General features: G+C 37.0%; 2 protein-coding genes, 1 long non-coding RNA gene and 2 other non-coding genes across 12 annotated transcripts; 2 read left to right on the forward strand and 3 right to left on the reverse strand.

The window, feature by feature from the left end:
* Positions 1-22747: 22747 nt before the first annotated feature.
* LOC134473871 (U1 spliceosomal RNA) lies at positions 22748-22908 on the reverse strand. Its single transcript, XR_010044333.1, has one exon. It is a non-coding gene; the product is annotated as a U1 spliceosomal RNA (small nuclear RNA).
* Positions 22909-33249: 10341 nt separating this feature from the next.
* LOC111757962 (uncharacterized) lies at positions 33250-38691 on the forward strand. Its single transcript, XR_002792214.2, has 3 exons — positions 33250-33397; positions 34050-34269; positions 38177-38691. It is a non-coding gene; the product is annotated as an uncharacterized LOC111757962 (long non-coding RNA).
* A 72182-nt stretch (positions 38692-110873) lies between these two features.
* Kif20b (kinesin family member 20B) lies at positions 110874-162516 on the reverse strand. 3 transcript variants are annotated; one of them, XM_013157047.3, is made up of 33 exons: positions 162349-162497; positions 161943-161978; positions 160728-160875; positions 158778-158858; positions 158569-158685; positions 157894-158032; positions 157252-157436; positions 154094-154130; positions 153351-153578; positions 152257-152368; positions 151338-151409; positions 151102-151248; positions 150310-150472; positions 149500-149793; positions 145368-145507; positions 144995-145133; positions 143915-144143; positions 143100-143140; positions 139068-139215; positions 136050-137301; positions 135590-135728; positions 134389-134508; positions 132648-132708; positions 128858-128983; positions 127375-127502; positions 126141-126296; positions 122212-122388; positions 120144-120254; positions 117955-118152; positions 115843-115944; positions 115349-115499; positions 112243-112385; positions 110874-111111 (listed from the first exon to the last, which is right to left on the reverse strand). In XM_013157047.3, the coding sequence occupies exons 3-33, from the start codon at positions 160872-160874 to the stop codon at positions 111034-111036; spliced, it is 5361 nt and encodes a 1786-aa protein (XP_013012501.1). In that variant the 5' UTR covers position 160875; positions 161943-161978; positions 162349-162497; the 3' UTR covers positions 110874-111033. The 3 variants fall into 3 exon arrangements, with proteins under 3 accessions (XP_013012501.1, XP_013012502.1, XP_013012500.1); XM_013157048.3 differs by lacking the exon at positions 161943-161978 and having other exon boundaries at positions 143915-144023; positions 162349-162516; XM_013157046.3 differs by lacking the exon at positions 161943-161978 and having other exon boundaries at positions 162349-162516.
* LOC111758003 (U2 spliceosomal RNA) lies at positions 152724-152916 on the reverse strand. The gene has a single exon (XR_002792252.1). It is a non-coding gene; the product is annotated as a U2 spliceosomal RNA (small nuclear RNA).
* A 77-nt stretch (positions 162517-162593) lies between the features above and the next one.
* On the forward strand, positions 162594-222087 carry LOC106028536 (jerky protein homolog-like). Of its 6 annotated transcripts, none has more exons than XR_010044287.1 (4): positions 162595-163269; positions 183047-183145; positions 185011-185164; positions 208112-222087. XR_010044287.1 is itself a non-coding variant. In XM_063239478.1 (2 exons), exon 2 carries the CDS (start codon positions 179652-179654, stop codon positions 181368-181370), a length of 1719 nt encoding a protein of 572 aa, XP_063095548.1. In that variant the 5' UTR covers positions 162594-163058; positions 179433-179651; the 3' UTR covers positions 181371-181668. The 6 variants fall into 6 exon arrangements, 3 of the variants coding, with proteins under 3 accessions (XP_063095548.1, XP_063095547.1, XP_063095549.1); XR_010044286.1 differs by lacking the exon at positions 208112-222087 and adding an exon at positions 192198-195451; XR_001202155.3 differs by lacking the exon at positions 208112-222087 and adding an exon at positions 195458-196164 and having other exon boundaries at positions 162596-163269.
* Positions 222088-230943: the final 8856 nt, after the last annotated feature.

The following is a 230943-nucleotide window of genomic DNA, read 5'->3' on the forward strand; positions in this document are numbered from 1 at the left end:
TAAAACATGTGGATAATCTAACACATTTTCACCTAGAATGTAGCAACTTTAAATGACCTTTTTGTAAAGAGAAGCTTAGGATGTTTTGGATTTTTTGAGAGTTATTTCCATCAGTTAGGTGTAAGCAAAATTTGGTCACTGAAAATTAAATGTGTTTAAAGGAGGAGAATACAATGGGCTACACAGCCCTGGTTTCCTGTCATGCCTACTGGCTCTTGCTGGAGCTCTATTCTTGTACAGCCTCAAAGTATACTTTGTCAGATGTGGAAAGTAAAAGTGAAAGCTCAGCCATTGTTCTCTGCAGTTGATGTTAGACTGCTCAAGAGACCCAAGAGATGCTCAAGAGACATGCTAGTGTGCCCTTGCTTGTTCTTGATTACTCCTGTTTCGCTTCCATCTCTGCTTGCCCTGCTGACTAATAGTTATCTCAATATTCTCATCTATGGGGAAGCAGTAGTCTTATTTTATTAGCTCCCTAACATGGTCTCTCTCTTTTTTTTCCAGTTGGGTGTACTAATCTCCCTGAAACTTTTGCCTTCTTCCTCATATCACATATGACTTTCTTTAGATTTTCATTCTCTGCAGTCTGGACCTTATTATCTCCTCTCATCACAGTGTAAGGTTTATTTTTAAAGTAGTAGACAATAAACATTAATGTTTATGTGTTCCTTAGTAAATACCATCTATAGTTTCTGCACCAATTCAAAGAACAATCCACTGATTACAACCACATTGATTTAAGGCTTCATTAAGTAACATAGGATGCTAAGCCAAATGATTAGATATATGTACTACATGTACTGACATGTATTATTTGATTAGTGATTATTAAGATGTGTTTCCTGGCAAATAAATGCTGTAAAAAGAGCAAATCTGAATTCATTCAAGTTTTGACCAAGAAGTTCAACAACATTCACGAAGTTCAGTCTTGTTGGCAGAACTGATGTACAGCGTCTCTAAGATACAATGCTCAAGCTTATCCTCAATTTCAATATTTTACTGGAATTTTGCATGTTTAATTCATGATTGAAAATCTCTAATTTCCAATTCTTGAAACTGTCTGATCACACAGCATGTCACAGAATACAAAGACTGTCATTTGTCCCTCTATTTTCTTCAAAAAAAAAAAACACCCTACTTTTCAAGTATGTGCATGTTCTACAAGAGGAAATTTTTGGCGACAATCTTTTCTGATGGCAACATAGTCAGATGGCATCAGACCTATGAAGCAAGGGGAAGTGGAAGAGTAAAAAGTTAAAACACAAGGTTCATGTGATTAAGTTTTACATGAACTTACAGACTGGACAGTGCAGGAATGTGCCCTTTTATTTTTCCTGGCTCAAAAAGTCTGAGTTTTGTTGTGGAAATGTGTACTTGAATGTTTCACCACATCTTTCTCTTAGTGAGTGAAGAGTCAGCCAAACGTGACTAAGGAATATGATTTCTTCAGCTATCAGACATGGACTTCTAGGTCCTCAACTACTTCTGGGCTCGTTCTAGCTTTTTTAGAATTTGGTTCTAGTTCATCTTTCATGTTTAGGAAAAGCAAGTTGAACATTGGCCTTACCATTGTCCATCTCATCTGGGCAACACAGCTGTTGGACTTGCTTGGCATGCTTGGCTTTGGGTAGTGCATTCTTGGATCCTTAGTTCCTTAGTTGCTACTCGCATCTCAGGGAGACTTTCCCTGTTTGCTAACTCTTGTTCTTTAATTTTTCTTCAGACTCCTCTAAGTCAGTTACATCATTTAAGTTAAAATCTGGATGCTCACCCTCCAAAGATTGAACATGTGCTTCATATTATTGCCACATGAGAATTAACTTATCTCATGCTACAACTTTAGAGTCACTCAGTTCATCCTTTTTGGGGAGAGGTTCTTCGTTGGTTCATTTGAATCTCCTCCAGGCCAAAGCTTAGCCAGCTGTTAGTTACTGGTGGAGATAGCAACACTCACTGGTGCCTCTTCCCTGGGAGGCCTGGTGGTGCTTGTCTTTCTATTATCTATCTATCTATCTATCTATCTATCTATCTATCTTACATCTATCAATTATATATCTGTCTGTGTTGGTTACATTCTCTTATTGCTGAGACATAATATATGGCATCCAAAATTCAGGAAAGAAACACTTATGAACTAAAGTTCATGGTTTGTGAAGGTGTCAGTCCATACTCAGCTGGCTCCAAACAGGGTGTGATGGCAGAGGAGCAACAGTTCATGGTGGTGGAAGATAGCAAAAGTAGCAACAACAGAAACACAGGAAGAGCACAGGGAAAAAGTCTTTCCGTCCTTTATATTTTATGTAGGCCACACACACTGTAGAGTGGGTGTAGCATTTACACTCACAATCCCAGCAATGAACCGTGAATCAATCACAGATTCTAGAAGCCTGCCCCAATGAATGTATGAGACTTTAGGGAGACATCCAGATACAACCATTACTCTATCTATCTATCTATCTATCTATCTATCCATCTATCTTCCAGGTTCTTATTTTTGTAGTACTGGGGATTGATCTCCAAATTCTTCACACAGCTGTATCTCTAAATTTTAAAAATTTTATGTTACTTATTTTGCACTCATAGCTTGGTAAATCATCAAGTTCTCTATGTTGGGCTGGACTGCAATCCTCCTGAGTCAGTTTCCCATAGTTCTCTGGTTACAGCTGTGTGATACCATGCCAGGCTGAGCTTTACTTGTGATTTTTCCGGCCACCCTGTACCTGCTTCTTTTTGTATGCAGTTCACAATGCTTCATATTTTGGGGTAGAATTTTCTGGTCCCCCACCAGAATGGTGGTAATGGTTTGCATAGATCCATTATTATACAATGGAAATTATGTACCTCTTGAGTTATTTTTAAATTTATACATGCTGGTTGTAAATAATTCAAAACAGAAGGTAAAAGTAAAGTTAGCCTGAAAGCTGCACCCTAAATTAATCACCAATGTCATAGGAGTCTAAAGGACAAGGGGGCTATGTAGCACATTTGTTCTCTATTTTTAGCACAGTCCTATGGCCTGCAGGTGTGACTGGGGCTTAGCTGAATCTCCAGAACCTTGTAGTCCTGTCAGTGTGGAGAGGGTATTGGGCTCCTTAATCATTTAGAATTCAGACTTCCAGACCATATCTGACTTTTCCCTATTTTAGATTCCCAAAGCCACCTGTTCAGAGACTTTGGGGAATCTTTAGTAGGAGTGAGCTGCCCATACTTCTGCCCCTGATGGCTTAGGTTTAGACCTCCTCTTGCTTGCTAAAAAGCTAGTAGTCATACATCTCCACTGTTGCTTCAAAATTGTTTTGCAGTTGTCTCCTTGCCACTTCTATTTATTCTGCACTTTGACTTTTAAAACTATTCCCTTCTTGTTTTAGAGGAATTATGAATGTAAGTGGAGGCAAATATCCATATTCAAACTTGGATGATTAGTAGAGGTATAGCATACAATTTTTGTACAGTATTTAAAGTTTAACCAAGTGTCTCAGAATCCATAGGGAAAAGTAGCTAGATATTTTATACATGTGCATTAGGGATAAAAAAGTGTGAGTGCTAAACTCAAATGCTTAGTTGAGTTTTACTTTTATTCAATCATAAAATTAATCTTTCTTGTTCTTTTCCTCATATACTTTATAAATAGGATAAGATTTCTTCAACATTGACATTGAATCCATTTCAAAACTATTACTTTTTCAGGAACAAATAGAACTTGCATTGCTTGTGCAGAGGATTGCACTGGCAGGTGGCAAGTGCAGAAGACTCAGTGCTCCCATGGGAGAGAGCGACTGGTCAGGAGCCCTTTTGTAGTCAGCCCAGGTAAGCCTGCAACCATGTGTCACAACACTATTCACTGCAATTTGCGCAGTCACGCAAAATGATATTTAAAAAAATGTAGCATTTTCTACCTCTAGTCAACTAGGTCTAATAATAGTTACAATTGGAATTAACCAACCATACCTAGCCTTCCTTTACATCTGCACACACGCCTTTCTCAAAGCCATACTTTTTATATGCTTGGGCTCAATCATTCACAGTCCAAATGATGAGCAAGATATCCAAAAAATCGGAAGAGTATTCAAAATTATACCTATAACTACATCTTGTTTAATTATTGGAAGCCTCGCCTTAACAGACATACCCTTTCTTACAGGATTTTATTCCAAAGACCTAATCGTTGAAGTCGCCACTACATGTTACACCAACATCTGAGTTGCCACATCCCTCACAGCAGCCTATAGCGCTCCAATCTTATTCTTCCCCCTGCTCAGAGTCCCAGGATTCTACACATCTGCCCCGATCAATTAAAACAACCCAGTACTAACTAACTCAATTAACCGCTTAGCAATAGGAAGCATTTTTGCAGGGTTTTTCATTTCAAATACTATTCCACCCACAACTGTTCACCAAATAACTATGCCAAGATATTTAAAAACCTCAGCCTCTTATTGACAATCATTGGCTTCACAGTCATGACAGAACTAGTTTCCATAGCCTATAGTTTAAAAATAAATTATTCAACAAATACCTTCAACTTTTCTAATATATTAGGCTACCATTCAGTTGTTATATATCGATTGCTTCCTTACAAAAACCTGCTGATAAGCCAAAACCTATCATTGGTCTTAATGGATTTAATCTGACTCGAAAAAGTAGCTCCACAGGGCATTTCAAGCATACAAATTTCTGCAGCCATTACCTCATCAACTCAAATGGGATTAGTGAAGCTTTAGTTCCTATCTTTTCTAAACTCTATTACTCTGGCAATCTTTATGGTAGTCTAATTACCCCGAGTAATTTCAATAGCAATAAAAATACCTACAAACATGGATCAACCAGCTACAAATATTAATCAACAATTATAACTATATATAGCTGCTACTCCTGCAGGGTCTTCACTAAGAAAACCAACTGCATTTTCATTATCATAAATAATTCATTCTCCTAGGTTATAGCAATCAATCAGGATTTCAATTTGATCATTACTTGCTCATCAATATAATAGAAATTCTACAATTAGTCCTAATGATAATGTTCCTCAAATAACTATGCTAGAGGCTCATGTCTCTGGGTATCATCCAGTAGCTAACGCTGTTGTATAACCAAACACTACCATTATACCACCTAGATAAATTAAAAATACTGTAAGTCCTAAAAATGATCCACCTTGACTCAAAATAAGTGTACAACCAATGCCGTCACTGACAACTAATGTTAAACCACCATAGATGGGGAAAGGTTTTGCTGATGAGCACATAAAGCCCACAACAAATAAGATGCTGAGAATTTACATAATGTTTAGGGTCACAATTCCTACATGGAATTGAGCCATGACTAGTGATGTGAAAAATCACTATTGTAATTCAACTACAGAAACTAATACTAATGTCCCACCTATGAAAATCACACCCACTTATCAAAATCATTAACCACTCACTAATTGACCTCCCAGCCCCATCCAACATCTCAGCATGATAAAACTTCGGTTCTCTATTAGGAGTCTGCCTTGGCCTATAGATTGTTACAGGTCTCTTCCTAGCAATACACTATACTGCAGATACCGCTACAGCATTTTCACCCGTTACCCACATCTGCCGAGATGTTAACTATGGCTCACTTATCCAATACTTACTTGCTAATGGGGCATCAATATTCTTCATCTTCCTCTACCTTCACATCGGCCGAGGTATTTATTATGGATCATATACATTTCTAGAAACATGGAACATTGGAATCCTTCTTCTATTCACAGTTATAGCTACCGCATTCATAGGGTACGTATTGCCATGAGGACAAATATCATTCTGAGGAGCCACTGTAATCACAAAGCTTTTATCAGCAATTCCATATGTTGGAACAACCTTTGTCGAATGGATCTGAGGTGGGTTTTCAGTAGACAAAGCCAGCCTAAAATGATTTTTTGCTTTCCACTTCATCCTCCCTTTCATTATTGCTACCCTAGTTATAGTCCACCTCCTATTTCTACATGAAACAGGATCAAACAACCCATCAGGGTTAAACTCAGACTCTAACAAAATCCCATGTCACCCTTATTACACAATCAAAGACATCTTAGGACTCTTATTCATAATACTAACCCTCCTCTCTCTAGTTTTATTCTCACCAGACTTATTAGGGGACCCAGACATTACACACCCGCTAACCCCCTCAACACCCCACCACACATTAAACCAGAGTGATATTTTCTATTTGCATACGCAATCCTTCCCTCCATCCCTAACAATTTAGGAGTATTAGCGTTAGTATTCTCTATCCTCATTCTAGCCCTATTTCCCATACTCCACCTCTCAAAACAACGCAGCATAACATTCCGCCCTTTCAGCCATTGCTTTTTATGACTACTAGTGGCTAACCTCTTCATCCTCACATGAATCGGAGGACAACCAGTTGAATACCCCTACATCATAATTGGACAATTAGCATCCATCACCTATTTCTTCATCATCCTAATCCTTTTCCCACTAACAAGCTTAATAGAAAATAAAAGCCTAAAATGAAGAGCCCTGGTAGTAAACAATTATACTGGTCTTGTAAACCAGAGATGGGAAATAAACTTACCCCGGACACAAACTCAAGGAAGAGACAGATAGTCACACCATCAGTACCCAAAACTGAAATTCTTATTAAACTATTCCCTGAACTGACTCTCACCACATATTCATATAATGTACCACATCAACATCTCTATGTAACTCGTGCATTAATGCTCGCCCCCATACATTAATGTATCACCACATATCATGTACAACAGAACATAAACCATCATATGTATAATCAATACTAAATTATTGCCCCCATGGATATCAGGCAAGTACATACAATCTATACACGTACATAAACCATTAATAGTTAACACCACACAAAAGCACTACAACACGACTATCCATCACCAAAAATAACAGTTCCATTTGACATAAGACATTAAGTCCATCGTTAGACATAGACCACTCAGTCAAATCCATTCTCTTCAACATGACTATCCCCTTTCCCTAATCAACCTCATAATTCATCACCCTCCGTGAAACCAGCAACCCGCTAGACAGGGAGCCCTCTGCTCGCCGCGGGCCCATAACTTGTGGGGGTTTCTAACTATGATCTTTAAGAGACGTCTGGTTCTTACTTCAGGGCCATAACCCTAAAATCGATCATTCGTTCCCCTTAAATAAGACATCTCGATGGACTAATGACTAGACTGGCCCATGATTAACATAACTGCGATTTCATGCATTTGGTGTCTTTTAATTTTGGGGGATGCCAGGACTCACCATCGCTGTCGAAGGCGTGGATCCCAGTCAATTCAATTGAAGCTGGACTGATGAATGAAGTATCCTTGTTCCACCTAAGGAAGAGGTCAGGCGAATTCTTTAATGCTTGCAGGACATAATCTTTTAGATGAATACATACACGGACGTATGTACGCACACATACACTGACGCATGGACGCACGCATACACGGACTACGTACGCACGCATACACGGACTACGTACGCACGCATACACGGACTACGTACGCACGCATACACGGACATACGTATGTACGCACGCATACGCACGTAATTCGTGACGAGTATCTATTAACAACCCCCCTTACCCCCCCCCCGTTAAAATACCATCCGTGCAAGCTTCACGCCTGCCAAATGCATGCCAGCCCTTGCCAAACCCCCAAAACAAGTTAACCTGCATCCAAATAGTATAATAACCTTATTATGCTGTCACAACACAAACCCTCTCCTATTCATAGGATGTAAGCTAAGCAATCCCCATTCTACGAACTATATTACATAATAATATACTCACACCCAAGTTAACGTAGCTTATACGTAAAGCAAGGCACTGAAAATGCCTAGATGAGTAGACTCCATAAACAATAGGTTTGGTCCTGGCCTTTTTATTAGTTGTCTGCAGAATTACACATGCAAAAATCCTTATACCGGTGAGAATGCCCTCTGTACCTCATTACAGGTTGAAAGGGGCGGGCGTCAAGCACACTACAAAGTAGCTCATCACAATGCCTTGCTTTGCCACACCCCTACGGGAAACAGCAGTAATAAAAATTAACCAATAACGAAAGTTTGAGTAAGTCATGCAGCTATCAGCGTTGGTAAATTTCGTGCCAGCCACCGCGGTCATATGATTAACCCAAATTAATAAAACCCAGAGTAAAAAGTGTTTTAGAGACATAAAAAATAAGACTAAGCTCTATCCAGTCATAAAAGACTACAAATAAAGTATAAACCAAAAACGAAAGCAATCTTAAAAAGTCTGAACACAGGAAAGCTAAAGTCCAAACTGGGATTAGATACCCCACTATGCTTAGCCGTAAACATAAAACCTTACATAACAAAAGTTTTCGCCTGAGAAACACTAGCAATAGCTTAAAACTCAAAGGACTTGGCGGTGCTTTATACCCACTTAGAGGAGCCTGTTCTATAATCGATAAACCCCGATATGCCTCCCCACTCCTTGCTAATTCGGCCTATATACCGCCATCTTCAGCAAACTCAATTATGGAAACAAAGTAAGCATAAATATATCACATAGAAACGTTAGGTCAAGGTGTAGCCAATGGAGTGGGAAGAAATGGGCTACATTTCCTTACTGAAGAACAACAGATGCAAGTCTTTATGAAATTTAAAGACCTAAGGAAGATTTAGTAGTAAATCAAGAATAGAGAGCTTGGTTGAACTAGGCCACGAAGCCCGTACACACCGCCCGTCACCCCCTCAAGTACCCAAGAGTTTTATACAAACTAACAAATACAAGAGGAGACAAGTCATAACAAAGTAAGCATACTGGAAAGGGCGGGAGAAGCCCGGGCAGGATTGAAGCTGCTCCTTTGAATTTGCAATTCAATATGAATAATCACCTCCAGGCTTGCTGATAAAAAGAGGGCTGAACCTCTGTGCTTAGATTTATAATCTAGCACCTACTCAGCCATCTTATCTACTTACACTTAAGTTAATTAACCGTTGACTATTCTCTACAAACCACAAGGACCTCGGCACACTGCACCTTCTATTTGGTGCTTGAGCTGGGATAGTAGGAACCGCCCTCAGTGTGCTAATTGGAGCAGAACTAGGCCAGCCGGGAACACTGCCGGGGGATGATCAGATCTATAAAGTAATCGTCACTGCCCACGCTTTTGAAATCATTTTCTTTATGGTTATACCAATTACAATTGGAGGTTTCGGAAACTGATTGGTTCCGCTAATAATCGGTGCCCCTGACACAGCCTGCCCTCGAATAAACAATACAAGCTTTTACTTCTTCCACCATCGTTTTTACTTTTGCTCTCATCCTCAATAGTTGAGGCCGGGGCTGGAATAGGGTGAATCTTCTGTCCCCTCTAGCAGGAAATTTAGCACACGCTGGGGCTTCCGTAGACTTAACCATTTTTTCACTTCACTTAGCAGGTGTATCTTCAATTCTAGGAGCAATGAATTTTGTCACAACCATGATCAACATTCAAGCCCCTGCAGTGACACAACATCAAACTCGTTGTTCCTCTGATCTGTTTTACTTCCCGCCGTTCTCCTTCTGCTCTCCCTCCTGTGCTGCTGCAGGCGTTACAGTGTTACTTACCGATCGAAATGCAAACACAACCTTCTTCGATCCAGCTGGAGGGGGAGACCCTATCCTCTATCAACACTTATTCTGGTTCTTTGGACACCCTGAAGTGTACATTCTTATCTTACCGGGTTTCGGAATGATTTCACATACTGTTACATACTATTCAAGTAAAAAAGAACTGTTAGAGTATATGGGAATAGTGTGAGCTATAATATCTACTGGATTCTTAGGTTTTAGTGTATGAGCTCATCACATGTTTACTGTCGGAATAGATGTAGATACACGAGCATATTTTACATCAACTACAATAATTATTGCGATCCCTACAGGAGTAAAAATATTTAACTAATTAGCAACACTGCACGGGGGTAATATTAAATGATCTACAATGCTGTGGGCTCTAGGATTTATTTTCCTATTTACTGTCGGGGGACTAACAGGTATTGTATTAGCCAACTCCTACTAGATATTGTCTTAGACGACACCTGCTACGCACTTGCACACTTTCACTACGTATTATCCATCGGAGCTGAATTCGCAATTATGGGTGGCTTTGCTCACTGATTTCCACTATTCTCTGGTCACACGTTAAACAATACATGAGCAAAAATCCACTTCTTCGTAATATTTGTAGGAATTGACCTGACCTTTTTCCCTCAACATTTCCTAGGACTCTCTGGTATGCCTTGCCGATATTCTGATTATCCAGACGCATATACATTATGAAACACTGTATAATCAATAGGCTATTTTATTTCCCTAACAGCCATAATAGTGATAGTCTTCATAATTTGAGAAGCCTTTGCCTCATAACAAGAGGTCATAGGCATTGAGTTAACACCGGTAAACCTTGAATGACTTCATGGCTGCCCTCCTCCATACCATACATTTGAAGAACCAACGTATATTAAGTCTTAGGGACAAGAAAGGAAGGAATTGAATCTTCTAACGTTGGTTTCAAGCCAACCCCATAACCGCTATGACTCTCTTGACCAAAGAAAGATATTAGTAAAAACATTACATAACTTTGTCAAAGTTAAATTATTGGTTAAACCCCTATATATCTTTATGGCCTACCCTTATGAATTAGGTTTCCAAGATGCTTCTTCCCCTGTTATAGAAGAACTATTACAATTTCACGACCATACATTAATAACTGTTTTCCTAGTACATTAGTCTTGTATCTTATCACAATTATATTAACCACCAAACTCACCCACACAATCACTATAGATGCTCAAGAAATTGAAACAATCTGAACCATCTTACCAGCCATTATCCTCATTCTCGTCGCTCTCCCCTCTCTTCGAATCTTATATATGATAGACAAAATCATCAGTGGTATTGAAGTTATGAATATACGGATTATGCAGAACTTACTTTTGATTCTTACAGAGTTCCCACAACAAATCTTAAGCCGGGAGAACTTCAACCAGTTGAAGTAGACAGCCGAGTTGTTATACCCATAGAGACACCAGTCCATATATTAATTTCATCAGAAGATGTCCTTCAGTCATGGGCAGTCCCATCTCTAGGTCTAAAAACACACGCAATTCCAGAGTGCCTAAATCAGGCTACCCTAATATCATCACATCCGGGACTATATTATGGTCAATGTTCAGAGATCTTTGGTTCAAACCATAGTTTCATACCCATTGTCCTCGAAATAGTGCCATTAAAAGAATTCGAAACTGATCGTCTTCAATACTATTACATTATGAAGCCATTTGCAGCATTAACCTTTTAAGTTAAAGACCAGAGGAGTGTTTCCTCCATAATGAAATGCCACAGCTAGATACATCCACATGATTCACAGTCATTATATCAATGATCGTTTCCCTATTCCTGCTATTCCAATTAAAAATTTCATCTCACTTGTTCTACTTAGAACCTAAGACGACCACCTTAAAAACTACAAAACATAACACCTTGAGAAAACAAATGAACGAAAATCTATTTTTCTCTTTCATCATACCTATCTTAATAGGATTACCATTGTAATTCTCATGATTATATTTCCAGTTATTTTATTTCCCTCACCCACTCATTGAGTAGTTAAACTAATCCTAAAACAAATGATAACAATATATAATATCAAGGGTGTACCTGATCACTAATACTAATTTCCCTTATTTTATTTATTGGGTCTACTAACCTTTTAGGCTCCTACCACACTCGTTTACCCCCACCACTCAGCTATCAATAAATTTAGATAAATAAGTAGCTATTCCATTCTGAGCAGCAACAGTAATCTTAGGATTCTGACATAAAACAAAATCATCCCTTGCATATTTCCTTCCACAAGGAACTCCTGGGCCACTGATCCCAATACTAGTACTGATCAAAACAATTAGCTTATTTGTTCAATCAATCACCCTGGCAGTCCATGTAACCGCAAACATCACTTTAGCTAACGCCCTCACTATATACCAATGATGACGAGACATGGTACGAGAAGAGACATATCAAGGATACTACAAAACCATTGTGCAAAAAGGGCTATACTATGGAATGGTTTTATTCATTATTTCTGAAGTATTTTTCTTCTCAGGCTTTCTCTGAGCATTTTACCACTCTAGCCTCGCCCTGACTCCAGAACTAGGAGGATTCTGACCACCCACAGGCATTAATCCATTAAACCCAATAGAGGTACTTCTTCTAAACACATCAGTTCTCCTAGCATCAGGTGTATCAATCACTTGATCTCACCACAGCTTGATAGAAGGAAATCAACAACAAATAATTCAAGCTTTAGCTATCACAATTGCCCGAGGCATTTATTTCACCTTACTCCAAGCCTCAGAATACTATGAAGCCTCACTTTTCTATTTCCGATGGAATTTATGGTTCAACCTTTTTCATTGCAACAGGATTTCACAGCCTACATGTAATAATTGGGTCAACATTCCTACTAGTATGTCTTTTCTGTCAACTACACTACCACTTTATATGTAAACACCACTTTGGCTTTGAAGCAGCTGCTTGGCATTGACACTTCGTAGACACAGTATGACTACTCCTTTATGTCTCCATTTACTGATGAGGCTCATGCTTTCTTAGTATAACCAGTATTGCCGACTTCCAATCAACAGGCCCCAGAGATACCTGGGAGAAAGCAATTAACATTATAATCTCGCTACTAACTAACTGTTTCTTAACCCTTATATTAATCACAATTGCATTCTGAATGCCTCAAATAAATACTTGTACAGAAAAAGCTAGTCCATATGAATGTGAGTTTGACCCCACAGAATCTGCATGCCTACCATTTTCATGAAATTTTTCCTTATTGCTATTACTTTTCTACTGTTTGATCTAGAAATTGCTTTATTATTTCCACGTCCATGTGTTTCTCAAGCAGCTCCTGCTTCCTCTAGCAGCTCCTACCTGGGTGAAGTCCAGCGGAAAATGCTTGGATGGAGCCCCACCCCTCCACACACTCCAGAGGCTGTCATGGAGGATCCCACCTGTGACCAGCCCAGATACACAGGTGGTGGACAATCTTTTCTCTGCACAAAAATCCACTAGTCTTCAGGGAGGCAGCACAGGCTGAGAAAAGCAGCAGCCAGCCCTGCACCAGCACACTCAAGGCCACCATCAGATACCCTAGCAAGCACTGGCTAGAAGAACCACACAGTCTTGCACCAGAGAAATCATAGCCAATGCAGGAAATGCCCGGGACCCCACCACACAATTGTCCAGAAGAATTCAGGAACACGTCAAGATGAAGAAGCCAAAGTCAGGCTCTGGCCTCCTACCCAAGCAGAGCAAGTTCAGCAGACGTGAATAGACTGGAAGCCACACACCTGAAATTTCTGAAGTGATGGCAGTTGAAGTAAATAAACAATTTCATGTGGCTGTAATAGAAATTAGAACAGAAATACTATCCAGGTAAAAGAAAAAGTGAAAAACATAATAAACAAAGCACTTCTAAAGACGATATAGACAAAAAATAAAGGAACATAGAAAAATTGGAGAAACTTGGAATGAAAAATATAAAACAGATGTGGAATACGTGAAACAAATTCAAAGAGACATCCAGAAACTTAAAAACTCCATAGAAAGCTGGCAAACCACTTGAAAGAAACTGAAGACAGATTTTCAAACCTTGAAGACAGATTTGCAACTTGCAATTGCAAAAGGAATGTTCTCTTAAAAATAACAAGAAACCAGGAAGCAACAATTAAATGGCTGCAAGACAAACTAAAGAAGCATTACAAGAATAAGAGGGATGAATCATATTAAAAAAGCAGGGGTCACCAAAAATGACATTAAAAATCTATTTACAGAAATAATATCAGAAAACTTCCTAAGCATACGAAAAGCAAATGACATTCAGATAAGCAAAGCATATAGGATTACAGCTAGCCATAACCAAAATAATCTACACCCATATAATAAAGATCCCTAGAATTCAACAGAAAAACAAAATATTATAGCTGTTAGAGAAAATAAACAGACCACCTATAAAGGAAAACCCATCAGAGCCACAACAGACTTCTCAACACAAAATATCAAGTCAAGAAGAGCTTGAAATGAAATATTTCAAATCCTGAGAGAAAATAACTCCAGCCCAGACTGAAGTACCCTTCAAAACTGCATTTCAAAATTAACGGAAAAACAAAATACTTCCATGACAAAGAACAACTGAAGGAATTCACAGTCACCAAACCAACCCTACAAAGAGAACCCAAACACATCCCTAGAAATAACATGGTTCCAGTGGCCGAGGGGCACCACAGAGAGGGGAGGACAGTTACATGCAGGGAAAAAAACAGGCAACGAACAGCAGGAAAATAGCATGGCAGAAATAAGCCAGTGTATGTTGGCCATAACCATTAAGGTATATAGCCTCAATTCACCAATGAAATGACCACCACAGACTCACTGCTCGGCCTCTGCTTTGGTCAGGGTTCAGGACATTGTACAAGGTGGGAGCGTCAGGATAGGGACGTGGACAGTAAGTGACTTTCCTGATGGTCATGCTTCACTTACTTACCTGCTTGTCATGCAGAATTCAGTTTTGTCTGCTCATTTAACACCTCGGCCCAGGGTCTGTGGGGCACTTGGCAGAATGTCTCCAGCTCTACATATCAGCACAGGTGTACTTTCCTAAAACGTGAGATCCTTTCTACTCTGCCCTTTTCTCCAATGCTTGCTGGAACTTATGCAGGCTCTGCAAGGTCCCAGGATGGGCCTCCTTTTGGGTAAGTGATATTATATCTGGGCGGCATGAACTCAGCCACAATGCCTTACAAGGCTAAGGAAGCCAGATGTCATTCTTTCCTGGGGACTTTTCATCAGAAACCTGGGGGAGAATTCTGTGTGATCTTATCAATGGCCTAACCCGACCAAGATGAGCCTCTTTTTTCTCATTTTTACAAAAGGAGGCTGTCTCTAGACTCCTGGGTTGTTCTTAATGCATGGAGGGTACATACAATCTCTCCACAGCTAATGAAATTTAACTTCTAATATGAGAATCCCTTTACTGCTGGGGTCCTCCTGTACCTCCTGTGCCAAACAAGCCTCTGTGGAACATTGGGCTTTGCTTCAGCCTCAAACCCTCCTGAGAAGCTATGGGTGGGACACCAATTCCATGTCACCCCACTGTCTCTTTACAGAGTTTTGGCCCAGAGAGGACTCTGTAGCCAGAAAAGCCTCAGCTGGAACCTAGAAGCTCCTATCTCCCCCACCCCTAGGAATTTACCTGTGACTCTATCCTCCCCCACTTAGGAATTTGCCCCAGTCTCCAGAGGAGTGCCAATGAGATACATGTGTATCTATAATGTCTCTAGGGCACCACCTTAAGCTTAGGCTACTTATATACCCCCATGCCACATGTCCAACAGAGAGAAAGCCAGACACCAGGGGTCAGGGATGTTTTTGTTTTCTCTCTCCAAGTTCTCAGAATAAAGGCCTTTTTTGTTTTATACTTCTCATCTCTTGGATGCACTATATAACCTTATCAACATTCACCTTGCCCATAGACTTAATCACAAGTTTAGACTCCTGTCACAGAAGGGTTTTTGAGATGTTTATCAGTCAGACACAAAATGGAATTGTTAGGTTGAAATTTAAGAGTACTTGCTCTGAAATATAGTTCCAACCCTCAGAAGGGAACTAGCAAATGACCCGGAGCTGAGTATTTTTATGGGATCTTGGTAGTCTTTAAGATGGGTGACCGAGGATGTGTGTTACTACTGTCTGTCTGGTTACACATCTGGTAGATTAGAATGCAAACAACTTTCATGTGTTTGACGTTGAGCTCTGCTACCTATTAATATTGCTGCTTCCGTAAAGATAGAAGTCTGTGGGAGGAAGCACATATGAAAAGCATTGTTGCTGGTATTTGAGTGGTTCTCAGGTTTGAGTGTTAGGATTAATCCTACTGGAAACCATGTCCATCCTCTGGTGGGTATATATGCAATCTTTTATTGGACATACAATTCTAGAAATGGAATTATTGACCTAAAGTGTTCGTATTTTTAGTTTTAATAGGTATTATACTTTGTATCAGTTTACACACTCATCAACATGAATGCCTAAAATTACTTGCCATATAATACTAACTTTTCTGTGGGTGTGTGATTATAATTCCACTTCTGATGCCATTGGTCCAAATGTGAGATGCTATAATCTGAATATGCTCCTGTCAAACTCATACTTTGAAACCTAGTTCCTAATGTGACTGCATTATGAGGAAAGACCTTTGGGAATGAGAGTAGTGTTCATAAAAAAAGATAGCTGCTTTGCTCTTTCTATAATGAGAAAGCAGATTTAAAAGATGGCATATAAGGAACAGAGCAGGCTTTCATACTGACTGTGTCAGTACTTTGATCTTGAAATCTCCAGTTTACAGAACCATGAAAAATAATTTTGTCTATAAACATCCCACTTCCTGGTAATCTTTTGCCTGGTAATCTTGTGCTGGCTTTTTCTTTTTGTTGCATTCCAAACTGAAACTGAAATTGAAGTTAACAGTCAGAATTAATAGTAAGTGCTCCATTCAAGCAATTTCCCAGATATAATTTATGTAGATCATCTATTGTTTATCCCTCATCTGGTTCCTTTTTTGTGGACATGACTTTACTTCCAATCCCCCACCCACTCTTCAAAATTCCTAGGGATTGTTATTGACAGGTCAGGGGAATATTCAACTCAAGTTAGATCAGGGAAGAGTCTTATATGTGTAAATTTAGACTTGGGAACTTAGGGTAGCCATGTTTTTTGGGGGGGTTTTTTTGGGTTTTTTTTTTTTTTTTGCCAAATGGAATGAAAAATCAGAAATTAGTCAATACTATAGAACTCTGTAAGAGGCAACTCAGTAAAGAAGGAGGTACAGTATACGCTCTTATCTTAAAGCCACATCATATAGACCAAGCAATTGACAAATGAAGGGACATAGAAAGTCAAAGAGGGGAAAGAGAGATGTAAAGTGAGACCAAAAGGTTAAATATGAGTGTGTTCAAGCCCCAGTAGAAGTCTAGCCCTGGATTCATTGCCTTCTTAAAATGGTTTGTTTGCATCCTTATCTCTGATTTTGTGAAGTTTCCTTTCACTTTAAGATGAATTAGGATTACTGTAGTGGATTCTGTTGCTTGAAATAAGAGTACTAATCAATAATTCAGAACCCTAAGGATTTATTGAAAATCACTGTGATACCATGGTTTAGTGGCAATTAGAGTAGTATTTACTCAGTAGACAAAGGTTGACCGTGGGACTTCTTGGAAAATAAGTTGTGTTAGCTTTTCTGTCACTTAACTATAATACCTGATACCCACAAATTGAGGGAGAAGAGGTTGAAATCTCAATGCTGTTTTAACTTGCATTTCTCGAATGAGCAGTGATGGTGTACATTTCTTAATGTATCTATTTGCCATTTGTATATCTTCATCTCAGAACTACGTGTTCATCTCTGATGCCCATTTGTGGAGAGAGTCTTTGAATTTGGGGAGCTTGATGTTTTTCAATTCTTTATATGTTCTGGATATAAGTCCTTTGTCTGAAGGATTATTCTCTAAAATTCTTTCCCATTCTGTGGGTTTACTTTTCATTTGCTGGTGATTTCTTTTGAAGTTGCAAAAACTTTTCAGTACTACGAGATCCAAGTTGTTGACTCCTTGAAGTATTTGTGTGCAGTTTGCATTTTATTCATGAATTCTCTCCCTAGCCCTGTGTCTCCAAGGTTTTTACCTGCCTTGTCCTCCAGGAGATTTAGTGTTTCTGTTTTGATATTTAGACCCTTGATCCATTTTGACTTTAGTTTAGTGGATGGTGATATTTTAGTTTAGTGCATGGGTCTATTTTCAGTCTTCCGCATGTAGAAAGCCAATTTTTTCAAAACCATTTATTAAAGAGGCTATCCTTCTTCCAGTGAACATGTTTAGCCCCTTTGTCAAATATAAGGTGGATGAGTGTCTCTGTAGTTGTGCTTGCATCTTCTAATCTGATCCATTGATCCTCAGGTCTATTTCTTTGCCAGTAACATGCTGATTTTATTACTGTGGTTTTGTAGTGTAGTTTCAAGTCAGGAATTGAGATGCCTTTGTCTTGCCTTTGTTGCCCAGAATCATCTTTGCTATTCTAGGGTTTTTTTGTTGTTGTTGTTTCCAGATGAATTTTAGGAATATTTTCTCTAGATCTGTGTGGTATGTTAATGATATTTTGATTCACGTTGAAGTTTGTGTAACAGTTTTGGGAGTATGGCCATTTTCACAATGTTAGTTCTTTCTAACCAAGAGCAAGGAATATCCTTCCAATTTCTAATATCCTCTTCAACCTCCTTTTTTAGAGTAGTATAATTTTCAGCATATAGGTCTTTTGCATTCTTGGTTAGGATGATTCCAAAGTATTGCATTTTTTTAGATGCTATTGTGGAAGGCAATATTTCTATAATTGTTTTTGTACAGGAATGCTATTGATTTTTGAGTGCTGACTTTGTATCCAGCTACACTGCTGAATTTGTTTATTACCTCTAGTAGTCTTTTAAAGGAGTTTTTAGAGCCTTCTGTGTAGAGTATCATCTCATCTGCGAAAAATTGCAATTTAACTTCTTCTTTTCCTATTTTTTCCTTTTATTTTTCTCTCTTGTCTAATTTCTCTGGCTAATATTTCCAGAACTATATTGAGTAGGAGTGGTGATAGGATGACCTTGTCTTGCTCCTGACTTTAGAGTGAAGGCTTTCAGTTTTTGTCCATCTAGTATAATGTTGGCTCCTGGTTTGTCATAGATGACCTTTATGAGACTGAGGTACATACTGTTTACTCTGAGTTTCTGTAGGGTTTTTATCATGAAAAGATGTTGGACTTTATCAAAAGCTATTTCTGTATCTATTGAGATGATCATGTGATTTTTTATTTTTGGCTCTGTTGATGTGAGCATGTTGAACTATGCCTGCATTCTTGGAAAAAAATCTCACTTGGTCGTGGTGTGTAATCTTCTTGATGATTTGCTGCATTCGATTTGCCAATATTTTATTGAAAGTCTTTGCATCAATGTTCATTATTGAGATTGGTATATAGTTCACCTTTTTGTTTGGGTCTTTCTCTGGTTTTGGTATCAGAGTGATACTTGCCTCCAAAAATGAGTTAGGGAAGACTACTTCTCTTTCAATTTCATTGAAGAGTTTAAGGAGTATTGCTGCTAAATCTTCACTAAATTTCTTATAGAATTCAGCCATGAATCCATCAGGACCTGGGCTTTTCTTTATTGGTAAGTTTTAATCACATATTTTATTTCAGTAGCTGCTGTTGGAATATTCAAAATTGTTATAGCCTTTGACTGAGCTTTGGTAGTTCATATGTTCCTATAAATCTGCCCATTTCCTCTGTGTTTTCCACCCTATGTGAGTAGAGATTTTCAAAGTAGGTATTCATGATCTTTTGACTTTCCATGGGATCTGTAGTAATTTCCTTCTTTTCAGTCCTTATTGTGTGGATTTGAGTTTTTTCTTTCTTTTTCTTGAGAAGATTGGCCAGGGTTTATCAATTTTGTTTATTCTCTGTAAAAACCAGCTCTTTGCTTCATTAATTCTTTGTATTTTTTTTAGTTTCAATTGCATTAATTTCTGCTCTAAGCTTTGCAATTTCTTCTCTTCTATGAGGTTTGGGTTTCACTTGTTCTTCCTTTCTAGAAGATTGAGATGTAGCATTAGGTTCTGTATTAGTGTTTATTCAATTTTCTTGATGTGACTATTTATTGATGTGTATTTCTCTCAGGACTGCTTTCATTACATCCCATATGTTACAGTATTTTGTATCTGCATTTTCACTGTATTGTAGGTATTGTTTTAGTTCTTCTTTAATTTATCTGTAACCCACTAGTTATTCAGAAGGTTGTTATTTAATTTCCATGTTGTTATGCAGGTTTTGCAGGGTTTTTGCCATTGATTTCCAATTTTAGTGTGCTATGATCAGATATTATACATGGGATAATTTTGCTTTTTCATGTAGTTAATACTTTATGGGTTAATATGGTCTATTTTGGAGAATGTCCCATGTGCAGCTGAGAAAAATATATATTCTGACGTGGTTGGGTGAAGCACTCTGTAAACATCCACTAAGTCCATTCACTCACAGGTATGATTCAGTTCTGTTATTTCATTGCTGACTCTTTATCTAGTTGATCTATCTCTTTGTGACAGTGGGGTGTTAAGGTCTCCTATTACAATTGTGTTCTTGTGTATTTGGTTTTTCATGTCCATTCATGTTTGTTTATATAGTTGGGTGCTCCTGCATTTGGTGCATATATATTTATAATTGTCAGTTCTTCCCTCTTGCAGTTTTCTACTTACAAGTATGTAGTGGTCGTCTTTATCTCTTTTAATCCTTTTAGGTTTGAAGTTCATTTTATTTGCAAACAGAATAGCTACCTCTGCTTTTTTCTGGGTTCCTGTTTCATGGAATACTGTTTTCCATCCTTTGACTTTTACTCTATGAGTTTCTTTTTAAGTGAGATATGTTTCTTGTATATAGCATATTGTGGGATCCTATTTCTTGATCCATTCTGTCATCCTGTTTCTTTCGATATGTGAGTTGAGCCCATTTTCATTTTGGAAATCACTGATATGTACAGTTTTGATTTTGCCATGTTGTGTTCCTATTGTTGGTTTCCTGCTTTTCTCCCTTGTTTAATTTCTTGTCCAAGCTGGTAGTTTCTTTCTGTGGTTGTTCTGGAGATTGTGGTCATTTTTATCTCTATCTAGTACATTTGTCTGTACTCTTTGTAGGGTTGATTTGGTGGACATGAATTTCTTCCATTGTTCTTTGTTATGGAATTATCTTGTTTCTCCATTAAATTTGAAAACCAATTTTTCTGGCTGCATCAGTCTGGGTTTAAAGTTGTTATCTTTTAGAGCCTGAATACTTCACTCCAAGCTCATCTTAACCTGAATGTTTATGCTGAAAAGTCTGCCATGATTCTAATAGACTTTTCTTGATAGGTGTGTTGTGTCTTTTCTCTCACAGCTTTTAGTATTTTGTTTTTTTTAATCAGTACCGGGGATCGAACTTATGAATGCCTGCTTGCAAGGCAGGTGCTTATGCTGCTGAGCTAAATCCCCAGCACCTAGTATTCTGTTTTTATGCTGTATGTCTGGGATCTTAATTATTATATGACTGGGTGTGGATTCATGTTGGTTGTGACTGTTTGGCATTCTGCATGCCTCACTTATTTGTATACCAGATTTCCCCCCATGTTTGGGAAATTTTCTGCTATTACTTTTGTGGATATGTCTATTAGTCTTATTTTGTTTCTCCTGGCATCATCTTGAAGCTGCTGGACTGTCATTTCATGCTGCCTGGCAAGTGCAAGGCCTTCAGTTCAACCCCTGATATCTCCCTCTAAAAGTAAATTACTGATGAAATAATATAGTTCCATGAAATAGAAGTATCATGACCATCAAAGAAGAAATTCACGGCCACCCAACAAAGAGTACTGAAATATATTGTAGACTGACATGAGAATGACCACAGTTCCAAAAACAGCAATAGGAAGAAATCAACAAGCATGGCAAGCAATTCAGCAGGGGGGAAAAAGTAGGGAACCAACAGCAGGAAGATAACATGACAAAGGTAAGCCAATATAGCAGTAATAGCCATTAATGTAAATGACCTCAATTCACCAATCAAAAGAAACAGACTGGCAGAGTGGATCAAGAAACAAATCTAACAATATACTGTCTAGAAGAAAAACACTTAACTCAAAAGGAAATTCATAGACTTTATGTCAAAAAGTGAAAAACAATACTCCATGCAGTGGGAACTCAGGAAAAGACAGGGTAGGGATTCTATTTGCAGACAATGTAAACTTCAAATGAAGATGATCATAAGAGATAAAGAACATCACTACATATATGTTAGGGGAAAACATCAAGAGGAAGAGATAACACTCATAAATATATACATATATATATATATAGTCATCAATATAGAAACACACACATATAAAATAAATATTAATAGAGATGAAAAATCAAACAAGCAATGGCAAAATTGTAATGGGGAACATTGACCCCCTATTGTCACAAAGAGATAGATCAACTACACAGAAAATCAGCAAATAACAGAACTGAACAAAACTTGTGAACACATGAACCTAGCTGATGTTTGCAGAATGTTGCACCCAACAACATTGGAATACACATTCTTCTCAACAGCACAAAGGACTTTCTCTAAAGTCATTTTTCTCCAAAAAAAATTTAAAAAAAAAATAGCACCCTCCTGAACAATCAATGGTCATACATGAAATTAAAGAAGAAATTTAAAAACGCAAATATAACTTATAGGAACCTTTGGGATGCAATGAAAGCAGTTCCAAGAGGAAAATTTACAGCAATGAATTCTTGTATTAGGAAAATCTAATTAGCATAAATAAACAACCTAATGCTGCACCTTAAGCTACTAGAATAAAAAAGAGCAAGTCAAGCCCCAAGCCCACAGAAAAGAGGAAATTATAAAGATTAGGGCAAAAATTAATGCAGTTGAGAGTAAGAAAAACATACAAAGAATTAATTAATTGAACAGTTGTTTCTTTGAAAGAAATAAAATTGATAACTAATCTTACAAAAAACCTTATAAAAAGAAAAAAACTCGGCTTCAAGTAATAAACATTGAAAAGAGTAAATCACTACAGATCTTGTAGATCATCAACATCCATTTTTTTTTAAGCCAGGGGAAAGAGCGAACACAGTCCCCCACTACCACAAATTATGCAGTCGAGTTTCGGGCATTTAGAGAAATTGCAGGAGTCAGCACATCCAGAGTGCAATGGATGAGCCTCACCCTGGGAAAACCACCTTCATGATCAATCAACATCTATTTTGAAAATCTTTACTTGCATAGCATAGAAAATACAAAAAAAGGGCAGATTCTAGAAACATGAATTACCTACCAGAAGTGGATCAAGAAGATATAAGGATTCTGAATAAACCAATATCGGTTAATGAAACTGAAAACGTAATTTGAAACATACCAATAAAGAAAAACTCAGGTCCTGATGGATTCACTGCTGACTTCTGCAAGCAATTTAAGGAAGACTTAATGCCAACACTCCTCAAACCCTTCAGTGAAATTGAAAGAGAAACAAATCTCCCTATCTCATTCCTGGAAGCAAGTGTTACCCTAATAACAAAACCAGAGAAAGACCCAACCAAAAAAGATAATCATAGGCCAATCACCCTATTTAACATGCATGCCAAAGTCCTCAACACAATACTGGCAAATAGAATGCATGAAAATATACCATGAGGAAGTGGAATTCACTCTAGGAATGCAGGAATGGTTCAATGAATGCAAATCAATAAACAGTACACCATACCAATAAAGCAAAAGATAAGAATCATATGATCATCTCAATAGATGCAGAAAATTTTTTTGATATAGTTGGACATTTATTCACGATAAAAAAACCTATATAAAATCAGGATAAATGGTCTATATTGTAATCTGATAAACCTTCTATGAGCTAACGTTACGCTAAATGGGCAAATCTCAAAGCTTTCAATCTATCACCACTTCTGTACAATATAGTTCTGAAAACATTAGCCTGAGCAATTAGACAAGAGGGAGAAATAATAGAAACAAGTATAGGAAAAGATGAAGTAAAATTACAATTATTGGGAAACTACGTTAATACCCTACATAGAAGACCCCCAAAACTCTACCAAAAAACTTCTACTTTCAGTAACCAAATTTAATTGTGTAAGTAGATACAAAGTCAACCCTCAAAAATAAATAGCATATATGTCCACAAATGACAAACTCACTGAGAGGAATTAGTGATACCATACCCTCCATGGTAATATTCAAAGAATGAAACACTTAGAAATCAGTGTAATAAAGGAAATAAAAATCTGTACAATGAAAATTATAGAAGTCTGAAAAAACAAATTGAAGAGATCTCAGGAAATGGAAAGTTATTCCTTGCTCATGGATAGAAAAAAACAATATCATGAAAATGGCCATACTCCTAAAACTCTTATACAGATCTCATGCAATCCTGATCAAAATAATACTAGCATATCTCACAGATCTAGAGAAAATATTCCTAAAATTAATCTGGAACCAGAAGAGACTTATAGGCAAGCCAATTCTGGGAACAAAGGCAAGGTAGGAGGCCTTACCATCCCTGTCTTGAAATTATTCTACAAGCTTCTGTGGTAAAATCAGCATGGTACTGGAATAAAAACAGACTTGTGGATCAGTGGAACAGAATGAAGATGTGGACTCAGCTGCAAACACACTCAGCCACTTCATTTTGACCAAGTGTCCAAATGTTCACTGGAATATAGATAGCCTCTTTAATAAATGGTGTTGGAAACACTGGCTTTCCATATGCTAAGGACTAAAGCTAGACCCATACCTATCACCACGTCCTAAGTTAAAGTCAGTGGATCAAGGATGTACATATTAAAAGAGAAACAGGGAACCTACTGGAAGAAAAAGTAGGTAGAAATCTTGAAGACTTCTTGAATAAAAACTAAGCATTGTAAATACTTCAAAGAATCAACAACTTGGGTTTCATCTTATTAAAAAAAGCTTTTGCACATCAAAAGAAATCACCATAAATTGGGAAAAAAGTTTTACCAACTGTCCCTCAGACAAAGGACTTCTATGTAGAACATGTAAAGAATTTTAAAAAGTCATGTGCCCCAAATTAAAAGACCCAGTTTAACATGGGCATATGAGATGAATACCTACTTTTCAAAAGAAGAAATACAAACAGAAAATAAATACATGAAAAAATGTTCACATCACTGGTCATTCAACAGATGTAAATAGACCACACTGAGATTCCATCTCAGCCAGAGAGAATGACTACCATCAACCAATAACAAATGCTGGCCGGACTGTGGGGAAAAGGAAGCCTTCTCCACTACTGGTGGGAGAGTATACCGGTGCAACCACCGTGGAAATCAGTGGCGATTTCTCAAAAGCTAAAATTACAGGTTCTATTTGACCCAGCTGTTCCTCTTCTGGGTATATTTCCAGAAGCATTGAAAACATCATACCATAGTGAAATATGTGCACCCATATTCATAGCAGCACAATCTGTAATAGCTAAATCTTAGAAAAAGCCCAAAAGGCTTTCAACTAAGGAATGGGTATAAAAGATGTGGTATTTTTATGCAATGGAATACTATTCAGTTATAAAGAAAGATAAAATCTCAGCTTATAAGTAAATGGATGCAACTTGAGACCTCTCTCTTAAGTGAAATAAATCAGACTTGCGTGTGTACACATCATATTGTCTCCCTAGTATTAGTAACTGAATGAGTAAAAAACATCCAAAAGGCACAATAGATATTGTTAAAGGGAAAGAAACTATTTAAAAGGAAAGAACAACTGGGAAAGGGGAAAAGAGAAAAGAAGGAAAGGAACCAATATATATATTATATGCACAAACACAAGATAGCTGAGATAACTGCATTACTAATTTGATGAGTTCATTGAACGGAACAGTTAGTACTTGTATTGTTTCATCAATTTTGCATGCTTATATTTGTTAATCTTATCAAATATTTTGAGGACAGCAATATGCAATATAACAACCATGGTTAATTTCCTATCATGTTCTGAAATTCTGTATCATTTTAATTTTTTAAAATTCTCTTTAAAATAAGAAAAAAATGAGCAGTGTGGAAAGAGAGGGAAGGCTTTGTAAGTATTTTGTATTTCTTCCCTAGTGTTCTTAGGAATTTGCTTTAGAATTTTGAGTGGTGGAGACAAAAGGTCTTCTGCCCCTGCAGGTTATGTAGTAGCTCAGCTGCCTGTGAGGTTAATGCAAACCCTCCACGCCGGTCCACTGGGAGCAAAGCTGCCTTGCCAAGGATCAGAGCAGTAGACAGCACAGAGCAGCTGCAGGAGGATGGTTCTCGGCTGGAGTTAGACCGTGACGAATTTGGAGGAGACGTCCTGCAGGAACTTCCTGGACCTCTCAGAAGCATTTGGGAGGAAGGTGGCAAGATGGGGTAAGATCTGCTACTGTGTGTAGAAAGTGGAGCCAGTGAAAGAGTTTTGTTTCTGTTATCTGCTCTTTTATGGTGAGCTTGACTTTGTTTCTAGACTAGATTGACTTAAGGAACTTAGTTTAAACTTGGTTACAAACTTGTCACCTTATGGCGTGCCTGTCTTTACTGGAGCTCACTGAAAAACTATTTGCTCACTTTGAGAAATCAGTGAGAAGAACCTGACACTTGTTGCATTATCAATGAACATAAATTACTTTGCCTAGACATGAGCAATAAACTCAAATTAAAGATAAATCTTAAGTGTCAGAACCCCTTTAGGGCGTCATCTTCTTCTATTCTTATCAGACTTGCAATCATAGGGCCAAAGCTTCATCTGCAGTGCCACGGTGGCTTTGGTCCTGCTCCCTCTTCTCTGAAGCTTAGAAGAGCACAGTGATGAAGACAGAGTTAGATTAAACTCCGACTCCTTCTTAGTTCTTAAACGAAGATAATGGGCCAAAATAATGAGTCTCCTGGAAACCTGAGTCTTTGTGCTTCTGCTCTCCCCACTTGGATCTATCATCCATTTCAGACCTATGAATTAGTTGATTTCCAGTATCTGGGAGTTTTCAGCGTCTCTCAAGTGGAGTAGCTGCGAGTTCTGGAGATCAGGGACTGTTTCAGGTTGATTTTAACTGTGCATGATTCCTTTCACCCTTTCGCTCCAGTCCTGTAGATGCTGAGCTTCCCTGTGGACTGCACTGGGCTACACAGAGTGGGAGAATTTCTAGGTTTCAACATATCAGCTCAGACCACACGAATATCGATGAAAAATATACATTGAAATTAAGCAAGAAAAGACACCATGGAAGGCAATGTAATGTGATAGCCAACAGTTTGGGATCTCAGCTCAAAGATGACTTTAAAATATCAGCTCCCAGAAGGACTTTGTTGGAGGTTTTAAATTTTCCATTAAACCTCGGTTTTCTCATGTATAATATGGCATTCATAACAGCACTTGTCCATCAAGCAGGGTCACTCTTAGGATATGCAAATCCCATTTTATGGGTCCTCGACCACAGAAACATGGATTTTTCTCAGTGAGTATTCTAGCAGTAAATTGTCATGATATCTTACAAATAAATCCAGATCTGGCCAGAGGGAAGGATTTATTCACTAGGCTGCCCTTCTGGAACCAGGGCTCAGCAGAGGGTCCTGGATGGGCCCACAGATCATTTGGCGTTCCTTGACTTGGTCTGCCACGCCCTGTGTGAAGGCACTGCCCAGCCAGAAGATGCCAGATACTGTCTGGGGACCTTGGAAAACTTCAACAAAGAGTGTAAGTGTGCTGAGATGTGACACTTTGGCATTTGGGTCATTCACTTCCTGTATCTCCTGTATCCTATGTTGCAGTTTTCAGAACGAAGCTTATATCATAGTTACTAGCTCATGATCAGCTGGTAAAAATGGGCACAGGAAGTAGGCTCTTAGTTTTGAGGATGTACAGCAGTTCCTGTAGAGACTTACTAAAGGGAGGTTATTTAAGGACTCAAAGGCCATTGGGTGAGTGTCATGGTTTATGTCTGTGGCCTCATGAGTTTGCATTGTGCCTTTGTGATGGTTCATTGCCTAGTGCTTGGCTTGATGGTGTCAGTGCTACAGCCACAAAGGGGTGGAGCCAGGATGTAATGTAATGGCAGGAAGAAGGTGTGTCTTTCTCTCTTTTCTGGTTCCTGCTTGCTGTTTGCAGCCGCCATGAACTGTGGCCCAGCCATTCCTGCCTGCCTTGGAGCCAACTGAGTGTGGACTGAAACCTCCAAAAACTGTAAAAATAAATCTTTTCTTTCCCAACTTGGGCTTCAAGTATTTTGTCTCAGCAACCAGTAAAAAGTAACTAAGTGAGGAACCTCAGAGAAGGCATCATTGGGCAGAATATGTCTGGGGTGTCTTTGAAAGCACCTATAGGCCACCATCCAGGCACCAGATGTGGATGGATGGGAGGCAGCCTTTACTTAAGAAGCGTGGTAGGCACCCGTGGTGTACACCTGTAATCCTAGTGAAGCAGGACTTAAAAAGAAAAAGTCATTTCCCAAAATGTACCCTCCCTGTAGTTGTAGTTTTATCCCTGTAAGGAAAATTTTATAACCTCCTATTCCCACAGCATCCTATTATACCGGGGCAAGACTGCCAGGATACAGAACTGTTACAGCTTGACAGACCACCTTTGTTCTTCTCCTGCCCCCACACAAGTTCTTTGCAAACACCAACCTCCTTTGCAAAGTGTGTATACACAGGGAAGTTTTCCTTGGTTTGGTGCTCAGCCATTTTGGATACAAGTCTGCTGGGCTGATGTTCACCTCAAAGCAAATACATTCTCCTGTTTCATCCGTGGTCTCTTCAGTCTCTTGAATTCTACAACACCAGCACTCCAGAAGGCTAAGGCAGGAGGATAAAGAGTTGCTTAGCCTGAGCAATTTATTTGCTTATTATTGTTTATGTTTCTTGAGATGGAGTCTCGCTTGGTGTTCCAGGCTGGCCTTGAACTCACTGTGTAGACCAGCCTGGCCTAGAACTTGCAGTGATTCTTCTCTCAGCCTCCTGAGTGTTGGAGATCACAGGCATGTGCCACCACAAAGGGCTCCATCCTGGGCAATTTAGCAACCAGAAAGACCTTGTCTCAAAATTTTAAAACGAAGAGGGCTGAGAGTGTAGCTCAGGATGAAGACCCTGTGTTCAATTTCCAGTACGAGAAAAAAAAGTATTTGAATGCTGTTGCCCAAGGACAGCCTAGGGCAGCCTCAGTGTGCTAGTTGCAAGGGAAGGGTGGGCCTGGGGATAGCCAGGGACTCAGAGGCCAGAAGGTTTAGGACTTGTCCTGGCAATAGTAGGTACACTCCTTCCAGCAGGGAGTAGGTACAGGACAAGAAATTGAATTTGAGGCCTGTCTTCTTATTTTTTCATTGAAATGTTTTGTTAGTGTGTGTCTGTGGTAATTAAGTAGGCATTCATCACAAGTTGGCACATGTACTTAAGATATTTAAATTCTTTATACTTCCATTTCCCTCTCCCGCCCTGCACCTCTTGGTCTCTGTCCCACTTGGAAAAGATTTTAGACTTTAGGGAAGCGAAGCAGGAGCAGAACAGAGTACTCCCTGGCTTCCAGCAGCAGCGCCAGGAGGGAAGCACTTGGGTGGTGGCCTGGGGCTGCCTGCAGCTCCCCAGAGCCTGATTTCCTGGCCCTGAGGCCCCAGGGAGGGTCGCTCTCCTCCCTGCCAGCGCAGCTGCCAAGGAGGCGCTAGGGGCGCCCTGCACTTTGGGGGACAGCGGAGACTCCGATCTCGAAGAGTTAGGAAGCAAACTGAAAGGTGATGCTAAAAACCTGTATCCCCAAGTAGGCAAGCTGCCTTGTCGCAAGAATGAAACAGCCCTGCCGATGGCAGGGGACACTGTCACACCTGAGGCCACAGCGAGGGTCAGAAGCTGCATCCTCGGCTTCTTGGGCTTCTTCGCGCTCTGGGCCCAGCGTCTTTCCCTGCAGCCTTCAGGCCGCAGCCCCAGGAGACAAGTCCTGCCACAGCGGGCGCGGCCTCTTCAGGACTGCAGGGCTGCAGCGATGGATGGGGCTCAGGAGCCGCCACTGCCTGCATTCAGCTGGGGCCCTGCGGGGACCTCTGCCAGGGAAGGGGCGACCTCTGCCAGGGAAGGGGGGACCTCTGCCAGGGAAGGGGCGACCTCTGCCAGGGAAGGGGGGACCTCTGCCAGGGAAGGGGGGACCTCTGCCAGGGAAGGGGGGCCTCTGCCAGGGAAGGGGGGACCTCTGCCAGGGAAGGGGGGACCTCTGCCAGGGAAGGGGGACCTCTGCCAGGGAAGGGGGACCTCTGCCAGGGAAGGGGGGACCTCTGTCAGGGAAGGGGGGCCTCTGCCAGGGAAGGGGGGACCTCTGCCAGGGAAGGGGGGACCTCTGCCAGGGAGGGGGGACCTCTGCCAGGGAGGGGGGACCTCTGCCAGGGAAGGGGGACCTCTGCCGGGGAAGGGGGACCTCTGCCGGGGAAGGGGGACCTCTGCCGGGGAAGGGGGACCTCTGCCGGGGAAGGGGGGACCTCTGCCGGGGAAGGGGGGACCTCTGCCGGGGAAGGGGGGACCTCTGCCAGGGAAGGGGCGACCTCTGCCAGGGAAGGGGGGACCTCTGCCAGGGAAGGGGGGACCTCTGCCAGGGAGGGGAGACCCCTGCCAGGGAAGGGGGACCTCTGCCAGGGAAGGGGGACCTCTGCCAGGGAAGGGGGACCTCTGCCAGGGAAGGGGGGACCTCTGCCAGGGAAGGGGGACCTCTGCCAGGGAGGGGGGACCTCTGCCAGGGAAGGGGGACCTCTGCCAGGGAAGGGGGGACCTCTACCAGGGAGGGGGGACCTCTGCCAGGGAAGGGGGGACCTCTGCCAGGGAAGGGGGGACCTCTGCCAGGGAAGGGGGGACCTCTGCCAGGGAAGGGGGGACCTCTGCCAGGGAAGGGGGGACCTCTGCCAGGGAGGGGGGACCTCTGCCGGGGAGGGGGGACCTCTGCCGGGGAAGGGGGACCTCTGCCGGGGAAGGGGGACCTCTGCCGGGGAAGGGGGACCTCTGCCGGGGAAGGGGGGACCTCTGCCGGGGAAGGGGGGACCTCTGCCGGGGAAGGGGGGACCTCTGCCAGGGAAGGGGCGACCTCTGCCAGGGAAGGGGGGACCTCTGCCAGGGAAGGGGGGACCTCTGCCAGGGAGGGGGGACCCCTGCCAGGGAAGGGGGACCTCTGCCAGGGAAGGGGGACCTCTGCCAGGGAAGGGGGACCTCTGCCAGGGAAGGGGGGACCTCTGCCAGGGAAGGGGGACCTCTGCCAGGGAGGGGGGACCTCTGCCAGGGAAGGGGGACCTCTGCCAGGGAAGGGGGGACCTCTACCAGGGAGGGGGGACCTCTGCCAGGGAAGGGGGGACCTCTGCCAGGGAAGGGGGGACCTCTGCCAGGGAAGGGGGGACCTCTGCCAGGGAAGGGGCGACCTCTGCCAGGGAAGGGGCGACCTCTGCCAGGGAAGGGGGGACCTCTGCCAGGGAAGGGGCGACCTCTGCCAGGGAAGGGGGGACCTCTGCCAGGGAAGGGGGAACCTCTGCCAGGGAAGGGGGGACCTCTGCCAGGGAAGGGGCGACCTCTGCCAGGGAAGGGGCGACCTCTGCCAGGGAAGGGGGGACCTCTGCCAGGGAAGGGGCGACCTCTGCCAGGGAAGGGGGGACCTCTGCCAGGGAAGGGGGGACCTCTGCCAGGGAAGGGGCGACCTCTGCCAGGGAAGGGGGGACCTCTGCCAGGGAAGGGGGGACCTCTGCCAGGGAAGGGGGACCTCTGCCAGGGAGGGGGGACCTCTGCCAGGGAAGGGGGGACCTCTGCCAGGGAAGGGGGGACCTCTGCCAGGGAAGGGGGGACCACTGCCGGGGAAGGGGCGACCTCTGCCGGGGAAGGGGGGACCTCTGCCAGGGAGGGGGGACCTCTGCCAGGGAAGGGGGGACATCTGCCAGGGAAGGGGGGACATCTGCCAGGGAAGGGGGACCTCTGCCAGGGAAGGGGGGACCTCTGCCAGGGAGGGGGGACCTCTGCCAGGGAAGGGGGGACCTCTGCCGGGGAAGGGGGGACCTCTGCCGGGGAAGGGGGGACCTCTGCCGGGGAAGGGGGACCTCTGCCAGGGAAGGGGGGACCTCTGCCAGGGAAGGGGGGACCTCTGCCAGGGAAGGGGGGACCTCTGCCAGGGAGGGGGGACCTCTGCCAGGGAAGGGGGGACCTCTGCCAGGGGAGGGGGGACCTCTGCCAGGGAAGGGGGACCTCTGCCAGGGAAGGGGCGACCTCTGCCAGGGAAGGGGGGACCTCTGCCGGGGAAGGGGGGACCTCTGCCGGGGAAGGGGGGACCTCTGCCGGGGAAGGGGCGACCTCTGCCGGGGAAGGGGGGACCTCTGCCAGGGAAGGGGGGACCTCTGCCAGGGAAGGGGGACCTCTGCCAGGGAAGGGGGGACCTCTGCCAGGGAAGGGACGACCTCTGCCAGGGAAGGGGGGACCTCTGCCAGGGAAGGGACGACCTCTGCCAGGGAAGGGGGGACCTCTGCCAGGGAAGGGGCGACCTCTGCCAGGGAAGGGGCGACCTCTGCCAGGGAAGGGGGGACTTCTGCCAGGGAGGCTTCCGCTGGCCGTGCAGGGCCGGAGGCTCCCAGGAACGCCCACCAGGGGGCGCACCGGTCAGACTCTTCGCGACCTTCTGGGCGAGTTGTGGGGCGCCCCTGCCTCCCTAGAGGGCGCCCCGTGATCACAGTGAAGTTTTAAGAGAATGAAAATGTTTTCTGCTGAGTTTCTTACTTGAGAAATGTTTTCTGCTGAGTTTCTTACTTGAGAAGAAACACACAGTAGTGGGGAAAATATGAAAAAAAAAAAAAAAAAAACCAAAACCCCAAAAAACAAACCTATCAAAATTCTAAAAATCTGGAATTCCTCTGTTAGGATATATATATGGAATTGTACTGTTTTAAGCGATACCTAGAATCAGCATTCTGTTTGCGGTGAAATTCTTTTGTCTCTTTTCTTTTTGATAAAAATAGACTGATACATTTTCTGGATTCAGAGTGGGGCAGTATTTTATAATGGTATAAAGAGGAGTTGAGGAGGGGAGGCTCGGTGTCTTCTGAAAAAGAAATTCCGACACGGGAGAGCAGGGTGACACAGACAGTGAGGCAGCTGAGGCGTGCGTGTGTGTGTGTGTGTGTGTGTGTGTGTGTGTGTATGTGCTGTGGATTCACTAGGATGCTGCAGAGAGGTTTTACTTTGTTTCTATGTCAAGGCAAGTACCTTAAGCATAGTGTTAGGGAAGCAGCAGCCTGGAGGCCACAGTCTCGAATGAAACACGTGGTAGGCTGCAAAATACAGGGGCAGAGATTTAGAAGTGTAGTGGAGAATCCGCTGTACCTAGAAATTGGAGAAAGGAAAAACATCTCCCTGGGTTGTAAATGTTAATGGCTGAAGTTTGTCTTTGGAATCGTATTGGGTATATATACATGTACTGGGATATATATATATATATATATATACAATTCACTATATATATATCTGCTATTATTTTTTAAAAACTCATCAATACACATACAATGTGTATACATATACATACATAATTAAAATATTTAAATCTTGTGTACTTTTTCATCATTTAAATGAAATGCTAATCTCTAAATTTGGAGTCAAGGATGTTTCTGTGGCAGTGACTATTAAAACTCTGCTTGTCTGATTCTGATTTCAGAGGCTGGAACTATTCTCTTCCAAAACATCTCCCACAGCTTTGGCCTTTCTGCTCCAAAAGACTCTCCAAAGGTACTCAGGTACAGTGGTCACTTTGTATGCTACACTAAACATTTTTAGTTTCCTGTTTCTACTTCCTCCAGAATGGGAGCTACTTGAACTCATATTTCATTTTTAAACCACAATGTCAAATGTGTTTGTTATGGTTTAAACCTACAATGTCCCCCCAAAGTCACGTATATTTTGAAGTGGGTCTTTTAGAAGGTGATAGGGTCATGGGGACAATCTATTCATTAGTGGTGTCATTCCTGACAAGTTCATAGCTGAATATCCTGTTGGGAGGTGGGCCTGCCAGAAGAGAAGGTCACTGGGGCATGACCTCGAGGGGTGTATTCTTGTGGCTGGCTCCTGGCTTCATTCTCTGCTTTCCTCCAGCAAGCCCTTCTACCATAATGTTTCTGCCTTGGAGCCCCTGACTGTACTGAGCCCTCCAAAATCATGAACCAAACTAATCCTTTCTTCTTTTAAGTTGTGGGTGTCAGATGTTCTGTCCCAGTGACAAGAAATTAGCTAACACAGAGGCCAAGTAGCCAAATGCCTGGAGAATCTCACTGAGAACTCCTTTTAGTGACCATGGCAGATATTATTTGATGAAAGCATTTTTCTTGATGTGTGAGAACATGGCCCCAGTTTCTTCTCAGGAAAAAATTCTAGTCTTTCTCTGTCAATTAGTGAGTGCTGACACTCATGGACTTCAGGGAACAGAGCAAGATGTCACCAAGAAACAAGCCTTCCTTGTGAATGAGCACCATGCACAGGCCACTGTGGATACAGCCAGATGCCAACCTCTTCTGGTGTGTGGGCTGGGAAACAAGAAGAGCCAGCTTCCACAGCCCCTCCACGGGCACCAGGCTGATCGAGAGAAACACAGGCTGTGATGACAGCTATTGAGGTAAAATACAATTTGAGGCTTGCGGTGTTTAGTGTTTCACTGACTTTGCAGGTCTAAAGCCAGTAGTCTGATCATCTATTCAGGATAACAGTATGCAGGGTAACATCTATGGGGCATTGCCTTCTAAAGGTGGTAGCCATTGTTAATTCCCAACCATCTTGTTTTGAAGTCCTGTATCATTTTCATCGTTTTGTTGGTTTGGGTTTTATTCTGTTATGTTTTGTTTCACTTTATTATATCCAATGCATGGGCAAGTGTTTTGAAGATTAACAAGATATATTGTGTAGCCATTTTGGATTTATTATTGTCTTGTTTTGAAGTCCTGTATTGCATTCATTGCTTTGTTTTTATTGGTTCTATTCTGTTCTGTTTTGATTTTTACTATGTCTGAAGGTATCTGTAGCTATTTTGAAGACATCAAAAGGCATGCTGGCAACATTGTTGATTTCATAATGTTTTCAAGTGCTGTGTCACGCACACAGGTTTGTTTTAATTGGCTTTGTTCTGTTTTATTTTGCTTGGTTTTATTTTCTTTAAATAAAAATAAAAAATAAAATTAGTGAGTGCCAGTAATGAAAATGAAATCTCTTTACTGAGAAGTTTCCCTTATAATGCTTCTAATTGGTAATTTCAGGGACTTAATATCTACTTCCAACTTATCTTGATAGCTCTCTGTAATTATATATATTATGGAGTTCAGCCAAATGGAGTACTATCCGGTTCCTAAATACGGTTGGGATTATTCTTGTATTACTCTAGAAGTCTTTGGAAGTCTGCAGCACAGCTATCACCCCTTATAATATTCAAGGCATTCTTTGGTGAGTATTCAAGATCTGCCTCCGAGGCGAAGGCTTCTTGGCCAATCACACCTCTTAGAAATTGATGCTGTTCCTCTTCATCTAAATTTTCACAGCTCCACACCTTATAACCAACCCTAGGAAGTGTTTTGTCACCGAAACTTTATTTAAAATTTTAAACTACTTTAAAATTGTATCATGGCTAACATTTTTGGATTTCAGAACACCTGAATAAAAGATGAAAGAGTGGTCTCATCTTTCCGGTGTTGACCTACTTGATGCCATAATGGTCTCATTTCTTTTCCTTTTCCTGATTTTAATTAGAATTTGATGTTTTTCTCTACTGTGTGAACTCCTTAATCATGTTTTCATTGCCTCAGTCAAATTATATCTTAGCAACTATTTTTCAGTAAGAATATGTTTTTGTGTGAAAACAGAGATAACTGTATCTCTCTCAATGAATAAAAATATACAGATAATACAGGTTTAGTGGCCTGGAAATCATAAATTGTGTGGTAAAACTCACTGACATCTTTGTAATATTGTTAATTTTGATAAAGCAGAAGTAAGAATAAGTCTCTTCTGCCTTATCCTGCCCGATGCTTATGGTGTGGTGTTCTAAAAACTTCCAGATGCACTATATGGCAGCTCAGACTCGGAAGTTGCAGGTCCAGGTACTACCTGGCCTTATAAGGAGGTTTCTACTTATGGATAAGCAAGGCAAAAGGAACATGCTGACAATGAAAACCTTTCTGATTTATGAAAGAACTCAATCTACATTATTACATCATAACATATACTTTTAAAAATAGATCCGTATCTGATTATTCGCTTTTAGTGGCGTATGTTTGTGATACATAATAATTACATTCATCTTGGTGAGACAATAAGATTCATAAAGGGTCTTAATCATGTTTTCTTCCGGTTTCCCTCTGAGCCTTTTGGTTGCTCCCACCCCCACACCCTCTTCCCATTATATTTCCACACCAAAGTTCTTCCAGGTTCCTGCTTAGATTTAACACAAATTTGTTTCTCTTCTAGCTGTCAGTTTTCTCTTTTTCTGTTCTCATGGCTCATAGTTCATGACCCTTGTATGCTAATTTTTTAGTGCTTCAATATTTATAGTAACCTTCTGCTCTTCAAATTGAAACAATCCTTATTCTTTTATTTTAAAGAAGCTAAAACCAAAGAAAATAAAACAGAATAAAACCAATCAAAATAAACCAGTATAAGTGGTACAGGACTTCAAAACCTACTGAAACCAGTAATAGTTACCATGAAGCCTTTTGTTGTCTTCAGAGTAGCTGCAGATACCTTCGGACATAGTAAAGATCGAACAGAGCAGAATAGAATAGAAATAATAAAGCAAAACCATGTATGCAATAAAGGACTTCAAAATAAGACAATACTAAATCCCAAATGGCTTGCTATTTTTCAAGTAGCTGCTAATGCCATCAGATTTAACGTCATCAAACAAAACAAAAGAGAATAAAACCCAACCCAACAAAACAATGACGGTGGTATGGTTTCCAGGCGGGCATCATCTCCCAGTGAGGCCTGTTCTCTCCCCCTCCAGCTCCTGAATGGCGCTGACTTGGGAGAGAGGCTTGGGTGAGCTGTCCTCACTCTGGCAGCAGCACACGCTTGGTGCTGGGTTCCAGGTGGAGGTCACCTCCGGGTGAGGCCTGGTTCTCTCTGAAACAACCCTTATTCCTTTAACCTCTCTTCTGAGGTTGGTTTAATTCTTTTCTTTTATTGCTCTCCAGTGGACCTGTCTAGCTTCCCTAGATTTTGTTTAAGTTTGAGTTGGGCAGAGTAGTTTACCAAAGTTTGTCTCCTGTCTTTCCAAGGGAGATTATCTGGTGAAAGCCCAATAGAGAACTAGTAGATGATACTGCACATGAAAGTACTTTGCAAATGCTTATGTATTGTCAAAATAAAAAAGATAATAACTTGGTTGCATATCTCATGCAGAGGTCTTAATTTCAAAAGTAAGGTCTAATTTACTTCTTTTATCAAGTCCTTTTATTTATTCAGTAATAAACTCATTAGCAAATTCGGAGAGGTGAATATGGTATTAGAAGTTGGGCAGTGTCTGTCTTTAGCTCTGAACTGCTATTGGCAGATTCACTGGATGTTTCCATTTTTAATCTCCTAGTAAGTGTTGTGAAGAGGTTCTCAAGAGTTAGGAAGGAGTGGTTTCAGGGGCAGTGCCATCTCTCCCGATCAAAGGCACATATGCTCTCCCTTCAGTCACTGATACCAGAATACCAGAGCAGAACCTAAGCTCCCCCAACTCATTTAACCATACTGGTAAATTTGCTGTAATCTGGGGGCATTATTCTCTTACAATGAAAGCAAAATCTATGTTCTCTGGAAATTTAGATAGTCCAACATTGATGTTGCCCTCTTAAATTTTGTCAAGTAGTTAATGGATTTTCATAAAAGTGGGACACTTAGATTACTTTTGTAAATAAGCATGTCACACTGTAAGTAGAAAGAATTTAATCGTTTACTTTAAAAAATACAGTAAATTTATTGATGTCTTCTATGTTCCCAACCTTGCTTATTAGTGCTTACACTTGCAGAGCTTGAGATCTAGAAGGGAAAATCAGAGGTGTATACAAATGAGATTATGGACACTGTAGAATGTGGGGATTAGTTTTACCAGGGAAATAACGGGGAAAAAATTCTAACTGCATCCGTAATGGTACAAAGACAGCAACTTCTTGCTGTAAAAAATAAAAAAAGAGACAAAAATAATGTGAATAGACTGTTTTCAGCTGTGGTAAAGATAGGATGTGGAATGTACTCCAAATCCAACTTATGTGTCAAAGCCTTGGTTTGCAGGGGATTTCCACTGGAAGGTTTAAGACATAGAACTTAGTGGGCAGTCCTCGGATCATCTGGAGCATGTCTACAAAGGGAATTGTGGGACCTTAGCTACTTTTCCCTTCTCTTTGCTTGCTAACTGTGAGGAAGGTAGCTTCTTCCACCATGTACCTCTGCCCTGATATTTGGTCTTGCCACACACCCCAACACAGAGACTGATTTATTAGGATCTTCAATTTCCAAAGCTGTGAGTCAAAATAGTCTTTCTTCTTTTAAAGTTAGTTGTCATAATGGAAGCTGAGCCCTGCCTGTGAGCCATCTGGAGCATGATTGGGGAGAAGGAGCAAGGAAGCTGAGCCCCCCTGTGAGCCACTCAGAATGTGGATCAGGGAGAACAGTGAAGGAAGCGGAACCCCTGCCTTGCTGCAGGGGTGCACAGGCTGTGGAGAGGACAACAGCCCCACCACCCGCCAGGGGCAACCAACCAGTTCATTCAGAGGAACTGTGTTGTTTGATTGACTTTGCAACTATTTAGAGGACAAGAATATGCAATATAGTAGTAACTACTGCAGATTTTCTAATGATTTATCACTGTTCCAGTTTTCTTTATTGCTGTTTTATTCCCTTTAAAATTACAGAGAAAAAAACCCCAAAGAAGTGAAACCCAAAATGTACAGTATACACTGTGAAGGTAGAAGGGGAGGAAATGTGTAAAAAGGAAGGGAAGGAGGTGACCACTGGGAACTTCCTACTACCTTGTTTTGAAGTCATGTATCATTTTCATTGTTTTGCTTTGATTGGTTTAATTCTGTTTCATTTTGTTTGGCTTTATTCTCTTTAAAATAAAATTAGAAAAAATAAAGTTAATTATCTTGGAGATTTTGCCATAGTGACAGAAAACTAACTCATACAATTGGATTCTTGGAAATAGTGAAATGTATGACATAAGCTTTATATTCACTTTATGTTTTCATCTGGGGTCACTTTCTAACCTATGGTTTGAAGAAGTGGAATCCACACTGAGACCCCTAGTGTCACTGAGTGTCCCACACTGAGATCAGAATCTGGTAGCCCTGAATGGGTGGAATGTGCTGGCCAGGGTAATGCAGAGGAAGAAACTGCTTAGAAAATAACTGCCAGAAATGTGCATGGTGGTTCCTGTGATTCTCTGGGAAATGCTGGCTAGATGTGTATAACACAAGGTTTTATGAGATCTGGAAAGTTCTCATGGAAGAGACCATGAACTTCCTGAAACCCCAGAGGTTTCATGGTGTTATTGGTAGCTCTTTCTAAAAATGGCTCACAAAATGTTATGGGTTTTGTGTTGCTCATCTCTGCTTCTGGAGTTGGATTCCTGGTTCTTCTTACTGGAACAAAGAATTGAGTTAGATGAGCAAAAAGCAGTGGCACCATGTATTTGAACACTAGAAGTGAAGAGTGAGGGATAAACTGGATCTGCAGAGCAAGCTTGGGCTGAGTAAAGAGGAAGACGAAGGATGACTCTGGAGGACTCAAGGTGGGATGTGAAGACAGCGGCATGCTGCTTGTGTCCTTCTATGCTATCCAAATTTTGAGAAAATCTGCAAGAACTTCTACATCTGGCTCCTGAGAGCAGGGCGGGGACCTCACACCTCAAGCTGATGTCAGGTCCAGGCCATCCTATTGAAAATCTGCTTCAATTCTCCCGAGAATACCACACGCAGGGCTTTGTGATCTGTTTTGTGGTGTGTCCAGGATCGTGTATTTAACAAGTCATGTCTATTTTCCCAGTCAGCTTTGTGATGCCCTAACTTTCAGTCTAAATGGTACCAGAAGACACTGGGATTATGAAAATGTAGCAGAGGTCTCCTAAGACATTCCACTCATTTAGCAGAGAACCCAGAAAGACCACACCTGGAGAGTAGGGCTACCCTCTGCCAGAGTACAAAAGATTGCTTTAAGCATATTTTAATAAAAGGCACAACAATTCAACATGGTAAGGCTGAGCAGCCCCACATTAGCTGCTGATAAATTAAAGTGCATGATCCTTGTCTTAGTGACTTTTCTCATTGCTGAGAAAAAATACCTGGCACATAAATTTAATGGAGGAAAGATTTATTTCAGCTCACAGTTTGTAGAGTTTTCAGTACATAGTTGGTGGTTTTACAGTAAGGTGACAAAGCAGAGGAGCATCATAGAGGAGAAATGTTCCAAGGTGTGACAGGCAGGAAGACAGCAAGCAGGCAAAGAGTGAGCAACAAAAACAGGGCCGCCTTTTTCCTTCCTTTTATATCTCCCCAGGCTGTAAATTGTTGATTGGTGCCGCCCATACCCAGGGCGGGGCTTCCATTATCCACATCCTTAATTCACATTCACGGGCCCTAATCTACCCACCTTCAAACCCCCACCTATAATCACAGGAGGATTTGGGAAAACATCCAGGTACAAACTATAACAATCACTGAAAGGGACACAGTAAAATTCAGATGTCCAGTTACGGAGCACTCGCAACATACACTTGATAAAAAATAATACAGAAACCAAAAACAGTAAGTAATGGACAAGAAAACTGGCTAATGTCAACAGACCCCGAGATGTAGATATTTTGGCAGTAGTAGGGAAGGATTTCAATGGCCATTATAAATAGGTGTAAAAAGTTTTTTTAACTTTTTTATTTGCTATAAAGATTAAAGTGTTTTATTCTGGCAAATTTGTACATACACATGTCATTCCTGGATCACTTTCACTGTCCATCACCTCTTTCCCCCACTCTCCCCAAAAATGTCACTCTTTTTCACGCCATTGTGTAAAATGCATTTTGCTCATATCTACTCCTTGTATTATCCACCTTTGTCTCTCTTATTTTTCCCTCTTCTTCCTTTCTTCTCGTCTAGCAAAAGGAGAACATAGTATATTTATCTTTCTGAGTGTGGCTTATTTCACTCAATACGTTGGTCTCCAGATTCATCCATATTCCTGCAAAAAACAGTTTTGTTTTTCCTTATGGACAAATTACATTCCATTGTGTGTGTGTGTTATATGAATATATATATAATTTTCTTTTTTATCCATGCGTTAGTTGGTTATTCATTTGGTCTGGTTGCGCTGTCAATTGTGCTGCAATAAGCAGGGGTATGTGGATATTTCTATAGTTCGCTGACTTTAAGTCTTTCAGATGTATACCAAGGAGTGATATAGCTGGATCAAATGTTGGCTGCTTTTTTAGATATTTGAAGACCTGCCCTACTGATTTCTACATTGACTACATTAATCTACATTACAATCAGGATATAGAAGTTTTCTTTTTCCCCTACATCTTCACGAGCATTTATTTATTTATGTATATATTTGGGGGGTTTTGTCTGTGTGTTCCTAAATATAGCTATTGTAAGTAGGGTGATATGGAATATCAATGTAGTTTTGATTTGCCTTTTGTAAATGGCTAAAGATATTGAATGCCTTTTCTTGTACCTGCTGGATTTTTTTTTGTACCAGGAATTGAACTCACAACCTTGGGCTTGCCAGGCAGGCGCTTATGCCACTGATCTAAATTCCAGGCCCATCTGCCAGATATTTGAACTTCTCTTAAAATGCATCTGTTCAGTTTCCTTACCCCTTGGTGATTAGTGATCTGATTCTTTGTTGTTAAAGTTCTTTATACATTCAAGATAGTTATCCTCTGTCAGAATAGTAGTTGGCAAAGATTTCCTCCCCTGTCTCTTCACTGTTAGTTGTTTTCCTGGTTGTGTGAAAAACTTTTTAATTTTATGCAGATATCTTTGTTGCTTCTTGTTATTATTTCTTGCACTATTGGAGTTTTGTTCAGAAAGTGTTTGACTATATCTGTGCGTTCAAATGTCTCCCTGTGTTTTCCTTCAGAAGTTTCAAATATTAAAGGCATACGCCTAAGCTTTTGATCAGTTTTAGTTGGCTTTAGTAGAGGGTGAGATATAGCTTATCAATGGCTTGTATAAGACTCAGTACAGTTCTTCTATACCTCTTTTCTTCGGGTATTTCTTTTTAATCATGAATGAGTGTTGAATTTTGTCAAAAGTTTTTCTGAATCTATTGAGGTGATCTTGTGATTTTTATTCTTGCTTCTGGTTATGTGATGGATTACATTTATTGATTATGTGTACATTAAACCATTCTCGTACCCCTTGGATATAGCCTACCTCATTATATATATCATCTTTTTGATGATTTAATACATTCTGTTTGCTGATAGCTTGGTGATGATTTTTGCATCTGTATTCATTAGAGAGATTGGCTTATAGTTTCCTTTTTTGATTAGATTCCTGTGGGATCAGGGTAATGCTAGCTTCCAAGAATGATTTTAGGAGTATTTGAGTACTCCTCTGTTGATTTCATTAAGGAGTGTGAGCAGCACTAGTGTTAGATCTTTCTTGAAGTTCTGTAGAATTTGGGAGTCCATCCGTAAGGTCCTGAGCTTTTCTTACTTGGTAGGTTTTTTATTACTGCTTAAGTTTCATTGCCTGTTATTGGATTATTTAAGATTTTCATACCTTCTTGGTTCCGTTTTAGTAATTTATATGTATCTAGGAATCTCCCTATTTCTTTTGAGTTCTCTGGCTTTTTGGTATATAGGTTTGTGAATTTGTTGCCAATAGTTTTTTAGATTTTGGCAGTTTCTTAATGAGATTTCAACTTTTTAATTTCTAATTGTGCTGATATGGGTCTTTCCTTTTTTCTTTTTTGGCAAGATTGCCTAAGTATCTGTCTGGGTTTTTTAACCTTTCAAAGAACCAAGTCTTCGTTGTTCTTTGCATAATTCTTTATTTTCTATTTTATTCATTTCTGCTATAGTTTTATAATTGAGCTTTTGTACAACCACTAGATTTTCATCTTTCTTGGTTTCCTAGGACCGTGAAATATATTACTAGATTATTTATTTGTGTTGCTTCTGTTTCTCTGTTGTGGGCATTTATAGCTGTAAGCTTCCTGTGTAGAACTCGTTTCACTGTGTCTCATACATTTTGGTATGTGGTACTGGATTTTCATTTAGTTCTAAGAAATGTCTTAATTCTTCCTTAATTATTTTCTGAGACATTTATTACTCATAAGTTTCCATACATTTGCACAGTTTCTGTGGTTTGTTTTGCTTTTGATTTCTAGTTTCATTGCACTACGATCTGATGAAATGCACGGTAAGATTTTAGTTCTTTTGTATATACTTAAGAATGCTTTATTAGTTAGTATGTGGTCTGTTTTGGAGGAAGAACTGTGTGATGCTGAAAAGAATGTGTATTCTGTTGGGTGAACACTGTAAATATCCATTAAGACCATTTGTTCAAATGTTCTGTTCAACTCTAGTATTTCTATGTTGATATTTTGGTTGATCTATTTGTGAGGGTGAGGTAGCAATTGTACTGATTATTATCTGATCTTTCATATGTATTAGAGTTTGTTTTATGATGTTGAGTGCACTGTGGTTTGTTGCATATATGTTATAATTGTTATCTCTCCCTGTTGGATAGTTCCATTAACTAATATGTAACATCTTTCTTCATCTATTTTGATAAGTTTTGGCTGGACCCACACTTTGACTGAAAATAGGACTGCTACTTGTTTTTGGGTTTCTGCTACATAGAATATTGTTTTCCATTTGTTGACTTTTAGTGTATGAATTTATTTTTAAGTTGCATATGTTTCTGTATACAGCATACTGTTGGATTTTGTTTCTTGATCCATTCTGCTAGATTGGATTGAATCCATTCATATTGATCATTATAGTTTATAGGCATTAACTTATTTCTGTCATTACATTATTTGCTTATTGCTGTTTGTGTCTATTTATGATTCTAAATGGCCCCTTTACCTTTGTAACTCTTATATTACATAGGATTGGAACTTTTTTCTGCAGTCATTTCAGTGAGCACATTTCTTTATATCTTAGTTTCCATGTGTAAACATTTGCTAATACCTTGTTCTTTTACAATCAAGTAGGAGCACTTGGGCCATCCTTTTATTCCCTCATTTTTTTGAATATCCCTGAATAAATCATCTATTTTTACAACAATCTTGTCCTCGTCTTGATATTTCATCTTGTCTGATCATGTCTATTGCTGAAACTTTCAACTGAGTTGATCATTTGCATGATTTCTACTTAATTTCTTTTCATAATCTCTAATGTTTAACTAAAAGTTAACTTATAACCTTCACTGTCTTTCTTAAATTATTCACCTTGTATTTATAACTTATTTAAACTCATTGGTCACCTTATTACTTGAATCATTTATTTATTTACACCTTCTTTGAACTTGTTGCACATTTTAGAAATTGGTTCCCTCTTTGGTTTTGACTTTTATGTCACATATTTTAGACATTTATTCTTTTGGGTTCTTTGTCCTGAAATTCACCCACTTCAATATCTTTAAGATCTTTAAAGGTGCTCCGAACATTTAGGACATTTCATGTTGCCTTGTTTTCTCATGGTTTTGTGTTTCTGTGTTGAACATTGTATCTCAGGGAGACAGAAAGTTCAGCCACTATAGCAGAAAGCTCTTTGTAAGTGGATTGTATTCTATGATGTGCTCTTGGCTTTGGGTACATGTCAGTGTACAGGCACCTACTCCACTTATTAAAGTATTGTACTCAATCTCTGCCTGTGTTGGTTAATTTTCATTCATTCCTGAGACAAAAATACCTGATGCCCAGAATTAAGGAAAGGAAGGTTCATTTAGCTCGCAGGTTGTGGACATTTCAGTCCATACTCAGCTCATTCTAAGTCAAGGTGGTGAGACTAAGGGGCAGCCATTCATGGCAACCACAAGTGACAAGAGCAAAAAGAGGAAAAAGGGAAGGCATGCTTCCTTCTCTCCCTTATACTGTATGCTGGCCACCCACCCCTGGGTGGTGCAGTACTCACACCACTAATCCCAAAGCTAGACAATGAACCAACAAAAACGAGATCCACCCACCTCTATGAATTCATGAGGCCTTGAGGGTCAGCTAGACACAAACCAAAGCACTTAAGTGGGAGAACAACTACCAGTAATAACAATATCCAAAGAGCTAATCATATATCAATACTTAATTTAAAACTTTAAAGCTATTTCAAGTCTTTCAATCATGCAAGAAATTGAAGGAGTCACAGTGGTAAATACCAAGTTGAAGAATAGGACACGAAAACTGAAAAAAGGGAAAACTTTTGAAAATTTAAATAACACACCAAAAAATCAATTTTGATGGTACTATTTTTATGTCTGGACAGAAGGTGGTGGTGACGGAGACAGGATGCTAGTGTGGTGATATGAGAGTGCAATAGAAAGAAGAGAGGAGAGGAGAGAAGAGGAGGGGAGGGGAGGGGAGGGGAGAGGAGAAGAGAAGAGAAGAGAAGAGAAGAGAAGAGAAGAGAAGAGAAGAGAAGAGAAGAGAAGAGAAGAGAAGAGGAAAGTGTGATTGGCTTTACAGGTGCTGGAATCAATTAACTGCATATTTCCACATATAGAAACGTAATATTGAAAGTTTGAAGAACCAATGCATGGTGAGGGTAACCTAACAAATCTATGTAAATCGATGCAGAAATTAAAACATTAATCCAAACCCGTGCACAACTGAATGCACACTAAAGTCCGCATATACTTTAGAATGACGGAATCAGAGAATACATACAGATCATTGCATTTGTCATATTGATTGCAAGGCAGCATGTGGCAAAAACCAAACTTTTTCCCAACCTCAGGTACAATATCATTAGCACGCCAGATTTCAAAGTCTGTTTTCCTCAGTATACTTGGTGAGGCATTTACTTTGCTCCCATCAGTGAGTTTCAGTCCAGGGTTCTTTGCCAGTCACGAACTTTCAGATTATTCCTGCTGTCCTCACACCATTTTTGGAACTCTTGATTCTCTTTTCTCAGCTTGCTCAGGCTTTTATGGTTTTAGTACCCACTGGGTGTTAGGGAGATTAACTCAATTAATGCAAGCTTGTTTTCTACCCTTTCGCCTTACTGTATACTACATTGTCCTCAGATCCTAATTGCCCCAGGACTCTGAATTTAAATTTGGTTTGCAATCTTTTCTGGCCCAGAGCTAGAGAGTCAAGGAATTGTATAGCTCTGGTGTGGGCCATAGCACCTGGGGCAAGAGCCCCCTTATGGCCATTCTTGTGCCTTCTTCCCTTGAAACATTTTAGCATTTCATAAGGTAGCCAGGGCTCTTGTCCTGGACTAACCTATGTTATGGGCAGAATTTTGTTTCTGGTTATCATCGCAGATTCTAGTCTTTGTCTTGTAGGAAAACAGTGGAGTTCATTGGATGGGCAAGCCATGGCTTCTGGAGTGAATGTCCATGCTTCTCCATCTTCTTTGGCACTGGGAGAAAATACTCAACATCCACAGTTTAAGGGAGGAAGGGGTTATTTTGGTTCACAGTTTTTAGAGGTTTCCGTCCACAGTTGACTGGCTCCAAGGCCAAAGGGAACACAGCACAGGTGCATGGCACAGGAGAAGGTGTTCATGGCATGGTGGCAGGGAAGCAGAGTGGTAAAGCTGGCACTGGGAGGGACAGAAGCTTTCCCACTAGGGCCTTACCCTAATGACCTGTCCCTTCCAGCCAGGACCCACCTAACAGCAAGTTAGCTATCAATCTCCATCATCAAATCACCTTCCAAAACTCCCACACTTGATTGCATAAGGGTTTAAGAGAACATCTAGGTATAAACCATCACAGCCTCCGAGGTCTTCTTTCCCTAATTTTTTGTTGGTTTTTAGTAACTAGCTTTCAAAATTTTGGGGAATTTAGCACTTGACCCTTGTGAATTGGTATGATAAATGTATAATACTTCCAAAACATATTGGATAGTCCTAAAAACAGTGCCCGAGTGAAAAAAAATCAGATAGTAAACAGTGAATAATAGGTAATTCAATTTACATGAATCTTTATAGTAGGCACAAACATATAGAAATAAAAATGCAAAATCCCAGTGTCTCTCAGTTTGGGTTAGGTAATGAGATTGCATGGGAAAGGACAAGAGGGAACTTTTGGAGATGATAAAAGACTGCTTTATCTTAAAATATGTGCTTTTAATCAGACTTTCTTGAGTTCAAAGTTTAAGACCATTGCATTCTTTACATGTAAAGTGTATCTACATAACCAGAGCAAAATGAAGGCAGTTCCATTAACAGCAAGGTAGTAAAGCGAGGCCAAAATACATCCACAGATGACCAAAGGGAACATGAAGGTGTGAAAAAGTCTGATATGTTATTGATCTGATGTGTCGAGTTTAATAAGCTTTAACGAATGGATGGTCCCAGTAGGGTCTGGCGAGAGAGACTACAGCATGATCTATGGTCTTGTTTCTGCTACTCAAACTTCCGTAAGCATTTTCTGGAAAGGGACAGATAGGAAAGATTTTAGATTTTGCAGTCTACACAAAGATTCTGTCACATATTCATTGTTTTCTACATTTTTTTCTTGCATCTCTTTAAAAGTATAAAAATCATTTTTAACTCACAGGCTGTACATAAACAGTGGGACAGATGCCCTGTATGCTATGGTTCGCTGACCCTATGCTACATGAAACACTTAGAATATATAAAAGATGTTCTTCTAACCACAACCACTGCAGAAAGGCTACAAGAAAGATTTGGTAGGTTACAAAATGCTATAAGCACACTGAAAAGTAAGTAAGTGATTTGTCCTGGAGGAAATTTCCTCAGGGGGTAGATACAAATTGGCTTTTGGAGAATCAGAAATAGTTCAGAATGGGAAGAACAATTTATAGATAAGTTCCTACTGAGAGTCAGACGCTATTCTTTGATAGTTATATGATATGGGACAATACTTTGCTAGTTCTGAATTCTTTATCATTAGGATGGGTCTTACGATAGCTTACCTTCTGACTGGGGAAGAAATTCAGTGAAGATTAAACGGAACTCTTACTTGAAAGAACATGAAGACTATTAAAAATGTGATTGTTACCTAAGGCCCTTTATCTTGTCAAGTTAGAATGATTCATACCACTCAGATGCAACAATAATTACTGAGATTACTGAGTTTGTTCCAAAGTGTTTGGAGCCTTCTATTCAGCTCTCAGGAGAGTGCAGGGTGAGTCAGGAACCGCAATTGATATCTTCTTCTTGGTTGCTCTGTGAGCCTTTTGCATATTAATTTAAAACTAAATTTGTTCAGTTCCTTGTTTTTGAAAGCACAAATCAGATGACTATTTGGTGTTTTTAAGGGTCTGTTCCCCTCTTTCTGTCTCTTTTCATTTCAAAATGCCTGGCATACCAATACAATGCTTTCAAATTTTTCTTTATAATGAAAAGAGTTAGTTGGGAGAGCTAGCCCAAGCAGGAAGATGCAGCCAGATCCACGTCTGCTTACCAGCTACCACCATTAGAAGGTTTGCTTTCTGTGGGCAACCAGCACATGTAGGGGGAGGCAGCCAGCTCCATGTACCCACAGGCTACCACTGGAAATCTTTGCCTCCTTCAGGCAGCCAGTGCCCATCAGGAGAATGAGACAAACACAGCCTTGTGCACCTGCTGCCATTGGGGAGTGCTGGTATAGACACACAGGCAGAGAAAAGAAGCAACCCAACCACCATGAACCCCTGGCCATTGGGGAAGCCCCAGGATAGCTGCACAGATGTGGAAAAGCCTGCCCCACACCCTGCTATCTCTCTAGGCACCTGGGGTCAGAGAAACTCAGGTGCCAGTCCCATTCCCTTACATTGCAGAGGGGCAGCCAATGTGGGAAGTATCCGGGAACCCACAAATGGATTGTTGGGAGGAACCCAGGAAAATGTCAAGACAAAAGGGCAAAAGGTAATCTCAGACCTCCAGCCCACACAGAACAAGTCTGGGTGACACCCTGATAGAAGAAACTACAATTCACACACCTGAAATCTCTGAGAGGATAGCAACTGAAGTAAAGAAACAACATCATGAGACTGTAAAAGTAATCAGATCAGAAATAAGTCTCACATAAAAAATCATAAACATGATGGAAAACTTGCTGAGCCTATCTAAAGAAGATCTAGATAAAAAAGAAGAGCATCACAAAATGATGGAAACATTCACAATGCATGAAACAGATTCAAAGAGCTATCTAGGAAATTAAAAAGTCTATCAAAAGCTGGCAGAACCACTTGAAAAAGACTGAAGATAGACTCTCAGATCTTGAAGACAGGATCACAGCTAGTGATTGCAAAAGGAAAGAGCTTTCAAAAATAACAAGGAATCAGGAAATAACAGTGTGACAACTGCAAGAAAATGTAAGGAAAAATAATTTAAGAGTGATACGTTTCAAAGAAGAGGCAAGAGTGAGCACAAATGAAATAAAAGGCTATTTACAGAAGTAATAGCAGAAAACCTCCCAAACATGGGAAAAGGATCGGGCGTACAGATAAGTGAGGCATGTAGAACTCCAGCTAGCCATAGCCAAAATAAATCTACACCCAGACATATAATAATCAGGATCTCAGAAATTCAGCAGAAGAACCAAATATTAAAAGCTGTTAGAGAAAAGAAACAGATCACTATAAAGGAAAACCATTCAGAATCATGGCAGACTTGTCAACAAAATCAAATAAGTCAAGAAAAGTTTGGAGTGAAGTGAATCAAATCCTGAAAGAAAATAGCTTCCAATCCAGACTGATTTATCCTACAAAACTGTCTTTCAAAATTGGTAGAAAAATATAATAAAGAATAACTGAAGGAATTCGTGACCACAAAATCAAACCTATAGAGAGTGCTGAAGAATATCCTAGAGAGAGATAAAGATGACTATGGTTCCAGGAACAGTAGCAGGAGAGAATCAACAAACAGGACAGGCAGTTGAATGAAGAGAATAAGTGGAGGGCCACTTATAAACCAATGTATTCTGGTTGTAACCATCAATGTAGATGGCCTCAATTCACCAATGAAAAGAAACAGAGTGGATCAGGAAACAAGATCTATCAATATACTGTATACAAGAAACATTTAGCTTGAAAGGAAACTCAGAGACTGAAAATCAAAGGAGAGGAAACAATTACTCTGTGCAACAGGAGAAAAAAGCAAGGGTAACTTATCCATCAACCACAAAATGAATAAGAAAGATAATGGTATTTTCATACAATGGAAAGCTACCCAGCTATAAAGTAGGATAATCTTGAGGCTCTTGTAGGTAAGTGGATGCAACTGGAGATCATGTTCATGGGTGAAACACTTTGAACTCATACAGGTGAACATCAAGGTATCTCCCTATAAAAAAAAATTGGGATCCAAAAAGCACACAGATATTATGAAGGTGATAGCGAGGCAACCACTATTAATTTTTTATGTCTTGTCTTGGACTCTTGTATTGTTCTCATAATTTTGCTAAGTTTGGTTTTGTTGTTTTGTATTGTTAGATTTTACTGTGTCCCATGATATGGGAAGCTATTTTGAAAATGATGGAATGTATTATGGTGTTGGTTTTGTATTACCTTGTTTTGAAGTCCTATAATGCTTTCATTTTCTTGTTTAGATTTGTTTTATTCTGTTTTGGTTTAATTTTAATATGTGTGAGGATATGGACAACTATTTTGAAGAATGATATATTATGATAACTGTTGTTGATTTTTTTAATTTGTATTTTGAAGGTAGTAAAAATACAACAGAACAAGACAGAATAAAGCCAACTGAAACAGTGTAGTGAAATTGGTACAGAACTTCACAGCAGGTTACCGGGGATAACAGTAACAGGTATCACAGTATATCTTATTACCTTCACAATAGTTATTCTTTCAATCACATATATCAAAATAAAATGAAATACAGAACATTGGCTTCCGTCCCGGACCGTGCCAAGCCGCGCAGATTCAAGGCATAGGTGCAGAGGAGGAGCTGGGCGGATCTGGAGTGCCTGCAGAAGCCCCTTCCTTTGTCTGGAGGACTGAATATCTCTGCAAGCAGGGAGGGATCGCAGGTTCCTGAGGCACCTCGGCCTGTGGTGAGTGCTCAGCACACTCTGCTCAAATCTCAGACTGTTCCGGACCCCCCAGGCTTCCGGGTGCAGTGAAGTGGATCAACGGGTTAGAGACCACTACATCCGCCTCCCCATCCTGGCTGCGCTTGGAGGTCTGCTGAGCTTCCGACGGGTGGGCGGGCCCACACTATCCCCCGAACCCAGCCTGTTTTGCTGCTGTGCCTTCCTTTGTCTGGAGGACTGTGGATATCTCTGCAAGCAGGGAGGGATCACAAGCTCCTGAGGCACCGCGGCCTGTGGTGAATACCCTAACCCGGCTGCGATTGAAGAGCTGTGGAGCTTCCAAGGGGCAGGTGGGCGCACAGTGTCCCTGAGGCCCAGCTTGTCTGGAACTGCGGAGTTCTGAACAAGCAGAGGAGGGCCAATGGTTCTGCAGGCCAAATGGCTTGGGGTAGCGTGGTGCCAGAGTCTCAGTAGCTCCAAACATAGAAGGGGATTTTCAACAGATCCTGAGGAAGCTTTCAAATAACACTTGAAACACAGAAATATAGGAAAATGACAAAATGAAAGACCAAATTACAACCTCAAACCTCCAGCCTATCACAGGAAATCCTAGGATGAATGTATTTAGAAGAAAATATATCCCATCCACCTCATATATCAGACACAATAGCTACTGAAATTGACAAGCAACTCCAGGAAGCTTTAAAGAAATTCAAACTCGAAATAATCTCCCAGATAAAAGAAGAAATGATAAAAGAAATGAAAGAGATTCTGAATATATCTAAAGAAAACACAGATAAAAAATTGGAGGAACTAAACAAAAAGATAGAATCCCTAGATGAGCAATATAAGAAACAAACAGAATACATAATACAGATGCACAGAGATATACAGGAAATAAAAAACTCCACTGAAAGTTGTAAAAACCGCCTTAATGAAAGTGAAGATAGAATTTCAGACCTTGAAGACAGGATTGCAGCTAGTGAACAGGAAAGGAAAGATCTTTTAAAAATAACAAGGAATCAGGAAACAACAATTCAACAACTGCAAGACGATGCAAAGAAGAATAACATAAGAATGATAGGGATTAATGAAAAGGAAGGAGACAACATAAAGGATATCAAGAGGATATTTAGAGAAGTAATAGCTGAAAATATCCCAAGCATGAGATCAGAAACTGACATCAGGATCAGTGAAGCATGTAGAACTCCAAACAGTCATAAGCAAAATAAAACTACACCCAGACATATAATAATCACCATCCCAGAAATCCAACACAAGAATAGATTATTAAAAGCTGTCAGAGAGAAAAGACAGATCACTTATAAAGGAAAACCTATCAGAATCACAGCAGACTGCTCAGCACAAACGATAAAGTCAAGAAGAGCATGGAGTGAAGTATTCCAGATCCTAAAGCAAAATGATTTCCAACCAAGACTGATATATCCTGCAAAACTATCATTCAAAATAGATGGTGCAATATGGTACTTCCATGACAAAGAACAGCTGAAGAACTTGATGAACACCAAACCAACCCTGCAAAAAATATTGAAAGACAGTTTAGATACACAAAGGAAAAAACCACTAAGCAAAGCAAATAATTAAACAGAACAGAAAGATAAAGATGCAACAGCAGAGAGATAAGATTCCTACAATTAACCAGCATTTAACAGTAATAACCATTAATGTAAATGGTCTCAATGCACCAATCAAAAGAAACAGACTAGCAGAATGATCAAGAAACAAAATCCAACCATATGCTGTTTACAGGAAACCCATCTAACCCAGAAGGATACTCACAGACTGAAAGTCAAAGGATGGAAAACAATTCTTCATGCAGCAGGAATCCAAAAAAAGGCAGGAGTAGCCATTCTGTTTGCAGACAACGTGAACTTTAAACCAACAACGACCATAAAGGACAAAGAAGGTCACTACATACTCGTAAGGGGAAAACTCCAAGAGGAAGAGATAACTATCTTAAATATATACGCACCAAACTCCAGAGCACCCAGTTATATAAAACAATTATTAACAGAAATAAAAACTCAAATTATCAGTAACACAATTGTAACAGGAGACCTTAATACACCATTGACACCAAGGGACAGATCAACCAGACAGAAAATGAGCAAAGAAATAACAGAACTGAATCATATCTGTGAACAAATGGGTTTGATAGACATATACAGAATGTTCCACCCAACAACATCAGAATACACATTCTTCTCAGCAGTACATGGATCATTTTCTAAAATAGACCATATATTAGCACACAGAACATACTTAAACAAGTGCAAAAGAGCTGAAATCATCCCTTGCATGTTATCAGATCATAGCGCTCTGAAATTAGAAATTAATGATAAAAGATACTGCAAAAATCCCACAAACACATGGAAACTGAATAACACACTCTTGAGTAATCAGTGGCTCACAGAAGAAATTAAAGAAGAAATTAAACAATACCTAGAAGAAAATGAAAATGCGGATACAACTTACCGGAATCTGTGGGATGCAATGAAAGCCGTCCTGAGAGGAAAATTTATTGCACTGAGTTCCCACATCAGGAAAACAGAACGAATACAAATAAATAACTTGATGCTACACCTCAAACAGCTAGAAAAAGAAGAACAAGTCAAGCCCAAAGCCAAAAGAAGAGAGGAAATTATAAAAATCAGAGCAGAAATCAATGCAATAGAGACTAAGAAAACAATCCAAAGAATCAACGAATCAAAGAGTTGGTTCTTTGAAAGAATAAATAAAATCGATAAGCCCCTAGCCAACCTTATTTTAAAAAGGGAAGAAAAAGCTCAAATTCATGCAATAAGAAATGAAAAAGGAGAAATCACTACAGACCCAATAGAAATACAGAGGATCATCAACACCTATTTCGATAACCTCTACTCTCAAAAGTTTGATAACACAGAAGAAATAGACAGATTCTTAGAAACATATGAAGTACCAAAGCTAGATCAAGAGGATGTAAAACTGTTGAATAACCCAATCTCTGCTAATGAAATTGAAAATGTAATTAAGTCCTTACCCACCAAGAAGAGCCCAGGCCCAGATGGATTCACTGCAGAATTCTACAAGAAATATAAAGAAGACCTAATGCCGAACACTCCTCAAATTATTCAATGAAATTGAAAGGGAAGCAATCCTTCCTAAGTCATTCCTGGAAGCAAATATTACTCTAGTACCAAAACCTGAAAAAGACCCAACTATAAAAGAGAACTATAGACCGATCTCCCTAATGAACACAGATGCAAAAATCCTCAATAAAATATTGGCAAATAGGATCCAGCAAATCATCAAGAAGATTATACACCATGACCAAGTGGGATTCATCCCAGGAATGCAAGGATGGTTCAACATACACAAATCAATAAATGTAATCCACCATATCAATAAAGCCAAAAATAAGAATCACATGATCATTTCTATAGATGCAGAAAAAGCCTTCGATAAGGTCCAACATTTATTCATGATAAAAACTTTACAGAAAATTGGAATAGATGGTCTTTACCTCAATATAATAAAGGCCATTTATGACAAACCAACAGCCAGCATCATATTAAATGGCCAAAAATTGAAAGCCTTTACTTTAAAATCAGGCACAAGTCAAGGATGTCCTTTATCACCACTCCTATTTAATATAGTACTGGAAGTACTAGCCAGAGCAATTAGGCAAGAAAGAGAAATAAAAGGGGTAAAGATAGGAAAAGAAGAAGTTAAGTTATCATTGTTTGCAGATGACATGATACTCTACATAGAAGACCCCCTAAACTCCATTGAAAGACTCTTAGATACAATAAATAAATTCAGTAATGTGGCTGGATACAAAATCAATACTCAGAAATCAATAGCATTCCTATACACAAACAACAAAATTACAGAGAGGGAAATAAGAGAAACTGGACTATTCACATTAGCAAGCAAAAAAATGAAATATTTAGGAATTACTCTTACGAAAGAAGTGAAAGACTTATACAGTGAAAACTATAATACACTGAAAAAGGAAATTGAAGATGATCTCAGAAAATGGAAAGACATCCCTTGCTCATGGATAGGAAGAAAAAACATTGTGAAGATGGCCATTCTCCCAAAACTGTTATACAGATTGAATGCAATCCCAATAGAAATACCATCAACATACCTTATAGATCTAGAGAAATCACTCCTAAATTTCATCTGGAACCAGAAGAGACCTAGAATCGCAAAGGCAATTCTAAGCAGCAAAGACAAAGCAGGAGGCATCACAATCCCTGACTTGAAATTATACTACAAAGCAACAGTAGTAAAATCAACATGGTATTGGAATCAAAACAGAGCCGAAGATCAGTGGAATAGATTAGAAGATACAACCACAACTACAAACACACTCAACCACCTTATCTTTCATAAAGGAGCCAAGCAGGTTCACTGGAAGAACGACAGTCTCTTTAATAAATGGTGCTGGAAAAACTGGCTCTCCATTTGCCGAAAACTAAAGCTAGACCCATGTCTATCACCATGTACTAAATTAAAATCTAAATGGGTCAAAGATCTGAATATTAAAACAGAAACACTAAATCTATTGGAAGACAAATTGGGTAGAAACCTTGGAGACATAGGAGTAGGTAGAGAATTCATGAACAGGACTCAAACCGCACGGGAAATACTTCCCAGAATCAATAACTGGGACCACTCCTTATTAAAAAGTTTCTGCATGTCAAAAGAAATCGCCAGCATAGTGAAAAGAAAACCCACAAACTGGGAAAAGATTTTAGTGAACTCTCTCTCAGACAAGGGACTCTTGTCTAAAACATATAAAGAATTAAAAAAACTCAGACCTCCAAAATTCAAAGATCCAATCCAAAAATGGGCATCTGAGATGAATACGCAATTCTCAGATGAAGAAATGCAAATGGCAAATAAATACATGAAAAAATGCTCATCATCATTGGTCATTAGAGAAATGCAAATTAAAACCACACTGAGATACCGTCTCACTCCTGAAAGAATGGCCAGGATCAAGAAAACCAACAACAACAAATGCTGGAGAGGCTGTGGGGAAAAAGGAACTCTCCTGCACTGTTGGTGGGAGTGTAGACTGGTACAGCCTTTGTGGAGGTCTGTCTGGATATTTCTCAAAAAGTTGGGATTGGAAATCCCATTTATTCCAGCTATTCCACTTCTAGGCATATTCCCAGAAGAACTGAAAGCATCATACCACAGTGATATATGTGCACCTATGTTTATAGCAGCACAATTTGTAATCGCCAGATCTTGGAAACAACCCAAGTGTCCATCAACTGAGGAATGGATGAAAAAGTTGTGGTATTTCTATACAATGGAATATTATTCAGCTATAAAGAAGGATCACATTGAGATATTTATCAATAAATGGGCGCAGCTTGAGACCATACTCATAAGTGAAATAAATCAATCTCGCATGTATGAATACCGAATAGTTTCCCTAATGTAAGTAATGATTCAAATATATAAAAATATGTGGTAATCATGATTCCCCATTATGTGGCCTTGAAGCCTTATAAAATTTTCACTTATTAATTAGAAAGGCTTTATTCTGGGCTTCTTGATATGGAAATATTTGAAGCTATAGTATATGAAGTTTTATCCAAATATTTCAAGGAAAAAGACAGACACTATGGTAACTACTATTAAGTCGGGTTATTTGGTGGTGAAGCACGAGGTTGCTGAAATAGTCATGCTTTGACCTCTATTGTTATATTGTTATGTCCTGTTTTAACTCAATCTCTCCCTTATTCTTTAAAAAAATTATTTAGTCATTTCTTATGTTTATTTTAATTAAGGGAAAAATTTTAAAAATTAGGATATATAATAGTAACTCTTTTTGATTTCCTATTAACTTGTTTTGAAGTCCTGTAATACTCCCACAATCTTGTTTTGACTGATTAGACTCTGTTCCATTTTGTGCGATAGTATCAAGTTTGAGGGTATAGGCAACTACTTTGAAGGCAATAAGATTCACTAAGATGCCCATTCTGGTTTGACTATTGTCTCCTTTGGAAGTCCTGTAATGTTTACAATGCCTCAGTTTTATTGGTCTTGTTCTGTACTGTTTTGTCCAACTTTATAATATCTAATGAGATAGACAATTCTTTTTAAGGAAACAAGAGACAACGTTGATAACCATTGTTGATAACCTTGTACTCTGTTCTACATCATGTGCTATGTCTATCCTTGGTTTTGACTGACAGCTTTGTTTTGCCATATTTGACTTTATTCTCTCCCCCCCAAAAAAAGTAATAAGAACTAAGGAGTAATAAAATCCAAAATGTGTAAATTTTGTTGTAAAAAAGAGAGGGAGGAAAAAAAAAGAGCTCTAACGGATATAACAGCAAGTGTGTTTAGGGATGTTAAATAGCTGACTATATTAATGTTTTTGGATCATTGAACACAGCTGTTTGCAGTCTCTCTGTTTGAATGTCCACTTTGTATTCTTTGAAACTGTGATTTGAGCAACTATTTCCAAGATGATAATATGTAATCTATTAACAGGTGATTTCTTACTGTTATTTTTTTTTTGTAGTTCTGTATTATGTGTAACCTTACACCGCTTTGTTTTGTTTTGTGTTTTTCTCTTTTTCCTCTTAAATAAAATAAAAAGAAAAAGAAATACAGAACATTATAGAACTTATCAAAACAGAATATTGAAAAGAGCAGTACCATTAATCAGAATAAAGCAAAACATGAACAAAAATATTTGCCTTCAAAGAGATGGTAGAAGGAAATCCTCCTTATTTGCTATGGTCAACCTCCCAAGAGATGCTCAGATCTCTGGTTCCCATTTGGTAATGGGGGGCAGGGGAAGTGGGATGTTTGACTCTCAGCCCCTGCACCAGTAGGCTCACTATTGCTTAGCAGGGAGGAAGACATATGGAAGACATAAGAGACATGTGGCAGCCATTGTTAATTTCCTGCTATCTTATTGTGAAGTCCTGTAATGCTTTCATTCTCTTGCCTGATTTTAGTCTGTTTTCTCTTGTTTGATTTTATTATGTGTGATGGTATGGTCAGCTATCTTGGAGAAAACAAGAGACATTATGTTACACATTGTTGATTCCCTATTGTCTTGTTTTGAAGTCCTGTGCTGTTTTCATTTTTTTTGTTTTTACTGGTTTTATTCTATTTTGTTTTGTTTGACTTTATTGTATGTGAAGGTATGGACAACTATTTTGTAGAAAACAAGAGACATTATGATTTCCTGTTGTCTTGTTTTGAAGTTATATAAGACTTTCATTTTTTTCAGTTGGTTTTGCTCTTTTTTGTTGTTTGATTTTATTGTGTGTGATGATATCAACAGCTATTCTGAGGAAAATGAGACATTATGGCAGCCATTTTTGATTTCCTGTTGTCGTTTTGAAGTCCTGTATTCCTTGCATTGTTCTGTTCTGGTTTGCTTTGTTCTGTTTTGCTTTGTTTTATTCTCTTTAAAATAAAAAAAAAATAGTTGGGGGAAGGGCTAGGAATGCTGTGAATGTATCTGCCAGAGAAATGATTTAGTATATCAGTCAATTCCTAAAAATGATGACAGTGGAAATACTGGGCCTTCAGTAGACTATGTGAGCCCAGATTCTTTGTGAAAATTGTTTAGCCTTTCTGTTTCTCTGTTTCTATTCTACACATGACATGAGAAGAATGATACCATTCAGTAGTTGTTAGTAGCCTGTAATGTACAACATGTCAGGAGCACTGTGGAATGCTTGCCAGAAAGGAATGTATGACAGCAATTGTTAGTTCTACTCAAGGTCAAGTCAGAATGGAGGGATAGTTTTATAGCTAGAGTGAGAAGTATAATGGGAAGAATTGAGATAGGACTAAGTTTTAGGGTTTTTTTCCCCGAGGCTGAACCTAGAAATAGCATCTCTGGGTTTTCACAAACTGTGAGCCAATATTTTCGTGTACAGTGATAGATGCCCCCTGCACTCCATTCCAGACCTAGTAGAAAAAAAGGACTCCATGACTGAAACACATAGAGTGATTGTTCTTCCGTTTCCTACCTACTTCATCTAGTATTTGTTTAGGTGATTGTCTTTTTTGCTGTATATAGTGAGCTTTTGAGGACAGAGTCCTGTTACATTTGTCTTTCACTTTTTTATCACTATCAGAGTCACTGGGTACATAATTGATATCAAAATGTACTTTGAATGAACAAATAAATGAGTATCTACATCCCTCTATTAATTCTTGGGGAAAATTTGTTCCTTGTATTTTTTAGGTCAATGTATTTACATCATATGTGCACAGCTAAATTATTTGGGGTCATCAAATAACTACTATTGGTAAACCTGAGCACATTCCAGCAGTACTTAATATGTTACTGGTAAATCAAATTTACTTCTTCAATTCTAGAGGAAGCAAATATTCCAAGCCAAATGGTACAGGCAAGTTAAACCTTTTCAAAATCTCAGGAATTAGAAGTGTTACCCATTAGAATATAAGATAAGCCATTGAAAATGGGATTTGGGAAATACAGTGTTTCCTTTTTATAGATAAAGAACCAATATGATATTAAAACAGAAGAAGACAGATGGTGAAGAAGGCAGTCAATTAAAATATTCAATTTTTTAAAAATTTGATTAGCTGGTGATTTTCTTGAAGTGACCTGTCTGGTTGTTCAGAAAAGTCAGTTTGGTAAAATCAGCTTGAAATTGGTTTCCAGGGTGTACCTTAATTGTGTTGCTATTTAGCAAAATGTTTCTAGCTATCAGAAAATGCCTTTAGAACTAATCTGCTTACAATGCTAATGTTGAGAAAAGTCAATTTCTCAAGCCAGAGGGCTGCCTGGAGCTGAACTGTGTGCCAGGCGAGGGAACCGTACATGGAAATGTGAGGGTCAGATGTTAAAAGGTAAGAAGTTCACACTGATATATTTTATTTTAGAAGTCCTAGTACATTTGATTGAGTAAGAAGTTGTGAACTGATTTTGAAGTTTCTGACCTGGGCCATGATACAGTTTTTTCAGCATCTTGATTTACTTAACTAGAAAATGTAAAATCTAGTCTGAGTGCCATCAAAGTCCTTATTTGCTTTGAATATATAAGAGTATACAAAGTGAAGCATGAAGCCCATTTCTGAGACTTCTGTGGTCATTATGATTTGGGAGGTGTTTACACAGTCATAGAGACTTGTGTTTTCCAGAACAGCACTATCTGCAGTCCAGGAAATATCAAAGTTTCTGTATAATACATTTAGCTTGGACATGTGAGACAGTCAGAGAACTTCAGGAAAGGAGCATAAAGGTAGGTTAAAAATGCTTCTCCCCCGCTCTGTCCTAGCTATGGTCAGACCACTTTGAAGTGACTAAGTTGATATTATGTAAAGCAAGATTGACACTCAAAGACAGGAAGAAGCAGGGAAATTTCAGGAGAGTGAAAATAGAGGTAGCAGCAAACTGAAAAGATTTCTGCTTGAGTGAAAGAGAGATACAGCACTGAATTCAGTCTGTGCATTAGACAGCTATTCAAGACCTTGTTTGTAATCGTCAGTTGGTAAGTCTGCACTTGAAGCTGGTAGCCTGGCACAGGAGATCAGGGCAACTTTAGGTGCAAACTAAGAGCACATGGAAAGGGAATATGTCTCAGGTTTGGAAGTTTGTAAAGTTTTCTAGAGAAAGAGATGTTTAAGCAGAAAATTAAAAAAAAAAATATATATATATATATATATGGATGGGAAAATAATGGCAAGTAATATAACTTATATAAAAGAGCCAGGAAGGAAAAACCTGATGCTCACAAGAAATACTTGTAGTATTTATTTATTCTTTCTTTACTGGTTTCCCCAGTTGCCTTGAAAACAGCCATGTCTGTATCAGGGGCTGCACGGTTGCTCTGGGATACACTTTCTTTGGCTACCATAAGCTTCGGCAGGTCTGTCCCAGGTGATTCTGAGCCCAAGTTGGTCAGAATGGTTCCAGGATTCCTTAGTTACTGTCAGTCAGGCCTAAGAACGGCCGCTTCCCTGACGATGGCAATGAAAAGTCTGACACTGCATATGCTTAAGCCTTAACTTTTGTTCTATATAACCAACTTCCCTACCATTAGCAGGTCAGTCAGTATACAATTCCCCCGTATGCTGCAACACAAGTCCCAATGAAGCCACTTTTCAATGGTATGTTATTAGCTATTTACAATTTTATCTTGAATAAAGTAGATGAATTTCCACATTGGTTTTGCCTCATTGTCTTATTGGTTTTTTTCCCTCCCATGTGTCAGAATTTTGTTTCCTTTTCTGATATTTTCATACTATTACTTTCATTAGTAATTATAAGGAGTGTGCAATTACTATATTCATGGTAAGGAGCTGCCACATGTAATGTGTAGAGTGCAAGTTAGGTCATACCTGCGGCATTATGTTGCAATCTCTTCACCAAAGACTGTTCTCAGGTTGTTTGTATTGAGCACTCAGTCCCTGGCCCCAGGCACTGCCAGAACAAGGCCTAACTCCATCTGGGTGGCATAGATCAATCCCTATCACCATGTACTAAACTAAAGTCTAAGTGGATTAAAGATGTAAATATTTAAAAAGAAACACTAAATCTGTTGGAAGACAAAGTATATAGAAATCTTGAAGACATAGGGGTTGGTATAGAATTCATGAACAAGAATCACACTGCATGCAAAATACTTCACAGAATCAATAACCAGGATCACCTCGTCTTAAAAGAGTTTTTGCATGTCGAAAGAAATCTGCATAGTGAAAAGAAAACCCATAAAGTGGGAAAGACTCTTAGTGAACTGAACTCAGACAATGGACTTCTGTCTAGAATATACAAATAATTTTTTTAAAAAATCAGATCCCCGAAATTCAAAGACCCAATAAAAATGGGCATCTGAGATGAACACACACTTCTCAGATGAAGAAATGCAAATGGAAAATAAATACAAGGAAAAATGTTCATCATCATTACTCATTAGAGAAATGCAAATTAAAACCACACTGAGATTCCATCTCACTCCAGAAAGAATGGTCAGGATAAAGAAAACTATCAATAACAAATGCTGGAGAGGCTGTGGGGAAAAACGAACTCTTCTGCACTGTGGCTGGGAATGCAGACTGGAGCAACCACTGTGGAGGTCAGTCTGGAGGTTCCTGAAAATCTGGGATTGCACTTCCCATTTGACCCAGCCACTTCTGAGCATGTCCCAGAAGAACTGAAAACATCATACCACAGTGATATATGTGCACCCATTTTTTTAGCAGCACAATTTGTAATAGCCAGATCTTGGAAACAACCCAAATGCCCATCAACTGAGGAATGATAAAAAAAAAAATGTGGTATTTTTATACACTGGAGTACTACTCAGCTACAAAGAATGATCACATTGAGATATTTATAAGTAAATGGTGCAACTTGAGACCATACTCATAAGAGAAATAAATCAAACTTACATGTGTAAATACTCTGTAATCTCCTTAGTAATGTTACCTTAGCAATGGTAAGAGTACATAAAATGCAAAATATTCAATAAATACTGTGGAAGGATAGGATCTGCTTAATGGGGAAAAATAATGTGTCAGGGAAAATGGGGAAAAAGAAAAAGAAAAAAATATCTAAAATTGTATAAACACACTTAAGATAGCTCAGATGATTGTGCTACAAATTCTATAAGTTCTTGGAAGAAAAAGTTAACATTCCTAGGGTTGGAACAACTGTGCCTTATTATTGTGTGGTGATCTGAAGAACTCTTGGAGATCATTATGTAAAATAACAACCCCAGCTATGCTCCTACCACCTTGCTTGGAAGGCCTGTAGTGTCACTGCTTTGGGCTCTTTGCTATTGTTATTTATTTGTCATTTTTGTTTCATGTTTTTCTAGGATTTTGCTTTCTTTTGTTTTGCTTTTTCCCTCTATTACAAAACCAGAAGAAAAAGACACACTATGGCATCCAGTTCTGATTCCATAGTGTCGTGACGAGAAATCCAGCAATACTATTATTGTTTGCTCAGAGTGATTTTAGTTTCTTTTGTATTGTTTAATTTCAATGTACATGAAGGTATGGACAGCTGTTTTGAAGAGATTGAGAGACATTATGGCAGCCATTGTTGATTTTGGGGGCCTATAATGCCTTCATCATTCCGGTATGATCAGTTTAATACTATTTTGTTTTATATGAGTTCGTGTGTGTGAAGATATGGACAACTATTTAGAACAAAACCAGAGACAATATGATAGCCAGTGATGATCTGTTGTCTTGCTGTGAAATCTGAGTTACTTACATTGTTTTCTTCTGATCTTCTTTGTTCTGTTTAGTTTTACTCCCTTTAAAATAAAATTTAAAAAAAGGAATCTTAACATTTGATAACATAAAGGTTGTATGATTTAAGTTACTACATATTCCTTCAACTTTGATGTATATTTTACACTACAGAAAATCTATTTAATTTGCTTGATAAGTAAATGGACACTCATAATATTATTCCAAATGCTTTTTATTCTCAGGGTTTAACAGTGAGCTAATTTCGAACAGTTTGTAAGAAAATAGTAAAAAGCCTTTAGAACTGGAGACAAGTTTTTATCCAGGCTGTTACTCCATAAAAATACTTATCTAAAGTTTGGCTTTGCAAACTGGGCCTGGTGATGCACATATGGGAGGGAGGCAGGAGGATCACTGCATGCTTGAAGCCTGCCTCATCTATAATGAGTTCAGGGATATCCTCAAGTAGGAACCAAGACCATGTCTCAAAACCAATTGAAGTTACAAATGCAATATCCTTTTTTTCTGTCAGCAATGTTTTTCATTATTACAGAGAACATAATATATAGCTTGAAATTTTAACTAGGCTGTGCTTTGGTTCTCATGAGTAATTTTTAACATGAATACATGAAGAAACATAAATAAAAGTAAACTTTACAAATGTTCATAACAACATCTCTTATTATATATGAGCTCAAATATCCTTGACTTATTAAAGATTAGAAAAAGATAACATGTTTGGATTTGTTTAATGACTTTATAATTTATTAATATACATAAAGTATGAAGGTTGCTTTTATAAGTTTAGAAAAACTTCTAATACATCATTTTATTTTAAAATAATATTTTTAAAGAATGGAGTCTAACTGGAGATCTATTGGGTATGGAAAACTGTCAGATAAAACATATCTGTGGCTGAAAAAGTAGCTGGCAGAACCAAATTATTTATGTTTGCTCCACTGAGGGATGACAACATCATAATTTTATCATGTGCCACCGCTATAAAGGTTATTTAAAAATGGTATAATATCAACTTGACCAAAAAGATGGAGTAGCCATCAGTAACAAAATAAAGTCTCTGCACAAACTATAATATAGTCACACAGAGAATGACAACTGGACAATGAGAAAAAAATAGATTTTTAACGGGAAGGAAAAAGTCAGAAAGAATATAACCAAAGAAGTGAAAGACCTCCACGATGAAAACTACAATATTCTGAAAAAGTCGCTCAAACAGGACAACAGAAAAGTAAACGATAACTATCTCCTCTTCTGGATACGTTGAATCAGTGTAGTCAAAGTGGTGAGACAGTAACAGCTAATACACAGATTTAATGCAATCCAAGTCAAAATACCAAGTAGCATCCCTCACATACTGAGAGAAAATCATTCTAAATTTAAATGGAACCCTAAAAGTTCTGGACTAGCAAAAAATCCTGTGCAACACGAAAAATCCTGGAGGAAGCCAGACTTCAAGTAACACTACAAAGTTATAGTAATAAAACAGGATGTTATTGGCTAAAAAAACACAAGTAGATCAAGGGGGAAGAATACAGAATGCAGAAAACTTCAAGCATAGTCCACTGTCTGATCTTCTAACTTACGTGAGCACAAAGCCGTTTAAACAAATGGTCCTGGAAAACTGGCTGTCCACCAACAGAAGACTGAACCTAAATCTGTATTTCTCACCACGGATAAGCTAAAGGTAAAATGGGTCAAACACCTAAATATCAGGGAGCACCAAGAGGGCAAATGTTAAGCAGCAGTGAAAGAGCCGCTCTGAGAGTCACACTGCAGACGCTGGAATACAGCAGCTCAGGAGAGAAAAGAAGATGGAAATTGCATCCCCTGGATCTGACGCCAGAGCTGAAGCCCACAGAGTGAATGCAGACAGATTTAAACAGAGAAGGAGGAGGCCTACCTGAGACTGAACTCGCTGTGTGAGAGTAGTTTAAAGCTGTAGACACACAGTGATGGCTGCTGATCACAGAGGCCTCCACTGAGAGACGGAGCAGTGGAAGAGAGCAGCAGATACGAAATCTTCACTAGATGGAAGTGAGTGCTGAGTGCTCAGTCCTCCCACTTGAAAGAGTAATTGGCTGGGATCCACCTAGGAGAGGGGTAACTGAGGCCAGAACTCAGAGTTCCTGCAGCTCCACCTCGTGGCTCCCATTGGGAAATGCAGCACGTGCATAGATGGCTACAGACCAAATGAGTCTAACGTTGGCCATAAAGTGAAGGTGAGCTGAGATTTCCCACTGTTCCGGCCAAAAAGTTACTGTTTGCTGGCTGGGACACAGTGGTAGAGATCGGGACTCTGTCTCCATAGGCTCTCTACCAGGGACTGCGGAGACTAACCCTGAAGTGGACTTTTTTTCTTTTCTTTTTTTCTCTCTCCCTCTCTTGTTTTTTATTGTGGTGGTGATGGTTTTGTTTTTGTTTGTTGCTTTTTCTTATTGTTTGATCTTGTTTTTATGTGAGTGTGAATGTGGTTTCTGGTCTCTTGGTATTAGGATTCTGTTATATTCCTCTTTTTAACTCTTCCTTCTCTCTTTCTCTCTGTTCTCCTGCATCAGTTTCCCAAAGTAAATGCAAGCCCCCTTTCTCATCCAGCCTCACTTCTGATCTCCACTAGTCCTCCCCACTGTGACAGTCACCAGCTTTGCAGCCACTACTTCCCTACAGGCTCCCAGTCTTTCCCTCGCAGAGCCACTGATTCAAGTCACTGTAAGTCACACATGACCGTGACCTAGTACAAAGGAAGCTGGGAATGAAAGGCTTTGGCATTTTTATTTCCTATTGAGTGAGACAACCACTGCACTTTACCGCGGTTAATAAAGTTGGGGAGATCCAAAACATAGAAAGGAATGTAGATGCTAAACAAACCAAAATGTCCATAGGAAAAAGTAAATCACAACAAGATCAGTGAATGTCTTATGGCCAAAATGTTACCAGATAGGTTTCTTTCTGTAGCTATTCTAGAGTACCAGAAAGAAATGGTAAAATTATCAATGCAATCTGTATTTTTACTGATTCATTTTGGCATTAGAAATTGAACAGGTATTTTAATTTTTTTTATTTTGGGATAGGTCTCATTAAGTCACGAAATTGCCCAAGCTGACATCAAAGTTTTGATCTTCTTTTCTCAACCTGCAGGGTATTGGAATTATAAGGGTACTCCCCTGCACCTGTTCTTTTAGCAAGTGGTTCACCCTCCTGAGAAAAATATCCTAAATAATTAAAAGCTGTTAGACACTTTTTATTATCATCAATATGAGAAAATTTTTATTTAAAAAGCATCTGTGTACTTCACATCTATCCAGAGAAATGTATATGTGCAGATAAATGAATATAACACTTAAATTGTGAATATATAATTATATTATGTGGTATCTGCCTAGATCCAGTTACTTTGGTTTCCAACTATTCAAACAAATAAATTGTCTTCTAGGTGTTAGTTAAATTGATAGAGGTTTCTGTCGCTTGCATTTAGGAAAGACTAAAACAAAAATATATATTTAAAAATTATTAGTATCTAGGATTTATTGATTTTGTTTGGTCTAATTAAATGTGGTTTAAATGAGACATTTAGGTAATATCAAGTATTGTGAATGAAACAAAATATGAAATGATCACCTATTTTTATCTCTATAGCTACTGTAAATTTCGTATTTTAAATTTTCCGTTACGAGGTTTAGTATTTCCTGATATGTGCAGGTGGGATGCATACATGTTTATCAAAAAGAAAAAGGTTGCTGTATTGTGAAAATTTATTTTTAAGGTCTAAGCAAGACAAGTTCTTCTTTTTTAATGTTTATTTTGAAGAGAATAAAACCAAGTGAAATAAAACAGAATACAGTCAATCAAAACAAAACAATGAACGTGGTACATGACTTCAAAACAAGAAAAAAGGAAATCAGTAATGGCTACCACAATGCCTCTTGTTAAATTCAAAATAAATGCCATATCATCAGGGATGATAAAATCAAACAAAATAGTACAGTATCCAACCAGTAAAAATGAAACAATGGAAGCAAGACAGGACTTCAAAACAGGATAATAGTAAGACAGTCACGGCTACCACAACGCCTCGTGCTGTCTTCAAAGTAGTTGCCTGTACCATCAGATATAGTGCAGTCAAACAAAACTAAATAGAATAAAATCAATCAACACAAACAGTGAAAAAATATAGGGCCTCAAAACAAGATAATAGGAGATGAATAATGGTTACCATAATATATTTGGTTATCTTTGAAATAGCTGTTCATGCCATCAAATACGATAAAGTTGTAGAAACCAAAACAGAATAAAACAAATATGAGCACAACAGGAAAACAATACGGGTTTCAAATCCTGATAATAGATTAACAATGGCCACTGCCATTTTAGACAATTCCTCCCCTTTCACTTTCACAAGATGTATTACAGATTTCGGATACCACTAACCCAATTAGTTTTTATATTAGGGAGGCAACCCGCTACTCACCTAACTGGTTCTGAAACTTTTTTACCTCTGAGCATGATCTCAAGTTGTATCCATTTACCTACCAGAGTCTCCAGCTCCTTTAGCTGAGTAGTTCTCCATTGTATAAAGTGTTATGTCTTTCTCACCAGTCTGCAGCTGATGGGCAAGCTAACCCCACTTTGTTCTGGTTCCCTGTCACATAGAGCATTGTTTTCTCATCTTTGACTTTCAGTCTATAAAACCTTTTATGGATTGAACATAATTGGAAAAACAGACCCAGAACTACCCAGCAGGAGTGTCCTGGGCTCTCCAAAAGTGCCCAGCTTTAATCTCCCTGCTTTCATTTCCTACCACCGTCTTCCTCTCGCTCTAATCCAGCCCCTTCCCTGTTTTTCTGAGGAAAAATGAAGACATCCTCCCTCCCATGGCCTTCAGGCTGTAGGGCCTCTGCCTAGAGTACTCTCACCGTGCGTCTGTGGAGCTTACTCTCTTACCTTTCACAAGTCTCCACTCTATTGTCCCTTTGGCAAAAAGCCTTAGCCTTGTCACACTCACTTATTCTTGCACGCTTCCCCCTCTTATAAAATCTCTTTCCACATTTTCCTTCTTGATGATATTATCAATTTTATCTCATGTTTATACAGTGTTTACATTCATTGAGGTTATCAGGGTCTTCTACATGGCATATCCTTGTTCTAGTTATTTCTTTTCTTCTTTCTCACCTTCTCTTGGACTCCTTCCCACTTTGGGGCCATCCTTTGTTATGATTTTTGTTTATACCTTGCCTCACTCAAATGAAACAAACTATGTAGTACTTATGCTGTGTCTGATTGCACTCGACATTATATTTTCCAGGTGCCACCACTTTCCTGCAAATGTCCCAAATTTGTCCTCCTTTATAGGCAGGTCCTGCATTAGATACAGATACCGCATTATTTTTACCTAGTTGTGTTTGAAGGGTATTCAGACTCCTTCCAGAATTCAGCTGTTACAAACTGTGCTGCTAAGAGCACTGGTGTGTGTTTTACTATACTATGATATCCTCAGCTCTTTGGTAAAGAAACCTAGAAGGGACTTCTGTGAGAACATGGCGGACAAATAACAGCAGCCACAGACATCATAATAGGTAGTGCTGATTTAATATTCTCTTGTTTTGAAGTCCCATCAAGCTTTTGTTCTTCTGTCTCCATCAGGTTTAACGTGTTGTATCTTATTGGATTTTATTATATGTGATGATACAAACAAAAACTTTTATAGACAAGGAGATTATACAGAAACCATTGTTAATTTTCTGTTAGTTGATTCTAAATACCCTGTAATACTGTCATTCTCTTGAACAGTTTTACATTGTCTTGATATGTTTGACGCTACAGTATACAAAGTTATACCCAAAGATTTTAAGGGAAGAGACACTATGGTAACTATTATTATGTCGAGATTATCTTGTGGTGAAACACTATTTTGCTTAAATGGCTATGTTTTGACCTGTGCTGTTTTGTTGTTATGCCCTCTTTTTTATCTCAATCTCCTTTTTATTATCTACTTTATCATTTTTATCCTTTTAATTAAGAGAAAAATAAAACATAGCAGGATATATTATAGTAACCCACTTTGATTTCCTATTAACTTGATTTGAAACTCTGTATTGCTCTCACCATCTTGTTTTGAATGATTTTCCTCTATTCTGTTATGCTTGATAGTACCAAGTTTGAAAGTATAGGCAACAACTATGAAGACAATAAGATGCATTGTGATGCCCATTCTGGTTGACTATTATCTTCTTTTGAAGTCCTCTAATGTCTCCAATGTTTTGGTTTTGTTGGTCTTATTCTTTACTGTTATGTTCAATTTTATTATAACTGATGATTTAGGCAATTCTTCTTAAGATAGCAAGAGGTAGTATGGTAACCATTGTTGATCACCTTGTATTTTGTTTTTACATTATGTATTATGTCCATCCTTTTGATTTGACTGACTCTATCCTGGTATGTCACGTTTGGTTTTACTTTCTTCAAAAAAAAAAAGTAATAAGAACTGTGGGAGTAATAAAACCCAAAATAAACCCAAAATGTATAATTGTCATTGTACAGAAGAAAGGAAAAGAAAGTTCTCTAAAAGATATAACTGCATATATATTTAAGTGTATAAGATAGATAACCATATTACTGAGTTTTGTTGGATCATTGAACAAAACTGTTTGTAGTCTCACTGTTTGAAAGTCCCTCTATATGCTTTAATTTTGTAACTTCAACAACTATTTCTAAGATGACAATATGTAATTAACTAGTGATTTCCTACTGTTTATTTTCTCTGAAAGTCTATATAACTTGTACCCTTTTTCTTTTTTTTTTCTTTTTCTTTTTTCTCCTTAAATAAAATTAAAAAAAAAAAAAGAAACCTAGAAGGGGGAGAGCTGGGTCCCATGGAAATTTTAATTTAGGTTCTTGGTTGCATTTCCACATGGGTTTGATTCACATCCTATGGGGGTTTTTTCCCTCTCATGTCACAGAATTTCTTTTCCTTTTCTGATTTGTGCATACCATTACTTTTATTAGTAATTATAAGGGGTGCACAATTAATATATTCGTGGTAAGGAGCTGACACATGTAATGTGTAGAGTGGAAGTTAGATCATACCTGGGGCATTATGGTGCGATCTCTCCACCATAGATTGTTCTCAGAGTACCTTGTATTGAGCACCCAGTCCCTGTCCCCAGACACTACCAGAACAAGGCCTTGCTCCATCTGGATGGCGAATGCAGTCGGTAGAAATACGTAGTTTGAGAACCTGGCAGCATTTGGCAAGTACACAGTGTTTCTGTGTGGTCACGGAAGGAGCCCTGGACAACTGGGGGAGGTGATGAGCTCGGGCTGTGCATGGAGACCATAAGATGGTTCCTGGCAGTGTTTGTGGGCACAGCCTCAGGATATGGAGAAGTCTGCAGGTTCTACCCAGCCTGTGGGATTTTGGGGCCGCAGGGGAGCAGGTCGCACTAGCACAGCCTTTTCCTACCTCACCTGCCCAGATCCCCTTGCTGAAAAGTAGGAAAGCCTGTGTGACCTCTGCACATCAGGAGCCACTGTAAGAGGGAGCGCAGCACAGAGCCAGTGGAAACTCGCCCCAACTGGGTGGCCTTGGAGTGATAATCACTCAGTGAGCACCAGTGCAGACAGTGGCTGGCCTCTAGGATAATGACCCCTCTGCTGGACTCCACAAACCTTGACTAAGACACCAAATTGATTACAGGCCTGAAAGTGCTCAGCCAGAGTACCAGGATTAATTCTGGAGTCTTTCAAAAATGCTTAATAGAGCTGTGTGTGCTGATGCACCTCGATAATCCATACTCTGGAAAACTGAGGCCTTTCTCTAGATTCAATCCTTAGTACCACAGAGAATTTAATGACTTATTCTCTGCAGGACCCACAGGGAAAGAGAGGACCATGGGGAACTTCTATACGTGGTATCCATAAAACTCTGAAATTTCCTGTTTTAAAAACAAAATTGAACCAAAATCTAGAGAAAATTTGTCCCTCTTCAAGTGGGAGATGCTGGGCTGTGCTGATCTGTTCCTCTGTCTGTGTCATGACAAAGGTGTTGCCTGTCAGCAGGTTACCCCCTGAGAACCCGTGCATATGCTGAATCTCCTGGAGGCCTCCAGAAATCCCTGTTCCTAGGAACTATGTGTTCTACTCTTGGGCCTCAGGGACACCCCAGTTAAGAGCATGTACCTGCCCCTACTTCTGTAACTCTAAATCAGGAATTCCACTTCCTGGAATCATTCATAAAAAACAAGATTCACAGAGGCAGATGTTTCCCTCAGCTCTACTATGAGATGAAAGATTAGAAAAAGTCCAGAGCAGAGATTGCTGAAAACACGGTGACATAGTGCCCACTGAAAATGCCAATGGGGAGTCCTCCTGGACTGGGTCATGTCCCTAGTGCATGCATACATGACAAGAGAACTGAACCTGAGGTACAGCCCACCCAACAACAAAAACATAGACTTGAACCCTTACAGGGTAGACAGGAAGGAGAAACAGCTCCAAGTGAGACCAGTGTCCCCCAGGGGTATGTCTGTGACTGTCATTATGCCCTGTATTTTATCACTCACTTTTACTACATTCTATATTTTACAATAATAAATATTTCTTGTCTGACAACCAACAACTGAATAATTCACTGCATATGTGAAGAGAAATTCTTGGGATCCACTTAAGATTTTCCCTTCCTAGACAAAGCAAGATTAAAGAGTCTCTACCAAGATTCTGTGGTCAAATACAAATCTGATTGCAGTATTGAAAAAAATCATAGACTGGGAGATCAGGGATAGAAGATGAATGGTGGCCAGGGTCTAGAAGCAGCAGAAAGGGGAGGAAATACGTTTGGGTGTAGAACTCAGGAAAATGTTCTGGAACAGGACAGTGGTGAATGCTGTACACTATTGAGAATGCACCTAATGTCACGGCAATCACTTTAACAATATTAAAACTTAACTTTATTTAATTCTGTCATTGTCACAACTCAGGGCAAAAAGAAAAACCGAAAATACAAAAAAAAAATCTTAAGAGAAGGATACAGACGATAAAGATAGAGACGTGCTGGTAGAAGTCCAGAGATGGGTTCAGCTCATCATCCCCCAGCAGTTCCAGCAGTTCCAGCTCTGCATCTGGTGGGGGAATAATTCCAGATGCTGGATCTTGCTGTGATACCAGAGCCGTGGCGTGAGCTTCAGTTGGAGAAGGCACAAGCTCTGCAGAAATGGCTTCAGCATGGCCTGGAGCTGGGCCTGCAGCTGCAAGGAGAGAAAAGATCACCAACCATGCATGTTCCTTCCCAGGGCCAAACCTTCCCACTGACCGCCAGAGACAGCCATGTGTACCAACAGAGCCCAGGAAGTCCTCTCACACTGCATCTCACATGACCGCTGAGTGTCTTGATTTTGTTGGATCACCAAGCACCTGGAAGCTTTGTTAGTTCCAAGGCACACTCCTCCCTATAGGCCCACAGGCCCATGTATCTGTCCTCCTTACCTAGTGGCTCCACTTTAGGGAGCTCAGGAGGCTCCAGCTGGCCAAGGGACCTGGAAAAGACAGAGCAGAGTGAAAGTCCTGGCCTTTCCTCCCACATTCCCTGGCCAGGTCACCTGCAGGAAGGGAAACATCAGCCTGTTGTCCCCTCTGTGCAGTGTGCAGCCTGACCCTGCCACCCGCAGTGGTGTGGCACAGTCCCAGGAAGATATGAGAGGTTGACACAAGCCTTGCTTAGTGGTGTGACACCTCTGCCTACTTCAGTGAAGCCTGACACTGTCTCTCCAGCCTCCCCACTGGCAGGTCAGCTTGGTGAAGACAGAGATTGGTATGTGCTATGTCTTTGCACTCAGGGGCACAGGGCTGCTCCTCCACAAAATATCTGAGAAGGGAGAGGTCAGTCAGAGTCTGGGAGCAGGAGTGAGAGCTCAGTCTCTAACTCACAGGGCAGATGTGCTGCCCAGTTCTCTGTGCCTCTGTGGAGCTCCTCTTGCACTGCTGTACATCCATATCTAGACAGTCAGGAGGCCATTCCATCCACTGCAATGGGAGCAATATCTACTGGGTTATCCAGGGTGAACTGATTGCTTTCAGATTCTATTGAATCCCAAAAGGCCAAAAGTTTCTTCTGTTCTGCTTAGGAGAGCAGGAGCCATGCCTGGAAAAGTGTATTTCTATATCGTGCCTTCATGTCTATTGATGGATTGATTGTACCCTCAAGCTCCTGCATGCTGTGTGTGTGGGCGTAGGCCCTGGCTATCCCCAGAGGATCCCTGCTCTGGGAACACCCTGACACCCATAGAGTGACTTTCCAACCTCCTTTCAAATGATCAGAACTGCTTCCCCCAAGTGCAGGTCACAGTCAGGGGAGGCAAAGCTTCCCAGTGCAGAGGGAAGCTCATCCAGAGAAGAAGCACACAGGACGTCTTCTGCAGGTCCAAGGTCAGGGTAGGCATTTCCCATAAAGATGCGGTTTCATCCTCAGTGACCCAGCGATCTTGATCCACTTCACACTCCACTGTTTACAGCTGAGGCTGGGAGAGGTGCTTGCCCATGGCCAAGCCCCATGGACTGCTAGAGAGAAACTCACCCTTCCGATATCAAGGCCTCTGAGGTGGAGATGTTGGAGCTTGAGGAGTCCAGGAAGGAGAAGCCAAGGCTCGGGGAGCTGTCCAGGAAGGCTAGCTCCCCGCGCTCTATCCCAGTGTGAGGCCCACCTGGCTGCATTGGGCTGATGGTGCCGACTTCTGCCAGGAGCTCTGCAGGCTGATTTTCAATCTATAAAGAGACAGTGGGGCGACACAGAATTGGTGTTCCACCCATCGCTTCTCAGGAGGGTTTGAGGCTGAATCAAAGCCCACACTTCCAATGTTCCTCAGAGGCTTGTGTGGCACAGGAGGTACAGGAGAACCCCAACAGTAAAGGGATTCTCATATTAGAAGTTAAATTTCATTAGCTATGGAGAGGTTGTATGTATCTCCATGCATGAAGGACAACCCATGAGTTTAGAGATAGCCTCCCATTGTAGAGATGAGAAAACAGAGGCGCATCTTGGTTGAGTTAGGCCGTTGACAAGATCACACAGAATTCTCCCCCAGGTTTCTGATGAAAAGTCCCCAGGAACGAATGACATCTGGCTTCCTTAGCCTTGTAAGGCAGAGTGGCTGAGTTCACGCCGCCTTGATACAATATCATTTACCCAAAGGGAGGCCCCATCCTGTGACCTGCAGAACCTGCATAAGTTCTAGATAGCGCTCGAGAAAAGGGCAGAGTAGCAAGGGTCTGACATTTTGTGTAAGCCCACCTGTGCTGATATGTAGAGCTAGAGACATTCTGCCAAGTGCCCCACAGACCCTGGGCCCAGGGGTCAAATGAGCAGGCAGAATTCAAGCATGACAAGCAGTAAAATAATTCAAACATGACAAGCAGTAAAGTCACTTACTGTCCACCTCCCTATGCCTATGCTCCCACCTTGCACAGTGACCTTGAACCTGGCCAAAGCAGAGGCAGAGCAGGGAGTGTGAGGTGGTTGAAGACAGGGACCCCAGATTGCTTTGGGAACAAGACCATAGACCTGCTGTTTCCCAAACCCTGGAGGGAGATGCTGAAGGTGATATCTGGCCCTCCTGTCTCTGTGTCCTCCATGGTCATTCTGCTCACACACACGCCCTGAACTTAAGCTGGCACTAGTTGTTATTGTGGGTCCTAGTGGCTGGTGCAGGGCCATGGCATTCAGCCCCCAGTGACCAGCTCCACACTGACCTCCTGTGAGCAGCTCACTGCAGCAGTCTCCTGTCGCTGGCAGAAAATACAGCCTCGGTCCGAGCACCATTTTCACCCCCTCCCCCGAGATATGTTTGTGCTCCCCAAGTCACAATCAGCCCTGTCACAGCCTTCTACTTCAGGAGAACAAGAGATGACTCTCCAGCCTGCCCTTCTCCTGTGAGCTCTGTCCTGGATGGGACTGTGACAGGACCCCAGACCCACAGCCTGGCCACTCCTGCTCCTGTCGAGGTTCACTTTGATTAGTGACTTGTCCCCCATCCCCAGCCCTGAACACACTGACGCTGAAGTGTTTGAATGTTTCAGGGGACTCACAGTGTCGATCTGGTGTAAGCAGACCTGCTCTGGACTTTGCGGCTCCGAATCGATGATGGGCAGACAGAGGGACCCCTGTCCTGGGCTCGCTCTTGTCTCTGGACACCTAGAGGCTGTATCTGCTGAGCCCAGCCTTGAGCGGCCCATGACCCTTGCGCAGTTCCTGGTGCGTTTCTTAAAGCATCTGGGCCAGGTGAACCACCCTCTTGTTGCTTTCATCTTTGTTTGTCTGCAAGGGTTCTTGAGGCTGAGGCCTCCACACCAGGGAAAACAGCAAAACGAGCTCATATCTCACTGCTTCCAGCTAAGACTCTGGAAAGGCAGTTGGCGCTAGACCAAAGTGCCTTGTGACCACAAGTTCTAAGTTCTGTTTGACCCTGTTGCCAAGGAAGTGATGTCATAGGTTGGGTCCATATCAGAGATTCCCCTCTGATAAGACTATGAACCCCTTTATCCAATATTCTGCTTTGATTGTTTTTCTTTTACCACCATGCCTCCTGTTATCTTCAGAAGAATTGCCCATGTCGTCAGCCATAATAAAATTGAACAAAACATTACAGAACGAAATCAATAAAAACAAAACATTGGAAACAGTATAGGACTACACAAGAAGATAATAGTCAAACCGGATTGGGTTTCATAGGGCATCTTCCAGTCTTCAAAGTAGTTGCCTATATCATCATAATTGGTAATATCAACAAAACAGAATAAAATAAAAACAGTCCAAACAAAACAGAGAAAGCAATACAGGACTTCAAATCAAGATATTAGGAAATAAAAAATGATTACCAAGTATATCCTGCTCTCTGTGGAATAGCTGTCCGTGCCATCCGAGCTAGTATAAGTAGACAAACAAACAGAATAAAACAAACTAAACAGGACAATGAAAACAAAATGGGTTTCAACTTGATAATAGGTTGACATGGCCGCTGCCTTCCCTTTTTATACAGTTCCTCCCCTTTCACTTTCACAGGATGTTTTGTGCATTTTTTATTATACTAACTCCTTTATATTTTTATAGCAGGGAGACAACTCAATATTCCCCCCTGTGACTCTGAACCATTTCACCATGAGCATGATCCGATATTGTTTCCATTTACCTACAAGAACCTGTAGATTACCTTTTTTATAGCTGAGTATGTTTCCATTTTATAAAATTGGCATGTTTTTTATCCACTCTGTAGCTGATGGGCAAGCTGCCTCAGTTCTTTTTGGTTCCCTGTCACATTGAGCAATGTTATCTCTCCTTTGACTTTCTGTCTATGGACCCCCTTTTGAGTTAAATATGTTTCTTTATAAAGCATATTGATGGATCCTGTGTCCAGATCACTCTGCCTGTGTTTCTTTTCATTGGTGAATTGAGGCTATATACCTTAATGGTTATGGCCAACATACACTGGCTCATTTCTGCCATGCTATTTTCCTGCTGTTCCTTGCCTGTTTTTTCCCTGCATGTAACTGTCCTCCCCTCTCTGTGGTGCACCTCGACCACTGGAACCATGTTATTTCTAGAGATGTGTTTGGGTTCTCTTTGTAGGGTTGGTTTGGTGACTGTGAATTCCTCCAGTTGTTCTTTATCATGGAAGTATTTTGTTTTTCCACTAATTTTGAAATGCAGTTTTGAAGGGTACTTCAGTCTGGGCTGGAGTTATTTTCTCTCAGGATTTGAACTATTTCATTTCAAGCTCTTCTTCACTAGATGTTTTGCATTGAGAAGTCTGTTGTGGCTCTGATGGGTTTTCCTTTATAGGTGATCTGTTTCTGTTCGCTAACAGCTTTAATATTTTGTTCTTCTGTTGAATTCTTGGGATCTTTATTATATGGGTGTAGATTATTTTGGTTATGGCTAGCTGTAATCCTATATGCTTTGCTTATCTGAATGTCATTTGCTTTTCCTGTGCTTAGGAAGTTTTCTGATATTATTTCTGTAAATAGATATTTAATGTCATTTTTGTTGACCCCTGCTTTTTTATTTGATTCATCCCTCTTATTCTTGTAATGCTTCTTTAGTTTGTCTTGCAGCCATTTAATTGTTGCTTCCTAGTTTCTAGTTATTTTTAAGAGACCTTTCCTTTTGCAATTGCAAGTTGCAAATCTGTCTTCAAGGTTTGAAAATCTGTCTTCAGTTTCTTTCAAGTGGTTTGCTAGCTTTCTATAGGGTTTTTAAGTTTCTGGATGTCTCTTTCAATTTGTTTCATGTATTCTAAATCTTTTTTAAATTTTTCATTCCAAGTGTGTCCAATTTTTCTATGCTCCTTTATTTTTTGTCTATATCGTCTTTAGAAGTGCTTTGTTTATTATGTTTTTCACTTTTTATTTTACCTGGATAGTATTTCTGTTCTAATTTCTATTACAGCCTCATGAAATTGTTTATTTGCTTCAACTGCCATCACTTCAGAAATTTCAGGTGTGTGGCTTCCAGTCTATTCACGTCTGCTGAACTTGCTCTGCTTGGGTCGGAGGCCAGAGCCTGACTTTGGCTTCTTCATCTTGACGTGTTCCTGAATTCTTCTGGACAACTGTGTAGTGGGGTCACAGGCATTTCCTGCATTGGCTACGATTTCTCTGGAGCAAGACTGTGTGGTTCTTCTAGCTAGTGCTTGCTAGAGTATCTGACGGTGGCCTTGAGTGTGCTGGTGCAGGGCTGGCTGCTGCTTTTCTCAGCCTGTGCTGCCTCCCTGAAGACTAGCGGAGTTTGTGCAGGGAAAAGGTTGGCCACCACCTGTGAAATTGGCCTGGTCACTGGTAGGATCCTCCATGACAGCCTCTGGAGTGTGTGGAGGGGTGGGGCTCCGTCCAAGCATTTTCCGCTGAACTTCACCCAGGTAGGAGCTGCTAGAGGAAGCAGGCTGCAGTTCTGGTTCCAGGCTTACCTGGGCTGACCCCAAAAGGGCTCCTGGCCAGTCGCTCTCCCCCATGGGAGTACTGAGTGTTCTGCACTTGCCATCAGCCAGTCCAATCCTCTGCACAAGCAATGCAAGTTCTATTTGTTCCTGAAAAGATAATACTTTTGAAATGAATTTAATGTCAATGTTGATGAAAATTTATTCTATTTATAAAGTATATGAGGAAAATAACAAAAGATTAGTTTTATGACTGAATAAAAAGTAAAGCTCAAGTAAGCATTTGAGTTTAGCACTCACACTTTCTTATCCCTAATGCACATGTGTAAAACATCCAGCTACTTTTCCCTACGGACTCTGAGACATCTGGCTCAACTTCAAATACTGTGCAAAAATTGTATGCTATACGTATACTAATCATCCAAGATTGAATATGGATATTTGCCTCCACTTACGTTCATAATTGCTCTAAAACAAGAAGGGGATAATTTTAAAACTCAAACTGCAGAGTAAGTTGCAATGGCAAGGAGACAAGCGCAAAACAGTTTTGGAAGCAACAGTGCAGATGTATGAATACTAGCTTTTTAGCAAGCAAGAGGAGGTCTAAACCTAAGCCATCAGGGGCAGAAGTATGGGCGGCTCACTCCTACTAAAGATCCCCCGAAGTCTCTGAACAGGTGGCTTTGGGAATCTAAAATAGGGAAAAGGCAGATAAGGTCTGGAAGTCTGGCTTCTAAATGGTTAAGGAGCCCAATAACCTCTCCACACTGACAGGACTAGAAGGTTGCAAGTTACACCTGCAGGCCATAGGACTGTGCTAAAAATAGAGAACAAATGTGCTACATAGTCCCCCTGACCGCTGACATTGGTGATTAATTTAGGGTGCAGCTTTCAGGCTAACTTTACTTTTACCTTCTGTTTTGAATTATTTACAACCAGCATGTATAAATTTAAAAATAACTCAAGAGGTGCATAATTTCCATTGTAAAATTATGGATCTATCCAAACCATGAATTGTGGGGGACCAGAAAATTCCACCCCAAATATGAAGCCTTGTGAACTGCATACAAAAAGAAGCAGGTACAAGGTGGCCAGAAAAATCACAAGTAAAGCTCAGCCTGGCATGGTACTATACAGCTGTAACCGAAGGACTATGGGAAACTGACTCAGGAGGATCACAGTCCAGCCCAGCATAGACAACTTAATGATTTATCAAGCTTTGAGTGCAAAATAAAGTAACATAAAATCTTTAAAATTTAGGGACACAGCTGTATGAAGAATTTAGGAATCAATCCCCAGTACTACAAAAATAAGAACATGGAAGATAGATAGATAGATAGGTAGATAGATAGATAGATAGATAGATAGATAGATAGATAGATAGAGTTATGGTTTGTGTCTGGATGTCTCCCTAAAGTCTCAAACATTCATGGGGGCAGGCTTCTAGAATCTGTGATTGATTCATGGTGCATTGCTGGGATTATGAGTGTAAATGCTACACCCACCCTACAGTGTATGTGGCCTACATACAATATAAATGACAGAAAGACTTTTTCCCTGTGCTCCTCCTGTGCATCTGCTGTTGCTACTTTTGCTGTCTTCTATCACCATGAACTGTTGCTCCTCTGCCATCGCACCCTGTCTTAGAGCCAGCCGAGTACGGACTGACACCTCCACAAACTATGAACTAAATAAGCTTTTCCTTCCTGAATTTTGGATGCCAGGTATTTTGTCTCAGCAATAAGAGAAAGTAACCAACACAGATAGATATACAATTGATAGATGTAAGATAGATAGTTAGATAGATAGATAGATAGATAGATAGATAGATAGATAGATAATAAAAAGACAAGCACCACCAGGCCTCCCAGGGAAGAGGTACCAGTGAGTGGTGCTATCTCCACCAGTAACTGACAGCTGGCTAAGCTTTGGCCTGGAGGGGATCCAAATGAACCAACGAAGAACCTCTCCCCAAAAAGGATGAACTGAGTGACTCTAAAGTTGTAGCATGAGATAAGTTAATTCTCATGTGGCAATAATATGAAGCACATGTTCAGTCTTTACAGGGTGAGCATCCAGATTTTAACTTAAATGATGTAACTGACTTAGAGGAGTCTGAAGAAAAACTAAAGCAACAAGAGTTAGCACACAGGGAAAGCATCCCTGAGATGCAAGTAGCTACTAAGGAACTAAGGATCCAAGAATGCACTACCCAAAGCCAGCACATCAAGCAAGCCCAACAGCTGTGTTACCCAAATGAGATGGACGATGGTATGGCCAATGATCAACTTGATTTTTTTTATTTAAAGAGAAACAAATAAAAACAGAAAAAAAGAGTAGAAATAATACAGAATTTCAAAAAAAAATAGTAAGAAATCACTAGTTAATAGATTACATATTGTCATCTTAGAAATAGATGCTCAAGTTACAAAATTAAAGCATACAAAATGGACATTCAAATGGTGAAACTGTAAACAGTTCTGTTCAATAATCCAACAAAAATTTGTAATATGGTTATCTATCTTACATACTTAAACGTACATGCAGTTGTATCCTTTAGAGCACTTTCTTTTCCTTTCATTTTTATAATAACAATTACACATTTTGGGTTTTATTACTCCCACAGTTCTTATTACTTTTTTTGAAGAGAATAAAATCAAATGTGACACAACAAAATACAGTCAGTCAAAACAAAAGGATGGACATAGGACATGATGTAAAAAAATACAGTGTGATCAACAATGGTTACCATAATGCCTCTTGCTATCTTCAAAGGAATTGCCCATATTATCAGGTATCATGAAATTGAACAAAACAGTACAGAACAAAAGCAATAAAGATGAAACATTGGTGACATTATAGGACTTCAAAAGAAGATAATAGTTAAAGCCGAATGGGTATCATAGTGAACCTTATTGTTGTCAAAGTAGTTGCCTATATCCTCAGACTTGATACTAGCAAACAACACAGAATATAGTAAAATCAGGCAAAATAATACAGTGAAAGCAATACAGGGCTTCAAAATCAAGTTGATAGGAAATAAAAAAAATGGTTACCATAATAAATCTTGCTGTCTTTGGAATAGCTGTCCATACCATCAAATCTAATACAAGAAGACAAACGGGGACACAATAAAACCAACTAAACAGAATGATGAAAACAATATGGGTTTCAAATCATGATAAAAGATGAACAATGGCCACTGCCTTCCCTTTTTAGACAGTTGCTCCCCTTTCACCTTCTTTGTTTTAAATTTTAGTTTTTAAAAACAGTTTTATTTAAAGAAAGATTAAACAAAACAGCAAATGGGTAGAAATAATACATTCTTTCAAAGAAAAAATAAACAGTAATAAATCACTAGTTGATGTTTGCATATTGTCCTCTTACAAATAATTGTTCAAGATACCAAAGTGGAACATATAAATGGGAATTCAAACAATGAGACTGCAAATAGTTCTGTTCAACTATCCAACAAGAACTTAGCAACACGTGGTTATCAATCCTATACATTTAAACATACATGCAGTTATTTATATCTTCATTTAAGTCGAGACTAAACAAACCAAAGCCAGCTAAAATCACTCTGAATGATGAATACTAGTATTGCTGGATTTCACATCATGACACTCTGGGGTCAGCACGTGGTACTCTAGTGGCTCTTTTTCTTCAAAGTGTTTGTTCTTTTCATCATGTGTCATAAGATCAGTTCATGTAAACTGTTTACAGGTTCTATGCATGCATGAGTCTTAACATGTATTTCTACCTTTTCTGTATTAGAGAGAAAGAAAACAAAGTAGGACAGAACAGAATAAAACATATTCTTATAGACACATAAAACGAAAGACATATAAACCTCTGTACGGCAGTTCTACCATGATTACTATGATGTCTCTTGTTATTTTTGATAGAATTGGCTATATCATCAGATATAATTGAATATATCCATGTATAACAGTATTAATAGAAACATAACTTTGTAGATAGTGTAAAACTACAAAATCAGGTAGTAATCAAACCAGGATGGTATCAGAGTGAATCTTGTCATTTTCAGTGTAGCTGTCTACACTCTCTGACTTGATACTATCAGTCATAGCAGTTTTAAACAAAATCTGTTGATAACAAATAGCAATCACACAAACCAGATTTAACTAAGATCAGTCATGATCTCAAATTGAAGGACCTAGTCTAAAAATGTTGACCTTGAATCAATGAGATGACCTTGAGATGAATATACACTTCTCAGATGAAGAAATCGAAACAGTAAAGAAATATATGAAAAATGTTCAACATAACTGATCATTTGAGAGATGCAAATTAAAAGAATGCTGAGATCCCAACTCACCCCATAAAAATGGCTGTTATCCAGAAATTAACCGATGACAAATGCTACTGGGACTCGGGGTAAAATGAACACTTCTCCATTGTTGGTGGAGGTGTAGCCTGGTACAGCCACTGTGAAAATCTGTGCAGAGATTCTGCAAACAACCAAAACTACAGGTTCCATTTGATCCAGCTATTCCTATTCTTGACACCTTCCTGAAAGAGTTAAAAGCATCATACCACACTAAAATATCCACATCCATGTTTATAGTGACACAGTTTATACAGCTAAGTGTTGGAAACACTCCCTACATCTATCAACAGATGAACAAATAAAGAAGATGTAGGGGTTTTTTATACAATGGAGTATTACTCTGCCATACAAAGGATAAACTTTAGACATTTCTAGGTAAATGGCTGCACCTTGAGATCATCCTCCTGAAGTGAAATAAATTGAACACACTGTGTAAATTGTTTGTCTGGTGTGAGAAACCAAAAATGTAAATAAGGACCAAAATATATAGTAGATATTGTGAAATAGGAAGAAAATAGTCAAATAGAAAGCGGTACTAAGGTGGACGAAGAGGGGAAAGGAAGAAAGGAAAAGCAAAAAACCAGAAAAGAAAGGAAAATTGAAATAAAACTTTTTTAAGTAAGAAGGATAAAGAGGGTTGAAGGAAAAGTAGGAGAATGAGGATTAAAAAAGAATCAAGTTATATCAGGTACAAGTTCAGATTCCCTGTGCTGAATGTGACTGTTATGTATACCTAAAACATACCAACACACTTTATAAATTAAAATAAAAAAGAAGAAATGCAAGTGGTCAATAAATACATGAAAAAATGTTCAGCATCCCTGGAGATTAGAAAAACACAAATGAAAGTTATACTGTGATTTCATATTAATCCAGAAAGAATGACTACCATCAAGAAATCAAATAATAACAATTGGTGACAAGAGCATTGGGAAAAAAGCACCCCTCTGCCTTGTTGGTAGGAATGCAAACCGGTTCAGCCACTATGTCAATCAGCATGGAGATTCCTCAGTAACTACAAACAGGAAATCCATTCAGTTCAAGGATTCCCTTTCTAGATATGTTCCCAAAAGAGTTAACACATCATGTTACAGTGATAGCAGCGCAATTCATAACAGCTAACTGTCAGAAGCAGCCTATATGTCCATCAACAAATAAATAAATGAAGAAAATGTATTTATACACAATGAGAACTACTATGCCATAAAGAATGTTGACCTCCAATCATTTGTAGCAAAATGGAGGCTCCTTGAGACCATACTGTTGAGTGAAATAAATCAGGCTCACAAGCTTAAGTGTTACATGATGTCTCTTATGTAACAGACCCAAAATATAAATAAACAATGAAATAAAAGACACATTATAGGCAGTAGGGAGAAAGATCTTCTTCAAAGGGGAAGGGAACCCAGAGACACAGAGGGAATGAAAGAGTAGATGAGGAGTGGAGAAAGAACTGACATGTGTTATATACGCGTACCAATCCCCACAAGGAGAGCAATCATTATGTAATGGAAACATGTACTAATAAAAAATAGAAACTGAAAAAATTTAATATAGTTCAATCTCATAAAAGTTTTCAATGGTGGCATTCATTCAAAAGGGTGCCAGAGAATTGTCAGCAACAGAAATACAAGGACATTTCAGTAATTTCAAGTGGCTTTGCTGTGAGTAGGAGTGTCTAAAAACTGATGTTGTATCTTGTAAAATAGTAACGGAAGTGGGACAGAGAATAGATGAAGGAGTAACAATAAGGTACTGTAGTTTTAAATCGGCGATGCTTTAAAGAAAAACTATGCAAAAAAATAAAAGGAAAAATCAAAAACTACGAAGGGCAGAAAACAAAAATCAGGGAACCTGCAGAGCAAGAAATGCAGATTTGGTAGCAATCTTAGCATGTGGATGAGTGAAAGTGACAATGATCCAAAATGATGTCTTGGACTTTGCAGCTACAAACACATCACATTACTCAAATCTTGGTCTCAGGAAAAAAATTTTGAGGAAAAACAGTTTATCAGTTACACTAAAAATTGAACAAAGGTAGAGATTCTAACAAAGATAGAATCTCTCATCAAATAAACCAGTTAGATATATTTAAAGACAAAAATACGAGGTACAGAAATCATCTGCTTACCAGTTTTAGGACACAATTTTGTTTCCATTTTTGTCTTGGATTTGGTACCTGCAATCAAACTTGCAGGGACTTATGTTGCTGAGCTAAGTCCCTGGCCTGGAACACAATTTTGAAAGAAAACAAAGGTACAGTAAGAGCAAGGAACAAGAACTGTTAAATCAGTATTGTTGGAATTATTTTTATAGTTGTAAGAAAATAAAATACCCATTACATAGTAAATCTAATAAACAGTAGCTATAACAGAATGTATACAAATTTAGCTCACCTGCTAAATTTACAATTCTACAGTTTTTTACAACAATTTCATAGTCTATTATTCTGTCTATAAGTGTTCAACAGATTTATGTTGAAGGACTAAATGAAGGTCATTAACAATATTTTCTCCAAATGTCCAACTTTATTGGTAATAACAACTTTCTTTATCTCGCAAGTGTTTTCTACTGTAAAAGGGAAAAGGTAAGCTATGATGAACCTCAGATTTGGTGATTACTCCCTATAAAGTGAATTCACTTGAATTCAGACTGTTATGTGCAGAGGTTTTTAAATTGTGTTCCATTCTTTTGCTATGTGATAGGGATTAACTCCTACTCCCTCTCAACTGTAGTGTCTCATCCCCCATCTGTTTTACATACTGGATTTTCTAGTAATATGCTATTTGCACAAAATTTTGAAGTTAAAAAGAAATTTTAGGGCCAGGGATTTAGCTCAGCGGCATAAGCACCTGCCTGGCAAGTGCGAGGTGATGAGTTCGATTCCCAGTACCAAAAAAAAAAAAAAAAAAAAAAAAAGAAAGAAAGAAAATTTGAAAACCACTGGATCTGAAATCCTTTCATTTCAGAGATACAGAGACAGCAGCTAAGAAACCCAGAGTTGTGACTAAAACATAGTTTTTCTGATTTTTTTTTTTCAAGGATTTTCTTAATACTTCAATCATCTTTGAATTTGCAATGTTTTTTCATTATTTTCAAGCAGTATTGCCAGATTAAAAAAAAAAACTGGTGTGCAACTAAATGTAATTCCAGATAAACTATGAAAAAGTATTTAGTATAGGTGTATCTCACCTGCAGTTACACTGGCCCAGCTGCCCAAACGTCAGAGTCCAGTAATGTTCCACCTTAGAATTTGCAGCAGTGTCTGTTTTCAATGCATTGCCGTTGACAGACCATTCTTCACCTCTCAGGTTCAGCTAGGAAAACCCAACTCACAACCTGTATTCTCAGGTGTGCTATTGTAGACTGAGTCAAGATCTAGTCGCCAGTACTACAACAATCCTGACCATCCATTAAAGTAAAATGAAGAATTTCTTTTTGGAAGTAGAAAGCATAACGGCTCAGGGTTGGTTAAGTATAATTCCCTGCACAAGTTCATGACTTAGGGGATCATGTGGAGGTACCCAGTTGGAACTGAGGAGAATACTTTTCTGTTCAAAGCATTGCTAATGTCTGTGCTATTGATCTTTGGGGCCAGTTGGACAACCAAAACATAAATCATCAATTACTTTCTTGTGACAGTCAACAAATTATTTTTCTTTCTGGGTAACTAGTATCTCTTTACTTCCATTCAACAATGATCTCCATTAAAAATTCCACTCATCAAGGATAGTGCTAGACATATAGATCTGTAAATTAAGATTCCTTTCTTTAAATGTTCATATTCAGAAAAGGAGGCAAATGTAAAATACGTAAATATAACAGTCTGCTAAGTGCAGTAATGGGGTACATACAAATCACTATGAATTTAGGAAAGACGCGAGACAGAGATAAAGTGGGAGTTAAGAGAAAATGAGGTGTGTTCACAGGAGTAAGACAGCATGGGCAAATGCTCAGTTATAAATGTCATAGTGTGCTCAGGGAAATTTAAATGATAATGTTCAAGAGGAAGAAGAAAAACTAAATTAGAAACAAGTTGGTTTGATAGCATAAAACAGGAAACCACAGAAAAATGTTAAGTGGGAAAGCAATAGGTCCAGATCTATGCTTTGGGAGGAAAACTATCTGCAGCCAGCTTAGAGCGGGATGGGGATCGAGTACATTTCAGAAAGGCAAGAATTTACAGCGCCTGGCATCAAAGAATAATGTATGGTCCATATGAGAAAAGATGATGGTGGCCTCAGCTGAGACAATGAGGAAGGGAGAGAAGAGGTGGGAAATATTGAGGAGGTCAAATAGCAAGATGTGATGGCTGCTGTTATATAAATGGCAAGAAAGAGGGAAGAGTGACGCCCAGCTTTTAGCACGCGTGGCTGGGAGGGTGAAAAGACTGCCACGTTAGACAAAATTTCCTGTTACAGCCAGATGACATCCTGCGCTCATTCTTAAACCTCCCAGCTGCAGTACAAGAATGTTGGTGGGTTTTCTTAAGCCATCCACCCAAGAGAGAAAACAGCAGGAAACAGCCAGGATTTGCTCATTCGTCTCTCTCTTCACTAGCAGACTGAACAAACAGTAGCCACTCACTAAGTATTGTCCAAAGCACAGAAGGAAAAAAGAATCACCACAAGAAATGCCATTTTAATGAGCTCATTTTTTGAGGTAATGGGTTGAAAATAAGCACGGAATCCAAGTGGAGATAATCAGTAGACAGCAGAAGTGAATTTGAAACTCGGGAGAGTTCAGCTTTGGGAATAAATATTTGAGAACCGACCAACGTGAATCAAAAGCACGAAAGTAACAAGAGTATTATAAGTTGAGTGTGATTAAGATCAACATTTCATGAGATTTTATTTCTCCTTTTACTTAGTCAGTTAGTTTCTGTCTTCCTCAGATGCCCTATCACTTTCTCCTGGGCTGCTCTCTGGCTGGCATTTGATACAACCTCAGCGAACATTAATGTCTGTACTGTTCTCCAGGCTTCCCTTTATGAAATTTCCAAAGTGACATTCCATACCAATAATATCTTTCCCATTTTTCGGCTCAGTTCTCTCCACTTCTTTAAATATCCCGTGGACTCTTACCTCTTAATGAAATCCTCCTAATCCCTCAAAACCTTGCAAATCCATCCAATCCTAGAACAGCAGTTACCCTGAATATCACAACATTTGACTGCAAACAACAGGAAGACTGATCCACAGCGACTTTCTTGATCATAACAAGTTCAAAGATAGGCAGGCCTGGACTAGCACAGGAGTTGCTCAGTCACTGTTAAAGAGGGACCTGGACTTCTGCCTGTCTTCTGTCACTGTCACATTCGTTGTGCTCCCACACTTTTCATCTCATGGACAACTATGGCTACTTTACCTCTACACTTCATGCCCCAAGGAAGATGGGGTAATGGGAAGAAAAGGGGACGAGAAAATAAATTTCTAGAGAAGCCTCCCTGGTGATTTCTACCTACAAGTCGTTGGCCATCTCCCCTTAAAAGAATGTGGGGATATTTCATAACTTCTGTCATACAGCTAAGCAAAAGAGATGACAGAAGTGAAACTGTCAACCAAATGCTGTGAACTTAAAAAATCTTGCAAGCCACATTGTTACAACTGCACATGTCCTGTAATTCTATAAATGTCTTAAGCTAATTCATTTTTGCTGATGTTGATTTCTTTTTGCATGTGTGTTTTGTAATGTATTAGATATGAACAGCATCACTTTTTATTTTTAGACCGTCTATCTTATCAAAATGATCTAGAATGTATTTCTAGACACTTGTTGACATAATTAGGGAAATAAAACAATTTTAGCCATATCTTAGTTTTTAAATTAGTTCCTGTAATTCTCTTTAGTGCTGGCAGTAATTTTTTCAGTTGCAAGTAACAAAATCAAAGATCGTTTTATTTTTGTTCGGCTTGATCGATTACATAAATAAGCATTGGTACAGATGTAAAGAAAAGCCTTTCTGTGGAATTTTTTTACACCAACAAGTGCTTTGTCTCCATCTGGTGGACAATCTTAACTTTGCAATTCGGGCGGATTCAATCAGAAGCGTTGAAATAGCACCCATTGTCACTTTTCATTGTTCTTTGAGTTTTTAAAAAGATATCTTAAATCATTGAAAAGAAAGTTTTGTGTTGTTATGTTTCTTTTTGTAAGAACCTTTTTGTTTATGCCTTGAATATAATTATCTTGAAGATAATGATAGTGTATTAGCTATTATTTTATTTTGCTATGAAAATGTTTTACTTGCTTATAAAATTTTGAAAAGATTTCCAGCAATTTTATTATGCAGTTAGAGCTATAAATTACGGAGTTAGAAAGAACTCTACATCATTCATATGAATACTAAGGAATTAGTCCTTATAAGAACATTACAACATTTAAAACTTCCACTGTAAGTTCCACCTTTGCTATTCTTTACTATTCTGCCAGAAAGAAAGATAAAAGTGTAGAAAACGGATGCACTTTGAGATCATAATGTTAAGTGAAATAAATCTGACACACAGTTTAAATATTACATAGTTTCTCTTGCATGGGAAACCCAGTGTAGAAACACACTGAAAAATAAAAGCTAGAAAATAAAAAGGGGGAAGACAGAGCTTTCTCAAAAGGAAGAGGATCAAGAGATGGGTGAAGGGGGAGAGAAGGAAGGGAAAGAGGATGAAATAAGGCATTAAAATGTGCTATGTACGTGTACCACCTTTGCCCAAAGGATGTAATTATATGCTACATATACATGCTAATAAGCTAAATTAAAATCATTTTTTAAAAAATGACCTATATGAGCAAGTTACATAACCTCCCCAAAGCCATTTTACATCTTCTGGAGTAAAACTCATCAAGAAGTTGCTAGCAATTTATTAGAAATGTAGTTAATATTCACTTGTAAAACACACATAGGATGATATTTACAGGGAAATATATCTAAGGTATCTGAACTATTATAGAAGTTATTATACACATAGCATGAATGATTTATTACTTTTTAATATAATCTCAAAAACATTTAAAATGAAAATAGATTCAAAATTAGAGAGATTAAAATTGGTACTGAGCTTCATTTTTTAAAATTATTTTTATTTTAAAGATAATAAAATGTAGTGACATAAAATAGAATAAAGCCAATCAAAACAAAACAGTGAAAGTGGTATAGAACTTTGAAGCAGGGTAACAGGAAATTAACAAAGGCTACCGTGGTATATCTTGTTATCTTCACAATAGTTGTCCATTCCATCAGACATAGTAAAATCAAATAAAACAAAACAGAATAAAACTAATCAAAACAACATTGAATAAAGCAAAACAATGAAGTGGAACAAAACAAAACATTGAAAACAATATTGAATTTCAAAAGCAAGAAGGAAAGCCCCCATATTTGCTATATTTCATACTCTTATCCTCCTAATCCTTGCTCAGACCACTGGCCCAGACCTACAAGGTCCATCAAACAATACAAGCATTCAGCTGTTTTTTTAACCTCAGTTGCTATCAGCTCAGTCTGTGCTCTGAACCAGCTAGTTGCTTGAGGGGAGAGTGGCTCTCGATTCTCACTCCACGTGCTGATCAGCTCACAAGATGGGCAACCTGGCTTCTCTCCTCCTGGGCCCTGCATGGCTTGTACACCTTCCCAGGAAGGCGATTTAGCTGCTTCTTTATTTTGGTGTGCTCCTGCCAGATCCATAATGGCTTCTAGCGTCTTAAAAATGTTTCTGAAATGAATTTTCAATTTCCATTGATAAGTGCTCAGTCTTCATCATGTTACACCATATATACATGACAGGGAGAAGTTCTACTTCTGGCATTAAAGTGGAAGGCTCCCCTTTTGACATTACTAGACTGGACAGCTTTGAACCGCTCAATGAGAATAACCTGAAAAGTTGTATAAAATATATATCATCAAAATAATGAGAATGCAAGTCAGAGTGATACATATTTATGGCACACATAAGTGACAAAGGGCTAGTGTCCAAAACATACAGAATTCATTTTTAATCAATAAGAAAAAGATTGGCAATTCAACTTGAAAATATACAAGGAAATTAAAAAATAGACTCAACCAGTTAATATGAAAAAGGCTCTCACTTTCATTAGTAATCAAAGAAATACAAATTTTAACCATAACACATATACCTACAGCACATTGCAGAACAGCTAAGATTAAAAAGACATAAACCAGGGGTGTTGGCATGTGCCAGTAATTCCAGCACGTTGGGAGGCTGAGGCAAAAAAATCACGAGCTACACCTCAACCTAAGCAAGTTAGTGAGATGCTCTTTCAGCATATAAAAATAAAAAAGGAATCAAGATGTAGCTCTGTGCAAAAGCCCTGTATTGATTCCCCAACATCACAGAAAGGAGGAGACGGATGGATGGACAGGCGGGAGGAATGGGACAAGGGGCAGGTGGAGTTGACTGAGGAGAGGAGAGGAAGGAGAGACTAGCAACACCAAGCAAGAGTGAACGCCAACAAGTCTCAGACGCTGCTGGTGAAATGTAATTTGGTACAGTTTCTCAGAAACTGTTGGTGATATTTTCTTAATTCAATATGCGCACATTTATACGCTTAGACCTAGCAATTTTCAATCCTAGGTATATCCATAAATGCGCCAGAAATGTTTACATAGTAGCATTATTTCTGAGTACTCAAAACTTAGAAATCAAAATGTTCATTAACAGAGTTAGTAAATTATGTGATATATTCACACAGTGGAATACTACATAGTAACAATATTGAAAAACTACACCTACATGCAACATGGATAAATCTCACAAACATAATTTTGCACAAATGAAGTCAGACAATAAATGGATACTTGTTATTCTATGCTGTTTTCAGTCAAGATCATGGTTATCTTTACATAAATAGACAGGTAGTGATTGGGGAGGAGCAAGAGACTGACGATTTTTGTGTTGAATTATCATTGCATGTATTCTCTTTATAATTCATTGAAATCTACAACTATTTGTGTTTCAATTCTTTAAAACATTAAAACACAAAATACTAGGATATAATTTTATAAAAACAAAGTCTGCCCTCATGGTTTTCCCCTTAAGTAGGAGACTTCTTTTTAATGGATAATACATGCTTGTAGTACACAATGATCCCCTCCATTGTGTGGAGCTGGTACATACACACAGCACATCTTGATTCTCCTTTTATGGCCTTCCTACTTTCCTCCATCTCTTGGCCCCCTGTATATATATATAGCTTGTCTGTCATACATGAGCATGTTCCTCATTGGAACTGAGTACACACACGTATACAACACATCACAATTCTCCCTTTTTAAAAATCTCATTTTCCTCCTCTCCATGCCCCCTTCCTTTGTCTTTTGGCTCCTTTTCCATTTACTACTAGGAGAGTTTTAACTGATGAGCTGTAACCAGCAGTGCTCTCCAAACTTTACTGCACCTATTACTCACCACAGGGTCTAGTTAAAAGGCAGACATTTATTTATCCACTAGTCCAAGGTGAGGCCCATGATGCTCCGCATCACTCAAGTGATGCTAATCAATATTAGTATATTCACGACCACAACTCTAAGTAGCAAGACCCTACGGCAGAGCTGCCTAAGCTATGTAACACAAATAGTAACGTTTAACAAATTACTAATAAATATTAGTGGCTATCAAAATTGACTTTCAAAAATAACTCTATAAGACCTCTTTTGTGAGAATATTTTTAAATGAGAGCACTATACTTATTTTTAATAAAATAGTTTTTAAATGTTCAACAAATATAGAAATATATCAATCACTGTTAACTCTGCCATTTTTATTATAAAAAATATGCTAGAAAGAGGCAGGAAGGATTGCCCGATGATGAACACAAGCTCTTTGGCATTGTCTTAAATAAGCAGCCCTTACTGGGTTATCTACTTCAGGGCATAGAAAACTTTATATAGGGCCAGATGGTAAATATTTTTGGCTTTGCAGACCATAGATACCATTTTTACCATAGCTATTCAACTCTACCAGAGTATCATGAAAGCAACTATAAATAACATGAAAAGAAATGTACACGACTGAAGCCTAAAAGACCCACATTCTGCTGGATCATCTGCCAACAATATGTAGTCATTCTTAAAATTCCACATAGTGTCTTAAGAAAACATTGTACATCTCTCATTTGTTTTTCAAATTTTTAAAATTTCAAAAATTAATTTTAAATTTGGACTATAAACCCTATGCATATCATGTCTCAAGAATCTCTTTTTTGTGTTTTAAATAGCAATTGATTTTTATTATCAAATAATTTTTAAACAATCATCTTAGGGTAGAATTTCAAAATAAATGATATGTGGTTTGCTAGTTAATTATCAGTCAGACTGGATGAAAAGATTCCTGGATTTCTGGATTAGCTCATGGTAGCACTGTTCTCATCAAGGGATTGGCTCACTGATGTTCCTAGCTGGATGTGCTTTAGCAGGTGGGTTCAGTTAGAGGAGGTGGGCCACCGGGATGTGCCTATGAAGATTACGTCTGTCACCGGCACCCTTCCCTTGGATTCTGTTTCCCAGTCACTATGAAAAGAGTACTCTGCTTCACCATCCCCTTCTGCCACAGCACTTCTGCCCTGGGGCTAGATGATTATAGGCTGAAACTTCTGGAACCTGAATCCAAAAATTAACCTCACCTTTTTAAAGCTGCATGTGTCAGGTATTTTATCCCAGGGAGGAGAAACCTGGGTAACACAGATGAGAAATGTTTCATTCTCAATAATAATAATTCTCTTGTTTCTGTTACTGGTAGTTCTGAATATTACATATTTTTTCTCATTGAGTCAAAACTATATATGCCTTTAAGTGGAAAAACAAAGGATATATATTAGGTACTAATATAATGTGAACTTTTAATATAAATGCAAGGATATAAAGCATTAATGCAAGTCAAAATTGTTCAGTCAATTTGCTATAATTATAAATAAATCTATTAAGTTATTTTAAACCATGTCAACATTTGGTTTCTTTAAAAAACTATAAATTTTTTACTGGTTGCAACTCAGTGGTAGTAGTAGCACAATACAGATTTCATCCTTTTACTATACTTTTCTGAGTTGTCCTACATGTAAGAACATGTTTTTAATGTCTGTTTTCTGTGCAGTTCCTCTATGTTCACTGTTAAAATACATTTTTAAACATACACTAAAAGTAAATGTATTTAGTTTATCATCGTGTCACATCATGCACAGATAGCATCAGCTAGCAGGAAGATAAAAACACCTGAAATATGAAAATCTTCACGGAATTACTATTTCCTCTCAAACTATGATATTGCTTGACCCATTTATTTAGTGCCCAGTAGTGGAATCAAGACTCAAATTTTTTACTGAGGAAAATTAGGCACTTTAAAATGTTTTTTAACTACCTCCCTCACTCTTGAGTATTGGCTGCACTTAAAGTGACTCATTTCCAAAAAGGAGAAAAACAAAGCTTTAATTTACAGTGAAAAAATACTGCAAACAACACCTTGGCCAGGTGATCGGTTCAACATTATCAGTGAAAAGTTGCTAACGCGTACTTTTGTAAAGTTATGAAAAGAGCACTTTACTACTATTATATTCTTCCTAAAAACCTACAATCCTAGCCAAACCCTGAGAAAAACATTGGATAAAATCAAACTGGGAGATATTGTACTAAACAACTCACTGGCACCCCCGAAGAATTATCAAGGTCATGAAAATTAATAAATCTGAGAAACTGTCATAAGCCAGAGAAGACTAAAGAAAAAAGATGACTAGTTCTAGTGAGTTACTGTTATGGTTTGTGTCTAGGTAGACCTCCAGGCCTCATGCAGTCATGGAGGCAGGTGAATCTAGCATTTGTGGCTGATTCACTGTCCAGTGCTGGGATTGGTGGTGCTAGTGCCGCACCTGCCCAGGGGTGGAGCCAGGAAGCAGGCTGCTTTCCCGTCTTTCACCCTGTTTGCTCTTTCCATTTTTGGCTGCCATGAATGGCTGCACCTCAGCCAGGCACCCTGCCTTGGACTGAAACCTCTAAAAACTGTAAAAAGTAAACCTTTCCTACCTTCTTCATGCATCAGATATTATGTCTCAAAAACAAAAGAAAAGTTACTGAGTTATGCTGAATGGTATCCTGGTACATAAAGAAGAATATTAATATAAATCTATTGAAATCTATGTTACCAATGTTTGTTTTTTAGGTATTTTTCAAATGCAGCTTCATAATAAGAGATGTCACAATCTGGGGAAACTGGGCCAGGGTTACAGGAGAACAATTTTCCAACTTTCCTGAAAAGATAAAACTAACCTAAATTTTTTGAAGGTTATTTAAAAAGTAAGTTCCAACAAAAAAGGGATCTCTAAAATTTTTTGTAAATATGATCTCTTGTTATAGAATAAGTATGTTTAAATCTATAGCAAGAAAAATTTAAATATGCTCTAGAATCCAGAAGTTTTCACTTGATATTGTCAGTTTGTGCATTTTGTTATTCTCACCTCCGTGGTCAGGTAACTGTGTGTGTGTGTGTGTGTGTGTGTGTGTGTGTGCGTGTGTCTATGTCTTATTCCAACCTTGTATCAAAATAAAATTTCATGCAATAAAATTCATACACTCCACATAAATAAAATCCATTCATTTCAAATAGACAATGTATTTTATAATAATTATATACAAAATATACAACTAAGACACAAAGTATCTTGTATGTTTTTCCCTAGTTTTCTTACACTCTTTAATCCAAGTACCCAGTCCTAGATGCCAATCACTGATCTTACCTTTCATGTAGTTTAGCCCATTGTGAATGAGAATCTCAATTTTCTTTCATACATATTTTGATTATTGCCTATATCTTCATTAGTTCAAGTTCTTTAACCAGATGTTTATTGGGTTGTGTGGCTTTGCAATTTTAAGAATTTTTTAATATATATTCTGATATAGTTGTGAGCCACATAATGATGTTTCAGTAGGCAGACCACAAACACAATGGTAGTCCCATAATATTATAACAAAGTTAAAAATTCTGATTGCCTTCTGGTGTGTTAGCTGTTTATATAGTACAATGTATTACTGAATACTTTTGGATGAAGTTAGTATAAACAAAACTACTGTGCTGCTACCAGTCCTTTAAAAGCATAGAGACTTCCAAAAGGACAGAGTGCTGAACAACAGCAAATCAACTTCTCCAGATTTAGAGTCAGACACTGGAATAGGCAGCGTGGAGAAAAGAAGAAAGGAAGTGGCTCCTAAGACACAGCAAGGATCTGAAGTGAGAACTGGCGCCCACAGGGAGACTGATAAGAGAGATTGAGTGTAGACAAGGAAGGCAGCAAACGGCACTTTCTCCCCGAATTCCAGCTTGCAGCGTGAGAGAGGTGACTCAGAGGTACCTGCAAAGGCACAATGTCAGAGGCCTCCAGGGAAAAAGGCACCAGCTGAACAAAGCAATTGATACTGCAGGCTGCAGCGGCTGGTGAGTGATTCTGGGTCGGACCTCTCCAGGTAAGAGCAATGGGCTGGTTACCATTTTGGCAAGGGGCCAACTGAACACAGGATTCAGAGCAGCTGTAGGTTGGTTCTATGTACCTTTGTCCTTCAGCCTTGATTCTAATCTCTTTTCTATTTGCTTCTAACTGTTCTTCTATTTCTCTATTTTTTCTTCTTACTCATTTTTAATTTTCTCCTTTGAGAGTAAAATCACTCTGTTGAGGGAATATTTACTTCATGCAACTTTCTAATGTGTTTTAAATTTTGCTATATAGTTACAATTTTTGTTTATACACTTAAAGGTGACAAATTAACAGCACCAGTTTGTTATTTTGTAGTCTATGCTTGATGCTATCTTTATTACTGATGTTACTACTTTAACCAAGGTGCCATAGTTGTTCTTATCAGCTGTTCTTCCTTATACGCTGACTGAGAATGCCTCAGGGACATAAACAATACGATAGACCATGATTAAAGAACCAGGGGTTTGGTCAAATAGACAACACTTTCCTATTCCCAGTAAATTGAAGAGAGAATCTTGCAACGGACTCAAAAACCAAAAGTCTGCTACAACTACAAGACATCTAAAGAGTAGCCATTCCTGGGAGTTCTCAATATTAGCAATAAAGCTACCTACCATGAGCAATTTATAAGCACCAATGCAGAAACTAAAATAAAAAAGGAACAATGAGAAGACATGGAACACCAGACCTTCAGCAAACCCAGGGAGGAGTGAGTGAGGAGGGACAATTAGAGGGCAACCCACCTGAATGCCATGAAATGGAAACATTGATATAACAAAGCAGATGAGTGAGGCTCGAGGAAACATCAAGTTAGAAATATTTTTAGATGACTAAAGAGCTGATGATCATAACAAAGGATATACTTAGTGAATCTAGAGTACATTTGGATTTTAAGAAATAGAAGAGCTTAGAAAAACGATGGAAACGATGAACACCCAACATAAGAAATGGAATCCACAAAATTAATTCAAACAGATATTCAGAAGATCAAAAATTCTATTACAATTATATACAGCAGAGGCAAGCAATGTGAGGACAGAATTTCAGCCCTAGAAAATAGGATTGCAATTAGCAACTTTTAGGAAAGATTTCTTAAAAATAACAAGGGTATATGAAAAATCAATCCAAAAATTTTTAGATAATGTAAAGAAGAATAACGTAAGATTCTATCAGTTATAACCATCAATGTGAATAATTTCAATTCACTGATCAAAATAAACAAGATCCAACAATATGCTGCATACAAGAAATACAAGTAACTAAAAAGTTGCATAGACTGACTGTCAAAGGATGGAAAACATGCAACAGAACCTTGGAAAAGATAGGACAAGCTCTTTGGTTTGTAGGCAAATTGGATTTCAAGCAAAGACCAATCAAGAGGAATAGTGAAAGTCACAACACACTTGTTAGAAGAACAATCTAAGAGGAAGAGATAACAATCATAAGTATATATGTACTGAATAGCAGCACACACAACTATAAAAAAAGAAAATATTAACAGACATGAAAAATAATAAGTAATACAATTGTAATGAGGGACCTCCATACACCACTGTTAAGATAGACAGATCAACTAAACAAAAAATAAAAAAATAAATATCAGAATGTAACCAAGCTGTTGAACAAATGGACTTAACATATATCTACAGAGTGTTCCACTCCCACAACATCAGAACACACATTCTTCTCTGCTGCATACAGTATGTTCTTCAAAATATTCCATGTTACCTCAGAGAACATGCTTAGGAAATGCAAAAGAATTGAAATTATATGCAATGAAATGGAAAATAAATGGCAAAAAACCCACAAAAACTACATAAACACATGGAAATTAAATAATAGCCTCTTGAACAACTAATGAGTCACAGATTTTAAAAAAAATGAAATTAGTTTTTACAGTTAAACAAAAATCCCAAAACAACATACCAGAACTTATGGGATGAAATGAAAGCAGTCCTATGAGGGAAATTTGTAGCTGTGAATTCCCACATGAGCAAAACAGAATAAGCTCAAAGAGACAACCTAATTTTGAACCTAAAACTTCTAGAAGAAGAGCAAGGCAAGCCCTAAAGTCATATGAGGGTGGAAATTATAAATATTGGATCAAAAATTAATGCAATTGAGGGGCTGGGCGAATCTGGGGCACCTGCATTAGCCTCCCCGTGTGTCTGGAGGACTGTGGATGTCTCAGCGGGCAGTGGAGCATCGCAGGTTCCAGAGGCCCTGCATCCTGTGGTGAGTGCTCAGCGCACTCTGCCCAAAGCCCAAACTGTTCGGGTCCCTCCAGGCTACCGGGTGCAGTGAAGTGGAGAGGTGGGTTTGAGGCATCTAAATCAGCCTCCACATCCCGGCTGCACTTGGAGAGCTTTGGAGCTTCCAACGGGCAGATGGGCACACAGTGTCCCTGAGGCCCAGCTTATCTGGAACTGCAGAGTTCTGAACAGGCAGAGGAGGGCCATTGGTTCTGCAGGCCCAGTGGCTTGGGGTAACCGGGTGCCAGAATCTCAGGAGCTGCAAACACAGAAGGGGATTTCCAACAGACCATGAGGAAGCTTTCAAATAACACTTGAAACACAGAAATATAGGAAAATGACAAAACGAAAGACCAAATTACAAACTCAAACCTCCAGCCCATCTCAACAAACCCTAGGAGCAATGTATATAGAAGAAAATATATGCCATTCACCTCAAATATCAGACACAATAGCTACTGAAATTAACAAGCAACTCCAGGAAGCTTTAAAGAAATTCAAACTCAAAATAATCTCCCAGATAAAAGAAGAAATGATAAAAGAAATGAAAGAGATTCTGCAGATATCTAAAAAAAACACAGATAAAAAATTGGAGGAACTAAAAAAAAAAGATAGAATCCCTAGACGAGCAATATAAGAAACAAACAGAATACATAATGCAGATGCACAGAGATATACAGGAAATAAAAAACTTCACTGAAAGTTGTAAAAACCGCCTTAATGAAAGTGAAGATAGAATTTCAGACCTTGAAGACAGGATTGCAGCTCGTGAACAGAAAAGGAAAGATCTTTTAAAAATAACAAGGAATCAGGAAACAACAATTCAACAACTGCAAGACGATGCAAAGAAGAATAACATAAGAATGATAGGGATTAATGAAAGAGAGGGAGACAACATGAAGGATGTCAGGAGGATATTTAGAGAAGTAATAGCTGAAAATTTCCCAAGCATGAGATCAGAAACCGACATCAGGATCAGTGAAGCATATAGAACTCCAAATAGTCATAACCAAAAAAAAAAACTACACCCAGACATATAATAATCACCATCCCAGAAATCCAACACAAGAATAGATTATTAAAAACTGTCAGAGAGAAAAGACAGATCACTTATAAAGGAAAACCTATCAGAATCACAGCAGACTTCTCAGCACAAACGATAAAGTCAAGAAGAGCATGGAGTGCTCCTAAAGCAAAATGATTTCCAACCTAGACTGATGTATCCTGAAAAACTATCATTCAAAATAGATGGTGCAATACGATACTTCCATGACAAAGAACAGCTGAAGAACTTCATGAACACCAAACCAACCCTGCAAAAAATATTGAAAGACAGTTTAGATACACAAAGGAAAAAACCACTAAGCAAAGCAGATAATTAAACAGAACAGAAAGATAAAGATGCAACAGCAGAGAGATAACATTCCTACAATCAACCAGCATTTAACAGTAATAACCATTAATGTAAATGGTCTCAATGCACCAATCAAAAGAAACAGACTAGCAGAATGGATCAAGAAACAAAATCCAACCATATGCTGTTTACAGGAAACCCATCTAACCCAGAGGGATACTCACAGACTGAAAGTCAAAGGATGGAAAACAATACTTCATACAGCAGGAATCCAAAAAAAGGCAGGAGTAGCCATTCTGTTTGCAGACAACGTGAACTTTAAACCAACAATGACCATAAAGGACAAAGAAGGTCACTACATACTCATAAGGGGAAAACTCCAAGAGGAAGAGATAACTATCTTAAATATATATGCACCAAACTCCAGAGCACCCAGTTATATAAAACAACTATTAACAGAAATGAAAACTCAAATTATCAGTAACACAATTGTAACAGGAGACCTTAATATGCCATTGACACCAAGGGACAGATCAACCAGACAGAAAATGAGCAAAGAAATAACAGAACTGAATCACACCTGCGAACAAATGGATTTGATAGACATATACAGAATGTTCCACCCAACAACATCAGAATACACATTCTTCTAAGCAGTACATGGATCATTCTCTAAAATAGACCATATATTAGCTCACAGAACATATTTAAACAAATGCAAAAGAGTTCAAATCATCCCTTGCATGTTATCACATCATAGCGCTCTGAAATTAGAAATTAATGATAAAAGATACTGCAAAAATCCCGCAAACACAAGGAAACTGAATAACACACTCTTGAGTAATCAGTGGGTCACAGAAGAAATTAAAGAAGAAACTAAACAATACCTAAAAGAAAATGAAAATGCAGATACAACTTACCGGAATTTGTGGGATGCAATGAAAGCCGTCCTCAAAGGAAAATTTATTGCACTGAGTTCCCACATCAAGAAAACAGAATGTATACAAATAAATAACCTGATGCTACACCTCAAACAGCTAGAAAAAGAAGAGCAAGTCAAGCCCAAAGCGAAAAGAAGAGAGGAAATTATAAAAATCAGAGCAGAAATCAATGCAACAGAGACTAAGAAAACAATCCAAAGAATCAACAAACAAAGAGTTGGTTCTTTGAAAGAATAAATAAAATTGATAAGCCCCTAGCCAACCTTAAAGCTCAAATTCATGCAATAAGAAATGAAAAAGGTGAAATCACTACAGACCCAATAGAAATACAGATCATCAACACCTATTTCGAAAACCTCTACTCTCAAAAGTTTGATAACACAGAAGAAATAGACAGATTCTTAGAAACATATGAAGTACCAAAGCTAGATCAAGAGGATGTAAAACTGTTGAAGAACCCAGTCTCTGTTAATGAAATTGAAAATGTAATTAAGTCCTTACCTACAAAGAAGAGCCCAGGCCCAGATGGATTCACTGCAGAATTCTACAAGAAATACAAAGAAGACCTAATGCCGACACTCCTCAAACTATTCAATGCAATTGAAAGGGAAGCAATCCTTCCTAAGTCATTTCTGGAAGCAAATATCACTCTAGTACCAAAACCTGAGAAAGACCCAACTAAAAAAGAGAACTATAGACCGATCTCCCTAATGAACACAGATGCAAAAATCCTCAATAAAATATTGGCAAATAGGATGCAGCAAATCATCAAGAAGATTATACACCATGACCAAATGGGATTCATCCCAGGAATGCAAGGATGGTTCAACATATGTAAATCAATAAATGTAATCCACCATAGCAATAAAGCCAAAAATAAGAATCACATGATCATTTCTATAGATGCAGAAAAATCCTTTGATAAGGTCCAACATTTATTCATGATAAGAACTTTACAGAAAATTGGAATAGATGGTCTTTACCTCAATATAATAAAGGCCATTTATGACAAACCAACAGCCAGCATCATACTAAATGGCCAAAAATTGAAAGCCTTTACTTTAAAATCAGGCACAAGACAAGGATGTCCTTTATCACCACTCCTATTTAATATAGTACTGGAAGTACTAGCCAGAGCAATTAGGCAAGAGAGAGAAATAAAAGGGGTAAAGATAGGAAAAGAAGAAGTTAAATTATCATTGTTTGCAGATGACATGATACTCTACATAGAAGACCCCCTAAACTCCATTGATACAATAAATAAATTCAGTAATGTGGCTGGATACAAAATCAATACTCAGAAATCAATAGCATTCCTATACACGAACAACAAAATCACAGAGAGGGAAATAAGAGAAACTACACTCTTCACATTAGCAAGCAAAAAAATGAAATATTTAGAAATTACTGTTACGAAAGAAGTGAAAGACTTATACAGTGAAAATTAGAATACACTGAAAAAGGAAATTGAAGATGATCTCAGAAAATGGAAAGACAACCCTTGGCTCATGGATAGGAAGAACAAACATTGTGAAAATGGCCATTCTCCCAAAACTGTTATACAGATTCAATGCAATCCCAATAAAAATATCATCAACATACCTTATAGATCTAGAGAAATCACTCCTAAATTTCATCTGGAACCAGAAGAGACCTAGAATAGCAAAGGCAATTCTAAGCAGCAAAGACAAAGCAGGAGGCATCACAATCCCTGACTTAAAGTTATACTACAAAGCAACATTAGTATAATCAATATGGTATTGGAATCAAAACAGAGCCGAAGATCAACAGAAAGATTAGAAGATACAACAACAACTACAAACACACTCAACCACCTTATCTTTGATAAAGGAGCCAAGCAGGTTCACTGGAAGAACGACAGTCTCTTTAATAAATGGTGCTGGAAAAACTGACTCTTCATTTGCCGAAAACTAAAGCTAGACCCATGTCTATCACCATGGACTAAATTAAAATCTAAATGGGTCAAAGATCTGAATACTAAAACAGAAACACTAAGTCTATTGGAAGATAAATTGGGTAGAAACCTTGAAGACATAGGCGTAGGTAGAGAATTCATGAACAGGACTCAAACCGCACGGGAAATACTTCCCAGAATCAATAACTGGGACCACTTCTTATTAAAAAGTTTCTGCATGTCAAAAGAAATCTCCAGCGTAGTGAAAAGAAAACCCACAAACTGGGAAAAGATTTTAGTGAACTCTCTCTCAGACAAGGGACTCTTGTCTAAAACATATAAAGAATTAAAAAAACTCAGACCCCCAAAATTCAAAGATCCAATCCAAAAATGGGCATCTGAGATGAATACGCAATTCTCAGATGAAGAAATGCAAATGGCAAATAAATACATGAAAAAATGCTCATCATCATTGGTCATTAGAGAAATGCAAATTAAAACCACACTGAGATACCATCTCACTCCTGAAAGAATGGCCAGGATCAAGAAAACAAACAACAACAAATGCTGGAGAGGCTGTGGGGAAAAAGGAACTCTCCTGCACTGCTGGTGGGAGTGTAGACTGGAGCAGCCTTTGTGGAGGTCAGTCTGGAGATTTCTCAAAAAGCTGGCATTGGAAGTCCCATTTATTCCAGCTATTCCACTTCTAGGCATATTCCCAGAAGAACTGAAAGCATCATACCACAGTGATATATGTGCACCTATGTTTATAGCAGCACAATTTGTAATCGCCAGATCTTGGAAACAACCCAAGTGTCCATCAACTGAGGAATGGATAAAAAAGTTGTGGTATTTCTATACAATGGAGTATTATTCAGCTATAAAGAAGGATCACATTGAGATATTTATCAATAAATGGGCGCAGCTTGAGACCATACTCATAAGTGAAATAAATCAATCTCGCATGTGTGAATACCGAATAGTTTCCCTAATGTAAGTAATGATTCAAATATATAAAAATATGTGGTAATCATGATTCCCCATTATGTGGCCTTGAAGCCTTATAAAGTTTTCACTTATTAATTGGAAAGGCTTTATTCTGGGCTTCTTGATATGGAAATATTTGAAGCTATAGTATATGAAGTTTTATTCAAATATTTCAAGGAAAAAGACAGACACTATGGTAACTACTATTAAGTCAGGTTATTTGGTGGTGAAGCACTAGGTTGCTGAAACAGTCATGCTTTGACCTGTATTGTTATATTGTTATGTCCTGATTTATCTCAATCTCTCCCTTATTCATTAAAAAAATTATTTAGCTATTTCTTATGTTTTTTTAATTAAGGGGGAAAATTTTAAAAATTAATAAGATATATAATAGTAACTTTTTTTGATTTCCTATTAACTTGTTTTGAAGTCCTGTAATACTCCCACCATCTTGTTTTGACTGATTAGACTCTGTTCCATTCTATATGATAGTATCAAGTTTGAGGGTATAGGCAACTACTTTGAAGGCAATAAGATTCACTAAGATGTCCATTCTGGTTTGACTATTGTCTCCTTTGGAAGTCCTGTAATGTTTACAATGCCTGGGTTTTATTGGTCTTGTTCTCTACTGTTTTGTTCAACTTTATAATATCTAATGAGATAGACAATTCTTTTTAAGGAAACAAGAGACATTGTTGATAACCATTGTTGATAACCTTGTACTCTGTTTTACATCATGTGCTATGTCTATCCTTGGTTTTGACTGACAGCTTTGTTTTGCCATATTTGACTTTATTCTCTCCCCCCAAAAAAGTAATAAGAACTAAGGAGTAATAAAACCCAAAATGTGTAAATTTTGTTGTAAAAAAGAGAGGGAAAAAAAGAGCTCTAAAGGATACAACAGCAAGTGTGTTTAGGGGTGTTAAATAGCTGACCATATTAATGTTTTTGGTTGAATCATTGAACACAACTGTTTGCAGTCTCACTGTTTGAATGTCCACTTTGTATGCTTTGATACTGTGATTTGAGCAACTAACTCTAAGACGATAATATGTAATCTATTAACTGGTGATTTGTTACTGTTTTTTTTTTTTTTTGTAGTTCTGAATTACTTGTACCCTTACACCGCTTTGTTTTGTTTTGTTTTATCTCTTTTTCCTTTTAAATAAAATTTTAAAAAAATTAATGCAATTGAGCTGAACAACATAATAGTCAATGAATTGAAAAGTTCATCCTTCAAAAGCTTAAAATTGACAAACCTTTAGCCAACCCTATCAAAAAAGCATAAAAAAGACTCAAATACACATAATTAGGAACGAAAAGTACAAAATCACAATATATTCTGCAGAACTCCACAAATTATCAATACCTACTTTGAGAGCCTATTTTCTAATGAGATTGAAAACATAGAAGAAATGTACAGATTCCTGGATACATATGAATCACCAAAGCTGAATCAAGTAAATATACAAATTCTAAGTAACCCAATGTCAGTAAATGAAATTGAAGATGTAATTAAAAATTTACCAACAAAGAAAAAGCCAGGCCCTGATGAATTAACTCGTGAATTCTACAAGAAATTTAAAGGAGACCTAATGCCATTACTCCTAAAAACTTTTCAATGAAACTAGAAGGGAAACAGTACTCCCACATTCATTCCTGGAAGCAAACATTACCCTGATACCAAAGCCAGAGAAGGAGCTAACCAAAAAAAAACACATAACAACAGGCCAGTCTCTCTGATGAACACAGGTGTAAAAACCCTAAAGAAGATACTTGCAAATAGTAAAGAACAGATCTTCACAAAGGTTATACACTATGACCAGGGATGCAGGGATGGTTCAACATAGGCAAATCAATAAATGTCGTACAGTGTATTAATAGAACCAAGGAAAAAACCACATGATTACTTCATTATATACAGAGCAAGCATTTGACTAAGTCCATTCACTATACAAATCATACAGAAAATTGGAATGTATGGTTTTTATCTCAACCTGAAAAAAAGCCATCTCAACTTGAAAAAAAAGACAAACCAACTCACACTAAATGGTTAAAAACTTAAAGTTAAAAGTTCACTTAAAGTTTAAAGTTCACTTAAAATCTGGAAAAAGACAAAGATATCTACTATCACTACTATCATTCAATGTAGAGCTGGAAACATTAGCCAAAGCAATTCTACAAGAGAAAGAAACAAAGAAAACAATGATAGGAAAGAAAGAAGTTAAATTATCATTATTTGCAGATAACATAATACTCAAGAGAGAAAACCCCAAAAACTCCACCAAGAGACTAATAGCTAAATCTTAGAAACAGTCTAAACGCCCATTAACAGATGAATGGATAAAGAAAATGTGGGTTTTTTAATACAATGGTGTACCAGTCTGCCGCAAAGGATAGACTTGAGACACTTCTAGGTAAATGGATGCACCTTGAGAGCATATTCCTAAATGACAAAAACAGGGCACACATGTTTAAGCATCACGTTGGTTCTGTGGTATAAGTAACTGAAAGTGTAAATAAGGACCAAAATGTACAATAGATATTGTGAAATAGGAAAAAATGTTCACATGGGAAGGGAAACAAGGGAGAGAGGATGGAAAAAGAAAGGAAGGGAAAAGAAGGATGTTTAGAAGGAAAAAATGAAAAGACAGCTTTTGTAAATAAAGTGGGGTAAAAGGGACTAAAGAGGAAAAAGGATTAGAGAAACAGAATCCAGATATATTATAAACAGGTACAGACTCTCTATAATGAATATGATCATTATGTATATCTAAAATGCACCAACAAAATAAAGTTTTTAAAAAGTACAGCACATTCAATTATGTATACTTGATAGTGGGGAGAAACTATTACTGGTTTATATATTTAATATACATACATATAGTTATCGAATGTATACTTATGTGTATTAAAATTTGCTGTAAAAAGTGTACTGTATTATGCCAGTAGCTGCCTCATGTATCTCATGGTTACTTCATCCATTAATTGCAATGAGAGTCCACATCAGGGATGGACCTAGAACACCTTGGTTGTGTCAGTACACTGTAGGATGTTCTATAATCACAAAATCTCCCAATGACGCATTTCTCTGAAGAATTCATAATTATGCAACACATGACTATACAAAAGTCCTTTGTCTCATTTAATATATTATAAACCATAGCCTTGCGATGGCAGCTTAAATGCAATATTTTGGTTCTCTTCCTGGTCTCCAAGATTTTCTCTTTGTGGTTGGTTCTCTGAGGTTTAAGGACGATTTCTGAGATTGTTATCATCTGTTTCTTCAAATTTACATTTTTCCTTCCCTATTGCCATTATTTTATCCTTCTGAATGTCCAATCACTTGTGCTATTTATCCTTTTGGCGTTGTTTCACAGGACACTAAGTCAGTTTTCAGTTTTTCCTCTCAAAGTACCTTTTATTTAGACTTTGTAACTTAAATGGTTTGTCTTCAGGTTCACTTAGAAATTTCTTCTGGTAACTCCAATCAGCTGGTAAAGTTCATCCAATAGATTATCCATTTCAATTACTTCACCTTTCTTTTGTAGTAATCCCATCTGTTTTCATACTTTCTATTTTACTCCCAAGATTTCCTATTGTTTGGTTCATTAAAATGAAATTTCATTTAAATCTTTGAACATGCACATAATAACTACTTTGTTTTTGCAAAATTTAATATTTGAGCCATGTAGAGGAATTTTTTGACTATCTCATTTCAACAGGATTTCTTTTTTCATATCTGATCCCTTTTCTGTATCCTTCTTTCCTGTTTTATTTTTATTAGTATGTGTTTATAGTATATATTGTTTGCAACTCATCATGGGGAGTTAGTACATTTATAACATACCTTAACTCTTTATATCCTATGGTCCTCCCACCGTTGCTCCTCCTTCCACCTTCTTTCCTCGTAAAAATCTGTCTTCCTGCTTTTTTTTTTTACATGTTTTATTCTGCTCTTTATTTATACTTTGGATTTCCATATACAGAAAACCATGCAATATTTAAGCTTCTGTGTTTGATTTATTTCACTTAACATTATCTAAAAGTGCATTCATTTTCCTACAAATGACTGAAATTTTTGCTTCTTTAGAGAAAATGTCCTCTACAGAATGTGGTGCCTTTGTGTCTTTTGATCAGTTTTGGCCTAAGTCCACTGTGTCTGAAAATAAGGTAGCTACTCGCTTATTTTTGTAGTGGCCTTTGTTGCTGTCTTTAGTTAGTATTGGGTTTTCAGTGATGTACTCCTGGATTGGCTAACTATAGAAGTTTGCCTCTGTCCCAAGATCCAACAACCTTCATTAATTTGGGCAGGAAGGAAATGCAGTGTAATTGGCCCATCATCCAGTTCTCACAAAATAATCTGAAGTATAGTTGGTGGCACAAAGGCAAACCAACTCTTAGCATACAGTAAAAACCAGCAACAATAACTATGCCACACCGGCAACAGAAACAAAATAAGGAAGAATAATACAGTCAATGAGAAATTGAATACTGACATACTATAAGAACCAATAAAATCTACCACTGTACTACCCTCAAACATAGGTGAAATCTGTAATATTAATATACACAAAGACAAACCAAATATTGACATATAGCAAATACCTACTAAATCCAACTTTACCACCACTAACAATAGAACTTAACAATAGCAAAAGTTCAATGAATATTTAAAAATTAATAAAGATTAATAGTAACAATAGTAAAAATGAGAAGATTAGGAAAAAGCAAAATGAAAGATTTGAAAACTTTTTGGAAGATGAGAATAGAAAAGTGAGATAAAGAACCCTATTAAAGGGTAAAAGAAAATCAATAGAATTAAACAGAAAAGAACAACAGTTAAAAAGAAACGAGGACAAATAAAATAGAAAATGAGGAAAATTTCCCCCAAAAGAAACAATGAGGAAAAATAGAAATGAATCCAAAACAAATGCCTACATAGTTTTTGAACGAGTGATTTCTTTCCAGGTTCTGCAATATTAGAATCTAGCTATGGAGGGAAGTGATAGTGAGTCACTAAGCCTATGTGGTTTCCACACTCAAATTTTCACTTGTGAATGAATTCTAACCCTGCCTTTCCTGCTGGGTTTGGCTGTTCAGTGGCATCCAACCTAGCACTATATTCACTCTATGCACTCCATCTGCATTCCTATTCCCCCTAGAACAAACATTCTCTTTCGGCCTTTACAGCCTGTGGGTTTGCAGTGCCCTCATCCTCCTCCAGAGGACCTGTTGTCAGGGTCTACCACAGGCTGTGGCAACCACGCAAATTCATGTCTCCCTGATCACACTGGCAGATGCAAAGTTCAGACCCTTGAGCTGTGTTGGATACAGGCAACAGGGCAGGGGATCAAGCAGCCACTGGACTTAACACCAGCACATTCAGACTCAGCCCCCTTTAAAAGCCACACATAACCAACTAGGCTTCTTACCAAGGAATGTGGAATCCCTGTGCTCTTCACCTGGGCTTAAACCGTCTGTGCCAAGACGGTGCCCTGTGACTCTTGTGCCCATCAACCTCCCAGGCATTATGATAGGGTGGCCCTGGAAGCCCTGCAGTTGTTCTCTATCTTGTTTTTAAACAACCCTTTCCCCAAATGGCTCCAGGTTAAACTCAAATATTGATGGCACTGGATTTCTTCAACTCTAGCCTGACATGTGAAGGGAGTCACTTTGAGAGAAAAGCCCCAAACTGTTTTTGCAGTTTACAATACCTGCGGGCTTTTCTTGGGCCTGGTCTTTTGTTTCTCTCTGGAGATGTGGACTCAGCCTGGGCTTACCTTGTTAGTGGGGACAGGTCCCTACGCTGAAACCAGGATTAATTTTCCACACTGCTTCATTCTTTTCTCTTTCATGCTCCATCTCTTCAGTTTTCCTGTAGTTTCTGCTCCTCCTGGCAGCTCCCACCTGCTTCCTGGAGATCTACTGTTTTTTTTCTTCACCAAGTTCTTATATCCCAGGCATTTTGTTTCCAGATCCCAGAAAAACTGTGTTTTGCTGCTGGTCTTTACTCTGACAGTCTGAGTCTTCCTCTCCACATCTCGTCATCTCTCACCGCATACCTTGCATTGTGAAAGATACATTGCAAAGCATCGATATTGTATTTTCCTCTTATTTCTATTCCAATAGGGATTTTTATTAGTACATTGTAGATGTACACAATGATCACATTATAGGGGATTTGTACCTGCATGATATAACTTGAGTCTTTTCCTGTTTTCCCCATGCCCTTCAACCATCCTTTCCCTCCAAAATAGAAGCTTTGCTTCCAATTTTTCCTTCTTGTCTCATGTTTCTTTTCCCTTCCTTCCTTTTCCCCTCCCCCTTCTCACTGGAACATTGTCTTCCTATTTCAGCATATTATACATCTTGGTCCTTATTTACATTTTCGGTTTCTCACACCCGAGAAACAATGTGGTATTTATATGTGTGTCCAATTTATTTCACTTAAGAATATGGTCTCAAGGCGCATTTGTTTAGGTAATGTCTCAAGCTTATCTTTCTTATGGCACAGCACTCCACTGTATAAAAACCCTACATCTTCTTTATCCATTTCTCTGTTGATGGGCATTTGGTATGTTTCCAAGACTTAGTTGTTACAAACTGCCGCTATAAGCATGGGTATGCATATGTCCCTGTGCTATACTTGTAATTCTTTCAAGAAGATAAAAGAAGAGGAATAACAAGTGCCAGTAAGCATTTAGATTACTGGCTGATTACTTTCAAATTTATATAGGTTTAGACTGGGGATTTAGCTCAGCAACATAAGCACCATAAGTGTGTGTATGTATGTATATATATATAATGTTTGATTTATACTTCACTAGTGTAGATCTGTAGAAAGCACACGTTCTCTCAATACCTTTTAATTTGGAAGGATTCATCCTCTAAACTCCATTTCCCTTAAGCTTATTGTTGAGGCCTGATATTAACCTCTATTCTGGGTTGTGGATATTTATTTACAGTATGAGAGGTAAAACAAGGTAAAATGTTTCTGTAACTTAAGCTGCAAATGTATGTTATAATACTTAAATTTTTTTCCATTCTGTCCATTTCCACAAATATTCATAAGAGTGCTATGAATACCAATTTTGAGGTTAGAAGTAAATTTCAACAAATAAACAAATTTAATAATGGAATCTGTGAATAAATATCCACAATATTTTTCTCGTAAGAAAACATTTTAATGCTTAAAGTAGTTATGGTTTCTTTTGTTTCTTGAAATAAAGTCTATCCAACTCAGGCTGAACTGGAACTCATTATATAGACCAGATTGGCCTTAAACACATGTAAATTCTCCTGTCTCAGCCTCTAGAATGCTGGAATTACAGGCATGTGAAACTATGCCTGGCACAAAGTGGTTGCTTTAATATAACTATTTTGTGGAAAATTCCCTTAAAGATGATAATGTGATTTTCTCCTAAACAAAGTATAAAGAATAATTTTTCTTACCTCTTCAGGGTCATCATTATAATAATAAAGTAAAAGGCCAGGCATCTCCAATCTTGACCTATGTCATTATGTACAGAAAAAACAAGAGGATCTCCTAGGATCTCCGTTGATCTAATAAATCAGTTAAGAGAATTATACAGATTGAAAAAAAACCTGTTATACAAAATAGTCCAAATTTAAAATGTACACCAGGAAATTTATTGTTGACTTATTTATTGAATCAAAATTATACTGTGTATAAAATAGCAATCTCTGTACAGGATATAATGTATCATAACATATACAGTTATCTTTAAAAAGACAAGATGCAAGTCACAATGATTATGAATATAAAATTTACATTCTCCAAAGGTCATTTATTTGGCTATTCGTGTTCGAAGCCGTCGCTTGAGAATCTGGTGATCACTTTCCTTTACTTCATGGTCCACTAAAATCTGAAATTAACAATATCATAGTTTTTCAAAAATTACAAGAAAAATCAAAATATAAGTTTGTTTATAATGAGTGATAATATATGTTCATGTCATTAGTCATTGACATAATAGATACATTACTTTTTTTGTCCTTTTAGACTATAGGTATTTCATCCTCTATAAAAATATATGCAAAAGAAAATAGCTTTTGTAGAAGATTCAATCAATTCTACTTCATTTTAGAATTAACTTACTCTCTGTATTAAATTAAGTACACAAGTAAGCTGAAAATAACTATTAAAATATTAGATACAAAAAATGCCTCAAATTAATGTTAGGAAAAAATCTTTTACAGCAATAAGCACACAACTTAGGAAGTAGTTATATACTAAGAAAAGAAAAAACCTGCAGCCAAGGGAAGAAATTCCATACTCATCATAAAAATGGTAAAAACAAACAAACAAAAAAAACAAGTGACCAATACAACAGCACTAACAGTATGTCCTAATTAATCCCACTTCTTTACTACTTGCCCTCAAGTACCAACTTCCTATCTGATAGCTGTTACAAAAAAAAAAAAAAAAAAAGGTCTCTCTTAATTTTTCTTGGCCACGTACTGAATTTTTTTCTGTTTAACTACTTTTTTACCTTTACTGTCATCTACTAAGCTAATGTTAGCATGATGGAAATTTAGAACCTTCCCTGTAATAGCACCGACTGTTCTGAGTGAGGAGAATGAGTCATAAGAGTCAGAGTGACCATTTTTAGAGGAAAGGTGACAGGAAATGGCTAAATGTTAATTTGATATTTTTACTATGTATATTTCTAACCAGATTTGTACAAGAAAGAATAGATCTTAGAGGCAAATAAATTACTAAAATTCTGATAATTCTATTGATGGAAACACATTCCTCTGAAGTTTCAAATATAAATGTATGACACATATATATTAATATGATTATTTCTATTTAATTACTATAAGGTTAACATCTCTAAGACCAAAAATATAATAACATTAAAGCATGTGTTTTACAAGATCTGGTCCAAAGAACAGAAATTCAAATCATGTAAAATTTAAATTGTTAACAATACTTCAGAATTAAGAAGAACATATGTAGTTTTACATTAATGAAAAGTGAAATTCTAGCTTACCACTTGGCCAGATATATCAATAGGAGACGAAATTTCATTTGTGTATAATTTCCGTTTCGCTCTTTTTGGTTGAGATACATTTTCCTTACTTGCTTCTGAATTTGAATGCTTTGAAGAGCTCATTGTTTCAATTATCTTTTTTGCTAAGAAATAAAAATATTAATTACTCGCTAAGGTAATTTTTTAATTACAAAGGGCCATAAAAGTACATATACAAATTAAAAACAAAAGGCAACAAAGGACATATAGATAACTCATACAAAGATTAAATGCTTAAATAACACATGAAATAATGATTATCAGCAAGAATAAAGTAAAAAACACAAACTATTCTCTGAATAATGTTCAACAAAGTACAAAGGTTTACAGTACAACCAGAAGGTTATAAAACAACTAGTAAAATTTCGGTATCTTTAATGACTTGGAAAAATTTTATGTTATGTTAATAAAAAAGCCAAAAACATGTATAGCAGAATGTATGTCTTAAAAATAAGGTGGTGGGGTTAGTTCGAAACCCATGTATAAGGATGTACACAAAGAATTGCAAACTGCTAACTTATGCTTCACACCCCGACACACCAACAGAAGACACATAGACAGACAGAAGACCCACACGTTGAAACCGAACTCTTAACTCCTGGTTCCTTCTGGGAAGTATAGGAATTTTAAAATTTTATATGTGGCATATATGCTTTATTGTTTTAATGAACAGACATTAATTTTAATAAAAAATTTCCATTTGAGTTATAAAAATTCATATATATGATATATAAATATGTATGGGTATACACATATACATATATATGTTTTTAAACAGAAAAAAAACTTTAAACATATTACATTGAGAGTTTTCTTGTCTAGAGCTTAGCTTGGCTTGAGAGGGACTGAGCTTCAGGTAACAGATAACTAAAGACAAGAAGCCAAAATAAAACCAGTTCCCCAAACTTTTAACCACTTACTGCAATACTATAACCTTGAGAAAAGTGAGCAACGACTCCTACCCACCCTCTTCTGAATAGGAGACAAAGGGTTAGGAGTAGAAAAGTACTAAATCACAATGCAGAAAATGCCAAGGACTATCTACTTCTTCAAAACAAAGTCTTGGCAGAGTTAGCTGGAGAAGACCTCTGCTAAAGCCAAAAAGAAGCTCTGAAAGGAGGTACCCAGGCTACAAATGCAGACAGCACGGAGACTGAGTCCTCAAGTATAACTCCTTTCAGAGACTATCGTGCTTGGTTTTACACCAGCTCTAATACTGAGAGAGAAATTTTTCGTATGAGGTCTATCACGTAAGTCTCTGTGATTGCCTATAATTATTCTTTACAAAAAAGCCACACTTGGCTAAACTCTTAACTATCACGTGAAGGCCAATGTACTAAAAGGTGAGGGAAACTAGACAGACATTTTGTCTCTATGGAGCTTATCTTCTAGAGGGAAAGAGAATAACAAAGAATTCCACTCTAAATAAGTGCTAAGACAGAGAAAGTAAAACAGGACTGAACAGCAAAGATTAAGTGAAGCTAGCGACGAGGATTAGCGATAGCTTGATGAAAGAAGGAAGCTGAAAGATAAGGGAGCAGCTCTGAGGACAGCCAGGGAAATTTTTTTTTTTTTTCCCATTCATTTCCAAGTGACCAACCACAACAGACAGGCACTATAGACAGAATCCAAAACAGAATGTCTTATATTCCTAGAAATAAATTTAAAATCTAAAATCCATGCCAAGTGTATTAATGAGGAAGCTGTCAAGGAACTGAGCCATCAAGTAAGGAAGTCATTACCTTATAGGAATAGTCCTTTCGTTGAAAATATTTAATATATGAAAAGCAATATAATCTGAATACATAATCTTCTAAAATAAGAAGTCCTCTTTTTGCAAATATAACCATTTAACAGTTGGCTATTTGTCTTTTGGATTATTTCCAAGTTTATACAAACTATACTTTTAAAAACAGATATTTGACAAGGTCTGAAGTTCAAATCCTACAGCAAACTTACAGGAACAACTCAGGATGTATTCAGTCCTCAAGGGAAACAGTATCCCTGATAGTTCAAGGTAACTCAAGGTTTCAAAATTATACCATATTACTTTCTTTTTAATGATGGTTTATTTTTGCTGCCTACATTTTTAGAGGCTGAATTTTTAGTGGGCCCTTTAAGCTCTTCTGGACAAGGCTATTTAGGGGAGTTTTGGGGATACAAGGAGGGGCACAATGACAATAATTACTGAGACATTAAGGGTACCAAACCAAGAAAATGTGGATAGTCCTGCAACAAGTTTGCACAGAAAATAATCGTACAGCCTATGATTCAGTTCAACTGTCCCTTGCTTCTAGTCCTCAGTCTCCCCACTTTTGGCCTCCAATTCATCATCTTTTTGCCATTCATGAACTCCTACAAACCCATTCCTCCACTCACTCTTCCTAAATTGTCCTTCCATATTCTACATGCCAGTCATATTGCTACCTGGAATTGCATAAAAATACTATGCATTTTTTCTGTGAGTCTAACTGTGTTAAAATCATTTCCTCTGGTGTGCCTAGGTGTATGTATGTGAATATCACATATCTTAATATATAAACAGATATATTTCAATATTATATTATAAAGAAAAAGCATGACGCATATATATTTGCAAATTCAACAGACACAGAAATACATGTTTTGACATATTATAGATGAGCAGGTAAGGTATGCATAATACATAACATACAAATACTACAACAAACACCATAATACTAACAGTGATTAGTAATCAATAATACTGAATTATAAATCACATTTCTTCCATACAATTTTCACAAAATCATCTAATCAGAATGGTTTTGTCCACTGCAATATTATTATAGCACTTTGCCTACACATCTATCATATTAAGCAGGCTGTTTTATCCAGATCAATCACTCAAATATAAACTTCTATCCTCTAATACAAAGTCAACACTAGGCACATACTCTTTTCATCTGTTTCTTCCCAGAGTAACTAATGTAGGACAATGCTTGTTTATCACAGAATACTTGAACTAAACATTTGAATCTATATATCAACCAGGTATTAGAAAGGACCCTACTAACAGAAAAGTCCTGTTAATTAATTTTCTACAAACCTTTTGACTGAAGAATTGTTGGAGAACGTTGTAAAAAGTCTCCAAATTTCTGTAATGTCCCTTCTTTTCTCTTAGTGACCAAGTTTACACTTGTTGTGGGTGCCTGACTCCGTAAAGAGTATGTTTTCTTAGATGATAAATGTGCAGAAACCTAGTAAAAAAACATCTTTTGTTACTACTCATAAAAAGTATTAGAATAAAATAGTTCTGACTATGGTAAAATTACAGAGACAGGACTAATTATATGCAAAGAGGGATAAAATATTAAGTCTATCCATAAGAGTTAAGCCAGAAGTAAATACAAGTGACTCCTAATGGCCAAATGTTAAAGGTTATATCTAAGCTGAATTAGATGGATATGAAATGGAAGTTATAGTCAGACACAGCTGGATTTGTGGATAATAGCTAATTGGATCTGACATCTAATTTTCAGCTTCTACTTTATAAATGTAAATTATGGACATGGTCAATTTTAGAAAAATTAAAAGACAAACCTTTTGTTCTTTTTTGACAGAAGAATGTGTCATCTCTGAAATAGGGAATTTAAAATTTGCTCTGGGTGTAGCATTCTTCTTATTTTCATATTTTGTCAAGTCCTAAAAATAATGAATTTCAGTACTAGTCAATTTTTGGATTTCTCAAAAAGAAAAAAGAAATATTTGTAAAATGCTATGTATCATTTATAACCATGATCCTGTCAATGTCTGAAGACATTTTCGGTTGTCTTTGCGAAGATGAATGTTGTCTGCAACTAGTGAGTAGAATCAAAATATTTCTAAACACCACTACAATTTTCAGGACAGCCCACAAAAACGAAATATCCTGCACAAAATATCAACCATGGTAAGCCTGTCAATCTTGACTGCAGGTATGAATTTTTACATATAAAAAAATAAAGTACCATAAGCTAAATGAAAAACCTAAAAGAGTGACATATTTTATTTTAATCTCATTTTTATTATAAAGCACAGCCTTTTTCTAATTCTTAAATTATACAAGACCTCTCACTGAAATCAGACAGCATCAAAAACAAAACTTCACAAAGGAAAAATATGAAAATTATTAATCTTTCTTCTTTACTAAGTAAGCATGTCATCTTCCTTTTCTCATACAATCTCACACAGAATGAAGTTTTTTTGCATGTATGTTCTGTAAACTTAATTGATGTGAATCCAAGTTGTACCAAAAACTACAAGAATGGGGTCGGGGGCGAGAAATCATGACTGAACAGCCAGAATCTAAGTTACAAAGCAGACCCATGAAAGGGGAGAAACAGTAACCATGAGAGACAGATAAAGAAAGACTAAAAGGCTTACCCATTGTACTTGAAGCATTCATTGTATTTATGTGAATTTGCTAGATTAAAATGTAGGACTATGTAAATAATTTTCAGTCAATATATTATAGCAGTGAAGGATATTAACAAAATCAGTTTAAAAATTTAACTTTCTACAGGATTTATCTGTAACAATCTGTAAAACTTTCCTGAGATACATGTGAAGATACAAACCAATATCAAATTTTACAAAATATTTCTATTTTAACACTCAAGTGTTATACTTAATTTTTCCTTTTCTCTTAGAAAAAAGTAGACAAAGAAAAGTCAACTTAACATAGATGACAATGAAATTAGTGTTTTAATGGCATTTAAACTGTAATAAACATAAATTAAATAACTAAAACAAAAGCAGCTAATAAAACATTACAAAAAAATCTGTAACTGTGTTGATAGCTACAATCATATTCACCAGCAAACTTAATACTTTACAGAGACCCTCAGGTATAGTTATACACTACTTTTTTATTTTTAATTTAAAAAAAATATATATATATATTTTTTTTGGTACTAGGGATTGAACTCACCTCTCGCTTGCCAGGCAGGTGCTTATGCTGCTGAGCTAAATCCCCAACCCAAAAAATACACTACTTTTAAAGAAATAAAAGAAAGTTGGAGAAAGTTATGTTGCTAAAAAAATTATAATTTCAAAACCTTACTTTAAAAATAAAATTATAATTATTTATTTACCACATGTACAGCAACAGCTCACAGAAAGTACATGTGACTCAGCAGATCTCCATAATTAAGATAGATGAAAGGTCTGGCATTCCTACCATCAACGGACTACAAAAAGAGTTGATAAATTGGTTTTAGCGTATCACTATTTTGAAGTTCAAATTTTAAATCTGGTTAATGGAAAAAGATTCTGTCTTCCAAACCTTGGTATGGTCATAGACGTCTAAAAGTTTAATTATATAACAAAAACTTTACACTGAACATTTTAATTTCTTTATCAATCTTTTTCATCTTCCATTGGAGAGAAAATGAAAATGTATACAGAAACAGTTCTCAAGTAAAATTCACTATAATTGACCAATTGAAGTAACAGATAAGCTGTGTATTAATGTATTATTTTAATATCCATGGCTTTTTGCCTGAGGACTTTTAAGCAATAGTATTACTCTTAAAAGATATAAAACATGCCTTCAATAATGACTTTAATGTCCTTAAGAGCAAATCAGTGTATCAGTGCCTAACTATATCCTGTAACTGATTTTAATAGTAGAAAGATTTGCTTTTCAACCTTATTCATTAGCTAAAAATTTACCTCTTCCATTTCACTACTCTTCCTCTTCCGGGCCTTAGAAATCTTAACTGTCACTGGTGTGGTACAACCAGGATGTTTCACTGACATTTTGTTTGGTTGTAAAGGTGTAAACTGAATCTCCAACTCAGGTTTCGGAAATCGAGTACTTAGTTCATTTTCTGTTGACACTTCACAAGAATCAAGAACCACTGATCCATCCTACAACAAAATTTTAAAAAAATTATACAATATGAATTTATAAGCCACAAATTAATTATCTCAAATGCCTACTACAGACAACAAATTGGAACAATGAAAAGTGTAACGAGCGACAGCAAGGACAGAAAGCACAGGTTAACGTCTAGGAATTTCCAGGTTTGTATAAGGCATGTAAAATGGGGTCATAGCTGAGAAGTGGAGTGTGTGCACAGCATATATAAGGTCTTGGGTTCAATCTTTTGCACTGACAAAAAATTGGAGGAAACAGAGATTAACATTTCCTCAGCTTACATGACAAGATTACCTACAGAATTTGTTTAAAAGATTATTAGACCTTATATGAACTTACTTTATCAAAAATCTAGAATCTGGAATTTCTAACAAGCACTCCAATTGTGGAGATTTAAAGCTGGCCATAAATTCTTTCCATTCTTTTCTCTGAGGAAAAAGTGTCACTTCCCTCTGCTTGAATCGAGGCTGGGTTTAATGACTTTCATGATCAATTAAGATGCAGTAGTAACATCCTGTTTCTCTAAGGCTCAAAAATAAAAAGCATTGTCTCCTATCCTATCTTCCTGAATATTAACGTTCAAAATATTTTCCCTCCTTAAAATTTGCAGAACCCCACTAATACACTGTAAAAACCCAAGGCCACAGACACAGGCTGCATGTAAATTCAATAGAAGTCCAAGAATCAACTACACCAGCTATGCAAATAAATCACTTTGGACTTTCAGCCTAGTTGAACATGTTACTTTCACGAAAGCATGAAAACGCATATAAAAGATAATGACTACAGAATTTATCTCAAAATGAAATATACAAATGAAATTGCTAGAATTAATAAGAAATTGGAACTATGTTTGAAGACATCATACATAAATTTATGGAGGGTTGGAGATTTAGCTCAGTAGCATAAGCATCTGCCTGGAAAGTGCAAGGTCATGAGTTTGCTCCCTGGCATCAAAAAAAAAAAAAAAAACAACGAAAGAAAGAAAAGAAAAAAGAAAAAAATCAAGGTATAAATTTATGGAAAAAGAATTGCCTTACTATATGTGATTACCTATGTAATCAAGAGTTAAAACTTGTTACTGATCAATTTTAAACTCACTACAAACTTTATTTTTTAGTCCCTAAAATCAATACGATGTGAAATTCTACTGAGCAGCATCAAGAAAAGGCCAAAAATAAAAGGAATGGCTCATGTTATTTTCCCAAATGCCTTCCCCCCGCCCTTCGACAAATTTCTAGTACGATCCTCAAATCTCTAATCCACAGCCCCAGCGTTCCTTGGAGCACTTAATTCTAGCTTCTATTATAACACACAAGGTAAGGTCAAACAAATTAATAATTTGTATGTCATACTAGATTCCTTACTCCTGGAGGAAAACAATCACATACCATTTGTTTCTATACTTAATGCTAGTGCTTAGAAAAATTCCCAAACTGACTGCTTCCAAAATATATTAAAAAAAATAAATTTAAAATGTAATTTTATCTTTAAAACTTCTAAGTGACATAAAATTTTTATCTATTTCATATCCAATCTTAAAACACTTATATTAGTCAAAGTTATTCACAGAAACCTAGATCTAATGCACATTAAGGAAATTCAATGAGACATGAAAAGCCAGTGACAAAATTATTATACAGATACAATTCCCCAAAGCATACTTTTTAACACAATGCTTACTAAGGAAATTTCTTATAAGAGCAAATAATCATAAGCTTTACTATTTCTGACCATCCAATTTGTTTATATTAACAGATCTACTGTTTTTAAGAAGAGATTAACATCATGTGGGATATCGAACTGTCCAAAATATTTCTACTAGTCCAAAAGTTCGAGTTTTCCTTCACACAGCCAAAAGTATATTTGGTTAGTTATTACGTAGCAAGATACTTACAACTACTGGTAAACTTGCAAGTGCTACTGAATGAGTAATAGTGCATAAAGGGAGCAAATGTGAAATATATTACTAAATATTCACCTCCACTACATTCTTGGAAATTTCAAACCTTGCTGATTGAGGTTCACTTTCAATCCCGGCAGAATCTTTTGAACTAGTATGTCTAGGCTTCGTGACTGTGTTTTGTTTTTCCTAAAATAAGAAAATATTAAATAAATCATTTTAATCTGAAAATAATTAAAACACCTCACATAAAGAATATGAAATTAAGATCTACAAAAACCAAATAGTAGAAATAATTAGACTTACTGAGTGCCTACCTATGCCTCCCTCCACCTCTGTTTCGCCCTCAGAGACTCAGGAAAACCCGGCCAACTCCTCATTTCTTCTGATTCTAGTCTAACACAGTGAGGAGAGCACCACTTTCAAGATCCAAAGTGTTTACATACAACCTCTCATTTTCTTTTCCTTGTAACTCTCAAATTCGGTTTAACAAAAATCATTATGCCTACTTCCCAGATGAAAGAAAAAGAGACATGGCCACGTTTGGACTGAATTGGAACTTTAAATCCTCAACTGCCTTCCATAATACAATTTTTAAAAACTAGACATTGCCCGAGAATGTAGTCATTTAGTTAGGGTTTAGGAATAGAACCTGTCTTATGAGAAAATAGGATGAAAATTGTCCTCAAGAAAATATGGCTATTTTATGCCTTTAAGATCTTAAGGCTATTATGATAACCAAATTTTCTCTTGAAACGTGCTGTTCATCTCATTTTCCCATATGGTAGGTTCTTGTTCTAAATCCTGCTTTAAGTGAGTTAAAAAGAAAGACCTGACTACATTTTAAACTTGATAAATTCCAACACAGACATTATCATCAGAGCCATCAAAATTAAGTCAAATATATGCTTCATATCACCTATCCATTACTGGCAAATAATGGAGAAAGCAATTAACATGCACTGGATTTCACCATAGTAATTATTTTTAAAAGCTAGTTATTTTTCATGGTATTTAGTAATTTCTTAATTCTACTATGAAGACACTGTTAAAAGTTCCAAAAATGTTATAATTTTCCTCAAAAGTCCCAAATCATAGTGACAATAGTTGATATCTAGTTTTATTTTTTTACTTTCTCTCAGACCATTCAATATTGTTTCACTTTTTATGAAGTTTGTTTGTTTGTTTGTTTGTTTTGGTACTGAGTATCAAACTTACGACCTCACACTTGCCAGGTAGTCGCTTGTGCTGTTGAGCTATACTCTCGGCCTTTTCAGACTCTTCAATCTTTTAATACCTTACATGCATACCTCATGCACACATATATACACATTCTTCTCTTGTTATTCAAGTTCCTAGAGCAATGGATCATTATATGCTGACCATTCATACCATAAAGATCAACTTCAGATATACCCTGATTCAGTTCACTGGGACACAACTCTTTGTGAAAGTCAATCCTCTCTTCATTCAGAAGTACTATTTAAAAAGTAACTGCTTGAGCAACTCATGATGCTCCCGCTCACTACGTTTACTTGCAAAGTAATTTGTACCTTTAAGGGTGGATCCAAATATTAAAGTACTACTCCGCGTTCATTTTAAATCACATTTCTATAATTTAAAGGCAGATTAGAGACAAAATCATCCGTTGTTGATTTGCTAGCTGTTCTACTTAGGGCAATGATGGCAAACATTATAGAGCTTTCAGGGATAACAAACAGCTGGCTATGGCATGCATGCCGTAGGTTTGCTACCACTAACCTAGGAGGTCTGATCAAATATTACAGAAAGTGCTATGCCTCAGCTATTAAGAAATAATGACAGGGGCCGGGGATTTAGTTCAGCGGCATAAGCGCTTGCCTTGCAAGCAGACAGTCGTGAGTTCGATCCCCGGTACCGATAAAAAGGAAAAAAGACAAAAAAAAAAAAAAAAAGAAAGAAATAATGACAAATAAATGATAATGATAAATAAAAGACAGAAGAGTTATTTTGAAGCAAACTCTGAAAACTCAAAATTCATGAGAAATATTTTAACTTTTCGAACTGTGATTCTTCTCTGGTCTACTGAGTTAACTAAATTGAAAGTCAATTAATTTTGAAAAATCCTATGTTCGATAAAATGGCATAAAAAGTATAAAATTCTTACTTTTTCAGAAGCCTCTGATGTGCTGTTTCGTAACTGTTCAATTTCATTATCTTTCTCTCTGTTACTGGAGATCAGTGCTTTCAGCTGTATTTCTAAAGCAGCAACCAGCTGGTCTCGCTCTTCTCTCCACTTCTGAAGGTCACTGTTCTTCCCTGCCAGCTGTGCTGTCAGTATTTCCTAACCAATAGAGAAAACATCTATCATGAGTTCAAAATCATAAAATACTCATTAGTAAATTAAAGAAGATAAGTATAAAATTTTGAAAAACCACAAAATATTGTTAAAAGATTACAGATCCCTAAATAAATGAAAAGATAATCTGTGTTCAAAGACGAAAAGATTCAACATTCTCCCAAAACAAACCTGGCGTCAATGCAACTACCATCAAAACTCAGGTGCATGTGCATGTGCATAGGTACAGAAGAGCTAATTCAAAAAGATACATAGAAATGCAAGTATCTAAAATAGTGAAAATGAAGAACAAAACAAATGCAATCAGCTATTACTGTATAACAATCAAGACAGTGTGACTAAGGCATAAAGACAGAAAAATTAATAAAACAGAAGACACTCCACAAATGTATGGTCGATTAACGTTCTACAAAAATGTCAAAGAAATTCTATAAAGACAACATAATCATTTTAACAAATGGTACTGAAAGAATGCAATAATCAAATTTAAAAAATTAATCTAAACCTAATTATACACCACAAAAAGTATCAATGCACAAATAAGACAAAAGTGACACAGCAGTGAGAAAGAAAGTCTCTTCAATAAGTATTATGAAGTCGACTGCTAATTCACATCAACACAAGCTAAGGTAACACACACATTATCATCAAGGAAATTCAGATATACATGCAACATAAATTTATGCACATTTGCACCAATAAAAAATTAAAAAAATGTTTATGGTGAATTTGCTATTAACAAAAACAGAAAGCCTAAATGTCTGAAATATTACAATGAATGAATGGAGGTATATTCATAAACTGAAACATTTAGCAATGTTAGTAACATGAATTACTCACAAAAACATAATACTTAATCAAAGAAGTCAGACACAAACAAATGATTGCTATTTATACCAAATTCAAAAAAGGACAAAACTAAATATTAAAAGACAGATGCATATGCCTATAGTACCAGCACTCACTTGGGAGCCTGAGGCAGGAGGATCACCATGAGATTAAGGCCAACCTGCACTACATACAGAGAACCTACCTTAAAAAAAAAAAAAAAAAAAAAACGCAAAAGATAAAAGACAAAATAATTATTCTCATCAGGAAAGAGGAAGAGAGGACCCTGGAATATTACAAAGAAACAGGAAAAAAAAATAAGCCAGCTTTCTCTAGGACTTGAAACTTAAAAGTAAGGCAGGTCCAGTGGTATGCCTGTAATTCCAGGTCCCCTAAGAAGCTGAACTAGCACTGTTTGAGCTCTGAGGTTCAAGTCCAGCCTAGGTAAGAGGGAGGAAAGAAGAGAAGGAGAGAGGGAGAAAGAGAAAGAGAGAATCAATATGAATTCAAATGGGTATGCTTGCTGGCACTGCTTCCAGAGGAGCAAATGACTAGGAAAGAACTGGCTCCCTACCTGCTTTAGAATAGGTACAACTATGACAGCCAAAGTTTTTTACTTCTTACCTCTTACAACAACGGTCAGAATGATTCAATGGACTGTGGGACAGAAAGCCAAAAGCAACTCCTACAGCATCAGAATTCTATTCAACTCAATACTTCCTTCCTATAGTGTAGGTCTAGAAATGTCCCCAAAGGCCTGTAAGGTTGAGGGTTTTGTTCTCAGCTTGGTGGTGTTGGGAGATGGTAGAACCTTTGAGATGTAAGACTAGTGCAAGGTTTTAGGTCACAGGGAGATGCCTTCAAAGGCAACTGTGGAACCATGATATTTTGTTCTTTTTATGGTGCTGGGGATTGAATTCACAACCTCGCGTTTGCCAAGCAGGCACTTAAGCAGCTGAGCTAAGCCCCCAGCCCCCGAGGGACCATGATATTTTGCTCTTTCTTTTGCTAACCTTCAGTGAGGTAAAAGCTTTTGTTCTGCCCTGTGGTCTCACTGGGATGTGCTACCTACCACAGGCCCAAAGCAATAGGCCAGCGATTGTTTGAAACCTCTGAAACTGTGAACCAAAATAAACCTATTCTCTTTATAAACTGATTACCACTTATTACCACTTGTTACAATAAAGGAAAGCTAACTAACACATTCCTACAGGCAACAACAGTCACAAGAAGTTGACACATAAGAACAAACATATTACCATGTCAGAGGTATAGCGTTAGTCTCAAAGGATTTGGCACATGAAAAAAATCTAGAGTCAATATTCTAAAGAAACATGACAACCAATGAAATGCAGTAGACTGGATTAGTTCTTGGACTCCAAAAAAGAGAGTAGTGAGAAAAGTGATGAATTTTTTTCAGAAAGGTTTAAAATTTAATCAATTTGTTGATTATCATGATAATGTTATGTAAGATCAGGATAAGTTGAGTGATATATATATATATATATATATATATGAATTTTCTTTACCAGAGTTGTAACTTCTTTGTAAATAAAATGATTTAAAAATAAGGATTTTTTTAAGGGCTGGGGGTTTAGCTCAATGGCGTAAGAGCCTGCTTGGCAAATGAGGTCGTGAGTTCGAAAAAGAACTACTGAAAAACTAATGTTTTTTTTTTTTTAATTAAGCACAAAGAAAGCTTACTTCCAAAAGAAATACAAGGGCAGAGCACACAGGTAGACTCCTGTACTCTCAGATACTTCCACCAAGGGATTCTCTTGAGACACAGTTTTTGCCAGGCTACGGATAGCACATAATGACATGCAGCCTTCTCAGCAGTCACCATGAAGGGCTGAGGCTGCTGCCGCGTCTGTGCTTTTCTAGCTGTATCTCTTGGCCCTGGGACACCATATACTGCTCTTGCTTCCTTCTGCTTCCTTTCAGGGAAAACATAAAAGGCCTACAAAGAAAGAGACTTTTCCTCAAAATCTTACACTTTCGGAGATAAGGTGATACTGGTTTACACAGATTAAAGAATTTAGAAATATTTGATAGGGGAAAAAGTTATGTCCATAAAAGGCTCTGTGCACAGAACTGACCATCTTTGTCCAATATTAAATATTTGGGTAGCTTTAAAGTTAGAGGGTAAAACGAATGGAAAAAACCATACTTTACTTATTCATAATTAACATTCTCATTTTTATAGAAAAGTTTATCTGTTAAATTTCAACATAAAGTATCAAAAGACAACAGTATGATATTATCTACCTACTATTACTCTATTATAAAGAACTACTGTTCCATTTAAAGCTAATGCCTGTTTGTGGCTCAGTAAGTCTTGCCAGGATCAATGATAATTTTTAACTTTGTTTTTCTTATTGGCAACACTGCATACCAAATTGCGAAATGACAAAAAAGGACAAAAGCTAAGATAGAATATGACTTACAGCTAGTCAATGCAAAACTGAACATCATTTCTACCTGTACCTATGTAGTCTTCTAGAAACAATATATTGATTTTTTTTAAAAAAGCTCTGATAAAATGGCTTACAGGATAATAAGCAAATACCATCAGAAACTATAGCTCAAAATGTAACAAGTTTTAAAATACTTTAAGGAAAACTCTATAGCATTGAAAAAAATAAAAGATTTGACACCTAGAGTCTGCGAGGCAATTAGGTATTTCCCCAACTTATTAAGGAAACTGAGAAAATTTAGAACAAGACCAAAAGAGAACCTTAAAATGAAGTGAGATGAACTGGGGCAGGAAATTATTACTAAATCTGCCATTTAAAAACTTCTTTTTTTAAAAAAAGCAACTATAGAGAGACTGACAAAAATCTCAAGAATAAATGTAACAAATCAAAGCAAAACAATTGAAATGCATCAACAAAATAATTGTTACCGACCACTTCATTTTGTTGCTTTAAACAACGCTCTCTATCTTCTGCATATTTTTTCATCTCTTTGTTTCGTAGATTTTCAGCTTCTTTTGCTTGAGTGATAAGCATCATTTTTTCTTCTAACCATTTCTTCCTATCAGCTTTATATTGCTGTTCACATTCCTATAAATAGTACAAGTTATTATTATATGCCTAAGTGATCAATAAACCTGTTTTCAATGTTATCATACAATCCATCTCTTCACCTTTTAAAAAAACTATGAAAAAGTGTTTCTAAGTAATGATAAGATCAGCATTTACTTCAGATTATAAAACAAACATTAGCTGGTTTTACTTTCTTTTATAAACTTTACTTTGCTATAAGTCCACTTAATGATTCCTTTATTTAGGAAAAAATAAAAAATTTTAATTTTTGGAAGAGCTACTATCACTCATCTTAAATAAATGCCACATAGTGGGGAGGCGAGTATTTCTAATTGTATGATTTTTTAAAAAATACTGAATATAGGATGCTAAATAAAGAATAACTTGTGAACAGTTGGACAATGATTATAGTAGTAAGTGATTTTCACACTAGTTTCTATAGATCTTCTGAGCCTACAGGCACTTTTATTTTATAATTTCAAAATCCAACTAACACATCAAGTAAACGAAAAACAAAATTAACACTCTAAAAGACCTAAAACCACTCTACGCATATAGCAGTTCATTCTAGAGCCTTATAGTTCACCACTAAGATATGTGATTATGTCTTCTTTGACTAAAGCAAAATACAATAACACTACTTAATGTGCACAAATGGATACAGTGGATGTATTATTTTTCATAATAAATAGCATTGTTGATAAATGTCACCAAAAAACATTTTTCCCATGTCATTTTCAACATATAGTATATTAAAGCTAAGAAAAAATGCAAAAATACAAAACATACGACTATTTCAGTTTAACAATTAAACCTTGAAAAGATGAATGGTAATCAAAATAGTTCTCTTGATGGTCACCTTCTCTATAATATTTGCTAAATTAGAAAGGAGTAGAAAAATTGGTAGAAAGATAAAAGAAATGGTAACTTAAAAATTTAATACATCAAATATATAACTAAGGCCCCTACCACTCCATTTCACTGGCACTAGTTTGTGTTATGAAAATTTTTTCACATTTAATTTCATTGTGCACCGAAAAAGTACATTTATATGAATTCCCTCACTGGAAATATGATAGACAAATAAAAATCATACCTGCAATTCATCTTGAAGCTTACTGAGCTTTTTATGAAGTATGTCTGTGTCACCCTCAAATTGTTTATTTGATTTACAATCATTTTTGGTTTCCAGATTTTTGTATTTTTCCTTCCATTTTTCCAATTCTGATTTGAAGAAACAAAATTAATTTTAAAAACACATGCAAAAATTATACCATGAAAAGATACAGCTGACATGAAATATGGGCAAAACCAGCAAGGCCCAGAATAGAGATTAAAATGGAACTGAGAGTAATTCAAAAGCTGTACTTCAAGAGCTTTTTACCAAATTCTTAGTGAAGAAGAACTACAGGAGCTTTTCAGGAATTGACTTGTGTTCAGAGTACAAAGCATAAATTCACTATATACCTTAATTATATAAGTTACTACAGACTTCTCAAAAAAAAAAGCTATTCAATGTCCATGAAAGTGATTCTAAAAGTGTGAGGCTGAGTGTGCTCATCATCATTCACATTTTTATCCACCAGTGTAGCTGCAGGATTTACAAAGTATGCTGATGCTTATCATCTCAATCTGAAAATCATAGTTATTTACAACTGTGTGCATGGCATTGTCATCATCAACTGCATTTTACAGATGAGGACAACTAGGCTGAGTAATATCCTGGCAAGGCTACATACACAAAAAAAGACCCAAGTAATTTCCTGATGCTTAATATTTTTTGAGACTGGTGGGATAGATCAGTAATAAAGCACCTGCTACAGTTTCATTACTAATAAATTAAGTGCAATATATTTCGACATACTCTAGAAAAGTTGTGCCAGTATTCTGAAGGTAATAGAACAAGAGTATTTATTGAGATAAATATAAGATAATGTCAAAAATTTGACACACGTGAAACTTAGATGAAAACTATTTTTTAATGTTTGAAAACAGGAAATTATTTCAATCTTAACATTTGTGAATTATTATGGCATTTTTTTCTTTCTTTATTGCATATAATTTTACTTCAATACAAAGATTTGTATTATAGTGGAAAATGACAAAGAACACACCAAAGACTTTAGCATTATGATTTTTTTTTTTAAAACACAGTCTCATTATGTAGTTTATGAGGGCCTTGGACTCACTACGTAGCCCAAGCCCAAGGTGGCCCCAAGCCCATGATGGTACTCTTGCCTCTCCTCCCAAAAGCAAGCACTATAATTGTGTGCCAGCATGCCTGGCTAGCATTATGGATTATTATAAATCCTATATTAATTCTAGAAGGGAAATCTTTAAAACCAAAGAAAAAGGAGACAGAGAAATGAAAAACTATATTTTAAGATAATAAAAGCAATCTTTTTTGAGGAAGGAAGGGAATATTGAAACAGGGTACTGCTATATAGTCCATACTGGCTTCGAAGTACCACTCAGGCTGTCATCAGATTCACACTGATCCTGCCTTGGCCTCCTGACTGCAAGGATTAAGGGTGTGTACCATAAAGCCTGGCTATAAGATATAGGAAAACTTGTTTTACCTGTGGCCAACCATTCTGCTTCCTTCAATTTAGCCTCAAGTGCTTGATCTTGTTCTATTTGAGTTTGTTCTTGTTCCTCAAGGGTCATTCGCATGTCTTTAATCATTTTCTCTTTAACATTTAGATCTAAATATTTGAGAGAAACACTTAAAATTAATATGTGGTTTTCATTTTCTTTAAATTCTTTCAAAATTAAATATATTTTCATGAATTATAATAGAATACAAATCCCAAATTGTCAGAACTACCTGGCATATATGAGGTGTATATATATATATATATATATACACACACACACATATATATGGCACATAATATATGATGCACAGATCAATGTTTGAATGATGGCAAACATGGATGGGTGATACAGAATCTTTTCAGATAAAATTAACAATTTCATTATAATTAAATTATTACTATTAACACAAATCTGTTATGACTCTAATATTCAAAATACATTAAAAAGAACAACTCCATAATAAAAACACAAATAAATTTTAAACATAGGCAAAGAACAGGAACTCATATTACTGCAAAGAAAAGTCAATATTATATGACAAAGTGTTAATAGCATTAAAGCCATTAGAGAAATGTAAATTAAAACTATAATGACATATCACTTTATATTCACTAGGATCCTGTGTTAAATAATGACTCCCCAAATTAATGCTCATCCATTATGCACGTAATCCTATTTAGAAACACTTTTTTAAAAATGTAAAGTAAGAATGAGTTCAAGAGTTGGAAAGGAAAGAAAGAATGAGTTCACACTGAAATGTGGTAGGCCAGATATCCAATTTTATGCTTATAAAAACAGGAAATTCTGGCTGTAACTAAGAAAGAAAAGACAGCAAAGGCAAAGGTATCGATAGGAATTATGCTGCCATAAGCCCAAAAGTACTAACAATTGTCACCAAATACCAGAAGTTAGAAAAGGCGAAAGAGTCTTCTCTAAAATCTTCAGAGGAAACATAGTCCTGTCAATATCTACACTTCTAACTGCAGCAACTGTGAGAAAATAAATTCCTGTTTAAAGTCACCCAGTGTACAGCATTTTGTCATAACAGCCTTATGAAAGTAATATTTTTTTAAATGAAATTGATGGTAATGATGTAGAGAAAATGGAATCCTCATCTAGTACTGGTAGAAACTTAAAATGGTACATCTACTGTAGAAAACAGTTCCCTTCTCAGGCATAATACCAATGCCCCAAAAACATGTTTAGAAAACATGTTTTCAAAAACAATACACACAAATGTTCATAAAAGCCAAAAAGTGAGAACAACCCAAATGGAGTATTACTCAATGACAAAAATGAGACACATATGGATGAAAACTGTAAGTACTATGTTAAATGAAGACAGAAAAGGCCACATAGTGTAGAAATCCACTTAACATAAAATGACTGCAGAGACAAATACTCAGAAACACAGAGCAGGTTTGCAGCTTTCAGAGGCTACAGGGAAGAAACCAAAGGAGTATGGAATGAGTACGAAGCTTCTTTTACAAGTAATAAAACTGTTCTCACCCAGAATTAGATAGTGGTGATGGTTGTACAACCTTGTGAGTATACTAAAACCCACTAAACTTTTAAGAGTATACACACTTTATAAAGAATAAATTTAATGGTACTGTGTACCTCAATTTTTAAAAATATGTAATTAGACAACAAAATGAAATCTATTCAATATTTAGTAAAATTTAGTAGCCAGAGAAAGCTTTAAGAGTTGAAGATGTTGCTTTTCTTTCTTTGGTTGTAGGATAATGCCTAATACACCACGGGAATCATGAGAGCACATAAAATCTTTTTGTGTGTATCTTTTTCGTTTTTTATCGGTACCAGGGATCGAACTCACGACCGCACACTTGCAAGGCAGGCACTTACGCGGCTGAGCTAAATCCCCAGCCCCGAGCACATAAACTCTTAAGGGAGAAGATTAAAAGGTAAAAGAACATGATATGTATTTGGAAAAAGTGCCAGAGCAGCTGAGGCTCACTAAAAGGAAAACGAGCACAACACAGATTGTAACAGCTGGGAAAAGGGGGCTTCCCTGGAGGGGGAGCAAGGTACTACCTTTAGGTATAAAGTCATGTACCAGGCAGCTAGAAATACTACTTGAAAGTCAAGGAAAGAAAAAGGTCCATAACATCAGAACAACATGAAAAAGCAAAGCAGACACTACAAACGGCTAATAGATTTGAAAGTATTTAGGTTTGAAGTGACTGAGGGAATAAGTTTAAGAGCATGGAAAAGATGAGAAGTCAGATTAAACACAGAGAGCCCTGCCACAGTTTCCAATATTTACCGGAGAGGAAAACTTAAAACATGATAAAACTTATAGGCGATCTTGGCCCAACGGACTGTTTGAGAACTGCCAAAGTCTACCCATATTTGCCAGTATTAACAAAGAAGCCAAAGTAAAGGAGAATCTTAAGAATATTACAGAACTAGAAGACATTAAAAGAGTAAGGAAAGGAAAAGATAAAAAAATGACCCAGAGATGTATTTCCACAGCCAAGTTATTCATGCACATTTCCACACCAATACAGATGTTATCTAAATAAGTAATAATTTAGTTGTCTCACCTCTTCCTTTTGTTGGTCAGGTAAACAAGCATGGATTAGAGAGGAATGTCTAAACTTAAGAGTGATGCAGACCTGGGGTTATATCCTGTCTCTGCCACTCACATAACCAAGGGGGAAGGGATCAGAGTGGAATTTGTATAATTTAAGAACAGAAAAAAAAAAAAAAAAATATATATATATATATATATACACATATATATATATGTAACAGTAATTTTATAAGATTTCAAATAAAAGATCAATAAAATTTGCTTGCTTTAAAAAAACAAAATTCAACAACTAAGCATTTAGTTCACAAAAAACTGTTTAATTCACAAAAAATACTGTTATCCACAATACACAATCCATCTAAAAGTATATCTTGATTTAGTATAATTGTCTTACGTATTTTTGGCCTGCTACTCTGGTTGTTAATCTGTGTATATGATAAATAATCTTACAGTAACCTAAATAAATGACTTATAAAATTTATTTTGATGCTGAGAAAAAAAATGAAAGGGAGGTAGACAGAAGGGTGAGAATTTAGATGTGTTACATATATGTACTAGTTTCCTATAATGAATATAACCATTATGTAAACATATACTACTAGAATTAAAAATTTTAAAAATAAAGTGGCAAGCTTTTAAAGATATTTTATCTGAAGTATATTCTTTACACAATTTTATCTTTCTAAAAATCTACTCATCATTTATGATACACAGAACTTTGATGTACTTCTTTATAAAATCTTGGCCATTACCAAATCAATGTTGCCTTGACTGAATGTTGCTGATCATTTTATTTCCCAAAAATAAATTTCACTTATTTATTTTGTGGTGTCAAGGACCAAATCTAAGGTCTTATAAATGGTACACAAGGATTTTACCACTAAGTGAAGTTCCAGCCCTCTTAGAATAAACTGTAAGTTGCTAAGTTACTTGTCAGAATTTATGTTTCTTTGCTTTCGATAAAATTACATGTTACATTGCTGTCTGTCTATTAAAGGATAAAATACATTCAGATGTTTTATATATATATAGCAACTCCCCATGATAAATGTAGATACTATGTACTCAAGCATATAATAATAAAAATTTAAATTAAAAAATAAAAATAAAAAATAAAAACAAACAATTCTTCAAAGGAATATTTTCTTTAGTTCTTATCACAGCTGCCTCTTTTGCAGTAATTTTAGTGCTAAACATTCAAAGTTGTTCCTGACCTTTACATACTCTCTCATATTGCTGTATAGCTTCTTCCACTTTCTGATTGCTTAACTGCTCCTACAAGACAAAATATGAATTAAATTCAAATGTAGGTTAAGCACTTATAAAAGTCGCTCTTAAAAAGAGGGTTTATTAAGTTTGAAATCAATCTCATACAAGGATGACCAACAGTCTAAAGCTTCTGAGTTTCTTTTACCAGGAGAAAAAGTCAGGGTGAAATAATAGTAAGAAAACAAGCAAAGTGAGCTTGGGTAGAGTTCAGCAGCACAGCACCTGCCTGGTAAGCGTGAGGACCTGAGTTTGACTGCCAGTACCCTCCCCTCCAAAAAAGAAAAATCAAACCAAAAACAAGTGTATGCTTTTAATCTAACTTATCACCGCCATCTTACTTTCTCACTAAATTTTAGTTAAGACTTCCCACATAACACGAAATACAAAAACAAGTGCAAAAAGATATTTGACATAGAAGAAACAAAAACAAACAAAGAGTCCTCCGTCTGTCTGTCTAGAAAGTACAGGTTTCAAAAAAGTAACAATAGTCTTAATAAACAAGACAAAATTATGGGACTGGAAATTCTATACTTATAATTTTAACCTATCAGCTAAGACTTTAAATTCAATCTCATTTAACCTTATTACTATCTCCTAACTTCTAGATTTTAGAATAAATCATTGTAGAACCTGGAAATCTGGGATACTGTATTACATAAATGCAGACGGTTTTATTACAATTATATTTCCTTAAGAATTAAAATCATGTATTTTACATCTCATTGTTCATTAATTTGTTTCATTTAAAAGCAAAGGAAGGAATACTGTTTCCTTACCCATTTAATTGATGTAAATCAAAATATAATTATTTGTAGGAAGGGGGCTGTTTTTCAAGTTTCAATTTTTAAAGAATTTATTAGAATACATATTTTATTTTACATTTTACTCTGAAAAAATTTTAATGTGTACAAAATTTGCAAAGACAGCAAATTATTTTAAACCGAAACTCCGCTTCTCCTACTGTTATATTACCTGATACATTTATAAAAAATCAAAATATTACCTCAGTACAATACTATTAATTCTACTACAGACTGCACAATGCACCAGTTTTGCCACTGTTGTCCTTTTTTTGTCTTGGGATCTCACGAGATAACACTGCATACAGTCTTCATTTTTCCTTTAGTCTCCTCAAATCTGTGACAGTTCTTCAGTCTACCCATCTTTAATCACCTAGACACTTTATAGTAGTCAAGTATTGCAGAAAACATCTTCAGCTTGTATTTGTGTTATGCTTACTCATGAATAGACTGAAGTTATAAATTTGGGGAAAGAACAGCACAAAAGGCATGTGTACTTTGGTCAAATTAAATCAGATAGTACATATGGTATCAATGTAACTAACTGTTAGATATATTAATTCTTGAATACTTCCTTTAAGTAGTTATCTGGTAGGTTTCTCACAATAGTTATTTTTTCTTTTCCATATTCTATTTATTAGGAGCCAGTTACTATGAACTTACTTAATTTTAAGTAATTTAGTTTTTGATCTTAGAAAAGGTCTGGCCTGGGAGTGTATCTTGGTAGTATGGCATTTTCGGGCAAGGCCCCGAGTTCATTCCGTAACACCACAGAAGAAAAACAAACAGACAAAGCAGAATTTGCTATTAAATACTGGTATTTAATTAGATAATAAAATACAACAACAGAATGCATTTAAACCATCTTCTAAAATAAAACTGTTACCTTGAGCTGCTGAATAGTTCTCTGTTTCATATCTATTTCCTGAGAACACTGGTTTTTCTTTTTCTCTAGCTCATTTATTTTAGTCCTCAGTAATTTCTCTTCATCACGCATTACAGATACCTACAAAGCAAATTAAAATACTTTTTTCATACTGTTTTTTGTTTAAAATTCTTAGTCTAGCCAGATGTGGTGGCTCAATCCTGCAATCTCAGCACTTCAGAAATTGAGGCAGGAGAATCACCATGATTTTGGGATCATTCTGAGCTACATAGTGAGTTTAAAGCCTTCTTGATTACACAGCGAGATCTTGTCTAAAAAAGTCAAAACAAAAATATATATAAAATAAAAATTCAGAGCCACTTGTTCAAAGATGTCCTTTAGCACAGTATTAGAAAAATTATAGATACAACTTAAATCATATGTACTATTAAGTAAAAAGTTTATAAGACAGTTTCATTTTTTACAGAACAAAAAATGATAGAGCAAAAGAGAGAGGGGGAAGTATAGAGCAAGAAAATAACATTTAATGCCCAGGAGGGACATTTGATGGCTGGGGAGAAAGTGGGAAGGATTTCTCTCTCCCTAAATTTTTCTTTGTACATTTCAAATTCAGAGTCATTAAATTCAATAAAAACTTAATCAGGAGTGGTGGAACACACCTATAAGCACAGCACTCGGAAAGTTGAAGGCTGAGAACTGCAAGAGGACAAATGCCAGCCTGGGCCACATAGTTCAAACCCAGCCTAAGCTCCCGAACAAGATTTTGTCTCAAAAAAAAAGTTAAGTCATATTGCAGAATGTCTTAAAATTCCCTGCAAACAGAAGCTGATCTTTAATTTTTTTTTGAAGAACTTGAATGTAGCAGCAGTACTTAAAAGACAACAAACTAACAACAAAAAAAAAATCATGATGGCACATGCCTGTAATCATGGCATCTGAGAGACTGAGGCTGAAAGATTTCAAGAAAAGAAAGAGAAAGATTTTAATCTCACTTAAAGCGCATGTTTTTCTTAATGTTGGTCTTCGCCAGTTTGCTTATGATGGCTAAATTTCCTTTTATGAAATAACAGTTCTCAGCATTTTAAGAAATATTATAAAATTGATAAATCCTCTAGGCAGTCCTAAAATTACTGTCTAAATTTTCTAAATATGAGAAATGATCTTACCCATCTGACGGGTGCACACTTTTCATATAACCTACCTCTTTCTGTACTTGCTCAATCTGCTTTTTGGCATCAGTCAGTTTCTCTTTCAGTTCAACACAATCATCTTCCTTTCTCTGAAGATCTGCTTTCAGACTTTGGGCAAAAGCAGAGCTTGCAGAGAGTTCTTCTTTCAATCTATAAAACATAAAACACTTTTCTCTAGTGATACAGCAATAATTTCTCTGTGAACTGAAAGCAATCATTACAAAATTACTTTTTTTTTTTTTTAACAAATTTTGAATGCACAAACTAGGAATGAATGCTTCAGAGAAGACATCAGGTGATTATTTTTTAAGAGATTTGCATGTAACATTGGTTTCTAAAAGTTTGAATTACCACAGTTCAAGTTCGTCCCTCCATTTTAACAAATTATACCCATCTACTTGTTTAAGAACTATGTAGAAAAATAAATGCCATGCATATTTTTTAAAAAGTTTTAAAGAAGATGGAGCTTACTTTTCTATTTCTTGTCTGTTAGCTTCTTTTTCTTCTTCCTTTAATTGAAGTGAATGCGTCAGATCCTGCAAATTATTTGTTAACTGTGTGATTTCTTCTTTCAACACAACTTCTTTTTTACTTAAATCTTCGGTATTTTTGATAGAATCCTTAAGGTTTGCTTGAAATTCCTTCAGCTTTTCTTCTAGCTTTAAGATGACAGATTCTTTTGCTGAAATGTCTTGCTCTAACTTGGCTACATTACTACATTTGTCTTTCTGAGTCTCTAGGATTGTTTCAAGTTCCTGTATTTTTGCTTTATAACCAATAACATCTTGTGTAAGTTCTGAAAGTGCTTTCTTTCCTTCAGCTACAAGCTGTACTTGAACACTAAGACTAACACTTTTCTCTTGCAGTTCTTCTTTCAGCTGCTGTATAAGATTTTCTTGATTCTCAATCTCTTTCTTGATGAGATTATCTTGATTCTCAATCTCGCTGTGCTTTACTTTTAGTACAATGTTGTCATCCTGATAACCTTTTATTTCTGCCTGTAATTTTTCCATTTGCTGTTGTAATTCCTGGATGTGCTGACTCTTTTTAGAGGAGGCCTTCACAATTTCCTTACATTCTTCCCAAATGGCCTCAATACTAGAGTGGAAAGAATTTTGCTCACTGAGTTCATGAATATGATATTCTTTAACCTGCTTATTCACCAAAAAATTATCACTTGCAAGGTGTAACTGTGTGTCAGGGAAATTCTTTTCCTGAGACTCTTTTGACTGAATTCTAAGTTTGAGTAAATCTATGTTTGAGATCTGAGAAACTGAATCAAGTGAACGCAGTTCATCTATTTTTGTCTGCATTAATTTTATTTGTAAAACATTGCTTGTGATGTTTTTTGTAGCAACTTCTATCTCCTCTGACAATTTCATGATCTTTTCTTCCTGTTCCTGATTTACATTTTTCTGCACACTGAGTTCAGCATTTATGCTGTCATAATTTGCCTGCATTTGTTGAACTTCTCTACTTAAAGTTAAATTCTTTTTTTCAGAACAAGAAAGTTGCTGGTGCAAACAAACAACTTGTTCATTTAATTTTTCTTTCTCCTCCTTTTCATTTTTAAGTTCATTCTCAACAAGGAGTACAAGTGTTTTAAGCTCTTTATTCTTTTCTTGTAAAACTGTAATATCGTCCTCATCTTCTGAAATGATCTGTTGCATTTCTTTACTTTTCTTTTGCTCACTGGTGATAAATGAACTAACAAGCAGAAGTCCTTTAAAAACAGGAAAATTATTATTAATCCATCAGATTTTAATAAAACCAAAAAATTACCTTAAAAGTCAATATTTAGACATATGAAAATAAACTTTTTTAAAAACCAAAAGAAGTTATTGACTGAAAAAAGACAGGTTTCAAAATATGTTGTAAGGCCATTCATACGAAAACTATAGCTCTACAAGGTAATGACAGTTAGCAAAACATACAGCAAAATGATGGTAGCTATCTGAATAATGCTCAAATGGCATGGAATAAATAAATATAGGGAGACAGAAGACAAAGATATCCATTAAAGAAAAACTGCAACTTCAGGATACAAAAGTTACTAAAAAATACTTTTCCGGAAACTCACTCCCTAAAAAGTTGGGAGTGGGAGGAGAATCTTTTTTTTTTTTTTTTTTAAAAGACGCTGGTGACTGAAGTTAAGGGTTTCACACTGAGCTATTTCTCCAGCCCTTTTTTATGTTTTGTTCATTAAATTTCAAAGTTGCCTAGGCTGGGCTGAAACTTGTGATCTTTCCAGTCTCAGTCTTGCAGAGGAGGATTACACACAAGAGTGCACCACTGTGCTTGGCTTCCTAATGGCTTCTTAGAGTTATAAAGACAGAAGAAGCCTGACAGCCTACTTTTCACCTGTAAATTATGCTTTTTACCACAGAAAACAGAAGGATATCCCACCTACAAACACATGTAAATGATCTGCATTCTCACATAGCCCATCAAAAGGGTAGTCTAACAGACACTAAGAATATTCATTTTAGATCACCCATCTTTAAGCCACCACGTAAACGTAAAATCCTCAGCCCCTAACCTTAATGCATCTCCCTCTTAAAGGCCTGCACTCTCTTCTGTGGGCAGTTTTTAAATGTCTTTATGCCTCTCACTGACATGCTTTGAAAATTCTTTCTCTGTGATAGAAATCAGTAAACACAGGTTACCTTAACTAATGGCTGAATTGAGTTGAAGTCCCCATCTCCATCCACTCTGGGGGACTCCTCATAACTCACCCAGTTACCATACTACGAGCCATTTCTACTTAACTTTTGTAACTTTCAGTATTATTTAAACTCTAGAAATCTCAATGATTTCCCCTTTTTTATTTTTACACAGATTTGTCCACTAACTTATATACATTTTGAAAACAATCTTCAATATACACATTATCAGACTATCTCCTAACTTCTTAAATACAACTTAGATAAGTTTATTATGTTAAACAAAGAATGCTATTGTCAATTATCTTTTTTCTCCAAATAAAAAAATGCAAAGAAAAAAAAAAAACAATATGGAGAGATTTTGGTGAAATAGGTACTATATTTATAAAAGTGATTTTTAACAATTATATAAGTAGAGTGAAATAGGCACACAAAAAAAAGGATAATATGTAAAAATATTAAAATTTAAGTTTTAAAATATCCATCCACCAGTTTTAATGTGTTAAGATGAAAACTTATGACAATTTTTCTCAAGATTTTTCCTTGGATAAAGAAGTTGCCCTTGCTAATTGAAACTTTTCTGTTTATTAGTTTAGGAATTAGTTTCTTTTCTTTCTTTCTTTTTTTTTTCTTTTTTTTTTTTTTGAGACAGAGTCTTGCTATATATAGTTCAGGCTACACTAGACTCACTATGTACCCCAGGCTAGCCTCAAACTTGGAGCAATCCACTTGCTTCAGCCTCTTGAGTGCTGGCCTTACAAGCATGTGTCACCATGCCTGGCTGAATTTCTTAAAAGCCTTCTACTAGAAGCTGAAGTATTATTACCTTTCTTCGTTGGTAGTTCATCTTGCTGAAGTTCATTTTCATTTACTCTTTTCCTTTCTAAACAGGTTTTAGTTTTACTGCCCTCAGGAATTTCAGCAGTTTCATGACAAGTTGATTTATTGTTTTTTAAAGATATACCAGCCTTGTCCTAAAGCAAAATTAATTAAAATTAATTCATATACAGAAAGCTACAATAAATATACAAGCTACGTAAGTAACTTCATAGTACACCATAGAACTTTACTTTCAAACTTGTTGAAACATTTTCTAAGTTATTTCTTAAGTTCTACCCTAAAATAACTGGTGCTTCTGGCAAATGAGTAACATATGGGGAAAACTAGAGAATATACATCCCTAAAATCACTCAAATCACATTCACAATTTGCTTTCAAAAGAAAAATACGAAAGCACTAACCAAAATTATTTCTACTTTTATTGGAAACTTCAACGTTCTACTCTAAAATCAACAATTGTTTTGTTTTATAATTGAAATTACTTAAAGCTGTATTGTTTTACACCTCCTCTCATCCTTTTTAAAAATTCACAACTTCATTTATCATCTTTGCTCTAAACTTTCTTCCTGAATAATAAACTATACTTTTGACTGAAAGATCTCTCATTTCCATAACTTTACTGTTTTTGTTTACTTTATTATGGTGTTACAGATCAAACTCAGGAATCCGTGCATGCTAAGCAATGCTTTATACTAACCTCTATCCCTAGTTGGCTTTGATTCATGCAATCAAAAGACTAGTTTCCCTTCTTGTCCTTTGTTTCTGGCTACCAACCACCTGTTCCCCTAACTTTCATCTGGCAAAATTTTACCTAGTCATAAAGGCTCTATTTATACAGTTAGAAACAAAAGTCCTGAGTTACCACCTTCCCTTCATTCAACTATAAATGCTACACCAGCCTAACGATTACTTGTGTTTAAATTTAGGACCACACTAAACATTATCCAGGTTTAAATTTACGAAATCATGCAGAGTGCTGGCATCAGTGAAAGAGACAGTGGGAGGCGTCTTAAGATCAGTGGTGTCTGACTATAAATATTGGAAGCCTAAAGTATCGGACCCTTTATTTTCTCCATATTCGAGTCCCTTTTCCCCTTCACTTTCTTTTTCCCTTCAGCCTTCTTTCTGTTCCTGCTGTCATGTGTTCTCCAATAAATGTAGCTACTTACTTTCCTTACCATACATGAGAACCTTAACTATGGTTTAGCCAACTCAGCTGTAACCAATGCAATCACTTTCATCTCCACAAAGTACTTCCTAAATTCATATTTGCTCTCAGCTTCCTGTCCTTATTAACTACCACTGCACAGTGCACTGTAATTGAGTTTATCCTATTTCTTTCAGGGGGTAGGGACAGGGAATGGACTGGATTGTCAAATGGATTAATGTTTATTAAGCTGTATGTTTGCCATAATCTAGCACAATACTTAGCAAACAATAGATAATAATTGCTTCTTGCCTGAAACAAATTATTTCTTATCATCCTTATTCCTTCACCTTACAACAAAAGGGGTATTTCTCCCAGTTCAGGTTCAAAAAAGTCAGGAAACCTATTTGAGTAACATATTTAAATACCAAAAGAAAGAACTGCTACTAGAGATAACAATGTGATACTCATATGGAATGTTCTACTTTTACCTCTGCGGCCACAATAACACATCCGTGTTAGAGGTATAGCTCACCAACAGAGCATTTACCTACCACATGTAAACATCTGGGTTCAATTCCCAGCCTCATAAAAAAAAAACAAGAACATCTCATTTAATTTCCAGAAAATTGAAGAAATCCTTGTTAGTATTAGAAACTGGCTTTAAAATTCCAAGGAAATTTAACTGCTTCACCTTGGTCCGAAGCAAATGAATATGAAATTACCTAAATTTGCCTTTATGAAAAGCTAAAAACCGTTAAAAGCTTTACATATTATGGCGCGTAAGTTTTTAAAGAAAATAATCTTGAATAGCAAGCATATAAACAATGCATATAATGAAAATAAGTTTAAAAAAAACACCACTACTTCTGCTTACTATGATCCATTATTATTTAAGTATACCCAACTTACTTTCACCCCAGAGCTCCTCTTCCAATTTGCTGCAGCCTAAACTTCCAATTACATAGTCTTACATCTAGATGTCCCCCTGAAACTACACGTGGACACTGGTAGAGCTTTTTGGAGAGGGCTAGATGTGGGGTGTGTGATTCTGGGATTAAGAATATGATGCTGGGCTTAAAGGTGCCCACCCTGGGTGTGGGTGGCAGTACCCAAAAGACAGATAGTCTGAAAGGATAAAAGAAGATTTGTTGCTTGATATCTTCAGCTTACTTTGGCCTGCCATGAACTGTTTCTCCTTTGCCAAGCCACCCTGTCTTGGAAGCAGCTGACTATGGACTGAAACCTCTACAAACTGAGTTCAAATAAATCTTTTCTCCTCTAACTTTGAGGGTTGTGTATTTTGCCTCAGCAACCAAAAAATAACAAGACAATTCTTTTCTCTTTTATATGGAAGGCACATAAGTTTTTGAGATGATTATTTTCAAGAGGTCAAATTCTTCTAAGTTCTCAAAGTAAGAAAAACTGAACTTAATGCCAGGATAAGCCATTCCACATTCTTAGCAAATTCAGTCTTCGTTACACAAGTTATTTTAAATTATTGGACTTTGGACCAAGACATAAATAAGTTTTTCTCAAAGTTTAACTGCCTTTAAATGTGCTTTCCATGAGACTTTAGATGCTGAAATTTGCTGATAGTATCCTTTTTTTAACTTGTTCTATCAATTCTTGAATTCTTAATAAATGTACTTTGTGATAGAATACAAAAAGTGCAGTTTTAGAATTCCTTTCAATTTTACAATAAAAATAACTAATATTAACATGCTATGCGTAGCATAATATTATTTTTTCCTACAAATAAAAAACATGTCTACATACACAAGGGAAAGAGAAGCAATGCAACATTATTAGGAAAGAAAAAATTGGAACAGACTGCCTGAGTTTGTGTCCTAGCTCCTCTACCATCGGTGGTGTCCCTTAAACAAGTCACTTGACATCTCTATAAAAACAAAAATTAATATCACATATATATCATAAAATTGTTCTGAGATTTAAACGGAAAAAAGTACGAGGCAAATATTAAATATTTTGTAAATATAAATATGTATATAAAGTCAAAGTCTAAATGCTACAACTGACTCTTTTTTCCTTTAGATAAGAGATTATAAGAACTACTTTCTATTTTTCAGTTTAATGTAATTCAGTTTGTGCGATTATTTTTATAACAAGAAAAAATAAAGAAAAAGGAATTGTTTAAGTGTTAAATCTTTTAAGTACATTATTTGGATTACTTTTTTACATACTAGATGTTAGATCTTGAATTATTTATATCCAATTATCTTACAATAGTCAGCTCTTTAGAAGAATAAATTTATAATAAGAATGTCTATACTGGAGGAGAAAAAAACAGATTTAATGCTCAAGTACACTTTTAATTTCATTTTTAGAATTATAGATGTCAAGTCTATCTACAACCAGTTAAGGTATCTAATTAGAAGTTGCAAAGCAGTGGGACCCTCCAGCAATAACCTTCATTTACATGCTGTAATATGCTCAGTTTTATTCCATGTTTTAAAACATTTAGTAATTTTAGGTAAAATGCTATTTAAATATATCTAATCAACAGCATGAAACCTAGCAAAACAATGAGATAAATCATGTGCTTATAAAGAATTGGTTCCAAAATGATCTTTCAGGAGAAAAAGCAAGACATTTGATGAAACTTCCACTTGATGAAACTTCTTAAAAGATGTGTGAGTATTCTATATATGCCTAAGTGTCCTTGAAAATTTACAGAAACTTTCCACCACTGGTTATCACTGAAAATATGAAGATATTTACATTTTTCAAGTCTTCAAATCACCTTCATTTGTTACCTTTTAAAAATTAAATAAACATACATAGTTATAATGCATGGTCTTCTTGTAACTTAAGTTTCTTACTAAAATAAAATAAATCTAGAAATATTACCTTATTAGACACCTTGAGCTCCTGAACCAATGACTGTGATTCTGAAAAAATAAAGAACACTGAAAGTAAATAGCTAAGCATCTAAAAACAGATCAATGAAAAACTACAAAACACAAATTGCTATAGTGTTACACAGAGAAAAGATTTTGACAGCATAAAAAAGGCACAACACTCGTCTGCTAATTCAACCACAAGACAGTAAGTTTCAGAAAAAGCCATATTCAAAATCCAGGGCAAAACTGAGTAATACATGCTAACTAGTAAACAAAAAGGCACTAATGTCAGAAAAGAAAAGGAGCTAGTGTCCTTCAGTCCATCTCATAATGTGGAAGCACCACTGACCTGCTACTCACTACTCATCTTGTTTCACAAAAGAAAGGCAGACTATTTCATTTCTTTTAAAACTCATAAACATATGCACATTAATCTCACAGACTGTTTTAAACCACTCCATAAGAGTTACTCTATCCCAAACCTTACAAGCCCAGGAAGAGAATCTACACTGTAAGAGTCTGCAAAAACTAGAAGAAATAAAATTTATACCTTTACAATTTCCAGAATTTACATTTATTTATAAAATTAATTTTCAGAGCTTTTTAGAAGTTTTTCTATAATATTGGTGTAAAAGAAGATGAAGGCAAAATATTTTGTAGTAAATTACTAAAGTAATACAAATGTTAAAATATTAATATGTTGCCTAGATTAAAGAATTTTCTGGTCGCTATACTAAATAAACTGCAGAAATCTCTTACACTTACCAACTATACTTTTATGTGTTTATCATATCTAATTAAGGGTAAAATACATCTGCTTACCATTTTCACTTTTTTTTAACATTTCTTTAGTTTTGATTAATTCTTCTTTGGTTTTAGTTAATTCAGTTTTAACTTCATTAAATTTTAGTTGCAAACAAGCAACAGCTTCCTGGGAATCAGCAAGAGATGCAATGTATGAGTGAGCAATTTCAGCCTGCTTCTTAATATCAGTCACATCATGTTGAAGAGAACCAATAATATCTTCAAGTCCTACATTATTATATGCATCCTAAAAACGTAAAAACCACGTCTAACATTAACAGTGGATTTAACCCTTAAATGTGGTGTCACCTGATATATATAGTTTTCAAAACAAGAAAAAATTTCAAAACTTAAAATTTTAAAAGGCTTTTGCTTTATTATTTGTTTTCTGTTTTATGTATCATAAATTATATTCCCTTATAAAAACATCACAAACTATTATAGAAGAATTATGATACATGCAGATATAGTTCCATTTATGATTCCTAAGTGGCTTTTTAGAATAATCCAAGAAATAAGCCTCTATTTTCACAATTCAATCTATGTTCCAAATCTTGTTCAGGTCACACCATAGTGGTTTTGACAACAAAAGCCTGGATGTCATTGTTCTGAGCCTCTATATTGAGTGACCAAAATCCAAAATGAATACAGCTTCCCACATCCCCAAAAATGATCAATTTCACAACAGAAAATAAATTTGGTTTAAGCATAATGTTGATTATTTATTATATATATTAAACTTTTTAAAATCTGAGCAGCAAGTAAATAATTTTTATAGGTTCATTAAACCTTAAAACTTTTAACTGAAAAAACTTTTACACAAACCCACGAATATGACACATTCAGGCAAAAAGGACTCTTATCTCCCTAAAATCAATTCAGTAACTCATGCAATATCAAAATGGAAAAGAACTGTAACAGCAATATAAACTTTTCCAAGGCCAGAAGTTATATTTAAAGTACTTAAAGTACTTAAAATACCTAATCACAATAAAGCTACATTACAGTAACATTTTACTTGTAAATTTCTCATTACTGATGTGGTATACTATATACTGGTATCACTAGTTTTTTTTTTTAATATTTCAGTGAACATACTTCATTTTCAACTTTTGTGGCACAAATTCCATTTGTTGGTTCACCTTGGGTGTCACATTTGTCAATTAAATCTTTGAAGATAGCCAAACGATATTCAGCATTTTCTTCTAGTATTTCTCGTTCCTGGAGAAGTGTTTCCCTTCATAAAATAAATTAATCTGATCAAGAACACAGAAGGCAATACACTGGTTTTTTTTTTTTTTAGTACATTATACACTAAAAGCAAGTTTAAATAGTCTAATGTGGAATTAGTAACATGTGTTTTGAGGCATGTATAAAGACACCTAATATAACACAAAAAGACAGGTTAAAAATAAAAGGACAAGTAAATAATATTGTCAATTTTCACCAGGTCATAACAGAAATAACTTACTTAAAATCAGCTTCCCGTTGAGCCAAATACTGAGTAAACTCTTGTGTAACTTCTTCTCGAATTTTAAACTCCAGTGTTAACTTTTCTTTCTTTTCATTTATTAGTCGGGTTTTCAAATCTTCTATTAAATCCAACAGTTTCTAGAATATATAAATATTATTAGAAAATATCAAGCACATCTCAAAAGAAATACTGTGAAAATGTTCCAAGATAAAGCTGTTTCCACTTAGTTATAAATATGTATCATTTTTATACTATTAATATTCTCACCAAAAATTGTACATTTTGGAAACTAATTAAGCTGAAAAAGCAAGTGAACCCTCCCACAGTTTAGAAATACACACAGAAAAAAGACTTACAGTAACTGACCAGCTCACTAAGAAAACAAGTAAAATTTAAGTATTTATTATACACCAAGAGTTATTTTGTAGAAGTTCATATTTTGTTTCATTTAACATGCAGAATCTTCAATGAGATTGGTAGCATTCCCATTTCATAGTTGGGGAAAGTAAAATTCAGATCCATGGCAATTGCTAATGGTTACGTTTAAAAGTGGCCTATGAAAGTCTAACATAGTACAGAGCGGAGAAATTGCTAAAAACCATGCTGACATTTAACCAAAAGGCCAGAGAGATATTATAGGAAATTACTGTGTTAATTTATAATCATTAAGATGTAAATAAAACTCTATATCTTTGAAAACATACAATATCATGTAATATCAACAATGAATAAGAGTACATAACATTTAATACGGCCAGTATAGATTCATAAGTTATATCATTAAGAAAACATTCTGAATTCTGACACTTTTTAAAAAAGATTTCTGATTAGAGGATTTAGCTCAGTGACATAAGCACCTGCCTGGCAAGTGCGCAGTCGTGAGTTCGATCCCCCGTACCAAAATTTAAAAGTTTCTCACTAAAATTTCTCAACAACAATAAACTTGTGCAAGGCTTGTCTTTCAATTCTTTATATCTGAAAATATTTCGCCAAAAATACCCTTTGAAATTCCACTATTAAGAACTTATATTGAGGAAATAATTGTATAATTCAACTCAGCATTTGTGCTGTAAGAATACTCATCTCAGTGATTTTTTTTTTTATGGTACTGGGGATGGAACTCATGACCTCACACTTCCCAGTCAGGTTCTTATGCCACGGAGCTAAATCCCTGGCCTCAGTGATACTGTTACTGGTAGAAATTGTATTTTTTAAAAAAAGTGAAGCCCAATTCAATAGCCAAACTTATAGAACTGGTTCAATTATAGTATTGATATAGTAACATATCACTCTGATTAACGATACCATATTAATATTTCTATTTTTCTCAATTTATTTTTAATTGAGAAAAGGATCATAGAACATTAATGCATAGTAAAAATGTATTAGCACGAATGATCAAGAGTCTCTCTCTCTTTTTTTTTTTTGTCTTTCTCCTTTTTATCAGTGCCGGGGATCGAACTCACGACTGCCTGCTTGCAAGGCAGGCGCTTATGCCGCTGAGCTAAATCCCCAGCCCCAAGAATCTCTTTTTAATATTCTATCATGAATATATACTCACATAATTTTAAACAATGACACACTTTCCCATTGTTTAAAACAATGAACAAAAACTAAATTTACATGATTGTGGTAATACTATGGAGAAACTGGCTTATTTTAGTAATTTCCAATAGTTTTTACCATTATTAATAGTTTTTGATGAAAAGGCTCTGACTATTCTAGCTGTATGCATTCTAAGTATAAATGTGCAAAATCAAAAAAAAATATTTTTTTTGTCTTTTTTTCATTTTTATCGGTACCGGGGATCGAACTCACGACTGCCTGCTAGCAAGGCAGTTGCTTATGCCGCTGAGCTAAATCCCCAGCCCCCAAAATCAAAATTTCTAACAGACCAAGATCTGTCTTAGCCATGGTGGAACCCAGGTGGCTACGCAAAGAAGCAATTCGTCCACCCTCTTGGTAAGTGCCTCTCTCTGGCAGGAGACCCAGTCAGTTGCCCCAAAATTTGTAACAAATTTTAATAATCTCAAATAGCTAATTAAAATGTTATGTATGCATGCAATGTATAATCATTTCTACTTTTTAAAATCACATATTTGTACTGGAGAAACAGCTCAGCATTACAGCACTTTGCATAGCATCCAAAGGCCCAGGGTTTGACCTCCAGCGATACCAAAAAAAGTCAAATTTTAAACAAAAATGCAAATTTATCAATTATAAATATCTAGTAATAAAAAGATGTGTATTTACCTATGAAATACAATATAAACTGTAGCATTAAACATTTTCCCTAAAAAAGAAAAAATATAACCCTAGTATATTCAGAAGTTTAACCAACATTATTTAACCAACATTATATAAAAACAACTCTGAAGAGATCAGAACTAAAACAGGACTATTATGTCTCCTTTGTCACTGAGGTACACACTATATTACAAAGGCCAAATTAGGAAGATTCCACCACATTGAGGCCAGGTAACTGAGACATAGAGCACTTGAAGTTTTTGATTTTTGGTTTAAACAACGTAAGAGCAGGAATGACTGCAGAACAGTGATGGAAATTATTAAAATGAGAACATTTAATTTACTACACCATTCATATACTTGTGCTTTGGACTTCTGTAAGTCAAAGGGTGTTGTAATACATGAGATATTAACACATGAAAACATGTCTATCAATATAGGTTTCCCAGTGTTTCTAGTCCACTTTTTGTGCACTAAGAATGCAGATCAGTGGTAGGCCATTTTCCTAGCATGTGTGAGACCTAGTTTGATCTATGCATTATAAGAGAAAGGGAGAGAGAGAGATACAAGTATAGGTATATATATATATGTTATGTAAATTAATGAGGGGAACAGATAATATGAACATGACCTATATCTCAAGACTAACACATCTTAAATATATGAGTTATATTTAAATAGAAGCTGAAATAATCAGTATTAAACCTATTTACCTTAGCAATAATATGTTTTTGAAGAAACAGAATTACTTGGATTGGGTAGATGTTTTGAGAACTATACTTTATATTGTAAACTGAAAATATGGTGGAAAATGCTAAAATCACTGGGTACTGAGGTACAGGACATTTGCAGGCTCATTCTACAATGCTTTTACAAGGAAAAGAGATCTGGTAGATTACTCCTTAACCAAGTAAGCAAAATTTAGCATTTCCAAGAGAAATCAGACATCATATTCTGCAGTGATGCAAAAAGACATTCACAACTTCACATATATAATATACATCCCTGAAGCAATCAATGAATCCAGACTTGGAATATTCTATATAAAACAAGTATCCTTTACTTAAAAAAGTCAATGCTAAATCAAAATTACTATTATGATGCTCAAAAGTAATATGCTGATTTTAGACATAGATGAAAATAAAGTGGCTATAAAGGGTACAATGGCATTACTGGAAATACTTTATTATATTAATGTTTAATTTCTTGGATATGAAAATGAACTACAGAAAAACGACTATGTTGAGGAAATATATACAGAAAGTTTCACAGTATTACCATGTACAAAGCTTGCTCTCAAACAGTATAAAACGAAAAACTGCATATTCACATATATATAAGATTAACAACTGACAAATCCAGATAAAAGATAAATCAGTGATCATTTATGCTCATCTTTCCTCAGGTTTGAAATCTTTCAAAAAATAATGCTGATATTAAAAATATTTCAGTGTGCTGTTTAAAATAAAAGGGGAAGAGACTGAGATATTACAATAGTCTCAGCTACTGGGGGACTTAAGGGAAACAGAACTTGAGTCCAGGTGTTTGCTAATTTGCTGAGAGCCTAAGACACATAACAAGAACCCATCTCAAAAAAAAAAAAAAAAAAAAAAAGGTTGGGGGGAGGAAGGGAGTATCAAGAATCCGTAGCCCTTCTGGTGGTTTATGCCTATAATCTCTTCATTCAAGAAGCTGAGACAGGAATATGGCTTCCAGTTCAAAGCCAGCTGGGCTACAAGGTGAGTTCCAGGCCAGCATGAACTACATTGTGAGACTGAACCTGTCTCAAATTCAGAACAAAACAAACCCCCTTCAAATAGAATTCATAGCCTGAACACAGAAAATTAAGCCAAACATAAAAGTATGAGTTCTTAATACATACTCTGTTCCCCCTATATCTAATGAAAGCCTTATCTTCCTCTAACGTTTTATCTAGATCTTCATCAGCAAGTTCAGCTTCCATGCTTTTGTTATTTTGGTTTTCTTCAGTTTTTTCTAGGTCCTTGACCAAATCTTCATCTTCTATCAAATCTTCTAGACTATTTTCCCACGAAATTGTTGTTCTTTTGACATTTAACATTTTATTATCCAAATTACTGTCTGAAATATCTTGAGGTGATTTGATTGGTCCAAAAGATTTCTCTTGAGAAGAATTTAAAGTATCTGGGACACAAACCTGTTAAAATATCCAACATGATTTTTAAGACATCAAAAGCAAGAACTGTCTGCTGTAACCAATTTTAATTTTGTAAGTCGACTAAATGACAACCTAAGTACTAAAACTAAGTAGCCAAAGAAAGTAGCATCCTTAAATGAAACTTGCAAGAAGAAAAAAACTACTTATACATGAAAGGATAGTAAATGTACATTCCTAGGTAAAGTTCTTAGTATTAGTCCAGGCAAAGGCTTGCTAATTAGCTACGACTAAATGAGTGAGATAAACAGACGAGCAGATAATTCATCCCCAGGAAATTTACTTTATAACATGTTTTTGATTAACACTTACTACTAAAGGTCATTTTCCTTCTTTCAGAGCAACTCTCAATATTTTATCATGACTTTATACTTAGTCAAGTATTTGATTTTTCAATTATTTTCCAAGTTTACAATAACAAGTACAAAGCAGTTCAAGGAATACTATTATTCTAAGAAGAGGCAATTAAAAACTTTTAGTCTAAATTTGGATTTATACCTTCTGTGCAATGGCTGAGAACTTTAATACATTGAGTGTTTCATCATAGGCAAAACAACACTGGCTGATGTTGACAATCATACATATTTTCCCTTTGCCATTAAAAAAACTTTGAAAATAGTGAGTCAGCTTACTTTCCCGGAATGGCACATGCTGTTGAAACCTATAGAAAAATTTTTCAAAAACTTAAAGTTAGCTAAAAAAAAAACTGTATGAAGTAAAGATGCTGCATAATTTTACAAAGAAATAATTCACCCAGCTATCATAAACCTAAACTTTAGATTGGTTATTAATCCCATGTATAAAAGTTCTGTTTATTTTCTTTAAATACCACTGCTGATAATAAAATTAAAGATAATCCACTATGCAAAAATGTAAAGATTATATTTAACTTGGCTGTGTTCCCTAGTATCGAATAATTATAACTTCCCTCATATAGAACATAAAAACACAATTTAACTAGAAATGGTAAAGGCTGGTCTAGTAATAACTCAGTTTAAAAAACTAATGCTCAAAATTTTTTTCGATATAGAACACACAGTAATTTCATAAGAAAAATGTGGCTTTAGATGCTAAACCAGCATCATGAAAACCTTACTGTCTCAAGTGTCCATCAAATATATACTGCCACAGAAAAACACTGAGTTTAATTAATGAGTCACTGATATTGAAAAAATTTTTGGAATTTTCTAAGTATCTTAATCATAATCCATATTGTCCTTACAGACAAAAGTACTTGCTAAAAACAGCAAAATTGGAAGCTTAAATACTTCATATGCTAATAACACTTACTTTGACTTTTCACTGTTCTTCAAAACATTAATACACTTTCCCAAAGTCAATAAAGAAGTGTTGATGTTCCCGCTCTCTCTTAACCTTTCACCTTCATTCTGTGTCTTTGTGCTTCGTTCTGAGCCAGCAAGATCACATAAAGACAATCTGAATCAACCAAACCACAACAAAGTAATTATTTAAAAATTTTTCGGAGCAATACAAAATAATTACAATTGAAAGAACACTCAACTTACTCACTGACTCGAAGTACACGAGATATTTCAGAATCTTCAATTTGTAATATTTTAATTGTGAATATGCTGTGACTAAAAAAAAAAAAAAGATCCAGGTTGTTTTTTTCATTTTTAATTTCTGCATTTTAAATAGGAGATACCTAACATCTAACTGTACCTCTACTTACAATCTAGTTTTAGGTATAGCCTGTCAGTGAATTTTCAAACTAGCTGCCAGATGTGTCAATCCAGTGTATCACTGTCAATACCAGACCATCTAATATTTGTCTAGCCCCACTCCCTCACATCTTCTCTTTTTGACATTCCAACATCTATTAATGAAATAATATATAATTATCATTCTTCTTGCAAATACCATATTAAGAATTAAAATTATATTATGTGGAGTCAATAGTCTTTGAATATACACCTAAAACAAAGCATACATTTGATATATATATACATACACATACACACACACATATATAGCCTTATTTGGATTATAAGTCACATATGCCCAACTTAATAGGGGGGACAGGGTTCTTTTCACTCTTAAGAGAAGTCTGTTTTTGGAGTTTAATTGCTGAAATTTATTCCTCTGTCTTCTGTTTATCAATTCCATTCATCAAAAACAACTTCTGTTAATCTCTTGAGATTATAGCCTAACGCAGTATATAAAGAATATCTGTGAAGTAGAAAAGACCACCATTCTAGGCAACTGCAAAAACAAGCTAGGATACTGACATAAAGAGTAAAGAAACTTAGAATCCTAAAAATTCGTGAGCTTAATAATAGGATAGTGCTCTTTAGTTTACAGAAAAGGTCTTTATGTCTATGAAGTCATGTAACAGAACCTACTGCCTCCTTTATTGTAAAATAAACTGCATATAACAAAGTACTATGGGTGTTTTAAGATTATTTCAAAGGATTTACTTTTTACCTTCTACTGGAAGCATTGTTCAGTTTTGTGAAGGCAACACTCTGATGTTTTATTCCTAATTTTAAAAGTCTATATGCTTCTTTGAAGTCAGATACTTGAATCCATTGTAAATCTTAAAAGATAAAGTGGACACATATCAATTTATTTAAAAAAAATTTTTCTCTACATCATTTAACACATTTTCCTAGTAACACAGAAAGAAATCTTTTTTTAACAACACATAAGTTAGAGTCAACTCAGCTACTTCATATATTAGTGCTTAAATTATACAAATGCATAAAGTAAATGTTCTTTAAGAAAGTTTGCCAGAGAGAAAATTAATTACCTTGCTGTGTACGACACAGTGCAAATTGGAATGCATCAAAGAATCATACAAAATTTTGATAATAATCAAGTTTGTAAAAATCAAGTAGAATAAAAAAAAAATCACAGTGTACTACTTATAGTAAGATAATTGAAGAGATTTTTTTCAGTGCATTGTTCCTGGAGGTACTACAATGCCAGGTCAATGTTTTCAGTGGATAGAGCAAGCTTCTATTCTATCTTCTAGCACCAAAAATCCTTTTAATCAATTGTTATCAGATAGTGGCCATATCAAATGTTAAGTTGGTAAGAACAGACACTATGCTTCATCTTAGCCAAAAAAAGCCAAGGAACAATAATTAAGGAGATATTTATTGTGAATATTCACACACTTATAAATATACATATACACATAAGGCCATGACATTATTAATATGTACTTCCTGTAAGTAATAGTTTTAAAAGATTAGAAAAGTATCACAATGGAAGAACAATATTTCATAGCTCCAAAACTTTGATAGTTTCATAGTAGAATGTAAATTTCAACACACTTATTTTCTCATCCACCATGAATTCAATTAATGGCACTCAATTGAATATAATACCAAACTGGATTTTTTAATATTCAAGTGTAACATACCAAAATATACTTCCAAAGTACAAGTTTCTCTTATTTTCTTGATGTTAATAATGAATGTAAAGTATATTAATTTCCTGTTTGCTTTCTAATAGCAGTCACAAAGCCTGGAAGGGAACTTTGCTAAAATAAGAAAAAATATTCATTAGCATACCTTTTATAAAAGAATAACCCTTTATATCTTGGGAAAGGCGCAGGTTCTTCCTCTTTTGGAATTTAGATGATACAGGGACAAACAAGTCATAAATACATTCATTGTAAATCTCAAAGAAAGACACCCACACAGAAAACTTTATACTATTGTCCATAGTCAAACTAGCTTGTTCGTAATCTTTCATGTATTCTTCAAATTCTGAGATATTCAAAGAGTTTGTTGAACCTCCTACAAAAAATAGTAACAGAAGGGAAGAAAGAAAAAAAGCACAAAAACAAAATTAATACAGATCATGATTTCTGGACTTGAAAAACCAAATATCCATAATCTTTTGAGTCTAAGTTAAACATTTTCTAAAACAAAATAAGCGGCAAATAATATTTGAAATAACCAACATGTGGCTTCTTTTTGTCCTTCCTTTCTTTTGGAAATAACAAACTGAACAGAAATTAAATGCAAAGAACAAGGAAAAATAAGAGCATCTCTTGAAATAAAACTTCAGTTACAATTAGAGTTACAGATTGTTTTCCAAGTATTACTATGTCATTAAAGAAATTAAATCACTTGGAGATTTTTTTGTGTCTTTTTCCTTTTTATCGGTACCAGGGATCGAACTCACGACTGCCTGCTTACAAGGCAGGCACTTATGCCGCTGATCTAAATCCCCACCTCCCAACTTTGAGTAATTTAAAAAGTAAAAATTTATAAATGTATTTCATATAAACAAAGAAAGGAACTCTTACCTTGAAAAGTATCACAACTGTCATTACGCACAGCCACCTAGAAAAGATTTTTTTAAAAAGTTTAAAAACACTTTTAGATAAGATTAAAAAGTTAAGACATAATTTAAATTTATTTAAAGACATATAATTATTTATTCAAATAAAAGTCACTAATCAGGGGCTGGGGATTTAGCTCAGCGGCATAAGCACCTGCCTTGCAAGCAGGCAGTCGTGAGTTCGATCCCTGGTACCGATAAAAACGAAAAAGAAAAAAAGAAAAAAAAAAAAGTCACTAATCAAATCACAACCAGGCCTTGTGCACGCTATGCAAACACTCTACTACTAAGCTATAACCCCCCTGCCAAAAAAAGGTCTTATACCTCAGTGAGAAATCAAATACAACAATGGGCCAAGAATATATGACAATCCACAGGAAAAATTCAAAGATAAACTAAATACAAAGAAATACAAATTAAGGAAAAATTCAAAGATAAACTAAATACAAAGAAATACAAATTAAGGCCAAGTGAGAACATTTTTCACCTGCCTATGGAAACTATTAAATATCCATTTTTGGCCTAGTTTGGGAAATGAGCATATAATGCATTTACAACAGAAAGTTTCCTTACTAAAATGCTGTCTAAAATAGTTAATGATGGAAGCAATACAAATATTTAACAAGGGTAAATGGTTAAAATTTTGATTTAAAAATAAACACATAAACTAACAGGTAAGAGACATAATTTTTTTTATTTAAAGAGAAAAAAACAAAACAGTAGAAGGGTACAAGTAATACAGAATTTCAAAAAAAAAACAGTAAGAAATCTCTAGTTAATAAATTACATATTGTCATCTTAGAAATAGCTGATCAAATTACAAAATTAAGCATACGAAGTGGACATTCAAACAGTGTGACTGCAAACAGCTGTGTTCAATGATCCAACAAAACTTAGTAATACAGTCATCTATCTTACACACCTAAACACACTTGCAGTTTTGTCCGTCAGAGCACTTTCTTTCCCTCTCTTTTTTACAATAACATTTAAGCATTTTGGGTTTTATTACTCCCACAGTTCTTATTACTTTTTTTGGAAGAGATTAAAACCAAATGTGACGGGGCTGGGGATTTAGCTCAGCGGCATAAGCGCCTGTCTTCCAAGCAGGCAGTCGTGAGTTCAATCCCTGGTACCGATAAAAAGACAAAAAAAAAAAAAAAAAAACCAAATGTGACAAAACAAAGCAGAGTCGGTCAAAACAAAGGATGGACATAGTACATGATATACAAACAGAATAATAGGTAACCAACAATGGTTACCAATATGCCCCTTGCAACCTTAAAAAGAATTGCCTATGTCATCAGATATAATAAAATTGAACATAACAGTACAAAACAAAACCAATAAAACCTAAACATTGGAGACATTACTGAACTTCAAAAGAAGGTAATAGTCAAACCAGGGTGGGCATCATAGTGAATCTTATTGCCTTCAAAGTAGTTGCCTATACCCTCAAAATTGATACTATCAAACAGAACAGAATAGAGTAAAATCACTCAAAACAAGATGGTGAGAGCAATACGGGGCTTCAAATCAAGTTAATAGGAAATCAAAAAAGTTACTATAATATATTCTAATTTTTTAAAAAATTTTCCCTTAATTAAAAAATAATAAAAATTTTTTTAAAAAAGGGGGTAGATTGAGATAAAAGAGGACACAACAGCACAACAATACAGGTCAGAAGAGAACAATTTAAGCAACAGAGTGTTTCACCACACGATAACCCGACTTAATAGTAGGTACCATGGTGTCTCTTTCCTTGAAATATTTGAGTATAACTTTATATACTATAGCATCAAACATATCAAGACAGTGTGAAACCATTCAAGAGGATGAAAGTATTACAAGGTATTTAGAACCAGCTAGTAGAAAATGAACAATGGTTTCTATATTATCTCTTTGCCTATATAAAAAAAAATTGTTTATACTATCATATATAATAAAATCCAATAAGATACAACATGATAAAAGCAATGGAGACAGAAGAACAATTTGATGGGACTTCAAAACAAGATGATACTAAATCAGCACTACCTATTATGGTGTCTTGTTTTCTTCAAAATAACTATTCATATCATCACAGACAGTAATATCTAATAGCCCAGAATAAAACCATTTCAATTAGTGAGTGAAAACTTTATAAGGCTTCAAAACCATATAATGGGGAATCATGATGATTAACACACACTTTTATGCATTTGTATCATTTCTTACACTAGGAAGACTATTCGGTATTTATACATGTGAGTTTAATTTATTTCACTTATGAGTATGGAAGGGACACATAATTTAAGGTAGAGAGATGGCTTAAAATATGCTAAATGAGAGCAAATCATAAATATAGTAAGCTCTCATTCATGTTTCTTAAAAAGCTATAGCTCACATATAATAATTTTTTTTTTTAAAAGTGCTGGAAGTAGCACTCAGTGGTACAATACTTGCCTAGCAGGCACAAAACCTTGAGTTAGAGCCCCAACAAGGGAGTAAGGGGGGTGATATGAAAACACATGCAACCATATATATGACTGTGTATGTATGCATACCTTGCAGTTCAATACTAGTGGTTTTCTATTTAGAAATGCAATAAAAAACCTTGGGGCTGGGGATTTAGCTCAGCGGCATAAGCACCTGCCTTGCAAGCAGGCAGTTGTGAGTTCGATCCCCGGTACCGATAAAAAGGAAAAAAGACAAAAAAACCTTTACTTTTTCTGGCATCCTCTTATTTAAATTGTGTGTATATACACCACTTTTATAGTTAACAGAACTTTTATACAAAAAGTACAATGCTGGTTTTAAAGTAACCAAAAGTGACTTCTCAACTATTTATCTTTGTAACACTTAAGCATTCTTATTTTTCAGCATGAAATACTTTCAGAAAAGCTTTAGGTATTTTTTTCAAAAATAAAAACCCACCAGCACCACAAAGCAAATGACACTGTATGTTGAAACAACCTAAAGAGTTTATAAAAAGTCAAGACATGTATTTTACATATTAAAATATTTGCAGGGTCAGGAATATAGCTCAGCGGCACAGAACCTGCCCGGCGAAGGTCCTGAGTTTGATTCTCAGTTATCAAAAAAAAAAAAAAAAAAAAAAAAGAATTACATAACATACTTGCATACCTCTTTAACTTGTCGAAGTAATGTAGTTTTGCTAACACCTTCTTCTTTCTCTTGTTCTGGTGATAACCGTAAGAATTCTCTAGATCTATGTGGCTTAAGGTTCATCTTTGTATATAGTCTTTCTTGAAGGCTATCAAATAATACATTCAAAGTTCGAGGCAGAATGCCAATATTTTCTTCTGTACCTGGGAAAGAAATTTTGTGTTATACACTAGCAGACCAATAGGAAAGCAGGAACATTACTGAGCTAATAAAACTTTCTTTTATACTAGCAATTAGAATACAGAAATTGAGAAATTATTCAATTTTCGATCTCTTTTATCCTCACTGTCGTACCAACATTCTACTGACCACTATTCAAATGCCAATTTGAAGTTTAACATTCAGATCAAGCCATAATATTAAGATTTACAACCACCTGTAATCACAAAAATAAAGTAAAATAAAATAAAGTCTCACTAGTGATCCATGCTTAATTCTCTACAGCACAGCAATCCTTGTCTGAATTGTAATCAACTTAACCTCCATCAGACGGATGGTTTTACAAGTGAATTAAATAAAACCCAACAGCACTACTATAATTATAAAAATATTGATAGACTATTATCGTTTCTTTTTCCTTTCTAGACAAATAATATTTACCTTGAAATGTATATGTTTTTCCTGAATTGGTTAGCCCATAAGTAAAAATCAGCCGACTTTGTCCTTTCAAGAGGTCTTTTACTGGTTGCACAATGCAACCCTGAAAGAATTCTTTCTGTGACGTTTCTGGACCAAAAACCTAAGAAAGCATTTTTAAGACATCTTTTTAGAAAATCTAAGCAAATATCTGTAATGAGTTCCACCCTATATCTCATGTTTAAAAAGTTTAAAAGATTAGTTTTATAAGATTTTTCTTATAATAGGCTCTATATCCCCATTACCAAAAATATACTTGACAGTTTAACTTATAACAGCAAGTTTTCAAAATAAGAAATCTGACTCACACAGCCAGTTATGTTCTCATCTTTGTTTTAGAACATTTCTGTACATTTTTTAAAAATTAAGAATATTATAATGATTCTTCTCAATCCCAGTTATAAATATACAGATTGAAATTTGAGTCCTATTGTTAGGTCGTAATACAAATGCCACATGCCTAACTTCTATAAGCACAAAATAAATAGTTCATTATAAAAAGGAGGGGAGGGGTGCAGCAAGGTAGGGTTATAACTCAGTAGTAGAACACATGCTATTTATACATAATGCATTGGGTTCAACCCCATGTCACCCTCTATTCTGTATCCCATGCAAAGTTCCACTTCACAGGGTACTTACTTTGGAAAAAGTGAATTTCTGTGCCATCTGCCCAGAGCTTTTCTCACTTAACTGGCCAAGGGTGCCTTGAGGATCTTTCAGCAAAACAGTCTGTGAATCTACGACATGTACACAGCCCTGTAATATATTGCCACAGTAAATAAAAATAATGGTATTTTGCCTGTTTAATGAAATGTAAACATTAAAATCCAATTAAATTCAACACAAACCTCAGACTCATGTTCTTTTTCTGCCTGTGTAAAAGGTCTTATTCGAAGACAAACCTGGAGATAATCTTTAGATTCCAAACCCTATATGGAAGAACAAAACTGCATTTTTAAAATACGGAAAATCATCATTAACATGGGTGACTGATTACAAACAGAATTTCTAAGCAGACATTATTCCATTTTTAAATACTTTGTATAAAGAAAGCCTCACCAAATGTTTTAAGTTTTTAAAAAGGATTACAAAGGATTTGAAAAATAATTATTACAAAACGGATACAAAAACTAAAAGATATGAGCAACCCTGTATCTGTTGAAGCAATATAATGCATTACCAAACAAAACAATCCCACAAAGAAAAGTTCAGCTTTGGTAGCTCACTAACAAATTCGCACCAATGTTTAAGGTAATAATCACAAAAATCACACATAAAATGTAAGAAAATATCTCAATGAATTTTGACTTTGACATACCTTGATACCACAATCTGACAAGGATCATGTTAGAAAAAAAATACACAACTATATGTCACATTAAATCAATGCAAAATTTCCCTAACAAAATACTAGCCAATCTATACAACTGGGTAACATATCACAACCAAAAATGATTTATCCCAGCAGTACAGTAGCTCAATTTAGGATTCAAAAATCAATTAGGATAACTTGCCTGCTTAAAAAATAATTGATAAGAAACTTCATAGAAACACAAGCAGTTGACAAAATTCAACATCTTTACCATAAGAATTCTTAACAAGGTGAAATGGAAACTTCCTTCACATGATAAAGGGCATTTACAAAAAAAAAAAAAAAAAAAAAAAAAAAAAAACCTATTGTAAATATCATACATAACTGTGAACAGCAAGGTGCAAAACTAGAGATTTCTGCTTCTCATTTTTGCTCAACACTGAATAGTTGATTAGCCAGTTTAATTACCAAAAAGAAAAATCCAGTAAGAAAAAGAAAACATCCAAATTAGGAAATAAGAAATGAAATTTCTTTTTCACACACATGAGCATGTACCTACAACATATAATAAAAAGGTACTCTAAATGAATTAAATAATGAATTGACTATATGAGTTTAATAACATAGCATTAAAAAAGGTACAGGCCAAATTGATCCAGTTTTCAATACTGGAAACGCTAAGAAACTGATTTTTAAAAGAAACATATTTTTAGTCTAAAATTCTTAAATACTGAAGGATAAATCTTAAAAGAGATGTGATGCAAGACCTGTACACAAAACATTGCAGATAAATTAATACGAGTCCAAAATAAATGGAGATATATCTTGTTAGTTGTTTGGTAAATTCAATATTGTTAAGAGAGATTCTCTTAAAACTGACTTACAAATTCAATGCAGTCTCGAGCTTTTTTGAAGAAACTGACAAAATTCATTTTAAAACTCACTTATAAATGTAAGCTGCACAGAACTAAACTCTTAGAAAAAAATTGGAGGCTTAATAATACCTGACTCTGAGACTTTTATTACTACAGAAATTAAAAGTTTCCTATTGGCAGGGAGATCTGCTAATGTGCCTAGTACACCTCAAAAGCATTTCAGATTTGGTTCCAGATCACAATAAAGCAAATACCACAATAAAGCAGGCCACACAAATACTTTACTAGTTACTAAGTATAGTTATCAAAGAAAGAAACTTTAAAAATTTTTTTGTTTAATTTTTTTTAAATAGCTACCAGAATAGGAGCACACACACTTATGAAGTTGGTCAGACTTACTACTTAACAAGTGGTACTAAAAAACAGAAAAAAAGAAAACAGCTACTACTTGAAAACTTTGGTTTCTTTCTTTTGTCTTAAGGAGTCCATGAAAAAGTTACTGAGATACTATGTTCCCTTAAACCCAGAAGTTTGGGGATCTCAACTGTAGTCACATGCACACATTTCCTCCTAATCATGATAACAAAGTATTTTTCTTGCATTTTATTTACCTCAGTGTTTGAAGCAACTAAAGAAAACTCATGAGAAAGATCAAGCTTGATGCCATCAAAGTTTATTTCTGAAGGCCTTTCAACTGGGTCAGCACTAAAAACATAGGATGGTCTAGGCACCCCATCTTGATTCAAATTAGAGTCCATTCTGCAACAAAAACAAACATTTTCAGACAACATTGTTAAGTCAGCAGCTAAGTCACCCACAATTTAAAGCCTACAGTCTAGTGGTCCACTACTTTCTTCCAAATAACTAGACTTTAAAAGGAAAATATTTCCAATTTTTCATTTATAACACAATGACTTATCAAAGACAAAAAATCAAATTATATTTACAGAACCTGAATCAAATAAATTGAACACACCCGTTACTATATATGAGCCAAACTATTAGCAGATTCACCAAAAAGACTGCCCAACTAAAGTAATCTATTAAGCATGACAATGTTCACTCTTTGAAATACTTTCAGAAATCATATAGTAAAGAGACCACAGAGTGACTAATGACCTTTGTGTTATTTTAGTTACTGTTTTGTGAAAAATACTATTTTAATACCTAGAAATTAAACTCAATTATCTGGAAAACTATTTTACATTTAATTGTTCCAAGTGGAAGTTAAAAGTGAAATAATACATTTGAATACATTTAACGACAGTACTTGAGCTGAAAGTGTAGCTCAGTGGCTTGCCTTGTGTGAATGACACATGCCAGGGTTCAATATCCAGTACTACAAAAATAGGTACATATGTAAAACAGAACCCGACACATGACAGGTCTTAAGTTGAATCAGTAAATTATTACAACTGAATCAAACATCAAATCACCCAATTAAACTTAAGAGTAACTTCCCATGAAAAAAATAATATTCAAATACTGAGAATCTACTAGCTGAACAATACTAGGGAGAGAGAAAAATCTCAGTTCTGTTCTTAGATAAATTTATTAACATTCAGAACAGCGACTGCCTAACTAGGATTCCTGGACTTTAAATGGCATCCAAAGTTTACTTCTACAAAGTACAGAGAACTTCAGAACAAAACACTTAATTCATAAACTAGCAGCCTTAATTCATAATCCCAACTCAAATTGGCATGCACTCCCTGGATTTCAAGATAGCTTGAATAAAAACCTATTTTTAGTCATTCTGAGCCCGCCTGTAGTAAATACTGGGCTTCCCCAGAAAGGTCATTTCATCTGCTGGACAAACTGCTCACCTCAGGGATTCAGGGATGTAGGTGTGGCATGTAGGCCTACAACACAAGCAATCACAGTAATAAAAGATTAAATTAAAGGCTCCAAACACGCATTGTCTTCCCATGTGCAAGCAATGTTTTCACAACTTCCTACACTACTGTTAGTAATTTACACGTTATCAATCTTTCCAAGGTACTATCATTACCTCCTTTAGAAACTAAGGACCAAGGAGAGTAATAAATTTCCTCAATCAGTTGGTAGGCGGTCGAAACGAGATTTAAACCATAACCCAAATTATGACTCAATCCTCGCCGCGCCCCACGGCCTCCCCATTCCTGGCAGGGGCCTCAACAATCCTGACAGAAAATGTGAACATTTCCACGACTGTGTCTCTGCCTTAGGCTTGTTATAAACCCAGTCACTCACCTCTTCCTCCTCCTCTCCCTCACCAGTCAACTCTTCACCTACAATCACCGGCCGGCAAACCAGCAAACGGGACAGCGGTGTTTTACTTTTCAAATTCAAACAATGGCGGCTAGAGCGCCGCAGTGCATGCTGGGAGTAGGCGGGGCTCCAGACGACACTGGAGCCGAGCTAGTTTGCACTGCAGGATTTCCACCGACTCCGGAAGAAGCTCTCCAATCTGGGGGCGGGCATTGGAACGCCAAGCAACCAATGAGCAGAGACTGGCTCCTGGGCGGTCGGGAGGCCGGGGAGGTCTAGTTTCTCTGAGGGCTCCCCGCGGCTGCGTATGTGTCACCCTGTGGCTGGGATGCGAAACTTGGATTGCATTTTTGTGACAAGATACAGCTAAATCGCCTAGGTGAGACCACTGCCGTCACACTTAGTCCTGGACATTGGCAGAAACTGGCAGAGCAATGGCGGGCTAGTCACCTCTGGGTCCGGTTCCAGCAGGGCCGGAAAGAGACTGCTCATCACGGGATCTGGGGTTGCTTTTTTCTCCGCTTGAAGCTACCTGTCGTCGAAAGTGGCCCTCAGCGAAACAAAATTTTCCCAGGATAGATTTTTTATGACCATTTTTATCCCCTTCCCCTTCCGAAGGTATAAAGCAGCTATTACTGCAAGGCTTGTAGTGTTGACAGTCTTGTAGGCAAAGTCTTTGCTGTGCCCAAAATGTAAGTGCCAGTGCATCGTTTCTGCTTCTTTGGGTGTAGCCCTTCTTACTGTTACAATCATGTAACAGTTTGCTACCTAGGATGTCTCTCCTCGCTGCACTTTATTTTCAAGAAAAATAAGTGTTAACATTAATTGAGCGTTTATCTTATGCCACTCATAGTAAACTTGTACACTGGATTATCTCACTGATCCTGGGAACAACCCTTTGAGGTAGGTGTTATTATCCCATTTTATAAATTCTCAGGAAACTGAGTTCACAGTATTAAATAGTAGGCTTAAGGCATATGGAGCTGGGATTTAAATTCAGCCAAAGGGTGTCAGGACCCACCCTCTTACATATGGTCTTATTTTCAATTATTTTATTTGGTTAGCATTTTTGAAACATCTAGTTGGACGAGCTTCCTGTCTTCCTACCTTTGTCATGCTGTATTTGTATCTCCTAATTAACTTGCCACAGTCTCCTACATGATTTGTTTTTCCCCACAAAATAATCAAATTTGAGGCAAACCAATTTGGAGTGGAAAAGAGGATTCGGGGCCGCGAGGAAAAATGGGCAAAGAAATGTAGAGGTAAAAGGGAAGAAAGAAAAGATAAAACAGAACATTTTTTTTCCAGCCTAGACTTGGCACAAAATTCTTTAGTGAGTTCTATGTCAAAGTTTCAATTGCTCTTGTAAGCAAATCTATCCTGGGTTTGTACTTTCTTTTACAACTCAAAGTATCTTTTTGCTTTTGCTAGTTATCACTGAGTCCCAGCTCTTGAGTGAATGTTTTGATGTGCTCAGGCTTAGATACAGAAAAGGGTGAGCATAAAGATACCAACTCTCAAGGGGCTTACCTTGTAATGGAAAAATAATCAATTTAGAAAATCAAATAATTGAGAAATTATAACTGTACTGAGCAATTTGAAGGAAATTGTTCTTATAGCCTTAAGGTTTTACCCCGGAGGAACCTGGGCAAATGTTTGATCTGGATCTTACAGAATCTTTAGGAGTTAGCCAAGGAAGAAAGAAAAGTGAACGCTCCAAGCAGACAGAACACCATACCAGTCATGGGAGAAGGGAGGAACCAAAAATCAAAGGGATTTGCTGTCATTCCAGCTCCCACCAGCATTCCACAATGAGTGCTTCATCCACACAAATGTTTCTACCTTGAAACACACTTCATCGGTCTGCTAGGTTCCTATTCCTTTTGTACTCATATCCTTATTAGCCACTCATCGTAATCTCCTTTTCTGCCTCTTCTATTCAAACTTTAAACTGTCAGAATCTTCAGTGTTTCCCACCCGACACCAATCTTTTATTCTTTCTCCCTTTGTTTTTCTTTTTGACAATGTTGTCAACTCTTCGGAGTTTAAATAGCATCTATAAAATCTGATACCTAAATTCCCTTTTCCCACCTGCCCTCGCAGCACCAACTAGATGAAAATATCCTAGTACCCACTTATATCTCCAACTAAATATATGACAAATATCTCTAACTTAAAATGTTCAAGTGTGAAATTCTAGATTTTTCCACTACAAAACCCAAGCCCTACTTTTCTCAATAAATGGCACCATTCAGTTTTTCAAGACAAAGAATCATGATGAATCTTCCTTTACCTCACTATTCTCATCCATTCATAAATAATTTTATTTTGTACTTTGGGGATTTTTTCCACTTTATTTTTTTTTCACTTTTGTTGTTGGTTATACAGCTTAATGGGTTTAATGTTGGCAGATTTGTATATGCACATAACATGTTCACTTGTTCAATCCCAGAATCCCTCTTGTCCTATCCTCCCTTCTAGTTTCACATAATGGGGAGTGGGGAGTCAATGACTGTAATTTTCAGATTTTAAATGAACTAAATACTAAATACTCCTTTCTCACTTCATTGTTCAGATCACAACCACCATGGTCTTCCTATTTCAGGTCCTGTACCTCTCCACACTATTCATCTTAGAGCTACCAAACCAATCTAATATAAAAATGATCAAGTCCTTGCTTACTTAAATGACTTCCAATGACTTTAAAAATAAATCTTGCTTGTGCTATTAAGCAATTCCTCCACTTTACCCCCAGTTTCAATTTTCCATGGTAAATTGTGCTCAAAATAAGCATTGTCGGAATGCCAGTAATAACCTAATGCTACATTACAATGCCTGTGTCATTCACCTTGCTTCATTTCATCATGTCAGCATTTTAGCTCAAATTATTATAAGAAATAAGCAGAGTACAATATATTTTGAGAGTGATCACATTCACATTAACTTATATTAAAATTCTATTTCATTGTTATTGTTAATGTCTTACTGTGTCTAATTTATAAATTAAAATTTATCATAGGTATGCATGTGCTATATTATATTTGGATTTCTAATCTATGGTTCCTGGCTTAAAAGTCCCTCTCCAAGGCAAGCCATAGAAACTAGAATTTCTTTTCCCCAAGGTAACTCATAGAAACTAAGCTCCCACTGTTGTTGGCTATGAGGAAATTCTCTGATCTACCTTCTCCAATAGTAAGTCCTAAGACCCCTATTTCAAAAGGAGGAATACTCAGGAGGACGGGATGTTCCACAGAGAGGCCAGGAAGCATCTTGACAGACCTTGCTGAGCGAGAGCTTGATCAGTTCATCCATCATTAGCTCATGCTCTTTTTGTGCAATCACATTTCTTCATGGTTGTCCATACTACAGTCATTCTTAGCAATAAAGTCTGCATAAAAACCTGAAAGTACAGGGTTCAGAGAGCTTTTAAATAGCAGAACACTAGGAAGCTTGTAGGAAGGTGAACAAGAACTCACCACATGCCAGGAGGTTGGTATATCCCAACCCCATGGAGACAGAAGCTCCCTGAGCTTGGGGCACTCCCTGCCCTTCCCTATGTCTCCTTCATCTGGCTGCTTATTTGTATCCCTTAAAATATCTCTAAAATAATATAAACTAAAAGTATATATATAATAAATTTTAAAAATATACTAATAACTTTAAGTATTCTGTTTCCCAGAGTTCTGTGAGCCATTCTAGCCAAATTAATCAAAGACACAGAGAACATCCTAGAAACTAATTGTAGCTGGTCAAACAAACTTTCTGGAAACCTAGATTTGCAACTGGATCTGAAGTGGAGGCAGTCTTATGGGACTGTCCTCAACTTGTGTGATCTGATGCCCTTGCCAGATAGACAGGGTAAAAACTGAATTAGAGGATACCCATCTGGTGTCCACTGCAGAATTGTTTGCCTGCCTGTTGGTGGGAAGAAACCCACACACAATCTCACAAAAGAGATCTGTGGTGTGAGCAAATGGCAAAAGAAACAGTTCGTTTTTTCTACTCAGTACATAAAAGATGGAATATATGTTGACTGAAAGATAATTGGAAAGCAAGACATTAACAGTATGTCAGAGAAGCACACAACAGATTATTTAACTGTCAAAGGAAAGGTAATTTTATGATGAAAATAGTTATTAGACGTATCTTAACTGAGGATGGTTACACCAGAAACGTTTGGTAGGAACCAAACATGAAGAAAAGTATACAAGACAATGCATATATGCCCTTTTTGCCAGGCATAACAACACATGCCCCTAATTCCAGCACTATGGGAGGTTGAAGCAGAAAAATCACAAATTTGAGCCCAGCCTGGGCACATTAGCAGTTTAATCAGACCATGTCCCAAAAGCATAAAGGTCTGGGAATGTAGCTCATTGCAAAGTCCCGGTGTTCAATCCCCCGTATTGTTAAACAAAAATCCTAAATGAAATAAACAAAAATCACAAATTTTGGGGGTTTTTTTGTTTGTTTGTTTGTAGAGACAGGGTCTTTCTATGTAGTTCAGGCCTGCTGTGAACTCACTATGTAGTCCAGACTGTTCTCACAGTGATATTCCTGCCTCAGCTGCTCAAGTGGGGATTACATGCGTGTGCCACCATACCCTGTTGAAATTTATGAATCTTAATTGATTCATGAGTTTTTTTAAAAAAACTGCAAAAGGCATCTCATGGTTACTGGGGAAATTTAAATAGGGACTACATTAGATGGTACTGAGTCCATTTTAAATTGTTTGCATATAACAACAAATTTGAGATTGTGTAGAACAATTATTTTTAGAACGTACTTGATCTGTTTAACAGCAAAGTGTTTACAACTTACTGTCAAAAGATATGACCAAAAAAAAATGGAAGCTACATGTAGTAACACACATCTCTAATCCCAGCTGCATAATTAGAGACTGAGGAAGAAAAATGTCAAATTCAAGGCCAGCCTGAGCAACTTAGCAAGATTCTGTGTCAGAAGTTAAAAAGATATGGAGATGTAGCTCCACACACAGTGGATTCAGTCCCCACTATTAGAAAAAAAGAAAAAAGAGAGAAACGAATCTAGGAGGAAATTATATAGTCACATTCTTTCAAATTTTGAAAACAACAAATTTTCTACAGTAAGGGAAAGAAAGAAATTTTTCATCTGTCTTGGCTTACTAGTCTTGCTTGGCACTAGCCACTCACTCCTCTGTGACTTAACATTGTGTGGTAAATTGATCTATGTGCACTGGTTACATTCTTTCCAGCAATTATGAAACTTTGCATGGGTTCTTCTCTCTACCTGAATTCTTTCTTCTCCATTCAAAAGATCTGTTTTTTTCTCTTTACTCTTGGAAATTACCTAAAATATTGCATTCTTACAGAAAACTTTTATTTGCAGGTTTTCAATTACATTTTTATACTTATTACAACTCACAATCATTATATTTTTTGGGTTTTCCTCCTTCTGAAGCTCTGTAAGTACAAGAACCATGTTTGTCTTGACCATTGATGTATCCTCAATGACTATAAATAGAAATATATGTCAAGCAAATAGATACTTTATTAGTGAATGAAAACTAATGTGGCCACAGGGGAGACTGAGAACGAGTATATTTGGAAGGACTGACGGGCTAGACCCTCACTCAGCCTTAGCCAAATTATTAACTTGGATTCTATGAAATACCACTGGATGTTGAAGTGAATTCAAATTAAATCTCTCTTTTAAAAAGATTAATCTCCCAGAGAAGAGAACAAAAACTACAAAGGAGGATGCTCTTTGGCCAGGTAGGAGTGTACTATAGTTGTACCACCAAGAGATGATTTGGGACATGGCAGAGTATTAGCAGAACAGAAAACCAATTTTAGAGGTACTGTACTTTTTGCTACATTGTGTATTTCAATATCAACTACTACGTTTTGCCTTGGAGACACAAAGTCAATGTGTCTGGAAAATGCTTATGATTTAGCCTCCATCCCAAAGTATTCTTTGTCTTTGAAAAGATAATTTTCTAAGTTATATCAAGTTGATTTCCTACCTAACCACAGCTCCTACTAGTAGTACAAGTATACCTTATGGTTATTATGGGTCTGATACCAGATCACCACAATAAAGCAAATGCACCAGTAAAATACTGCATGAAATTTTTGATTTCCCAATGAGTATAAAAATAATATTTATATTGTACTATAATTTGCTAAGTATGCTAAAATAGCGTTGTCTTAAAATTATATATACCTTAATTTAAAAAATACTTCATCTTATAAAGTACTCATAATCAGCTGAGACTGGTGAATGGTAATATTTTTGCTAGTAGAGGGTGTTAATACTATTGATGACTGCTGCCTAATCAGGGTGAGGGTTGCTGTATGCAGTGACAAGTTTTAAAAATAAGAGCAATGAAAATTATCACATTAATTGATTCTTCTTTCACAAATGTTTCAAAATAAGACTGAATTCGCTCAAACTTTGCAATTACTTTATAAACTAAATTTATGTAATATTTTAATTCATTTGTTGTCATTTCAACAACATTCACAAATCTTTACTAGGATTAAATTTTATCTTAAAAAATATTCTTGCTCATTTCTAAAAAGCACCTCCTCCACCTATAAGCAATTGAGTCACATCTTTTGGCACTACTTCTAATTCTAGTTCTGTTGCTACTTCCAGCACATCTGCAGTGACTTTTTTCACTGGTTTTGAGTCCTTAAAAATCAGGGTTTGGAATCAGCTTTTTCCAAACTGATGGAATAAAATGTTTTGATCTGTAGCAAAAGTTTTCAATTTGTTATGTACAGATCCATGAAAGGAATCACTATCTATGGCTTTTGTTATTGGGTCCTGATTTAGATCCCCTACCTCCCAAACGAGTGTACGGCAAAGGTTTAAATAAAATGAGACATGTGGTATGGTTTTAGAGCTCCAGGAGGGTCAAAACCTTTAGGCTGAGTTTAAGACTCTGAGGGCTTAAGACAAAGACTTCCCTGGACCACCCATAACTATTAGGTCCAAAACAAAGAGTGGGGAAACTGAGGAAAGTGCAGGCAGTGAGCAGGACATTGGGAGTAACTTCAAGGACGTCTCCAAGTAATGAATCGTGTCAATTTAGGAGAACTGTCTTATAAAGACATGGTAGGAGTGAGACTATAGCAGTAATTTCTGCAGCTGCAGTCTCTATTTAATTGATGTTTAAGCCAAGTGTCCACAGCTGTGGCCTTGTCTTGCCTTTTGCAGTTATCTCCGGCCTCACAGACCACTACAGGCCTCAGCTAAGACCAGTGATTCATAGAGGTTCACTTACTATGAATCAGCTCCCAAGCAAGGGGCCAAGGCCTAGAACAGACTCATGGATAAACATAGAAAGCCAATTAAGTTAATTTTAAATCCTGATCAGAGCTGCTTCATAGTGGTCTCCAACAATCTATAACCTTGCAAATTGTATTTCTTAATAAGAAATTGAAAGGTGAGATTATTCCTTGATCCCTATATCAGAGGCATGGAAACAACATTAATATATGTCTGTCAGAACTCTTGGGTGGCCAGGTACATTATCAATGAACAGTAATATTTGGAAAGGAATCTCCCACCCCATTTTTAAAAAATAACCTTTCATATTTTCTGCATCAATTTTATTTTATTTTTTTGAGACAGGTCTTACTATGCATTTCAAGCTGGCCTTGAGCTCACTTTGTAGTCCAGGCTGGTTTCTGGTTTCGAGCTTCCAACAATCCTCCCACTTCAGCCTCTTGAGTGTAGTGCATCATTTTTGAAAGGGTTTTTCAAGGTACATCAATCTGAGTTGGAGGTTGTTTTCTTTTAGGGCTAAAAATACTTCACTCAATGTTTTCCTTGACTTGAGAGTTTGTGTTAACAAGTCACTATGAATCTGATGGGCTTTCCTTTATATGTGATTTGCTTTTTTTCCTCTAACAGATTTTTATATTCTGTTCTTCTGTTGAATTTCTGGAATCTTGATTATTACATACCTTGCTGTAGATTTTTTTTAGTCATGGCTAATTGGAGTTCTATATATCTTACTTATCTGTATGTCAAATTCTTTTTCCTTATCAGGCAAATTTTCTCCCATGACATCTATGAGCAGGTTTCTTTTTTTATGTCATTTGTACTATTTCCTGATTTTCATGACTCCAGTCATTCTTATGTTATTCTTTGTTGCATCATCTAGCAGCTGCTGGGTTAATTTTCTCATGCTCCCTTACTCTTTTTAAGAATTCTTTCTTTTGATGAACATCAACAGCAATCCTCTTCTCTATATCTGCAATTCTGTCCTCATATCGGTTCATCCTACTATGTACACTTTCAATGAAATGTATAATCTCCTGGATATTTGTTTGAATACATTTTATGGATTCCATTTCTTTCCAATGTTGGGCATTCCTTCATTATGGTTACCATCTCTGTAGTTATCTAAGAAATTATTTTTGATTTGATTTTTTTTCTAGAGTGTTATTCATTTGCCTTGTTACCAGTTCAGAGAAGCAGGTAGGTGGCTTTCAGATTGTCCCACATATTACCCCCTGAGTTTGCCTTTGGTAAGCCAGACGTCTAGAGTTACATCTTAAGTGTCTTCTTCTTTTCTCATTTTTTAAAGTTGAATTCTTGATATGATGATCATTAATTGCCTATAGTAAGTAGTTTTATTACTAGTATTTAGAACCCCTAGGAAATGACTACTTCTTAGAGATATAGCTGGCTTTTGAGCTTTTAATCTGTTGCAAGATCCTACCTCTTTAATTTGTTGGGAATGAGAAGTTGCTGTCAACTTGCCCCAGCTCATGGTTCTTTGGCACTGGCCAATAGTATTTTTTATGAACGTTAAGCTTGGCATACCAGGAAGAACAACTGATTAGCATAATTACATCAGGCTTGGTATACCAGGAAGAACAACTGGCTAGCATAATCATGTCACTTGAGCTAACATAGTACAATTAGCAATAACTATAACATCAAACATAGCCTAGAAAATGACAACTGAGATTAATTTGCCAATATGAGTTTGCCACTTTGTATGAACTAGATTCGTGGTTATATAACAAAATTTAAAACAAACCAGAAAATTTTATGCAATAATAAGACCTCAATATGATAATTGTACCCTTAGGAGAGAACATTTAAAAAGGTGAGGGGAGAAAATAGAGAAATAGAAGACAGGGAGAGATTAGAAGCAAAGTTGGGGGACAAAGAAAGAACACAGAAACTTTGGAAAACTGGTACAGAAGACAAGAGAGAAAGAGAAAAGGAAGAAACAAAAAGAACAGATTAACAATTATAAAACTAGAAACCAAATTCTCATTCATCTGAAAACAGGAACAAACAGTGAAGAAAAAAATAAAACAAAATAATAAACAGGGAAGGGGGGTCCATTTCAAGGTGTGTCTGTGCTGTCACTGGTGGACAGTGCACGCAGAGTCCAGATGCCTTTTGATTCATCCCAGCAAGCCAGCGCTAGCTTTACATCAGGGATAATGGATAATTCCAGTCAGCCTACACCTTTATTTTCCCTGAAGTTCAGGCTGGTTTTCTGGCCATGAGGCTGAAACCAGACCTAGTTAGCCTGCAGCAGTAGGTGCACCTTCTATGGGCTTTAACTGACTGCCGTCCTCCACATCCTTCGTTCTCTTCACTGGTGCGCCTCTCCATCTCTGGGGTGGCCAGCAGTCACCACGCATCTGCAGATTTGAGCTTCTCCCTCCCAGGCAGTGAATCTTGACTCAGCGAGAGGGCGCCACCTCCTTCTTCACTGCCATTTCTCTTTTTGCTCTCACTGTGGGCTTCAATTCTCACTTCAGATACTTAGGTTCAGGGAACCTATTTCCCTCCTTTTTCTTTTCCTCATGTTGGTATATTTCAGTGTCTGTATACCAAATGTCGGAGAGGATCTTTGTCTGCTGCTCACCACTCCACCATTTTTCCAGAAGTCCTTTATCTTTTCTGGAAACACATCTTTTTAAAATATCTTTCCAATCAGTAAGTCTCAATAGTTAGCTTCACATACTTAGTAAACCATGTTATAAACAGATAGAGTATCCTTTAGACTTCGTTGTTCAATTAATAGAATCCAGACTGAATAGATATATTGTGATTCTTAAGAAGCATAAGGTTCTTTTAAGTAGAAGCATTAACTTCTACTTAAAATCGCCAGACATGTGAGCCCCTTGTGAGATAGTCAATTTGTCCTTTGACATTTTAAAGTAAGGATTCACTTCTGTCTAGTATAAAACACCTAGATGTCATTTTCTAATGTGAAGGCTGTTTTGTCTACATTAAGAATGATTTTTTTAGTATAGCCAGTTATATTAATCTTAGTCATATCTAGTTAACTTATGCTAGCTTTTACATCAGCAATTGCTGCTTTACTTTTTATGTTACGATGATGGCATCTTTCCTAAAACCTTATAAACCAACCTTTACTGGCTTCAACCTCGTCAATCATTTCCCTTACTTCTCTTACTGAATTGAGTAAACTTTAGGGACTTGCTGTGAGTTAGGCTTTGAATAAGGAATATTGTAACTAGTTTTCTGGCCATGACTGGTTTGTTCTTCTTAGACCACTGAATCTTTCTCCAAATTCACAATAAAAATGTTGAGATGATGGAAAAATCCAGAAGTATACTTGTTTGACACAATGTTGCTGCAAACCTTCAATTGTAAAAACACAGTATTTGCAAAGTGCAATAATACAAAGCAGAAATCAAGGTATACCTATAACAGCTAAGTCTCTATGTACCAGATTGTATTCTATACAATTCATACTCATTTTAATTCTAACAGTAACTATGAAGTGATTTGTTCTTACTATTCCTACTTAACAAAGGAAGAAATGAGGGCAAAGGGGGTATTAAGAAATAGTGAAGGTATCTACTTCATAAAGATGTTAAAAAGATTAAATCAGGTATTATGAGTAGTATAGTAATTCTAAAACCTGGCACTTACTTAATAACAACCCAGGTAAATTTACTTAATTAGTAAACAATGGAATAGGAGTAGGAACCTGGGCAGTTTGGTTCTAGTGTTGGTACAACCACTGAATTCTGCTGCTTCTAAGTTTAGATCCAACAGCCCTAGAATTCTGTTGAGGAAAGACTTTGAGTGCTTCACTCCTGCTACAAAGCCACTCCCCACCCTAGGACTAAAGCAATTTGTTTTTCAGCTCCAAAGCTGAATATTATTGATTTCAAAGTTTTGCATACAGGTTCAAAAAACTGTATCAAGTAACCACTATGTGCCAAATGTCTTTATCCTTATGAAACCTAAAACAACCTTTCTCAATCTGAGGTTTTAAGACAGACTTAATTCCTAATGCTTTAAAAAAAATCCTTGTCTGTTCTGTGCATCTAGAATGGTATGTCTTTACCCTTATGAAGCCTTAAACAACCTTTCTCAATCTGAGGTTTTAAGGCAGACTTAATTCCTAATGCTTTAAAAAAAATCTTTGTCTATTCTATGCATCTAGAATGGTTCTGTTTTGGCACCATCTTGAGAAAATTGAGACAAAACAATTCTAAAATAATATGAAAAATGTTATACTAGATGTGTATAAAGAGTACTTACAGCAAAGTGAGTATAACAGACACACTAGCTCTAAATCACATATAGTTGTGCACTTGGGAGACTGGGGCAATAGAGTCAGCTCCTGTTTGAGGTCAGTCTTGGCTGTATAATGAATTCAAGGTCAGCAAAAACCCGAAAAAGTAATGGCTGTAAAGTCAGACAGACTTCAATTTGTATAAAAGCTCAGCTACCTAAAGGGTGACTTCAAGAAGGGTATTTAATTTCTCCCAAGTCTCAAAAAGTTCTGAGAATTAAAATAGCACACCCAAGTCATTTAGTACAGTCTCTAGCACACACTAGGTTTTATGGTGCACTGTGCTGCTGAGCTATATCCCCAGCCACACAGTAGGTTTTATAATGTTGGCTACTTGCTTGTTTTTTCTTTTTTCAAGACAGGGTCTCACTATGTAGTTCAAGCTGTTTTTGAACTCACTATGTAGCCAAAGCTGGCCTCAAATTCATGGAGGATCCAGCTGTTTCAGACTCCCATGTACTGTGATTGTAGGAGTGTACACCAGGCCCAGAGTTGGCGGTCATTTTTATTAAGTCTGTTGAGTAAGTCACCAGAATACAATTTGAGTATCTGTCTTAGACCACTGTAACCTTCACCATTAGAGCTATGTGCCTTATACATAACAGATATTCAGTAAGTATTTTTATTTAATAAATGACATCTACCAGGAAAAATGGTTTGTAAGTAGTAGGCTAAATGAATAATGAAATTTTCCAGTAAATTACAAAAGGAAGGTACTTCAAACTATCAAAAGATATGAAGCAATAAGAAAAGTCAAGAATGCATGAAAGCTTTAAAAAACTGTAAATACATACATATTTCAGTATGACTGTAGGTACAGCTAAAGTGAGTAATACCAGATAAAAAGAAGTGTGGGACTTAGATCATAAATGGCTCTTACAATATACCATAAAAAAAGATTTGAAATTAAATTTTGTAAGAGTAGAGATTGTGCCTACAGAGATATACAGGAAAAGTACAAGAAGAGAACCAATACGAAGAGCTGTCTATAAAACCTCAGTCTAACAAAGTAGGGGTCAAAGTAGGAGGGGCTTGGTGGATTCAGCGGTATTTGCAAACGTGAGCCTTGGGTTCCACTCTTAGCAACACCACACACATGTGTGCGCACACATGCTCAGCTAGTATAAGTGAAAAAACAGAATCTACAAGTTTCATTCTCAAAGATATAAAGTTAACCAATAGAGGGGATAAAATTACCTGTCTTGAGATGAATGAGTATCTGTCATACAAAGTAAATAGTTAATTATCTATACTTAATACATGAAGAAATAACATTGAGAGCATTTATTTTATTTTGTATATATATATCTTTATATATATATAAAGATATAGATATATATAAAGATATAATATATATCTTTAAGTAGATACATATATGCTTCCATAGGTATGTATCAATTTAAAGAAATATATCTATAAAGATACATATTTAAAGATTTCTTTATTAAAGATTTATTTCTTTATTTATATATATACCTTTGAGTAAATATATATATATATATATATATATATGCCAAAAAAACTCAAAACAAATCATAAAATTTGTTGCTTCTGGGAAATAGGACTTGATGTGCAAAAGGGTAGGACTTTTTATTATAAGCTCTTTTTAAGTTTATAATGAGCATTTTAAAAAATTTAATGTGTCAGAGAGAAGAAGCATTCATTTATAAAGCTGTCAGGCTTTGAAATCCCATTACGTCCTTTGTGAAGGATACTCCCCCATCTTGAGCTTGCACAGGTTGTGTCACTGGCCACTTTTCTAGAACACACCAGACTGGTACTTTCCTGAGAGCTCTGTAATTTTCTTTTTTCAAAATTTTTCTACATGACTGACTTCTTCCCATTATTCTTAATTATGTTATCCTCAGAGGCGTCACCTACGAGCCTTTCCTATTCCCTTTACTTCCAAACCACTTATTCTTTATTACTGTTACTTTCTTCATGACACTTAAGGTATCTGAAATTATCTTATTTATATTATGTCTTTCCCATCACACTAAAGCTTATAAAATAAAGAGCTTAACCCAATCTGTTCATTACTAGATCTCTAGAACATAAAACTATATTTAGCTTATAGATATAGCTTGGCACATAGTAGGTCCTCAATGAATTTATATTCTGTGTACAAACTCTTACTGGTATCATAGCACTCTAGCATTCTTGTAACTCCTTGAGAAGTATAAGACTTTCTCTGTCTGTCTGTCTCTCCTTTTTTCTTTTTTTTTTTCCATTTCCCCATATCCAACATAGGGTCTGATTTCAAAATATGAGGTAAATGTCTATGGTTTATATTAGGTATCCAATAAATGTCTATTGCTCAAATGTATGAACAGTACTATGAGTTTTCTTATATACCATTTTATGTAGTCTGGTTTTCTTAGTGTGTACATATGTGTTCATGTACATGTAAATGAAGGAAGAGTTTTCCACCATTCAGACCCTTGTAGTGTCATAGTTATGGCTTTTGTTTCTAATTCATCTTTGTCATCCTCCAATGGTGAAAAAACTCACACTATTTTGAAAAGGATCATGAGGGTTCTTGACTGTTTACAGGGAAAACTTCAGGTAGAAGCTTAGCAAAGTCCTACGGACATCCTTCATGCAGGTGAGCCAAAAGACTTAGTATAGATGACTGTGATCATCTGACAGGACAACAGCACCTGTTGCTCCTCTACCCGAAATGACTCAAATGGTAAAAGGTGACTTGAGTTGCAAATAGTTCTCCACAAACCAGCACAAATGCCTCTGCAGCAACATTGGAGAAGTAAAAAGAAAAGCACAGCACTAATATTTTGAAACTTTTCCTCACTGTCTATAATATTGCAGATGTGAAAAACCATGTCACCCACTGGATAATCCATTCAGAATTAACTAAATAAAACTTTTAAAGTGAGACTCTTTATAGATCATGGATTTCATTGGTTTGGAAATAGCACAAGGTGGTGCAAGTGGACTTCACATACACATTCTTCAGTAACGACTGTATACCTTCAGTGGATCTATGTAATTTTGGTTTTTTATATCTAATGAGCTATTTCAGCATTCTGACTTCCTCAGAAGAAAGAAGAAGGATCATGTCAATATGATCTTTTTTGTTTTAGGAAATAATTGTCTTTAGTGTTTGCTTTTGAAATTACTTTGAGAAATAATGGACTCATGAATTATTATTTCTGGTTAAAGAAAGCCATGAATCACAGTAACGAATTAGAAAATAATGAGACCAATTTCAGTAAATTCTATAAAATATATTCTTTGCTGTAGACAAACAGAGATTTCATAATATTAGAAGGAAAGGAAGGATGAGGAAAGATAGGATGGATGAGGGAAGAGGGGCAGAAAGAAAATGAGAAGGGAGAAAAATGTATTTTTAGGGGTTTTTTTTCCAGTCACCTAAGAGTTACAAGTCTTAACTCACAAAAGTGTAGAATATTAGGGACAAAAAGCAGCATAAAAATGACCTGGTTGAACTTTCTTATTTAATGAGAAAAAAATGAAGACCTTGAAAAATTAATTGATATGTTAAAATACTCATCATCAGTAGTAGAAGCAGCATTTAAATACATAGAATATAACAAATTGTTTTTCTTGTGTGAGGAATTGAACCCAGGGCTTCACATATGCTAGGCAAGTGCTCTCCCACTGAACTATACTCCCCACCTCCATGAAAAAAATCTTAGGAAAATTTTATCAGTGGATATTCACCAGTGTCCTTTGAGAAATTTGCTATTTCTAAAAAATGGTGATATTGGCTGGGGATTTAGCTCAGCGGCATAAGCGCCTGCCTTGCAAGCAGGCAGTCGTGAGTTCGATCCCTGGTACCGATAAAAAAGGAAAAAGACAAAAAAATAAAAAATGGTGATATTAATAAACAATCAGCATTACTACTACTAATATTTAGGATGTTTGGATGTACTTTCCTTTCCAACAATGACAATACCTAGGATGAGTAGTATTTTTAAAAATAGCCAAAAAGAATTGTTTCTTTTAAAAATATGTTTAAGTTTTTAAATTTAAAAACTTTTGTTTTACCATTATGGGATACTCTCTAAAGCAAATTGCGTAGTCCAATAAAGAAAGAATCAGAGTCATCTCTGCTGCTCATTATAATTCAGAATATTTCCAGCATGGGTCAGAATATCTTGGTTCTAAAGCAGTGCTTCACCATTTATAGAAATTTATAGCAAAGACAAGTATTAAGGTTTTTTTTTCAACTTCTTTATTAGTACATGTTTATAGTACATAATGATTGCATTCCTTGTGGGGAGTTGGTACATATACATAACACATATTAATTCTTTTTTATCCTCCCCCCCCTTTATTCCCATTTCTCCATCATTAAGCGGCTTCATATGCTTTGACTAATTACTCAAGAAAGTTTCCCCAAAACTTATAATTTGAATTCTCTTTTTAATGGGCAGCCAGGAGATTCTTACTCCTTAGGAAAATGAAGATTCCAGATAAAGGAGAGTATGCCGTTCTTTTATAAGTGTAATGAAAGGAGATATAATTATGTAGGATGTTTGTTGTAGGCAAAAGAAAGAAAATATTGAAGTAAGAAAAAGAAATGAGGGGCTGGGGATTTAGCTCAGTGGCTTAAGCGCCTGCCTGGCAAGCAAGAGGTTGTGAGTTAAATCCCTGGTACCAAAAAAAAAAAAAAAAACGTGTGTTCTCACCCTACCAAACAAACACAATCTCTTGCTCACTTATTAGGTTTTATACATTTCTCATATTTATTTCCTGAATTTTAAACTATTCTAAGTAGAAACTCATTTTTATAGATCTTCCAACCTGAAAGACTGCCCTTACATCTAATGGGAAAATACAGAGACTTGGAACCAAATGAAGTCTTTAGAGTTTTGTAGTAGATTACATTGGGCATTTGTTGAAGGTCTATAAAAATATGAGGATGACAAAAATGAGGAAGAAAAAGTTGGCTCCCAATAGAACTTTATAAATTAGTACTTGAAATAAGGCCCAACCCACAAACTAAAAGGAAACATCTTACTAGAATGTCTAAAATGCATTTTAATTCTGAACTTGATTAACAATAACCTTTCAAATGAATAAATATTGAAAATTTGTGGGCATTTTAGGCACATATCTGAAGAGACCTTTTTATTTTTTATTACTCATAAATGAGTAACAGATAACCATACAAATAAATCAAACAGGTGAGTTGATGTAGAAAGGGAAATCTGTATTCAGTGACTTTAGATTTAAGATTTCTAACATCTTGCCAAAACATTTCCATGTTATCCAGCATGGGGTTCACCTACTATTTCAGTCACACACCAAGAGTGTCAGGTTCTTTTGCTAAAAATATTCCAACTCATATCATATTGGCAGACAATACAAGAAAATCTGTCCAGTAAAATGACCAAGTTTTATGAGACTGAATATAAACAGAAAGAACGTGTAATATTTTAATAATCTTGAACACTAATTAAATCTCAATCTTTTCATAATTAAAATGATATTTTTAATACAGGTCCACAATCTCTGCTCTACAATTCAAAAATAAGACAAAATCAGAAAACACTCTGAAACCCAAAAGTATTTTGCACTTTTGGCACCTGGACTATTTGGCAACGAAACCTACCGTGAACAAACATGGGGCCTCTGTTTCTTCAGCACTCAGGTGCATCCAGCACACAGGACTCTGTTATTTGCTGACATTTTATGACCTGAGGAATATTTATATTGTAAAATGTCCAAGAGAGTTAAAACTATACCTGTGAGTAACAGTGAGAGGAAGAAAAGGAAGCATTTGTCTTTGTCTATAGCTCAGAAAGTGGAGCTATTACAGAAGCTTGATGCTGGTGTGTCTGTGAGACATCTTACTGAAGAATATGGTGTGGGAACCACCACCATATATGACTTAAAGAAACAGAAAGACAAGTTGCTGAAATTTTACAGTGACAGTGATAACCGAGAGCTAATGAAAAATAGAAAAACATTGCACAGGGCCAAAAATGAGGATCTTGACCGTGTGCTGATTGAATGGATTCGGCAACAAAGAAGTAAAGATATGCCCCTAACTGGTTTATTGGTCATGAAACAAGCTAGAATATACCATGAGGAACTGAACATTGAAAGTGAATGTGAGTATTCTGAAGGCTGGCTACAGAAATTTAAAAAGCGTCATGGTATAAAATATCTTAAAATGTGTGGTGAAAAAGCTTCTGATCATGAAACTACTGAAAATTACATTGATGAATTTGCTAAGATAATATCTGATGAAAACCTTAGCCCTGAACAAATTTACAATGCTGACGAAACAGCACTATACTGGTGTTATGTTCCTAGAAAAACCTTAACAATGGCTAATGAAAGGTTACCAACAGACCTCAAGGATGCCAAACAAAGATTAACTGTTCTTGGGTGTGCTAATGCTGCAGGCACACACAAAATAAAATTGGCAGTCATAGGAAAAAGCCTAAATCCAAAATGTTTAAAAGATGTGAGCAGTTTACCTGTGCATTATTATGCAAACAAGAAAGCATCAGTAACAAGAGAAATCTTTTCTGACTGGCTCAATAAGCACTTCGTGCCTGCAGCACGGGCTCATTGCAAACAAGCTGGACTGGAAGACAATTGCAAAATTTTACTGTTTTTAGACAACTGTTCTGCACATCCCCCTCCAGAACTTCTTGTGAAAAGTAATGTTTTCAGCATTTACCTTCCTCCTAATGTGACATCTGTAATACAGCCATGTGACCAAGGAATTTTACGCTCCATGAAGAGCAAGTATAAACATTATTTTTTAAACTGCATGCTTGCTTCAGTGAACAGAGGCCTGAAAGTCCAGGATTTCCTTAAAGAGTTTAATCTTAAGGATGCCATTTATGCAGTTGCTAATGCTTGGAATGATGTCGATAAGTCAACATTAACAAGTGCTTGGCACAGACTTTGGGCTACGATGATGTTTGAAAATGACCTTGCCGATGAAGATTTTGAGGGGTATAAGGACTCTAGTGAGAAAGTGATGATATCAAAACTCATTACTTACGCCAAAAGTTTATCAGCCGAAAGTGTAAATAAGTTAGAAGAAGCTGACATTGAAGAAATGCTGAACATTGATAATGATGCACCTGTTGTGCATCCTTTGAGTGAGGAGGAGATTGCTAAAATGGGCCAAAGTACAGACCAGTATGAAGATAGCAGCAGTAATGATGATGACATTGTGAGCACAGATAAAAAAATCTCTGTAGACAATATGGTGGAAATGTGTGACCAGTTAATTGCTGGCCTTGAACCATGTGCATTTATCAGTAAACAAGAGATCTTGGTAATTTATGCAATTAAAGAGAAACTGCTTAGACAAAAACCTATGTTGTTAAGGAGACAAATGACACTGGGAAAAGTTCGCTGTAGTAATGCTTCTATATTACTTGAGAAGACTTCTGGTTCACCTACATATGTTTAGCTTCAACCTAGTTTTGTAAACAATGTTAATATTAATGTAACCATACTTCCAAAATTCTCAAGCAACCAGAATTGATGAACATTTATTGCATGTATATGTATTGTGAGTTAGTTTTCATCAGCAACTTTTACATAAAAATTTCCTTGAAAATGAGAAACTTTATTAAAGTAGCAGAAGAAATAAGAAACTTTAAGTATATTTGGTCTATATTTATATTATTTCATTTAATAGTAAATTTATATCAATAATTTCACTTACTGATAAGTCTACTGATTTATATAAATAAATTGTAGCATTATGTCTGATCTTTATTCCTCTTATTGTGAATTTTTATACATTTCTTTCCAGAAATACTAATGTGTTTCATTACAGGGTACAATCTCATACCCATTCTGGGGTATTATAAACTACATATTCATTACATTCCAAAGAATTCCAATTCTTTTCTAAAGTTAAAAAATTCTCTGAAAACATACTTACTCCCCCAAAGTTTGGAGAAAAGATTGTGAGCCTATAATACTTACCTTAGAAATTTGTTTTGCAAATCTAACAAGACAATAAATGTAAAGTAGTGCTAAGCACAAAGTAAATACTCTTTACATATAGTTACTATTACTGTTATTTCCTTACTCATTTAAAACTTAGGGCAAGATGTTTCTGATGCTGAAGATAATAAATCAACCTAACATTGATACTAAGATAAGCACTCTTCAAATTTTATCATCCTAAGAGACGCTTTGACAATGTGCACATAATAATTCAGTTTAGTATCTCCTAAATTTTTACCCAAGAGATAGAGACATTTCCTAAATCAGAAGACAGAAAGTGTTATTCTACATTAAGTTACATTGTTAATAAAACCTATAGTTAGCCTTTATTTTATTCATCAGAGAAATACAGTTGTTTGCGTACCATTTCTTCAACTTTCTCTGCTCCCAGTATCACATAAATCATTTCCTATTCCTTGTAATCCAGAGTTTCTACTGTCTTAAGTCCTTAAACGTATCTGAATAAACAAATTGATAATTGTTTTATAAATAAGTCTATTGTTAGCCTTATGACTTTAAATTTTCCCAATAGGCTCATCTTTGTTTTGGTTTTAACCATCTGGTGTGTTATACCGTAAGCCATATGGGGCAGAAACCACATTCTCATTCCTGTTCACTCTGTCTTCGCTATTTATTTATTTGGTACTGGGGGTAGAACTCAGGACTGTGCTCTTGCAAGGCAGGCACTTATGCTGCTGAGCCAAGTCCCCAGCACATTCACTATCTATAACAGCAGACATAAACACGAAAGAGAATACATATGCATTTAAAGACCAAACTATATTCACAGGCTTTTTTGGTCAGATTATTTGAACTTAATACCATATTGTGAGGTTTTTTTCATATCGGTCCTGTTGGATCTGATAAAAACCAGATCTCTGCACTGCATCCAACTTATCATCTTTCTGAGATTTCTTACTTACAGATACAGGATTGAACATGATTCTTGCAGCTCCTCCATAAGACTAGCCTTATTTATTCCCTCTATCCCTCTATCATAACTGTCCCTCTTATTTCTCATTAGTTCATGCTTCAGCTGTTTGCTATGATTGTCATAAAGTATATTAAGATCATCATGTGACTTCATAGGCTGATCTAACTGGTGATAAGCTTCCTTTCCCCACTCAGTACTGCTCTTCAGTTGGGGCGAGCTGCAGTTGGACAGAAAGAGGCATGATATGCAAGGAGGAATCCCAGGAGGGAGGAAAACGACACTACTCCACCTTGGTAAGTAGGGATTGGAGGGTAGTCCTCAGTATTATTCTTCCCAATCTCATAGAATGAATGATTAAGCCAACTGCCAACTAATAGAGATGCCTGGAATCGCTGTGCTGCCCTAGAAATCTCAGCCAGGGAGTGGCTAAAAGTCTGCTCTATCGGTACTTGAACCAAAGGAAACAAAAACCAGGTGATACTAATTTTTTTTTTTCTTTTGTGCCAGAGATCAAACTCCCGACCTCACATTTGCCAAGCAGGCACTGAGGCCGCTAAGCTAAACACCCGGCCCCATATACTAAATGTTGTATTGTGAACTATGTCCTACAAACTGACCTTACATAATATAATTTTTGAACTTCATTTACCACATAATATCAGGTTTTTGTCTGTACTTTCTACAAAATTCTAATGATGCTTTTCCTCCCCCAAATAATATGCTTTATGTCACTTGGGGATAAGTGTTATCTGGAGTGTGAATCCAGTTGATAGGTAACAGCTGCCTGAATACAAGTTTGACAGTTTGAAGCCATGTCCCAGCTTAGTCGGTGTGAGGTAAACATCTGTTAATGTCTGCCTTGTGTGCATCAAGTATAATATAAATGACAAAACAGATTGTATCTATTCCCAGTGGAGGCCTTATATTTTTCCTACTCATCTTTGCTTCAGACCTGCTGCTTCTGGTAGTTTACAGGTGATATCATTACTTTGTATCCATTTTCTGTATTATGTTGCACCAGACAGCACCCCCTTTCCTTTACACACACAAACAGCAATCACAATGAAAAGACTGATGATGGAGGGGGTAATTTGACAAAGACAAGGTGCTTATCTTTAGGCAGTGCTGTATTTATTTATTTATTTATTTGTTTTGATACCAAGGATCAAACTCACAACCTCCACTTGCCAGGCAGGAGCTTGCTTATACAGTACTAAGGACTGAGCTAACCCTCAGTCCTTAGTACTGTGTTTTAAAATCCAGTTAAAATGAACCCTATGGTGTTGTATTTGGGAATTCAGTGTATTAGTATCAATTTGTTGTTTTTAACATCTATAAGCAGGTGGATAGAGAAATACCAGTAAGTATGCATTTATGGGTCTGTATATATTCGCATACACTTGAGACAACCTAGAAGCAAAGATTCCCCAGTGGTTATAAGTATACTTAGATTCCAGATATGGTTTCTAAATACCATTCTTCAATAAAAGTGACTAGAGTTCCTTATAAAAGTGATTACTGTCAAGAAGAGCAGAAAAGGAACAAAATGGACTTAAAACATCTTGTGGTGAAAGGAAAAAAATGTGGGCTTTTTCATAGGAATCAACATTAAAAAAAATATAATGTCTAAACCTGGAACAGTCTGAACAGGAAAATGAATAATGATTGTATTGGAGTATAACCCATATGGAAAAAGAAATATTCCTGAGACCATATAGTTAAAAATAAGCAATAATTATCCCCCCCCCCGTAAGAGGAGAGCAGCTTTTCCTTACAGTGAAGTTTCGATTAATATAGAAACAAATAGAAAATCACTAGTAAGTAAATATCACCTGATACTTGCAACAGGTGCAATATATTTAGGTATCCTAAAACTAGCTAAAGTTTAAGGAGGAAAGCCTGTATATCAAATTATCTACCATAGATACTTAACTATCCAAAGGAAAAAAATAATAACTTTACAGTGGAGAATCGAAGTACTTCCTTAAGTAATAGCTCAACATTACCAGTAATAAAATATCATGAATCATTATGTGATACACTAGAGACACATTTTCATTTTTGTGGTATTCTTGCCAAATGTGCATACTTGGTTCAATCATGAGAAAACTCACTTTGAGAGAAATTCAATAAAATAACTGATCATTACTCGTTAAAGGTATAAACAACATGGAAGACAAGAAAGAACTGAAGAACTATTGTAGATCACAGGAAATTAAGAAGAAAGAACAACTAAAATTAGGATCCTGAATAGAATTCTGCAACAGAAAAAGAATCTAAGTGAAAATACTAATGAAATTAAGTCATCTTCAGTAAGTAATATTATACCAGTGCTGATTTCCTGGTTCTAATATATACTGCCATGATTATAGAAAATGCTAACATTGTAGAGAAGCTGGGTGAAAGAAATATGAAAACTATGATATTTTTGCATCTTTTCCATATACCTAAAGTTTATTCAAGATAAAAAGTTAAGAAGTATACTTCGTTTTGTTTTAATGAAATACCTTTCAGCCACCCCAGCTAAAGGGAAACACTGCTTTCTAACCTCTGTTCTCTATAAGATTCTAGGCCCCACCCATGATGCACAGATACATTTCAGGGCAAGCTTCTCAACCTCCCCTCCATTGTTCCCCACATTGATTCATCTCAGTTTATAGAGTGATTTGTCATTTTACACATTGACTAGGACCGATCTTTGTCCGTCAAAAAACTTAATAATGTAGAAACAAAGGGTACTCTATTCCTGGTCCCTCTCTTTGGCAGCCCAGTGGAATGGGCAGAGCCTTCATAATTTTAGTCTTTTCTCCTTTCTTCAGGGCCTGAGAGCAGAGGACCAGAATAAAGATTGATTTCTTATTGATGGAAATTGTCATAACCATATCTGTTTGAGGTTTTTTATTTTGTTTTGGTTTGGTTTGAGTTTTTTTGAGACAGGGTATGCTATGTAGTTCATGCTAGTCTTGAACTCATTATGTAGCTCAGGAGTGCTAGAATCACCAGTGTGTACCACTCCACCCAGCTATAGTTTTAAGTAATTTTTCTTTTCTGTCTTACACTCAAAGTTGTGAAGATCCTTTAATTGTACTTGTTCTCGTTCAATGGTGTTTGTTAACTTTCTGAATCCTGGCATGTCTAAATGTCTTCATTTTTTTTAATTTTGAGAATATTGTTATGCTATCTTCAAAGTTTTCATTAGCTTAAGTAATCTGGAGGGGTTTTTGTTTTGTTTTGTTTTGTTTTTCAGAAATATTAGAATTTTCCCCTGTATCCTTAGTTCTCTGGAATTTTGCCAGCAAGTATTTGTCATCTGACTTTTAAAAATTTGCTTCCAACTCATTCTATGGGGGTCTTTCACTGGAAGTTTCATGTCTTTAATTGGCAATGAGTTTTATTTTACCTATTATTTCTCTGAATTTTCCATTGCTCCTATCACACCATTCACTTTTTTTGAAAGTCTTACATTTTTCTCAAATGTTTGGGGATTCTTGGTCATGTTCAGCTTGTTAACCCTTACGTCTTCAGTGCTTATTTATTTTCTGTGGTTTGAGGGGTGGAACACTGGGAAGCAGGATACTACCAGGCCAAGGGGCTCAGTAACATCTGGGTATGCAGACTCTCATTTCCTTTTGGTGTTCACACATCTGTGCAGTACTAACCTGCTTGTGATATCCAAGTATTATCATTCACTGGAATTACTTTTGCTGTTTGCTTGTATAACATAGTGGAAAAATTAAAGAGGAACTGCCTGATTGTTTCTACTGCAGCAGTATTACAAAATCAACTGATTTAATTCAAGGCTGTCTCCTGATCCCCATATCTATTTTCCTTAAGTTTGGAGGAATACCGAAGCCTATCTCATAAATTTTCCAGGCACCTTCTTCATGAATTTTGCATAGTTCAATGTTATCCCAATTTTGTTTTCTGTCTTTCAAATGTTTCCCCAGCATTTCAGGTCCAGTTGAAGTAATTTGTCTTGTAAATCAGCATGATTTTCAAATCTCTATTTGCGTGTGTGTGTGTGTCCCTATCAAGATAGTTTAATTTAGTTTATGGGTTAAGTCAGAAGAAGGCTAAATGAGCTTGTGTTTATGCTGCTGTCTTAATTGTGTGTGTGTGTGTGTGTGTGTGTGTGTTACTAGACATGTAATATTTTTGTAGAAATTTTCAAAACTTTTTAAATATACATATTACTTTTCAGCTAAAATGTTATATGTAAGATCACTACAGTAACCAGGCAAAAGTGATCTAGCTGGAGCAGAGGAGGCAGCGCTGAGCATGATTGCTTGGTCCCTTCTTTCCACTACAGAGCAAAAGACTAGAACTCTATGGACTAGTTTTAGGAACAACTGGCATGATTTAGCTCAGGAGTTTCTGCTCTCATGGGTTCTTTTATTATTTTATTTTTTTCCAGTGTTCAGGTTCAAACCCAGGACTAGGCAATTGGTCTGCTATGGAGCTAAACAATCAACCCCTAATAGATTCTGAGTAAATAGTAGCTATCTTTATTACTACTATTAAAACATTAGGCTTTATGCCTATCTGAACTCCACCACTCATTCTGTCAGTCACACTTTAGGGAGTTATTTAAAGGACAAAGGACAACTAAGCCGCTATTGAATGTGCCTAAGGACTCTACCAGATATGTATATATTACCTTACTTAATCTTCACAATTACCCTAAGAGGTAAGTGTTTTCATATCCAGGACGTATTGAGAAACTATTGATTCAGACAGACCCAGAAGGTATGTACACAAATTCAAATGAGTAAGAAATAGCTGGTTATTCTATTTCCTTAAGTTTAATTAAAATTATATTTTAATTAAAACCAAGTCCTGGCATGGTTGCAATGACAGGGGAGAAAATGACATCACAGCCATCTGGGGACTTCCCTATTAAGACTGGAATTAAGGTTCTGGGCTCTTCCACAGTGTCCTAAAGCATGAGAAGAGCCTACCTGTCATCTGTCATCGGTCATCCATCTATACAATTCTGCTGCTGTCCAGGAAAGCATACTCTAGATGGAGCTATGTAGGACCTATGATGGCAAGATCTTTAAGATATCAGGGTCTGGTCCCTAAAATTTAAAAGATTCACCCAACATTCAGCCATCCTCTCTGAGCACTAGTCTCCATCTTTGCCCTCAGAACCTCAGGAATCCTCTTGCTGCCAGACAGTGTGAGGGTCAGTTGTCCATTCCAGATTCTTACTGTCCTGTTCAAAGTATGGGATAGGGCAACCACTGAACATGAAAGTTCAAAATTTACTGAAGATAGTAGAGGTAACAAAAGTAGGGAAAAATAATGTTTTGAAAAGAAAGAAAAAACAGGAAAAGAGAAGTGCTCTAAAAAGCCCATAGAAAGGAAGAGAGAAAATGTACCCTGCTTCAGAGGAGGTCACTGAAAGAGTAACAAGACAGTAGCCCAAGTCTTTGATACTCTTCCTTTGAGTCAGATACCATCATTGTTATGCACCATGATTTAACAGCTCTTTGTGGTGGCAGGGCGTGCCTTGTTGTCTGGTACCTCTTTTCCATTTCTTCATGATTGACAGGTCACACTTTGTTGTCAAGTCTCCTTGCCATGCCCTAATCTCCTGTCTCACTCTTACCCCAATCATCTACTTTTAGTGATGGAGATTTATTTCTTTCTTCTTTTTGCCCTGTTTCCTTTTTTCCTTTTCTTCTCAGAATAGTTAGTAAAATCTAACTATTTTAGCTTTTTCAAAATAAAAACTGTTCATTGCCTTTTCTGCTCTCTTTTTTCAAAATTCCTGAAACATGGGGCTGAGGGTTTAGTTCAGTGGTAGGAAATATGTTATCATGTGCAAAACCCAGGCTTTGATCTCCAGCAACACACACACACACACACACACACACACACACACACACAAATACACAATTATGAGGCAAGAAAAATACTAGTTTCCTATTTTGAAAGGGGGGTAGTGAGCACAAACTACAGAGAATATAAAGAATGATCTCAAAGAAGATTTTTCTACCACAAAAATTAAATACAAGCTTGGCAAGCACAAGGTTGTGAGTTTGATCCCTGGTACAAAACATAAGTATAGTAACTAACCCCAATGCTTCAATAAGAAGGAAAGGTGGGATTCAAAAATGCTATTTCCATTATACACACCACCTAACTAGAAATCATCCTGAAGATCAAGCTCCCGTTGCTGCAGGACACGTGCTTTTAGGCAGCAGAGAGCAGCAGCTGCACATTTCAGATGATCCACTCTGTGCGCACTCTAGATGGGATTTCAAGTGCTTGGTGAGACTCCGGCACTTGAGGTTCAAATCCAGAATCGCCTCACTCACCTCCAGCAAGACATTCCATCATTTTATACTGGATAAATATAGTGTGTCCTAAGGACAAAATGTAACTAATCTGGAGATTCTACAAGAATTGTACTTATGTAAAGCTATATTTCCCAGAAACAGTACAAGAAGGCACATTTAAAGGGAACAAGCCCATGCACTATCAGCTCATTGCAATATATGCACTGTGTAAAATAAAGGTAAAATGAAGTGAGTTTTTCACATAGGTATAGTTTCAAGAGATTCTTGAGTTTTATTCTTTCTAATAATAATAGCACATTTCCAGTTAGAAAGTTTTTCTTTTCTTTTCTGAGACAAGGCCTTCTGTGCAGTTCAGACTGGCCTTAAACTCACTACGTAACCTTGCAGCAGTCCTCCTGCCTCAGCCTTCTAAGAGCTAGGATTATAGCCATGAACTATCAGACCTGACCCAAAGTTTTTAAAAATCCCATTTCAGAGAACCAAGGGCTTCATTTTGTTCTAAACTAATTTATTATAATACCAATGTAAATTTGATAACTTAGTAATAAAATCTTAAATAGCTAAGGATCTCTGCTATCTTTATTTTTATGTATACAGAAATATTTTTATATTGACCTCAACTGTTAAAATACATAAATTTAAAAAAATAATGATGACACCAGGGATTTAGCTCAGCAGCATAAGTGCCTGCCTGGCAAGCTTAAGGTCATGAGTTTGATCCCCAGTACCAAAAAAAACCAAAAATAAAATACAGTGATAGAAGAGGTAGTGTGAGTCTTCTGAAAAACCAAAATAAGGGATTAAAAAATTCAGACTTTCATAAGTGAGAATTTTGGACCCACACACATTTTGTTTGCTCACTTCACTTTTCCAGTAGAAAACCCTTTAGATAGATTATAGAAAATATGAAAACAAGGAAAGTACAAAGAAAAGTTCTCCAGGAGATCTGTCACCTAAATACTGTTAACCTTTTTTTTTTTTTTATCGGAACCAGGGATCGAACTCACGACTACTTGCAAGGCAGGCATTATGCCGCTGAACTAAATCCCCAGCCCCCAAGACTGTTAACCTTTTGACTGGCTTCTTTTGAAGTCTTCTCATACATACATACATACATATTCCAAATTTCCACTTTTATTATTGTTGCCCACTTCTTTTCTACTTACAGTCAGTATTTACGTGCATTCTGTTTTGTTTTTTACTTAGGCCACTGAGCTAAGTCCCCAGCCCCTTAGCTATCTATAACAACAGACATAAACATGAAAGAGAATACATATGCATTTAATTTTTAAAATTTTATTTTAAAGGTAGTAAAATACAACAAAACAAGACAGAACAAAGCCAGTCATGACAATGCAGTGAAGTTGGTACAGAACTTCAGAGCAGGACAGAGGGATAACAGTAATAGGTCTCATAGTACATCTTGTCATCCTTACAATAATTGTCCATTCCATCAGGTAGAGCAAAATAAAACCAAAAACAGAACATTGTAAAACCTATCAAAACAGAATATTAAATAGAGCAAAACAATCAGAACAAGGCAAAAACAGTGAAAAAAAATATTGGCCTTCAAAGACAAGATAGAAAGAAGTCCCCCATTTTTGCTACATTGCATGCTGTCATCCTCCCAAGAGATGCTCAGACCTCTGGCCCTGAGTCAGCATAATCAACCCAACAATACAAGCATTTGGTTGCTTTATGTATCTTGGTTGCTATCAACTCTGGCTGATCTTGAAACCACCCAGTTGCGAGTGTGTGTGTGTGTGGGGGGGGGGATGCTGCACACGCGATGTTGGATTCTCAGCACCCCCGTGCAGGTAGGCTCACAGGAGACACTGACTTGTTCTCTCCCTGGCACACCCGTGGCTCACACTGCTTCCCAGGAAGGATGGTTCTTTGCTTGCTTGGTTGGTCCCACAAGTTCCAGCTTTACTTAGTATTATAAAATAAGTACTTTGCCATTTTAAAAGTTAACTCTTCATGATCTTTTTTATTCATATGCTTCATTATTCACTTAACTAGTTCTCTGTTATTGGAAACAAAGGCATTTTCTGATTTCTGTATGCTGCCTTTCCGTCTGGCACTGGTATATATGGCTGAGTGCCAGGAATTTCTGCATGCTACAGGATAACCATTTTAGAGTGAACAATTTTTCCAGAAAATTAAAAGAAGATTTATAAAATAAACCTAACACAGACATATTGTCATAGAGAATTTAAAGCATACCTGGATTTTTAAAATGTATATAGATTTTTAAATTAAGGCATAAAAAGGATTTTTAAAGGTGTAATGTGATTAAAAGGAATATATATTTGATGTGCTTGTGAATTATAGATGCTACTTGTATTTCTGAAACTATGCAATGATCATTTGTAATACTTAATTTTATGTTTTTGTATATATAACTAAGAAAGTAATGTCTGTATGAATGCATAACAAACTAAATCTTGCCTTACTTTTACTGATGAATTTCTAGGCTTTTGTATTTATTTACATGCACTATTTAATTATGTGTATCCCTTGCTTATGTTTTATATAATAGGAAAAAGAGATCTTTGTTGTTGAGTTTTTTGCATTTTTTTTCTCTCTCTTTTTGTATTATTTGAAGTGAGTTTTACTCCTACATCTTTTGCTATTATACTGGAAACATGATTTATGTTCAAAATGAATTAGTAAAAGGGTTCTTATAATTCATAAAAATCCATAAAGTGTTTCTTTAGGTAGAAATATGAAATTTATTAACTGCTGAGCTTATTAAAATCCATAAGAATAAATCTTCTATCTTGATGCTATGAAGGAAAAAAGAAATTCATGGTAGTTTTGCTGTCGTGACTCAAATTGAAAAAGCTATAGCTATAGTACATGATAAATGCTTAGTTAGTTAAGCTACAGAAGCATTAAACTTGTGTTTGTATATATGAAAAATATATTATTTACAGAATACAGTTCAGTACTGTGTTAGCTTTCTATCACTGACAAAATATATAAGAAAATCAACTTAAAAGGCAGAAAGATTTATTTTCTGTTCATTGCTTTATAGATTTCAGTCCCTGGCTGCTCGGCCCTGTCTCGTCTAGGCCTGTAGTACATCATTGGAAGAACATGAGGAAGGACTGTTCAATCCATGGCAGCCAGGAAACAGAGAGAGAGGAAGAAGTTGAGGTCCCAATATCCTCCTCAAGAACATATGCTTAATGATCTAATTTTAACAGCCTAAATATCTTGATTGACAACAATTAACTAAAGTTGCCCCCTCTCAGTACAGTATTTCACTCTGCTTCTCTGACTCTTAAGCCAGGACATCTGTTTCCAACTGCTACAGTTTGGATCTTGAATGTCCTCCAAAGTCCCATGGGTTAAAGGCTTGGTGTTCAGGGTGACATTATTGGGAAGTAATGGAACCTTGTGGGTGCTTCTTAGGTCACTGGGAGCTTGCACTTGAAGGGAATTGTGGGAGTTCTGCCTCTTCATCTCCCTTTCTCTTTTGTTCCTGGACTCATGCTGAACAGTTTTTTCTGCCATCCCCTTCCTGCATTGTCAATTAGTATTGCTAAAAGCAATAGGTTTCCCCATTTATTAACTGGAATCTATAAAACCAAAAGCCATAAGCTGTTTATAGGTTAATTATCTCCGGTATTTTGTCATAGTGACAGAAAGCTAACACACCAACTATTATTGGATTATCTTCTATTAGTTATGTCCATCAAATAATCAATCTCTAGATAAAAACAGATGGATACAGCTGCATATTTCTTATACCTGCTCTGGTAAGGTATTTCAGTTACCTGCAAAGGGACAGAGGATTTAGAGAATCTTCTGATATATGCTTTCCAAGTCTGTTTGCAGGATAGAACAAAGTCTGTATGTGAGAACCGCACTAGCTCATTTAGATTTTCTCCATTCCAAATATGTTACAGCAGTAAACCTTTTACAATAACAATTAGGTAATTTTTCTGAGACTTCATTACTTTGTAGTAGTTATTGCATAGTATATTGTAGTAGAATTATGGTTGCTGTTTTGTTGATTTACAGACCTTTTCTCTGTGAACATTCTTTTGGGAAAACAGGAATAGGTAGAATATGTAGAACAATGTACTTTCAACTGACTTACATTGGTGACCTAACATCATCATTTCTTCACTACCCCGTTCCTTTTTTGTAACAAAATGCCTTTTGAGCACTGTGTACCAGGCCCTGTGCTAACGGCTTTATGTTCATTGAATATGTAATCATCACGGAAACACTATGAAGTATGTTGAAAGAAAATGTTTTCAAATGGAATCATGATTCATACACAAACATGAAATGAACATTCTGTGATTTTACTTAACATACCAATAAACGATGAAACCAATAAATTATCAATAGTCAACTAAAATGAGACTCTAAAGAACAGACAAATACTTTAGCCCACCTACAATAGGTTTATCACTTTTAATTGAATTGTCATAAATAAAGTTATGGATAAAAAATAAAGTAAAAAGATGAAAATATACTTCATTAGAAGAACTGATGAATTGAATTTTAAGTGCAGCTGCCAGAAATCCCTCCCAGAACTGTATACAACTGAGCTCATAGCGGTGCTCTACGTAGGAGGCCACAGACCTAATTCATCAATACTCCATTGTGTCTGTGAGGCAAGCGTTACAATTACAGTATTATAACTTTGTATTTAACTTTCCATTACTTCATTTTTTACTTTTTTAATATTTTAGCATTATTTTAATATTACTGATATCAATATGTGAAACCATGCTTTGGTGATTAATTGGAAAAATCCATCCACATGTAGCAGGTGTACCGATACCCGAGATTTCACCACCAGTCTGTGACCACAACATATGGTTATATTTACTTTAACATTTACTTTTGATAGCCAAGTCATAGTAGTTGGAATCCTTACTGATCAGTTCCCCAAATTAGCCTCTTGTTGATGTCTGCTAGTTATTTCTGTGAGATCCTGAAATGCCCGCAGTCTGTTTGTCATTGAGTTCTCATTGGCAGTGCCCGTTATCAGAATTACAATGCCTACATCAAGCATGGTGTCTCTAAGTGCTCCCTGTCTTTAGCATGCCAGAGACTCCCTGGATGAACTGCTGAGGCAGAAAGACTGACACATTGTCACACTTTGTAGCCAGGTCCTAGATACTCTCTCTTTCATAGTTTCTGATACAAGCTTCTGGTTAAATTTAATTGTCAGGGTAACTAGATTAGGAAAAAACTCCAAGAGAGGCAATGGGTCATGTAGGAATAGACTTGTCAGTGGGTCGTCCACCGATGTTGATGGCTGGAGTACTGTTAGGAGGTGAAGGCCAGGTGGTCACTAGGTACTGCCTTGGGACGGCATGTCTCTCGCTGGTGCTCTTACCCTGTGCTCTGCTTCCAGCCACAATGACAGGAACAGTTTTGCTCCTCTGTGCCTTTCTGCCATGGTGTTCTGATTTTAAAGCCAGTCAATTATGAAATAAACTTTGTGAAATGAAAAAGCAAAATAAACTTCTCCTTTGTCTTACAGTGTCAGGTATTTTATCCAGAAACAGGAAAGCTAACACATCTATATCTTTTTTTTAAGAGAATAAAACCAAACAAAATCAAATAGAATAAAGCCAATCAAAATGAAACAGCAAAAGTGATACAGTACTTTAAAACAGGATAATGGGAAATCAATAATTGCTACCATAATACCTCTTGTTATCTTCAAAATTGCTGCCCATGTCATCAGACATAATAAAATAAAAAAGAACAGAGTAAAACTAATCAAAACAAAATATTGAATAAAATGAAACAATAAGGTAGAGCAAAACAAAACAGAACAGTAATGGATTTCAAAAACAAGATAGAAGAAAATTCTTCATAGTTGCTATATTGCATACTGTTATCCTCTGAATAGATGTCCAGACTACCAGTTTTAGACCTGCAAGGTCAATCAAACACTACAACCATGAAGTTGTTTCTGTACCTCAGTTGCTATCAGCTCAATCTGTGTTCCTCTAAGTCAACCAGTTGCTTATGACAGGGTCTTGACTCTTCTTGTCTCCCAGCCTGTGCACTAGCTGGCTTATGGGAAGGGTACTTCTTGTTTCTCCTCCCAGCCCACAGTTACCACTGGCTCATGGGAAGGGCAAACTGGCTTCCTGTTTCTCCACCCAGCCCATGGCTGCCACTGAGTCACAGGAAGGACACTTCTTGTTTCTCCATTACTTTAATAATTCATGAAATAACTTATAAAGAAAAATGGTTTATTTATGCTCACATTTTTAGATCTTTCAGTCCATGATCAGTTGACCCTTTTATTTTCAGACCTATCATGGTGGCGACCATGGCAGAGCACAACCACCTGCTCATGGAAAGAGCCTGTTAATGCTGAGATCCAAGCTCCACCTTTCAAAGAATCCACTGCCTCCCAATAGCACCATGGACTGCGGACCAAGCCTATAGCACATGAATGCTTAAGGGTCATTTCAGATCCAAACCATAGCACTTAGAGACACCATGCTTCTCATTTAAAAAGCTGAAGAATGGACAGTGATAGTTGCTGCTACAGAAGAAACTACTTTTGGTAATGTGTTTGCCAGAAGAAAGCAGCAGAGTATAGAAAGAATGTGTCTTCATTTCGTTTCTACTTTCTTGGATATGCAGATCACATTTAGATTTACAGTTTGCTTTTTGTTTTTGTTTTTGAGACAGCATCTTGCTATGTTGGCCAGACTGGTCTTGGTAGAATAAAACTAAAACTAAATTAACAACTATAACTTCAATTCCAAAGAAGCCTAAGAAATACAAATTTTAGTTTCTCAGCCTTGGAAATTCAAAAAGACACATCAGAAAGGTAAAATGGAATTTGAGCAAGCCAGTGAATAGTATCTGTGATGAAAAAAAGATCATCCTGGGTTCTCATTAAATCTATTTAATTTTCTTCTTAAATATAAAAGTAAATTTACATTCTCCCCTGAGGTTAGTATTGCCTGTAATTGACTTCTCACAAATAAAAATGTGTGCAGAAATGACATGCTATTCATAGCCTTGTTATGATTTAGATCTAAAATTTCCCCCAGTCTCATGTGTTTGGAGGTTATCTGGATCACTGAGATGCTATAGTCATCAGTGGATTTATCCTTTGTTGAGTTCAGTAGATGAATATACATTTGGGAAGTAGGATCTGGCTGAAAGTGGGTCATTATGAGTCTGGCCTGGAAAAGTGTATTCTTGTCCCTGGTTTTCTCTCTTCTCTTTCTGGTTGCTGGCTACCATGGGGTATGCAGCTGTCCTCCACCAGGCCCTTCCATCATGACATTTCTGCCTTAATGCCTGCCAACTTTAAAATGAACCCACTGGAAACTGAACCAAATAAGTGCCTCTCCTTCTTTAAGTTGTGGGAGTTAGGTGTTCTATCACAGCAACAAAAAGTGCCCATAACAGGCTTGGCTCCTAAAACATACATTGTCATTATACATATTCTCATATTTTATAAGTCCTCCTAACTGCTAACTGGATGTTCATGCCAAGAGAAATATTGGGAGTTACCTGTTGACGATAATGGAATTTCTGTGAGCTTAGACACTACTTGACTACAGGAATGAGAGTTTCACTTCTCCACCCTCATCCCTATATTGCATAACAGAGTGAGAACTGAACTATGGCTATGTGTTTATTGTGTTAAGTCACTGATATCCAGAAGTTGTCTTTATGTAAATAGTACTAATTCCATGAATAAAACTACAAATGAGATTTTGAAGTATAGTGCTAAAACAAATACCTAAAATAAGTATTACTGACTTGACAAATTGATGCCAGACACAGAAAAGGTGGAAATCCATGTCATTTTATATAGAAGCAAAACAGTTTTCAAGAAGTTTTACTTATAATCACTTAACAAGTAGGCCACATGCTTACTGATCAGTCAGCTCCAAGAGAAGCAGTTAGAGAAAACCAAACTGTTAATGTATATTGGTTCATTTTGGTGGCCAAGTACTGGTAGTTCACAAGAAAAAAAGAAGAAAGAGGGAAATAGGGAACTTTGGAGTCTCACAGTCGACTACTTCTAGATCTCAAATAGGAATGAAGATTGAGAAAACAGCACACAGAACCACAAAGCGCTGGCAGGGCACCAGCTTGTGGCAAAGATCACATTTAAGCATGGCCTTTATACTCAGTCCTGACAGCATCACACTGCTACTAGCTAGACTGCTTTTTGACAGATGCATGAACGTAAAGGTCAAAAAGACAGCACTGAGTGGTACAATGAGAGAATATTCAGGGTATAGCTTGTGACAGTAAGAAGCCTGGTAAGTTTCTAAGGAAATCATATTTCTAAAGCAAACAAGTTTAAGGAAAGACCAGTGAAGGTAATAAAACAGCTCTCAGATTACCATGAGAAGGAAACAGACTTCAAAATCTACATCTGTATTTTTCTACCCTTTTTCTGTTTTGCTTTTTTTTCTCTAAAAAAAAAAAAAAACCCGGACATAAACCCTAGATGCTCTCCATCCCCCTCTTCAGATATCACTATGGAAGGTAATGAACAGAATTCCTAAAAGCAAAACCAGGGTGTATTAGTCAGCTTTTCTTTGCTGTGACAAGGTACCTGAGAACATCAATTTAAAGGAAGAACAACCTCCTTTTGGCTCATGGTTTTGGAGGTTTCAGTCCATACACTCCAATGTTAAGAAGTTTTGTGAGGCAAAACACCATGGTGAGGCCAGGAGTTAGGAAACAAAATAAGTTAGGAATGGGTTATAGGTATTAAAACTCCAGAAAAGGAAGAGCTGTTGGAGATGCCATCCAAGGCACTGAAAGAAAGTGAGAAAAACCATGCTACTTTCTCACCAGTGCCTCCCATTGGCTAAAACCTGAAAGAAGACTAATAATGCTGGATCCTGAGACACACAACCTGCATAAGCCAGCCTCAACCTGCAGGTTGAGAGGGGATTAAGGATCTGAGTACACATAAGCTTAAGACCAGCAGAAACTGATTAAGTCAGAGAGACATATACTATTCTGTTATGTAAAACCAAAGGTCAAGTGTTTATGCAACTTAAAAGAGCACTGCAATCAAAGTAAGCAGTCAAAGGATCAGAAAGGCAGTGGCTGGGCCACCCAAGGATGATTCCACTGTCCCAGGCACAGAGCCTTGTTGTTATGGTTAATAAATTGTGTCCATTAGAGAAGTTTAGAAGTTTAAGACTCAGCAGGAAGTTAAGGTCCTTATTTTGTAAATATCCTCATCCTGTGCAAGAAGAGGGCACAGAGATTATGTAAGTGCTATATCTGCCCTACGGGGAGCCTGCATACAATATAAAAGAGGAAAAGAGAATTGCTCTGGATGCTTTTGCTGGCTGCTGTGTTGAAGTGCTGCCCCATGCCATGCCACCCTGCTTTGCAGCTAGCTGATTATGTACTGAAACCTCCACAAATAGGGAGCTAAATAAACCTTTCCTTCCTTTATTTTGGGTGTTGAATATTTTGTCCCAGCAATGTGAGAAAAATAGCCAAGACACTCATCATTAAAAACAGTGACAAACTTGAAGACTTTGAAGAAGCAAGTCCACTCTCCTTCGAAGAGTTTCTGAAAACCAAAAACCTCAACCTGCAAGAAAGGACAAAGGCAACGGAATTTATCCAAGGGAAGCTTCCCTTCCCCGATGCGGTGGGTGTGTAGCCTGGAATATCAGCAGCCATTTTTTGAAGACCTTACTGTGGCTAGAGACCTGGTGGACAAAGAGGAGGAGGATCAATAAAATAGGACCTATCTATTATCTGCCATGGAGCAGACTCACTCATCCCAGGTCACTACCACCACATCAATTTGTAACTCATATCCTTCCTTTTTCTTCACCCACTGGGAAATGAAGGGACAGAGTCTCTTATTGAGGGTAAGATGAGTGATACAGACATTTGTGTCTCTGCAGCATTTCCATCTGGAAGTCTGAGCACTCTGTGCAGCTCACAGAGCCCCTAGGAGACAGACAACTGTGGGTTCTGCAGATAAGTTAGAAAGCACTGAAAGATAAACATTCTAAGCTGAATGGGATTCAGAACTTCCATGAAACTCAAATGGAAATGGTGAAGATGCTTGAGCAGAAGTAGAGAGCGACTGCCATGACCTGAAATTAGTGGTGTGATAGGTAGAGCGTCAACCTACCACTGATGACCAAACAGGGTGTAAAGGCAGAAAATCATGTCATAAAGCTCCAACAAGAAATAACAGCTCCAGGCACAGGAGCTTCAAGCAGAAGAATGAAGCCATAAAGCGGGGCCAAAATGGCAATCTTAACTGTAATGGAACAAAACAGGGATGTGGCTTTACAGAAAGGCCAGGTGGTCATAAATAGCACACATGCAATCATAAAGCACTTGGTATTCTGGAGATGAAGCACTGAATCTTATCCTTGAAGTCCTTAAATTTGTGGATAGAATTTCTGAGCCTAAAGATAAAGACTAGAGCTCTGGTGAACCATCAGGTGCTTTTGGCTTCTAGTTCTATGTGCTGCAATCACCACCACTCCATCTGAGCAATCAGCAGTACCTCTAATTCTGCAGTCATCACCCAAAGAAAAGTACTTACCATGAAATCCTGATTTCATGACCTAACACAGTAGTATTGATAGCACAATGAGAGTGGCTCCTGTCTGTGTATCATATCTGTGGTTTACTTTTTTATTAGTACATATTCATAAAATACAATGATATTTATTGTGGGAAATTGGTACATACACATAAAATACCTCAATTGTTTCCCTTCCCTTCCATCCTCTACATTTGCCACATCAGATTTATTTGTCCTTATAAAACTATCATACATACAGATTAAAGCCAGATTAACAAGCAAAAAAATAATATCCATAAAACAGTTATACTAAATCAAAATATACTATATGTGTATGTTGTCCAAGTTGGGTTACAATAACGTTTCTTTTTTTCCTCTTGTCTACCTTTTATGTTGCACTTTATATATTGAGTTTCTCATATAAGAGAAATTATGCAATATTTAAACTTGTGTGTCTGATTTACCTCATTTAACATTATAGTCTCATGTGCATTCATATTTGGATAAATAATACAAATTTATCCCTCTCTATGGTGGAGCAGTATTCCGTTGTATATAAATACATTTTCTTTGTCCATTCATTTGTTGATTGACATATAGGCTGCTTTCAAGATTCAACTCCTATGAATTGTGCTGCTGTGAATATGGGTGTGTAGACATTACTGAGATATGATGTCTTTAAGTCTCTTTTAGGGTCACCTATAACCTTCAGCTTTGTTTTTGAGGAATCTCCATACTGATTTCCACTCCCACCGATAATGAAAGAGGATTTATTTTTCCCCACAACCTTGCCAGAATTTGTCATTCGTTAATTTCTTGATGAAAGCCATTCTTTCTACAGATGAAATTTCAGTGTTGTTTTAATTTGCATTTCTCTAATGACTAGTGATGTTGAACTATGTTTCATATACAATATTTATTTGCTGACTGTATTTCTTCATCTGAGAAGAGTCTATTCATTTCAGATACCCATTTTTTAACTGGGTCTTGAATTAGGGGTTTCTTATTTTTTTCTCAGTTCTTTATATATTTTAGTCCTTTGTCTGAGAAGTATCTGGTAAAAATTATTTCCCATTCTATGAGTTACTTCTTCATTCTATTGGTGGTTTCCTTTGCTGTGCAAAAGCCTTTTAATTTGATGTGATCCTAATTGTTGATTCTTTGTAATATCTGTGTAGTCTGGGTTTTTGAATGCTATTGATTTTTGAGTGTTGTCTTTGTATCCTGTTGTGCTACTAAATTTGGTTTTTAATTCTAGGAGGGTTTTTGTTTGTTTGTTTGTTTGTTTTGTCTTTTTCCTTTTTATCCATACCGGGGATCGAACTCATGACTGCCTGCTTGCAAGGCAGGCACTTATGCCGCTGAGCCAAATCCCCAGGCCCAATTCTAGGAATCTTTTGGTCGGGTTTTTGGGGTCATTTATGTGAAGGACCATGTCATTTGCAAATAATGATAATTTAATTTCTTCCTTCCCTATTTTCATCCTTTTTATTTCTTACTCCTGTCTAATTGCTCTTGCAGATATTTCAAAACCTGGATTGAATAGGAATGGTGATAGTGGACAAACTTGTCCACTGATTTTAGAGGCAAAGATTTCAGCTTCTCTCCACTTAATATTATGTAGACAATTGGTTTGTCATAGGTAGTATTTATCATATTGAGATAAATACCTTCTATATCTATTTTCTTCAGGGCTTTAATTATGAATGGATGTTGGATTTTGTTAATGCTTTTTTGAATCTACTGAGTTGATTAGATTTTTGTGTGCTTATTTTTAGTTTTTTATTTCTTCAATCTTATTGACTGACATTGAGTTATTCAGGATTTTTATATCTTCTTAGTTCAGTTTTGGTAGTTCATGTATATCTAGGAATTTTCCCATTTCTCCTGAATTTTCCATTTTATTAGAGTTCACACACCTGTGATTTATAAACAGTCATCCTCTACCTCCTTGGTGAAATTCCACTTTATAGACTCAAAAATCTATTAAGAGAAATTTTCATAAAATCTGGTGATTTTTAAAAAAATACTAAATAGTCATTCTGTAGTGTTTTTTCATTGTTATCCCAAAACATTAATTGGAAAATATGTTAAATTGTTCGTCCTTGGTATTACAGTTAAAGAAAATGTTAAGTGAGTCTCTGCAGAAGAGGGTGCTAGACAGGAAACTGTGCCCTTTTGCTCTCTCTCGGTGCCCCACTGGCTGACAGCTCACATCATGCCCTTCACAAGTATGCAGGCACCATTTGGCAGACACTGCCACCCTCCTGTCAGGACATGTGGGGACTGAGGTCACAGACACTTTATGTTATGAAACTATCTGAACTCAACACTGAGATTTCAGCTTTTAAAAGGTGGTGTAAGCAGTGAGGGAAGCAGTGGTACATATTTCAAGTGGCAGTTTGTGCAGTGAAGTCAAGAATTCAGGAATGCAGCATGTGCAAAGCCTGCCAGGGATGGTATGTGGTCTTAGAGATGTCCTTATAACCACTTTCCCATGTGGGCAGGGCAGAAAAACCAGCTTGTCCCTTTTTGGCAATTTTCCTATAGATGTTTTCTTCTTTTTGCTATAAATAAATTTAAGCCCATAGTATTCTTCTTTAAATAAATTCTGGAATTCAGAGAGAGAGAGAGAGAGAGAGAGAGAGAGAGACAGGCATTACAATCCAAGTGGGATATTTTGGGATGTGATCATTGGTAGAGTGCTTGACTAGCATGTCAAGACCCTGGGTACAATCCTCACACCCCAAAAAGAAAAAAGGTGGGACATTTAAATTTTTTCATGCTTTTAGACGTCCTATTTTAGTTTGATGATTGACAGTTTACCTCTTTTTTTCATTCTTATTCTAGGTCATGAAACTTCTAGCATGTGGGGATACTTTTTTATTCCTGTGTCCACATGTGAAATCAAGTAGATTTTGCTTCTTTCTTTAGCTTTAATAAGTGCTATAGTTGGTGTCTTAGTTAATTTTCTCCTAGATGAGACAAAATACCAGACACCCACAAGATAAAGGAGAAAAAGCTTATTTCAGCTCACATGACGGGCTCCAAGGTAGAGTGGCATGGCAGGGGGCCATCACAGAAGAGAAATAGTATGTGCCAAGCAGGAAAGAGATCAAGAAGCAGCAACCAGTAGCAACAAGCCTGCCTTCTTTATGTCCCTTTATATTCCATCCAGGCTGCAAGCTTAATGATTGGTCCCACTCATACCCAGGGTGGGGTTTCCATTATCCACATCCTTAATCCCCGTATTACACCCTAACCCACATTCACATATTCAGCCACTTTTGAAAACTCTCCACCTATGATGACATGAATCTTTTGGGGGACATCTAGGTGAAGGCCATATGAAGAGGCAAGGGAGGACAAAGGTCTAAGGTAGCAGAACAAAAGTCCTTCTGAGCAGTTGGGTGTTTTCCACCAAAGAACACTCATTCTCTGGTGAGCAAGGACTTCCAGAGACTGCAGCGACACTCAGATGAATCTTTCCTGAATGCCCTGGATCCTCTTGACCAACTGCAAGTCCTTGAGGAACAGAGTGATTTGGCCAACATAATGGATGTTCCTGTTCTCCCAAAACCTCATGTGGGGATAGGTAAAGAATTTCAATAGTGGCTGCATTAGAGTTGGTGAATTTGACTTAAGAATGTGACACTGGGATTCAGAGTGGTATGGATAGTGGAAACTCCACTGTAGGTGTGGATGGCACCGATCAATAGGTTTACAGCCTGGATAGGATATAAACAGGCAGCGGGGAAGGCAGGCTGCTGCTGTGAATTGTTGCTTGCTCTCTTCTGCCCGCCCTGACCACACCATGGATCATTTTTCCCCTGTGATGCCTCTCTGCCATGGTACCCTGCTTTAGAGCCAGCCAACGATGGACTGAAATCTCTACAAACTGTGAGCCAAATACTCCTTCAACTCTATGTCAGGTATTTTGTCTGAGGAACAAGGACACTAAGACAGGGAACTACAGTGTACCTTTAAAAGGCTCACTGTGTTGAGGACTTGGTTCCTGATAGGTTTTCAGGAAGTAATTGGACAATGAGAGCTCTAACTTGATTAGTGGGTTGATCCATTGATAGGCTCATAATGTGATGACATTATTGATAAGTGGGGCTTAGCTGATGCGAGTAAATCCTGATGGAGTGACCTTGGGGATTATATCTGATTCCAACCTTCCTGTCTGGCTCTTCTTTTCTTTCTTTATTCCCTTGCTGCCATGAGATGAAGCTTTGCTCCAGCATGGTTTTATTTCTTCCAGGGCTAAAAATAATGGAGCCAGCTGAGCATGGGCTGAACCTTTAGAAACTATGGGCCAAAATAAGTTTTCCTCCTTTAAACTGTTCATATTAGTTATTGTATCCACAGAGGTAAAAGACTGACTAGACATGGTAGACAAATTTGATGACGGACTTGAAAACTGCAGAGGAGAAAAGTAAGACAAATTCTGCCTCTGCCGGTTAGCAGCTCTATAATATTGGACAAAATACTCAGAGCAAGTCTCTTTTCCTCATATCTTAATGCCTTCTCACTTGTTTCACTTCAGAATGTTCGTATTTTTGTGTCTTTGTCTTAATAAGTATTGGAGATCACAAATTCACAAGGGCTAATTTTGTGTACTTCCCTAAGTGATAAAATGGAGGCTTGGAATTATCAGCACCACACATCTGAGATTTCCCATTAACTCTTCCTAGCATAAAATCATCTGTGTCCTCTGAGTCAGCCCAGGATTATACTCCAGGACAAGGTCTTAGCATAAAATCATCTCTGCCTTCTTAAAGCATCCCAGGATTATACTTGCCCATAGACCATAAACCTCTGAGTCTTCTGTCAAATTGGAATATTTCACTAAGCTCCACCTATCACTAAATGTACCCAACAAATAGTGGCTGTTTTGGAGTATCATGAGGAGGACTCACCTACATATATCGACTTCCCAGCCACTCATGTATCACTAAACTTGTATCTGCTTTTTATTTTATCCTCTCACTGTACTTTAACACAGACAATCAGGGCTCTTTTCCAGGTCTCTGATAATGAGATTGAAAGAGTCTTGCCCTAGTATAAATTACTCCATGGCAGTGGTCTAATATGGAGGAAGGCCAAAGTGGGAACAGTGACCACTTTCTCCTTCTTCTTCAGCCCTAATTGCAACTCCCTTTCCAGTTTGCATGTGAAGAAAATTCCAGTCCGTTCCTCACATGTCATCAGGGCCCGCCCCAAGTGCTGCTTCTGGTCAGATAATCTCCCGCCATGTTTGTCTCTGGTGAAGGAGATAACCCAACCACCACAGATTATGTGCTCCTTTACATGTCCTCAATAAATGCACTTTTTCTTTTTTTACTTTTTGCTTCTCTATTGCACCAGAAAACCTTAACATTTTGGTGCCTCATGAATCAGATTGGCAGTGTGTGGCTCCTGGGAGGTCACCCCAGTTTCAAGCTCCCCTGCCAAAGAGCCAGTTTTCTTTCCTCTGGGACCTGCTTATTTGCTGCTGTTAGCCTGCATCCAACACTGATGCACTTCATTTGACATATGTGAGTCACCTTTCCATCTGGGGTTTTTCTGTCCCATTTTCTTAGCCTTAAAAATTCATGCATATATGTCAGATAACCTCTTGCCATCCCTGGACAAAAATAGCAGTTCTTATGTTCCTTGGATAATCAAAGGCAGAGCTGTTACCCTCTTGTCCTCAGGGACCCCACTCTGCACTCTCAGTGTCCGATGAGAATGGGTGTTGGGACCTTCCTTGTCACACTTTCAAAACAGGTGATGACCCCTTTTGATAAATGTGACCCAGGTAGCTTTCATGTTTCTTGGGCAGAGCTGAAGCTCTAATGTCCTGAGATAAAGTTGTTTTCTTGGCTTACCTCTAATTCAGTCACTATGGGGAATATCATTTCCTGTCCCCTGAAAAACATGTCTGTGGGGTACCTGGTTCATAACCTTGGTGCTCTTGGCTTCAAGAAGGCTATAAAAACCAAAAATCTGATCTTTTAGTGCCAGGTGGCTTGGGCAACCTCCTAGCTTAATGACAGACCATGGCCTAAGGAGAAAACATTTGACCCCTCTGTCCTTCAAGATGTATATAACTTTTGTCATTGCAATAGTAAATTAATAGGAATCCCTTATGTCCAGGCCTTTCTCACTCTGACGATGTGTTCTTCTCTCAGTCCGTCTCCCCTTTCCTAACTCCCAGTAGTCTCTGTTTCTATATTTCCTCTCCCTAATCTCAGACTCCCCATCCTCTCAACCAGAGCCATCTATCTCATCGGATGGCACCTCTTGTTCTTTCCCCTCTGTTACTGTGTTGCCATTCTCCCCGCCAGCTCACCACACTTGGTCTTGCATGTTTCAGCCACCTAGCAGACCACATGGTATTAGACAGCCATCTGTGGTCCCATGCCACATGGTCCTCAGCAGCCATTTTGCTGCAACTCACAATGGAGGACAGCTCCATTTTGTGGTTCTTCACCATGTGACAGTGTGCAACCATCTTGTGATATGTCACAAGATGAAAGGCCACCATCTGGAGCCATACCAGGCAGAGAACAAGTCAGCGTCTCCCAAGATCCAGCCATGTTGGAATTTTGGGGACTGAGCAAGAAAGCAACAAGCCCTCCGTCCTGGTAAGTGGTGGCAGTATGAGCGAGCAGTGGGCACACCAGTGAAAGAACAAGTCAGTGTCTCCTGTGGGTACTGGCATGTGGGCTGAGAGTCAAATGTCCCATCCCCCAACCCAGTTAGCAACTGGATGGTGTCAAAGACAGCTGAAGTTGATAACAACCAAGGTGCTTAAAGCAACTTAATGCTTGTATTGTTTCATTAATTATGCTAATCTGGGGCCAGCAAACTGAGCATCTCTTGGGAAGATGACAGTGTGAAATATAGCAAATATGGGGATTTCCTTCTATCTTGTCTTTGAAGGCAAATATTGTTTTCAGTTTTGCTTTACTATGATTAATTGTTTGCTCTATTCAATATTCTGTTTTGATAAGTTCTATTTTTAGTTTGATTTCACTATACCTGATTGAATGGACAACTATTGTGAAGATAACAAGATATACCATGGTACCTATTACTGTTCTCCCGGTATCCTGCTCTGAAGTTCTGTACCAATTTCACTGCTTTATTTCAATTGGCTTTGTTCTGTCTTATTTTGTTGTAGTTTACTACCTTCAAAACAGAAAAGGCCACCATCTTGTGGTCCCTCACCATGTGACCAGAGAAGCCATCTTGTTGCAGGCCACATGATGATCAGTTGCCATCTTGTGCTCCCTAACCATATAACCAGCTGCAGCCATCTTGTTGAAGGTCAAATGATGACCAATCACCATGTAACTGGCAGCAGCCATCTTGTTGCAGGTCATGTAATGATCAGTCACCATCTTGTGTTTCCCTGTCACATGATGATGAGTGGCCATTTTATGGTTAAGCACACTGTAATTGCCCACAGATGCATGCTGAGTGATCACCTGCTCAATGGTCATCTACATCTCCCACTACACAGCCTTCTCAGACTCAATCCTTATTCCCCATTTTGGAGCAGACTGGTCCCCAGGGACTAGTTCATATTCATATTCCTTTTTCTTTCACTGAATTATGTCAGATTAACCATAAATTAGGTTCCTTCTCTGCTGACCCATGAAATTATATTAGAGAGTTTAAATTTATAATTAATTGTTATGATTTACATTTCAAAGATGTTTATGTAATTCTGAAAATCATCCTCAGCTAACAAAAGCAGGCTCACTATGGCACTTTGCAGCTGGAGAAGAAACCAATTGTAGACATAAAACAAACACTGCTGGGAATGACCCTGGGTCTGCTATTCTTATTTCAAGAGATTTGTTAATTGACTTATAAAAAGAGTCTCACTAGTCTATTTATTATAGTTTAAATTGGCCAAATATATTTGAATACACTCTATATAAGGTATTTGTCTGCTAAACTGTATATGTTTCCATCTCCAATCTGTACAGATTGTCTATATTTTTTTTTGTATGTCACATCCACAAACAGCTTTTCTTTTTTGAGTTCAACACCTTTTTCTTTTGCACTTTCAGATTATTTAATCAAGGCTATTTGGGTTATAGATTTAAAAAGCATGCTTCCACCTGGATTGCCAGCTGGTCAAAATGATGCTAAAATTGGTTAAACAAAATCCCTTGGGGTGTGGAGAGACTGGACAAGACTTTAATTGATGAATCTGAAAGCAGCCACCTGGTAACATTAACCAGTTCTTAGTATTAACTGGAGGCCCCAATAATCTCCACAGTCTTATGGAAGACACCTCAACTAAAGTTCATATAGCTAAGACAATTCATTATTGCTGATATTGTGGTATATTTACACCTTCAAGTATAAATCTGGGATTATTTATGATGATAAATATTTTCTTTCAGATCCAGACATCTGCCTTTTTCTTGTGCTCCAGCCAGGAGATTCAAGTCAAACCAACATGAGGTCACCAGTCAAATGATAAATTTTAAACAAAAATTTATGTAATGTCCATCAACAAAAGTACCTAAGAACCAATGGGTTACAATTGCTATAACTTAGAAACAGTTTCTAAACTTAAGTGTCAGCCCTACTGCTCATGCTTTGATTATATATGCCTTTGTATAAATATTTTGATTATACATGGCTTGATTAAAGTTTGTTCTTGCCTAGAAAGTGCCAAACCCCAAGACATCATACAGGTGAAAATAATAACAAATCTGCTAAATTCTTTTTTGATTATTTTTATTGGGATCCACCAAATTTTGTCCAGAAAAACATTATAGGACATATTTGAGACCATAATTGCACTCAACAGGCCTTAAATGACACCACAGTTGATCTCTCTCTTAAATAAAAAAGGTAAAATTAATAAAACAAAAAGTCTTCCAAAATCAAATGGTATCAGACATCCCTAACAGCACAGGAGGTATTTACACAATTGTAAAAACTAAATGTACATTGACAAACCAATGACGTCAGTTTCTAAAATTCCCTGGGCCTTGTCCTTATCCTCCTTATGGGAAGCCATTACTAAAACTATATTCATAATTGTCCTGTTGATTCTGTTATTTGGCCCATGCCTACTTAATTGATTCTTTGATTTTGTCTTCTCTAGACTTAAATCTGTATGCCTACCCAAGATGAAAGTGCCTGGTATCTACTGAGGGCCATTAGTTAGAAGCCCTACAGAGTATCACTGACCACTGTTTAACAACTATGACCCCCTTCAGCCTGAAGAAGCCAGATTGGGCATCACACATTAGCTTCATGGCATTTTGGGTTATTTCTTCAGAGGGGTAAATGTTATAGGCAGGTGAGTCAGTTAAAAATATTATAGGTAGTCAGACAGGACCTTAAAGGAGCCAGCACAAAGGACCTGTTGTGACTTTGTGTGATGATACCTCCCACTGCAGACCAGATCCCAAGACAAAAGGCTAAACTTGGGAGACCTTGTTAATATGGTTCAAACCCACAGGGGGACCTTCTTAATATGATTTTTCCCATTTTCAACAACAGAAATAAAACCCAAAAAGTATGGGAAAAATAAGGAAACTTGCTACATATCAATCTAATCTTCTAGCACCAGCACTTGGGGCTCCTAAGACAGGTAAACCAAAACAGGGTGAAGGCTGCCTGAGCCCCTCCCAGACCATCTTCAAGTGTAACAAGAAAGGACACTGGGCATGAGAATGCCCCAACCCACAAGTTCTTCTGGGGGCCCTCCTACTCTGCAATCTCAAGGGCTATTGAAAAAGCAACTGTCCTAGCTGTCAGAGAGCAGGTAAGTCATCCTTTAACTCCTTACTCCCATAGGAAATCTCATCACCACCAGATTCATCACTGGCTGATCTAATGGGACTTGCTGCTAATGATTGACAAGGCTTGGGGCCCATATCCCCAGTAAAGTATCCTCAGGGCCCTGAATTTCACTGGAGGCCTCAGATAAGGCACTTGTATACATGGAGGCCTTGTATAGTGTTCTTCCTAAATTTTCAGGCCATTATATTAAATCCTCAGTCTCTGCAGTGGGTGCTGACAGCCAACATACACATTCTTTTCAAACAGGGCCCATTTCATGCAAGTTGCAAACTCTTTTTTACTCTTAGCTTTCTGGTAATACCAACATGCCCCACATCCTTTTAGGTAGATATTTCCTCCAAAAGCTTAACTTCTCCTTACCTTCTCCCTTCCCACAGCTTTAGTCCTCCAAACACCATCACAATGTACCATAAAACCAACCCCTCCTCTCCCTTTTTCCCTTGTTGATCCCATAGTCAGAGACACCTCCAAACCCACCCACACTACCATGCTACACCTGTTTTAATTCATTTCAGAGATCCTTCGATTTTTCCTTGCATTCCTGAGTATCCTTTAATTCACACACATCTACAGAGATTCAAACCTATAATCATCTTTTAAACAACAATTTCCTCAATACTTCATTCACCCTACAATATTCTCATGTTCCTAGTACTCAAGCCTAATGGGTCCAATTGTCTGATACAAGACCTTAGGGTTATCGGTGATGCTGTTATCCCAGTTCACCCAGTGGTGCCAAACCTTATGCTCATGCTCTCTCACATTGTTCCCTGCACCACTCACTTCACAGTCCTAGTTCTGCTTTTTGTTTTGTTTTGTTTTGTTTTGTAGCATCCTCCTACTCCTTGTCAGTATTTCTTTTCATTTACATGGACTGACCCAGACACTTTCAGGTATCAACAACTTACCTGGACAGTGCTCTCTCAAAGGTTCAGGGATAGTCCTCATTTCTTTAGCCAAGCTCTTGATGCTAACCTTACAGCTCTTGACCCCAAACCCAGCACTCTCTTTCAATACATTAATGACCTTCTCCTGTATTCTCCATCCCATGCAACATATAGCCAGCCACTTTGGCCATGCAACATATAGCCAGGCTCCTCAATTTTCTTTCCAATCATGGGTACAGGGTTTCCCTTGCTAAAGCCCAAATAGCTTCCCCAAAGTCAAATATCTGGGTCTCTCTTTCACTTCTACCATTCATTCCTTAACCAAGGATCACAAGGCAATTCTTTGGGACCTCACGGTGACCACAACCAAACAACATCTTTTTTCAGTTTAGCTAACCTCTTTCACTTCTAGATTCCTAACTTTACAGCTCTAGCCCAAGCCCTCTACAAAGCTTCCAAAAATTCCTTATCAAAACCCCTAGTCTTAGCCAAGCTCAGAGTACATCTCTGGACTCCTACTTTTCTAAGCCCTTTTAAATGCATGCATGGCTGGCCATTCCTATTCCACAATCTTCCTACCTTCCAAAGTCTCCCTCTTCTTGCTGACCACATCCCAGTTCTCTCTTTCCTCTGACACTTGTTACAACAACATGCCAATCTCTGTCTCCTCCAACCCTCTGATGGAACAAAACCAGATCCTCCCATATCCCCAGGAGATCTAATTTATCTTAAACTTTTTAAATCCATAGGACTAGCACCAAATTGGAGTAGCCCCTACCAGGTCTTCCTCACAACTTCAACAGTGGTCAAGGTTGCTAGACTGCCATCCTGGTTCCACATCACTCAAGCTAAACTGTGCCTCCTAACTGTAACTCCCCTGATTCTAAACATCCTGAGTAGTCATCACATCTTCTATCTCCCCTATCCATCTCACCAAGATCCCATAGCCACAACTTTCAGGCTAAGTCATGTTTTGTTATCCTATTTGGTTCTTGATTCCTTATATTCTATTAGCTATTTTTTTGCTGTAAGACGCTGGGAAGTCTTTCCTAAAGACTTCCACATTATATTCAAAATTGTTTTTATTCTGATCTACATAACAACTATCTTAGTTCTCTCTACCCTCAGCTGTTTGAGTTAAACATGAGACCCCTCTGTGTCTGGTCTCTCATATCACTTATAATATAGTCACAGCCTTCGCCACCCCTAGGCTATTTGGGGGGGGGTATTGGGGATTGAACTCATGACCTTGTGCTTGCCAGGCAGATGCTTATGCCACTGAGCTAAATCCCCAGCCCCTCACCACTAGTCTATAATTTCCCAAACATGGCTTAACTGTCAAGCCTTATGTTTCTCATGTTCCCCATTCTCCCCAGCTCAACCACTGGACCAAGAACAAGTGTTAACTATACTTTTACCCTTTCCAATGGAAAAGTAGTTACCTCCCATAACATCACCCTTCCCAACTCCATGTTTATATTTCAGATTCTTCCTCACTATGGCCCTGATGGAACAACACATTTGGATCATGGACACTTTTCCTTCTACCTCTCCTGGGTTCTTTAATTATGATAGTAGCCTTTATAACATCTTGTTTTTTTTAATCCCTCCAATCTAGGATGCAAGCATTCACAAATAATAAACTCCTTGTCCTGCTGAAACACCCTAGCTCCAGCTTCTACATGAGCATCAACTATCATCTTGTCAACCCTCCTAAACTCCAACACAATGCCCCCATCCAGCAGGAAATAGTAAGAGAAACTCGTTGCTCTTTACTAACAATATAAAGATGGGAGTTGCTTCAGCCCTAATTGCAACTCCCTTTCCAGTTTGCATGTGAAGAAAATTCCAATCAGTTCCTCACATGTCATCAATGCCCGCCCCAAGTGCTGCTTCTGGTCAGATAACCTCCCTCCATGTTTGTCTCTGGTGAAGGAGATAGCTCAACCACCACGGATTACGTGCTCCTTTCCACATCCTCAGCAAACATGTTCTTTTCTTATTTTACTTTTTCCTTCTCTATTGCCCCAGAAAACCCTAACAGAAGTAATGTGACAATAATTATATATAGAAAAAGAAAAATATATGGTATAATGCATAATAATATGCTTCCAAATTTGTTCCCTTATCATTCCATCCTTTGTTTTTGGGGTCAGCTTTATTGAGGTAAAATTTCAAGCACAGTAATTCATTATAATTTTAGTATACTTTCTCTCTTCAAAGTTGCAAGAGCATTAATAGGAAAAACATGAAAATATCACCTACAGCTTTATATTCTTAGAAATTAAACTGCTATGTAGTACTTTGATTATTTCTTGTACTTACACCTCATATTTGAGTGTTTTTGCCTGGTTTATGGTTATAAATGGCACAGACATGTTTAGGTTGTTGACAGCAATTCATGTTAGATAATGAACATTTTTTTTTTCATTGTGCTTCATAGTGTTCTTAATGAAGCCATATGACATTGTCTTTAACTGATCAAATTCCTCCATCTGTTCAGGGACCCAAGCCAAAAATTTGAGTGAGAACATAGGATTCTCATGGCACAGTTCTCATTCAGAACAGCACCTTTTCTTACCTAGATTAAAGAAATGCTCCTAACTGATGCCTTTACTTTTTGATGTTCCATCAATCTGTTATCAAGCACACAGTGTTTAGGGAGCTAAGTAAAATAGAATATTATAGGCAATCAGATAGGACTGGGCCCTCCCTGGAAGGAGCCAGCATAGAAGGTCAGATACCTTGCAACTATGGGGGAAAACAAACACCTCTTGCTGAAGATAAATGACAAAACAAATGCAGCCACACGCTAAGGATAAACATCAGAGATTGATATTCTAAACAGATCTGGATCACTTTGAGGAATCCAGAAGGAGCCACTATAACCCAAACCCCTACAGGCAAAGGCACTCTTCCCCTTGCTACATGACTTGCTTCTCTATTGGATCCTGATTTAATCAATTTTACCGGAGCAATTATACTCACAATCTTATTGGTTGACCATATTTCTGTCCCACCTCATGTCCACCTGCCTGTGAGTTCCCATTTTTCCCTACCTTGGACCTGCCTCACCTCATGGTGGTTGCGCTCTATAAAAGTTCCTAGAAAAGACAGTGTCTTTGGCAACCCACTCAGGACACCTTCTGACTTTCAGACAGAAGCTTTCTTTCTCTCAATAAATATATTCTGTTTTTTAACCTCTGTTGTTCCTAAAATTCATTCTTCAGTTTTAGAGAACACGAACTCATACTGGGACATCTAGTAGGTTGGGAGTTTCTTTCTCTATATCAACAGCAACCAGGTGTAAAACATGTTTTTTCAGTGATTGTTGAGCAACTACCCATTAGAGGCTGAATCATTTCCAGTCCTTCAGATGTAGGCCCTTACCTACATTTTCAGCATCATAAGTTCTCTCAACCCCCACCTCACTGTGTATTTGTTGTATTCTTCAAAAACCTGTCAAGTAAGTGAATGACTCTGCTTTGAATGACTTTCCCACATCTCCCATTTCCTGTGATACCTTTAATGCTTGGTGTAAACATTGCTTCCTCTTGCAAATATCTCTTGCCCTCCCCAGAATGAGGGATATGCTTCTACTTTCATACTCTTGGATATATTTGAAAATGGTTCTATTTTATTCTGTACTTTCCATGTTACAAGTACTACATTCCATTCCAAGTACTATATACTTCTCTATCATAAAAATTATGTTCTATTCAGGTTATTATTTCTAGAGATGTAACATCTGGCATTTGGTAGGTTCCAATAAGTGTTATTTCAATAATTTAATAATTACAGTCTTACTAATTCAGCACTATTTTCCAGGCACTTAATACTTTCCAGGCACTCAAAATACTTTTTCACATATCTCAACCCTCTAAATGGCTCTGTAAGATAGTTATTACCCAGGTGTGGTAGTGCATGCCTGTAATCCCAGCATTTGGAAGGCTGAGGCAGAAGGATTGCCACAAGTTCAAGTTTACCTTGGCTACAGTATTCCATGGCCAGCCTGAACTACATAGGAAGCTTGTCTCAAAAAAAAAAGTTAGTATTTATCATTATCATTTTAAAGATGAGAAAATTGAGACACATAGAGGCAAAATCATCCCACAGCTAATAATGGAATCATAAGACTTATACACTATATTTGAACTTATACACTATAGCTCTGGCTCTGGATAACACGTTCCTAATGAATACACACACACACACACACACACACACTCACTGACATACACAACCTTTCCTTTATTGCTTAATACACAGATTACTTATGGTCGGTTTTTCTTTATCTCTCTGTCTCTCTCCCTGCTTCCCCTATTCCCTCTTTCCCTTTCCCTTCCTTTGACTTTGGCTAAAGATAAATTCCCATGAAAATTAAAGTTGGGACCTTTTGTCTGTATTTTCATATACCCAGTCACAACTTTACCTAACCTGATGTCACTTGTGCCAAAGGAGTGAAAGTTCATGGCAGCTTGCCATCCCAGGCTGACATGGTTTAAGGGGCAGGGCAAGGCAGGTCAAGGACTCTAAAGATGGCTGCAGGACGAGAGCAAGGAAGTGTGATCTGACATCAAATAACCTTGGTCAGCAGTCAGCTTGGCTTCACAATGCAGATTTCAACATAATTTTAGGATGAGAGAATGGAAAGCATTTCCATGTTGCTTCTTCTCAAAACTGCCCCAATTTTAATGACTTAGTGGCTAAACAGTAGCACAGACTTTTGTCCTGTTATCTTTTATGCCAGAAAGTAGTTCATCTAAATTATGTGAATATACATTTTTAAAATTCATTCCAAGTAAATCTGAAATTGAAATTGCCATGTTTTGAGGAAACTCCAAGCAGCCAAATGAAGACATCATGTGAAAGAGAATGATAACTAGCCAGCTCAAGTGGTCCAAATACTCCAACCTAAATACTGGATATGGAAGCCAGGAGTCCATGTCTGACACTTCAGCTTCAGTAGACATGATGTGGTGAACTACTAAGGAACCAAGAGCCAGAATTAAGCCCTCAATGTTATCTTTGTTCTTATTTAAAATTTTATTTTATTTTATTAGTACATGTTTGCAATTCATGAAATTTATAATCATCTTGCAGAGTGGTTACGTGTACATTTACATATGTACATATTATAGTTTGTTTTTTTTTCCCTAATCCCTTTCCCTCCCTTTCTTTTCTCCGCCTCTGGTTCCCCTATTACCATTTTCATGCTTGTCGATATTATGTGTCTTAGCTCATGTTATGGCATATAATGTTACCATTGTTCTTGGGGGCTGCTACAACAGCATAGACTGAATTGCTTATAAACAATAGAAACTTGGTAGTGCATAGTAGTGCATATCTGTAATCCCAACAATTGGGAAACTGAGAAAAAGAATTATGAGTTTGAGGCGAGCCTGGGCCTCATAGAGAATTCAAGGCCAGGCTGTTCAAGGCCAGTGTTTTGAGACACTGTCTCGAAAGAAAGAAAGAGAGACAGAGAGAGAGAGAAGAAAGAAAGAAAGAAAGAAAGAAAGAAAGAAAGAAAGAAAGAAAGAAAGAAAGAAAAGAAAGAAAAGAAAGAAAGAAAGAGGAAAAGGCAAGCAACTTATTTCTCACAGAAGGCTGGGAGTCAGATCAGTATGCCAAAAGAGTTAAATTGTGCTCAGAGCCCTTTTAAGGGTTACAGAATGCCTGACCTCTCACTGTGTCCTCATGTGGTAAAAGGGCAAAGGTCTCTCTGAGGTCTCTTATAAAAGCACTGATCTTATGAATGAGTGGACTCACCCTTATAGTCTAATTTTCTCCCAAAAGCTTCATTCTGGGAGTTAAGATTCCAATCTATGAGTTTGGAGATGGAAGATGATAAACATTCAGGCCATAGCAGATTGATAGTACCAGCTGAACCATCCTAACCATTTATGGCTATTTCAACCACTCCGTTCATCATGGAACAGAAATGAAAAGATTTCTCTTGGAACCTGCTCCAATTCCAGACCACAAAGCATGGAGGATAGTAGATACCATTTAATGCCACTGAAAAATAAGAATAAATTTTAAAATTTCCTCCGTGGGATTAAAATAAATTTTGAATGAGAAACACTCACTGAAAATAAGTTCCATTCCTATTGTTAAGTAAAAATCACAACTGGCCACTGTTTTGAACTAAGTTCCTGCACCAGTCCCCAACATACAAGACTAAAATTAAACTTCGTTTAAAATTCTTAGTCACCAAACTGAAACTAAGATGTTTATTTGACCTAGGATTAGAGATAACAACCAAATTTCCCAAACAAGCCATTTTATATTGGCATGATAGTGACACCAAAAAACCTAACCTGAAGTAACTGGATATTCAACAATGTTACTTTTCTACTGTTCAGTCACCCTATCCCTGCCCTATAAGGAAAGTAACTTTGAAATGACCAATGCACTTTTTGTCTTCATTTTTGTCTTCTTATTGTTGTTTCTGGATTTTTCATCCATTTTCTGTGCATAGAACCAACATCTTCTACTGGGTTTGCCAGAACATTTAACCTGTTTTATGGAATGAACTGCTTCCCAATTCTAGAATTGAAAATGAAGCCAATAAATATCAGTAAACCAAGTTGTTATAATTGTGCCTTAGCTGCTGAGCTGGTTTCCATGCTTTTTTGTGGGTTTGTTTCTGTGTGAAAAAGCAATTGCTCACCACTGAGACTGACTTTGACCAAAGTCACATGCATAATCTCTATGTAGCAGCAGCAGGGATGGCAGCTGAAGGGTTCTCCTGGCAGAGTTTTCATCTCCAGGCAGAGTGATCAATGAAACTGACCTCTAGCTGCCTGAGGGTGTTGGAGCCACTGTGAGGCCTAAAAAACAATGTTTCCTTAGCTTACCTCCTATGGTAGAGAAAACGCTGACTTTAGGAGTAGCTTAACCTAGATTTAAATTCTTCCACTTAAATTTATGCATGACTCTCGACAACTTAATGAGCTTGGAGATACCACATTTTCTTATCTTTAAAATGAGGATAACAGGGCCTAACTTTGTAGGCTTCTAACTGGTAATATTTGGGGTAGTGTGCAAGGATTAAATAAACTGCACTGATCTAACATATATTAATAAGGTAGCTAATGATTACTGGGTATACCATGAATGACTTCAAATTTCTTATCACCATCCTCAGAAAGCTTAGTTCTTTGATGTCTTCCTATTTCATACAGTTTCTCTCTTCTCAACTAACCCACCCTCTTTTCCCTTTCTAAGGTGGTGATCTCAATACATATTTATTTCACTGATCAACGATAAGGACTGCCTCATCTTTCAGTCATTAAACCTAGACTTCTCCCGACATTTGTATCTACCCTCCCTGCCTTTTCAGCAATGAAGGAAATGTCTCCCCTCCATTAAAGACAGTCCTTCCATTTGTGTCCTGAACCCCAACGTCCTTTGCTGTCTCCACTGGATAATTCCATCAGCTTCCTCATAGGTTTTCTTCTCTCTCATCTTTGGAAAATTTATCTTGAACCCTAATCTCCTTTCAGCTACGTTTAAGTCCTCTGGTCTCTCCATAGAAGATTCTCAAGAAAGTTCCTGTTCAGATTATCTCTGCCTCTTCACTGATGAACACTTGGTTTTGATTCTGGCTCTATTATTATTCTGAGATTTTTCTTGTCAGGGTCACCAGTGACTTTATGGTTGCCAATTGCCAACTGCCAGCCTCAGCCTTCTTTCCTCACTCAGTGTCACAGGTAAACACTGATGTTTCTCATAATTTGGTCCTGGGTTCTCTTTTCTTGTATACTCACACATTTCCTAGGTGATCTCATTCATGACAAGCTTTAAACACAATGTTGTTATTATGTTCACGGCTTCCAAATGTATGTCTATTGTTCAAACCTCTCCTACTGTCCCCAGACTTGCATATTCTATTGCCCCATTGACATCAGCGCTGGGATATCCAATTAACATTTGAGGCTTACTTCTTCTAATAGTAAGTTGTTACTAAAACCAGAAAACTAAAAGTCATTCTTGACATTTCCATTTTCTTAAACTTCCATATTTTAAAAATATTTTTGTTGATTTTACTTTGAAAATAGGTCTCAAAACTGTTCATGTTGGGGTCTAGGGGCATAGTAGTGGAGTACACATTTTGCACAAGGATGCACAAGGCCCTGGTTTCAACCCTCAGCATGGAAACAATGCCAGCTGTCCACTTCTACCCATCTCTCATTGACTCTCACCTGAATATCTGGTTTCTGTCTGATGTCGCCATGATTGCACCTGCCCCAATCCATTTTCCATAAAGCAGCCAGAGTTGTATTTCCCAGCACAAATAAATGAATTCCTGTCACCCGTATACTTCACAACTATCAAGTTCACATTATGCTTTGGAAAAAATCCGTACTGCTTTTCTATTCAGAGAGGGAGGGCTTTGCCTAGAATACAAGGCAACTATAAGACAAATCTGAATGTTCAGAGTGCTGGAACTCTCTTATAAAAATCTCCCTATTACCTCTGCTATTCCTGAAGAAATATGCTTGCATCCTAGTCACTAGCATGCTGAAAATACTAAAATCTTTTTAATGTATAGATGATTTCATGTGTGTGTGCCTGGATGTGCATTTCATTTCTTCCACTGACTAGAACACTTTCAAAATCTCCTTACTTGGCAGGTTGTATCTTAACCTCCAAGAATCAGGATAAATGTGATTTCCTTAATTACTCCCATTGTAGAGCAAGGTCCTTCTTCCACTTATTGTCTTTCCATTATTTAATTTGTTATGTCACTTAACACAATCTGTATGTTGGTATATGTATTTTTATCTTCCTCTCATCTGCTTGCCCCCTCACAAGAATATAATGTTGCATGATGGCGGGGACTTTTTCTCCCCTTGTTTAATCATGGTAGTCTTTGTACTTGAAACAGTATCTTAAATATGAGGGCATAGGTTTTAAAAAATTAGGGAAAAAGTATTTCTGAATAAATATTCAAAATAAAAATTGTAGCTAGAATTTTATGTATGTATTTGATGGAAATTGAGCTGGAAAATTATTTAAACTATCATGAAGGCTTTTTTGTTGCTTTTCTTGTTGTTTTGAAACAACAGGAAACATCCTGCCTCAGTTTGCCAAATGCTTGGATTACAAGTATGTGTGTCCATGACCAGCTCCAAAAAGGTGCTCTTGTAAACAATAAATGAGATGTTAGAGTGCGAAAGAATTACCGCTAAGAAATAAAGCAATCCAGAAATCGTTACAAAGGCTGATGCTGTGCAGGCAGAGAAGTTTTATATCAGGTGTTTGAACCATGGTATAAAATCTGCAGGTAGTGGAAGATGTGCCACCTACTGGAGCATGCTACAGCAGAGTTATGACATGTGGAAGGGTGAAGGGGAAAGGGGAACCCTATCCTCTCAACTTCCACACTCACAACATGGAACACCTCTGTGACCAGATAAGGGATATAGAGAAGCTTCCTCGCACGCCGAGCTATCTGGTAGATATCAAGGGGTGCCCTACCACTGAATTTTGACACTATCTACCTGGAAATAGCATCAGATCCCACAGAGTAAATAGTGGTTAAGTCCCATAAGCCTGCTCCTGTTTCAGATACCACTTGCAATTCTCAGGTTGTGATCTTTGCTTTTGACTGGCTATAAAATGGAATTCCCTTGACTTTCCTGATGAGACTCAATAATGTGCTAGGACAGCTCAGGGGACTCAGAGAAATATTTTACTTATGTTTACCCATTTATTGTAAGGGATATTTAAAAGATGCAGTTGGACAACAAGATGAAAGAATGATTTGGGCAAGGAACAGTGGAAGTATCACTGTGTCAGAAGCTCCATATATTCAGCAACCTGAAAGGTCATTGAGTTTCATTATGCAAGATTTTTTTTAAGAGTTTAGTCCCTATAGCTCTGGAATCTATTATGACTGAAAGTTCTAACTCACTAGTTTTCTAATTACTTGAATACTATGGGGACTGATCCAATTATGAGCCTATCTAAGGCCTTACCACATTGGTATATAGCTTGTCATTCATTCATAAAAAAGATCTGTTATGAATAATAATAGACACTCCTAAGACTCAGGAAATTCCCAAGATTCTAGGAGGTCAGTAACATGGACTAGAGGCAAGCACACAATATAAAATATCCAGTGATCTTTGTATTGTGCCATAATAGATTTCAGAGCTATTCAGACCTTAGTTTCAATTTAGTGACTCCATATTCTGCTGCGTGAACTTGGATAGTGAGCTTCTCTACGGATTCAACTCACATGAGAACTGTGATTATAAAGATGCATTGATCACCTTTTCCAGCGCTGGACCCAAATACCTGTAAGTCTAGAGTGAACCGGCTCATGCTATGAGCTGCAGGGAGAGTGTAGGGTTCTATTTCCACAGAAGTCCTTCGACAGGCAAGAGTCGGTGAGTGACTCCAGTCTGGGTGCCTGCAGTATCCCCTGAAGAGAATTCCTGGTCAGGTACCATTCCAGAGAAGAGTTACTTGTTTGAGCCTACAATCCAGAGCAGTCTTCGGATGGCTTCAATTCAGCCAGAGTAAGTGTCAGTGTCCCACAATGACTTAAGTGAAGGCCAACCATGATCAGGGAACTGCAGTCATGCTGAAAGAGACCTGTGGAGGGATCTGCACTCTTACACCCAGAAGTTAGGCCCGCAGCAAACTGTTTTGGATTTAAAAGTTGCGGCATTGGCACCCTTGACCTTGGTGACCACATACAGCATGAATCTGGGGTCTCTCTGCCTTCTTTACCAAGCAGCATGAACTGGAATGTGTCGTGGCCTGTGGCCTGGAGATTGCCCCGAAATTGTAGGTCCTAGAAGAAAATCCAACAATATAAATTACACAGGAATTTCTTTTTGTCCTTTTTTGTTTGTTTGATTGGTTGGATTTTGTTTTTGGTTTGTTTGTTGTTTTTGTTTTCAGCGAGTGGCTGTGTTGTTTTTACTTTTTTGTTTTGTTTTTGTTTCTTTCTTCCTTTCCTCTTTTCTTCATCATTGGCATTTAAGGACTTTTCCTTTGTCCTTCTTCCTTGAATTTTATCTCTTTTTCTCTTTTTTATTTATTTTTCTTTTTCCTCCATTTCATACTTTGCCCTTTATTTTTCTTTTCTACGTAATTTCTTATTTTTTTCTCCCTCCTTTTCTTTTATCTTCTATTTCCCATCGATTTTCCCTAGAGACCTAATTCTGTAAACATCCTTATAATCCCCTGGGGTCCTTCCCCTTCTCTCTGTTCCCTCTCATATCGACATAGAAGATCAGGGTGTGACAAAACTCATAAGGAAGTAGGCCTGTTAATTTTGAGATTTTAGAGCACATGCAGAGAACAGTTCCCAAAGCCCTGCGTATGGGCTTTTCACACGAACTTGAGCAAATTTTCAATAAGATGGCTTAGACCTGATGTCAGCTGGAGGCATGAAATCCCAGCACCACCTCTCAGGTCCCACATGTAGATGTTCTCACAGGCTTCCTCAAGGTTAGGAGAGTAGGAAAGAACGCAGATGCCAAGAAGAGCTTGCTCTAGTGATTTTCCTGGGGAAGTTTGCTCTCTTTCCTGCAGGGGCACTTTCATTTTGTTTGCTTGCTTTTGTTCACCCCACGCTTGCTTTCCAGACCTTGTTTCCTCCCTCGCTCTTCATTTTACTTTTTCAAATAAACTTTGCCACTGCGTTTTGCTTGTTTTGTCAATTTTTTGTTCAAGATGAGAAAAACCTGGAATCTAACTTCAGATGGGGAGATAAACAATACAAAACTAGGTAACATTTATTTGGTTAGCCACGCCTAGAAAGTGCTTCCCAGTGGTTGGGGATGTGGCCCTGGATTTGGCCCCCAATATTAAAAAAAAATCACAAGGAAAGGAACTACCCAATAACGATATATATATATATATATATATATATATATATATATATATATTTGTTTGTTTAAGCTTTCAAATTTTGCTTCTTGCATTTCCCTGTTCCAAAACTCTATATCCTTAATAGTGTAACCATAAAACTTTGTTAGTCTTTTGATAGTTAACTCTGTTAAATTCTGTTCTGCAATTATTGGAGATATAGCTGTTGTATTTACATAAATATAAGTAAATACCTGGGTTGTCTTCACATTTACACCATAATTGTGGATTTCTTATCCAGAATTAAGGGCGGTATATAACTAGTTCTTGGCTTAATTTTTAGATTTTTCTTTGTTTGTTAAGATTTAGTTTTGTTTTTTGAGCCAGGGTCTCATTATGTAGTCCAGGATGATTTTGAATTCACTATGTAGCCCAGGCTGGCCTCAGACTCATAACAATTCTCCTGTCTCAGGCTCCCAAATGCTGCAAATAATTTTTAATCTTTACTAGTATATGTTTGTAGTAATAATGAACACATTCATTGTAGGTAATTGGCACATGTACATAATTGATTCTTATAGTATTTTAATATCCAATTTATCTTGGATGATATCACTACAGTTAATGAGTAATATTAACTATACTATACCATACTATATATAACTTGATATTAGTAGGGTGACATAATTGTCATTATTTTTCTGTAAACCAATGCTCATATTACCTTTGAAACATTAACAATACTAGAGTACATTTCCAGAGAACTCAGTTGTTGGGTTAATTTCACGGCATTTGTTCCTTTCAAATTAACCTAAGTGGTTGATCTTAGGGATGAAGTAAAGGATTACAGTTAGCCACACACAAAGTACATCACCAAAAAACAACTAAAGAGATATCTGTACTAGCAACATCTTTACACTACAAGAATCTGCAAAATCAGCGTGCGTGTGCACGCGCACACACACAACACACCACAGCACAGCACAAAACAACAGAATCATGAAAAGACAATTCAACAAAATGCCTCCCAAATCTCCCAAAGCCAGTCCAGGGGGTGTCAAGGGGCAGAATAACATAAGCCACATGTCTGCATTTCTCAAAAGGATAATAGAGAAGGTTAAAAAGTTAAAGAAGTACTCAGTGGAATCACAGAAAATATAACTAAACAGATAATGGAAGTAATAACCAAAATGATCTAGAACCTTTCAGAAGACTCTACTAAGTAGCTAAATGAACTAAAAAAATAATACAATAACCAGTTTACCAAAAAACTAGTCTATGAAATGTTTTCAATCAGGAATCCAGGAGATAAAATTTATTTTGAAGTGTGGACAGCAGACGTGACCAATGCGGGCACAGAAATTCAGAACTGGAAGACAATGATGCCTTCAAAAGACCAACTACTCAAACACCTTAAAATCAGTAAAAAAAAAAAAAAAAAAAAAAAAACCATGAAAAATTGATCCAACATCTGGTAGAAGATGCAAAGAAGACTAACCTAAGAGTAAATGAAATAAATGAAAAGTCAGAAGACAGCATAAATGGCATAAACAACATGTTGACAAAAATGGAAGATTCACATTCAGAGCTATGCTAAACCAATCAGTAAACTAATCGGATTATCACACACTCGTAATCCATATTCACATACCCTAGACCAAACCACCTCTGAAAAGCCTCACCTATGAGTACATGAGGCTTTGTGGAAACATCTATCTATAAGCCATAACACTGAGATTTCATCTCACTCCAGGAAGAATAGCTGTCATCAAGAAATCAGCAAATAACAAATACCAGAAAAGCTTCAGGGGTAAACCTTCTTCATTGTTGGTGGGAGTGTAAACTGGTATAATCATTATGGGAATCAGTATGATTTATTAAAAAGAAATTTGACTGAGCTATTTCCCTTCCAAGTATCTTCCAGAAAGAGTTAAAGAAATCATATCCCAATGATATATGAATACCCATGTTTATAGCAGCACCATTCATAATAGCTAAATCTTGGAAGCAGCCTATATGTTCATCAATCAAAGTAAAAAGGCAATAGGAAAAAAGGATAGAAAAAGTATTACTGTAATTCAGCATAGACAGTATCTAAAAGTGTACTCTGATTGTCTCACACTTTTTATGTTTTTCTGCAGTTAGTCTGAATCCAGTTAATCTATATTTATGATAATTAACTTGATATGGACTTATAAAATAGGTAGGTGAATCTGATCCTGCCAAAAATTAATTTTAAAGGGTGAGGGAGAAAACAATTGAGAAGCGTCATGTACATGTACCAATTGCCCACAATGAATCTAATCAATATGTCGTGCAAAAAAGTAATAATAACAATTGAAATTTTAAAAAATACATTAAAATGTGCTGCCAGGGCCAGCATACCCCGTTTAAGTATAAATATTTGGGACTATTAACCCCAACCAATCCAGAAACAAATACTACCTTTTTTTGTGAACTGCACTCTTAACCCTAAGCTTTCCCAGTTTCATTGTTATAATGACTGTCTTATCTATAGGCAATGTGTGACCAAATAGAGTGGGTTGCCCTAAGTAATGCAAAGCCAATAAGTGCAACCAAGAGGTAAAACTGTGAGTAAAAGGTTATTATTTGCACAGATAGGAAGAGTACTACCAAAGCAGTTTATCTCCCTGCACAAAGATAGAAAGAGGATTTCAATCAAGCCAGGGACTCAGCTCAGCAGTGTAAGTCCCTGCTTGGCAAGTGAGTTTGATCCTCAGTACCAAAAAAAAAAAAAAAAAGAGGCTTTCATTGAAGAACATGTGTATCCTGTCTTAGTCATTTTATTTTATTATTTTTTATTTTAAGGAAGAAAAAAGCACAGAAAAATTAAAAAGCAAACAAACAAACAAACAAAAACAACAAAAGCCAAATGACAACAACAAAAAATTAATGATATGAAATTTCAAAATAAGATGATAGGAATTTAACAATGGTTGTTATATTACACATTGTTATCTTCAAAATAGTTGCTCATGTTACCAGATACAGGTATGCAAACTTGAACAAACAATATGATTCCCTTTTGAGCAGTTTCTTTCCCTTTCACTCTATCTGTTGTAACTTTTGGATCTTATTTACTTTCAGTTTCTTACACCAGCAAGACCATATGGTGTTTTAACATGTTAGTTTGATTTATTTCACTTATGTGTATGGTTTCTAGCTCCATCTATTTACCTATAAAAACCTCAAGTTTATTCTTTTTTTTAAAAAAATCCATTTTATTTCAAAGAAAAAAATTTTAAAACATATCAATCAGGAATACATACATTGCCCATTGTCATCCCCCAATCATTCACCCAGAACACAAGTCAACTGCATTCAGTTGTCCAAACCCTATCAACAGGAATCCTCCTCTTGAATGAACTCAGAGAAATCGGTAGAATAACTATCTTAACTATTTTTATGTACATATATACATATACCTGTACATATACGTATGTTTCTTTCAGCTTCCCACAGGAGTGAAACAATATGATGTTTACACATGTATGTCTGGTTTATTTCATTTATGAGTATGGTCTCAATTTGTATCTATTTACCTATAAAAGTCTTCAGTGTATCCTTCTTTATGGCTGAGTAGTACTGCATTGTATCACTCTTGTAATCCACAAACGAGCCCCCAAACTCAAGTTCAAAAAATGAGGCAAAAACATATTTTAAAAAGCATCGCTGATTTATTTTATACTGGGCCCAGTTGAAGATTGCAAAAGCTGTGTGCTGCTCCTCTATACTTGCCCCCTTTAAGTACATATTACAGTTTACAAAGTAAGGGGTTATGGAGTGGATCAGGAAATCTGCTAATGAGGACGACCTTTGTTTTCCTTAGCAGAGAACAGAGGTCTAGCAGTAATTAATAATCCTCTTTCAGCTTATTCTAGAACCACATGTTATTTGTAGAGGGCAACAATGGTTAACATATCAATTAGGTCAATTAGGTTAGGTTTCACAATTTTTTTTACAGAGGAGAGCATTGATTAACATATCAATTTCTTTCCAGAGTGAAAGAAAACGCATACAGAACAGTAGGCGGCGTTACAGGTACTTTGGCATAACACAAACATAACTAGCAATAACGAAGCTCTTTTTGCTAGTGTATAGCAATCACCACACCTTTTTTATCCATTGCTAAGTTGATGGACACTTATGTTGGTTCCAAGACCTGGCTATTACAAATTGTGCTGCTCTAAACATGGGTGCACATATATCCCTGTGGTATGATGTTTTAATTCTATAGTGACAATACCCAGCAGGGGAATACTTAGGTCAAATGGATTAGTCATTTTAATTTTGCAGGGACAAAATACCTCACAGCCACAAGTTAAAGGAGATGAGGTTTATTTTGGCTCGCAGTTTGTAGAAGTGTTAGTCCACAGTTGGCTGGTTCCAAGGAAGGGCAGCAGGGCAGCATGGCAGAGGGCTTAGCAGAGGAGAAAGAGCTCATGGCGTGGCAGCTAGGAAGCGGGACATCCTTCCTTCTTCTTGCCCTTTTTCTTCCACCCAGGCGGCGAGCCTATTTGTTGGTGCCACACATATCCAAGGAAGTCTTTCCTATTCAGTAAATTCATCACCCACACCCAGAACTACTCTAAACCTATCAGTTGACTAATCCAGTATTGCACACCAATGATTCAGGCACAAAAGCCCCAGCTATGACTGCATGAGGCTTTAAGAAGGCTTCTAAATATAAGCCATAACATATGCATATAGAAAAATATAGTCTTCACATGTAGCATGCTTAATCCGTGATCATGTGTCTTCTCACATTGCATGTTCAAAAAATGATGAACAGTAAGTAATACTTCCCAGGTAGAAAATTTATAACAAACAGATTTTACTCTAGGGTCACCTAGAAGAATGATTCAGAATTAATGCTTTTGGTTTGCTCCTTGAGTGTTTCTCAGAGGTCTTAAAGATCTTTTCTTAAAGAAAAGTAACAACTTGAAGGAATTAATTAACAATCATTTGCAGGACCAGACCCCTGCTCCCAGCATAAGTGGTTGCCGGAATCAGTATGGCTGCTGACAAATGCAAATAACTTAGGATTTCCGCCCCTACATTTTCATTATAAAAATACTTCCAGCTATGTGGCATATTTCTAGCTGCTACCTAGCTTTGCTGTTGCTAGTTGTTGAAATTTTTCTCAGCACCTGGTCTTTTTTCTGTCTAGCATCTGTACTGGCTTTAGTAAGCCACTTCCCCGATCCTTCAGAAATCCCTTGGGCTCAAGAGTTTTGATTTAACAAAATTCCATTTTTAAGTGTGCATTTTAACAAAGTTCACACAATAGATGATATATTTAAGATATATCATAGATTAAAAAATTGGGCATAATTTATTTTTGTTTATTCTCTCTCCGTGTGTGTGTGTGTGTGTGTGTGTGTGTGTGTGTGTGTGTGTGTGTGTTGCTGGAGATCAATCCCTATTTTTTGTTTTTATTTGTTAAGCTTAGACATATTTGACTGTATTATTGTTTTTGCAAGGAACTAGACTTGCTACAGTGATAATGTGTAATGATATCATAGTGGATGTGAATTATCTGAATGGCTTTTAAAAACATTTGTAAATTATAAATCATTAGAATCATTTAAACTCCAGATTACTGAACTGGAAGTGTAATTCAGTGAAAGAACATTTGCTTAGCATGCCTAAAGTCCAGAGTCTGATTTCCAGTACTGAAAAACAAAAAAACAAAAGCAAACAAACAAACAAACAACTCAGGTTACAAACCTACATTGCCCATCTTCTCTTTTAATGTGGAAAATACCTCTCCCAGAATCCTGGAAGGCTTTCCCTGCTAGTTCCTTGGCCAGTCAGTTCTTCAGTCAGTCATAGACTTGGACCAATCAGGAATGCCTCCGTAAAATCGGGACTACGTTTTTTTACGTTCACTGCCTCAGCTAACAAAAAGTTGTATCTACCTCTGAGGCAGGAAATAGAAAACTGCTTTCAAGGCATTCACAAGGTCTGCCCTTCTTTTACCAGCAGACTCAGCTTCTCCCCTGGTACAGTAGGAGAGCGTTACTCTTCACTGAATCCATCCACATTTCTTCAGCTTCCCATGTTGTTCCTGGAACATTGAGTCCTGGGGATTTGATAATGTGAGCTCTTGGGACGCTGAGAGATATCTAGATTGCTTGTGGGAATAGGCAGGACACAGATATAAGTCAGCCTCTTTTTTGGTAACCCAGACTCTTAATTTAAAACACCCAGCTGGTCACAGAAGAAAAAAAAAAACACATGATGGTTGAGAAGGGAATTTAGTTTCTTGTTTGCTGATCCTTGAGGAAGAGGAGGAGGAAAAAGAAGAAGGAGGTAGAGAGGAAGAACAACAAAAAGGAGGACAAAGAGGAGAAATATTTCACTTAACGTGATAAGGGTTGAATTATACTGAAATAAGCAAAGAATGATAGAGCTTTATGGGAGAAAAATCAGAATGCAGCAGCATTTTGAGGCACTTACGATGAAGTCAGGAGGCACTGATCCCAATCTGATCCCAATCATGTCATGACTGAACCTTTGACCCCGGCTGCAGACATGTCCTTCTCCAGATGCAAGCTGAACTTTGGACTGGGCCAAACCCCAAGTCCCTGAAACACTGTTTATTAACGTCTCCTGACCTTCTGTATAAGGGACTTTTTCCCACAAATTAAATACCCAGAAACTGATACTACAGTCAATCGCTTCCTTACATGAAAGGTCAACGTTTGCCAGCAGTAACCATAATTCCTAACAAGTGATGTAATTTCAAATCCAGCTGATAAAAGAGCTTGGGGGAGTGTGTAACTCAGTGGTAAGAGCTATAAATCAAAGCACCATCCTAAAGCATTTATTCTGGGTGTACTAGTCAGCTTTTTGCCACTGTAACAAAGTATCTGAGAAAATAAACTTAAAAGAAGAAAGAAGTATTTTAACTCTCAGTGTTAGTGGCTTTAGTCCATGGTCACTTGGATCCATTGTTTTGTGTCTGTTGTGAAGCAGAACATTATAGCTCTAAACACATGGTGGGAGAAAGCTGCCCACCTAATGGCAGCTGAGAACCAAAAAGAAAGGAAAGGGTAGGGGTCCCCATATACCTGCAAAGGCGCACACCCAGGGACCTACTTCCTCTAATTAGGCCCTACCTCTTAAAGCTTCCACTACCTTCCATTAGTGCCAGAAGCTGGAGACAATACCTCCATACACGAGACTTTGGGGTTACAGTTTCCAGATACAAACTATAGCACTAGATACCCAGAATACGTGTTTCTTTAGGCAGCCTTCCTCACTTTGGCTGGAATGAATTCTTCATTTCCATTTTTGGTCTTCTTCAACTTGGATTTGAGGTTGATAGCTTGTAAGAGAGGCATCCAACAGAGCCTGGGCGTGGGATAGCTCAGATGGGATGAGGATCTGCTCAGAGGTCTTCCTTTGAGTACTTAGGTTCGAGTCTTAATGACAAGACAATCACTAAAGAGTCTGTTTGGGAAACAGTACAATGTGTGTAGTTTCACAAGAGCATAGAATATGAATTGGATAAAGGCTGAAAGTTGAAAGGTAAAGCCCTCTAAATTATTAAAAAGCAATGATTTTTCTCTCTAGTAAAATTGTAAGCTTCTTGAAGTGAAGTATGGAGACATCTCTTTTGTCTTTGTCTTCCCAGCATCTGTTTTAATGCCTACAACACCGTATGCACTTAATAAATTATTGATAAATTAATGAGTAAAGAACAGGGAGAGAAGTTGCTTGTGGATTCCTTCCTCCCTCACTTTTTTCCAGACATAATTTGTTCCATGTCCCTTCTGATGGCTCATTCCTCAAAGTCACCTGAAACACACTCACCTGAAAAAATTCTGTGAGATACCACCTGGTTTCCATCCTATCACACTCTGGATATACCTGATCTGGGCGGAATCATGACAAGAGTGAGACATAAATGTTCAACCTTCTTTTCCAGGACTTGTGTCCTACCAGGGGCAGAAACACTTGACTAGTCCTCCCTTACCATGCCTGATAATTAAGCTGTACAGAATATGTCCTTGGAGACACTGCAGTGCTAAAGCTTTTATTTGCATCTCTAGTGTTACTTTCTAAACAATTTATGTGAAAATTTGAAAATCATACTTTGGATTATCGAGGAGGGTCAGTGGCAATTTCTAGAAAATTTACAAAACAAAATGGGAGAGAACCTGGATGAAATAACATCTAAGTCCCTTCTTCATTCTGGTATGATTGCCAAGAGCTTCCTAGGGATACAGTGATGAACGAGAGTCATCTGTTTATATAGAGTTTGTAGTTGGTAGGAGGAGACAGTAAACAAATAATATGCAGCTGTTTCGTGTAATGTGTGGACACTTTACATATATTAATTCACTTAATCATAGTAGTAACTCAGTCACGTGCTGTTGGCATGACCATTTACAAATGAGAAATGGATGAATTTTATATTTAAAGGCAAGAAGGGAGTATAGGGAGCAGAAAGAAAATATAGCAGAAGACCTAATGCAGTCCAAAGGATCAAAGAAGTTTCCCTAAATAGGAGAGGTGAAAATGGAGATCTAAGGGATGACTTGAGGTCTAGTAGACAAAAGATGTCTGAGCATACAGAATTGCTGACAAGAGAAATGGCAGATGCAAGATGCTCAAGGAACCGAAAGCAGCACAGAGAGAGACCTCAGGATGAGACAGGAGAG

This window comes from Cavia porcellus, unplaced genomic scaffold (assembly GCF_034190915.1).
Source record: "Cavia porcellus strain 051 isolate PalLab524CR breed Dunkin Hartley unplaced genomic scaffold, mCavPor4.1 scaffold_28, whole genome shotgun sequence".
Classification (NCBI taxonomy): domain Eukaryota; kingdom Metazoa; phylum Chordata; class Mammalia; order Rodentia; family Caviidae; genus Cavia; species Cavia porcellus.

Excerpts from the sequence above, each read along its gene's own strand:
- Kif20b (XM_013157046.3), bottom strand. The coding sequence starts at position 160,874 with ATGGACTCTAATTTGAATCAAGATGGGGTGCCTAGACCATCCTATGTT. Across the intron at positions 153,579-154,093 it reads CAGTTGTGATACTTTTCAAG|GAGGTTCAACAAACTCTTTG; the intron begins GTAAGAGTTCCT and ends TATTTTTTGTAG. Across the intron at positions 118,153-120,143 it reads TTTCCAAGAATGTAGTGGAG|GATGGATCAGTGGTTCTTGA; the intron begins GTGAATATTTAG and ends ATTTTGTTGTAG.
- LOC106028536 (XM_063239478.1), top strand. The coding sequence starts at position 179,652 with ATGTCCAAGAGAGTTAAAACTATACCTGTGAGTAACAGTGAGAGGAAG.